The sequence below is a fragment of the Saccopteryx bilineata genome, chromosome 2 (genome assembly GCF_036850765.1).
Source record: "Saccopteryx bilineata isolate mSacBil1 chromosome 2, mSacBil1_pri_phased_curated, whole genome shotgun sequence".
NCBI classification, from domain to species: domain Eukaryota; kingdom Metazoa; phylum Chordata; class Mammalia; order Chiroptera; family Emballonuridae; genus Saccopteryx; species Saccopteryx bilineata.
This window is the reverse complement of record NC_089491.1, coordinates 262,307,445-262,549,681: the sequence shown is the minus strand read 5'-3', so window position 1 is coordinate 262,549,681 and position 242,237 is coordinate 262,307,445. Positions and strand designations below refer to the sequence as shown.

At 46.3% G+C, this 242,237-nt stretch overlaps 5 protein-coding genes and 1 non-coding gene across 20 annotated transcripts; 3 read left to right on the top strand and 3 right to left on the bottom strand.

The window, feature by feature from the left end:
• Positions 1-36,768: 36,768 nt before the first annotated feature.
• Positions 36,769-59,324, top strand: FOXN4 (forkhead box N4). The gene is made up of 10 exons (XM_066255050.1): positions 36,769-36,796; positions 37,590-37,678; positions 50,896-51,047; positions 52,984-53,108; positions 53,217-53,327; positions 53,644-53,771; positions 54,399-54,495; positions 55,565-55,772; positions 57,578-57,970; positions 59,008-59,324. Exons 2-10 carry the CDS (start codon positions 37,593-37,595, stop codon positions 59,265-59,267), a joined length of 1,560 nt encoding a protein of 519 aa, XP_066111147.1. The 5' UTR covers positions 36,769-36,796; positions 37,590-37,592; the 3' UTR covers positions 59,268-59,324.
• An 8,286-nt stretch (positions 59,325-67,610) lies between these two features.
• ACACB (acetyl-CoA carboxylase beta) lies at positions 67,611-181,650 on the bottom strand. Of its 12 annotated transcripts, none has more exons than XM_066260355.1 (57): positions 181,508-181,650; positions 179,833-179,967; positions 177,172-177,526; positions 176,497-176,619; positions 161,458-161,539; positions 156,315-156,946; positions 136,695-136,827; positions 134,538-134,676; positions 128,605-128,714; positions 128,313-128,394; positions 126,624-126,722; positions 124,538-124,647; positions 124,303-124,413; positions 121,881-122,090; positions 121,408-121,578; positions 120,247-120,408; positions 118,727-118,890; positions 116,775-116,925; positions 116,567-116,670; positions 115,622-115,703; positions 113,651-113,796; positions 112,342-112,492; positions 110,978-111,112; positions 110,482-110,628; positions 108,023-108,211; positions 106,047-106,147; positions 104,451-104,539; positions 104,238-104,362; positions 103,423-103,536; positions 103,129-103,242; positions 102,291-102,380; positions 101,052-101,170; positions 98,692-98,829; positions 97,824-97,923; positions 97,631-97,738; positions 96,097-96,153; positions 95,842-95,883; positions 93,737-93,955; positions 92,457-92,612; positions 91,104-91,307; positions 90,067-90,222; positions 84,004-84,126; positions 83,640-83,909; positions 82,651-82,748; positions 81,577-81,697; positions 79,627-79,737; positions 78,473-78,616; positions 77,783-77,903; positions 76,286-76,382; positions 74,475-74,571; positions 73,870-74,005; positions 72,632-72,809; positions 71,109-71,221; positions 69,594-69,748; positions 68,789-68,959; positions 68,529-68,665; positions 67,611-67,863 (listed from the first exon to the last, which is right to left on the bottom strand). In XM_066260355.1, the coding sequence occupies exons 6-57, from the start codon at positions 156,935-156,937 to the stop codon at positions 67,737-67,739; spliced, it is 7,350 nt and encodes a 2,449-aa protein (XP_066116452.1). In that variant the 5' UTR covers positions 156,938-156,946; positions 161,458-161,539; positions 176,497-176,619; positions 177,172-177,526; positions 179,833-179,967; positions 181,508-181,650; the 3' UTR covers positions 67,611-67,736. The 12 variants fall into 12 exon arrangements, with proteins under 12 accessions (XP_066116452.1, XP_066116453.1, XP_066116454.1 ...); XM_066260356.1 differs by having other exon boundaries at positions 176,497-176,610; XM_066260357.1 differs by having other exon boundaries at positions 177,223-177,526.
• Positions 122,731-122,806, top strand: TRNAA-UGC (transfer RNA alanine (anticodon UGC)). Its single transcript has one exon. It is a non-coding gene; the product is annotated as a tRNA-Ala (tRNA).
• A 74-nt stretch (positions 181,651-181,724) lies between the features above and the next one.
• Positions 181,725-191,570, bottom strand: UNG (uracil DNA glycosylase). Its single transcript, XM_066260347.1, has 7 exons — positions 191,393-191,570; positions 190,569-190,775; positions 189,382-189,477; positions 186,601-186,698; positions 185,794-185,882; positions 184,848-185,026; positions 181,725-182,894 (listed from the first exon to the last, which is right to left on the bottom strand). The coding sequence occupies exons 1-7, from the start codon at positions 191,519-191,521 to the stop codon at positions 182,754-182,756; spliced, it is 939 nt and encodes a 312-aa protein (XP_066116444.1). The 5' UTR covers positions 191,522-191,570; the 3' UTR covers positions 181,725-182,753.
• ALKBH2 (alkB homolog 2, alpha-ketoglutarate dependent dioxygenase) lies at positions 186,000-200,994 on the top strand. Of its 3 annotated transcripts, none has more exons than XM_066260350.1 (5): positions 186,000-186,040; positions 186,177-186,335; positions 196,426-196,700; positions 198,904-199,102; positions 200,513-200,994. In XM_066260350.1, exons 3-5 carry the CDS (start codon positions 196,427-196,429, stop codon positions 200,817-200,819), a joined length of 780 nt encoding a protein of 259 aa, XP_066116447.1. In that variant the 5' UTR covers positions 186,000-186,040; positions 186,177-186,335; position 196,426; the 3' UTR covers positions 200,820-200,994. The 3 variants fall into 3 exon arrangements, with proteins under 3 accessions (XP_066116447.1, XP_066116445.1, XP_066116446.1); XM_066260348.1 differs by lacking the exons at positions 186,000-186,040; positions 186,177-186,335 and adding exons at positions 195,750-195,910; positions 196,272-196,315; XM_066260349.1 differs by lacking the exons at positions 186,000-186,040; positions 186,177-186,335 and adding an exon at positions 195,780-195,801 and having other exon boundaries at positions 196,272-196,700.
• A 119-nt stretch (positions 200,995-201,113) lies between these two features.
• Positions 201,114-232,445, bottom strand: USP30 (ubiquitin specific peptidase 30). 2 transcript variants are annotated; one of them, XM_066260345.1, is made up of 14 exons: positions 232,211-232,445; positions 227,657-227,766; positions 225,372-225,554; positions 219,665-219,768; positions 215,172-215,270; positions 214,591-214,636; positions 213,469-213,563; positions 209,562-209,621; positions 208,598-208,684; positions 207,902-207,982; positions 207,590-207,809; positions 204,168-204,288; positions 203,356-203,607; positions 201,114-201,790 (listed from the first exon to the last, which is right to left on the bottom strand). In XM_066260345.1, exons 1-14 carry the CDS (start codon positions 232,291-232,293, stop codon positions 201,685-201,687), a joined length of 1,647 nt encoding a protein of 548 aa, XP_066116442.1. In that variant the 5' UTR covers positions 232,294-232,445; the 3' UTR covers positions 201,114-201,684. The 2 variants fall into 2 exon arrangements, with proteins under 2 accessions (XP_066116442.1, XP_066116443.1); XM_066260346.1 differs by lacking the exon at positions 201,114-201,790 and having other exon boundaries at positions 202,006-203,607; positions 232,211-232,444.
• Between the last annotated feature and the right edge of the window lie 9,792 nt (positions 232,446-242,237).

Sequence of the window (242,237 nt, the reverse complement as noted above, 5' to 3'; positions counted from 1 at the left end):
GATGTAAGTACTATCATCATGACCATTCACCAGATGAGGAAAGTGAGGATGCAGAGGTTTTAAAATATGTCTAAGACCCACCAAAAGGCAAAATCAGGATATGAACCTAGATAGCCCAGCCCAGAACCTGCTTGCCTGACCATCACGTACTTGCTATGTAATTCCTAGACAAGCAATGAGGCGTCTGGTCAGAAAGAGAATTTCTTGTTACAGAAGAGTATTAAAAAGAAAGACCAACGGGCTTCCGACATCCATGGACAAGGTGTAGTTGCAACCCACTGGATGGCGGAGGATCTTGCTGTGTACCAGGGCCAGACCTGACCCACGGTCACCAGGCCGAACAACTGTCCCTGGTACAGGTGAGCAAAGGGAGTCAGGTCGCTGCTGGACAGGAGACCTGGGCTGCACCCGTGGAGTTAGGAAGGCCCTGCGAGACAGCTCTCCTGGGCTTAGGCACCCTGAGGCTGGAGCTGGTGCAGAGCGAGTAGGGTCAGAGCTGCAGTAAGAAGTCTGGAGTGTGTGATGTCTGTGTTGGGAGGACTGCAGCAAGATAGTCACCAATGTCTGACCAGAGCTGTGATGTCACCAGGGACTCTGTGCTCTGGGCACACAAGTGCCACTGCTTGTGCAGATGAAAAGCAAGAAAAAGCAAAAACATAGCAAAGGGAGTGGGGAAGAAACACCTCCCGCTAGTGCCGTGTCCCTTCAGCGCCCTCTACTGACAAATATTAACATCATGCTGACATAAAGGAGAAGTGCTTAGTCCAGTTCATTATCACAGAGCAAGTACTGAAGAGTGAATTTGGATTTGAGAGACGATAAATTGACAATTGGCACATATGGATTTGCAAAGGTCCTAGGATAGTTAAAACAACCTTGAAAAAGAAAAACAAAGTTAGAGAACTCATACTTCTTCACTTTATGTAACCAGGAGTGTGTGTCCATTGATTTTTGACAATTTACAAACAATTCAGTGCAGAAAAGAAAAATCTTTTCAATCAATAGTGCAAGAACAAGTAGATAACCATAAGGAAAAAAAATGCATTTCAACCTTTACTTCACACTATACATATAATATAATATAATATAACATAATTTATATCATATTATATATTGTTATGCTATTTATGTTATATTATATTATTATATTTATAATAATGTATTATAAATAATAGTTATTATATAATATATCATTATACTTCATGTATATGTATAGTATAGTATACATATTAACTTGAGATGGACTTCAGACCTAAAGAAAACTACAAAATCTATAACGCAATTAGGAGAAAATGGCAAAATAGCTTTGCATCCAGAGGAAGGCAGAATTTTCTTAGAACACAGGATGAAACTACCAAAGAAAGAAATAAGAAATGAGACTTCATCGACAATATAACTTCTTTTTTATTTTTTAATTTTTTAAATTTTATTTATTCATTTTTAGAGAGGAGAGAGACAGAGAGGGAGAAAGAGGAGAGAGAGAGGGGGGGGGGCTGAAAGCATCAACTCCCATATGTGCCTTGACCAGGCAAGCCCAGGGTTTCGAACTGGCGACCTCAGCATTTCCAGGTCGACGCTTTATCCACTGCATCACCTCAGGCAACAATATAACTTCTTATAGGAAGATACTGTTTAAAAAATGGATAGGCAAGCCACAGACAGGCAGAAATTTTTCACAAAATATATACCTGCAAAGGATTTGTGCCCGGAATGAAAGACTCCTATAGCTCAATAACAAGAAGTCAGACTCAATAAAAATTGGCCAAAAAACTGAAATGGACTTTTCACAAAAGAAGATAGACAGTCAAGAAGCACATGGCAGCGGTAGAGTGTCGGCCTAGCGTGCGGAGGACCCGGGTTCAATTCCCAGCTAGGGCACACAGGAGAAGCACCCATTTGCTTCTCCACTCCTCCTCCGCGCCTTCCTCTCTGTCTCTCTCTTCCCCTCCCGCAGCCAAGGCTCCATTGGAGCAAAGATGGCCCGTGCGCTGGGGATGGCTCTGTGGCCTCTGCCCCAGGTGCTAGAGTGGCTCTGGTCGCAACATGGTGACGCCCAGGATGGGCAGAGCATCACCCCCTGGTGGGCAGAGCGTTGCCCCATGGTGGGCGTGCCGGGTGGATCTCGGTTGGGCGCATGAGGGAGTCTGTCTGACTGTCTCTCCCTGTTTCCAGCTTCAGAAAAATGCAAAAAAAAAAGAAGCACATGGAAAACTGCTCAACCTCATTAGGCATCAGAAAAATACAAATTAGAACCACCATGAGATACCACCAGAATAGTTCAAATAAAAAGGACTGACAATGTGGACTATTAGTGAGGACATGGGGCAGGCAAAGCTCTTGTCCCCTTCCAATAGGGACGGAGAGTGATAGAATCACTTTGGGCAAAAGTCTGGCAGTTTCTAATGAAGTTAACCGTGCCTCTGCCCTTTGATCCAGCAATTCCACTCCTAAGTATTTACTTAAGACAAATGTAAACATATGCCCACAGAAAGACTTGAACATGCAGGTTTACATCAATTTTATTCATAATGGCCCCAAACTGGAAACAATCCAAATTTCTATCAACTGGAGAATGGAAGTGGGCCATCTATACAACAGAATGGGTACAGCAATAAAAGAGAAATGACTGGTATTCACAATGACACGGATGACTCTCGCAGACATTATGAAAGAACTCAGACACAAAAGACTGCATGCCCTATGATTCCATTTCTATGAAATTCTAGGACAAGCAAAACTAATCTACAGTGAATATCAGAACAATTGTTGCCTGGTTAGAGGAGATTGTCTGGCAAAAGACTGTTTTTTTAGCGATGGAAATGTTTTTCTAACTGGATAGGGCTGTGAGTTACATGGGCGTATCTATTTGTTGAGATACTTGTTAAGATTGTGTGCATTTTGAGATATGCATACTTTTTAAAGGAACCATAAAAATAATCAAGTGGTAAGGGGACAGAGAGTAGGTGGAAGTATAAATAAAAACAGAATGGCAGGATTGATTGTTGAAACTGGGTATGGGAGGGATTTACTATACTATTCTGTTTACTTTGTGTATTGCTGAAATTCCTCGTAAGATTTTTAAAAACAGAATGGCCACCAGGGGTCTCCCTTCACTACCCAAACAGAGCTAGAATCAACCATCTCCAGCTCTTAAAGGTTAAAAGCAATGCATTTAGATCAAACAATATTTTAGTGATTCCAAATACTCATTTTAAAGTTTTAACTTGTATTTGTAAGAGAAGCTATATAAAGTGATTAGGCACCAGGACTTTGGAACATGAGCCTGTGGTCCAAGTTCAAATCCCATTTCTGCCTGTCTCTTCCTGGCACTACCAACTTGGGAAAGTCTCTTAATCTATCCAAGTCCCCGTCTCTGTTCCATGTCTGTAAAATGGAATCAATTGTATCTACTTCACAGGGTTGTTGGTTTGACCAGAACCATGGAAAGCACTGGGAACAATGCCAGACACAATGTCAGCTCTGTAGGCACTTGCTCTGTCCTTGATCGTATTAATAATACAATTATTAGAAACATGACTAATAAAGCAAGAAATCAGTTAGTTAGTAGTCAACAAGCCCCTATTTGGAACAGACTGGAGTCTGAAATAACATTTAAAGCTATTACTCCAGTCAGATCTCTGCAGGTGGAGGGTGTAGATTTTAACAAAGCTTCTTTCTAATCTGTCCTGAGGACAGGAGGGTAGTGTGCTTACAAGAACAAGAGCCACACAGTCAGCCCAGGGCCTAAGGTGACTTGCAGCCCAAAGAGATTTGATAAAAACCTCCTAAATTAAGGAATGCAACAATGAAGTAATAAAAACAACAACAAAACTTCAATATATAAAATTAAGGAAAGCAAAGCCTTTCTAATGAAAGGAAAGATGAAAATCTCACTGGATTGCCCATGGACACATGGAAGAGAGTCTTGGGCAAGGAGAGTTGCAAACCACCAAACCACGGCGCCTTCCCTGGACTGTGTTCCCCTGGACTGTGTTCCCCCGTGTCATGATTTGAGTATTGCTGTGCAGAGCTGTGAGAGCGAATGAATCACACCACTCTACTACATCAGCATGCTTCGGTCTCAAACAGTGTTCAAAGAAAGCAAGTCACTAAAGAATATACATGCGTACAGTTCAACCTATTATAACCAAGGCCCCAAACAAACAAAATCAAGCAATATCTTGCTTGAGGACCCATTCATAGGTTGTAAAACTACCAAAAAACACACAAAAAAACCCCAAAAACCAAAATTGTGCTTATCTTATGCTGGGTGGAGGCATATGGGTGTATAGTATTTTTTCAGTTATACATATATTGTATCTGCTCTTCTCTATGTATAATATATATTAAGATTTTATTTATTGATTTAAGAGAGAGGGGAGAGAGAGAGAGAAAGGTGAGAAGGAGGCATCAACTTATAGTTGCTTCTCATATGGGGCTTGACCAGGCAAGCCTGGGGTTTCAAGCCAGCAACCTCAGCATTCCAGATTGATGCTTTTTCCACTGCGCTACCACAGGCCAAGCTATGTACGATATTTTGTGATACAAATATAAAAGAAACTAGGTCAACTTTACTTGGGTATATCAATATTAAATTTCTCAATAAGTGACTAGCAAACTGAATTCAACAGAATAAAAAAGGTTAATAAATATACCCTATATGACCAAATGGAATTTATTCCAGGAATGCAATATTAGATGGTCTGTTAACAAAATAGATTACTGTAGCAATTTAATATTATTAAATCTATTAATAATTGGTTTATCACATGAGTAGATCAAAAATATAAAATTCCACATATCCATAGATTCTGAAAAGGCATTTGATAAAATTCAATTTTTGTTCATAATTACATTTATTGAAAACAGACATTTATTTAACATCATAAAAATTTGTGATTTTTAATTTTTTAAATTTACTGATTTTAGAGAGGGATAAAGAGAGAGAAAGAGAGACAGACAGAAAGCATTGATCTGTTCCTGTATGTGTCCTGACGGGGGGTAGGGGGGGGTAGGGGGCTATCCAACCGGCAACTATCACGTTATCAGCACAACACTGGAACCAACGGAGCTATCCAGCCAGGGCTCTTTCCGAACTTACTTCCGCAGGAAGCAATCAGCTCCAACCCAAAAGACAATTGTTAACGAATCCTGGGACTCCACATTTCAGTCGTGATTTTTACTGTGCCCAGGTCTCTTCTATTTCTGACTCCGTTTTCTTCTACCCTTGGAATTGATGCAGGGCCTGCTTTTGTCAAGTAACAGTATCAAAACAGTGAGGCACTGGGTTTGCTGGGTGTTTTTCATGACACACATTAAGACGTAGCTGTGCTCTTCTCTGTGCCAGTGAAAACCATCATCGAGATGCTTCCACTTTGTGAAATTAGTCTGGTTTTTTTCTTTTTTGGTTTTTTCTTAAAGCCATAATTCTTATTTATCAGTGCTTTGCCAAATGGTTCAAAAGTAAGTCACACAAATCCAAATTGCGATCCTCTTTAATATTTTATTTTATTTTGTTCATTTTTAGAGAGGAGAGAGAGAGGGAGAGACAGAGAGAGAGACAGAGAGAAAGAAGGGGGGAGGAGCTGGAAGCATCAACTCCCATATGTGCCTTGACCAGGCAATACCAGGGTTTCGAACCAGCGACCTCAGCATTTCCAGGTCGATGCTTTATCCACTGCGCCACCACAGGTCAGGCCAAATTGTGATCCTCTTTAACGGGCATGAAGAGAGCTGGATGAAAGAGGCAGAGGAGGGGGTTTCTGAGGCACTGGTGTGTTATATGTCTTGACCCAGATGGTGTCTATACAGGTAATATGCCTAATAGCAATAATTTATTAAAATGGACAATTATTTAATGGACTTTTAAAAAGACTTTAAAAAAATACATATAATTCTGCTGTGTTTCCTCTCAAGGAAGTCCCTGGGAGGAATGCCACACTTTCATTTTTTAATTCTAATTTATTAAACTGTAGTTGGGCCACGTCACTGAGAAGTCCTGCCTCATCCAGAAAATTAGAGGTGAGGAGATGGCAGGTAAGTAGCATAAACCAAAGAGATAGCTTGGCTGATGGGAGTGTGTCCGTGTGCTGGAAACGAGAATACATCAGTTCTCTGTACTTGCAAAAAAATGTTGATTTTTGTTGCGATTTCTCCTCTAACACAGAATCCCGTGGTTGTCTCATAGCTAAAGCTTCAAAACCAACCAGGCAGACTCTTGCAAGGAAGATCTACTTGTCAATATCCCTAATTTACAGATGAGAAACATTTATCTGCTTGGGTTTTTTTCTTAATACAATATTTCAATATGATTACTCCCATGGGGAAAAAGCAAGATTGTGGATATTTTTAGCAGAAGTTCACACATCCTCCAGGAGGGCTAAAGAGACATTTCCCAGGGGACCAACACATCAACCCTCTGCTCCGGGAAGGCAGGTGTCCGAGAATTGGGAAAAATGACACCTTCCAGAAAACTTTAGCCCATGAGCATCAGCAAATCACAGCTATTCTTGTCTGCAAGTTTCTAACATTATTAGTAAGGTGAGTAAGTGATGGAAGGGAGGGAGGGAGGGGGGAGAGAGAGAGAGAGAAAGAAAGAAGAAAGAAAGAAAAAAGAGAGAGAGAGAGAAAGAGAGAGAGAGAGAGAAATCTTTGCTATGGTGGCTGCCTAATTGGCAACAAAACAGCATTGAACCCTGAAGCTGACATCTCCACACCCATTCAAGAAGCACAGAAACACCCATTAGCTGTGGCATAAACTGATTAGAGCTGGCACACAAGCCCAAGGGCCTCAGTCCTGAGAGAGACATTGAATAGCCCGCCACTCAACCCCACTGGTTTTCCCATTAAAACTCACTGGGAAACAGCAAGGTGACATTTGAAATTCTCTGCAGTCTCATATTTATCCACACACATCCAGACAAGTGGGGGGAAGGGGAGAGAAAAATGAAGTTTAGCTAAGAGAAAGTGCCAACCATCCATTCCTGGGGCCCCTGAATCATTTCTACGAAATGGGTTCCGAGAGTCTTATAAAGGCTGACCCTCCGGCTGCTGGAACAGGACAGGGGTTAGGGGGGAGCTGCCTTGCTTTCCTAAATCAAAAGGGGGCAAAGTAAGTGAGAAAATCTCCTGAGTTCAAACATTCCTTTAAACCCCACAACGTTCAATACTTCAATGTGTTTCATGGCTGCCATCTTGAAAAACATTTGTTTGCCAAAGGCAGCCTTTGAGTCCCATTGGGAATGGGAACGCTTGCCGATAATCCATTGAAACAGGTCCCGCACAAAGGCCTTTTTGCACCGATCGTGGTGCTTGTGAAGGACAACATTTTTGTGCCCCAAATAAAACATTTTAACGCGGTACAATCCATTACACATATAGTCCTCCATTTCCTTTCAGTAATTATTCATTAGAAAACATTTAGCGTCACTGTGGATTTCACACTGGGCAGTCTGGACACAAAGAACAAGAGATGGCCCATTTATAAGGAGCCGGGGGCCTTCTTTTCTAATCTGAGAAACTCCACGGAGGTGGGGCCCGCAGCGCACAACAGGCCGGCTAAATTGTGCGGTTAACGGTCAAAGCCCCCCTGCCTACTTTGACACTCATTTAAAGATGACAGGGAACAAAAGGGATTTGTTCTGTGCAACCCTTTTCTTGCGACGACGCAGGCTCCGTCGGCAGCGCGCATGAAGCCGCCTGAGGATTTGATTCCACCTGCCGCCTCCCTCCCGCCCGCACCCACTCTCTCCCCTGCTCCTTGGCTGGTTCCCACTTTAACACAAAGAGACAGGTAAAGAATATCATTAAAAGCAGGCCATTCAGCATGTCAGCTTTCATAATCCAATCGCCTGTCAGGTTCCCTGTGAGCTACGAAGCGCTCAAACGTCTGGGTGCAGGCCAGAAATCCAGCCCGCGGTTCAGTCAGTGTTCTCGGGGCCCATCCCAGGCCACCTCCCGGAGCAAAAGGCCACCTCCAGGGCACAGGCACCAAAAAACCTTCCTGAATAGCAACAGTCTGAAACGTTTGCTACACCAGCAAGGGACCACATGCTGACGCCCAATGGGCTACATGCACATTCCTTTACTGCCTATACTTAAAAACTTTAGCAAAGAACTCAAGATCCAAAGACCTAGAAAACCTGTTCATAGGAAAGGCTGGGAAAGTTATCATATAGGCAGTTTTGAAGGCATGCTCAACAGGGTAAAATAGTTGAACACCAGAAAATCCTTCCCTAAAGTGGTAGGGGTTAAAAACAAACAAACATAAAACTTGAAAGTCTGACCAGATTAACTAATAGAGCCAAGTATGCTGGGATATATTCAGACCTAAACACTTCTCGTGTGGTTTCTACTTTGCACACTGAATGAGGCAGAGTGAACACCACCTCTATGCTTCTAGAACACCCTGGTAAAAACAAAACAAAACCAAAAACAGTGAGAACAAATAGGCATTGGCTTGTACAGATTTTCAAAAATGGTTCCTACGTCACCATACTATTATCCTATGTCAGCGCTCCTGATGCTTGTGTGCTACACTTGCATCTTTTATTTAAAAAAAAAGTTTTATTGAATTTATTAGGGTGACATTGGCTAATAAAATTATACAGGTCTCAAGTGCACCATACGCTTCCTTCTGAGGATCACCATGGTGCGTCACAAAGTTAGACAGCAAGAACATGCTGGATAAGAGTCACAATTCAGAACGAAGCCAGCAGTAGAAGCCTGGCCGGTGATCAGTGAGATTCTAAAACCAAAGCAGGTTTGATGCTTTCTGTCATGGAAAAGCAAACTGTGGTCCGTGGGCTAGGCCCTGACAGCTGCCTGTTCATACCACAAGTAAAACCAAATTATTATTATAATATTAACATGAATACATTATAATATAACATGTATGGTTATACATAATTAATATTATAATATAAAATTATATTGTGTTGTTATAATTCTATATTATAATGTTATATTATTACTTCTTGACATGAGAAAATGATATGATACTGAAATTTGTGTCCATAAAGACTTATTGGAACACAGCTGTGCTTATCATTTATGTATGTCTGTGGCTTCTCTCACACTACAACAGAGATGAACAGTTGCAACAAAAGCCTTATGACCCTCAAAGCCTGAAATATTTACTACCTGGACCTTTACAGAAAAAGTTGGCTGATCTCTGCTCTACATCCTATTTAGCACATATTTCTCTTTTCCGTAGGAACCAGATTTCTTTTTTTTTTTTTTTTTGCATTTTTCCGAAGCTGGAAACAGGGAGAGACAGTCAGACAGACTCCCGCATGCGCCCGACCGGGATCCACCCGGCACGCCCACCAGGGGCAACGCTCTGCCCACCAGGGGGCGATGCTCTGCCCATCCTGGGCGTCGCCATGTTGCGACCCTCCTGGGTGTCGCCATGTTGCGACCAGAGCCACTTTAGCGCCCGGGGCAGAGGCCACAGAGCCATCCCCAGCGCCCGGGCCATCTTTGCTCCAATGGAGCCTTGGCTGCGGGAGGGGAAGAGAGAGACAGAGAGGAAGGCGCGGCGGAGGGGTGGAGAAGCAAATGGGCGCTTCTCCTATGTGCCCTGGCCGGGAATCAAACCCGGGTCCTCCGCACGCTAGGCCGATGCTCTACCGCTGAGCCAACCGGCCAGGGCCCAGATTTCTGAATCAATGCTATTTGATAACTGCACGCACAGCCCTGGTAGGTGAGCTCAGTCCGTTAGAGCAGTGGTCCCCAACCCCCGGGCCGCGGATCGGTACCAGTCTGTGGGCCATTTGGTACTGGTCCACAGAGAAAGAATAAATAACTTACATTATTTCCGTTTTATTTATATTTAAGTCTGAATGATGTTTTATTTTTTAAAAATCATCAGATTCCCTCTGTTACATCCGTCTAAGACTCACTCTTGACACTTGTCTCATAAGTTCGACAATTATATTTAAAAATACCACAGTTTTTACGCCGGTCGCATAATTTTATTTTGTGCATTTATCCGTCCCACCCCTAAAGGCCGGTTCGTGAAAATATTTTCTGACATTAAACCGGTCCGTGGCCCAAAAAAGGGGGACCACTGTGTTAGAGTGTCATCCTGAAATGACAAGGTTGCAGGTTGGATCCCTGGTCAGGGCACACACAGGAAGCAACCAATGAATGCACAACCAAGTGGAACAAGAAACAAATGCTTCTCTCTCTCTCCCCCTTCCTCTCTCCCTAAAAAAAAAAAATCAATAAATTTAAGAAAAATATTTAAAACTGTACACACCAAGAGAAGCACAATGCAATTTCAAATATGACCTTTCTGAATAAATGTTAAATGGTTTATGATACAGCCCATAAATTTGAAGTCAGGATGCTTTGTAATTAAGATCTTCTTTACTCTCAGCATTGCTAAGTGTTGAAACATAAGGTCACTTAGAACTCGAATTGGGGCATTATCTTTCCAGATACACGGTCTCTTCCCTGCTCACCAAACGCAAGCCAAAACTTAACTATGCAAACAGCAGATAGCAGCATTCCCACAGAACATAACCAGCCTTTGCCCCACAGACAGACAGACACATCCAGCTCTCAAGGAAACCCTTCTAACGATGCCATCCCCCATTCTGCATGACAGGACTCTGGAGGAGCTAACATTGAAACTAACACGTACATCAGGTAAGCCAGCATGGTCTGACTGCTTTGAGGTGATGGAGTCTTAGCTGTAGAACTACCAAGGATCAAAGTTGAAGGATGCAAGTGTCAGCACAATGCAAAATTTTAAGTATCTGACTTGCTCCACACTGACAGCTCAACAGTTGAACTGAGGAACTATTTTTTCATTGTACAACACGAAGACTGTTGGCGTTTGATTACCAACTGCAGCCTCTTAATCACTGCTGAATGAGTATAATTACGAATATTAGCAGACAGAACGATGCTTCTAAATGACCTTAGGGATTAGATGGTCTCCTAGTAAGAATTAGAGCAGATCATGGAGTCTTAATTGCTCCTGGCCGTTGCACGTGGAGAAAAAAATTTGTAGTTACATAGCCAGATTGTTCAGCATAAATAGGGACTAAAATATTAAGTGCAAGGCCCCAACTTCTCTTACTACTTTCCACCAATAAACAAACAAACAAAGAAACAAATGTATGTTAGAAAAAAACCATTTTAGGAAGTTTGTTAGTCCCCCCATACGTATTTTTTAAAACTGAGATATAATTGGCCATGTAAGATTATATTAGTTTCAGGTATACAGTGTAATGATTTTATTTTTGTATATATGTGAAATGATCACCACAGTGAGTCTAGTTAATATCCCTCACCACACACAATTATGATTTTTTTTCTTGTGACGAGAACTTTTAAGATCTATTCTCTTAGCAAATTTCAATTATACAGAATATTAGTAGCTATAGTCACCAACCTGTCCATTACGTTCCCCAGAATTTATTTATTTTGTACCATTTGACCCGCATTACCTAATTTTACCCAACCTTTACCCCATCCCATCTCCACCTCTGGCAACCACGGACAATCTGTTCTCTGTATTTGTCACATTGGTTACTATTATTTTTAGGTTCCCATAGCATCACACAGTATTTTTCTTTCTCCATCCGACTTATTTCACTTAGCATAATGCCCTCAAGATCCGTCCATGTTGTAGTAAATGACAAACAATATTTCCTTCTTTTATAGCTAAATAACATTCATTTATAGCATAACTTCTTTATCCATTCATCCATTGATGGACACTTAGTTGGCTTCCATAGATGGACACTTGGCTATTGTGAATAATGCTGCCGTGAACATGGAGGCTATCCAGTCAAATTATTGAGAATTTCCTGATGTCCATGGTAGTTCCCTGAAGTCCTGTTTCCTTGAATTCATAATTGAACTTGTAAAAGAAGTATTTTCTTGCCCTAAGGAGAATCTTTCTGGCATTCTCAGCTCTTTATTCCTAAAACAACAAATATTCCATGGACTGGGAACCTTGCAAACACTCAGCAGAAATCGGACATTGACCACTAAACCTAGTGGATTACACTAAAACCTATTTTGATCAACAAACGCAAAACTGTAACCCACAATGACATTGTTTATGAATCTTTTGGCCAAGTACTATATCTCTGATTGAAGCATTAGTAGTAAGAACTGAAGTTACTTTTTAAAAAAAATTTTTGACAGAGACAAAGAGAGAGTCAGAGAGAGGGACAGACAGAGACAGACAGCAGGAAGGGAGAGAGATGAGAAGCATCAATTCTTTGTTGCAGCATCTTATTCATTGATTGGTTGCTCATATGTGTCTTGACCAGGGGGCTGCAGCAGAGCGAGTGACCCCTTACTCAAGCCAGCAACCTTTGGGCTCAAGCCAGCAACCACAGGGTCATGTCTATGATCCCACGCTCCTGCCAATGACCCTGCGCTCAAGCTGGATGAGCCCGCGCTCAGGCCAGCTACCTCGGGGTTTCGAAGCTGGGTCATCTGTGTCCCAGTCTGATGCTCTATTGACTGAGCCACTGCCTGGTCAGGCTGGAGTTACTTTTATCAATCAATGTCCTTTTTATAAAACACATCATTTTATTTATTGCTATTATTGATTTTTAGAGAGAGAGAAAGGGAGAGACAGACAGAAACATCAATCTGTTCCTATATGTGCCTGACAGGGATCGGACCTGCAACCTTTGCATATCAGGATGATGCTCTAACCAACGAAGCTATCCGGCCAGGGCAATAAATGTCTTCTTTTAAAGACTATTTAAAGAGGAATTATGAGCAGAGCCAGGTTGCTGTGACAGTAAGAGATCTACCCTTAAAAAGAGCCAAAACCCTTAATTTTCTGAACCACACTGAGGACCTTTCTGTTCCATTCACTAATAAAATTTAACCTCTGAAGCAAAGAAAGAGAGCAAAGCTCATCTGACAGAATCCTGAGTATCCAGAAACCCATATGAAAGGAAAAATAGTTTCATCTTCTCTAATTGACAATAATGAGGGAAAAGCATAATTAGAACCAGCCTCTCCAACCACCATGAGATCTTCTGCTTTAGATGGTGCTTTGACTCAAAGACATAATGCAATAATTTTATGGAGCCTGATAACAACTACCATTGGAAATGTTGACCCTAGAATCTATATTGTCCATTCCACTTTCCAATGTAAGCATTTGCTTCTTGAGTGAATCTAATTAATAAGGACATGAGCACAACCAAGCTCATAATTATAGGGGCTTTCATCTTATTTTTTTCAAGTGAACACAGCACTTGATCAGCCAATTTCAGAGCATCTACTATGCACAAGGCATTATGGGCTTTACATTCTCTTAAGAAAGAAAACAGCAACCAAGACAACAGTCCTCCTGGACTGAATGCCTAACCCTTTCAATGGCTTCTACTCAGATGTCAATTTTATTTTTTTGACAGATACAGAAAGTCAGAGAGAGGGACAGATAGGGACAGACAGGCAAGAAGGGAGAGAGATGAGAAGCATTAATTCTTCGTTGCAGCTCCTTAGTTGTTCAGTGGTTGCTTTCTCATATGTGCCTTGACCGGTGGGGGGGGGGCTCCAGCAGAGTGAGTGACCCTTTGCTCATGCCAGCGATCATGGGGTCATGTCTGTGATCCCACACCCAAGCCAGCAACCCCGTGCTCAAGCTGGTGAGCCTGCACTCAAGGCGGATGAGCCACCGCCTGGTCAGGCCAGATGTCAATTTTTAAAAAATGGTTAATTAGGAAGTCGCTTAAAATAGTTTCATAAGTTCCTGTTGTGAAACTATGTGTGATTTTCCTTTTAAGATTTTAATATAAAGTACTTATTTTGTCAGCCAGAAGAGAAGGTCAGATAGTGAAGGCTGATTGGAGGAAAGTGCTCATAGGAGATTTTATAGTAATACAAAGTCACACCAGTCTGGTTTAGATGCAGCTGTGCTTAAAAATAAGCCATACCAAAATTAGTTGCAACATTAAAAATGAAGACATTGGAAATGGGATCCAAGAGGCAGCTTATCTAATTATTTTTTAAACCCAACATATGTATGACTTGAAAGCCATTTTGCCTATATTCTGATGAAACTTCCTCCTCATCGAACATGAGAACAGTCTATTAAAGGCCTAATGAGCATGATTAATTAGCACTTAAGACACCAGGGTAGGCCCTGGCTGGCTGGCTCAGTGGTAGAGTGTCGGCCTGGCGTGCAGAAGTCCTGGGTTCGATTCCTGGCCAGGGCACACAGGAGAAGCGCCCATCTGCTTCTCCACCCCTCCCCCTCTCCTTCCTCTCTGTCTCTCTCTTTCCCTTACGCAGTGAGGCTCCATTGGAGCAAGGATGGCCCGGGTGCTGGGGATGGCTCCTTGGCCTCTGCCCCAGGCGCTAGAGTGGCTCTGGTCACGACAGAGCGACGCCCGGAGGGGCAGAGCGTCGCCCCCTGGTGGGCGTGCCAGGTGGATCCTGGTCAGGCGCATGCGGGAGTCTGTCTGACTGTCTATCCCCATTTCCAGCTTCGGAAAAATACAACAACAACAACAAAAAGACACCAGTGTAAAAATAATTACTCTCAATTACGGTGGTTGTTCCATAAATCTACAGATGTGATAAAATGTCGTGGAACCACACACACACATCATACCAACATCATTTGTCCTGGTTTAAATACTGTACCATAGCTATTTACGAGTTAATCTTTGAAGGATACTGGGTGAAGTATGGGACCACTCTGTACTATTTTTTGCAACTTTTTGTGAGTCTTTACTTATCTTAAAGTAAAGTTTCTAAAAAATATATATATTACCCATTGTATTATGACTCTTTAATGTGTCATAAAGTCACAGAATTATATCAATGTATGAAACTACCATATGTTTGAACCATGGCAAAGTACTTACTTGAAACATGGTGGAAGCCATCCTCTGTAAACATTGAACATGGATATAAATCAGGAGTTTCTACCTCATTATCTAAGAAGGGAACTTTCAGATTCTTGACCAAGACCCTACCATCCAACTAACTTAGAGAGAAGAAACAACTTCAGATGTGCAGATGATTTGCGTCAAGTGAGCTTTTGAATGAATCACTCATGAACTAAATATGCCAATGCGTGGATGATGCCCGATCAAGTGGCACAAAGCACTCAGTTAATATCAGCATCATCATTCATGTTGCTTTATTTCTTCACTTTGCTTCACCCATCAAACCCAGCTTCCTCTGAAAGTTAATTCTAAATGGCTCCATCTCTAATGTTTCCAAATAGGGATTTTTAAAAACTTTTTATTTTGAAATAATCATACACTCACAAAAATTTGGAAAATAGTACAGAGAGATCCCAGGTATCCTTCACCCTGCTTCCCCAAAGTAATGTAACTAGAGTTCCAGGAGTTTGACATTGGAATAATCTTCAGACTTCATTCAGAATTCACTAGTTTTTATATGCATTTGTGTGTATGTGCTTCTGTGTAAATTTACATGTGTGAAGTCATGTAATCACTGTGGCAATCAGGTGCAGAATCGTTCCACCATCCCTAAGGATACTGCCTCCGTAGTCTTACCAACCATCCTCTCTCTAACTCCTGGCAACCAGGGAGCTGTTCTCTATCTCTATAATCACATGGAATCATACAGTATAAAACTTTGGAGGTCGTCTTTTTTTTTTCACTAAAATAATGGCCTTGAAATCCATCCAAGTTGTTGGATATATCATAGTTTGTTCTTGTATATTCTAGAGTAGTATTCCATTCAAATACTGTTTGACCAAGGAAATCTGGGAATTCATTCACAAGTTAAGAAAGAATAGCTCCCTTCGGGTTTTTTTTTTAAGTATAACTACATACAGATACATCTGTATGTTTGGAACTACATGCATTTCATATTGTCATGATGACAGAAAATGCCACTTGAGATCTTGTTTGCATTTTCTCTGTTAAGACCAGAGCTACAGTGACTATTTCTCTCTACCAATCAACCAAATCTTTTCTCCCAGGGAATCATGTTTCCTTGAGGTCACTATTTTGAGATGTAATTCAGGAATGGCAAGTAAATCCCGGACCTCTGGGAGTTCAAATACATTTCGGTCAAGGACAGTGACATTTTGAGTTACCTGTTGCCAAGGTGCTATAGAAATGGATAATTCACTGAATGGATCGATGACAAACCGTAGCTAGGGTTTCTTCGTTGTGCATGAGGTTTCTGTGGCTGACTACTAAATTATTCTAACTCCGTGTATAGATGCTTCTGTCACCTCTCAGCTGTCTAGAGAAGAAGAGATAATCCTTCAACAAAGAATGTTTTCTAAATAGACAACACATGAGATAGTTATGCAAAATAAAATAACAGGAAAAGTCCTCAATCTTTATACCTTAATTAACTCCTGGAAAAGATAATAGCTTTGACACTCAAAGTATTATCACTATTATTATTTTTAGTTTTACCTCTAAGTTCTTTAAAAAAAACAAAACAAACAGAGGTGCTATTGGTTAATAAAATTACATAGGTTTCAAGTGTACAATTCTATAATATATCATCTGTATATTGTATTGTGTGTTCACCACCCTAAGTTGGGTCCCCTTCCATCAGCATTTATCCCCCCTTACCCTCTCCTACCTCCCCCACCCTTCTTTGTCACTTGAATTCTGTCTCCATTGCACCAGAGAATTTTTTCATTGTCAACATGCCAATGAAAATACCTCCATTTTAGCTTCATAAAGGTGATCTTTACCAGGGCCAATTTGGAGTTACCACATCTAAAAGCAAATGTACTATATCTGGAATTTAAAAAAAAAATTAGAAGCAATCTTGCATCAAAGGGCAAAAATTACCTACGATTTTCTTCACCATTAGGTCACCATCAATTATTTAAGGTTCTACCTGCACCACCCAACACCGAAGCCACCAGCCACATGTAGCCATTTAAATTAATTAAAATTAAGTAAAATTTAAAATTCAGTTCCCCAGCCTCACTAGCCACATGCCAGGTACTCAGTAATCACATGCAACCTGCAGCTACTGCACTAGACCTTGAGAATAGCGACCACGTTCATACTCACAGGAAGCTTGACTGAGAGCACTGTGCTAGACCAATGTGAAACAGTGTTAACACCCCGCGCCTTGGGGCTAAAAGATCACACTGTCCCCAACCAATAAAATGGGGGCATCTAAAGGTCATCTTAAATAAAGTTTTCACCAAACAAATTCAGAATCTTATCCACAAGCCCAGTTTTCTGTGCCCACTGGAGGCTTGGCTGTTAGGATCATTTAGAGGCTCCTGGTAGAAGAGAGAATGCCAGACTGAGGCTGCCTTCGAGTCACATTACCTTGGTTTCCATCATGCATGGAGGGAGAGTGCGTCACTAATAATTATTCCACTTGAGCCCTTCAGAACTTGCTTCTCACTGGTTTATGATCCTGCGACGCATGACACTCGCAGCCAGGTAGGAGGTGATTCTAGCTCACTGGGCGGGGCAGCATTAAAAATTCATCCTGGGAGGCAGTGACTGCATCCTATGGCTGCCCACCTGTGGGCACTCGGGGCTGCTTGGTGGCGATAAGAACTAGAAACCGGTCCTCCCTCAAGATTACGTTACAGCCACTACTGATCTTTGATTAGTCACTGACATTCCTGATCAGTCACCATCTAGTCAAGTCAGGATCCTCCGTGAGCTATGCACAAAAAATAAAAATTCTCCTGTCTGCTCAGCCTAGATCCAACTCAGCAGAGTTCCTCTTAGGATCATCTCTGGGCTCTATCTGGGAAACCTGACATCTTCAAACTACAGGAAAGCAAGTCGACTGGCAGCTTTAAGGTTCATAATATAGAGACTCTGGCTTTCCCAGGTTTCCTTCATTTTCATTTCACTATTTTTAATTTTCAGATCCAAAAATAGCAAGTGCGCTTACTCATTCAAGAGTTACACTGTTAAGGCTATTAGAGCCTCTGTATCTGAAGGTGGCTGTAGAGTTGGCCCCTTCCAGGCCAGAAACTAATTTGTATTTGTCAAATTGTACTCCTTCTTTTTACAAGACCTCCCCTTTAGCCAGCCACCCATCACTGTATTAGCCGTAGGCCCCCAACCTGAGCCTGCTTCTGTGGCAGGGTCATGGTTAAGAATATATAATATATAGACTGGATATAAGAACTCATCGGCTGGGTTTGTACCTCAGCTGCGCCCCTTGTTGGCTGTAGGAGGCTGGGCAAGTGGCTTCTTGGGGTTTAGGTTCCCAATCTGTAAAATCTGGGAGGATTATGGTACCACCACCCCAGTCTGTTATGAAGACTTAATACATATAAAACACTTAGAAGAGTGTTTGCCACCAGTGGTACCCACTACATGCTAGTTCTTTTTAAACTTATTTATTGATTTTACAGAGGGGAAAGGAGAAACAGAAATATCCATTTGTTTCTACATGTGCCCTGACCAAGGATCAAACCTACAATGTTGGTACATCAGGAAGGATCTAACTTCATTTTGTTGTGTGTGACTATCCAGTTGTCCCAGCACCACGGGTCGAAAAGTTCTTCTTTCTCCATTGAATTGTCTTGGCATCTTTGTCAAAATCAACTCACCATAAACATATGAGTTTATTTCTGGACTTTTAATTTTATCCCATCTATGTACATGTCTCTCTTTACACCAGGCCCACTCAGTGTTGATTACTATAGTTTTGTAGTAAGTTTTGAAATCAGAAACTATGAGTTTCTAACTTCATTCTTCTTTTTCAAGATTGTTTGGGTTATTCATAAAAACAAATTTTTTATTGATTGATTTTTGAGAGCAAGAAAGAGAGAAACATTGATTTGTTGTTCCACCTATTTATGCATTCATTGGTTGCTTCTTGGGTGTGCCCTGACCAGGGATCAAACCTGCAACCCTGGCGCATTGGGACGATGCTCCAACCAACTGAGCTACCTGGCCAGTGCTGTTTTGTTTACTCTGAGTTCCTTGTATTTCCATATGATTGCTTGTCAATTTATGCAAAAAGCCAGACGGGATTGTGATAGAATTGTATTGAATCTATGTATTACATATTCCTGAGCTTAAACAGTAGATTAGAAATAATGATAGCTAGCTGCAATTTTTTCTTTCCAGAATTATCTTTTTCTTAGGTGAAGTTTTAAATGAGGTTAATCAAGCATAAAAATATTTGCAAAGACCTGGAATCAGCCTTGAGCACCAACCTTTAAAATTGTCCCCTGAAGATCCTCACACAGAAATGATGTGAAAGCCATTAACTATGCAACAGCGAGCTGTGAGAAAAGGGATATATACATAGAAAAAGAATAAATCCTAAAGAAGAATGAATGACAGGAGAAACCACAGAAGATACTGGTTTTACTGGAAGAAATTAAAATGGCAGTGTTAAAATGCCTCAATCATTTCTACCACCAACTGGAGTCTTGTTCTAACAAACAAAACAACGTCAACATCATGCAAGACTGACTACACAAATGCACAATAGCCAGCCAATATATAAACACAGAACTCTGACCCACAACTTGCAGCAACCTGCCCAGAAAACTAACCAATTACAGGCAACAAACAGCCCTGGAAGCCAGTCTGCTCTCTCTCATGAATAACCATCCAGGAAAGCCAAACAATAATCCTTCTAATATTCCATTCAAAATAGCCAGGACTTGATTTATAACTGACAGCTTCCCTAGTTTTTATTCCCACTTCCAACTCAGGACCAACCAGAGAAAGCCAAATATGCACGTCTAATGACCACATAGGATGCCTGATGCTAGGCAGCCCACCTCCAGGTTCCCCATGCCCACAGCCTCTCATCAGGGCACACCTGAAGCCCTCCCTCTTACCTCTGCAAAGCTTCCCTTCCTCTGCCTGCCTCTGAGTCTCTGCCAAACAGAAGTATTGGTGGCTGACTCCCTTGTTATAGCAAGCTCAGGATAAATAGCCTTTCATTGTTCTCATTTGGGTGGTCTTCATTTATTTCCACAATTGCTGTCATTCAGCCACTTTCTCTGATTTTTTGCAGAAGAAAAGAAAAACTCCAGAATTTTTTACTGAATATAATGAATTCTTTAATGAAATTGTTTCAGCAGAAATTTTTTAACTATGGAAACATTTGAAAGCTGCAAGAATCGATCTGAAGAAATCAAGACCCAGAAAATATTGCCATTTCTGAGATATAGTGTGAAAAGGAGTTTTTATGAATCTCTACCAGATATACACTTTCCCTATTTATATATCTGTTGCTTTACATATTTCAAACATGTATATGCAAAAAAAAGATTAATACTGATAAAGTCATTGACAAATTTGCAGATGTGATGGCTTAAAAACAGAAATGGTAATGTTATTATTCATCATTCTGACAAATAGGTAAGATTAACTTTGCCCTACCTTTCCCCTTCTTGATTAAGGGGTCACTGGCTCAACTTGAACCCCTCAGTCAAGGTTCATATGAGAAGCGATCAATAAACAATTAAACAGACACAAACTATGAGTTGATGCTTCTCATCTCTCTCCCTTTCTCTCTCTCTCTTTCTCAAAACAAACAAACAAACAAACAAACACACTAATCCATCACTTCTTTTCCCATTTTATACTGAAATCAAGACATGGAAACAACCTAAGTGCCCTTTGTTGGATAAAGAAGATGTGATACACACACACACACACATTTATACACATGTATACACACACTCACACAATGGAATACTACTTAGCCATAAAAAAGATGAAATACTGCCATTTGTGACAACATGGATGAATCGTGACTTATTCTTAAGTGGAATAAGTCAGATGGAAAAGGACAAGAACCATAGATTTCTTTCAAGTGGAATATAAAACAGAAAGCAACAAATGAACAAACAAAACAAACAAAAAACTCATAGATACAGACAATGGAATGGTGGATCCCACAGGGGAAGTGGATTGGGGGAGGATAAAGAGAGAAAGGTGGTCAAATATATGGTGACAGGAGGAGACTAGACTTTGGGCTGTGGGCACACAATGCCATATACAGATGATGTATTATAGAATTATACACTTGAAACGTATGTAATCTCATTGACCAACTTCACCCCAATAAAATTTTAATTAATTAATTATTCATTTTAGAGAGGGAAGAGAGAGAGAAAGAGAACGAGAGAGAGAAGTGGGGGAGGAGCAGTAAGCACCAACTCCCATATGTGCCTTGACCAGGCAAGCCCAGGGTTTTGAACCGGCAACCTCAGTGTTCCAAGTCAAAGCTTTATCCACTGCGCTACCACAGGCCAGTCTCCCCAATAAATTTTTTAAAAGCTAAGTGATCGAGGGAGAAATCACTGCATGGGAACTGAAGGAACTAACCTTGACCAAATGGAGCCTGTCCTGACCTGTGGTGGTGCAGTGGATAAAGCGTCGACCTGGAAATGCTGAGGTCGCCGGTTCAAAACCCTGGGCTTGCCTGGTCAAGGCACATATGGGAATTGATGCTTCCAGCTCCTCCCCACCTTCTCTCTCTCTGTCTCTTTCTCCTCTCTCTCTCCCTTTCTCTCTCCTCTCTAAAATGGAAAAAAAAAAAAAAGCAAAATGTCATATGGAGCCTGTCACATTTCATGGAGAACCTCCCCTGGTCCTTTTTCTCTTTTCTGAAAGGTCTGAAGAGTATCCCTGAGGGGGCCATGAAAATAACAGCAGCTTCTAGAATTCTCCTTCCAGGATTGTCTGCTTTGCTCACAAGCTCTTGGCTCTCAGGAGGTCTCAGACTTTGCATCTGAATGTTTGGTGACTCCAAGGAGACCCCCACCCCACGCTGGATCTCAGAATTCCTGCCTCTAACAGAAACAGGTTCTCGAAAAGGCTTGGAAGGCACTCAAGCTTGTCAAAGAAGGAATGATTTTCCATTATTAAATCTGGGACAACCGAAAACTCTAAAAACCAATCGCAGAGACAGCCACTCTAGTCAATTTACCCAAATGGACTTCCTACTTAAGAAAGCAGGAAAAAACTGATGATTTAGAAACATCAGTCTGACAATAAAGAGGGACAAAAGCATATGATGTGTGAAGGATTATGTGTTTTAGAGTAAATTAGAATAATTATCAAAAAACGAGTCCCTTTAAAACAAGGAAAATTTAGTCATGGCATAACGCCATGCCCAAAGCCACATTTAAATGACTCTGAAGTGAGCAATCTGTCGGATTATGTCGTGTTATCATATTCATTAATTTTGAAAGAAAAACATACAACTACTACTCACTAAAAAAAAATAACCCTCTGACATAAACACGGACAGTCCCAATTCAATGATTATTTGTGGTTTCACCACGCAAGACTACAACTCTAAAGCTTGGTGAGACAAAAGGAGAGACTACAGTGTGATTTCCTGGAAATCCTACCACGCCGCTTCACTTTGAACTTGCAAGCAAATATCCAGGCATGATCTGCATGAAACTGGGTGGCGTTTTGTTCTAGAAGGATGGGCCCCAATTAAAAATAATGAGGCCTGTCTCCAGCCGCCAGACCCAATTAGAGATAATGAGGACTGATAGCTCCTGAAATAGATTCATTTTTCTCTGATAGACGAATTGGGACAGGGGTCTTGGAAGGGTCACTGGGATAGGCCTGGCAACAAAGCCTGGGTCATTCAGGCTTAAGAAACCCTTAGGAATCCAGTTATTAAATAAGGAAGTAGGAATAACCCCACAAGACATTCATCCACCAGCCAATCACACTCTGCCACATTCAGATACATGCTGTCAGCTGAACGGTGTGTCTATCAATATTAAAAACTTTTTAATAATAACTCTAACCTTTAAATGAATGTTTAAAAAAATACTGAAGGAGTTGTGGCTGACTTCATGCATGTGTGCTTGTGTGTGCATGTTTATGTGTGTGTGTATTCATACTTATTATTTGAAATGATTTTAGACTTAAAGAAAAGTTGCAAAGACTGTACAGAGAGATCCCGTATCCCTTCACCCAGCTTTCCCTAATGTTGACGTCTGACATAACCTGGCACATTGGTCACAAGTAAGAAATGAAATTGACAGTACTGTCAACTAAATTCATTAGCCTGGAAATAGGAGGAGAGAGGCCAAGATTGCAGGATGGGATTGAAGCTGGGGCAGAGGCCTGTGGCAGGAAGTAATGCAGAAATATACAAGGTGCTGGGACTCGGGGTAGCCGAAACAATGGTGGAACCGCTCACCTGGATAGGTACAGACAGGCAGGCAGGTGGTGCCCAAGGAGTTTGATAAGCCTCTTCAGGCAAGGGTTGTTGCAGGCTGATAGGACCTCAGACAGCACAGAAATGCTGTCTAGACAGAGGCTTTACCTGGTAATGAAGAATAGTTATCCAGAACGCAACTGTCTTGTGTAAGCCTCAAAGAAAGGAGAACTGAGGCTCGCTCAGATAGGGTGATAAAGTTGGAAAAAATACAGTGTATTCACCGCCGCTTCCCTGAGCAAGATTTTTTAAACTAAAAAAAAAAAAAAAAAGTACAACCTTAGTATTGTATAAGAGATGTACTGAAAAGGTGTTATTTTTTATCAAAACTATCTTAATCATAAAGAGAAAAGAAAGTTTTAAAATTAAGTCTGGCAGATTGGATTTTCCAAAGATGGTCAGGACAATACATCCTTTTTCATTTGCTCTTCCAGAACTCTCCAATCTCCCATAAAAAGGTAAAGCCTTATTCCCTCCCCTGTTTCTGGGTTGGCTTGTGACTCACTTATAACCATCTAAATGTGGCAAAAGAGTTACTGTGTGGCTTCTGGGGCTAGGTGAAAGACACAGCTAGCATTATAGGAGTCAGGTGCCCCGAGGCCACCATGCTGTGAAGAAGCCCAAGCTACAGAGAAAGAACAAGTGCGGGCATGCTGGTCAGCAGCCTCATCCTCCAGTCCTCCAGCCAGGGCCCAGATGTGAGAATAAGGGAGTCTTCAGATGGTTTAAGCCCAGCAATTAGAGCTCACTCCCACACCAGGCTTCTAGGCTTCCCAGCTGAGGATCTTGATATCAAAGAGCAAAGACTAGCTTGCATATAACAATTTACAACAAAGGAGCCAATTAGTATATGACAAAGGATATAAGAATATACAACAGAAAAGGATAGTCTCTTCAATAAATGGTGCTGGAAAAACTGACAGCCACATTTAAAAAACAAACTAACAAACAAAAAAAATGAAACTGGACCGTTTTCTTACACCATACACAAAATCAACTCAAGATGGATTAAAGACTTCAACATAAGACATGAAACAACAAAACTCCTAGAAAACAAAAAACAGAGGATAACCTCTTTGACATTGGTCTTAGCAATGATTTCTTTGATTTGACACCAAAAGCAAAGGTTAAAAGTGCAAAAATAAACAAGTCAGACCACATGGAACTAAAAAGCTTCTGCATAGCAAAGGAAATCATCAACAAAATGAAAAGGCAACCTATACCAGTGTTTTTCAACCAGTGTGCCGTGGCACACTAGTGTGCCATGAGACATGGTCAGGTGTGCCGTGGGGAAATTAAACATGGGTCCCCAAACTACGGCCCGCGTGCTGGATATTGTCCGCCACCAGCCGCCTCCATCCGAACATAAACATTCCCCTCACAATCCCTCCAGCTATCAGCAACAGGAAGAGTGGAGGCACAGGGAACGCTCACTGACCAATCACCTTCTAGGATTCATCCTGACCACTAGCGATGAACCAATAGTAGGCTGCCTCTCATCCACACCCAGGAAGTTCCCCGCTCGGGCTGCCATGCACTTGTCATTGTGTGGCCACGGCGAGTAGTTGGAGCTGCTACTCCTCCCTATGGTCCCGATTTCTAATCCTGGTCAGGACTGGAGGTAAACGTTGCCACCACTAGATGAAGCCTCAGCCTCAGCTGGTTATGTCTATCCTGATGGTGTATATAGATATTTGACCTTTTTCTTTTTAAAAGAGGTCCCCGCAGAGGGTGATATACAATGCATCACAATGCATCACAATGTTATCTAACTTTTTTTTTTTGTATTTTTTTTTTCTGAAGCTGGAAACGGGGAGAGACAGTCAGACAGACTCCCGCATGAGCCCGACCGGGATCCACCCGGCACGCCCACCAGGGGTGACGCTCTGCCCACCAGGGGGCGATGCTCTGCCCCTCCGGGGCGTCACTCTGACACGACCAGAGCCACTCTAGCGCCTGGGGCAGAGGCCAAGGAGCCATCCCCAGTGCCCGGGCCATCTTTGCTCCAATAGAGCCTTGGCTGTGGGAGGGGAAGAGAGAGACAGAGAGGAAGGAGGGGGTGGGGGGTGGGGGTGGAGAAGCAAATGGGCACTTCTCCTATGTGCCCTGGCCAGGAATCAAACCCTGGTCCCCCGCACGCCAGGCCGACGTTCTACCGCTGAGCCAACCGGCCAGGGCCAATGTTATCTAACTTTAAAGCTAAAGTTTGCTGATCTTCCTTTGGACAGTTTTTGGTTATCTGTTGCCAAGGAGTTCCCCATTCTTGCCAACAAAGCTATTTTGACATTGCTCCCGTTTTCAACCACATATCTATGTGAGCTGAGCTTCTCAAGCTTGACTGCGATAAAAACTAAAAACAGAGAGAGACTGAGAACTGTTGAGGAAGAGCTTCGTGTGTGTCTTTCTACCATTCCTGCCAGGATATCCCTTTTGTGTTCATCGAAACAGGCCCAGGTTTCACACTAAGTGAGTATAAATACATTTAGAAACTATATTATTAACTATATGTATAATATGTACTGTGTTAGAGTGTCATTTTGGTAGGTGGTGTGCCCCAGGATTTTGTAAATGTAAAAAATGTGCCGCGGCTCAAAAAAGGTTGAAAATCACTGACCTATACAATGGGAGAAAATATTTGCAAACCATATATTTGAGAAGAAGTTAATATACAAAATACATGAGGAACTCATACAGCTCAATAGCCAAAACAAACAAAAAAGGCAAAAGACCAGAATAAACATTTTCCCAAAGAAGGCTACAATTGACCAACCGGAAGATAAAAAGATGATTTAGGCCATTAATCCTCAGAGAAATGCAAATCAAAACCACCATGAGATATTGCCTCACACCTATAGGGATGTCTAGTATCAAAATGACAAGAGGTAGTAAGTGTTGGTGAAAATATGGAGAAAAGGGAACCCTGTGCCCTTTTCATAGTAAGCAAAGGTTTTTCTAATTTGTAAAATTGCTATATCCTGGGTTTAGGAAAAGCAAAACCAGGGTGGGGTGCAAATGCCTAAAAACAAGACAGTTTCTACACTCATAGACAACCTCCACTTATACTTTTATGAGCTCTATAACAAAACAGTGTATGGCAAAGGAATATTTAGGACAATTAATTTGAAGATTGTTTTACTTTTGAGAACATGCCCTAAAGAGCCAAGACAGTTGCATTCCATTCTCTTAAGTAACCCAGCATTCTGGTTCTCTTTTGAGACACCTTATTCTGGTTGGAAAGTTATGTCTCATCTTTATATCTGAAAGCAAGCCAGAGATTTGGGGAAGATCTTGGATGGGTATAGAAGTTGCATGTAAATCTAAATTACTGTTGAAATGACTATTCTTTGGGGTGTGTGTAACAGACACAGAGAGAGACAAAGAGAGGTACAGATAGGGACAGACAGGCAGGAAGGGAGAGATGAGAAGCATCAGTTCTTCATTGTGGCTCCTTGGTCTTAGTTGTTCATTGATTGCTTTCTCATATGTGCCTTGACTGGGAGGCTACTGCAGACCGAGTGACCCCTTGCTCAAGCCAGCAACCTTGGGCTCAAGCCAATGACCTTGGGCTTCAAGCCAGTGACCTTTGGGCTCAAGCCAGCCACCATGGGGTCATGTCTATGATCCCACAAGCCAGCGACCCCTTGCTCAAGCTGGTGAGCCCGTGCTCAAGCCAGATGAGCCCACGCTTAAGCCAGCGACCTCGGGATTTCAAACCTGGGTTCTCAGCGTCCCTGTCTGGTGCTCTACTCACTGTACCACTGCCTTGTCAGGCTAAATGGCTATTCTTTGATTGAAAATTTCAGTGAACAATTACTTAAAAATATAAATAGAAAAGTCTTATTGGCTCAGTTCAGAGCCCCAAGCACACACCGGCTGCTCACTGGCTGTAACACGGTCTGTATTCAAGACTTTGAGTATGATTGTGCCGTTTCATTCCCAAAGTCAAGCAGGTCATGGGGTTTCCAGTCTGTGGCTTCAAGGAATGACAGTTTCAAAGTCAGAGGCATTGTACCTTTCATTTCAGGTGCAAATTAATTTCGAATTGGTAGAGCCCTCTCCAACCACTCCCCTCCCAGTCTGGCAAATAACTTTCTTCCTGATGGTTAGTGAACATCAAATACTGGGTTTGATAACGAGCTCTCTCCTCTGGGCATATACATCCTCACTGGGAAGTTGCTCTTGGGGACAGATTCTCATGGAATTCAGAAGGGTTAGGCTAAGTACATTGAGAAAACACTTCTGCATATACCCTCGGTAGATTTCAGAGCACACAGAATGTGCCGCAGAATCTCACATAAGGTAGGTGATGAAATATAGGCATTCTTAGGGACCCGAGCATCCCAAACAAGTCAGGCACTAGGACCTCCACTGTATTCTGCAGCCGAATTTGGGGAGGTCTTTTTGTCCGTTACACCCAGGCATGTAATCAGTGATTGTTCCTATTGTGAGGCCCAGATTCACCATCTGTATGCTCCAAAGGGCTGGGTGATTGTTAATACCCCCGTCCCTATGGGATTAATCTGCAATTTCACACTGAATGATTTTTAAGTATAATTTGTTACAATGATACAACATTACCATTTCTAAAACAAACAGCCAAGATTGTTACCTTGCAAAGAGGAAGTGTCCCAGGAATGTTACTTGGGGACAAGTTTGTGCTCCCGTTTTATGTTCAATTTGAACACAAATGGAGAGAGCTATGGGGGGCAGGGGGATCAATCCAGAACCTTGGGAAAGGATCTTAGTAGGCAAACAGGTTGCTTTTTGTCACTGCGGAACAGGATCTGAAAGTACAGTCATGCTAAGACAGATTTCTCTGAGCAGTGTTTTAAAACCACTAGTATTAGTTGGTTAGGGTTTGCAGGATAAAGCTGCTTGCAGTGAAAATTCTGAGTTTGGATTCTTTGTTGAGCAAAGAACTGTTAAAGGCCTTTTTGTGGACAAAGGATGAGCCCCCCAAACCAGTCTGTGCTGGCTGGAAGCATGCAAAGAATTTATTCCTTATCATAAGGCACTCCTCTTTTTCACATGTTAAACAAAAATTAACTCACAGCTGGAAGTTTCTTTTTAAAAGGAAGGGTTTATCAGGCATGAACAGACCAGGTCCCAGGGCACGAAGTCTGAACCACCAGCAACGTAGCTAGGTACGAAGAGTCCATCATCCCGGAGGTGTTGAGAATGTTTATACACATCAAGGAGGGATAGGGGGAGAGATACAAGCCACTCTGAAGGCATTTACATTAGCTATAGACAATAGGGGCAGGAGAAGGTGAAGGAGGGACAGCTCCGGGACAGGCACAGGTCAACAAAGAAGAGGTGACCACTCCTGTGAATTAGCTGTGGGCACAAGATTGGAAAATTCACGTGCAAATAAGAAGCAGAGACTCCTGGAGTCAGGAGGGTTAGGCTTGCAGGGTTCCAGCTCGCCTGGCTTTTCCCTCTTTTAGAATCACGGAAATAGCCACCTGGAAATTAATCCTAAATCCCAACCAATTTGCAGGAATGTAGGTGGCCTTTTGTCAGAGCTGGTGCACAGCCACTCACAGGCTAACTAACTGCTCTGTCTGTCTCTCCCTCTCCGGCCACTCTAACTTAGAACACATCAGAACTTTTTCTTGTCATGTGTTTTAGTAGATGATGCAAAAGGTATCACTATAATCAAAAGTTAGAACTCTATGGATTTCAAAACATAGTATCCAAAAGAGTATTCTTATTTAGAATCAACTCTGACCAAAGCAAAGGATACCAAATCAGACATTTTTTAAATCTCTTTTACTAAGACTGAAGCCTTACTATTAGATGAAAACAAATATAGCTGTTTTATTTTCCCAAACTTTTTAATGGTGGGTTCAACCGTTCCTTTTTCTTTCTTTTTCTTTTTTAGCAAGTGGGGAAGAGAAAGGCAGGGGACAGACAGGGACACAGACAGACAGGAAGGGAGTTGCAGCAGCTTAGTTGTTCATTGATTGCTTTTTCATATGTGCCTTGACTGGGGTCCAGCTGAACCAGTGACCCCTTGCTCAAGCCAGTGACCATGGGGTTGTGTCTATGATCCCACGCTCAAGCTGGTGAGCTCAGGGTTTCAAATCTGGGTCCTCAAGGTCCCTGGCTGGCACTCTATTCACTGCACCACCGCCTGGTCAGGCCAAAAGTTCCCTTTGATGGATCAGATGGTTGAGACGTTAGGTCCAGTTACTCGGAGTTGTAAAGTGGTCTGCATAGCCAGTTTGTTCAACTCCATTTCAATTATATCTACCCCATGAATTAAACGCCTGACTTGCATAAGGCCAGTGTGGGAGGCAGCGATTCCTGGGGATAGATCTGCATCCTTGACAGTGGGACCTGTCTTGTCCCAAGCCATGCATCCTTAAAAAGAGACACCTAAAGGTCCCGCCCATCTGCAACCACTCAGTGCAGAAAAGCTAGAGGGAGGTGTCCAGCACACTACCCTCCCCCAACCCGACACCACCAGGTAGAAAGACAAACTGAGCCACATCAGAGTTCTTTCCTCAGCTCTCCGATGGGTACAGTAGCACCAGTCTCAGAGTCACAGCACTGTGAGGAGAACTGGGCAAGACATCCAAAGTACTCGGCATGCTGTTGAGCACAGGAAATTGTCCAAAAGGATAGCTTAGTATTTTTTTTTATACAGAGACAGAGAGAGAGTCAGAGAGAGGGATAGACAGGGACAGACAAACAGGAACGGAGAGATGAGAAGCATCAATCATTAGTTTTTCGTTGCGCGTTGCAATACCTTAGTTGTTCATTGATTGCTTTCTCATATGTGCCTTGACCATGGGCCTTCAGCAGACCGAGTAACCCCTTGCTTGAGCCAGCGACATTGGGTTGAAGCTGGTGAGCTTTTTGCTCAAACCAGATGAGCCCGCGCTCAAGCTGGTGACCTCGGGGTCTTGAACCTGGGTCTTCTGTATTCCAGTCCGACGTTCTATCCACTGCGCCACTGCCTGGTCAGGCTAGCTTAGTATTTTTATTAGCTATTGACAATCTTTCTGAAGTTTTGATAGCAACACAGACATGAGACTTTATTTTGTTCTCACCATTATAAGAAAAAAAAAACTAAGACCAATGAAAAACATGTTCAAAGACAAATCAGTAAAGACCTAGGCCTGGGGATTGGGTGATAAGGAGAGGTGGGGCCTGTGGCAAACAGAAGAATATATGACCATTCCGCTAAGGGGGGTAGCTGCATCCAGTCCCAGCTGATGGCTGTCTCGTGGGACTGTGGACCTAGTGTGGGCGACTTTGCACATCTTTCAAGAAAAGTTGCAAATCCTACTTTGAAGGATTTTTAATTGCTGGCTTCTAATTTAAGTTTTTTCTTTTTTTTTTTTCCTTATTTTTGTTTTTAAAGCCCTTGAGCCAAACCAAGCCTGTCTGTGGCTGTGTGTGGGCTGCAGACCCCAGGTTCAGGATTCCTGATAGAAACCAACAGAAAAAGACATACAAGGAAAACAGAATATAGACTAGATCGATGGTCACTGTTCTGTCTAATAATGTAGACTCAGATTAGGTGTGGAATTATAAACCATGCCCATACCATAGATCTAGAGGAGGGAACAGTATGCCCGGCATAAGCAAGCTGGAATCTTTTTGCTGGTGGGGGGGGTCTTGCCTTCCATTTGTAAAACGTGCAACATCTGTGAAGCTTGAAAAAGCAAAGCACAATAAGACAAGATATGTCTGCGCATAAAGCAGCCAGAGTAAATCAATCACAGAATTCAGGGACAAGGCAGCTTTCCCCAAACAGTGATTGCTGAATGGCATTTCCTGGTGGGTAAAGGAAGGTGAGGGTTGATTAAGGGAGACTGTAGACTGGGACAGAAGATAAGGACCTTGGACATTTTTTTAATACCTAAAGCAGCACGGTCTTAAGGGGGCATGAGCTAACTTCTCCCTGCATGCCAGGAAAAGGCTGGTTCAAACCTTTTCAAGGGCTAGAGCACTGTTTGGTAAACCCACATTCTATTGGTTTAAAAAGTTGGGACAGCTTCCCAAAGTAACTAGGTTGAGTTCTTATTTTTTCCAGGAGAATCTTCATACGGAACAACAGAAGAGCCTTTAGAAATGCAAAACCACCGGACACATAGCCCTTGGTGGTGCTGGCTCCAAGCCTCACACAGCCCTGAAGATGGGTGTTGTTATTCCATTTCTAGAGATGATAAAACAAAGTATGGAAGATAATTTACGCAAAGTTCCTCCGCCAAAGACAGGTGGGGAGAGACAATGCTGAGGCTTGACCCTGGGTTTGTCACCACATTTAAAGAGTGCAAAATTGGTGCAGCCGCAATGGAAAGCGCCATGGAGGTTCCTCAAAGAATTAGAAACATAACTATCTTATGACCCAGCAGTTCCACTTCTGGGTATATATCTGAAGAAATCCATAACACTAACTCGAAAAGATATAGGCACCGCTATGTTCACTGCAGCATTATTTACAACAGCCAAGATATAGAAGCAACCCAAGTGTCCATCAATAGATGAATGGACAAAGAAGAGATGGTATATCTATCTATCTATCTATCTATCTATCTATCTATCTATCTATCTATCTATCTATACACACATACACATACATACATACACACACACACATATGCACAATGGAATATTACTCAGCCATAAAAAAGAATGACATCTTACCATTTGTGACAGCATGGATAGACCTAGAGGGTATTATACTAAGTCAGAGAAAGATACACACTATATGATTTCACTTATATGTGGAATCTAATGAACAAACAAAACAAACAAGACTTATAGATGCAGAGAACAAACTGATGGCTATCAGATAAAAGGGGAATTGGAAGCCTGGGTGGAAATGGCGAAGGGATTAAGACGTACCAGCTGGTATCTACAAAACAGTCATGAGAATGTAAACTACAGCATAGGGAATATAGTCAATAATATTGTCAAAAATATGTTTGGAGCCAGGTGGGTACTAGAGTTATTGGTAGGATCACTTCGTAAATTATATTACTTTCTAACTAGTGTGTTGTACACATGAAACTAACACAAAATGATATATTTCCAACTGTAATTGGGAAAAGTCTGTACAAAATGGTTGGTTCTGAATAAATGTTCTAATTCATATGTAATTACTATGTTAAGACACCAGGGGTTATTTATTTTCCAAAAATAAAAAATAGCTTAAGGTTAAGATTATGCCAAACAACTTGATGTCTTTTTTTAATTCAGAAGGTATCTCAGGGTTTTTCAGGGCCTGATGAATATCAGCGTTATAAGAATATCAGCTATTCAGTAATAGCAGTCAGGAGATGGCCCAGCTTTTAAACCATTGCTACTGTAGGAGCTGGCTTTAGTCTCTAAATTAGTTTTGTGCCTTTAAACTTAACCCAAATAGCAGATAACTGCTCAATAGTTTCAACGTGGTCATTACCAAGATAGAGGCATTGGAATTAAGTAATCCTGTATCAAGTTTTCTTTTTCTCAAAGCATTTGCTTTTGCACACCTCAGCATTAGCACAGTAAGGTGCAATATAATGTGTGTTAAAGCAGCAGAAACTTGGCTGCCCGTATTCAACAGAAAATCTGCTGTTTGTGACAGCAAAGGAAACCATCAACAAAATGAAAACAACCTACCGAATGGAAGAAGATATTCACCAATGAAACATCAAGTAAGGGATTACTATCCAACATTTATAAAGGTCTCATACAACTCAACACCAAAAGAACAAACAACCCAATTTAAAAACAGGCAGAGGACCTACAGATGGCCAATAGACATATGAAGAAATGCTCAACATCACTAATTATCAGAGAAATGCAAATTAAAAGCACATTGAGATATCACCTCACACCTGTCAGAATGGTTATTGTCAATAAATCAACAAACAACAAGTGTTGGGGAGGATGTGGAGAAAAGGGGACCCTCCTGCACTGTTAGTGGGAATGCAGACTGGTGCAGCCACTGCGGAAAACAGTATGGAGGTTTCTTAAAAAATTAAAAATGGAACCACCTTATGACCCAGCAATTCCACTTGTATATATACAAAAAAACCCAAAACAGTCATTCCAAAGAATATATGCGCCCCTACGTTCATTGCCGCATTATTTACAATAGCCAAGACATGGAGAAACCCAAGTACCCATCAACAGACAAGTGGATAAAGATGTACGTACATACAATGAAATTATTACTTGACCATAAAAAAAGAATGAATGAATTAGCAGTTTTTCATCTTAACAGTACAAACACTGTGCCTGCACAGTGCACATGAGGAATTGGTCTTCTTACTTATAACTAAGTTGTTTCAGCTCATCCTCAACATCATTAACATCTCTTAGAAAGAAAGCCATTGGTATCCTAGCTCTGCATAGACCAGGCAGATAATTGCTCAACTATCAAAACTTCAGAACACAGGCCCAGAGTAGAGCATTTCCTACTATTTTGAACCACAGAGTAAACAGAAAAGCTGTATACTTATTGCTTTTGCTTCCTTTCTCAGAGGTGGGTTTTTGGCTCAGCCTTGCAGAAATCTCAGTAGCAGGTGAACAGCTCCTTTGGCAATATCAGGACCAACCTGAGACTCTCGCTAGCCAGTAGCAAATGCTAAAGTGCCATTTTTTTATGAACACAGGTGAACTTCGCCTTCTTTAACTTAAAAAAAAAAAAAAGAGTGCTGGCCACCTTTACCTCAGTAAGGAGATCATGTGGTACAAGTGTCCACACTTACTTGATCCTAGAGTCACCTGCAACGCTTGTTTAAAAAATAAGGATCTCAGCGGAGCAAGATATCTCAGTTGTTGATATCTTGCTTCCCAACAACTGTCATCAGTTTGGCTCAAATAAACTCTTATAACAATTCTCTACAGGTTTGATGTTTGTTATGTCGACAACCAGCAGACATAAATTGCAGGATTTCTGGAAGATGATCTATCATTGCATCAAGTACCTTCTTATTGATTACTTTCCCAGTGATGGCTATGTTTTTCTAACCAAAGACTGACTTTCCATATCAGTTTCTACCAGGAAATAGCATTATTTGCCAAACAACATTTGGGGGTTTGTATTTTCTTAGTTTGCCATCTTTTTGCTAGAAAGTCTTTGAAACATGATAGATTGCTTTGATCAATCTACCTTTGAAAAGGGATTAGCATATCTACCTCTTGATATTGATAGTTTACATCTGAGCCATCTGCTACACAACCAGCATGTTCAAAATGAATGAGAAATAAGTTGGTAAGTACAGTACATAAAGATTCTTAGCTCCTCCCTTTTATGGTTCTGACTTCACCCCAGGTGACTCACAGTTCAGCAGGCTTGAGAACACCATCCATTTATAAAAGGGAGGGGGAATGCACTAATCTAACAAAAGGATTTCTGCTAAGATATTGCATTATCAGAATAACTCTTGACAGTAGATGTTTGAGTGGCAATATTGTCATCACCCAATCCTGAAGCAGAGCACTCACAATCCCCATCTTTAGTGAAACGACCACACTTGCCTGCCAAAAATTCATGCAAACCAAATTCACACACAAAAAAGGGGCTTTTGAGGGCTGCCCAGAACATCCTGAATCTCTTTTTTAAAAAATTGTCTTTTAATGAATGGTCCTTGCTCCTCTTTTCCATTGTGCATGTGTCTACAGAACTCCCCGACAAAATGCCTTTTATTTTGAAAGCTTTACGGAATCCTTCAGCTTTCAGAAGAAAAGACTTTATTTCCAAACCACTCTAAAGATACAAAATGATCCCGCAATGAAAAGGGCTGTTACTTCAAAAGGTGGTTGTCAAGTCACCCCATTTACTTACAACTCCATTAAAGATTAAAAGAAACTCAAATGCTTTGAATTGGTACAACTTAACAGATGAATTGATTATAGGTCATTCAAGGACATTTGAAGCATTGTAAGCTACCTTTATAATCAATCAAAATACAAAATTTAAATATATGCAGGTCGGAGAGAGATGAAAACTGAGAAAGTTTCATGATCATGACCTTAACTAACATCTGTAAATTATTTCCCCAGCCCCTACCCCCTACAGAATGCAAACTGATCCATTTACTCCTAGCCAAGAAGAAAGAAGAATGGGCGCCCAGGTGCTACAAGAAAACCATTCAGGACATGGACCAGCGCCAAGGGCACAGCCCATCTGAATGAAAAATGAAATCCAGGTACATCCAACACAAGGAGCCCCAGCTCCCTGCCTTAACTTAAACAACGGGTAAAAAAGCCTTCTCTACCACAGATGCGGAGACACATTCCCCTGCCAGCTGCGGATACATAAGGTCAGGACAGCCCCCCAAAACTCCAGGAGCTTTGTATGCTAGGGCCTGAGGGTCACACGCAGGCGCAGGGGCCCTCACCTAGGTTCGAGGCCCGCCTCAGCCACTTCCTGGCCTTGCGCCCTTGGCCCAACTACGGCTAAAAGCTTCAATTTCCCCATCTGCAAAAAGGGGACCACCCTAGCTCCAAAGGGGCGGGTGTGAAGAATAAACGAGGCGGCAGAATTAAGTAAATAAATAAAAGGTGACTATGACTATTTATTATTGTTGTGACCATGGTCAATTATTCCAACAGAAACTCAAGAGTGAAGGGTTCTGAAATGCAAACTTCCTCAGAGGATCTAACTAATCAAACCTTTTAAGGGGACTGGGGGAGACCTTTGTCGGCTCGGCCCCGCCCGCCCGCCCGCGGACCGCGCCACCTTTCCCGCGGCGGCTGCCTGGCGGGCGGGGCGGGGCGGGGCGGCGCGGGACCCGCGCCTAGGAAGGCGGGAGCGCGGGCGCACCGGCGGGCCGCAGCCCCCAACGGCTCAGCGGGTTGGGACCGCGGTTCCGGACCCCGAGCGCAGCAGCTTCCACCTCAGCTGCCCACCGTGGCCGAGCCCCGCGGCCCTCTCGGTGGGCTGACTCAGTCTCCACGCGGGCCAGGGGAGCACCGCGCGCAGACCCGGGCGCCCCCCGCGCCGGGCCGCTGCGCTCAGCCCAGCCCCCCTCGCGGCCCGGCAGGTGGAGGCGTCCAGCGTGAGCGCTCGGGCCGGCTGTCCCCTCCCGCCCCGCGTGCCGCGCGCCTGCCCGCGCGGGCGCAACTTTCTTAAAGGGACAGGTGGCCGGAATCCGCGTCTACCTGGGGCCCCGACTCGGCCTCCCGGCCCGTCCCCCCTTTTAGGGGAAACAGGGAGTTGCAACAGATCTCTCCACCCATACCTCCTTTCCCACTGGGCAGTGACGGATTGCCAAGTTTTAATGCACCCGGTATCCTTTTGCAATTTAATTCTTTTGGCCTAAATCTCCCTCCCACTGCTCCTCAATACAGGCTCACTGGCATGCAGTTGCTACCACTGTGGGCAAAGTTTGAAGAGGGGTGTCCCTACCCCTGCGCCCCACCCTACCTGGAGCCCCGGGGCGTGCAAGGCTCGCTGCTGTTGGGAAACGCCCGCAGCCATCCCCTTGACCCTGCCCTGTAACTGACCCTAGGGGGGGAAAGCCCCCAGCACGGCTACTGCGCATGCTCTGAGCTGGACAGCTCCAGAGAGGGAAATTTAAAAACGGTTCTTGCTGCGACGGCGGCCAAATTGCAGAACGCGAGGGGCGAGCGCGAGTGAGTCCCCCTCTGAAACCCCTGTCCGCCCCAGGAGCGCGGGTGGCGGCGGCTCGGCGAAGATCGGCTCCAGGTACCGCCTTGCAAGGTCGGCTTTGCCCCCTCCTCCCGGGAAGTGCCCTGCATTGCATTTCCAGGGTGGAGACCCGGGCGCAGGGGGCGCAGGGGCTGCCTTATTCTGCTTCATTTCTTTTTCCTTCCTGGGGATCCCTGAATGATTTTGGGGGGGGGCGGATCTGAGAATCTTTGGTGGGTTACTGTGTACGTTTCAGGCTTGGAGTTCGAGAAACTTAGGGAAGATTTCTTTTTTTAAGTCTATGTTTGTGTGGAACGGCTGTGAGGTGGGGGTTGGATTGGTTTTCCGACAAGGGCATGTGGCATTTCTGAAGGCATTTCCAGGGCGGGAGCCATGTGGGGATTATTCCTTTTGCAAGTGGCTGTTTGGCTATGAAACATGAAGCTGCCCTTTTTTGCCTTTTATTTTCAAAGTGATCATAACTGAGCTGCAGTTGAAAATATTAGGCTTAGAAGAAAACCAGGTTTTTCTGATTTCTATTTTGCCAGTCCACATTTTCTAAGACTTGACATTTAGATTCTAGAGTCTTCCTCTGCCCTTCCCCCATTAATTTGAAAGAACCTGGAATTTCATTCCATTCTCTTCATTCGCTTCTAAAACCCTGTAGAATTACCCTGGGAAAGTGACCTGTGAAGCCGAAGAATCCTCTAGTACTTTATTCTTTCTTTCTTTTTTAAGTATACTGTTGGTTGTTTGAGCTTAACTTTCTGAATTGTGGGAAAACTGAGTTTCTGCCTTGTCTACATCCGTGCTCATGGGAGCTTTGTTTTCTGCTTGTCTTTTCTCCAAGGAGATGATAGAAAGTGACATCTCATCCATAATGTCAGGAATTATTCGAAACTCAGGGCAAAATCACCGCCCCTCTCCACAGGAATACAGGTGAGGGCTTCAACAATAACAACATATTCTGTAATTGTTTAAAGTGTATACCTGCTGTTTTTGGTTTCTGAGAACTGTTGTTCCATTAAATTCTGCAATTTGGTAGGAGAGCTAGGAAGTCTTGATTTTAAGGTTGGTCTCTCCGGAAGGCTTGTGGCCTGGGGCAGTGAAGCCACTAAAAGCCTGCAGTCTTTTTTCCTTTCCAAGGAAAGCCCTCTCCTGGGTATCCCTAGGGGATTAGGTATCCCTGTGAATGTTAAGGTGACAAAAGCAGCTATTGCTTCTCCTCCAGTGGCCCTCACAGTGCTTCAGAAAATGCCCCCTAAAACTTGAATGATGGCTTCTATCCTCCTTGGGTGACCTCCTGGGTCCTATGCCTGGCTGTATGACTTTGAGCAAGTCTCTTGTCAACTCTGGCCTCATTTCTTCATCAGTGAAATGATGCTATTGAATTAGATGGTCTTAAGGTCTCCTCAGGGTCTCATGTATTTGAGGAATAAATTAGATGGAGACTGAGGCCAAACAAAATAAGTTATTTTTTGAGACAGAATGAAGTGACATAAAAGTGTGTGTCTTCACACACTTTTGTCTTCAAACCTCAGACCTAGTAAGGCCTTTAGGTGGCTCAACCAGTCCAGCCCCCCCTTCTTTTACAGATAGGGAAACTGAGGCCAAGACAGGAGAAAGGGCTTATCTAAGGTCACACAGCCAATGGGAGGGATTATAAGAAAAAAGGAAGCACCTGGAGTCCCCTCCCAACCACTCTCCCTCGAGGCCTGGGAGGCCCCATTCCCATGGCCAACACCCTATCTATGAGTTGAGGGGGGGAATAGCCCCAATTATGGAGTGGGAAAAGGGCAGGGTGTCACCTCACATCCCCCATCCTAGTGCCTTGTGGGAAAGACCTCAGCCCTCAGTTAGACGGAGGTTGCTTCCTGAGCACTGGGGTCTGCAGGCTGCCCAGTTGAGACAGAAATTCAAACAAATATTTGCTGAGAGCCTGCCATGTGTGGAGCTGGGACCCTGGATGTGGACCAGGCACTTGGCAATTTATAAGCACCTATGCCAGCCCCTCTCTCCTCATCACTCACCTCAACCTAGGAGGCTGCTCTGATGAGGCTTGTTGTGCAGGTGGGGAAACTGAGGCTCAGAGAAATGAAATGTCTCTTCCCCAAACTATAAACCTCTGAGTTTTTCTCCAGGGCCAGAAGGGTTTAAATAATGGCAAGTGCGGGTGGATCCCGGTCGGGCGCATGCGGGAGTCTGTCTGACTGTCTCTCCCTGTTTCCAGCTTCAGAAAAATGAAAAAAATAAATAAATAAATAAAATAATGGCAAGCGGAGTGAGGGCAGCCTAAGAGTTAGGAGCTTGGGCTCTGGAGTCAGAACCCCAGCTTCTCTGGCTGTGGGGAGCATTCTGAGCCTTAGTTTCCTCATCTACAAAATGAGAATAGAAATAGCACCCACTACATGGAGTTGTTATAAAGACTAAATAATAATTACTGACTCTGCTAGTCACCAACTGTATGATCCTGGGAAAGTGAGTGCCCAGCATTTCTTAGTCACGTGGATTCTGGGTTGTTTTCTTGTGTCAAACGACTAGCATATCTAGAAGGCAGAATAACATCATTATCCTCGTCATCTTTATATCACCATCATCATCATAACTGGTGGTTTCTTAACCCTTTATTACCTGCGTGACCTGTGCCATAGCCACCCCATCAGAGTAGTACTATTGTGCCCAATTGGCAGATGAGGAAACCAAGCCTCAACCAGATTAAATGGCTTCACAAGGTGAAGCAGCTTGTTCTGGGTAAAATGAGAATTTGAACCTGAGGCTACTGCACCCAGAGGGTACTGTGGCTGCCACCTCCCCCACCCCATTGGTGAGGAACACAGGTGCTAGAACAGAATAACTTGCCCTACCACCTCCCAGCTGTGTGACCCTGGGCGAGTCACTCTCCTTCTCTGTTCCTCAGTTTCTTCATCTGTGCAATGGAACAATGAGAGAACCCAATGTGAAGGTTACTGGGAGGTTTCTACACCTCTATCTAGAAGAGTTGTTTAGCCAGTCCTGGGACAGAGCACTTGGAGGGAAAGTTTTAATGATCATGTGGCAACTCCTCCACCCTTGGCAACCGGTCCCACTGTTTCTCCCCACTTGATAGCCCTGAAGAAGTCTATGGGCTTCTCATTCCCCCTCTCTCCCTCCGAGAATGGCTCCCAAGGACTACTCTGGTTGCTGGTCCGGCCTGACTCCAGCCGCCATGTAGCCCTCCACAAAGCCGCCTGCCCCTCCATCCCCAGGGGTTGAGTTTAGCCGTTAACATTCAATGGCTGTGTTCAGGGCAGTGGGGGGGCATGGGCAGCAGCTGGAGGCGACTGCCCTGTCCCCAGGGAGCTGTCGGGAGTCAGTGGACAGGGCCAGACAGCAAATTGGCAGCAGTCTGCCCACCTGCAACACTGGCCAGGGGCCAGGGGGTGGGGCAGCCCTGACCTCCTGGGCAACGGCAAACAGCTCATTCTCAACAAGAGTTAGCTGATGTCCCCTTGGCTCAAAGGCTGGGAGGGAAGTCCATACCTACTGTATGCCAGGCACCTGCTAAGTTCCTTAGCAAGTGCACCATCTCATTTCATCTTTATGGTAACAACTGTGAGAGAGGTGCTAGCATTATCCCAGTTTATAGACAAGATGTGGTGGCCCAAGGTCATGACTTGCCCAAAGGCATGCGTTCAGGAAGGCATGGAGCTGCAGATTTTAGCCACCTGCCTCAACTTTTGGAATTTATTCTAGAGGTCCAGTCCAACAACCTCCTTTTACAGATTGGGAAACTGAGACCCAAAAAGGTGAGAGAGGCTGGCTGCTGGCTCCTCGGAACTTCACCTTCTCCCATGCAGCTCAGTGGTTCTCGTCACAATCTTTGCGCCAGACCTTCCGTCTAGCCGCTAATAAATTAGGTGACCTTGGGCAACACCCCTTCTCTTCTCTGGATGGTGGTTTTCTCATCTGTGAACCGCAGTACAGAGCACGTGGGGGATAAATATCCATTGGGTGGATGGATGATTGGGTGAATGTCACGTGAGATGTAACATGTCCACGGAAATGCAGGGAGGCTGTATGCTCAAGTGATGACAAAATCCTGTTGCGTGGACCAGGACAGGCAGACGCTAGCTACCTTTTCTCCAACCCTCCCACTGAGCTGTGTATGGGGATGGTTTAACCCCCATGTCAGTGTGGCTCCACCCATCAGCTGTAACCTCCTTGCAGGGGGTGTGGGGGACCCATCTGTCAGGGGCGGTGACCATCCCAACATCCTTACAATCCTTCACCCTCCCAGTGCCAGAACAGCTCCTCATCCTACGTGGTGGGCAAGGGAGAGAGACGGCCTTCCTGAGGTTCCACCCCCAGAAACACACACACACGCACACGCGCACACGCACACACGGTCCTAAACCAAGTCCTGGAAAGCGAAGCTTCTCTTTTCCAAATTCCTAATATAATCATTTCACATATCCTCCCTCTTGGCCCAGTTGGAAATATCTGATCTTGCTAAATTGCTTTTGATTTTTTTCCCCTGGAAATAGGTACAAAAGATATGTTAGCTCTGTGAAATGCTTAATCCCTTTTGTGTAAAGGTTGGATTAGAAACAAGAACAGTTTGTGGTGATGTAACAGTTTTTTCCTAACCACATCTGGAGAAGGCAGGTGAAACTTCCTCTTGTAACCAGAGGGGTGGTGACACCCCAGGGAGGGCCAGACATGCCTCTGCACTACTGGGATGGTCATCTCACCCCCCAGTGACAGTACTATCTGGCCAAACCCCTCCCAGTGACCATGCAAGGCAAAAGGAGAGAACACAGTGGGAAGGAAGAAAGAACCATGTTTGAGCACCTCCTGTATGCTGGGGCCCTGTATTAGAGTTTATCTGTCCTGTCTAGTGGAAATCATTATTATTAACCCATTTTACAGATGGGGAAACTGAGGTGCAGAGAGGTAAAGTGACTTGCCCAAGCTCCCACGGGTACAGAGGGGTTGAGATGGGATTTGAACCCCAAAGAGGAGTTCCTTCCACTGTTCATTTGCTATATCAACTCTAAGGAACCCCAAGATAGGAAATAAAGGGTTCAGTGTGGGCTGCAGACTTCAGTTATGTAGACAAAGATCCCTACAGAAACTGGAATCCATCCACAAATATGTGTGACCCTGTGCAGGCACCTGTCTAGCTCCTTTACCAGTACACAACTGTATTGCACCTTTATAAACAAGGCAGGGGTGATGGGGTCCAGCTCACCTTGCGTAGACAAATGTTTGTCACATGCAAGAATGAAAGCCTGGAATGAAAGTCACTCTGAGTCTGCCTTCAAGTGTAAGACAAAGTTATCCCCGTCTTCCAGGAGTTGGGCATCCATCTAGAAGGCAGATACAGATGGGAGGAGATGCCTGAGTAAAATTAATGGGTAATCTTGGGTGTTTGTGCTATGTGTAGATGCTAACGGCATAAATCATTCTAGGAACTGAAAGACTGGGAGATGCTGGAACAGGTCTGGGAGAACTTCCTGGGGGCAGTGGCATCTCAGCTGGGCAGAAAATGGATAGAGATTGGAAAATGCAAGATATGTTAGAGATAGGATGAGGGATCCTTCTTCCCTTTTCTATTCCGGTAGGTATGTACTAAATGCCCAAGAGATGCCAGGCCTTGTTCTGGGTGCTGAACAAAATAGAGGGCCTCCCACCTTTGTCCTCCTAGAGTAAAAGACTGGAAACACATATAAATGAATATCTAATTGCAAAATGAAGGACCACTGGGGTTGGGAGGTGGCCAGGAAGGGCCTCTCAGAGGAGAGAATATTTAGGCTGAGACCAGAAGCATGAGAAAGAGCCAGTCGTGAATGAGTACATGAAATAGCATTTCAGGCAGAAGGAAGAGCATGAGCAAAGAGAACTTAGAATGTTTGAGGAACTCAAACATAAAGAGGTTTGCTAGAGCAGAGAGGAAGAGAAGGTAGGGGTGGGAAGGAAGGAATGGGAAAGAGATAGCCAAAGGCCAGATCATAGCAAGGAGCTGGACTCACTCCCCTGATTCATTTTAAGGACGGAGACAGGTTCTGGTGTACCTTTTGAAAGGCCACTTTGGCTGCTGGGTATTTTGCAAACACTTCTCTAGCATCTGACCCAAACTCTGCACTGCACTCTTCCCATGGTTTACCTACCAAAGACAGACCCTCTTCTGCACAGGAGGAAACTGAGGCTCAGAGGCATGGAGCACCTGCCCCAGGACCCCCATAGGACTGGAGCCAGGACTGGAACCCGGGTCTCCCTGGGCTCAGCCCCCTTCACTCCTCTAGTACCCTGCACCCGGCACATCTTCCATCCCTCCATCAGCATGACTGATTAAGGACATTGTTAATTAACGTTGTCAGGTTGGTCCCCAGGCAGAGCAGGATAGCAGCCGTGGACGCCAGTGGTGTCTCACTTGGCCTGGGGCCACCGCAGCGTCCCCTGACTGTGGCTCTGTTACCATGGGGGCACCTAGGAGATTCTTCTAAAAGTGGTACAATGATGATTTACCCTTCCTGCCCACAGCCTGATGTACTTCAGCCAAACTGGCAGAGCAGCTGAGTGAACAGGCTCCAGGGGGGAGGTTTCAATCCCAGGTCCATTGCTGACACGCTGTGTGGCCGAAGGGCATCTCTTCCCTTCTCTGGGCCTCAGCCATCCCATCTGTGAAATGGGTACAATAAGTAGCCACCCCAAAGGCTATCAGATAAACAAGAAGACTGGCAGGAAGGTGGGCATGCTACAGGGTCGTTCTCCCTCCTTTGCATTCCCATGTCAATTAGAAAGTGATCTTGACAGAAGGCGTTTTGCCTACTTCCCAGGACAGGGCCTGGCAAGCAGAAGTTCAAGAAGTATTTGTGGAAGGAAGCAGATGTTTACCGCATGTCAGATACTCTGCTAGTGGCCATGCCCAGGGAGGCCCCTTTATGCTGGATCCATACTCTTTAGAGAACGTTTGCATAATGCAAGCCTCTACCATATGATGCACATTGATGAGCTGGGCACCCACCTGCACTGTCTCTTTTAATCCTTAAAACAAATACCCTGTGAGATGGGTATGGTTGTTAGCACCCCCATTTTATAGATGGACAAACTGAGCCTCAAAGAGGAAGATGACGGCAGACAAGGCTCATAGCTACTAAGTGGTTGGGTGGGATTCAAACCCAGGCCTGGCTGACACCAAAGCCTACACTCATAACCACTACACTAAGAGGCTGGGAAGAGAGCAATGAGAGGCCATGACCTGGGTCCCCAGCTAGGTGGGCTGAGAATGTGGTGCTGCAGAGGGCCTGGGCCTTCTGATGGGTCCAGGGCTTTCTGATGGGTCCAGAGCCTTCTGAGCAAAAGTCACAAGGTCACACAGGATGCACATGCGGTGATAAGCCCATGTGCTTGGAGAATGGTGGCTGGATTATGATGCTGATGTCAGTGTTATTCTGGTGTTGATTGTCCCAGGGAACCACCTCGCTCCTAACCAGGCTCTACCTCCCACTTGGGACACTGCATGCTCCTACCCCTTCGGAATGGGGTTGTACCTTTCAGCTTCCCCCCATTTCCTGGCAGAGGTGGGCTGCCCACCTCTATAGTCCCCACCCTGCAGCCTATGGGCCCACAGAGATGGAAGGGGCTCAACCCTTTGCGTTCCTTCCAGATGGGGAAACTGAGGCCTGGGAAGGACAGGGGGAAGGCACTGCAGCAGGTACCTGGGGCCGCTGCCAGGGGGCTGCTGACGCATGTTCACCTGGCTCGACCTCACCTTTCCAATCTGTGAAAGGGGGTGATGACGCCCCCTGGGTGTGTGTGTGTGTGTGTAGTGAGGAGCAATGGGTGAACTACTGAATTCAGGGCGCCTCTGAACTTCCAGATAGGTCTTTTTATTTTCTTTTGGCCCAGAAAGCTCTCTGCTCATGATGAGGGCTCCCAGTCTCTGTCCATGATGAATCCCCCACCTGGTTTGAGGAAGATGCAGTGTCAGGGTCACCTTGAAATCCTGAACCGAAACCTGCTTTTTCAGCAAAAGGCTAGATGTTTCACTGAACTGTTAATAAATGGTGACCATTCTGTCAACAGCCAGTTTAGTGTAGATGCTCTTATTCCCATTTTCTACACAGGGAAACTGAGGCCCAGGGAAGGTGAGTCACCTGCCCCAGGTCACACAGCCAGGAAGAGTTCAGGCCTAGGTCCACCTGCCTTGGGGAATCATGCCTGCTTCTAATCACTGAGCTTCTCTGCCTTCCTAGAGGCCGAGTGCTGGTGCTGCTCTCAGGGAACCTCTGCTCTGCCACCACTGCTTTACAGATGGGGAAACTGAGGTCTGGAGAGGAGAAGGAGTTTGCCCCGGATACAAACCCTTTAGAAACGCAACCAGGGCCTTTGCCAGCACACTGCTGCCATGAATTACAGGGTCTCTGTGTGCAAAGGGACCTTGGAGGCTGCTGGGACTCATCTCACCCAGCAGGGGCCTGAGAAGCCCCTTGGCTCCTGTTTGGATGCTCCTGGGACAGAGAACTCACTGCTCTGCACACTGCCTCACAAGGCACTTTTACTGAGCCCTGCTCTGTAACTTCCTCACTGGTAGGGGTGCACTGGACAATCTTTTATAAGGAAACATATGAAAACATATGAAATCGGCTCCTGAAATTTCCAAACCTAAATCAAGGTTTAAACTTATTATAAGGCAATGGAAAAACACCAGATTTTCCCATTAAGACTGACAAGAATGTTCCAGGTCAGTGCCACCTATAGAACTTTCTGCACTGTCCACTGTGGCAGCCACTGGCCACGTGTGGCCCCTGGGCACCGGAAACGTGGCTGGTGTGATGCAAAATCTGAGTCTGGAATTTTAATTTTAATGAATTTACATTTAAACAGCCCCATGTGGCTAGTGGCTCCCAATATATTGGCAGGCACAGTGCTAGGATTTTCTAGAATTCACAGAGCACGTAGCTTCCACCATTCCTTGTAAGGCAGGGAAAAAGGGTAGTGGGGCTGTGATTAACCCAGTCTCTTGCTCAGGTAACCAAGACAAGCCTGCTTCCTCCCTGGCCTCAGTGTTTCTCTCTGGCAAATGGGAAGGCAGAAATGAAACAATACCTGCTTGATCAGTCTCTTGAGAGTTCAACATAAGACCAAACATATAACCCACTTTGGCTGAGGGCTGGCCACACACCAAGGCTCGCCCACCCCAAGCCATGTCCACAGGCTTTCACCCTGCCTGACCCTGGGGAGGGTGGGGATGGGACATCTGGAAAGCTTGGGTCTGTTTGTTCATTCATCCACTTACTGAGCACCCAGTGTGTGCCCAGCCCTGTGCTGGGCTCTAGGGGTATAGCTTCTCCCTCGGGGGCTGTGTGGTTCCTGCTTCAGCATCAGGACCTCCTGGGACCACATGCACCCATCAGTGGGCTCTGCCCCTGTCCTGGCCACCTCCCTGCCATACCTGGGGGTCCCCAGTGCAGCCTCTGCCCTCCTGGGGACATTAGCTAGGCTTGGGAGAAGGTGGAGGTTTATGGCCAACTCCGGTGCTCCCTGGGGTTCAGAGGAATGAGGGCTCAACTGGGGGGACGCTGAAGGTACGCAGAGAGAGAATGAAAGGCAAACTTGGTGAGGGAACAGAAGATGCAAAGACCCGGAGGAAGGCACAGTGGAGGTGTGTTGGAGGAGGGGAGATCAATGTTTGGCTCCATCTGGGGTATACAGTGCACCTGGGGCTGCAGGGCCAGTCACATACCCATGTTAGAGCATGGGGTCACCTGAGCCAGCTGCAGGGCAGGGTGGGGCCACAGCACCCCAGTAATGGTCATGTAGGACACCTGGGGTTGGGGAATGCATTGAGTGCGAGCATTGGCCTCATCCCCAGAAAGCCCAGAGTTGTGCTGGGAGGCATTAAAATACAGCTTCCCAGGCCTCACAACCCCCAGGTAGGACTCTAGAGTCTAGGATAGCCCTTGGCCTCTGCATTTGAACCCATTCCTGGGAAAGGCTGGTTCACACTCCCTGGCTAAGAGCCCCAGACCCAGGGTAGGGGTGTCTCCCCCGGAGGACATCTGTGTTTCTGCCTAGGGGGCCATAGATTGGAGCAGACAGACACAAGTTCAAGTGTTGGTCATGATTTTGCTTTCACCGATCTGGCCACAGCTTTCGCACCTGGAAAGTGGGGTGTGCAGTCTCCCCGCCCTGAGGCTGTCACAGGACTCCAGGAAGCAGAGGACAGCTCTGTGAGCACTGAAAGTGTGACACATGCCAGGCCTCGTCATGCTGTTCTCCGTGTCGGTAGCCTGGGGTCACTCAAGCAGATTTTTAAGTTGCGCCACTGTGTGTGGGGACACAGGGTGATGTCGGGTGCAGGGCCAGGGCAGAGAGACAGCAGTGAGGGGCTCACGGCCCCGGCAGACGGTCAGGATGCAGAGGGGGCCCCCGAGCTGGGAGTCTGGTGGCAAAGACTTCCCAAAGGAGACTCCTGGGCTTGAAGGCACTCACGTGGGGAGCCAGGAGCCCTAGCTCGGGTCCTTTTCTGGACTGTGGAATTGGGAGCAGATCACTTCCCTCTCCAGGCCTCAGTTTCTCCATGGGTCAGGCGATGTCTGAGGGGAATCTGGCATTAAGAGGACAGAAGACCGAATTTGAAGTGACCCTCCAGGAAGGGCACCGTTTGGGTGGAGGGAGGGAAAGCAGAAAAGGGCGCTCCCAGCAGGGCAGTGGTAAATGCAGAGGTGTGGCGGGGATGGGGAACCGTGCTTGGGTGGCCGGCAGACAGACAGACACTGACAGCTACAGTCAGCTGCTGCTCCTCACGTGTGGGGGAGGGGCTGAGGAAGTGGGGAGCCCAGTGGGGCCCACAAGTAGCAAGAAAAAACTCAGGCTAGCCCATTTACTGAGTCAGGCACACACGAAGCATGTGATCCTCACTCTACGGGGAAGTGGGCTCAGAGCATTTACGTGACTTTTCAGGCCTCAGTTTCTCCATCTGTAAAATGGAGGTAGCATGTGGCCCAGGGTCTGGCCTACAAAAAGTGCTCAATAAATGGAAACCACTAGTGGTAGCAACAATAGAACAGGTTTATGAGCCCCAAACTTTGAAGTTCTTCCAATATTAATATTAATATTAATATTAATATTAATATTAATATTAGTGACAGCTAAGTCAGACACTTTTCCAAGTGCTTTACATGCAATAACACATTTACTCCTCATAACACCCTATACAGGCGTCCCCAAACTGCAGCCCCCTGAGGCCATTTATCTGGCCCCCGCCACACTTCCGGAAGGGACACCTCTTTCATTGGTGGTCAGTGAGAGGAGCACTGTATGTGGTGGCCCTCCAATGGTCTGAGGGACAGTGAACTGGCCCCCTGTGTAAAAAGTTTGGGGAGGGACCCCTGCTATGAGATAAGAACTATTTTTATCCCCATTTCCCAGATGAAAAATTGAGGCTCATAGAGGTTAAGTCAGTGGCCCAAGGACACACAGGTAAGTGGAGATCAGACTTAGAACCCAGAGCCCAAGCTCTTAACCACCATGGGTACTGCTTGTGAGAGCCACCCGCTACCAGAAGTTCTGGTCCATAGTGTACCCAAGAACCTGGTTTATTTACAAGCCACCTCACCGCCATTTGGGGCTCTGATAGGGCTCCTGCCTTGAGAAACCTGCCACCCCTCCGTGTGGCCCCTGTGCCGGGCAGAGTGGTGAGGGCAGGGGGAGCCATAGCAGGTTCCTGAGTAGGAGTGGGGCTCACACACAACCTCATGCTGGGAGGCTGGCTGGCCCTGGGGTGAGGAGGGGTGGGTGGAGACCAGCCAGGCAGTCCTGACAGTGGGTGGCACACCAGGCTCTCTTCCTCAGCCTCACTCCATGGTCTCCATGGGCCCGAGGGGACAGATGGCATCACCCAGGCCTACGCCGTGGCTGTCACTCGGCCAGATGAGTTACAAGCTTGCCGAAGGGGCGGCAGCCGGGGGTGCTGCGGAAACAATTGCATTGAGACCCCAGGACAATGGGGGCCACGTGCCACAGGGGCAACAGTCGTTTGTCACACAATGGGCCACGAGGGGACAGCAGCCAGGCCAACTGCTGCTGCTGACAGGGGCCAGCCGGGTTTTCAAATCATTTCCAAGCCCTGTTTTCCTACAAGGCAGCCAATCGTTGGGGCGGCCGGGTGGTCACCTGATGCCAGCTTGGTGGGCTGAGGGCCCAGGCTCTGCGACAACTGAGCAGCAGTGGCCATGGCAACGCTAATTGTGGCCCTAAAACACAAGGAAAGAAGAGAGAGCAGGAGAGATGGGAAGAAGTGGGGAAGAGAGGAGGAGAGAGAGACGGGGAGAGAGAAGGAGAGAGACAGGAACACCAGACTGAGGTGACCCACAGAGGGGATGAGAGAGCAGAGGCTGATTCCTCTCTGTGGGTCCACGGTCACCTGTACGAGAACACCACAGGCTGCATTTCTTCTCTTTAGTCATTGATTTTAGAGAAAGAGGAAAATAGAGAGAAACATGAATTTGTTGTTCCACTTATTTATGCATTCATTGGCTGATTCTTGTAAGTGTCCTGACCAGGGATCACACCCACAACCTTGGCTATCCGGACGATGCTCTAACCCAGGGGTCCCCAAACTTTTTACACAGGGGGCCAGTTCACTGTCCCTTAGACTGTTGGAGGGCCGGACTATAAAAAAACTATGAACAAATCCCTATGCACACTGCACACATCTTATTTTAAAGTAAAAAAACAAAACGGGAACAAATACAATATTTAAAATATAAAACAAGTAAGTTTAAATCAACAAACTGACCAGTATTTCTTTTTTTTTTTTTTTAATTTTTTTTTTTACTTTTATTAATTTTTAGAGAGGAGGGAGGGGGAGAGAGAGAGAGAGAGAGAGAGAGAGAGGAGAGAAGGGGGAGGGAGGAGCAGGAAGCATCAACTCCCATATGTGCCTTGACCAGGCAAGCCCAGGGTTTCAAACCGGCGACCTCAGCGTTCCAGGTCGACGCTTTATCCACTGTGCCACCACAGGTCAGGCAATCCTGACCAGTATTTCAATGGGAACTATGGGCCTGCTTTTGGCTAATGAGATGGTCAATGTGCTCCTCTCACTGACCACCAATGAAAGAGGTGCCCCTTCCGGAAGTGCAGCGGGGGCCGGATAAATGGCCTTGGGGGCCGCATGCGGCCCGCGGGCCGTAGTTTGGGGGCCCCTGCTCTAACCAATTAAGCAACCTGGCCAGGGCTGCATTTCTTCTCTTTCTCCCTCCCCGGCTCCATGATGCCCTGAGGCACCTACTATTTGAAACTTGGAGCTTAGAACTTGGATCATGGGTGTCAGGGCAACAAACCAGAAAGCCCCTGGTCTGCGAGGTAGCAGGTGTGGTGGGGCACGATGTGGGCTCCTGGCCAGTTTGCAGCCACATTATAACCTGGACAAAAGGCTGTTGTGGAGCCCAGTGCTCTCGCAAATCAGGGTACTTGTCTGGCATCCTCAATGGGCAGCCTTTTTCCTACCATGGAAAGTGATGCTTTTCCTTATGAATCTGTAGAAGGCTGGGGGGCACAGGTCCTAAATGGAGCCTCCAGGGGCTGCCTGGGGTCATGGTGAAAAGCATGAGCTTCAGGCCACATGGTCTGGATTCCAGCCTCATCACCTCATGTTCCATGTGGCCTTGGACAAGTGACTCAGTACTCTGAGCCTCCGTTTCCCTATCTGTAAAAGGGAGATATGGGCATATCCTACCTCTCAGGTTCCTCTGGGGATTGAACAGGACTATGCTTGTTGAGCACTGAGGCCAGTGCCTCAGTTTCCCCACCTGTTAAATGGTAGTAATAATAATAATACCTGCCTTAGGGAGTAATTGGGACTGTTAAATAGGTTAATACCTCTGAAGGACTTGATAAGGTGCTTGGCACATAGTAAGTGTTCAGTAAACATTAGTGCTTATTATTTGGGGGTCAGGGCTAAGTAACATGTGTTACAAGAGTGGATGAAGGGACGATTTGAGGAAGTGTGATCCGGCTGCCGAAGGGAGGGTCCCGGGACCGGATGGGCAGATTGAAGGGTGGGGGTGGCTTGGGGAGGTCAGGGGCAGAAGGGCAGACTCAGTGGCAGGGGAGCCCCCTGGAGCTGGCCTGAGCTCCCCGCCTCTCCCGAGCCCTGCCCCTCCCTGCAGGCTCCTGGCCACCACCAGTGATGAGGACCTTCCTGGGGACCTGCAGTCACTGTCGTGGCTCACGGCTGTGGACGTGCCTCGGCTACAGCAGATGGCAAGTGGCCGCATGGACCTGGGCGGCCCCAGAGCACCACACCCACACCCACACCCAGGTACGCTCGGGGGCAAGGTGGGACAGCGTGAGGGTGGCGCAGGGGAGGACTGGCACCTAGAAATGCCACCCACCTGCTTTGTGGCCATGGCCAGGTCTCTCGCTCTCTGGGCCTCTGTGTCTATAGTATCTGTAATAAGTGACTAGTTCTCTCTTCCTCAGAGGGATGTGACTCATTCATTTGCTCACCACTCCGTGCCAGGCCCTGTGAGAGCTAAGTTTCCATGAACACAGACCCGCAGTTTACAGTCTGTAAGCTATGGCCCTTGGGCCAAATGCAGCCTGTGGCCTGTTTTTGTACAATCTTTGTATTAAAAATTGTTTTTATGTATTTCAAGGGTTGTAAAAAAAAACCCAGAAAAGATAAAAACCTATGGCTGGCAAAATCTAAAATATTTGCCATCTGACCCCTTATAGAAGTTTCCTAACCCCTGATCTAGAGATTAAAAGAGAACACATAAAAAGTGTCAAGCACAGGGCCTGCCACAGAATAGGTGCTCAATAAATGGCGGCTAGTTGTAGTTATAGCAAGTGGATTAAATGCCGAGACACAGAACATGTTAAACAAAAGCAATCAACAAAAACAATCATTGCAGTATGTTGAAAGTATGAATAGTTGAAAAATGAGCATTTAGGAGTATTTCTTTCAGAGGACAAATTGTTCTTGGTTAACACATTTGTAACAGTGATCGGCAAACCTTCTGAAAAGGAACAGGTAGTAAATATTTTAGACTATGTAGGCCATACAGCCACTGCAGTACAAAACTAGCCATAGGCAATATGTAAATTAATGGATGGGTTGTGTGCCAATAAAACTTTATTTATAAAAACAATCTGTGGGCCGGATTTGTCAACCCACAATCCAGAATCCCTGAGGGAACAATTGTGTGACCTAGGAACTGTTCCTTTAGACCTGTTTCCCCAGCTGTCATGAAAGGATAACAGAACTGTCCTCATGGGGTATTGTAAGGATTCAATGCAGAAAGTCTCTTGCACATAGTAGCTGTTCAATAAATGGTAATGGTGACATAAGGCAGCCCCTTCCTTCACTGTATTGCCACATACCTCCTGTGTGTCTGTCACTATGTCAGGTGTTTGAAGCACCAAGTCATATAAGATGTAGCCTCAGTTCTCATGGAGCTGAGGATCTGGTCAGAGAGAGGACACAGCAGACAGACCAAGATACAAAGGATGAGCCCCAAGTGGCAGCCAGAACTCAAGGGAGGTCTGAGGGTCCCAGAAGGCTTCTTGGAAGAGATCGTCCCTGGGGAGGATCATCTTGTGGGTCAACTTTGCTTGATTGGAGGTGGCTTCCTAAGATCAGGCTGATGCAGTGCAAATCTGTGATAGATTAGCAATGTCTGTCATAGGCCCAGCACAGGATGGGTGTGTGTGTTTGCTATTCCTGAGCCGGTCCTTGGCAGAGGAGCAGGGCTTGGCCAAGGGGCAAAGGAGACACAGAAACATTTGGACCTAAACCTAGAGGCACTGGGGCACCAAGGTGCACTTTGGAGGAGGTGAGATGAACAATAAATTGATGTTTTAGCTTCATGAAGGACAGGAACTAAGGTATTAACTGCATCATCATTACCATGATTATTATTTGTGACTCATATTTACTAGCATATTATCATGGCTCCAGCAATATGCTAAGCACTTTATAGACATTATCTCATTTGATCCTCACAACGCTATAGGTAGGCAATGTCAGTAGCCACAGATGGGGAAACTGAAGCTGGCTCAAGGTTATACAACCAGTAGGAACACGTTCTTCATAACTACATGCCAGGGAAGTGATTTGCCAAGCACCTACTATGTGCCTGGTCCCAACAGTGTAGTGTGGCTCCATTGTCTGGAGGTGCCCAGGGACTGGGCTGTGTCTGCCCAAGGCCACAGTTGTTCCAGCTCAGCGGCATTTCCCTGTTTCTCTCTTATAGGCTCCTTGGCTGGGGTGGCTGACCTCCATGTCGGAGCCACCCCAGGTCCTCTGCTCCATGGCCCAGCTGGCATGGCCCCTCCAGGCGTGCTGGGCCTGGGTCCCCTGGCTAGCCACAGAGCCAGCGTAAGTGCTGCTGCATGGGTTGGGGAGCGAGGGGGGTGTCCTGCAAATCTGGGGTCTCTCCTGTCACCCTGACCCTCTGTGTCTTTCTCTCCCCCACCCCCGCAGCAGATGAACCATTTCCCTGTGGGGGGCCAGCCCTCATCAGGCCTGCAGAACCCACCACAGCTGTTCTCTCCAGCTTCCCAGCCACAGTTCCCACTCCCCCCAGGCGCCCAGCAGGTACCGGGCCCGGAGGGGCCCTGGACTCAGAGGCAGACACCCCTGAGCTTCAACTGGCCAAAGACCTCTCTGAGCCTCAGTTTACTCATCCGGAACATGGGGATAACATCCACCATTAAGTCCGGGTCAGGGGTTCATTCAGTTCTCCCTAAAACCCTGCTGTGGGTGGAAATAAGATCATCTCCTGGGGTTGTAAACACCACAGTTCATCTCGCTTCTCTAGCCTGGGGCGGGGGTGGGGTCATTGTGAGTGACTTACGCTCTCTCTCACCTTCTCTCTCTCTGCTACCTGTACCCTGTCCCTGCCTGTGGGAAGTGCCCTCCTGTGGGCCTGTATGGCTCCCCATTTGGGGCACGGCCCCCCTACCCCCAGCCCCGCATGGCTGTGCATTCATCTCAAGAACTGCACCCCAAACACTATCCCAAGCCCATCTACTCATACAGGTGAGGTCCAGGGTGGGCTGTGGCTGAGGGGGGCCTGAGGAGGAGACAGGTGCCTTCAGGGCACTGAGACAGCTAGACCGTGTGGCCCAGACTTACAAGGGGGGGGTTAAGGACTGGGGAACCCCGAGGTGTGACAAGCTCTCAGGAAAGACCATCATGTGGTCAGTCGATCCCCAGAGCTGAGAAGCCACTCCAGAATGGAGCCCCGGGCTATACTTTGTCACTCACAAGCTGTGTGGCCTTGGGGAAGTGGCTTGGCCTCTCTGAGCCTCAATTTTCTCTGATATCTAAAGTCATCAAAATAATAGTATTATATGCCTCACAAGACTTTAGGGTTAGGAGGGTAAACAGCTCAAAATCTAGAGGCCCGTAGACATTAATTATGGCGAAGGGATAAAGAGAGGAAAAGGTGAGGTTTTTCTCAAATCAGTACCAATAGCTGAGCTCAGGGTCAAGAAAAAGGGATGGGGAAGGCATAGGGCCAGGAAGAGGCATCTATAGTTAACACTGTGTGAGTGTAGAACATGGTGCAGTAGGGTCAAGTAGGGCAGGCTTCCTGGCAGAGGGAACCTTGGGTTGTCAGCCTGAGACCCCTTCCTCCCTGGTCTTCCCACCTTTTGCCTCCAGCTGTCTGATCGCCATGGCCCTAAAGAACAGCAAGACTGGCAGCCTGCCTGTGAGCGAGATCTACAGCTTCATGAAGGAGCACTTCCCCTACTTCAAGGTGAGGAGCCACAGCCCAGGGTAGGGCACTACAAGTTACTCTGACCTCTCCCTAACGCTGTCAGACCCAGAAATGTACCTAGGCTGAATTGAGCCATCCTTGTAGGCCCCCCGTTATGTCTGTACACCTGGCAGTAAGGATGCCTGCACATGTGCACTCACGTAGGCATGGGTGAAAAAATCCAGAAAAAGAAGGGGTTATTTGAGCTGGGCTCTGACGGGTGAAGAGGAGCTCCCTAGGCATCCCAGGGCCAAAGAGTAGAGGGGCAGCCTAGTTATTCAGCACAAACTCAGTAAAATATAATGATGCAAAACACTGACCCAGTGAGAGCCTTTGCCTCTCTGAGCCTCAGTTTCCTCATCTGTAAGACGGAGAATAATACCCAGCTGGCAAGGTTAGTGAGGATTCTATATGCAAAGGTCCTGGCAGCTCCTGGCACAAGGTTAGCCATTAGTAATGTTATTCTTGCTGGCATCAAAGCAAAAAATGGAGCAGGAAGTCAGAGGGTACCAAGCTGTGGGGTCCCTCGCTTGGGCTGTGTTCTTAGCAGAAATATTGTAGCACACTGGTGTGTGTATGTAAGGGAGAGGGGAGAAGGAAGGAAGGGAGAGAGGGAGGGAGGGAGGGAAAGGGGGGAGAGAGAGAGAGAGAGAGAGAATAGGGTAGGGTATGAGATGCATTACAGTATCTGCTTACCTAATGATAAAGTAAGAGCATTTAAAAATGATTGGCATTTAATAAACTTGACCTGTTATCCACGCATTAGTATCATCTCGCTTGCTTGCCTCCTGAGTAGAAGAAAAAGAGTAGAAAATTCAGCTGCTCTGGACCAAAGGCTGGAGCTGAACTGTAGCTGCCCCTTCAGTCAGGGCATAGGCCCTCCTGTTCGCCACAGTCCCCACCACTCCCTCCTGTCTTCCCAACTCAAGGCTGAGTGTTGGGCACTGTCATTTAACCCCTGCCACCATTGTGCCCTGCCCTAAGCCTCAGCTTGAGATCCCCCTGGAGAAAAAGGGGTTATAGGGGAGGTCTCTGGAGGGATCTCCTGCGTGCCCATTTCTCCCTATAGACGGCGCCCGATGGCTGGAAGAACTCAGTGCGGCACAACCTGTCCCTGAACAAGTGCTTTGAGAAGGTGGAGAATAAGATGAGTGGGTCCTCGCGCAAGGGCTGCCTGTGGGCCCTGAACCTGGCCCGTATCGACAAGATGGAGGAGGAAATGCACAAGTGGAAAAGGAAGGACCTGGCCGCCATCCACCGCAGTATGGCCAACCCTGGTGAGGCCTGGCCCCCCATGCTAACACACCCCCGCGCAGCACCGCCTGGCCTGCCCGCCTGCGTCCTGCCCCGCAGCAGCAAGTTCCTGCTACCATGGTGGGGCACGGGCACCTGACGAACTCCCCTCCTTCCCTCCTGTGAAATACTTGCCACCCCCTGGCAGGGGGCTGGGCAGAAACATGAAAAGCCATTGAGTCTCTCTGAGCAATCTCTAGTTTCTCATACAGAAATGCTGAATTAAACAACCAAGAGAGAACATTGCTTTCTTACCTTTCCTGACGCACTGGCACGGACTTAGAAAATAATACCACCCAGTGTGGGCTAGGATGTGGAGAAACAGGCACCTGCACAGACCCACTTACTGGGCTAGTCTATTTCTGGCAATTTGTGCTGCAGAAATAAAAGATAGATATGTATGTGTATATATAAACACTCACATATGTATATATCCACACTCACTTATATATATAAAATATATATATTTGTATGTTTGTGTACACACACACACACCTATATATCTAAAGCTATCTAAATATAAAGATAGAGAAGGGGGAGAGGACGGGAAGGAATATACCAAAATCTTTAACGTGAATGGAGAGACCACTGATAATTTTAGATTATTTACGTATTTCTGTATTTTCCAAATTGTCTATCCTGTTCATGAATTACTTTTATATTAGAAAAAATATTGCATCTGCATTGAAATTTGTTTTAATTTATTGAATTGGGAGAGAGAGAGTGAGGGAGAAACATTGATTTGTTGTTCCACTTATTTTATGCATTCATTGGCTGATGCTTGTAGGTGCCCTGCCCAGGGATTGAACTCACAACCTTGGTGTACTGGGATGATGCTCTAACAAACTGTGCTACCCAGCCAGGGCTGCATTTTTAAAAATTAAGAGATGTAAAGGGGAGGGCATACAAGTGACATATGAATGGAGAATGGGAAATGGGTGGCTAATTCCACCCAGCCTTAAGACTATCTGTCCTGGCCCGGTGGCTGTCACCCTGCCTGAGGTGTTGGTGTGAAGGGGTTGGGAGTGTAGCTTGGAGATGAACGAGTCAATATGGCAGGAGATGGACCATAGCAGGGTCCAACAGCCCTCAGCTTGGAGGAACTACATGATCCTCGCCCTGCAGAGAGCTCTGGGTCTGGTTTGAGAGCTACGGCCAGTTCTGACCATATAATGTGACTTACTGGGCAGGCCTCTTCAACTTCTAGATTCTAAGTGTTCTTGTTTCTAAAATGGGTGCAACCTAAATAGCTCTTGGGACCCTAGTGGTCTAGTCTCAAAATGTGTTGCACTCAATGAGATACAAGCCAACAACCAAACATAATTTGCATAATCTCAGCCTTGTTTATAGACAATGGCAGTAAGGAGGATCCCATTTCACTCACAGCCACAGTTCTTCATGTCAGCGAAGACCCCTTGCATGTTAATTTTGTCCCAGACTCATGGGATCTGAACCCCTGCCTTACCTCCCTCTTGCAGGGCTGTTACGAGGTTCAAGTGAAATCCTAGAGTTACAGAACTATCCTGTAAGGCACTGTCCCCATGAGAGGAGCCAATTTTGCTATCTGAAGCTCCACTCATTCCTCAATGTTCCTTCGCAATTTATGCTTTCATTCCATTTCCACATAACCTTGGGCATCTATGACACCATCTCATAGAAGAAGAGACTGAGGTTCACAGAGTCCACAAGGCTGTAAGGTCACACAGGTCTAAGGCTGTGAACCCAGGCCTGGGTGGGAGCCCTGGAACTGCGAAGTGGCTTCTAAGTGACCTCTCTCACTTGCCCGCAGAGGAGCTGGACAAGCTGATCTCAGACCGGCCGGAAGGCTGCCGACGACCTGGCCAACCGGGGGAGCCCGAGGCTGCCATGCTGACCCACGCCACCACGGTGGCCATGGCCCGTGGCTGCCTGGCCGTCTCCCAGCTCCCACCCCAGCCACTGATGACCCTGTCCCTGCAGTCCGTCCCCCTGCACCACCAGGTCCAGCCCCAGGCACATCTTGCCCCAGACTCTCCTGCCCCGGCCCAGACCCCACCCCCACATGCCCTGCCGGACCTGAGCCCCAGCCCCCTCCCCCACCCACCCATGGGAAGGGCTCCCGTGGACTTCATCAACATCAGCACCGACATGAACACTGAAGTGGACGCCCTGGACCCCAGCATCATGGACTTCGCTCTGCAGGGTGAGGCTGAGAACAAGGGGAAGGGGAAAAGCTTGGGGGGGCAGAAAGACAGAGGACGGCTGTCTGCATTTACCCCCCACCCCAGCTTGTTCCGTCAACAAGCACTTCCCAACCACCTGGTGATAGCAAACTACATCAAGCATTTGATGAGCGCTTACTGTATACCAGGCCTCTTGCCAAGCAGTTCGCAGGCAGAATCCCATCCCATCCTACAACTGTCCTGTGAGGCCACTGCCATTTCATATCCCCCTTCTACCACTGAGGAAACTGAGGCAAAGAGAAGGCCCAATGTCACCGGGCTAGTAAGTAGCAGAGCTTGGATTTCAACCCAGGTCTGACCCCGAATGTTTAATCAGTAACTGCTTCAACTTGCATGTGCCAACCTCATGCCATGTCACACTGACCCACTGCTTGACATGTGGTCATCCTCCATACATGGGAATGAATGAATGAATGAATGAATGAACAAGCGAAGTTCAGGTTCCAGTGAAGGCTCATGATTCATCCATTCACTAACACTGGTGCACCTACTATGTGCCAGCCAATAGCCTCTGCCCTCAAGGCATGTCTAGTGAAGGAAATGGACAAGTTAGCAGGTTAATCAGTCAGCAAGTTAGTGAGTCAGTTCTAGCTGTGAAATGGGTACTTTTGAACCTTCCTGCTTCTCCCCCTGGATTATGGTGCTAAACCATGAGGAAGGAAGGGAAATTGTTTTGTCCTCTGGCTCTAAACCATGGTGGTTATCACTTAATGAGGGCTCAGTGCTTTCCACACATCCCCTAGTTTAAGCCGTGGGGGTGTGTTCTCAGGTCACCTCCACTTCCTTCCAAGGAGCCTAAGGCTCTGAGACAGAAGGGACATTCCAAGGACACCCAGTGGGACAGCACGGGCTGGAACGCCGGCTCCTCCAAGCTGTTCTCCTGCCACATGTGACGTGAAATCCCACATGTGGTCCTGGCCTCTTCCTAAAGAGGGGGTTTGAACTTGGGGCTGTTTGACACGAAGCCAGCTCACCTAAGTGCTTTTGTCTTTGAAAGGGAACCTCTGGGAGGAGATGAAGGACGAGGGCTTCAGCCTGGATGCGCTGGGGGCCTTTGGAGACTCGCCCCTCGGCTGCGAGCTGGGGGCCTCGGCCCTGACCCCAGTGTCTGGTAGCAGTGACCAGCCCTTCCCAGACTTGCAGGTGACGGGTCTGTACACTGCATACTCGACCCCAGACAGTGTGGCCACGTCAGCTGCCACTTCCTCCTCTCAGTACCTGGGTGCCCCGGGGAACAAGCCCATCGCCCTGCTTTGAGCAGGTGACCTCGCCTGCCCCCAAACCTGCACCTGCGCGGAGAGCTGACTGAGCCGGTGCGCCTGGCAGCAAGGCCCCTCACCCTCCCACAGGCCTCCGAAACTCCGGTGGGGCTGCTGGCCCATTAAGAGCAGTTCTTGATACCCCCCGGCCTCCCCCCCACCTCCACAGGAAGCCGCGGGGTCTCCCAGGTCAGAAGGACAGAGGCGAGTGGACAAGCATCCTGACTTCCCCCACTCCTGGACACTCCCCGAGACCTGAGGGGTGAGCCCTCCAGCCTGCTCCCCTGCGGGGCTCCCTCCACGACCTGCAGCCACTTTGGGACACTTTGGTGCACCATGGAAACATCCCAGTGGGGAGGAAGGCCCTTTTAACTTATTCTTCTTGGATGAAACAGCTGCCTCAGCCTCCAGTGGACCGTCTTTGAGGCCCAGAGTGGAGCTGGCAACCTGTCTAACTTCTCTTGGACTGGAACGGGCCGAACTCTGAAATGGGCGCCTGTCCCGTCGGCCTCTGGGCCCACTTCCCCTGTAGTCGGTTAAGAGTCCATAGAGCAGATTCCTGGGCCACGCCGGGCACTGTGGCCCTGTGTACATTTATTTATATTTATTGGAGCCCAATCAAAGCCCCTCTTTGAACCCAGGCCGCAGCCCCTAGAATGAGACTCCCTGGTCCCTTTTAGCATCCTGGCAATCCTAACGCCTAAATTATCCATGAATCACATTTCTAACCGGCTCTCAATCCCTTTGCAGCCTTGGGCTGCTTTTTAGGACACACAAGCACTTTTGATACTGTGAAACATCCTATTTTTAAAAATTAGAGACTCCATAGTTTTCTAACTGTTCAATCATGATTCCAAGTCTCTCCCCATGTGAACCTAAGAGGGGAGGTGTCCTAGTTTTGGGTTCCCAGGGCTTTCTAAGGGCAACCCGGATTGGAAGGAGTGGGATGGGTGGGAGGACCTTTTTGTACTGGAGTTTAAGATGCCTATGGAAAGAAAGCAAACTGTGAACCATGTATAATTTGACCCATGCAGCCAGTGGGGACAAAACTTCAATGCAGAGTATTTATTGGCACTGTTGCCTATTTCATTGCCCTGTGACCATTTTAATGTTTTTTTTCCCTTTGTTTTTTTTTTTTGTTTGTTTTTGTTTTTTTTTTTGCCAATTACTGACTTTCCAAGTGGCAGGTTCTACAGACAGTTGGGTTGGAGGGCAGCCAGGTGAGTGGGTGGAGAAAGGAGATAGTCACTTGGGGATCTCCAGCTAAGGCAAGACCAAGAAACTCAACAAGGGCTTGTACCACTGTCCCCCTCTTGACCACCAGAATGTATCTGAGGTCCCTGTGTCTGGGAGTCCCCCAACCCTAGCGCCAGACTTTTCCAATCAATCGGCAGGTCAGCCAGTCACCTGGGAAATTTGATCTTCAGCCCTGTCTTGAAGAACCATCTTTAAGTTCTTTGTAGTTCTGGAACTTTACACCAAACATCAGTATCGTTAGACACAGCCCAGTGCTGCCCGTCTGACCAGCATTGCTCAGCTGCTTTGTGTGACGTAACCCCAGTGAGTTAAGATGTTTGCGTTGCTGTTAATGAAGACCCCATGTTTGGGTCACGCCGAGACTGTGTAGGTGTAGTGTTGAATAACTTCTGTCAATAAAGGCTGACCAGCAGCTCTGTGACTCCAAGGGAGGTTCCCATCACACCAGAAACTGAGAGGAGTTCATCAATATCAATAAAATTAGCACGGCTGCCATCTACTGTCCCTCAGTGCCAGGCTCTTGACACGCATGACTTCGGCTCTGTTCACTGCTCAGAGAGAGGGTGAGTAGGACTCCAGGTCAACTGAAGAAACAGGCCTGAGTCCACGGTGCCAGACTCCAGAGCCAGAGCTCAGCGGTACAACTCGGAGCTACCAGTGTGGCAATACCTGGGTTCAAAGATGGCTCGGGTGTTGGCAACTGCATCCATTACAGCACCAGGCCCTGTGCTGGTCCCTGCTGTGAATTAGCTCATTCCACCCTCATTACAACCCTGACAGGCATCACCAGTTAGTACACCCACTTTGTAAATGAAGAAACAGGCTCAGAGGTTAAGCAGGTGACTTGCCAACCAAAACAAAATCAAATAGGTGTAGTAATTAGGAGTCCGGCTAATTTGTAAGCCCACTCAGGAAATGGCTTGCAGCCTGAACGGGTAGGGAGGCCAGCATCACGCACATGACAATTGGCAAGGGAGAAAAAGTATGGAATAATGGGGCCGTGAGTGGCATGAGGAAGTGCCGAGCGGGGCCCCAAGGTGGGGACCAGGCAGATGGCAGGTGAGTCAGAAGGTGCCTCCAGCCACCCTGGGCTGCCTTTATCTTCCCAGCACTACTGCGAACCAGCACGGCTTGTAATTCCAGGTCCTGAGTGAGAATGATGTGGAATGAAGAAAACAGACTTAAAGAGAAATAGGATGGGATCAGGAGGCCTCTGCAAGATGATGGCAAGACAGAGCAAAACGGCCCCCAGTTTGCTTTATTATATAGCCATATGCAAATAAGGAAGTCTCTGATACAAAGTCACACATCTCCAAAGCAACCCAAGAATTCTGCCAAGTGTAGAAACCCTCCACCCTGCATAACTCAAATCAACGGACATTAGAAAAAATAAGGGGTGAGAAGGGCATATAAATTTCTTCTAGCAACTTAAGTAAGCAAGTGGAGTGGGGGGATGGGAGGAGTGCAAATACTCAGCTTCTTAGCTAATATGGAGGTGGTGGGGGAAGAACTTAGCTTTTTGCTAAGCCTTGAACTGCAAAGGGGTTTTCCACTTGCAGTCTCCCACACAGCACTCGCTTCTCAGCTTGGTTCCAGGGTGGCCCCATGATCCAGGCCCAGCCAAAGCAAGCATCACAGACTCAAGCTGGTGTTAGAGGGCATGTGACCCAGGCCATGTGGGTCACAACCAATGTGCATCACCCCAGGGGCTTTGCAGAAGTGATGGGACAGGGGCACCATCCTGGGGTGCAAAACTGGGTGGATAAAGTCTGAGGGACTGGTCATCATGTGATCAGCAGGGAGCCCTGATGAGTCTGACATCGATTACTTACACAGGCAAGGGGGCCAGATGTGCACAGCAAGGCAAACATGCCAACGTCACAGAGTCACAGCAGGGACCACACTGGCGCCAGGAGCAAGCGTGGAGAGACAGGAGGAATAGGCTTCACTGAGGTTCTCTCTCAGATTGGGCAACAGAAAACAAACACATATCTCCACCACTTGGGCACCTGAAACATGTCACCCTGAATAAAACACTCAGCATCTTCCTGAAACAGCACGACAACCCACACAGTCAGTGAAATGGGCCCATTTCCCAGATGAGAACACAGGCTCAGAGATAGTGGTCCAACAGTTTTTCTTCCCCCTCCATTAGAAATGGTCCACATTCTAACAACAAAAATAATCATAACACTGGCTAACGTGTGTGTGTGCGTTGGGGGGCTTACTCCATGCTACACACGCAGTCACACGTATCTCAGTATTCATCCTCTCCAGGGGGTAAAGCTGTCATTAACCCGGTGGGGGGCAGAACAGTGTTGCCCAATAGTGGCCACATCCTCATCCCCAGAACCTGTGACCATGTTATACAAAGGGGAATCAAGGTAGCAGAGAGAATTAAGTTTAATAATTAGCTGCCCCTAAGGCAGAGTATGCTGTACTACCCGGGTGAGCCCAATGTAACCACAAGATTATAAGTAAAAGAGGGAGGCAGGTAAGTTTCAGCTCTGAAGGTGGAATGGGGCCTCTAAAATCTGGAAAAACAAACAAACCCCCCCAAAACAAAAAAACGAATCCTCCCTTAGACGTTCCCCAAGGCCCGCAGCCCACCAGCACCCTGATTTTGAACCCCGTGAGCTGCGTTTTAGACTTCTGACCTCCAGAACTGTAGAAAAATGTGTTGATTTTAAGCCACTACGTTTGTGATAATTGCAATGGCAGCAATATGAAACAAACACATCACCCTTTTTACAGAAGAGTAAAACAAGCTCAGAGTGGCTGAGAGCTTACCTTTGATTAGTTAGGGGTAGAGGTCGGATTCTGGTGACACTCTGCTTCCCCAGAGTCTACGCCATCTCAGAGGGCCTGGCTGATGCGCTGGTTTAAAGAGGAGCAAAGCGCCTGAACTGTGGTGGTGCAGTGGATAAAGCATCAACCTGGAAACGCTGAGGTTGCTGGTTCAAAACCCTGGCCCTGCCTGGTCAAGGCACATATGAGAGTTGATACTTCTGGCTCCTCTCCCCGCCTATTTCTCCCCCTTCGCTAAAAAATGAATAAATAAAATCTTTTAAAAAATAAAAAATAAGAAAATAAAGAGGAGCAAAGCTTCTGAGGTTGGGCAGCTGGGATCTAACCCCAGGCCTGCAGGTCAGCCATCTTCCGCGGCTGCCAGTGCAGCATTAGCTCATTAACGGAAGTTTAGGCAAAAGGATAAAAGAAATGGTCAGAAGTAGGACATGAGGTATTGGAGTCTGGGATCGCCAACGCTGGACAATGCTGGTTGTGGCCACGCTGTTCTTCCTGCGGGTATGGATGCTGGACCTGCGACCTAGGAGTCTGGAGGTAGCAGGACAAACACTAAACTAACGACTAAAACGTGGACAACTCCACGGGCGGGCAGAAGGGAGGCGTGGCAGCCCAGGTAGGAACAGCTGGGTGGACAGAGCAATTTGGGCATTGAACAGCTCACTGACAGGGTCTGTATATCCCGTCCACGATGTTTGAGGGATGCAAGTAAAAAGATTCAGTGACTTCTGGATTAAAATTATATATTGCTAGGCCCCACCAGTCAGAACGGTTACTAGTAAAATAAAAGAGCCGATTAAACACGTGTTGGCGAGGATGTGGAGGAAGCAGAACCCTGTGCCCTGTTGGTGGGAGTGCACAATGGTACTCCTACAGCGGAAAACAGCATGAAGGCTCCTCAGAAAAATTAAACCGAATCATCACGCAATCCAGCAATTCTACCTCTGGGTATAAACCCAAAAGAAATGAAAACAGAGACTTGAACAGACATTGGTCCATCCACATTCATAACAGCATTGGTCACGACAGCCAAAAGGCAAAGCAGCTGAGATGTTATCAGTAGGTAAATGGATAAACACATGCTCTATCCACACAATGGAATATTATTCAGCCTTGAAAAGAACATTGACACATGCTATGATATGGATGCCCCTTGAGGTCATGACACTAAATGAAATAAACCAGTCCCAAAGGGACAAATACTGTGTGGTTCCATGCGAGATACCTAGAGCAGTCACATTCATAGAGACAAAGTAGATGGTGTTGTCAGGGGTTGGAGGGAAGGGGGAAATGAGGAGTTAACAGGTGTGGAGTTTCAATTTTAGCTGAATACAATGTTCTGGAGACAGGTGGTGGTGGTGATGGTTGTACAATGAATACACTTCATGCCACTAAACTTCAAAATGGTGAACTGTGTTATGTATATTCTACCACAATGAAATTTTTTTAAATTACTTCTAGGCTCTGGCCTGTGTCTCCTGCACATGACAATGCTCAGGGATATACGACTTGGGTCAGGGTACCACAAAGACCAAGAACATCCCTGGAGGTTGCCTCTTAGCTCCCCTTCCAAAAAAGGGCCAGCTTTGTCAGTAGATTGCTGCCCAAAACTCAGCCCCACCTCAGCAGCCAGAGGGATCTCGGATCCCCAGGTATACATTTCACTTAAAATCCACATACCACACACAAGGCAGGGGCACAGGGGTTGTGGTCTCTAGTACACTGGGAAGGTGACCCTGGTAGGTTGCCCAGAGGAAGCACCATTTCAGTTGGGTTTTGAGGGGTGAGTAGGAGTCAGCCAGGCAAAGACCAAGGGGGAAGACATCAATGGTGGCAGCCAGGGGTAGAAAACCGGGTGTTCTCTGGAAATAATTCAACTTCTTGGTGTTTGGAAATTTTTCATAATGAAGTGTCAGGAAGAAGTCACCCTGCGATGAAAGGCCGATGGAGTTTTGGAGCTGAAGAAAGTTAAGTGGAAAGGACAAATAAAAGGCAAAGGTGGGGAGAACTCGAGTTGGGGAGGGACGTGCCAAGTATGGGAGCACCTCACACTCACGATGTGGACAAGCTGTGTGTGCAAGGACATGGGGTTCATCCAAGTGGTTTAGGGAACTCCAGAACCTGCTCATCCAGGGAGGGAGAGGCTTCAGTGACGAGAGGGCAGCTGCCCACACCCTGGTGTGAGGACTAGCAAAAAAGCATGAGGTTCTTGACAATGATCTGAATGACGACACTGGCTGGATTAGCCAGGGAGGGAGGGAGGAGTGGGGCCTGGTCTAGGCAGTGTGCTCATGTTCCAGAACACAACCCTCACAAAGGTTCAGGATTTACGGAAAGGTGTAAGCAAGCACAGCAAGGTTGGGTCTGGGCCGGCCTGGGCGCTTGGCCCCACTTCTTACCACCTGTGTGACATTGGACAAGTCTATTCCAAAATCTCTGAGCCGAGGTTTTCCTATGAAAATGAGGACACAGTGTAGCATGCACCTCGGCGGCTCATGGAGATGAATGCTCAGTGGGCATTCTGTTTTACCTGAGCTGCTCACCAAGGCTTCTGCCCACACTTAGTGGCCTAATCCTTCTTCCCTTCCCTGAGGTCCCCTTGCTGAGCCCCCCCACCCCAGCCCCAGGGAGGAAAGTCAGCCTCAACAGGGAAGGTACTTCCAGCAGCCTGTGTCCATATTTGGGATCAAGCGGACAAGACCAAGTACTCCACCTGTCGCCTTTGGGATAGGAAGTCCAATCTCAGCTTCGTCTGGAGCTGGGGGCTTGCTGCAAATCTCAGCTGTCTCAGGAGGATGGTGAGTTCTGGGGAATCGCTCAGGGGAGGCGGCCTGCCTTTTCTGATCAAGATATTAAGTCAAGGCCAAAGTGCTTCCTTTAAAAAATAATTTATTCCACACATCTGGTGGGTTCATCTGCCCACCGTTCCTGGGTAGCAGCTAGTCATCAACTGGTCTTTCCCTCCAGAGCCAAGGGGGCCTCCCATATACAGACAACATTTGGTGCTCAAAGCAGCATGGACTCCCCCTCCCTAGCCTCAGGACGGGACAATGACTAATCTGTCTGTCTCCCCCTCTAACTGCCCCAACGCCAGGGATATCATTAGCTGACGGACCATACTACTTTTTTCTTAAACTCAGCCTCAAGCATCTGGCTTGTGGGGGCTTCCCTGGGCAAACATTGTCCTCCAAATTGGACAGTCATAATGTTGGGTGTCCTCAGACAAACTGCCCATCACTGAAGTGGGGGTGGCCATCCCCCATCATGGCCGGCACCCGGGGAAGGACGGACGGACGAACGGACAGGGCCGGGAGGATGTCAGGCCCTGACACTGTAGTCTTCGGAGCTGGGTGCTGGTGCGTGTGTGTAGCAAAGGCCTCCCTGAGCAAATCGGTGTGGTCCTTGTGGTCCAGTCCTTGAAAACCAACAGCTTGGATCCCGCCAAGGACATCAAGGCAACAGGTGAGAGAGGGTGACGGTGACTTGAAGGGGCCCTCCAAGAGAGTGGCATTACTCACAGCGGGGAGCAGGCAGGGCAATAAGTTTGGGAGGGCTTTCTACCACCTCTGTAGCTCCAATAGGGCAGGAGGGTACTTGGGAATGGTGGCCAATCCCACAGAAAGGGAGGGGCTGGTCCTCGTCCTCCGAGGGAAGGGGCAGAGGGCTGTGAGCCGTGCAGATGAGATCTCCAAATGCCCTGGAACTTATGGCCAGGCAATTCTGCTCACTTTGCTCTCCTTTCTCAGAAGGAACCTCTGCTGCTGAGTGCTAAGCATGGCCTGCCAATGGGACACCTCTAGTGATTCACCAGGGTACGTCTGGGGAACAAGATTCCATCTTATTCTCTTACTAAAAAAATGTGTCCCCTTTCCCAGGTGACTCGGCAGTCTCCAAACAGCATCATCACAAACATAGGCTGCTTCTCTTCCTCATCTTGTCTCTATACTTCTTTCCTTGGCCTCTTTATTCTGCTGAAATACAGAGGATGCTTACATCAAGTGCTGGTCGCAGAGTAAAAAGTAGAAAAGATTCCATGATCTGCTATAAAACGAGCCCGAAAGGACACGTGGACCCTGCAGCCAGGCACTGGAAGGAAAAGGCAACTCGGGCGCTTGGGTTCAACTGGATTCAGTGATGCAGCAAAAAAAAAAAAAAATGTCTTAAGAGACCAAAAAGAAACTTCCCGACAATGGAGAAAAGGCTCTTTCTGTCTGGAAGGGGGCGCTCCAAGCAGTTTATTGAGACAGGAGTGAGTTGGGAGCCAGCAGCCTTGCAGATATGCCCAGGAATTTTTTTTTTTTTTTTGAAACAGCAAACTCCCAAGGTCCTGACGAGGGCCTGCGGTCGGGGGGGGGCAGTGTGGTTTCTCTTGCTCTTGGTGCTGCGAGTGGCTGGTGGGCAGGGCTCAGGTGGAGGCTGGGCTATCCATGGTGGACAGGAGGTGAGCGACCTGGGCCCGCTCGGCCGCGCTGATGTGCTCGCTCATGCACATTATGCAGTCCACAGCCACCTCGGGGTTTTCCTGGACCAGGCTGCAAGGGACGGGAGAGAAGGGTTGGAGTCACTGCCACCTTTAGCTCAATGGACCTTAGCACAGCCCTAAGAATACCCGTGCAGGGCCATGTCACTTTCCTGGGTGGACAACAACCCAGGGCTCCTGAACCTCTTCCTGCTGTGGTCACCACAGGGGGGTGATAGTCCCTTGGTAGGCAGGAGAGAATATGGCCTGGGGACAGTGGACTCTATTGGTCACTCGTGTGACCTGACATATGCATTTCCCCAGAACTTCAGCTTCATGTGCCAAATGGGGTCCCATGTGATCTACTACTCTTCTCCCTGGGGAACCCATGGGAACGAGGAGAGCAAATCCTCAGAAAGGCTGATACTGAATGGGAGCCAGCAGCTTAAGACCTGTTAGTTCAGAATATGGGTTCTCTATCCATGACCCTGGACAGTCATCCTATATGTTCCAACAACGGTCATGAACTGAAATCATTGTACACCCTTCCGTATAGCATCCCTGGGGGTGTGGTGGCCTCTTTGCTGCGGGCCTGGCCCAGGGCAATGTTGTGGATCTCCGTGCCCAAAGCTGAGCCTGAGGACCCGGGGCCCCTGCAGTGTGGTGGATTCCAGTGACCACTCTGGGGACAGGCCTCTGCACTTTCTGTTAAGTCCAAGGGATGGATAGGCCACTCACCTGCGGATGGTCTTGAGGATGGAGTCTCGCTTCAGGTACTTGATGTTCTCGCGGATGGCGGAGTGCAGGCCGTCCCCCACCTGCCAGTGCTGCTCCAGCCACTGCACCACCATCTGGTTGTTGTCCCACAGGTAGGCCTGGGGAGGGGGCCGAGGCTGCCTCAGAGAGGGACCCTGCTGCTGCGCGGGCAGGCCCCCCCCCGGTCCCCCCCCCCCCCGGCGCCTACCCGCCCACCTGCCCTACTTCAGGCCCCGGCCCACCTTGACGGCCCCCTCCGTCTCCACGAACCAGCGGCGCAGCATGGACTGGATGTGCACATGGCTCAGCTCGCTGCTGACCTGCAGGATCTCCTGCTTGACCTGGTCCTCCAGCAGGAGGCGGCGCAGGCGCCAGTACAAGAAGGTGCGCGAGGTCTTCCACTCCAGGATGTCCTGTGGACGAGCCCGAGGCCTGACTCCCAGGAAGGGGCGGGAGGACACCCAGGCCGCTGCCTGGGATTGAGCCAGGAGGTGGGAGCAGGCTCTGTGATCATTCCCATTTCACAGGACAGGAAGCTGAGGCACCGGGGCCGGGGAAAGCATGAGGCACCTGCCGGAGGAGTGGCAGAGCCGGGACTTTGCCAGGACTCTAGATTGGCTTATTAGAGGCACAGAGGACCTAGCACGGGACACAGGGTAGCAGGTGACTGCGGGATGTCCTCTTAGGGGTAGGGCAACAGGGCGGGGGTTGTGATGGTCAGTGGTGGGCGAACACAGGGCAGAAACGCTTCCCAAATCGGCTCAGCAGTGAGAGGCACACACAAAGGTTGCACTGGTGGTTCCCAAACCTTGCTGCCTATTGGAATCTTTGGGGGGGGAAAATACTGCTGTCTGACTCCTACTCCAGAAATTCTGATTTAATTGATCTAGAGAGCCACCTGGGCACTGGGACTTTTTTTTAAAGCTCTCAAGGTGATACTGTCACGCAGTGTTTGAGCCTAAGTCTCTGCCATGTGTTGGGAGCCGCGTAACCTTAGGATGGGCCATTCACACACACCCCCGGCCCCCACAGGCTGCAGGCTCTTACAGAGATGACACCCTTCTCCAGCATCCTGCCGGGCGTGTCGTGGAGGTCAGCAAACTGCACTGCCACCTGGTGGTAGATGGGCAGCAGCAGGTCCTCTCGGGCCTTCAGCCGGCCCTCCAGGTCCTTGCGTTCCCTTTCGGAGAGGTCAGACGCTCCTGCAGGCAAGGGACCAATCCAGAGTTTGCAGGACAGTCCTCACCAAACTCTTCTAGCACCCCCAAAGAAGGCTGCTCATGCAGTGTCAGAAAGAACACCCACAACTGCAAGAGGGCATTCAACTTGCAACTTAAACTCTGCCCCCTTTTTATCAGACCTACTGTGCTTGTAGGGTACCAGCAGTTCCTATTTTAATACAGGCCGTAAAATGTAATAAGGGAATATTATAAACAACTCTATGCCAACTCAATAACTTTGATGAAATAGACAAATTCCTTGAAATACACAAACTATCAAAGCTCACCCAAAAGGAAACAGATAACCCCAATAGTCCTATATATGATTAAGGAAGATGAATTTCTAGGCAGAGACCTCCTGTCAAAGATTTAAAGGAACAATGCCAATTCAAACTCAAAAAATAGGAGGGAACACTTCCCACTTATTCTATCAGATCAGCCTTACCATGATAGCAAACCCAAGAAATTATAAACACATACATACACACACTCACACACACAAATCTTGGGAATAGCAGTTATAAAGACAATGACACCTAATATGGACTTTTTTTTTTTTTTTTTTTTTTTTTTTCATTTTTCTGAAGCTGGAAACGGGGAGAGACAGTCAGACAGACTCCCGCATGCGCCCGACCGGGATCCACCCGGCACGCCCACCAGGGGCGACGCTCTGCCCACCAGGGGGCGATGCTCTGCCCATCCTGGGCGTCGCCATATTGCGACCAGAGCCACTCTAGCGCCTGAGGCAGAGGCCACAGAGCCATCCCCAGCGCCCGGGCCATCTCTGCTCCAATGGAGCCTTGGCTGCGGGAGGGGAAGAGAGAGACAGAGAGGAAAGCGCGGCGGAGGGGTGGAGAAGCAAATGGGCGCTTCTCCTGTGTGCCCTGGCCGGGAATCGAACCCGGGTCCTCCGCAAGCTAGGCCGACGCTCTACCGCTGAGCCAACCAGCCAGGGCTTAATATGGACTTTTAAAGAGCATGAAACAAAGCTATCACTCAAACAAAATTGGTAAAATACCAATACTTTATGTCTGATTGGAAATTCTAAAGGAACATTTTGCTACCAAAGTTCTGATGTCCCTTATTGATCCAAAATACTTTAATGGTTATATTTTGTGTGTGATGAGAAATAAATTCAACAAGCCATTGTGTATGCTTTTTTTTTTTTAACGTCAAAGGGGCTGACTTGCTATATATAAGCACTTAAAATATCTCACAAGTTTATAGCTGTGTTTTTGGTATGTCTTCACTTTATTTTTAACATACTAGAAACCTCCAACAATGGAGCGGGATAGGCCTCTCTTGACCTCTGAGGGGAGAGATGCATTTTGGACCCTCTCACCTAACTGTTCCACAAGCTTCTTGTAAGTTGGGTCAATCCTTTTCATAGCCTTTACCAGATCTTTCTTTCGGAACTTAATCTCCACTGTTCCCTCTGGCTCCAGAACACCCCCCCTGAAAAAAAAAAGAGGTAGGGGTGAGGTGTGACAGAGTCCCCCAGCAAGTGACAGCCAGCCAGGAGACATGGGGATGAGGCAAGAGAACCAGAAAATCTGGGTGTCAGTTCTTAGCTCTTTCACTGACTTGCTGTGTGACCTTAGGCAACTTGTTTTCCCTGTCTGGTCATCTGCTTCTATATCCATAAAATGAGGGACTGAGCCAAGTATTTAAAAATCAAGTGTTTTGAATTCTAGAAGGCCTTTTCAGCTACCAGAATTCTAGAAGGCCCTGTCTGAAAAGTAAAGCAACTGTTCAGTGAGTGTGTGACTTTCTCCAGAACAGAATAAACCTCCTGGCTCCTTAGCCACAGTGCTCTCTGACCTTCCTAACTTCTGCTCTCCCAGAGCCAGGGTACTGTTTCTGATCTCCACAAAGGCACAGTGAGGAGACCAACTTGGGCCTATATGAGCTGCCCTCCCATTTCCAACCCCCAGTCACCCCTCAGCCTCCCCACACCCACTTTTATTCGGATAGCTTGGAAGCCCCAATGAATACTTTCTGTAGCTCTGAGCTTCCTGGCAGCCAGAGTGGAAAGTGAAGGAGGTTGCTCATGTCTGAGTCTCCCTGGAGGGTCTAGGCACGCTGAAGGCAGGTCAGGCTCATCTGTACCATACCACAGTGCCTAGCACTGCCTAGTATATAGTAGGTACTCAACAGTCACCGAGTTAATAAGGGACTGAACACTGGAATAGGATGCCCACAGTTTGGGCAGAGCTACTCTTAAGGCCTTTTCATCCTGCACAGCATGTAGCTGTGTCTTCACTCTGAAGGCGCTGACACATTGTGTCACAAGTATTGTTGTCATCCTTTCTGCAAGAGTTCCTGGGATGATTTCCATCTTAAAGAAAGTTCCAAGAAGGAAGAACTGGTTTCCTCTCATAATTCATTCAGTCCTTTACCTGGCCAGTATTTCTCAACCACCGGCTAGGAGTTACTGTGGTAGGCCCTGGTTTATAAGATTGGATAAAATACAGCCCCTACTGAAACTCACAGCTTTGGGAGAGACCTGGAGTTTAGTGAGAACGAGATGACTGGTTATATTTCCCTTTTCATCCTGGCTGCCAGGAAGCTCAGGTGCTCTTGGTCTTTCCTTACTTGGTGGCAAGCTTCCTTGGGAAGCAACTGAGTGTCAGTTATGCAAGAACAGACAATTCCTCTACCACTTCTGTGCTTCAGCCACTTGCTCTACTGAGAAAGGCCAACTGGACACTGGATGCTAGTTTTAGGTAAAACTGGAGGCTCTCCATCCATCAGAAACTCAGAATGCCCCTAAGATCCCCAGCTGGTAGCTCAAAGGGGATAGGGCCTCGGGACTGGCAGTGAGAACAAGGAAAGGCTAAGCCAGGTCGAGGGCGACATACCCACCTGCTCTCTTTGTCCGCATACATTTCTATGCACAGGGGGTTGATGGTGGAGTCCAGGACCACCCAGGAGCCTCCCCGGAGCTCAGCGTAGGGCGGGATGTAGATAAGGATGGGCTGTTTGTACTGCCTGAGACCGTCCACAATGTAGGCTCCAAATTTTACCACCTGGTCATACATGTCTGAAAAGCAAAGCAACTGTCCAGTGAGGCAGCCTCGGAACCTAACGCTCGCCCACGAGCAAAGCCTTTGTTGTCCTGGGGGTTCCAGAAAGCATGCTCAGCTGGAGGTTTCATGGCACCATGAGAAGAACACTGAGCCGAGCCAGGAGCCAGCCGCGGTGTAGATGGCTCTATTCTCTGTCTTATTATAGGAGGCTAAGTGTCTGTGTGACCTTGGAGAAGTCACTCTGTCTGCCTAGGCTTCAATGTCCCTCTCCATAGAGGGAAGCGTGGAGAGCAACCACACTAAGATTCCTGCTGGCTCTGACTGCCCGCCGCCCTGTCCCACCGTGTCTAGCACACAGAACCATGCAGTCCCTCCCTCCTGCCCACAGGCAACATGGACTTATTTCCTAAGGGACACCATGGTATGTCCCTCTGAGTACCAACCATCCTGCATGGTACCAATAATGCAATAATAAAAAATCAACCCTAACCGCACTGAGAGCTAACGCCATGTGCCAGAGACTGGCTCATCAAATCCTTACCTTAGTCCCTTGAGGTTGGCCTTATTCTTGTCCCCTTTCACATACATGAGACACTGAGGCTCAGAGAGGTCACCCAGCTAGCAGGAGTCACACCAGGTCTGCTGCCTCTCAGGCCAGTTCTTTCCCCCGCACCCCACGGATGGCCTCTGTGCATGGAAAAGCGCTCGGGGCCTGCAAGCTCTTGTACCCCTGCCAGGACCCTGAGGCCCACAGCTGCCCTGAGGAAGGCAGGCAGACATGCCTTCTCATCCTAATGGGCAGGGAGGTGACTGCCTTGGCAGCTCTGGGGCTGCCCCTTCCCTGCCCTGCTGCTTCTGACATGATCTTTGGCGAGTCACACCAGGAACCCTCAGTTCTTTATCTGTAAAATAGGCTGTTACCAGAAGGGTTCCCGTCCTCAGGGTTGAGTGTGGGGCTCAGTTAAGATGACAATGGGACCAAACACAGGAAAACAACAGCATGGCCACCCCGAGGGGGTTGTCCTAAGTGCTGACCCTGAGGTTTCAGGGCACCCAGGGGGGAGGCTGCTTTACCTTTCATGCCCCCGGAGAAACCCCTCCAGTTGGCAAAGATCATCAGGGGCAACTTCTCCTGGTTGAAATCCTTGATAACCTGGGCTGTCTTGTAGGCCGAGTCCGGGAACCACACCTGGCCTGCCTGCTGGATCAACTGAAACACAGAGCCAGCTGGGTGAGACTCCTGTGTGCAACAGCAACCTTGGGACCTGGGACAGGCAGGCAACCTGACCAGCATTGCCACCAACACCAGAGCCAGAACTCACAGGGAGGACCCAGAGCTGGTCTCCAAGGGCCCTGCAGGACCCTCACGCTGCAGCCCAGAAAGGTTTCTGGTGCCCAGCGACAGGCTCAGGGAGGCCCCAAGCTAGTAAAGGCTAGTAGGATCCTAGGCCCGCTGTCTGGCTTCTGAGCTCCTTCCAGAGGCCCAACCTAGAAACAGCAACAGGGATGAGCAAGAGGCAGGACGGACTCCTAGGGACTTCTGAGGAAGAAGGAAGATGAGAGAGAGCTGGAGAGACGGCATGGAGTCCCCCGGGGCCAGGACTCCTCCAAGTATCTGAGCTGAAAAGGCAGGTACGCTGAGCTGGCTGAAGGAGCACCCCAGCCCCCGGGCCTCTCACCTTGGCCTCGGAATCCAGGTTGGCAGGGTCTGCGGGCACCACCATCTCCACCGTCCGTGTCTCCACGGCAATCACTCCGACAGGGATGCCCCCCAGCCTGCAAGGCGGGGCACAGGTAAGCCGGGGGCCGGGCAGCACCCCCAGGCAGATCAGGGGGAGATAGGGTCCCCCCAGCCCCAGCTGACATTCTGCAGCTATGCTGGGAGTGGGTAGTAAGGGCTGGCATAGAGGCATGCCGGGTCAGGGCTATTGTCACTGGCCGGGTATTTTATCAGAAGGCACAGCAGCAGCCTAAAGCGGTAAGAGCCTCCCAAGTTGGCAGGCTGGAAAGGTCCTGTTGGTGCCCTTATTGGGGCCACAGCTATCATGAGAGGGGAGGGTCAGGCCAGTGTACGAGCTGAAGCAGCAGTGTCTGCTAGGTCTTTCCGCGACAGTGGCCACACTCCCTCTCTGTGCTGTCCAGTGCAGTGGCCACAAGCTGCATGTGCCTACGGAGCGCTTGAAACGTGGCGAGTACAACTGAGGAGCTGAGGTGTCATCCTCTTTCACCTTAATTCACTTAAATCTGAATGGTCACAGGTGGCCAGTAGCTGCCACATTGGACAGTGCAGGTCTAGACACCAAGTCCCATTTGGAAATGACTGAGTAATGTAGGAGCTTCAGCTCAGGGGATGCCAATGACATCAGTCACTGTCACCACCAGGTACCAGCCGCCCCTGCTATGCAGGTCACTGGATTCTTCTATTTCGTCGCCCAACAAGCCCATGGGGCAGGTGAGGGGGAAGCAGTCCTCAAATTAAGGAAGGGCTTCCACAAGGAAAAAAGAGGTTTCATCTCAGGTTTTAAAAAATGTTTTTAGAGTGAAACATAGAGAAGCAACTAGTGCCAATAACTAGTTAGTATTTTGGGTGGTTTTTTTTTCTATTTTTTAAACTAAATTTATTGGAATGACATTATTTAATAAGATTATACAGGTTTTAAGTGTACAATTCTATGACACGTCTGATTAGCCCTATTTTACAAATCTGAAAACTGAGTGTATAAGTATAGGCTGAGTATTTTTATATCTATTGCCAGGAGGTAAATAACAGCAACAATAAACATGAGTAATAGCAGCCACGACCACTTAGGGAACATTTATGATATTTTTAAAGCACTTAACATATGTTATTATTTATCATCATCATAACAATCTCATTTAATGAAAGCCCAGACAGAGAAGACCTGGACCTCAGGGCCAACTCCAAAGCCTGGGCTTGCAGCAGCTACATCGTGCTAGGAATCTGAGCAGTACATTTCGAGGCTGCTGCTCTGGGCTCCATAGAAGGAGGAACTTTTGGGCCACTGGAGTTACATAAGGAGATGATGGCTACACTGCTGAGGAGTGAGCTGCTCAGCTCTGAGAGCATTCAAGCAAGTCTCTCACTAGCCATGCAATACAACAGCGGCTCCTGCCCATGGTCCTCCTGAAATGGAATTCAGTTTTGATTGTCTGTGGTTTTCTAGCTAGAGCACCCAGGGCCACCTCTGATTTCCAGAGGGGTCTGCGACCCCGTGGCTAGAGAGATGCTAGGGGCAAGGATCCCCACCGCCAGCAAGAAGCTGGCTGAGATGCCTTCTAAGGCCACAGGCAAATCTAAACGTTATGAAGAAGTTCAGCAGCCAGAAAACCATCCCCCAAATGAGTCCTTCTTTTTGAAAATCCTGGGGCCAGGAAGAAAGTGTCACTGGGGGTCACCTGTGCTAGTACCTGGGAGACCCAGTGCCTAGTGAGGATAGGTTTGTGCAGCCTGGCCCATCCTCGGGGTTACCTTGCTCGTCCTGTCACCACGGTCTGGGCCCAGGGTGCCAGGATTTCCTTGAAACTGCCCTGATCGAAGAATCCACTCTGCCAGGATCCCTTCAGAGCTGTGGGCAGAAGCAGAAGCCCAGGCTGAGGGACTGGGTTGATGTGGACCCCCAGGGTCCACTTGAGGGGACAGGCTGCTCTGCAGTTTCTCTAAGGGCAGCCTGACCTTGACTTGACAGCCCAAATGCCTTTCTCCCCCAAAACACACAGACCCCAAACCCTCGCCAAAACATACACCACAACAAAAGAATACAAAAACAGGGCTGCAAAAAATAGACTAGATGAGGAATTCTGTTCATATGGAATGACCAACCCCATCAATTCCCCCCAGTGCCAAATCCACAAATACCCTAATCCTAGTCTCTTTCTTTCCAAAGAGACAAATAGCTGATGGGCGCCTTCGAAAGATGGGGTTTCAGAAAGGGACCACTAGTCCCGAAAACCTCATCCCTGACCCCTGACCTGGTGGTTGCAGCTTAACAACCACTTAACTTCGCATCTAACAGAGAACAAAGTGAGAGAGAAAAATAGAGAGACTGTGACGATGTCAGCTGCAGCCATCCCCGGAGAGGGAACGGTGACTTAAGGCCACGCCACAGAATACATGACTGCAGTCTGGATACAAACACCCGGGCAGGAGGGGTCTCAAGTTGCAGGTGTGGGAGGCTGGGCACCTGGGAACGACACTGAAGTGGCCTAACTTCAATGTTGGCCAGAGGACTGGTCTGACTAGATGAGGAAAACCATAAGAAGTAGGACATTTTCTCACCAAGATAAAAATCAGCCCCCTCCATGCTCACAGGCAAGAAAGGCCAAGCGGAAGGAAGAGGGGAGAGCAAGCCTGGGGGCTTCACCACTGGCAGAGTCCCGGACGTCCCGACAGGGCCCTCTCCTGCCCCACACAGTGGGATGTGCAGGCCGATTTCTAAAGGTGACAGCCCGTGAAATTCTAGACTCAGGACGATGGTAACGGGGCAGCTCAGCTTTCCTGTCCTGTTCTGGGTGCTCAGAATGTAATCATATACCTCCAGGGGACAAACCTGCTGCTTTCGGAGAAAGAAGGAGAGACTGTGTGTGCAAGTGCCTGTGTTAACACATGTGCACACACGTGCGTGGCTGTCTGCATGTGTGTGTAGAAGTTAGGTTGCCCATCCCGGGTAAAGTTTTAAGCAAACAGGGAGGGAGCGAGGAAGAAAAAAGAGAGGAGCAGCCGGGGAAGGAGGTCATGACCTCTACTGTCACACATCTCCATCCATCAGCTCCAGAAACCGGAAGCCGGGTCCGACCTGCCTTGGCCAGTAGCGCAGGAAAAGCCCAGAGTACAATTTCAATTCCTCCGCTCTCCCTGCACCTGACCTCAGGCGCACTCCCTACATACCAATGCTTCAGACTCAGTGTTCCTTCATCTCGGCCCACAAAAGAAACCCGAGCCCCAGGTCTCTGAAGCTTGAGGACTTACTTGGGTGAGGCCTTCCTGCAAGCATCCACCGGGGGTCATAGGGAGCTCTTGATGGGCAAAATTCGATCTCTCTGTCAACAGGGTCAGTGGGTGTGACGATAGGGACCGGGCTGTGATTATCCTAGAAGAGAAAGCCACGTCTCCAGCTCCAGCTCCCGGGCTTGTCGGAGACACCTGCGATTTGCTCTATTTCTCTCCACTGACTGTGACAGGCCTGGAGGGGCAGCAACAGAAGCCCAGCCCAAACGAGCCGATCACCACAATTCTGAGTGGCATTCAGTGAGGGCCTACCAAGTGTTGGGCTCCAAACATCCCTTAATTATTCCCATTTCACAGATGAGGAAACTGAAGCTCAGCTGTCCCCAGGTCTGACTGCTACTGAGGAGGAAGCCAGGCATCAAATGCAGCCTGACTGCAGCTGCAGGATTCACTATTGTCCAATGTCACCTCTTTTGTTGAGAGGCGATGCCATCCCTTTCTCAAGGATCAACATATAGCATCCTTGGCATTAAAAAAAAAAAGCCAGGAACAACTATTACAGGGCTGGGTGTCAGAGAGGAAAGGAGGGAGGAATAAAGAAAAACTCAACCAGTCACATCTGCAGAACTCCCGCTACCCATGCTCCCAACACCACTAGCAAATAAACTTGGTAATAGTCTCCAGGCTCTACACTGTGGGGGGATACCGCACCTTTGGCATATAGGACAGCCACTCCAGGATGGTATAAACGCCCTCGAAGTCGTCCGGCACGGTGATGTGGGAGACGCCATTGTTATGCATGATCTGCACGCCGCCCAGCTGGTTGTTGGACGTGTAAACCTCTCTGCCCAGGACCTGCTTAGCCACAGCATGGTTAGCAAAGTCCTGCCCGGCCCCGGGCACTTCCTCCCGTTTGGAAGTCATCTCCCTCGGTGGTCCTCAACCCTGGCTGCATATTAGAATCACCTGGGAGCTTTCAAAAATCCAGATGCCCAGGCTGTACCTAGACCAATTATATTAGAATCTTTGGTATACGTTTTTTTTTTAACTTCTAGATTAGTGTTTTTCAACTGCCGGTCCGCCAGAAATTTCGTGCTGGTCTGCAACAGTTAACCAACCTGATAGGTCTATAAATCTTCATACAACATCAGGTATAATCTTCAAATAGCATCAGGGTGGTTAACTCTTTCATGGATCGGCACGAAATTTCCGGTGGACCAGCACCAGTCCGTGGCCCAGCAGTTGAAAAGCACTACTCCAGATAATTCTAACATGCAGCCCAATTTGAGAAGGAGTGTCTTCTTTGATTACCTTGATTATGACCACTTATGATCACTTTGGTCATCTCAAAAGCAAAACCCTATCTCGTATTTCTTATTCAGTAGGTCCAGGGTGGGGCCTGAGCATCTAGTTCAAGGGCCGCACATTGAGACCCTCAGTGAGAATTTAGCAGATATTAAATTCTGGACGCTTCATGGCAATGTGGAAATGTTTTCATAGAGTGGAAAAAGCACAATACCAAACTGCACATTCACTGAAAACTAGCCACGTAGAGAGAGAACATGAGAGAGAGATACACCTCTCACACAGTGAGAGCGACTGGGTCTTTTTCCAATTTTCTGCAATGTATAATGCTTCTTTAATAATTTTAGTAATTGTTTGAAGCAAATCATTTTTAGAAATTTAAATGTAATATAGAGCCTAATCCTTTTTTTGGAGAGGAGGGGGTTTCATAAGAGTCCAAGATGTTTGAAAATTGGAACAATAGCTCCTGTATCAGTAGAAATGACACTGGTTTCATATTGAGAAAAACCCGTCAGGGGACGAGAGAAGGTTAAAATGACCCCAGGCCCCTTCACGGTCACCTTGTTGAGAGCGCTGGCTCCTGTCAGGATGATGTGGGAGTTTTCCACCTGGATCACTCTCTGGCCCAGCCTCACCAGGTAGGCCCCGATCCCGAGGGCTCGGCAAGTCACCTGTGGGGACAGGAGCCCTTCTGAATTCCTGAGGATGACCTGTCCGCCCTCCAGCAGGACCCAACAGACGCACATGGAAGCTACAGCTTGGCCACGGGCCACCTGATTCACGGCCCACAGCAGAGGCAGGAGCTGTTCCATCAGGCTCGCCCGACTCTGGCTTCCAGTTCAGGAAGAACACAGTTAACAAACAAGAGTGTCTTAGACAGACGGTAGATACGGAACGTTCTGGTTCTTCTTCAAGGGGCACCTGGGAGCTCCTCTGAACTGGGTCCTTCGCGAGCTATCTCAGCCGCTCACACAACCAAAAGGACGGCTGAGAGTGCGTGTGGATTAGATCCGAGTGAAGTTTGGCTGAGTTCAGAGTACTGTGCCAACGTCAGTGTCCTGGTTTGACTGTGGACTGTGGTTATGTGGGAAAGATACTGTCAGGGGGAGGCTGGGCAAGAAGTTCACGGACCTCTCTGTACTATCCTGTAACTTCTGGTGAGCCCAAAACTATTTCTAAATAAATAAATACGTATATATACACATACACAAACATACAGTTGGCCCTTGAACAAATGCAGAAGTTAGAGGAGCTGACTACCCCCAAATCAAAAATCCATGAATAACTTTTTTTATTTTTATTTTTTAGATTTTATTCATTCATTTTTAGAGAAAAAGGAGAGAGGGAGAAGGGGGAAGCAGAAAGCATCAACTCCCATATGTGCCTTAACCAGGCAAGCCCAGGGTTTCGAACCAGCAACCTCAGGGTTCCAGGTCGACGCTTTATTCACTGTGCCACCACAGGTTAGGCCCATGAATAACTTTGACTCCCCCAAAACAACTACTAATAGCCTACTATTGACTGGAAGCCTTACTGATAACATAAACAGTTAATGTATATTTTGTGTTCTATGCATTGTATACTGCAGTGGTCCCCAACCCCTGGGCCACGGACCAGTACCGGTCCGTGGGCCATTTGGTACCAGTCCGCAGAGAAAGAATAAATAATTTACATTATTTCCGTTTTATTTATATTTAAGTCTGAATGATGTTTTATTTTTAAAAAAAAACAGATTACCTCTGTTACATCCATCTAAGACTCACTCTTGACACTTGTCTCAGTCATGTGATACATTTATCCGTCCAACCCTAAAGGCTGGTCCGTGAAAATATTTTCTGACATTAAACCGGTCTGTGGCCCAAAAAAGGTTGGGGACCACTGGTATACTGTATTGTTACAATAAAGTAAGGAAGAGAAAAGAAAATGTTACTAAAATAAATCATAAGGCAGGCCCTGGCTGGTTGCCTCAGTGGTAGAGTGTTGGCCCGTCGTGTGGAAGTCCTGGGTTTGGTTCCTGGCCAGGGCACACAGGAGAAACACCCATCTGCTTCTCCACCCTTCCCCCTTATTCTTTCTCTCCGTCTCTCTCTTCTCCTCCCACAGCCCATGCTCCGTTGGAGCAAAATTTGCCCGGGTGCTGAGGATGGCTCCATGGCCTCTGCCTCAGGCGCTAGAATGGCTCCGGCAGCAATGGAACAATGGCCCAGATGGGCAGAGCATTGCCCCCTGGTAGGCATGCCGGATGGATCCCGGTCGGGTGCATGCGGGAGTCTGTCTGACTGCTTCTCCACTTCTAACTTCAGAAAAATACCCCAAAAAACCACACAAACAAACAAACAAATAAAAACTACTCTGTATCAGGGCAGAAAGCTTAAGGACGTAGGAATGGCTGCATGTTGATAGCTGATGGGCACATGGGGCTCATTGTCAATTCTCTTCCCTTTTGTGACCATTTTAAAGTTTCTATAACGAAAAGTTGAGGCAGGAAAGACTATAGAGAGGAGACTCACCAAGCTAATGGTTACGATCTCTTTATAAGCCAGGGAGGACTCCCCAGCGATCATGCCTGAGCCTCTCAGGTTCTCCACGCCCAGGCCATCGTCCTTCCCAATGATATCTGTGATGACATACCTTTGAGAACCAAACACGAGTTAAAGACCAAGATCTAGTCCAGAAGAACCCAAAGCTGCTGCACTTCCCAAGGACCTGAGGCAGGAGGGACAAGCAAGGGGAGGGCCTGGAAGGTGAGAAAGCAGCCCGAGGCCTCGAACCCTCATGACTGGCCCTAACACTTCTAGAAGACTGTATGGAGGCTGTCATAATGAAATGCCACCCCCACCGTGCATCCCTCCTAAAGCAATTGAGAATGCCATTTGGTCTGCAGAGAAATGGAGTATACATAGGAAGCCATCTACTTTATAATCAATCAATCAAGACTCCATGGCCAAATAAGTGTGAGAGACACTGCACACCCTAAGCTGTTACAGAGCCACAAGGCGCTTTAGTTCATTAAATGTTCTTAGGAGGCCCTTAGTAAAGACAATTGTTAGATCTTCTTTAACTCAGCGGTTCCTAAACCTACTTCCTCTTTCCCACATATCAACAACAAACATTCCAGAAAACTCAGCCTGGAAAATTCTGATTTAGTCAACCTCACTATAGAAAAACAAACAAACAACCCACAACTTTCCCTGGGAAAGACAGCCAGTGGCCTTGATGTTATTATGGAGCAGACCCAGCCCTGCCCACGCCTCCCCAGCTTGCTAATTCCCTCCTGCAATAGTTTGGCTAATTTGATCATAAAATATGTGAACCTGCAGCTCTGGGGACATCGTGGGAATTCAATCTAACTCTCCTTATGTGATGTGCTATTTTTGTGAGAGGCACGACTTATCTAAGGATGAGAAGAACGTGTTCACCTTAGAGCACACCCTGGGTGTCGAAGCCATCAGCGCCAAAGCTCGGGTATCCCATTGTACACACACCACTGCCCACTTGAAAATACCACCACAATGGACGGATTCTCCAGCTAGTGGCTGAAATAAACCATGGGCAAAAGGGGGGTCACCTGCTAAGTCATTTACCTGGATTCTCCTTCATCCTCGATGTGTTTACAATGGACGGAGTTCAGGGAGCTGATTCGGGTGTACTCTTGAGGAGTCAGGTACAGGTATTTAAATCCCTTTAAAAAAAAAACCTCCAGTGAAGCTATGAATCCAGTTTCCCGCCCTCGGCAGCCACTGTTTTTAAAAATATATATATAAGCACTATAGGACGGATGTTAACAATATGTTAACATGTCTGATATTAACACCATGTTACTAACAGCAATAAACTGCAGATCTGCTCAGGTCCTACGTGCTTTCCACCCATCCTTACAACATAACCTTTTTTACTGGTCTCTCTGAATCTGTTTCTTAGTCATCTTGTCACTATTGCTCCCCAAAGGCGACATTTCAGACTTTTATCTTATTCCCAGTCAGCCAACCCTGCTCCAATTTTATTATAATACTGTACGTATGTATAAGCTTTTTACATAAAAATAATAATTTTGCCCTCTTTTGGGGAGTCAATATTGTCCCCTTGGAAATGCACGCTCCAGTTGCCAAGAATGATTCAGTTCCCTGCATTTGACATCACAAAATGTGTGTCTGTCTCTCATTCATTCTGCCTTTTATTGCAGGTGATGTCTCTACGTCTCTCAGACGATTTTTAAGAAATCCCTGAGGCCAGGGACTATGTATTTTTCATCTTTGCATTCTTAGTGTTCACTGCATTCAGGAGATATGCATTAAATATCTGCACATATGTATATATTTGCTTAGTGTTTATTAACTTTTTCCATTGCTGTCCCCTAAGAAGCCTTTTTAGACATGTTTTCCTAATTGCTGTCCCCACCCGTGAAATTTTATTACCAATATACGGTATGCCTGTTTATGTATGGATATCTATGCTTTACATGTAAAAAGATTAATACTTTTCCTACCCCCACCTTGCAGGCACCCCCCCACCACCACTGAAAATACAATGTTAGCTGAGCAGAATGACACAGCCACACCGCTTCCTGACATACCTTGTGGGGGTCTTCTGGGTCCACCCAAGCCACCCGGAACATGTGTTTGATCTCCTCCGCAAGGCCGATCCGGGCCCCGCTGTTGGCTGCAAGGTAGATTTTGGGGATGCCCTCCACCCGGGCCATCTCGGATGCCCGCATGTACAGAAGGTCTTCTCCCAGGCCGAAGGATCCGATGCGGAAGGTGATGTCATTGCTGATGACAATCAGGTCCCGCCCTTCTGGATACTCCCGGGTCTTCAACCTCATTTTGAAGGCCACCATGCCCACCTGGTGATGACACAAATGCACAAGGAAAACAGGTTTGCGTCTTCAGGGGGAAGTTTTTGGAAAGGGTGGTTCCAGCCAGGGACTGAGATCTCACCTCGTTCCCTCCCGGAAGTCGGTTCATTTCCACCAGCTGGCCCTGAGGGTCCAGCACGAGTTCTGTGTACGTCAGGATGTCTTTGGGGTACCTGTCTGGGGAACCCCACAGTTTAAAGAGAGCCTGGGGAGAGGGGAGGAAGAAGAAACACCTGAAGTCATCAGTAAGGAGGCACATTTTCTCGTTCTTTCTTTTTTTAATCATGAACTACATACTTAAAGCACACAGAAAAACATGCAGAATAATAAACATCCCAGTACCCAATCTCGGGGTTTTCTCAAATCACCATTTTTCCTTAGTTGCTTAAGATTTTTAAAAAATGAGATGTGATTGGAGCCTCCAGTGTACCCCTCCTAGTCCCATCCCTGTCCCTCTTCCCCCCAGGTAATCATTATCCTGAATTTGTCTATCAGTCCTCTGCATGCGTGCTCGGCCTTACTTCATCCATGTGCTTACATTTTAAACATGCTGTATTATTCCACATGACTTAAACCTTAAAAAAAAATAGTATCACACTGGCCACATCCTTCTGCAGCTTGCTTTTTCAGCTCCTTGATGTGTTTGGGAGATGTAACCGTATTTCCCTGCTATTTAGTTTTCCATGGTGTGACCATATCACAATTCACGTATTCATAACCTTTCTTAGGAACATCTACGTGGCTTCCAATTCTACAGTACCACCAGTAATGCCGTGAGGAACATTCTTATGGCCTCCTCTTATCAACACAGATGAATTTTACCAGGGATATACCTAAAAGTGGAACTGATGGACCTCAGGGCTTGTGAAATTTCAACTTTACTTGATATTATCAAGGGGCTCTTAGTTTTTGAGACCCTTTATAGTCGTGGTAAGACTGTGTAAGAACTCCTTTGCTCCATCCACATACTTGCTAATACTTAGTTCTGTCAAACATTTTAACATTTATCCATCTGCTGGGTATGAAATTGTATTTTGGCATTGATCAGTACTTCACCAATTTATTAGTGAATATGTTTATTGACCAGGTGAGCTTCTTTTTTGTCAATTTCCTATTTATTCCAGCCTAGGTTTTTAAAAATAGTTTTGCTTGTTTTTTTCTAATTGACTTATAAATGCTCTGTAGATAAATTTAATCCCTTGCTGGTAATAAGCATTGGAACATGTTCTTCTAATCTGGGGCTTGTCTATTCTCCTTTGCATAAAGAACTTTTCAAATATATATATATATATTTTTTTTTTTTTTTTTTTTTTCAGAGAGAGAGAGTGATAAACAGGGACGGAGAGAGATAGAAGCATCAATCATTAGTTTTTCTTTTTTTTTTTTTTTTTCCATTTTTCTGAAGCTGGAAACAGGGAGAGACAGTCAGACAGACTCCCGCATGCGCCCGACCGGGGATCCACCCGGCACGCCCACTAGGGGCGACGCTCTGCCCATCCTGGGCGTCGCCATGTTGTGACCAGAGCCACTCTAGCGCCTGGGGCAGAGGCCACAGAGCCATCCCCAGGGCCCAGGCCATCTTTGCTCCAATGGAGCCTTGGCTGTGGGAGGGGAAGAGAGAGACAGAGAGGAAGGCGCGGCGGAGGGGTGGAGAAGCAAATGGGCGCTTCTCCTATGTGCCCTGGCCGGAAATCGAACCCGGGTCCTCCGCACGCTAGGCCGACGCTCTACCGCTGAGCCAACCGGCCAGGACAATCATTAGTTTTTCATTGCGCGTTGCAACACCTTAGTTGTTCATTGACTGTTTTCTCATATGTGCCTTGACCCCAGGCCTTCAGCAGACCGAGAAACCCTTGCTGGAGCCAGCAACCTTGGGTTCAAGCTGGTGGGCTTTTTGCTCAAACCAGATGAGCCCGCGCTCAATCTGGTGACCTCGGGGTCTCGAACCTGGGTCCTCTGCATCCCAGTCCAATGGTCTATCCACTGCGCCACCACCTGGTCAGGCAAGAACTTTTCAATTTTAAGGTAGTCAAATTTACAGGTCTTTTCCTGTATACCTTGTGCTTTTTAACTGACTCCAAGTGGTTTTAATCCTCCTGAAATTTATTTTTGTAAACTGAGGTAGAAATCAAAAAATTTTTTTTCAGTTAGGAACGCAATTTCCTTGTAACTTTTAGTAAAGTTTTATTCCCTTGACTAATAATCCCAGCTCTGCATTCTACAAGGTTCTATCCATGAGTGGGTCTCATTCTAGGCTCTATTCTGTTCCATTGTTCTATCCATCTAACTCCACTACAATCACACTACATTGTATTAAGCACTGCAGCCTTAAAATAAAAAATGGCATATGCTGAGTCCTCTTGACTTTGTTCTTTTTCAAAATTGTTTTTGTTATTCATGGGCTTTTGCTTTTCCATATGAATTTTTAGGGTTCACCAAAAAACTTTAGACCTATACTCATTAATTTGAACAGAAATAATATCATTATAATATTGAATCATCCCATCATTCATGAGTATATCTCCCAATTTATTTAGGCTTAAAGTATTTAAATAAAGTTTTAAAATTTCTTCTGTAAATGTCTGATATGTCTTTTATTTGATTTTTTTTAAGTTTGACTTTTTTTTTTCTTTGTACAGAGACAGAGAGAGAGTCAGAGAGAGGGATAGACAGGGACAGACAGACAGGAACAGAGAGATGAGAAGCATCAATCATTAGTTTTTTGTTGTGCATTGCAACACCTTAGTTGTTCATTGATTGCTTTCTCATGTGTGCCTTGACCCGCAGGCCTTCAGCAGACCAAGCAACCCTTTGCTGGAGCCAGCGACCTTGGGCTCAAGCTGGCAACCTCGGGGTCTCAAACCTGGGTCTTCCACATCCCAGTCCGACTCTCTATCCACTGTGCCACTGCCTGGTCAGGCTGATTTATTCTTAAGTGGCCTTATAGCTGATCTTAATGTTATAAGTGGCACGTTCTGGTTTTTTTCCCCACTCCTCTATATCATATTTCATTGTCTGAACTTCATATCATGACCACATCTTAGTCACAACAAAGCAAGAGGAGCTACGCTTTTATTAAGTACAAAGTGACCAGAGTTAAAGAAAACAGGACCAAAATGGAGTCACTTGTTCTAAGCTCCATGTCACCAAACTGAGACTCAATTAGTTCTCCCTTGCCCAGAAATGGAATCTCAAACCAGTCCATCAGAAATCTTGCCCAGTCAGCACTAGGTAGGTCATCTGCCTGAGACCCTGTCATCTCCCTAAAGGAAAGTGACCTTGCAATTACCAACCTGTAGTGGCACATTATTTTTTTATTTAAAGACTTTATTTATTAATTTTACAGTGATGGGGAGCAAGAAGTATCAACTCATAGTTGTTTTACTTTAGTTGTTTATTCATTGCTTGTCATATGTGTCTTGACTGGGCAAGGCCAGGATTTTGAACTGGGGACATCAGCACTCCAGGTCAATAATTTAACCACTGTGCCACCACAGGTCAGGCCATACTGTTTTTTCCCCTAATTTCACTTTGTAATTATTGCTGATCTATGAGAATGCAATTAAGTTTTGTGTATTGGTCTTGTAGCCAGCAATCTTGCAGTATAATCTAGTCCTACAGATTCTCTTGGATTTCTTATATACATATATAATCTTCAAAAACTATCATTTTGATTTTTCTTTCCAGTCTTTATAGCTTTTCTGTCTTGATCTATCTTATTACATTGGCCAGGACCTCTGATAAAAAATATTGAAGAGAATTGGTGATAATGGCTAATTTTGTCCTATACCTAACTTTAAAGAAAATACCTCTAATATTTTACCATTAGGTTTTTATTAATTTTAGGTTGACATCATTTATCAAGATAAATTCTCTTCTATTCTGAGTTAATTAAAAATTTTTATTATAAACAGATGCTGTCCTGTCAAATATTTTTATACCTATTGAGAAATTTAAGTTTTTTCTTAAGCTATTTAAAAATGATAAATTATATGAATAGACTTCCTGATATCAAATCATATAAGCAGTCATAAGATAAACCCTACTTGGTCTAAATTTTTAAAGAAATCATTACTGGCTTTTTGTCCATGTTCATAAATGAGAACAAATTTCCCTTCTTCTCATTTGGGATTAATATTAAGGTAACAAGTCTGATAAAATGAATTAAGAAGCATTCTCTTTATTTCTTACTCTCTAAATAATCTGTATACAAAGGGAATGAACTATTCTTTGAAGTTTGATAAAACCTGTTATGAAACCACCTGGGCCCAATGTGAGTGAATAGATTTTTTAAAAACTATTCAATTTCATTAATGTTTATAATCTCTTTAGATTTTCTATTTCTTCTTGAGTCAGTTTTGAGAAGATATATCTTTCTTGGAAAAATTTCATTTCATCTTAGTTTTCAAATGCAGTTTTTCTGTCACATTCCTTTTCCTTATCTACAGGAAAGGGGATGGATGTGCACCTGATTTGTCTGTTTCGGATTATCCTATGGCCCTGGAGGTCAGAGGCAAAAGGATACAGACAATGACATTCTTATTCATAAAAGTTTCCATTTATTAAGCATCTACTAAGCACTTGATATATATTTCTCACAACAACCTTGTGAGGTAGGTAGTATTCAGGTTCCTCCTCTAGAAAATGAAGCCCAGACAGGTAAAGGAATTTGCCCAGAGACATACAGGGAGCAAAGGAGCAATCCAAGATTTAAGGCCAGACCTGAGTGACTATTTTTTTGGGGGGGAAGGACAGAGACAGAGAGAGGGACAGACAGACAGGAAGGGAGAGAGATGAGAAGCATCAATTTTTTGTTGTGGCACTTTAGTTGTTCATTGATTGCTTTCTCATATGTGCCTTGACTGGGGGGGCTACAGCAGAGTGAGTGACCCCTTGCTCAAGCCCACGACCTTGGGCTCAAGCCAGTGACCATGGGGTCATGTCTATGATCCCATGCTTAAGCCAGCGACACCATGCTCAAGCTGATGAGCCCATGCTCAAGCTGGCAACCTCGAGGTTTCAAACCTGGGTCCTCTGCATCCCAGTCCAATGCTCTAACCACTGCACAACCACCTGGTCAGGCCAAACCTGAGTAACTTTCAACAGCAGTGTTTCCTACTATTCTGCATCTCCTGTACCTGAAGTGAACCGATACTTTCTTGCCTACAGTGGAAGGGCCATGGCCTTGGTTTCATGAACATCATTCACAAGGCAATGGGGTGGATGTAACATGCATCCACCCCAATAATGCCGATGTGTTCAGTTTTCGTGAAAGGCCCTACTACATTAAAAAAAAAAAGGCATACAAAAAAGACTTGAAGGAAATACACTAAGATGTTATTACAGTCATCAGTGGTGGATAGATTATGTATGGGTGAAATTCTATTTGCAATTCTTATTTTCCAAGGTGTACTTTAATAATAAGAAAAACGTAACAGAGCATTATTTTAAAGTAGACTGAAAATGCCTCACAGGCAGGGACCCCATCCTCTTCCTTGTAGTCTATCTACCCTTAGAATGGTGCCCGGCAAGTAGCAGGCGTTTAATAAATAGCCTACTGCAGGAAAAAGACCAGAAGGAAACACATCTATAAGTGTTCAAATGGTGAGCAATCAGTCTTCAGGACATGGAACTATGTGAGTCACTGTTTTCTTCTATATTATATCCTGAAGTTTCTATCTTACATTCCTTTATCGCTGAGATGAAACTGGGTTTATTTTAGAAAAAAAATACTAGAAAATCATTGCAAAAATTACAGTTGACCCTTGAACAACACAGATTTAACTGGCACAGGTCTACCTATATGCAGATTTTTTTCAATAAACACTATAAATGCATTTTCTCTTCCTCACTGATTTGCTTAATAACATTTTCTTTTCTCTAGCTTACTTAATTGTAAGAATACAGTATGTAACACATGTAAACAAATAAAATGTGTGTTAATTGACTGTAGCGTTAAGCCTTCTGGTCAACAGTAGGTTATTAGTAGTTAAGTTTTGGGGAAAGTGAAAAGGTATACGCGGATTTGTGACTGCACAGGAGGTCAGCCCCCCTAACCCCCATGTTGTTCAAGGGTCAAATGTGATTTCTTTTTTTCTTCCTAAGGAGACCCAGGCCTGTGCTGCGTCTCAGCCGCAGGACTTGCCTGCCTGAACATTTCCGGGAAGTCGTACACGTAGGTGGTTCCCAAGGACTGGGCCTGGAATCGCTTGGCCTGGAGCAGGTCCTTGGTGACGTAGGGTGTGTTGATCAGCATCCCATGCTGGGACCCTTGTTTGTCGCCAAAGGAGTGAAACATGATCTGGACCAGGAAGAGAGAAAAACAGCGTGAGAGAGGCACGACTCAAGAGAACCACACTGCTGCCGGATTTATTCTTATCTGGTCCTCAGTGAAAACGCAGTGCAGGGAGCAAAACACATCACATTAAGTAACAAAGTGAGTGCCTGGGACAGCTAATCTCTTTTCAGCCACTGTGGGCCCCCAGAACAAAGAGGGACAGGGGGAGATGCGGAAACAGCCCCCAGAATGTAACATTTATGGTACTAAACACATATGCAAAACCAAACAGGAGTGCATCAAAACTGATGAAACCCGAATAAAGTCTGCATTTGAGTTAACAGTACTAAGCCCATGTCAATCTCCTGTTTTGACCAGTTCCTAAGGTTATGTACGATGTTATCATTGGGGAGTTGGGTGAAGGGTACATGAGAACTCTGTGTCCTAATTTTTTCTCTGTATTATTTCTGCAACTTCTTGAGAGTAATTATTTCAAAATAAAGAGTTATATATGTGGTATATATATATGGTATATATATAAATGGTAGTCAATAGGATATCTGACTTACTTTACAAAAGTCTGTTCTAAAACATGGTTGGGGAAAAAATACCTAGTTCCCTACGTGAACCAACATGGAGGCTGCAATATAATCAACCACAGGACCCCACGTCTTATCCCAAATATGGTCCTAGAATGGATTAAACACTAGAACCCTTCTGCTTCCCAGGGAAATGAACTACTGGGATTCAGAGGCTAACATGTTAATCAGAAAGCTCAGCGAGGCTACCCCAATTCAGCATGGCAGTCAAGATAGCCGCCCAATGCCGTTTACACCCACGTCTCACTTGCCCGAGCAGCCCGCCTCTGCTTTGCCACAGACCTCCACGACCTGGCCCAGCCTTACGTTTCCGGATCTGGGGTCGTTGACTTCTTTGTAGAGGCTGATGTCCAGGTAGTAGCCTGACTCATTGGTGATGAACAGGCGGATGGGAATGGCGCTGCCAGTGGTGGTCTGGCGGATGTTGATCTTGACCTCAGCCTGCAGCACGCGGAGTTTCCACAACCGGCTGCCATAGCGCATGACCATGGAACGCACCGACTCCTCGATCTGCCCCAGAGCACAGCAATTCCAATTTCAGAGCCCATCCCACACACACTCTCAACAGTCTAGCACTGATAATAAAGAAATGATGGCCTGACCAGGCGGTGGCGCAGTGGATAGAGCGTCAGACTGGGATGCAGAGGACCCAGGTTCGAGACCCCATGGTCGCCAGCTTGGACCCAAGGTCGCTGGCTCAAGCAATGGGTTACTCAGTCTGTTAAAGGCCCATGGTCAAGGCACATATGAGAAAGCAATCAATGAACAACTAAGGTGTCACAATGAAAAACTGATGATTGATGCTTCTCATCTCTCTCCGTTCCTGTCTGTCTGTCCCTGTCTATCCCTCTCTCTGACTCTCTGTCTCTCTCTAAAAAATAAATAAATAAATAAAATATTTTTTGAAAAAAAATAAATAAATGATGGTATACTGAATGCAAAGTGCCTGGGACACTGTATGTCTGTATGTATCCAACAACCATTAGCTAATCATAACCGAAGGCGCTTTGCTAAGCATTTAAAGCTCATTTTCTCATTTTGTCCTCATAACTACTCAGAGAGGCCAGCATTTTCATCTCCCATTTAGATGAGGAAACTGAGGCTGGTAATTGACAGCTAGCGGTCCTATGTGAGACCATCCTTATCTCCATCATACATCTCAAACCTCTGCATCTTCTCTAGTGGGAAGTGGGTGGACTGGGGGAGTTGGGCACCAGCACGGGCCCTCTGCACCCCACAGATGCCAGGGTGATGTACCAGGACTTACTCTGTCCCACAGTCACCATCATAAGCCCTGCCTGCTCCTGAAGAAACAGCCAATGGCGTCCCTGACAAAGCCTGTCACCAGGGAGAGGATACACTGCTGTTTTGCAAGACATTTAGGGCATCCATGTTGTCCTCAAAGTGAAACACATTCATGGAGGGTGAACATCGGAACAGGGGTAGTCCTAAGGGTGGCGGCTAAAACGGGGCTCTAGAATTAAACAATGAAGGGTTTGTCTTCCTCCTCCAGCACCTGAGGTTCAAACACGCACATGCGCATCCTATAACTCGGATCCCCAGTGCCAGGAGACAGTACCCAAATCAGCATGGCATGAAGAGCCTCGGTCCCCAGGAAGTTGAACCCAGAGCCTGGTGAAGGCCCCCCAAAGGCCAAACCTTGTAGGGGTCCATGATGACGGTGGGCACAAAGTTGAGGAAGATGTGGTTGCAGTCAGTGCGCACGCTGGTGTTGTTGAACGCCACCTCCAGCTCGTCCATGGCCTCTAGGAGCAACCGCTCACCCTCATTCTGCAGGTACTCGAAGGAGGCTTCCTGCCAGAAAAGGGATGGGACAGCTGCTAAGGCCGAGGGCTCAGGGCCTGCTCCTAGCTGGCCTCAGGGATGCAGGAAAAGAGGAAAAAACCTTTCTCCAGAAAGTGTGCCAGACGAGAATAGTGGGGCTCTGCCTTCAAAGGTAAAGGGATGGCCAAGGCTGTCTAATGCACTCACTGTCTTCTAGCTTCTGTATTCTGATGCTTTGAGAACCAGGACCTTGCTCACCCTGGAGGACCTGCCCCTCCCGGAGTTAGCCAAGTCCCAGAGAGGGTAAACAACTCACCCACGAGCCTGCCTTCCAAATGCAAACCAACTAATCCAGAGCCCACACCCCAACGACCTCCTCACTGGGTTCTCACAGGCCAGGACACAATCCTTCTGTTTTTCAATGGTAACTGCCTCCTGATCTGTTGGCTTTACTTTACTGCACCTCGATAATAATAATGTAATCGGTTAAAATATCTAGTTGACCGAGGCAGCAAAGCACTGAGGCTACTTACACAGCTACATATTCATACAAGGCATTAGCATGGAGTGGAGTACTTTTGTTAACACGGAAAGAAGTCTGTAAGTAACTGACCAGTAAAAAAACCAACAATCTTCAAATGATTTGTCCACTGAGCTCTGTCTGTGACATGCCTGCAGCACTGTGGAAGTATGCCTAGATAGCGTCACTAACGAAGCTGACCCCTGAGTGGCAGGATTCTAGGTCCCCTTCCTTGATTTTTAAAAGTAGTCAGTATTGTTTAAAATTTTCAAAAACATAATCAGGGGTTACTTTTCTAAATGAAAACAAAAGAAATGATCACAAACTCAATTAGCAAATATCACTTCACAAACTCGTATCTTTCCAACCGATCAGTTCTCTTCTCATGCAGAGATCTATGTGACCGAAGAAAATCCACATGTCACCAGCCAAGACATGAAAACAGGCCACTTCAAAGTCCACCTCCCCCCGCCCAGACTGGAGTGTCGCTAGGGCCGGGCTGTGTGTGCCCAGTGCACCCTGCGATCACTGGCATGCGGCCCCGGGCCCGGCACAGACCAGGAACGCAACAAAGGGAAGGTCAGTGCACGAATGACAAGCTCAGAGGAAGAAAGAAATATCCGTGACTTTTTACCTTTGTAATCAGGTCTGAGTGCCTGATGATGGCGCGGATGAAGAACCTGTAGTCCGTCACTTCCACTCCCTCCTTCACCTTGGCAGCGCCCAGGTAAAGGTGCATCTTGTGGTTGGCGCAGGGTACGGCCTTCAGATCGAAATTGCGCATGCGGCTGAGCTCCAGCTGGAAGGCCAGGGCGGGCTCCAGGTGACGGTAAATGCGATCTTCTGCAAACTGCTGGCCGACCAGAGAGAGCAGGCAGGCAGACAGACACACACAGGCTGGGTTTGACACTGGGACCATGAACCTGTTTGGTCAACATCCTGTCCTGCAGATCCCTGGTGTTTGAGAGCTTAACACTAGAAACATGGCATTTGTTATATCATCTAATTGTGAGCAACCCCAGGGCTCAAGTAACCTGGGACTCTGCAAAGACCCAGAGGACACGCAAGCCTGGCACGCTGGCATAAGGCTCTGGACTCCCAGGTGAGCCCAGCTAGTTCCCAGCACCTTGCCGGCACAACCGGCTATTTCCTATCTGTCCCAGTATACAGCATTTCTCAAGAAGTCACTGACCCTTGGGTTTCCTTATGGAAATTGGTCCTCAAAAACAAAGCAACTGATCGTGCCTGAGAATAAACTGAGGAAAAAACAAAGAAGCTAGAGAAAGGATGGGTCTTCCCTAGAGAAGGCAGGCTTTGGGTAAATTAAAGTACAACATTCTGAATTTGGTGGAGTGTTGAATCCATGTTGGGAACAAGGCCACCTGTTCTAGAATAGCGATCCACAAACTTCCTTACAGGGCCAGAGGGCTGATGAGGCCATAGGAGGTATCACATCTATTCAACTGTGAGAAAGTCACAGCAGACCATATGTGACCAACTGCGTGTGGCCGTGTTCCAATCAGACTTTGTTTATTAAAATATGCGGCCAGCCTGCAAGCCATAGTCTCCCAATCACTGTTCTAGACGAATATGAGAAAATAGGTTGGGAGGCCCATCTTACTGAGTTCACCAGCAAGCACAGAAACTGTCCATGTGAGAGAGCCACCTGTAGTGAAGGCGGAAGGGTGGGAGGTGTCAAGTCTGAGCTCCACATAGAAATGTGAGGCTCTAGCTGGAAACAGGATCCCAGAGGAAGGCTGTGAGTCCGTGTGTGGGAGACAGGCTGTAAGCTGACAAAGTCCTTATAGCCTAGGGCAGGGGTCTCAAACTCGTGGTCCACGGGCCGCATGCGGCCCGCCAAACAATTTTGTGCGGCCCGCAGACTAATCCACGAAGTTCAAAATATTTTGGATAAAATTAAGTAAGCCTAAAGGCCTACTTGTATTTTTCATTTCTCTAGCATCCTAGCTAGATATTAGCTTAGTTAACAGCAGTTGTGATGCGAATTACAGTTTCTGGTCGTTTTGTGACACTGAGTAAACAGCATGTACGATTGTGCTTGTTGTACTGATTTTTTTTTGTTTTCAACTGCAGTGAGAAAAGTGTTGCGTAACAGTTGCCTTTTGTAGACCTAGTGCGGCCCGCCAAACGGCTGTGATCTTACTCTGCGGCCCACATGCTGAGTTGAGTTTGAGACCCCTGGCCTAGGGCTTGGTTTAAGACTAAGCTTTTCCCCACCCTTTTAAGACTAAGATTTTCTCAAAACCCTTCTAATACTAAGATCTTCCACACACCCTTCTAATACTAAGATCTTCTCAACACCCTTTTTAAGACTAAGCTTTTCCCCACACCCTTGACTGTTACATGGTGGGGAGGGGGGTGCACTCTTAGGAGGATTCCCATTTATGCCTTAGATGAGTAACTTTGTATCAGAGACTTCCTTATTTGCATATGGCTTAAAGGCTTTAATTCTCTGCACTATATAATAAAGCAGATCGGGGGTTCTCACTCGCTCTGGATTGCCATCAGCTTGTGGAGACCTCCCAATCCCATTCCTTTTCTCTTTGAGTCTATTTCTTCATTCCGCATCGTTCTCCCTCAGGACCTGGAATTACTAGCCATGCTGCTTTGCAGCATCCATGTAAAAGTGGCGGTGTTCTAGGCTACAGAGAGATCTTAAGGACTGGGCTAGTCTTCCTGAATATCAAAGGTGCCAGGGAAGAGAGAACAGTATCCTACCTCATCTCTTGCTCTGAATGTGAAAAACTTGGGAAATTCTTTCTGCAAAAAAGAAATCCATACAAAAGGCAATTAAATTAAGCAAGGCACATTTAAATACTCATGTACTTGTTTTGCCTGCTAACCCCAGCTGCTTCTAGAAGGAATTGTTTACAAAGCCAGCGCTTCTCTAGCAATTGAGAGAACGTCAGATGAGTGGCACTGAGTCCTGGAGAATGGAGGAGACCCACATGGCACCCTGGGAATCACACTCACCTCCTGGGCAATCAGGAACGTGATTCTTCGGAGTCCGTAATCCACGAGGATGTTTTTCTACATTCAAAACCAAACACACAACGGAATTGTCTTTAGCCATAAAAAAAGAAATAAAGGTCTGCTACCTGTTACCATGTGAATTAGCCTCAAAAACATTATACTGAGAAAGACGGCAGTCACAAAAGACCTCGTGTTGGACAGTCCCATTTATAGGAAATGCCCAGAAAAGGCAAACCCACAGAATCAGATACTAGATTAGGGTGGAGGAGGAAGGTGTTGGGTTGACTGCTAATAGGTAGAGGGGTTTTAGGGGGTGGGACAGTGGTGGTAAAAATGTTAAAAAAAAAAAAATGTTTACACAACTCTATGAATATACCAAAAAGCATTGAATTGTACACTTTAAATGGGCTATGTGTGCTATGTGAATTATATTCAATGTTCTATTAAAATACACATACTTTCTAAAACATTTCATAATATCGCTAATGAAGTGGGCAGTGGGAACTGTTATATTAAATGAACAAGAACAACAACAACAACAAAAAGACAAGAAAAAGGATTTCATTTATACAAAGTTCAAGAACAGGCAAAACTCATTGTCAGAAGTCAGGACAGCCCTGGCAGGTTGGCTCAGCGGTAGAGTGTCGGCCCGGTGTGTGGAAATCCCAATTCGATTCCCGGCCAGGGCACACAGGAGAAGCGCCCAGGGACAGTGGTCAGTGACCACTGCAGGGGAGGGGGAGAGACATAAAGGGGCTTGAGAAGGGGCAGAAACCTTCATTTTCCTGGTTTGAATGCTGGTGATACTTGGGACTTCACCTTGAACATTCATCATGCTTCCCATTTGGGCCTTCTGCACTTTGCTGTATGTTAAACTTCAAGGAAAAGTTACCCAAGAAGAGTACAAAACTGGTTTTGGTCGTGCTGTCTACATGAAATAACTACTATTCTATACAGTTTTATGGGGAATAAACAAAACCTGGAAGAAGATAAGGTTATGGTTTAATTTGTCCACACGGTAAGGAGAATGATCAGGGGACACGGAAAGTGTTGGCCCATTTCAGAAACAGGTGACTGCTGTCCCTACTGCCAGGGTGAGGACATATGCTGGTAATGACCACATGTCGATGAAAGCAACGTGCAGTCATCTGCATACACGGATGTCAACATAAGTGACCATTTTAAAAGTGTGACTTTTCTGGGTTATCCCAATAAACTTTCTACCAAATCCAGACCTATTTATTGAATGTGTCTTCTGTGCTGAGGGATATATGTACTGTGGTTAAATGGTGTATGTACTTTATCATTTCATCATTGCAACAACCTGGGGGAGAGAAATGCCACACCCCGTGCTACAGGGAAGAGGCTGAGTGAGGCTCTGCCACATTCAGCAACCTCTGCCCAAGGTCACTGGCCACGAGGAGTTGCAGAGCTAGGGTGGGAAGCCAGCAGGTATCGGGTGCATAGAACCCCTCCCCAATACAACCCCACCTCCTCCTCCAGGGACCCAGAACCACAGGCACGCCCAGGGCACCTTGGACTGTATGAAGGTCCGCAGAATGGGCACCAGCTCCTCGTCCTCCAGGTGGTCGGCACACTGGATGGCCACGTTCAGGATGTGAATGGGCTCTTCTCTGAGACCCTGGGAGAGAAAAACAAGAGAGGCAGTCAAGGACCTGGGGCCCGCGCCGCCCTCTCCTCGGTGTGCTCCCTGCTCAGACACTTACCTTGATGTCCTCCTCACAGTACATGGATGTTTGGGACTTGCCGAAGAGGGAGCTGTCCCTGGGCACGTTGGCGAAGCAGGAGATGACTTCATCAAAGTTCCTGGGGACACAGGACAGAGAGGGAGGGCTCCCCCACGGTCACAGGTCAGACCCGAGTCCTCCCTTTTTCCCAACCACCAATCTGCAAGCTCATCCTGTTTCTGACCAGGTCCAAGGTACCAGTGATGGGGTCTTTCCCCAAAGGGAAGGATGAGTCCATGTGATCTGACATGATGAATAAAAGAAAGGCTGTCCAGACTCTGGGGCATCAGCTGGGTTCCCTTTTACCAGCTAGGAGACCCTCCTAACCTCACTTCACATCTCTGAGTCAACTGAGGATAACAGAAGTAGTCCCAACAGCTCCCAGTGCTGTTGGGAGGCAAGATAAGCCAAACACAATGCATACCACGCAGGAGCAGGCTGAAAAGCACAGTCATTGTACTAGGACTGATCACTGAGCATATTCTTTGCATTCCCATGATACTTCAAAATACAATATTAAAATGTACTACTGCATTAGTTTTCCTCATGACCCTATAATGTAGGTTCTTCTTTTACTCCCATTATACAGATGAGAAAACTGAGGTACAGAGAGAGGTCAAGTAATTGGCTCAGTCTCCCAGTCAGGAAGCACGGAGACAGATTCTCATGTAGGCGGGCTGACACAAAAGCCCACTCGTGGCTATATTATTATTAAACTGTTATTATTAATTTACTGTGCCATGTGTCTGGGCCACCCCACCCTGTGTCACAGGGACAGTGACGAGTCAGAGGAAGCCCACTCGGCTCCCTGCTCAGGATGTTTGAGAGACCGGGCCACGCTGGGTACCTGGTGAACTCCTCGAATCTCCTGAAGGCGACCATGGCCCCCATCCGCTGGCACAGAGGAGAGAAGCCACTGTCCATGAAGAGCTCAGTGCTGTGTCTCAGCAGGTCAGGGTTGGTGACACTGATGGGCATAGCCATCCTGCAGAGGGATGGGTAGTGGGGGATGAGGTTGCTGCTTGCAGACCTGGCCCCAAGAGCTGGTAGGTACCCCTGAAATCACCATCCAGGCCCCCTGGTCTGGACAGCTAAGTGTGGAGGTAACCACCCAGTGTGGCAGCTTGAGCCGCACTCAACGCCCAGACTGCCTGTGGTCCAAGCAGCCTTTTCAATAGACAGTGTGGGGCAAAAGTAGGTTTACCGTTGTGAGTATATGAACACACGGTTTATTCTTACAGTATTATTTCTTATTGTATTGTTTTCCATACTTACAACTGTAAACCTACTTTTGCCCTACCCTGTATTTCTATATATACTGCTCACAAAAATTAGGGGATATTTTATTGCTTCATATTAACCACCTGTCCATATTGAAAAGTTGAGGGATTTCAGATTTTTGTTATTTTGAAGACTAGATGTCCTGCTTCTCTGGGGAAAAGTCCTGGAGAGGTTAGGCCTCACTGGGCCACTCTCCTGCAGGGCCAACCACCACCACCGGGTGGGACCAGCAGCCCCTCAGGCAGGGGCACGCTTCCAGCCCCCACCTCCCAGCTGAGCTCACGGTCCCCCTGGTCCCAGGCTGCATCCTGGCTGCAGCCCCCGAGAAGCCGTGCTGGTTCGATGGCTGACCTCCCCGCCTGCTCTCCTGGCCCAGTTCCCAACACGCCTGCTCTACAGACACAGGTGTGGAGGGCCCAGGCAGGCCCTGCTGGGAGGTGAGGCTCACTCCTCGTGGCCCTTCCCGGAGGTCTGCTCTGAGGCCACAGGCCCCACAGAAGCTTCTGGCACACCTAGCCGAGCAATAGTGAGGACCCGAGATGGTCAGGGCCTCTCGGTTTCACAACCAATAATACTGACACACGAGTAGGTCTTTCCTAAGAAACAAGGCATGACTGACCTACACAGCCTCCCTTTCCTAACCAGGGAGAACTTCCCAGACAATAAAATCCAAAAGGGAAAAGATTTCCTCCTTGGGGACAGAGAATTTCAGAAGGTCACCCCAAAATGATTCCAGGCTACAAGCAGTCAGGCCCTTTTTTCTTGATTGTGAAGAAGAGTAAAAATAAATGATAAATACGAAAGGAGGTGCCCCATGGGAAAGACCTCTTTTCTTTATCCATAAAAGACTGACAGCTTCCTTCTTAAAACCAATGGAAAGAGAAATGTACTTTTTAAAATCCCAGGAAAATAAGGAAAGGGTCTGCTTCAAGAAAGCATGAACCCTGTTGCCCAGAGAGATACAAGATCTGATCAATCAGGGCCCAAATCGTGATGAGACCAGTCCAGCCACAAGCCAGGCCTCTGGGAAGCCCCGTGAGAACCAGAACAGAGGGTGAGGGGAGGCGAAAGAGACCGTGAGCAGGAGGCATCGCACGCTAACGGACCAGAGTGGTACTTCAGGGCCTGAAATAAGATGGATTAAAAAAGGGATGGTGAGCAACAAAGACACACTAGGATGTCCCCAACTGAGAACACTGTGGGGACCAGATGCACAACATGCATGCCCCGGTTTCCGGCTCTGGGGACCCTCAAAGGCTGTGGGAAGAACTTGGAAGTGAAAGTGTGACCTGGGCTCAAATTCCCACGAATTTTGCTCATCTGCAGAACAGGTTTTTGACCAACAGATGGTGAGGGCTGAATGAAGGAAGCATGCAGTCTAGTGCCCAACCAGCGGCACACCGTCCATCTGACAGGAACAACAGATCGGTCGTGATCACAGGGACCCCCGACTTCCATCAACAATTTTCTGCGACCTAAGCATCGTCCGCCACGCTGTATGTGCCTCATCTCATCTACTCTTTGTAATGGCCCGGGACAGCCCTGTCCAATAGAACTTTCTGTGGTGGTGGAATGTTCTAGAACTGCACTGTCCAACAAGGCCACTATGAGCCACGGGGGGCTAACGCAGCACTTTCAATGTGGTCAATATGACTGGGAAGCTGAATTTTCAATTTTCATTTGTTTTCATTCAAATAGCCCGCATGTTGGTAGGGGCCACCATACTGGACGGAGCAGGAGTTCGAGGTAGGCATTGCATTACCTCCATTTTGCGGGTGAGAGAACGGAACAGAAATGTGGGAAGATCCCACAGTGGTGTCCCTGAAGTCTCCCCAGACATATTTGCTGGGTCCCTCCAGAGACAGGGTAACAGTGGTCAGGGAGAAAAGCGATACCAGCCAGCCCTGGGCGTGGACCACCCCGTACCGGTTTGGGTGGGAGGAGGGCAGCATGAACTGGAATTCCACCACGCAGGTGCCGTCGGGGAGCTGCCGGTGCTGCAGGCTGTTTAACTCATAGGCGATGTAGCCCCTCCGCACGTAAACCTAACAGAACAGAAGCACAGGGGACAGTCTCTTAGCGGGTAGTACCGAGTGCCCTCAAAACCGGAGAAATGATCTCTAAGCAGTGGTGAAAAGCTCACATTTCAGAATGTTATTTCCTCTGCAAGGGGATAGAGAATAAATATTTTAGGCTCTGCGGATAGATCATCTCTATCTCCGCCACTCGATTCTGCTGGGGTAGCACAGTACTGGGTTTCGCTGCTGGGAAGGAAGCGGGACCTGAGATGGATTCTTTGAGTCAAAACCAGGGAGGGGGTAGAAACTGCAGGCCCAGGGGACTCTATGATTCTTATATGCTCACAGTCCAAAATGGTCCCCATGGAGACCCAGTCAACCCAGGTTTGGGATGGAGGATGGGGGACCCACATGGCCCAAAAGATGTCAGAAGAGGGAGTGGGAACCCTAGAGAATTCTAAGATCAGAGGGTGAAGAAATAAGGAAAAACCACAGGTGAGGAGAGTGAGTCAGGTTGAAAACACGGACACTGTCACATAGTTCTTTGGAAGGGTTTGGAGAGCGCAGATTAAACATCGAGATGCCCTGCACTAACTCAACACCCTCTGTCCCTGAATTCAGGAAGGCCAGAGCAGGAGCAAGGCGACTTGGCTCTAGTCTGGCTTTTGCTGTTAGTCATGCCCTTCTCTGCCTGTCACACAAGGAGGTCACCTTAAATTGTCACCTAGGCTCCTTTCAGCTCTTGTGGTTCCAAGAAGAAAAGTCTTTCAAAGGCATCGGATGCAGGTGAGTTAAGAGAGCTTGGACAAGGTGCCTCGGACTGAGATCTTGGGGGTTAGTTTAACTGTGCCCTGAGTAGAGGAGGCAGGAATGGCACATGAGATAGCAGGGGTGACCAGCAAGGACTCTGGACCAGGACAGACCTAGTGTGAACCCTGGTGGTGCCACTTTCTAGCTGTGTGACTTGGAGCAAGTCACCTCACCTCTCTGAGCCTCTTTGCTCCTCTGTAAACTAGGGATAGTAACAGCACCTAGCTTATCGGTAGAATAAGACCATGTTTGCAAGGTGCATGGCCCAGGTCAGGTGCATGGATGCTGGAACTGGCATGTGGGGTACTGTGATGTCATAGGGGCCTCTCCCACTTACCTCCAAGGATGCCATGCAAACGACTTTGTTAGCGTGATAGAAGAAAGTGGGCAGAACGTCAAATATGGTCGTTTCCGAGAGGATTAATTTCTACAGGAAATGGGAAGGGGAAAAACAAAAAAGTCAATGTTAATCTTTAACCAACAATCAGATGTGTGGGAGAGGTGGGAGCAAGCAGGGAGAAGCCGGTGATGTTATCACCAAATGCTGCCAGTGTGCCAGGCCCGTAATATCTGAATGTGGAAGCGGCTCTGAGCTGACTGCACCTTGGGCTCCCAGGCACAGAGGGTGCACGTGGAGCCTCCTAAATGAGGCAGAGTGGGGGTGGGGGGAGCCCTGGGAAGATGAAGCCATGACTTAGCCACACGAGCCTTGCAGCTTCTAAAACTCCATCACACCTGAATTTTAAAAATCATCCTTCCTGGGCCCTGGCCAGGTGGCTCAGTAGATAAAGCATGGACACAGTGCACCAGAGGTTGTGGGTTCAATCCCCAGATAGGGCACATAGGAGAAACAATCAATGAGTGCACAAAGTGAAACAAGTTGATGCTTCTCTCTCCCTCTCTCTTCCTTCCTACCCCTCCTCTCTTCCTTCCTCTCTCTCTTTCAATCAATAGAAAAATTAAAGAAAATAAATCCTTCCCAGGCGAGCCCTGCTGCCTGAGCCTCCCCTGAGGGCCCCTTAGGCAGCCCTGGCCACATGGATAAGCCACTGGTACTTGTGACTGTGCCCTGCACCCGAGTGTCAGCACTGATGGCGGGGAGCCCACTGCTCCCCGGGCCCCACCTGGGCCACAGCCTTGCTCTGCGGAAGGGGGAGGGATGAAGACAGCCTCACCTTGAGGTTTTCCGGGCAGAACTGGTGGCCATACCTGTCGATGGCAGACAGGAAAATGGACTCCACCTGGTTGTGCCTCAGCTCATAGGAGGGGAGGTGGGAGGCGATCAGGACCTGCAGGGGAGGGGACAGAGCGGATGGGGTGAGCCAGCCTCGCCAGAGAAGCCGAGGGCCAGGCCCATCGGGTTGGACATGGACAGCAACAGGGGCTGTGTGCGGTGGGGGCTGAGCACAGTGGGGAAGACATACCCCGCAACCCCCATGCCGAGTGGGGACTGTGTCCCACAGCCCTACCTGTCTGGCTCTGAGGGCCACTTTGCAGTGCTCGCTTTTGCTCAACTGAGTGAGCTCGTTGAGAATGTTGGTCAGCTCCTCCGACAGGGAAGGGTCTGGGCCACAGAGTTCATCCTTGCGGGGACAAAACAGAATCTAAGTGGCTTTTGTCCACCAGAAGGAGACATGCCTGCATTCATCCTCAGCCAGGGGTGTGGCTGCTGCCACAGCAAACCAGATGGCCGGCCGGTCCTCTGAGGACACCTGGTGTAGCCTAACACACATACCCTTACCCCTTTCCAGTGGGTGCCCTGATGCATTCATTCATTCAATCATCTCAAAACATGCCCTAAACACTGGGTAAGAAAAAAACACATCCAAGTCTGTGTCTGCATCACTACTAATGGCCAGCGATTGTGGGGTACTCATTATGTGCCAGGTGAACAGCTAGACCCTTGACATTCATCTCTCCAAATTCTCACAATCCTTTGAGGAGTTGCTATCATGCCCCCCACTTTACAGATGAGAAAAGTGAGGCTCAGAGAGGCGATATCCTTGCCCCAGTGATGTCAGGGGTTCCTGGCACACAGTAAGATAGCTATGATCTCCCCCAGGGACTGACAAACCCTACCCACTGCCTGGTTTTGTAGACAAAGTTTATTGGGACGCAATCCTGCATGTTTGCTTACATTGTACAGTGGCAGCTTTGAGTGGTCCAGAGAGAGACCATATAACCGGCAAAATCTAAAATATTTCCTCTCTGGCTCTTTCCAGAAAAAGTCTGCAGACCCTTGAGCTACCCCCACTCTGGGTACAGGGCACCCTTCCCCGCTTACAATCAACATGATCACCAGCTGGTTCTTCTTGGCCACCTGCGCATGGGAGAAGATGCAGTCCAGCACCTGGGACATGTCTGGCTTCAGTTTCTCCCTGAGGTTTATCACACACTTGTCGTAGTGGGCTAGAGGGAGACAAAAGGCCGCACGGGGGTAAGGCTCGGGCTCTCTCCTGCCCCGTGGCTTGTCACCAGTGCCAATGGCGACTCTTGCCTTGTTGGAAATGGTGCTCGACTTGTAAATATCTTTTCAGGAGATCCAACACCACCGCCTTCATGTATCCGCGGGTCCCGCTGCGGTACCTGGGGAGGAAAGGAAGGCTGCCTTAACGATTACCTCCACTTTTTGGTGTGCCTGAATAGCTACAGCCAGGGCTTTCAGAATTCCAGAAAGAAGAAAACTAATCAAGTATGTGGAGGATGAACCCCCCTAAGCCTTAGGCCTGGGAGGGATGTGCGAGTTGGTGCATTTGCATTAACTTTGCAGGGCAAAGGGAGCAGCTGGGACCAGAGGCTAAGCCTGAGCCTGCGGATGGTGCCGGCCCCACCCCCCAGAGAGAAGGAAAAACACTTACAGAGTTGGGATGCAGAAAGGGGTGAGCCTTGCATGCGTGGTTGAAAAGAAAAATTTTCAATTAACCATTCAACGTGTAAAGACAGTTTGGAAAGAAAACGAGAGACTTGAAAGACATTTACCAAAAGATCCCTGTGTAAATTTTCTTTCCCTTTTAAAACCAAATTTTAACCTGAACGTTCCCTAAAATATTTCCTCTTCTCCATCATTTCTGAACACAGGAAATGGAGTTCCTTAGGAGGTGTGATGCTGAGTTTAACCCCAGCATCAGCAGAAAACAACAAGAGAGAAAAAAAACCTGTAACAGCCATTTACTCAAATGTGATTTTAAAAATACACACAACATTTGATGTTTACATTCAACAAAGAAAGATCTGCTAGGGAATTTGATTAATTAACACTTGTTCCAATCTTCTAGGTGTTTCTCTGAAGCCAAAGGATGAGTTTAAGGTTAGGAGGTGACGTCTCCTGGGGAGGGACTCCCCTCCTGGCCTGTGGCTGGGAAACTCTCCTTGTGGGGAAGCCACACGAAGATCCCCTTCAACAACTGCAGCACTACATTGTCCCCGTGAGTCCCTAGGAGTCAGGGAGCTCCCTGAAGAGAAGGGCCGTCTCCTACAGTTCCGTATTCTCTGCACATCTGATAGTTTCTGAACGTGGTACGCATGAGCTGAATGAGCTCATGAGCCTGAGAATGCCTCAATACTGTCTTTATAAACAGTTTTCTTGCTGAGAAGGTTTCTTTCATGCAAGATGGCAGTTCTTTTTATTGCCAGAATAGTTCTCCCTGCTCCAGAGCTACTTAATAAAATACAAATTCTCCATCAACTCTCCTTTGCAACAATGCCCCGAAACTGCAATGATGACTACTTGTAACGTCCTCTGAGGCCCATAAAGCCATTTTGCCCCATGGTCCTGTACTCAAAGCTGCCACAAGGACTCTATTGGCACTGCATGAAAATTCATCCACTTAGAACCCAGAATGATTTACTGTGCATGGGGTGACTGTATTCCCATTTCACAAACTGGCAGACCAAGATTGACCCAAGTCAAGTGCCTTGCCCAGGTTTCCGCTATTAGGAATGGCTACTCTGGGACCGTGATCAGGGTCTCAGGAACTCAGACACCATCTCCCAGTCGAGCCTGCTCTTAAGAGAACCCCCGAACACCACCCTGGTGCAATACACGGGATGCTTCAGTGTGACAACCGCACCTCACAGAGAGCCCAGGACTCACCGCTGGACCAACTGCACGATGCTCTGTGTGTTCATGAAGAAGACTTCCCGGTCAGCCTTCCGCTGCAGGGTAGCCGCGTGGCAGTCCAGGATGGTGGCTATCTGGACAGGAAAAAGAGGACCGGTCTGGCTACTCATATCCACACAATCTGGTCGCCATACCAAAGTCACCCAAAGGACCCACCATCATAGGATCCATGGAAGTCCCATCCGAGACTCATTTGAAAAAAGAAAATTCCAGCCCTCTGGCCACCCAGAAACAGCTCTGTTCAGCCACTCCACGTATTGCTTGAGGAATTCAAGAGCCCAGAGGACAACAATCCCAGAAGACATACGCCCATTTGTATTCTACCTCCTCACAAATACGAAAGCTCTGGGAAAAGAGAAGGAAATCTCTAAATCTAGGGAGCAAGAGTGTAGGTGGAGAAGCGTCCTATTTTTATAATTAGATTGAATGTGACTAGCATATTCCTTCTGGCAATAAAAACATTTTAAATGAAAAAATCTGCATCAATGACCAAATCCCGAAAGATCCACACATACTTTTCTCAATTGAGATTCTTTATAGAGTTTTGCTTTTATTTTTCGGTTGGGATATAATTCATATGTCATAATATACAATTAATTCAGTGTATTTTCGTATATTCTCAGAGCTGTACAAGCACCGCCCTATCTAATTTGACCGCACGCATATCACCGCCTCTAAAGGAACCCTGCAAACACTCCTGATCACCCCTTTCCCCGGGCCCTGGCGACCATTAATCGACTTTGTTCCCTTGCGGATTTGCCTATCCTGGACAATTTCATGTCGATGGAATCATGCAACGTGTGGTCTTTTGCGAATGGCTTCCTTTGCATACCATTTTTCAAGACTCTAACATGTGACATGAATCAGTATTTCATTCCTTTTTCTGGCGGAACAATAGTCCAACCTCCAGAGAGGCTGACCTCTGGCAATGACCTATATTGATCTCTAGCTTGCCCAATCACTAAGGCGTGGTTGGGGGAATGATGAGAGTAGGTAGCCTGCCTAACCAGACAAAGGGCACGAAGGGAATGTGGCAGAGGGAGGAGCTCTTCTAAATGCAAATGATCTAGCCTGACCAGGCAGTGGTGCAGTGGATAGAGTGTCGGACTGGGACCTGGAGGATCCAGGTTCGAAACCCCGAGGTTGCCAACTTGAGTGCGGGCTCATCTGGTTTGAGCAAGGCTCACCAGCTTGAGCCCAAGGTTGCTGGCTCCAGCAAGGGGTCACTCACTCTGCTGTAGCCCCCCAGTCAAGGCACATACAAGAAAGCAATCAATGAACAACTAAGGAGCTGCAACAAAGAATTGATGCTTCTCATCTCTCTCCCTACCTGTCTGTCTGTCCTTATCTGTCCCTCTCTCTGTCTCTCTAAGTCTCTGTCACACACAAAAAAATTTTTAAGTAAGTAAATAAGTGCAAATTATCTTTAAAATGCTTGATTAAAAAGTAATTTTAAAAAAATGAGGCAAGCATAGAATTCTTAGATATTTTATGAAACCTGAAATGGTTTCCATGAAAAAAAAAACTATATATACATCATGTAGCCGCAAGATTGTCACCTTACAAAACCAGAGAAAGAGAATCTAAGCTACAAACTAGCAAAAAAAACCCGCACAAGTTCCTCTATTATCTCAGCCGGCGTATCTTTGGAAAATGCTCACTCAATTTGTACCAACGGCTCACACCTATTCTGAATCTAAGTTTTAGGGAGTGAGGCCTAATAACTGTTTATGTTCATCCAAACAGCTGTTGCTTGCGGGGGAAGGTGGGATCCTACAGAGAAGGCTCGAGAGAAAACTCTCAGCCCCTAACGTCTTGGGCTGTACGTGGGTTTCATGAAGACTGACTCAGTCAGAGCACAGATGGCCAGACTGACCGGGACCTGAGTGCCCAGGAATCCACCCGGCCTGGCACGGGCACTCCAGCGGGGCTGGGGCGGGGGTACATACCTGCTGGCTGGGGAACTGGCAGAGCACGGAGGTGATGTTGCTGGCGTACTGGGCCATCACCCTGCGGACCGACTTCTCCACGGGGGCTGGGATGCGGCCCGACACGCTGGTCATGATCTCCTGCAGCTCCAGCAGCGGCAGCGACGGGTGTCGGAGGGTCATCATGAGCTTCTGCACCCACTCCTTCAGCTGTAGCAGGGATCCCAGCATTGGCCCCAGGCCCTGCAGTGACGTGGGCACCGCCACCCAGCATGGGACGCCCAATGCACTCAACCCACCCAGGCCCCAGGCACTCAAGTGGCCAAAGATCTGGAGCCAGCAGACTTGGGGCAGTCCAGAGTGGACGGATTCCCTGACCGCAAGAGGAATACCCAGTTTCCCCACGTAGGGAGGCCCCCACTCCCCACTGCATGGGTCCAGACTGCTGGTGTGGTGTGAGGATAAAACATAAGGCCATGGGAAGAGCTAATGTCTGTGGCACACTCAGTGCCAGACACTAAGACCTTTATTGGTACATTCTCATCTGATCCTCAAAAACAACCCTACAAAGTAGGTGTAATCATTGTTCCCATTTCACAGATGAGAAAACTAAAACACAGAGGGGTTAAGTAAGTTACCTAGAGTCACTCAGCTAGAAAGAGCAAAGCAGCCCTGGCCGGTTGGCTCAGCGGTAGAGTGTCGGCCTAGCGTGTGGAGGACCCGGGTTCGATTCCCGGCCAGGGCACACAGGAGAAGCGCCCATTTGCTTCTCCACCCCTCCGCCGCGCTTTCCTCTCTGTCTCTCTCTTCCCCTCCCGCAGCCAAGGCTCCATTGGAGCAAAGATGGCCCGGGCGCTGGGGATGGCTCTGTGGCCTCTGCCTCAGGCGCTAGAGTGGCTCTGGTCGCAACATGGCGACGCCCAGGATGGGCAGAGCATCGCTCCCTGGTGGGCAGAGCATCGCCCCATGGTGGGCGTGCCGGGTGGATCCCGGTTGGGCGCATGCGGGAGTCTGTCTGACTGTCTCTCCCTGTTTCCAGCTTCAGGGGAAAAAAAAAAAAAAAAAAAGAAAGAGCAAAGCAAGGATGCCCAAATCATGCCATCTCGCTCTAAAGACTCTTAACAGCTACACTGCATTGCTTCTGGGCATCCAAGTATTTGAAATGTTGGCAGGTTTTGAATGAAGAAGATATTGGTGCCAACCCCACAACGTTGCGACAAGGTTTTTTTGTTGTTGTTGTTTTTTTGTATTTTTCTGAACCTGGAAACAGGGAGAGACAGTCAGACTCCCGCATGCACCCGACCGGGATCCACCCGGCATGCCCACCAGGGGGCGATGCTCTGCCCCTCGGGGGGGGGGGGGTCGCTCTGTTGCGACCAGAGCCACTCTAGCGCCTGGGGCAGAGGCCAAGGAGCCATCCCCAGCACCCGGGCCATCTTTGCTCCAATGGAGCCTCGGCTGCGGGAGGGGAAGAGAGAGACAGAGAGGAAGGAGAGGGGGAGGGGTGGAGAAGCAGATGGGCGCTTCTCCTGTGTGCCCTGGCCGGGAATCGAACCCGGGACTTCTGCATGCCAGGCCGACGCTCTACCACTGAGCCAACCAGCCAGGGCGCGTTGCGACAAGGTTTAAAAACCAAATGCTGCATGCATTTGCAAGTGCAGAGACTAAGTAATCCCAATAAAGTTGCACAGCAGAGGAGTTCAGAGCCTGGACTCTAAAGCCAGAGGGCCAGGGTTCCAATCCCATCTCTGGTTCTTTATGGGTGAAACACAGCAAGTTTCTTAGCCTCTCAGTGCCTCAGTTTCCTCACCTGTAAAATTGAATTAGTAAAAGTTCTGATCTCACAGGTTGTTGGGAAGATTAAATGACAAGACATGTTAAGTGCTTAGAGTAGCAGCTGGCATACAGTATGTAACAGACAAGGGTTGGTCATTGTGGGGTTTTTTTTAGGGTTGGCTGTTGTTATCATCACCATGATTTACTATCCTGAGACTGAATATGACACAGCATAGTTTTATTGCTACTGATGTTGGGTTTAGGGTCACGGGTCTGTCACAGAGGTCTGAAAGCTTGAGAACTTATTTCTCTATGGAGTAGACAGGACCCTAGGACAGTGAACCATGAATAAAGTTGTGTTTCTGAACAAAGCACCTCCTTCTACCTTCTCTCTTTAAAACAGTGACCCCGTTGACTCCTCTCTTTACCACTTGAACATTCTCAGTGTCCAGCTGAACTCAACTGTGAAAAACCAAGTGTCACTTTTGCAACAGTTTATAATCAAGGAGAAAAGTACCCCCTTGTGTACAATCCAACCGAGGAACAGGTCCTTTATACAAACAGAGAACTGACCACTGCTTTGCTCCTTACGTCAATGGAGGTCAATGGAGACCTCTGAGCTCGTGGAGTTCTTTCCTTCTAGCTCCTCACACGGATCTACACACTGGTGCAGAACATGCAGCCACCCCACACATGTGACCTACCTTTATGCTAAAGATAGGCTCTGGCAGACAGTAGCCACTCATGATGTTGGTCAGATTCTCCAGGACGCTGTGGAAGACCTGGTGTAGTTTCTCCCCAACGATGGGCAGAGTTTGCTGGGGAGGGAGCTCTCCCGTGAACGGCTTGGCCTGATGAGACACAACGACCACCAGAGGTCAAGGACACTGTGGCGTCCGGATAGAGACAAGCCGAGGGCTGAGACAGATCTACCAACATGCAATATGTACAATATTCTCAGGATGAAGCCTGAGAAAACGGAAGAAAAGATATTAGAAAGTTAAAATTGTTAAGTCCACACCCCCATGCGGTTTTCCAAATCTTCCCCTTTGCAAATATCATAGCAAATTATGTTCCCCAAGTAATTTCGAGGTAGGATAAAAGCCAGGAGCCTAGAGTCTGCTCGGCTCCCTGAACAGGCAGGTAGAGGCTTTGAGCGCACCTGAGCCAGCCTGGGTGGCCGTGCCAGGTGCCACCTACCGGGTGCACTTTAGAAGGGTCATCGAGCTCCAGCCTGGCCACCACGCAGCCTGCTTCCAGCATGGCCCCTGGGCGCTTGATGTACTTCACCTGGCCGCTCTCCTGCACGTTCAGGGCCATGATCATCTTCATCACCTGTGTTGCAGAAAGAAGCAGTAGGATGGAGCCCAGCAGGGCTGGCCTGTATGTGTGATGCCCAGAGCCATCCAGAAGGAGGAACTCTGGAGCAGGGCCTGCGGCACTGAAACCAAACGACTCCCTGGGCAGAGCTCAAGCGGAAAGCAGAGAGGGAAGCAGCTGTTACCGGAAGCCAGGCGCAGTGCCGTTCAGCCGTTCATGAAGCACCTCCATCTGCAAAGCTAGCGGGGAGGCAGGTATTATGTGCCCATTTTACAGGCCTGGAAGCCGATCTTTATTTTGAAAGTAAAGCCTCGCTCTCAGAACTATACTTAAATCATATTACGTAGGATGATCAGCATGCACGTTCCCAAAGTGTGGTGCATTTTGTGACTTGCTCCTTTTTATGAGGTAGCAAGAAAACCCTCTGGGAACGTGTTGTGAAATGAAGAATGGACTCACAACATAGACGGTCAGCAATCCCTGTAAGTGGCCCGAGAGCCTGGATGTGTGGACAGGATGCGTTTTGTTCCTGGGCTATGGGCGACCCTCAGCTCAGTGGGTCACAGCACGGGCACTCAAGTCAGCCAGGCCCAGGCTGCAATCTCAGCACCCCAGGTATCACTCTGTGACCTCCAGCAAGTGCCTTTCCCTCTCTTGTCCCATGTCCTCTCTTGTAAAATGATAGTCTTGCCTCACAGGGGTCTTATAAGGATTCAGCAAGGAAGAACCTGGCCCACTCTTCCTGTATTTTCATTGCCATTATCATTATTATTGTCCTTGGCAGCCAGGAATGGAGGCCGAGTGGGAACCCTGGCTCTCCGTGATCTCAAATCAGTTTATTGGCCCGCTTGGGCCCCGTTTCTTCATGTGTAAAATGGGGGTCAATTTCGTGCCCATATCCTATGATGGCTGAGAAGACTAAAGAAGGTAATTAAAGATAGTAAAATACTCAGAACGGTTCCTGCCACGTGGAAAGTGTTTTGCACGTGTTGGCTTAAGACTTTTTAATTGCCACCATCATTAGTCAGTTCTTAGTAATTTCCAGGAAGGAGGGCGTTTTTGAGGTTTCCCCTTTAAATACTGCAGGGGATCTGGGCTGAAGCCCGCACACTCGCTCTCCTAGGAATCTGCAGCCATGGCGCAGGTAAGAGGTGAGGCCCATCTGCAAAAGCAATGCCCAACAGCCCTCCCTTGGGGAGCAGGGGAGGCCTGACTGACCCTCCGAGGGCCTGCTCTGTGCTCACCTCCAGCTCAGCATAGCTGCTGCCAGCCTCCACGTGGCCCCCGTCCTCCACTGTGTACTGCATCAGCTTCCCAGCCGACGGGGCTCTCAGGACCGTGGGGTCATTCTCCTTCTCAAACACACAGGTCTTGTTGCCGATGGTAATCCGGTAACTGGGAAAGAGGAGGAGTGTGCGTGTGTATGTGGAGGGACTGGGAAGAACCACTAACCCAGTGTGCCCAACTCAGGCTTTCTACAGTATTTCTCTTCCTAAAGGCAGCCCTGAGCGTCACCCTGTGGGCAGTTTGGGGGACTGCACTTTTCCAAATGGTGACGTTTGACAGTCACTGCAAATATATCAGGAGCAAGTTGGGGGAGTGGAGGGTGTGACCCTTTTCTGGCTGAAAACTAATTCCTTTTACTGACGTAATTCCAACAGGCACAGAGAAAGCAATCAATAAACATTACTCAGTAAATATTTACTGACTGTAAGTTTTCACCTTATAGCTTAACAGGGGAGAGCCTGCCCCGTCAGTGGAACATGGGTTAAAAAGAGGAACATCACTGATCTGAGATGGATCTCATCTGCCCTCTCTGATCAAGAATTGGAAAGAGAGACTGCGCTCTCTAACTGGAGTTTTTTCAAACATGGGGCCTCTGGCATCCCCACCCTCCCCCATCTTACTCTCCTTGGCCAGGGGTCAGCGTTGCCTGCTCAGCAGGGTGGTCCACATTTCACTGTGTAAGCTCGGAATGGTCAGACTCGCTAGAGCTGAGGGTCTCTGGGTCTATCTCGTGATGCCCCTGTGCTAAATGTTTCAGGGTGCAACCCTTCCTGCCACTGTCCACTCGTTCCATGTGTCACCTTCCCCCACAGGCTCAACAAGTCATGACCACGGCTCCATGCTAACACCGAGCCTAATGCCCGGTACAAGCAGACACTCACTGAAGCGCCGCTGCCCTAACTGGACAGCAGCATCTCATCCAAGCCTGTGCTCACATGGGTGTGGGCGCTGCAGCTCAGACACAGGGCAGCTGGCCCCTCAACACACACCTCTCAGGCCAAGGGGCTGAGAGTCACATCCCGCTCAGTTCTGAATCTTCCCATGTTACCAGAAAAGGGCCTCCAGGGTGCCGCCCATAAGTGTCTGACCAGTTTCATGAAACTCCAGCCATGAGATTAAACTCTCTCCATTGGCCCAAGAATTTGCTGGACAAGGTACTTTATCTAAGACCCTTGTGCTGCACAAAGAGTACCTTCATGTTTTCAACTCCACGGGAGAGGGCTGGCACTGCGGCCCAGCCCTCAGTGGGACCCGCGCCGCACGCACCTGTCAACTTCTTCCTTCATGTAGGTCGTGTAGCTGTTGCCGTTGTAGGACAGCAGGAGCCCACCGTCGTTCAGCCGGTGGGCGTCGATCTCGATGTGACAGCCGTTCATGATGAGGACGAACATGGTCAGAGACTGCCGGGCCACCTGAATTCAGGATGTCTGCTTGTCCCTGTGCCCCCAGAATGCTGTCTGGTCCCCGCCTGCTTCACCCCCCCCACCAGGAGCTAGGGCTAGTGTCCACCGTGGAAGTGCACAGTGGACTTGTCTGTCCAGTCCCAGCCCTCACTCACCCGGGGTGAGAAGCCGACAGGAACAGAGCCTGGAGAGAGTGTGCCACCCCTGCCCTGTGCGTGGGCTAACGGTCGCTGGCCAAGGGACCTGCCCCACTGGCCACCTCTCACCAACTGTGTGCTCCTCTCGTTCCTACCCCCAAGCATCAGCCCCCCCGCCAAAGCAGGGTCACCTGAGCGGCAGGGAGGGGCTCTCACTTTAGGCCAGGCAGCCTTGGGGACTCCAGCAGTGAGGTGGACTAGGGCTCCGCCTCCCACACATGGCTCTGCCCAGAGGCACACAAGAGATTAGGGACACTTGAGAGAGGCACAGGTGGCCAGGCCCTGGCCTTGGCTTTGCTTTTCAATCTGACATCCTGACCCTACCGGGCCCTCAGTGCATTATGTATATTCTTTCTCAGAAAACAAGTACCCTAAAGAGCCCTCAACCTATAAAATACAGGTTTTGAGACTAAAGGTGCAAGAAATAAAGGAATATTGATTGCATTATTTATGGTAACAGTAAGAACCAAACTAGCTACGCAACCACCTTGCAATGAAATATTCCAGACCTGCGCTGTCAAATATGGTAGCCCCTAGCCACTTGTGGCTGTTTAAATGTAAATATTAAAATAAAATAAAATGTAGAATTCAGTTCCTCAGTTATACCTGACACATTACAAGTGCTCAAGAGCCCCAGGCGGCCCCGACTGGATAGTGCAATTCTAGAACATTTCCATCCCTAAATTCTATCGGACACTCAGCTGATATTATAGAACACTGGTTAGTAACAGGGGGAAACATTATGCCAGCATAATATAAAATCAGTTAAAGCATGTTTGCACCATGACCTCAACTTTGTAAAATCAGTGCATGGAGGAAAATGACTAACTGAAGTGAGATGCTGAAACATTAACCGGGTTGCCTCCAGGGGGGCACCACATGCTGGGTTTGTTTTCCTGATGCCCTGTGCTTGTTTGAAATTCTGAAACTTTCTATGAGCGTGTGCCATATTTATATAGAGTTGGGAGGAAGGCCCAAAGGTAGCCAGGAAACCTTGGGGGCCGGAGGGGAAGTGCTTTTATAACACACCCCCACGGACAACACGTTCATTCAGCTAAACTAAGCCTAAAATACTCCGAAGTTGAAAGTTCAACGCGTGCTTAGCTATATACTAAAAACAAAGTAAAAAAATATGGATTTGAGCTCCACTCTCTTTTTCCTTCCCCAAAACATACGACTCGAAAGTACCAGGAGGCCTTGGCTTCCTGGGGACACTTTGGCCCCACAGAGCACCCCAACTTGGACCAGGAGCCTACAAGCATCAGAAGCTAGAAAAGCAGGGAATGGGCTCTCCCTTGGAGTCTTCAAAGAGACCAGGGCCCAGCCCACACTTTGACTTTGGACTTCGGGCCTCCAGAAGCATGAAAGAGTAAATTTCCATCGTTTGAAGCCCCCAGTTTGTGGCACTTGCATAGCAGCCACTGGAAGCTAATACACGCTCCATCATGCCTTGTGCATATTGCTCAAGCCTACATGTTCTCAAATCCAAAGTGTTCAGGTTTCAAGGTCATTGGCTACATGAGAGCATCCTGGGACTCAAGTGTGAAAAAATCCACTCCGGGAATCGCTCATCACAGGAATAAAGACTCCCTCAGGCTCCAGAGTGTTGGAGACATCCAAGAAACACGGGCCTTTACCTTGAGAATATACTTAATGCCTCCGTAAATTAACTCCACATCCACGGTGTTCAGCAGAGAGTCTGCAGGGAGGACCTGGCCTCTGAAAGAGAGGGGAGACCTGCGGTCGGCTCTGGGAGCAACTGAGAACTCTGCGGCCACACCCCCAGGTTGAAGCATCATGCAGGAAGCTAAATCCACAATAGCCCTCATAAAGTTCTGTGTGTGGAGATCCTACTGCCTGCTTAGAAAAGAGACCAGCATACAGGATGCAATTCCATCTCCATTCAGAAGCATGACCACCAAGCGGTGAAAATGCTTATCCCTTTATTTTCATTGTGGTAGTTTCATTTTCCTATCACATAGTGATTCTCAACTGGGGGCAATTTTTACCTCTACCCCTGGCCATTTGGCAATATCTGGAGGCATATTTGAATGTCACGAGGCTTCACTATGGTCAGTAGTCTGGATCTGATTGCCATGACTTCTGTAGGGGAAGGGACCCTATGAATGGGGCCAAGGATGCTGCCGTTGTGAGGACAGCCTCACAACAAATAATGATCCAGCCCAAAATATCAATGGTGCTGAAGCCAAGAAACCCTTAAGCGCCTGGCCACTTCCATGCCGGTCCATTTCATTAGGCACCTTCTGATTTGGGTGAGGGTCTGGGAGGGACCAAAAACACACATCCTACAACTCCAAACTCCTGAGTACGATGACATGCCCGACACAAAGCAGCACGAATGAACACACGGCTGTCTGTATTTTAACTGCTGCCTCGGCCTTGAGAACCCTGTCTCCCGGCCTTGTCCAGGGCAGCCCAGGTTTCTCTGAGGAACTTCAAAGGCTAGCATTAAGGAGGGGTACACTCATCTCCCGGTGACTGGCACCCAAATAATACATGTTCTGCCTTACTTGCCAATAACACATATCCCAAAAGGGGGAAGAGTCCGCCACATACCCTACCTTTCCAGCGAGTGTAAGAAATCCGTCATGCAGGTTCGGAACATCGCGTCGGCCACGTTCAAGGCTCCACACACCACCCCGAGCATGATGTCCGGCTTCTCCGCCTAGGAAAGACCCTGCACTTCAGTACTCATTGCCATGAGGCAATGAGGGAGCTGGGGGGGGGGTGATCTCTGCGGTTGAAGGGGAGACGTACGCAGCTCCTCACCTGCACTTTTTGAGCAATGAGGTGATCCAACCACCCAGTGTCAATGTCGTTGTTCTGGAAGCTCTCGGTCTCCAGGAGGTTAATGAGATATTCCACGGTGGTCCTGAAGTCGCCCCGGATGGATAGTTCCTTCAAAGCCACCACCATGTTCCTTGAGGGGGAACGCACACAGATTGTTTTCCCAATTAACATACGGGGTTCCTGCAAGGTTCCCGGAAAGCCAGAACAGCACAGAAGTGAAGAGGGCCCTGAATTGGACATCATGGGTCAACCTCAGCTCCAGCATTTACTGGTCGAGCCATCTTGGGCCAGTGACTTAACTGCCTGTGGGCCTCAGTTTCCTCATCTGGAAAATGAGGAAATAATCCTGACTTCAGACAGGTGCTTGAGGATTAAAACGAGACAATCCATAGAAAGCACCCAGTCACTGATCAATAACTGTCAACTGCTATGAGCATGATTATTCACAAATCTAATTAACCACAGCCACTCTGCCTCTCTATCCCCATGTTCCAGAGCTGGTGCCGCTCTCTGCCCGTGCGCACAGTTACTCTGCCTGGCGTGCACGGGACGCACCGACAATTTACACTGTGAGCCCACTCAGGGCTTGGCAGTCACCAGCTAGCATGTGCTTGGCTAGTAACCAGCTCCCACTTCCCAGACAGGCTGCCTCGCCCCTCCGACAGGGTGTCTAGTATAAAGGGCTGACACCTCCACTCCCTGTGACATCATAGGGACAGAGTTTTGGGGGAAATGTGCCAGAGATGAAGGAGGCATTAGAAGACTTCACTTCCTGGGACAGCAGTTATCACAGCTCTTATGGCATTCCTGTGTGCTGTCAGCAGGTGTGGCAAAGGGGCAGTAACTGCCCCACGGTGGCGGTGAGAGAGACGGGATGCGGTGAGGTCAAGTAAGGGTGTCGATAGGCTCCAGCTGTAGGACCCAAACCTGCACCTAAGAGTTAAGCCGCCAAACTGAGGGTGACCAACTTGTCCCAGTTTGCTCAGGATTTGGCCAGTTAGGGCACTGAGAAATCCCACAGCTCCAAGGACACCTGGATAATTGATCCCCCTACTGGACTCTGGCGGCATCATAAAGAGCTAGAATTTTTTCCCTCTGGATCCTGTTGAAGTTGCCACTGGTCATTCATTCGCAGCATGAGACAAGCCCCAGGCCATTTCACGTGGAGTGGGCTGGGCCAGCTGACCTCCATCCCACCCGTAAGAATTCTTATTCATCCTCAACTGCAAGGGTCTCAATATTTTGCTGAGCATGATTAAAACTAACCATTCGAAGCTGGCAAAGAAAGCTCGCTCATCAAAACCACCAAACTCAGTTTAATTCACGGCTAAGTGCCCGCGGCCACATAGATTTTCAAGCTTTTTAAATAAAATGTCCACAATGCCTTTTGGATGTTTCATTCTAAGAACAGTTACCCACGACACTGGACCATTGAATGACAATGTGTGAACTAGTTTTGACCTTTGTGCACCCAGGTCAAGGCAAGAAAAAGATGTGTTCTAGAATTCGGGGGTCCCTTTGTTAACATGGGTTTCTCCGGGAACTTCTTATGAGATTTAAATTTAAAGGAGATCCCTGCCATACACACACCTCTTTTTTTTTTTTTTTTTTTTAACAAAAAAGCTACAGTACTCAGCACATGTTAAACGTTTGGAACGCCCTCGAACATTCTTTGGCTTCCTGTCAAGTCTGACCAACAATAACCTCAAGAGCAGTGACCTTGGGGAGGTTGTTATATTTCATGGATCTCAAATACAGGAAGACAGACTCCGTGCTCAGACAGGGCGTTTACACAGGGTCTGCTGCGCGATTCACCTCCCTGGAGCTCCTAACCCGCTCCTGCAACTGAAGCCCCAGGTTTCCTCTGAGTGTCTTAGAGGAAGAAAGGAATGGAAGGAGGGGGGAAGGAAGGGAAGAAGGAAGATACTGACGAAATGGCTTCCTCCCGGTTCTCTCCCCAGGAGAAGCAGTGCCCAAACTGGGAGTCAGCAAACTCGTGTAAGCCACCAGCAGCAGCCACGCTGAAATAACCCCACACGTTCTTGCTACTGCGGAAATTCAATTCCTGGACGGTTCCGGAGCTCGGCTTAAACCCCTGGAGCCCAGGCCAAAAAAGGAAAAAGGAAAAATGGAAGGAATCATTACTCCAGGTCTATTTTCATCAGAATCACACAAAACCCAAGAACCCCTGCCACAACCAAAAGCTGAGCCTGATCCAGAACACATGGATGCCTCTTGTCAGGGGTGTGGGCACATCAGTCTGTGGGCATATCACGTGAGCACGTTAATGCATGTCAGTTTTACTTTACAGAAACTATTGGAAAAAAATAACAGCCAAGTTGGGATGGGGAAAGGCTGTATAGGTCACGGCTGGAGCTGAGTTCAGGTACATTCTCATGTTAGACTCTTGCTGGGTTTCCAATTCTGGATTATGAAAATTCCAGCAGATAAAGGTATCCAGTGTTAGCCTTGCAGATGTTAACATACTAGTTCCCTTTGGGGGGCAGGGATGGCCTGTCCTACCTCTGAGTGTAATTTTGGTAAGGGGAAGATGGACCTGGACCCTCCCCCTTACCCTCCTCTAGGATTAGAGCTCTTGAAGTGAGCCATGGAGGCATTCACTTTGGCAGAGGTGCCCAGAGGTGAGAGAGAGAGAGACCCAGGTGCCCGGGAGCTCCATCACCTGATTCTCTGTCCTCTCGGGCAACTATGAACAAGCCACCATCCCTCTGTAAAATTTCTGTTTTGCTTGTCCACCACTAGAGTCAGTTGTTTGCCTGTAGCCAAATATCTCCCAAACTAATACAGCTACCATTGTTTAAACTTCTATAACTAAATGGGAGAAGGAAAAGTAAAAAACAAACCTCTCTTACCCCAAGTTTCTTGAATGTAATCATCCAATAATTAGGTTACGGTAAATTATGGAGATGACGTGACAATCAACCCTTAATAAAGCATGTCAACTGTGATGGATGCTGCCTGGTTGGGTTTGTTTGTTTTTTTAAGATGTAAGGAAGAACAAGTCATACAGGGATTCCTTACACTGGGCTGGACTGAATTTATGGTGCAGCAAAAATCCAAGGACCCAGGCTTTATGCCTGGCTGCTTGTACCAAAGACGGGCATGGCCTCTACAGTCCACCCATGGGGCTTGTCCAGGGCCTCAGCAGGTCCGGGCTTGAGGCATTAATTAGGCAAGTCACCTCAACTACTTGATCTGTAATTCGGAGTAATAATGCCCAGTGGCGATCCATGAGCAGTGAGAGGTACATTAAAGGGTCTGCCTGGCACACACTACGTGCCAATAAACCATGGTTTATCCCCTCCCGCACTGCAGTTTCCTCATCTGTAAACTGAGAAGTCCAGGGGTCTCGACCAAGGCTAATGCAGGGGGGTCTGCCCCACGCGGAGAGAATGGAGACGGCGGAAGCGCAGGGTTCCCCACGACTTGCCTCGTCAGGGTTTTCACTGGTGATTCTGGCTGCAATGACATGGCCTCGGGCGAGGGGCGGGTTGCTAGGGGTTTCAAAAGAAATGGGTGTCACTCCCCACGGTGACTCCCCATATAAAAGCCGGATGTCTTTCAGCCGGTGCAGCGGCACGCCCATGGCAATCTGAAATCAAGAAAGCCACCCCATGACTGTCAGTTCCATGAGAGCTCTGTCCCCAAAAACCAGGTATGGTAAGAGGAAGGAAGAGGTCCAACAAACAATTTCAGATATACTGAGCACCTAACAGGCATACAGCTCTGCTAGAGGGTGACGGGAAGAGACAAAGAGAGGAAAAGACAAAGCTTGACTTGGCCCCATGAAGCAAACTGTGCCAGTGGGCAGAGAAGCCACATTTGTAAACATTACACAAAATGACCCTAGCCGGGTGGCTTAATTGATTAGAGCATCATTCTAATACGTTGCTAGTTTGGTCCCTGGTAGTGTACATACAATAATTAACCAATGAATGCATGAATAAGCAGAACAACAAATAGATGTTTCTTTCTCTCTCTCTCTAAAATCAATAAATTTTTTTAAAAATTGAGTTCCAATTAGTATAGGCATTCCTACCCCTGAGTGAGGGTCATATTGCCCCCGAAAGGGTAAATATATGCTCTTGGGGGTAAAAAAAAGCTTACGCTTTGTATGTCTAAAGCACAGACATACATGTATCTATAGTACCCAAACCGATGTATAGTGTATCTGATATTAAGATTTCATGGGAAAGAAATTAGGGGGGAAAATGTCTAAAAAAGCTCCTTAGGGGCGGGGCAACAATGAAAAAAGGTTGAGAAACACTTCTCCAGGTCTATGAATGGGTATCAGGGGTCCACAAGGGTCCTGAAATTGCATGAAATGTCTATTTCCAGGAAGAAGGTCCATGACTTTTGCCAGTTTCTGCAAGGACTACATGTCAGACATAGGTGACAAAACACATCACAGAACATTCTCAGCAATCGTGGCTCTACTGCTCCTCTCATATCAGGATAGTCACTCGAAGAGAGTGAAGTCAGTCAAGTCAGCCCAGGAAGTCAGTCAAGAGAGACAGGAAAGTCTAATCTGAGTAGAACAGGGGACCCTGTCCCAGGCAGAAGACCCAGGGCTTGGAGCCCGCTTCCTCACCTGTAGCTGGGCGGCCGGCAGGTTGACATCAGCGATCATTTCTGTGCAGGGGTGCTCCACCTGCAGGCGGGGATTCAGCTCCAAGAAGTGGAAGCTGCCATCCTGGCTGTACAGGTATTCCACCGTCCCCGCACTCACGTAGCCCACGGTCTTGGCCAGGCGGACGGCACACTGCAAAGAAAATAGAGACCAAGGGTTTCCATTGGTTTTCTCGGGTAGTTTTAATTGTGGTTTATTAGTGCCCCATCGAATGCAGACTGAGAACCTGTTATGTGTCAATTATTTTAGGACCGCATAGCTCCTGCTCCAATAAACCCATGCCAGGCTGAAATCATGTCCACATTCGGCCCCCCATTCTCTTCCTGGGCACCCACCACATTCTGGCAACACAGACCACGGGAAGCTCTTGCTGGTTCTGAGCTGAGACGGCTCCCCCTGCGGCTGTCCCCACACCCAGCTCTCTAAGAGCCCACCTGCTCCATGAACTCAAACACGGCCTGGGTGGCGATGGTGGCAGGTGCCTCCTCGATGATCTTCTGATGCCGCCGCTGGATGGAGCAGTCTCGCCCAAACAGAGACACAGCGTTTCCATACTGGTCAGCGAGGATCTGCACTTCCAGGTGACGGGCATGCTGGGCCAACTTCATGAGAAAGATAGGGGAGCCGGGAATCTCACTCTGTACCTGTGGGGAAGGCACAGCGGCTGGTACAGGAAGTTCTCCAAAGACAGCGAGAGACAATGGCAGTGACGTCCACGGTCCTCTAATTTTGTTTAACTTCTCTTAAAGACATTATATTCTTGGTGTTTTAAATCCAATGGTGTGAAAACACATAATGAAAAAAGGGAAATTTCCCCATAATCCCATCTCCTAAAGATAATGTGCTGTTAAGAATCAGTACAGGTCCTGGCCGGTTGGCTCAGCGGTAGAGCAACGGCCTAGCGTGCGGAGGACCCGGGTTCAATTCCTGGCCAGGGCACACAGGAGAAGCGCCCATTTCTTCTCCACTCCTCCGCCGCACCTTCCTCTCTGTCTCTCTCTTCCCCTCCCGCAGCCAAGGCTCCATTGGAGCAAAAATGGCCCGGGCGCTGAGGATGACTCTGTGGCCTCTGCCTCAGGTGCTAGAGTGGCTCTGGTCGCAACATGGCGACACCCAGGATGGGCAGAGCATCGCCCCCTGGTGGGCAGAGCGTCGCCCCATGGTGGGCGTGCCAGGTGGATCCCGGTCAGGCGCATGCGGGAGTCTGTCTGACTGTCTCTCCCTGTTTCCAGCTTCAGAAAAATGCAAAAGAAAATGAAAAAAAAAAAAAAAGAATCGGTACAGGCCCTGGCCGGTTGGCTCAGTGGTAGAGCGTCGGCCTTGCGTGCAGAAGTCCCGGGTTCGATTCCCGGCCAGGGCACACAGGAGAAGCGCCCATCTGCTTCTCCACTTCTCCCCCTCTCCTTCCTCTCTGTCTCTCTCTTCCCCTCCCACAGCCGAGGCTCCATTGGAGCGAAGATGGCCCAGGCGCTGGGGATGGCTCCTTGGCCTCTGCCCCAGGCGCTAGAGTGGCTCTGGTTGCAACAGAGCGATGCCCCGGAGGGGCAGAGCATCGCCCCCTGGTGGGCAGAGCTTCGCCCCTGGTGGGCGTGCTGGGTAGATCCTGGTAGGGTGCATGCAGGAGTCTGTCTGACTGTCTCTCCCCGTTTCCAGCTTCAGAAAAATACAAAAAAAAAAAAAAAAGAGTCGGTACAGCCCTGGCTGAGTAGCTCAGTTTACTTAGAACATCAACATCATCTCGATAGGCTAAGATTGTGGGTTCGATCCCTGGTCAGGGCACATACAAGACTCAACCACTGAATGTATAAATAAGTGGAACAACAAAATTGATGTATGGTTTTTTTCCTCTCTCACTCTCTCCATCCATGATCTATAATTTAGAATTTTTTAAATGCAGAACAAAATACTGTGTAGATTGAATGCAACTCTTTATATATGTGAATAAGGTCTAGAAGACCTAGAAATATTAAAAGAGTTGGCTTAAGAATGAGAAGATTGTTAATATAAATTTTTTTAAACATTGCCAAAAATAGGCATGTGTCAATACTAGAAAAAGAGCTATAACTAAGTAAATAGACATTTACAGTCGAGCCTTGAACAACTCAGGGGTTACGGGTACCAACCCCCCTCATAGTTGAAAATCTGCTTATAACTTTTGGTCCCTCCAAAACTTAACTACTAATAGCCTTCTGTTGACCTTACTGAAAACATAAACAGTCACTTAACACATATATGTGTGTCCTTTATGCTAGTAAATGCTAAAATAGACTGGTATCTAAATATATTTTATGCATTCCTGATATAACAACTTTTTCTCAAGTTTTTGGTATTTCTGAGTTACACAATTCGTTTGCAAATCAAGTTGAAAATCTCCAAAAAACCTTTTAATATAGTTATTGAAAAACAATCTACATGTAAGTTGACTCCCACGCAGTTCAAACCCATGTTGTTCAAGGTTCAACTGAATAGGTCCTGCAATAAACACTGATCACCTAGAAACACACATACACAAATACCAAGACGGCTAGCAATTTACAAAATATCCCATCTCTCGACAAACACAGGCAGAACGAATATTCTGACCGTGTCTCTGAAACCACTCGCAGACACAGATTCACAGACTTGAACATCTAAGGAAACAGCACACCAATCAACACACGCCATCCATGGACCCCAGAGACTCTAATGCACACAATTGGTTCAAAATATAACACAGCACAGAAACATTCCAATCCTGCAAATGTGCTCTCTCCATTGTGACACAACAACGCTAACAGACATAATCTGCTGGCCAACGACCAAATACAGACAATTCCCCAAAATATGCAAAAAAGGTAGGCAGCAAGAACAGCTCACTTGTCTAAAAAGGATTGGGAAGTCCTCCGCACTCTCCGCCTTCCGGATTCCTTTCCCTCCACCGCCTTCAGAAGCTTTGATCATCAACGGAAAACCAATTTTTTCTGCTGCCTGGGGGTTGGGGTGGGGGTGGGGACAAAGGACAAACAGACCTCTTTAGAGGTGAGGCCTTTGACATTTCCCACGCCACCAGGACGGTTCTGGAGCGGTGGCCCCCCTCAGGATCTGCATTTACCTCCAAGCCCTCATCTACGTCTTTCACACAACCCTGGTCGTACACGTGTTCCGGGACACTGACTTTCATCTCCTCCTGCAGGCCGTCTTCTGCCCACTCCACCGTCAGACCTGGAGAGTCACCAGATAGGAAAGCTGAGTCCTCCAGGGGTAGCCGAGGCGCCACACAGAAACCAGAGGGCCCTCCTTACCAGAGTGGCTCTAGACTCAGCCTCTGGACCACAGAATACACACACAGTCCTGCAGCTCAATTAATTAATTAATGTCTTTTAATTTTCTTAAGGACAGACTCAACTCTGAATGGGAAATTAAGCATAAGAAATTCAGACTGAGTCTACCAACACAACCACATTGACCTGAATCTTAAAAAAAATAAAATTAAATTAATCACCATTCTACGCCATGGAGTCATTTATATGTGAATCATTATTTTCCAATAGCCTGTAAAGATTTAAAAAAAAAAAAAAAAATTTCCATCCCAAATTTAAAATGTAACCTTTGGGAAAAAAAGTCAAATTAAATAGGAAACTCCTAAGACTTTTTCCTGATTATTATTTAATATATCTTAGAAATTCCACTTCGAGAAATTTATCCTAAGAAAATGATTAAAATGTACATAGAGATTTGACCATAAGATGATCAAAGCTCCATTACTTTTAATGTTTTTTATATTAGAACAAAATAAACTGGAAACAACCTAAATGTATAGCTAGAGAGGATTGTTAAGTAAATCATGGTACAGCTATATGATACAATGCTATGCAAGCATTCTAAACATTGCAAAGTGCATTCATAGAAAGACTGGTGAGAAAAAGAAGTCTCAAACTAGAATTGTGATTAAGGTATCAAGAAACTGCAAAACTGTTGATACTGGTATTTCAAAAAGAAGAGCCAGGCCCCCCTTACTCCTCCCTTCTAAGGAGAAAAAAACCCACGAGAAAGAGATTAAAGGGGCAAAAGTTAGTAGTTAATCATAATTTAACTATAGTTCTCTGGAAGGGCTGAGGCCACTACTTGCTAGACAGAGCAAAGAAGGTAGAACTTATCTAAAAAACTTCCTCTTCGCCTTCCTTAAGAGCCTTTAGGAGACAATGTTTACATATCTTATTAATTAAAAATTCCTATAACTCTTCCTCCCCTCCTGGAGCCATGAGAGTGAGGTATACCTTAGACAAAGGGATCTCAAGCCTACTCCCCTTGCTTGAAAAACCTGCATCTGTAGCTTTCTATATACTTTCTAATAATCATCCCTTTTGAAATTCTTTATATATATAAAATTTGTAAACTAAGCAAGTGGGGACTATCTTATTCTAATAAGCTAAACCCAACAACTTTTAGTAAAGGTAATTTCATTTAGCTTCTCTCCTTATCCTAAGCTAAACATTTCATTTTCCACTATTGTGGTGACAGGGATAGGTGGCAGACCCTAGAAGATTTGGGAATGTATTTAATATGTAAAACATTTATCACTACTGTGTTATCTTGTGGTCTTGATATGTAGGAATGTTTCCTTTTAATAGATCCTATAGATAAATGTCGTAAGCTTATCAGTAAATGACTTGTATCATGCTCCCCCTCCTTTGCTCCCCAACCAGTATGTGAGCATGTCTATATGACCAACCTCAGGACTATGATCGAGGCTGCACGATTAGGGTTAGCTATACCCCGTGTAAGTCATCTGTAGCCGGCTTATTGATAAATCTCTTAAAATTTCTTCTGCATCCTGCCTTGGTGTCTCTGTGTAACCCGCAGATTAAAGTACACTACTTTATAACAGAATAAGTACAAGATCTCTGGATTTTTTTTTTTTTAAAGGATGTGCTAGAGCAAAGGTTGGAGAGGTAGATAGATACCTAAAATGTAACAAGTGCTCAACTCTGAATCATAGGATTATAGATGACTCCTATTTCTTTTTTCTATTTCTCATATTTCCTAAGTTGTCTACAATGATATTGTACCACTTGTTTAATAATTTTAAATTTTTAAATGAAAGAATTAAAAAAAGCATTCTTGTCACCTACCCCTGCCCCGGTCACATTAGCAAGGCTGAGCCAAAGAGCCCACCAAAGTGAAGCCAGGTCCCTTACCACTTCCACTCCAGGGCAGTGTTGGAATCTGCAGGGTCTGGGCCACGATGGTGGAGGCGATCTTATCTCCCAGGGCCCACATGGCCTCACTGGGAGGGCCTGAAGGGTCAAGAACAAAGTGGGGAAGGCAGAATTGAGTCAGCTACAAGACCCTCACAGGCAAGCGCTGACCAAGTGCACAGTGAGAGAAAAGTATTCAGGTCCAAGCTCCCAAGGAGTTGAACATCAAGTCGGGGAGGAAACCGTCTGTTAGTCTGCTGCTTCATCAGTCAACTTTCAACACATGTGGGTTGTAAACCTAGTCTGAGTTATAACCTAGCTATGTGGCATACAACACAGAATCCACTTTTGGGGGTAGGCAAAAAGCTAGACCACAAGGGCCAGCTAGCCCTTTAACAAACTAGATCATGGGTAAGCAAACGTTTCCTGTAATGAAACCCATAGGAAATATTTTCACCTTTGTGGGCCTGCTGGTCTCTGTCGCAAATATTCAACTTTGCCAGTATGGGTGAAAGCAGCCATAGGCAATATATAAATAAATAAGCAGGGCTGTGTTTCAATAAAACTTTGCCCTGGGCGGTTGGCTCAGTGGTAGAGCGTCGGCCTGGCGTGTAGAAGTCCCGGGTTCGATTCCCGGCCAGGGCACATAGGAGAAGTGCCCATCTGCTTCTCCACCCCTCCCCCTCTCCTTCCATTCTGTCTCTCTCTTCCTCTCCCGCAGCAAGGCTCCATTGGAGCAAAGAGGGCCCGGGCGCTGGGGATGGCTCCTTGGCCTCTGCCCCAGGCGCTAGAGTGGCTCTGGTCGCAACAGAGCGATGCCCCAGAGGGGCAGAACGTCGCCCCCTGGTGGGCGTGCCGGGTGGATCCCGGTCGGGCGCATGCGGGAGTCTGTCTATCTCTCCCCATTTCCAGCTTCAGAAAAATACAAAAAAAAAAAAAAAAAAAAGTAAAACTTTATAAAAGCAGGCAATGGGCTGGATTGGGCCTGTGGGCTATAGTTTGCCAGCTTGTGGGCTGAACCATCAACCTCCAGAGGAGCTAAAACTGAAGGATAAGGAGAATCTTATATGACAGTCAATCAAAGACCACGGACAAAAAAAAGCATCAGTGGGCACAGGTCACCAGGCCAACCCTTAGACTATCAGGTGTTGGTTCTTACACAAGTCTGTTGTGGGCCCAGAGGTAAGTAGATGGCAAATGACTCCCCTAAACCACACAAGGATGTCAGAGAGCATAATTAAACAAAATAAACAAATATAAGTTCAAATCCTGAAACAAAAGAGGAATGAATGAATGAATGAAGGTAGTAAATATCATTTTACCTAATAAATATTAGAGATGAGGAGCTCTAGTCCCAAGGGGTCAGGTCCAAAGGCCTAAGAACAGCCCAAGTAAAGGTGTGGCCTTATCAGAAATGTAACTTCCAAACATAGTGATAAATCTGAACATAGCTGGCATCTTAGCATCAACAGGAAGGAACACTAGCAGAGGTCTGCTCGCCCCAGTATCATTCCACGGCAGTAACCATGGCAACATCTCCAGGTCCCTGGGCTGAACAACCTACCCAGGTGCCCTGGACTCTCTCACACCTAACAATGAATTTGTGAGATGGAAATAACAAACTGACCCCCACCGGAGGAGTGTCCCATCAATGCCCCAATTCCCATGTATCTGATGGAGACACTCTACCTAAGAAAGCAATCTCGTGCTTGCACAGGAGCTCCGGAAGTTTGGGGTTTTCGGAAGCATGGCCCCAGCCAGCCCACACCGCCTGCAAACACAGAGAGACATGAACAAAGATCATCCTTCACAACCCACTTCCCAACGCACTCCTAAAGCTCTTTGCTGCGTCCTATCGACCCTGGACTTCAGAGTCTCGCAGGACCCGGCTCCTCTGCCCGCCTGGAAGAGCAGAACCAAGCTGCTCCAGAGTCCAGGGCATTGCTGCTAGGGGCAGACTGGGGCGCCCCGTCCAACTTACCTGCACGGGGATTCTCTTGGCAATGTCCACGATCAGCTCCACGTTGGCGTAATTGTTGTTGTTGGGCCCCCCTGGGACCGGGACATACTGATCTGCCATCTTGATGTACTCTGTAGTTAAACAGGAGAGAATAGAAAAGAACAGAGACTGAAGTCGACCGTGGGAAATCTGCAAGGCACAACTGCGTATGGCCATTGAAAGAAAGACCCCGTGATGACTCCAGGGCAACGATGGACAAACGTGTGTGAGAATTAGAAGAAAACCGAGTAAGACTTTAATTATAGAGATATGTGTGTCTGGACCAGGCCCGAGGGAACAAAAAAAGAAATAAGCAAACTATCACAACAGAGGGATTAGAGGTAAGTTTGTTGTTGTTGTTACTAAACTATCTTAACATTGTTTTGCCATTAAAGAATGCAGTTTGTTTTTAATCATGAAGAAATAACATTTACCACCTTACCCATTTTTTGAGTGTACAGTTCAGTAGTGGGAAGTATGTTCATATTGTTGTGAAACATATCTCCAGAACTTTTTCATCTTCTCACAAATCTGAGATTTTATATCCCTGACACTTCTCCCCTTCTCCCCCTTCCCCGCCCCAGGCACCATTCTACTTCCTGCCTCTAACATATTCACCATGCTATGGACCTCAAATAAGTGGAATCAGACAGTACAACAGTACCTTGACACACAAGTTTAATTCATTTCAGGGCCGAGCACGTGACTCAATTTGCTGGTGTGTCAAATTGAATTTCCCCATTTAAATTAATGTGAATGCAATTAATCCTTTCCGGTCCCCAAAAACCACACAAATTTTGTTTTATATGCTTTTAAATAAGAAAATATACTTTATAAATAACAAATACATATACATAATAAGAGAGAATGTAAAGAAATAAACTGGTTTATGAAGTGTATTTACCTTCAAGGTCAGGCAAAGATGCTGGTAGAGGGGGGAGACATTAGCATAACAATGGCTCTTCCCAAGCAGGAAAGTAATTAGCAATTTCACAGACAGCTGCCCAGCGCCATTTTTTTTATTTATTCATTTTAGAGAGGAGAGAGAGAGAGAGAGAGAGGGAGAGAGAGAAAGGGGGGAGGAGCAGGAAGCATCAACTCCCATATGTGCTTTGACCAGACAAGTGCAGGTTTCGAACCGGCGACCTCAGCATTCCAGGTCAATGCTTTATCCACTGCACCACCGCAGGTCAGGCCCAGCGCCATTTTTTTTTTAATATATTTTATTTTTTATTTTTTTGTATTTTTCTGAAGTTGGAAACGGGGAAGCAGTCAAACAGATTCCCGCATGTGCCTGACCGGGATCTACCCGACACGCCTACCAGGGGGCGATGCTCTGCCCATCTGAGGCATTGCTCTGGTTGCAACCAGAGCCATTCTAGCACCTGAGGCAGAGGCCACAGAGCCATCCTCAGTGCCCGGGCCAACTTTGCTCCAATGGAGCCTTGGCTGTGGGAGGGGAAGAGAGAGATGGAGAGGAAGGAGAGGGGGAGGGGTGGAGAAGCAGATGGGCGCTTCTCCTGTGTGCCCTGGCCAGGAATCGAACCTGGGACTCCTGCACACCAGGCTGACACTCTACCACTGAGCCAACCGGCTAGGGCCCCCAGCGCCATTTTTAACAATAAAAATGAGCAAACTCAGAAAATACAAATTTACAAATTCATTTGCCCAACAATCATTTTCTTCACTGACTTGGCTTTTTCGCCACACTTTCCTCACTTTCATTTAGAGGCTGTTTCTTTTTTTTTTCTTTTTTTTTTGTATTTTTCTGAAGCTGGAAACGGGGAGAGACAGACAGACTCCCGCATGCGCCCGACTGGGATCCACCTGGCACGCCCACCAGGGGGCGATGCTCTGCCCCTCCGGGGCGTCGCTCTGTTGCGACCAGAGCCACTCTAGCGCCTGGGGCAGAGGCCAAGGAGGCATCCCCAGCGCCTGGGCCATCTTTGCTCCAATGGAGCCTCGCTGCGGGAGGGGAAGAGAGAGACAGAGAGGAAGGAGAGGGGGAAGGGCGGAGAAGCAGATGGGTGCCTCCCCTGTGTGCCCTGGCCAGGAATCAAACCCGGGACTTCTGCACACCAGGCCGACACTCTACCACTGAGCCAACCGGCCAGGGCCACTGAGCCAACCGGCCAGGGCCTAGAGGCTGTTTCAACAAAAATCTTTCCATGGAAGTTTGTTTCTTCCTCTCTTTCAGAACATTTGGCAGGCTTTCTAGTGGAAGGTGGTGGAAGCTTGTGATTCAAATATCCGCTCGTGACTTAAAAAAATCCCATGAATGACTGCTCATCTCTCAAATTGCTCGTGATTTAAAGTGCTCATGTGTCAAGGTACCACTGTATTTGTCTTTCTGTGAACTGGTTTATTTCATTGAGCATAATGTCCTTAAGTTCCATCCATGTTGTAGCATGTGACAGTAATTCCTTCCTTTTTAAACCTGAATACAATACAATAGTTTGATTTTAAAATATTTATGCTTTTGGTCCTTGCCAGGTAGCTCACGTGGTTAAAGCATCAACCTCATTCACCAAGGTTGTGGGTTTGATCCCTGGTCGGTCAGGGCACATATAAGAATCAACCAATGGCCCTGGCCGGTTGGCTCAGTGATAGAGCGTCGGCCTGGCATGCAGAAGTCCCGGGTTCGATTCCCGGCCAGGGCACACAGAAGAGGCGCCCATCTGCCTCTCCACCCCTCCCCCTCTCCTTCCTCTCTGTCTCTCTCTTTCTCTCCCGCAGCGAGGCTCCATTGGAGCAAAGATGGCCCGGGTGCTGGGGATGGCTCCTTGGCCTCTGCCCCAGGTGCTAGAATGGCTCTGGTCGCGACAGAGTGACGCCCCGGAGGGGCAGAGCATCGCCCGCTGGTGGGCAGAGCTTCGCCCCCTGGTGGGCGTGCCGGGTGGATCCCGGTCGGGCGCATGCGGGCGTCTGTCTGACTGTCTCTCCCCGTTTCCAGCTTCAGAAAAATACAAAAGAAAAAAAGAAAAAGAATCAACCAATGAATGCATAGATAAGTGGAACAACAAATCAATGTTTCTCTCTCTCTCTCTCTCCCCCCTTCCTCTCTCTCTAAAATCAATAAACAAAAATTTTTTAAAAATAAAATAGCCTGACCTGTGGTGGCGCAGTGGATGAAGCGTTGACCTGGAGTGCTGAGGTCGCCAGTTCGAAGCCCTGGGATTGCTCGGTCAAGGCACATGTGGGAGTTGAGGCTTCCTGCTCCTCCCCCCCTTCTCCTCTCTCTCTCTCTCTCTCTCTCTCTCTCCCCTCTAAAATGAATAAATAAATAAAATAATTTAAAAATAAAATAAGTCCTGGCCAGATAGCTCAGTTGGTTAGAACGTCATCCTAATGTGCAGAGGTTGCTGGTTCAATCTTTGGTCAGGGCACATACAGAAACAGATTGATGTTTCTGTTTCTTTCTTGCTCTTTCTTCCTTCCCCTCTATCTGAAATCAATAAATAAAAAATATTTTTAAAAAATTAAAATAAAATGGCTCTGGACAGTGGCTTAGTGGAGAGAACATTTGCCCAGTGTATGGATGTCCCAGGTTCGATTCCCAGTCAGAGTACACAGGAGAAGTATTCTGTTTCTCCCCCTTTCCTTTGCCCCTTTTTGCCCTCTTCCCCTCCCATAGCCATGGGCTCAAAATGGAGCATGGCCTCAGGTGCTGAGGATAGCTCAGCTGGTCAGAGAACACTGGCCTCAGGCACTAAAACTAAGTCGGTACTGGAGCATCAGCCCCATATGGGATTGCCTAGTGGATCCCAGTCAGGGCGCATGTAGAAGTCTGCCTCACTGTCTACCCTTCTCTACCCTAAAAATAAATTAATTAATTACTTAAATATTCATGTCCTTTAAGCCAGAAACTCTACTTCAAAGAATATGTCCTAAAAAGAAAGGCACTGGAGAAGTCTCAGAGATTATAAAGTGAGAAGTCAGACAAGTACCCTCCCCTCACCAAGGTTTACTCTAATGCCGAGGAAGATAAACAGAAAACAAATGGGATGCCTACAGACTGGTCAGAAGCTAGGTTCTAAGACAGTGCACAGGGAGGGCGGTGAGACCCGAAGGTCGGGACAGGGAGGGGTAGAGGCCACTGGACAATGAGCTTCCAGGGTAAACACAGTTAGCAGAAGGTCCAGCACATCCCAAGGCTCTGCCACAGGGAAGAGTTCTAGAACCTACGAGGCCAGAGTGACTGGGACCCAGGAAGTAGGGCGAGAGGCATGAGGTGAGAAGAGCAGGCCAACTGGTCCTGTGGGGCCCTAACTGGCCTATTGAGGCTCTAGAATTTTAGTCTGAGCATGGTGGGAGACCCCACAGGCTAAGGCTGTGTACTCAGACAGCACTGGGTTCCAGCCACGTCATGTCAAAAAAAAATAAATAAATGGAGCCACTTTAAAACAGAGCTGGAGCTGCCACGCCAGAGGAACTGCCTTGCACGTCTTCTGCCTCAAATCTTTGGAATGTTAAAAAGGGCAAAATAACCTTTGGACTGGGCCTAGGACAACACTGTGTCCTTCCAAAAAAAACTGTTTGCAAAGATAACAAGAAAGTGATTATTATGACTACTGGACTAAAAATTAAAAACATTGCTCTGAATTAGCATCACTATATTATCTGCACCAACAGAAATGCCTTCCTTCTATTGATGTAATTGTTCCCCTTCTCTTTCTTATAAACATTCCTTGATTTTGTCCCCTAATTAGAACACTGGTTGGGCTTCAGCCTGAATCAGTGCAACCAAAATAGTCATTCTTATTGATCTCAAATGCATTTTGCTTCTTGCTTTGAAATGCCTTTTTATTATTTTTTATTTTTTTGTATTTTTTCTAAAGTTGGAAACGGGGAGGCAGTCAGACAGACTCCCGCATGTGCACGACCGGGATCCACCCGGCACGCCCACCAGGGGGCGATGCTCTGCCCATCTGGGGCGTCATTCTGTTGCAACCAGAGCCATTCTAGCGCCTGAGGCAGAGGCCATAGAGCCATCCTCAGTGCCCGGGCCAACTTTGCTACAATGGAGCCTTGGCTGCGGGAGGGGAAGAGAGAGACAGAGAGGAAAGAGAAGGGGAGGGGTGGAGAAGCAGATGGGCGCTTCTCCTGTGTGCCCTGGCCGGGAATCGAACCCGGGACTCCTGCGCGCCAGGCCAACACTCTACCACTGAGCCAACCGGCCAGGGCCTGCCTTTTTATTTTTAATAGTCACGTAGTAGTGTACGATACCTGGGCAAGCTATTTATGAACTCATGCCTCAATTGTCTCATCTGTAAAATGGGGCTAACAATCAAACCTGTCCTCACAGTTTGTTGTGAGTTAAAAGGAGGCTGCATCCATGGAGGCAGGGTAGGGGTTCAGGGGACAGAGCTGAGGTTGCTGGTGCTAGGGACAGCATGGCAGCCTCTGAAGCATTTAAGGAGGGGCAGACAGGACCTAAGCTGTGTTTTTAAAAGATCAGTTTGCCTGCTGTGTGGAGAAGGGTCTGTAAGGGATAAGACTGTTCAGGGGAAAATACAAATTGGCCCATAGTTACAGAATGGGCTAGGCTAGTAGATATAGAGACAGTAAAAGAATAGAAAAATGATGAAAGAATGACTGGAATACAGTATACACACCTGAAAGGAAAAATATCTGGAGGAAGAGACACCAATCTGCAGTAACATGGACATTGCTCAAAGAGGGGATTTGCACTTTGTACGCTAACCATTGCACTTTTATAAGGCACAGGGGTCACTCTTGTTATCAGCAAACATTTTAATTAAATGAAGAATGGGCGAATAAACATAGGCCCATGAGAGAGGTACCCTGAACTCTGTTTGGGGTCCAGAATGGACTTGCCCAGGTAGGTGCAGGTAATAGCAGGTAAAGATGGGGTATGGATGAGTGGGAGGGGGAGAGAATGAAGGTCCAAATACCTGCATTGGCCTTAAGGTCCTCTGGAGTCACCATAACTACAAACCGGATGGCCCGCTCATTTCGGAACATCTCGTAGGCCCACCTGCGGATGGAGCGCATGCACTTCACAGCGGCGATGCCATTGTTGGCAATGAGCACCTGAACAGGGAAAAGGAAGAAGGGATCAGAGCTGCACATCTACTGCAGTGGAGGCTGTGTGCTAACCTGGGGTCCATCTCATGGCTGTAGAGGCTCCTGCAATACCTGAAGCACATCATTCCTCTTTGTATTTCTACAGCACATAGGCCAGCACAGAACAGGTGCTCAAAGTCTGCTGGCTGTATAAATGGATGATCAGCTGGATGGGTGGGTGAATGGGTGGATGGGTGGATGGGTGGATGGATGGATGGATGGATGGATGGATGAATGGATGGGTGGATGGGTGGATGGGTGGATGGGTGGATGAGTGGGTGGGTGGGTGGATGTGTGGACAAATGCATGGACAGATGCATGGACACATGGATGGATGCATGGACACATTGACGGATGCACAGACAGATGCATGAATGATGCACGGATGGATGGATAGATGGATAGATGCAAGTATGCATGGATGCATGGATGAATGGATGGATGGATGGATGGATGGATGGATGGATGGCTGCATGGATGGATGGATAGGTGGATGGATGGATGGTTGGGTGCATGGATGGATGGTTGGATGCATGGATGGATGGATGCATGCAAGCATGCATGTGTGGATGGGTGAGTGGATGGATGGATGGATGGCTGCATGGATGGATAGATGGCTGCATGAATGGATGGATGGCTACATGGATGGATGGATGGATGGATGGATGGATGGATGGATGGATGGATGGATGGATGGATGGATGACTGCATGGATGGATGGATGACTGCATGGATGGATGGATGGATGGATGACTGCATGGATGGATGGATGGATGGATGACTGCATGCATGCATGCATGGATGCATGAAAAGGGTGGATGCATGCATGGATGGATGCATGCATGGATGGATGGATGAATGGATGGCTGCATGGATGGATGGATAAATAATATTTGATGCCTTTGTTTGGTGTCATCATGATCACAACAATTTTTGAGTGTTTAGTATGTACCATGCTACAGGACAGTATATTTCATTTCACCTTCACTATGGCCCTCTGGAAGACATTGTATTATTACCCCTATTTGGGGCTGAAGACATTAAAAACTCAAAGAGTTAAGGTACTTTACTCCCACGGTCACACAGCTGGTAAGTGGCAGAGCTGGGACTCAAGCCCTCCACAGTCTAACCTGTGCTCTGAACTCCACCCGTTCACCATAACTGTTTCTGCATCCTGAAAGTTAAAGGGCCCAGACTTGATAAGGAGGAAAGGCAGTGCTGCTGGCCGTCCCAGAGGTACAGAGCAACAGAAGAGGCCCTGCTTTCAATACTTGTTTGTATCATGACCTTGCTGTGTGGCACTGGACAATTCCTTAAAAAATCAGGTGCATGGCTTCAAAGCTCTGACTTACATACGATATGGGAAAAAGTAGGTTTACAGTGTGAGACATGAAATACAGTTTATTCTTGTATTATTATTTATTATTATTGTTAACCTACTTTTGCCCACCCATGTATTTTAAGGCTCTTACATCGCTGACTCTTCACAACAGCCCTGAAAGACAAATCTCATTAGAGATTTGGGATGTGATTGCCTCTATTTTACAGAGGAAACTGAGCCCAGATGCCGTATCCCATGAGTGGCCATAGCAGACAGAACCCCAGAGCTCCGGGCTCAGGTGCAACATTCTTTCTCCACTTTCAAAAATGGCAAATTTTAGCTGCTTCTTTTCAATAGTTTATGGGTTATCATTCTAGTAGAGGGGTCTCCTCTCCTCTAAGGAGCTGTCAACCTCGGGAAGAGAAGGCTGGGTTTTATGCTTCCCTCCCAATAACCTAGAAAGCATGAAGTCACATCAGGATCCTTTGCAAAGCCTCCTGATATTGCTCGGGGGTTATGTACCTGCTGTTCCACGCTGTCGTAACTGTGAAAAGCTCATGGCCCTCACTCACCCTTTCTCTGCAGCGTGAGAACTCAGTCTGAAGCTGGTTCTCCCACCCCACCCTACCTGGCCTCTCCCAGAGCCCTGGGACCCCATCTGTACCTTCTCAATGACGCGATCCCCTCCAAAGCGCGTGACAAACTCGGCCGGGGAAGCCACGGTGAAGTCTCTGTGCAGGTCCATCTTCTTTTGTTCTCGGCCCCTCTTCACCAGGTGGAGTCCAGACATGCTGGGCCTGTAGAGGGAATTGGACAGGCATGCATGAGCAAGGGAGTCTGGCACGTCAGGGAGAAAGTCGGGTGCCCAGCATCTAAAAAATCAATGTCCACAGAGAGAAGCTGAAGCCCATCAGAACCTGCTGCTTTGTGGTTACTCTCTGGGGACCCTGAAGCATTCATATCACAAGGAGGACTCCAGAAGAGGCAGACACATGAATAAAGCAGGAGTGATCCCCTGACCTGCTTCAAGCTGTATGTTTACATTTTTAATCTTATATTGATTTTTAGTTTATCTGCCTATAATTTAGAAACTCAATACTAAAAAACTTATAACAGATGGAAGTTTATGATCAGGGAGGAAGTCACACATTCTAAAACTTTAGACATGTTAAATAGTAGTGATACCCCTGGCCAGGTAGCTCAATTGGTTAGAGTGTTGTCCCGATGTACCACACTTGCAGGTTCGATCCCCAGTCAGGGCACATATAAGAAGCAACCAATGGGCCTGGCCGGTTGACTCAGTGGTAGAGCATCGGCCTGGCGTGCAGGAGTCCCGGGTTCGATTCCCAGCCAGGGCACACGGAGAAGCGCTCATCTGCTTCTCCACCCCTCCCCCTCTCCTTCCTCTCTGTCTCTCTCTTCCCCTCCCCCAGCCAAGGCTCCATTGGAGCAAAGTTGGCCCGGGCGCTGAGGATGGCTCTATGGCCTCTGCCTCAGGCGCTAGAATGGCTCTGGTTGCAACAGAGCAATGCCCCAGATGGGCAGAGCATCGCCCCCTGGTGGGCATGCCAGGTGGATCCTCGTCAGGCACATGCAGGAGTCTGTCTGACTCCCCGTTTCCAACTTCAGAAAAATACCAAAAAAAAAAAAAAAAAAAAAAGAAGCAACCAATGAATGCACAACTAAGTGGAACAATAAATCAATGTTTCTCTCTCTCTCCCTTCCTCTAAAATCAATCAATAAATTAAAACAATAATAGTACTGATAATTTTCATGCACTTTTCATATGTGTGTATCCAAATTTTAAAACTGAAAACAAAAAAAATGTATAATGAAAATAATAGAGCATGACTGGTGGTGATGCACTGGATAGAGCATCAACCCAGAAGACTAGTTCATCCCATTCTTTCTCGTAGGCTCCCCTACACGTGAGATAATTGATCCTCTCCATTGTTTTTCAATTGGTGACATCTTTCCTGGAAGCCTCTGCTCTCCTTTCACCTGAACTGGCTGTTCTCTAGACTCCCGACACAACTGTCATTCTGGGACCTCCTTGGTCAACATCCTTAAATTCCCTTTGCCTTTCCTTGGGATTTGGTCCCCAATTTGGGAGACCATGTGGCTCCCTCTCTCTTGGTGAACTCTCTTGTTTTGCTAGGGCATATCCTCTAGTAGTTTCATCTGGTTAAAAGGAGGGTACAATGGTAGGGCACCTGATGCCCCTGACATGCCTGTCCTCTCCTGGCTGCTCTGGGCTCCCTTGTCACTGTCACCCTAGAGGTTCCTTTGATTCTATGTTGGATCTCTGTTTCCTGTCTCCCACTGTGTGGCTCTTCTTTGGTTTTCTCTCTTGTTTCATTGGAAGACATCCTTTAGTGGCTTTCTAAGAAGAGATGTTCAGGGCAGTAAACATTTTGCAGCCATGTATGTTCTAGATCTGTCTTCTGTCCTCACATTTGACCCCACTGTTTGGCCATGTGTAGAATTCTAGGAGGGAAAACCTTCTCCTTTAGAATTTTGGAAGCCTTGTGCCATTGTGTTGTGGCTTCCAAGGATTCTAGAATCAGAGTCATTCTGGCCCTTGGTCCTTTGTGGGTGACCTGTTTTTTCATATCCAGAAGCTTATAGTAACTTCTCTGTCCTCTGTATTCACAATTTCCCAGGGGATATGCTCAAATATAAGTCTGCTTCCATCAATGAGGCAGGGGATCTGTTAGGTTCCTTCAATGTAGAAACTCACATCCAGGAATTTGCCTTCAAATATTTCCTTAGTGATTTCCCTGCCTCCTCTTTCTCTATCCTTTTTAGAAGTCCTATTACTTGGATGTTGAAATTACTGGACTGGCCCACCAGTTGATGTATTTTTCCCTTTATTTTCTATCCCCTTTCTTTTACTTTCTGAGCAATTCCTTCTGCCTTTTCTAACTGCTCAGGAGACTTTTTCACTACTGCTACCATATTTTTTTTTTTTTTGTATTTTTTTTCTGAAGCTGGAAACGGGGAGAGACAGTCAGACAGACTCCCGCATGCGCCCGACCGGGATCCACCCGGCACGCCCACCAGGGGGCAATGCTCTGCCCCTCCGGGGCGTCGCTCTGCCACGACCAGAGCCACTCTAGAGCCTGGGGCAGAGGCCAAGGAGCCATCCCCAGCGCCCGGGCCATCTTTGCTCCAATGGAGCCTTGGCTGCAGGAGGGGAAGAGAGAGACAGAGAGGAAGGAGGGGGAGTGGAGAAGCAAATGGGCGCTTCTCCTATGTGCCCTGGCTGGGAATCGAACCTGGGGCCCCCGCACGCCAGGCCGACGCTCTACCGCTGAGCCAACCGGCCAGGGCCTACTGCTACCATATTTTTAACATCTAAGAGCCTGTTTTTGGTCTGCAGATGTTCCTTTTTGTGCATCCTGTGTGTGACGTCCTCTCCAACATTCATGGGAGTATTACTGACTGCGTTTTCAACTTCTCTTCTCCTAGTGTGATTTCTGCGTCTTCCGAGTTTTCTGTGTCCCTCTGTTTGTTTGGGCCTGCCTTCCATGGTAGAAACTGTCCCCAAATGTTTAGTAAGCCTTAGTTACTTCTTCATGACCAGAAGCAGAGACTAAAGGAGGTGATAAGGCCAGTGGACCCTAAGCTCAACGCAGGGTGATCTGGGAGAGCTGTGTTCTGGGAAACCCCATGTTATCTGTAGAGTCATCCTCCCTCACTGGTCCATCTTCCCTGGGAGAAGTCTCTGGGTCTTCTGCAGGAAAGAAAGGTTGACCAGGAGCCTGGGTGGGGAAGAAGGGGAAGCTATTGGGACAGGTCTGGGGGACAGGGCAGGTTTCAGGACTCAGTACCTACAGAGACCTGTCTTCTCATGCAAGGAATATAGGCTTGCACACCCTCTAGTGTGCCCGTCAGTCTCCAATCACAAGACCTTCTGCCTTTCCCTCTCAAAGAATAGCCTCCTGCCTTCTATGGGAGTAGAAGTGGGCAGCCCCCAGCTACAAGGAGCAGGCGAAGGGATCTGGGAGTCTTTCAACCAAATAACCAGTAACCACTTATTCATCTGCTCTTCAACTTCTAAAATGTTGCTCATCTCCCCTCCTGTTCCCCCAGGGTTGATGAGTTTCTATCTTTCTTTTTCTTTAAAACCTTGGCTTGGGGAAAACCTGTCATGACCACCATTTTGATTTCCAAACTGGTGACCAAGCCCTTCTGTCAGGTGGGTCACACACCCGTCACAGTGACAGAGGCAAGTGAACACACACATGCTGCCACAGTGGCTTTTTTAAGGCCCTGTCTCCAGCCTGGTGGCTATTTTTATTTGTTTTGGACAAAGTCGGAGGCCAACCAACATTGGCTCTGGAGGGCTGACCTTCGGCTGGTGTGGAGGGTGAAATATTCCATGGTGACTTTGGAAAAGGCTTCAGGTGCAATCAACTATGCAACAGAGCTGTCAGCCAAAACACCAAACACAGTCAGCTGCTGAGTGAGGCACAAGACCAGGGACAATGACATGGGGAGGGAGGGAACAACATTCTCCGGCATCACTGCAGATCAAGTCCAGGGGACTTCTCACTGATTCCCACAGCCCTGTGCAGAGGAAGCCATGATCTCCTGCTCATGATGAAGAAACCAAGGTTCAGAGAAGCCCACTGACCTCAAGTCACACAGCTGGCAAGCAAAAGAGCTGGGCTTCCAGTGTGACTCAATCTGACCCTCAGAATCTAATTTTGAGGCAGAAAGCTATTCTCTGGACTTTAAAAAACAACCACTTACATTTGCAAGGTACTATGTGTAATGCAGAGTTCACAAGTTGAGGGGCTGCTACTGACTAGAGGGTAGAGGCAAGGATGTCACTCAACATCTTGCAAAGCACAGGGCAGCCCCCACCACAAAGAATTATAAGGCTGCAAAATGCAGTGGTCTGAAGCTGAGAAACCTCCTAGGCTTGGAGTCTGGAACCTACTATTTATGACCTGCGCAATCTTGGGAAAGTTGCTTCAATAGTCTGTGTCTCAGCTCCCTCAGGCAATGAAACTATTTAGCAATACTTATGGTATTGCCCTGGCTGGTAGCTTGATTGATCAGAGCATCGTCCCCCTGTGTCAAGGCTGCCCAGTCAGGGCACATTGCAAGGGCTGACCAATGGACGCATAAGCAAGTGAAAAAATAAATGAATGAATATATTTATATATTATCTGCTTCGCTGTGCATGTGTCCAGGGTTAAGCACTGGACATGGTCTGCAGTAAAAGGCTTTAGCTGAGGTTTCTCTATAGGGGAGCCATTATAAAAGGCCCAGTATAGAGCCATCATCTTAGGGCCCTGACATCGACCAGTCTCAGAATCCCTTACCTCCCTTTTCTTTCATGTTTTAAAAGACTTTATTTATTCATTTTAGAGAGGAGAGAAAGAGAGAGAAGGGGGAGAGGAGTAGGAAGCATCAACTCCCATATGTGCCTTAACCGGGCAAGCCCGGGGTTTTGAACAGGCAACCTCAGCATTCCAGGTCAACACTTTATCCACTGCGCTACCACAGGTCAGGCACTCCCTTTTCTTTTATACAATAGAGAAGTGATGAGCTAACAGAAGTGGAGGGCTTACTATTATCACCACACAAGAAAGGACACGGCATAGCCCAGTACAGGGGCGGATAACTCTGAACGCATCTTTGGGCTACCAGATCAATGGACCCATGAAAATGTCTCAGGCCACCAGTTCCCCTTGGCACCTCCTGGGACTGCCACTTTAGGTAGGCCAGGGGTCAGCCTACCTAAGACCCAAGGGCTACATCCAGTCTACCATCTGCTTTTGTACCTCCCACATGCGAATAATGGTTTTTACATTTTTAAAATGTTTGACAAAGAATTGTACTTTGTGACGCGTGAAAATTATATGAAATTCAAATTTCATTGTCCATAAATAAAGGGTGATTGGAATACTGTCAGGCCCATTTGGTTGCCTAGGATCTATGGCTGCAGGTGCAGGAAACAGCAGAACCGAGCGGTTGTGACACAAATCATACGGCCACAAAGCTGAAAATATTTACTGTCTGGCCCTTTATGAAAAGTTTGCCAACTTCAAGTTAGGCAGTGGTTTTCAGTCCTGACTGTATATTCCCCATCATATGAAAAGCTTTAAAAAAATACTGATGCCCAGGCCCGACCTGGACTAACTCACTAGCATGCCTGGGGGTAAGGGTTGGGAGGCCCCCAGGCATTTACATTTTTCAAAAGTACCTCCAGGAAATTCTGATATACAGGCAGGGGGAGAACCACAGATAGATCCACAACCAGCATTTCGACACTGACTGCTGGCCTTGGTTCTGACCAGGAGTCCCACAGTAGTGATGTCATTCAACACAGGGCATTGTGGGCCTCACTGAAGACAAGATTCTTCAGCCTTTCTTTCACCAAGTTTATTTCATCCCATTCATTCACAGTGCCTTTCTCCATTCTCTGCACTCAGAGGGCTGCTGGTCAGCATTTGGGACCTTGCCTTTCTATTAGTCCTGGCTCCTTAGTAGATGGCCTAGCCTTCGGGACAGGATCCCAAAGGCCTCTTAACTCCACAGACCTCTTTCCCTACAGTACTGTCGTTACTTTACTGCTACTGGCTGTGCAAATGTCTGTGCTGACCTAAGATTGCACTTAATGCCAGCAGCTCCAGGTGCTGGGCATCAGGCACAGTGCTGGGTCCCAGCCCGGGCAATCTCACAAACCCTGGGAAGGCCTGTTAGAATGAGCACCACTGACAGATGAGGAAACTGAGGTTCAAAGGGTTGATGGCACTTGCTCAATATCACACAGCTCAGTGGCAGAGTGGGGCTAACTCCATCTTTTTAGCAACTCTTAAGCTAAGAGAGGGAGCATGCCATGACCTAATAAAGCATCTTCATATTATTATAAATATGGTGATGACACGACCTGAATTTGCAGGTACAGTTCCAATTTCTCACAAGTTTATTCTTTTGGATTAAAGTGGTTTATGAAAGGTATTTTTAATGGATAAAAAATATACAGGCTCTGGCTGGTCAGCTCAGTTGGTTGGAGTGTCATTCCAAAACACCAAGGTTGCAGGTTCGATTCCCAGTCAGAGCACATATGGGAAGGGACCAATGAATGTACAACTAAGTGGAACAACAAATGAATGCTTCCCTCTCCCTCTTCCTCCCCTCCTTGTCTAAAATCAATCAATCAACAAAAAAAATTAAAGTGGACAATTAAGTCTGATTCAACAATTATATGTCAAATTTTTGAAGTAAACAACTTTATAGATCAGGAAAGTAATATTCTGTGTAGCCCTGTGGCCTGCTTGGGTGTTATTGCCAGAGGAGTTAAATCAGGGCTCCAAATGTGGAAGAAATGTGACCTCCAGGCTCAATAAAAGACTCAGCGCATAAGAAAGATCCAAACCGGTGCTCCCTGCCCCCTGCAGGCCCTTTGCTCAGACACACCCTGAGCGTTCCTGGGAGGGAACTGAACACTCCATTAGTCTCCTCTCAAGAAGGACCAAACAACTACAAGGTCAGCCTCCCTGCTGGCAGGTTGACCACATGTCAGGGACATAGCTATCGCCTTTTCTGAATGCTCCATCAGAGGAATTATAACAACCAGTGAGTTCCTTCCAGCTCCTACTCACTCCCTGGCAAGCTCATGAGCTGCAGTAACTAGTTTTCAGCCAACTTCTTTAACCTTTTGACTAGCCCAACATTAGGAAAGGACTCTTATTTTTGAAGCTGTACTCTTAATGAAGCAGAAACTGGCTACCTAAAAAGATCCATTGGGCAACAGACTGAGCATGAATCTGGGTTATGTTCTCACTTGACACGGAGACCTTCAGTTAACTGGTCTATAAAATGGGATGACAGCAGCACCCACTTAGCGCCCCCTGGTGGTGGTTAAAAGGTGGTATGCGAGCACGCCTACAAGGCGAAAGCACACAGGAATGATATCAGTTATTACTGTTGCACCACGCAGGCCTTGAATTTGAATTACTGAGAAAACACCCAGTTCCCTCCCACCTTGGTTCAAGTTCCTCGAAGGCATAGGTCATGTTTCTTAAGCATTCTAAAAGAATCTATAAACCCAGTAAAAAGCATGATGTAGAACAAAGGTTGACAAATATTTTCTGTAAAGGACCAGATAGTATATACTCTAGATTTGATAACCCAGTCTTTGTACCACTACTTACTTAACTCTGCCCCTGAAGTTTGAAAGCAGCCATAGACAATATATAAACGATGAGCATGGCTGTGTTCCAATAAAACTTTATTTGTGGACACCGGAAGTTAAATTTCATGTATGGTTTACATATCAGCAAATAGTACAAATCGCATTCCTCTTCTGATATTTTTTTTAACCACCTGAAAGTTAAAACCCATGCTTAACTTGCAAACTGTACAAAATTAGGCTGCGGGGCACAGTCAGCTGAGCCAGTGGTAGAATAGTTAATGTCAAGAGAAAAAGCAAGTTAAGAGTGAATATGTTCTGTATGCTTCAAGTTCATATATTAAAACACCTGCGGGGGGGGGGGGGAGGCTGTATTGATGGATACACAGCAACTGTTAAAAAACATCATGGCGGTGGAGGGGGGGGGTATGGGTGATTTTTGTTTCTCCTTTCTGCTTATCTAGAATTGTCTGGATTTTCGATAACAAACATAACACCACTTTGGTAATTTTTTTAAATGCAAAAAAATGAAGAAAAAGAAAGAAATCTAGCAGGAGTGGCTAAGAGGAACTCAATGCATAGAAATGCTTACACTAACCTGCTCAGAAAAATAAATATGATGCCTACTCAGGTGGCTCTTTGATGCACCCCGGTCTTCACTAGGTTTCAAAGACACCTGCTTTCCACAACCATCATCTTTATCAAGGCTAAGGGGAGGAAGAGGAGGGAACAGTGGCCCCCACCAACCGGTCAACCTTGAGGCACCTGTGTGCTCCTGAGCGACCTCCTCCAATCAACATCACTGTCAAATCCGACCTCCGCCAAGGCCAGCTTAGTATCTTAGAAGGGCGGCCTCCATCTCCCAAGCCGCCAAACTGAAGCCTGCATTTCTCTGGGTGGAGACGGCGAAGAGGGGGTGGTGTTAAGAGCTTGACTTCACGTGGGACAAGCGGGAAGTAGGGAAAGTGCTGCATAAGTTTGTAAAAGTTAACTTCACGTTCATTAAAACTGCAGGCTTACTTACTTTACTTTGCCATCAGGGAAATAGAACTTGCATTTGGCAGGGCTCATGATGACCGTCCCGCCGGCCAATCCCACCGGGTTCCTGCTGGGACGCAGAGCATTGCGTCCCCCTAACCTCCTGAAGCAGACCCGGGGCCCGGGCCCCAGCGGGGCACCCAGGTCGCGACCAGAAGGCGGAGGAGCGGTCCTAGAGGGCCTCTCAGGCCGAGTTGTGCAGCAGCCTGCAAGCGCCCAACTCGGCGTTGCGCTTCCTCCATCCCGAAATGCCTCCTGCGCGCAAGAGTCAGGGGCGGACGCGCCAACCCAGGCCCCGCCCTTACCCCCGCCCCAATCAGACCCCGCCTCTCAGGACGGTCCCGCCCACTTGACCCTCCAATGGCGGAGCCGCAGCTGACCTTGGGCGCCCCGCTACAGCTGCCGGTGAAAAAAGACGTCTTGGCTACTTGCCTCCAGATTGGCAGCTACAAAATACTCGCAAACATATGCGCTTGAATTCACATACAATAGGGAAGTGGTGGAAAATGTGGGTTATTTGAAATGTGAGTCAACTGTCAACACGGTGCCTGGTGAAAGCCCCAGAAGTCAACTTTTGGCTTCCAAGTTCCTGCTTTTGCTTATTCCTTCACCCCTACTTCCACGTACATGTTTGCTCCATGCCCCCGCCTCCCCTAGTGACCTCTTTTACCACCGGGGTCTCCTTCTAAAGTGAGGGCCTCCTAGACCGGGAAGACCCCAGACAACCTGTGACCCTAAATAAGCTTCTTTCTGGTAATACGAACATTTACTAGTGCTTTTTTGTGTGCTTTGTCTCATTTAACCCTAGCAGCAATCTTTATTGTTTTCATTCTCATAATGCAGGGATGTATGTTGCCCAAGGTGACACTTGGTGACTTGAACCCAGGCAGAATGAAGGAATGAATGCTTCTCAACAAATCAAAAAGATTCAAAACACTGCAATAATAATAAATGTAGTCTGCTCATAGCAAACAAAAAAAATATAATGTGTTTGTAAATGATTCCCTTCCAAGACATAGCCAGGGCCACACCTCCAGGGGGCGCCATCTACATGACCAGAAAAGGATCAGGGGCCTCACTTTGGAGTTGTATTAGCAGCCCTGCCTAAAGGTAATGGTTAGTAGTGCTTTAACCATATATTAAATAACATTTCAAGAATAGGTTAAAAAAATAAAACAGGTGAACAAAATTCTCAGTTCTTCAGAGTATCTAGAATGTTCTTTGTGGCCTTGCCTCAGTCTCTCCAATAAAGAAACCCACCTGAGGCTGATTTTTTTATTTTATGTTTCCAACCAAAATCAAAAAGTATTTGTTCCTCGCCTGACCAGGCGGTGGCACAGTGGATAGACCGTTGGACTGGGATGCGGAAGACCCAGGTTCGAGACCCCAAGGTCGCCAGCTTGAGTGCAGGCTCATCTGGCTTGTGCAAAAAGCTCACCAGCTTGGACCCAAGGTTGCTGGCTTGAGCAAGGGGTTACTTGGTCTGCTGAAGACCCATGGTCAAGGCACATATGAGAAAGCAATCAATGAACAACTAAGGTGTCGCAATGAAAAACTGATGATTGATGCTTCTCATCTCTCTCCGTTCCTGTCTGTCTGTCCTTATCTATCCCTCTCTCTGACTCTCTCTCTCTGCCCCTGTAAAAAAATAAAATAAATAAATAAAAAAGTATTTGTTCCTCAATGACCCAAATTTAAATGTAACCACCTTAAAATAGGAAAAACAAAACCAGGAAATGGCAGTATTTCAAAACACCCTACTCTACCCAAAGTCAGGATCACACAGGAGAGAACTCTCTCCAGTTTACATGCATTGCTGTAAACTTTTACTCTCTATTGACAAAACCCCAACCATCGTTGAACACTGTGTGGCTATTTTAACTTCTCTGCTCATACACCCTAAAACACAGTTTTACTCAGGGCTCTCAAGAAAGGGACTTCAGCCTGACCAGGCAGTGGCGCAGTGGATAAAGCGTCGGGCTGGGATGCAGAGGACCAGGGTTCGGGACCCCGAGGTCGCCAGCTTGAGTGCGGGCTCATCTGGTTTGAGGAAAAGCCCACCAGCTTGAACCCAAGGTAGCTGGCTCCAGCAAGGAGTTACTCGGTCTGCTGAAGGCCCATGGTCAAGGCACATATGAGAAAGCAATCAATGAAAAACTAAGGTGTTGCAATGCGCAATGAAAAACTAATGATTGATGCTTCTCATCTCTCTCCATTCCTGTCTGTCTGCCCCTGTCTATCCCTCTCTCTGACTCTGTCTCTGTAATAAATAAATAAATAAATAAATAAATAAATAAATAAATAAATAATAAATGAAAGGGACTTCATGCCTGACCAGGCGGTGGTGCAGTGGATAGAGCGTCATACTGGGATGCGGAAGGACCCAGGTTTGAGACTCTGAGGTTGCCAGCTTGAGCGCGGGTTCATCTAGCCTGAGCAAAAAGCTCACCAGCTTGGACCCAAGGTCTCTGGCTCGAGCAAGGGGTTACTCGGTCTGCTGAAGGCCCATGGTCAAGGCACATATGAGAAAGCAATCAATGAACAACTAAGGTGTCGCAACAAAAAACTGATGATTGATGCTTCTCATCTCTCTCCATTCCTGTCTGTCTATCCCTCTCTCTGACTCTCTCGCTGTCCCTGTAAAAAAAGAAAAAGAAAAAGAAAGGGACTTCATGGCTAGGCTTTGCATGTCATTAGAGTGATAATGACTTGGGTTCCTGCCTGCATTATTTTATTTTATTTTTTTAGATTTTATTTATTCATTTTAGAGAGAGGAGAGAGAGAGAGAGAGAAGGGGGAAGGTGCAGGAAGCATCAACACCCATATGTGCCTTGACCAGGGAAGCTCAGGGTTTCCAACTGGCAACCTCAGTGATTGACGCTTTATTCACTATGCCACCACAGGTCAGGCTCTGCCTGAATAATTAGGGAATAGATGATAAGAAGGAAAAGACTAATACACACCCCTATGCCAACACCACCATTAATACAAACATCAATACTTGTGATTTGCAATGAAATAGTTCAAACTTGGCTGTACTTGCAAATTCGTGCTGTACGCCCATCTCCTCAGGTTTGTCAGAGGCTATATTTAACTTGTTGGTATTGCAGAGGAAAAACTCAGGTCAGAGATAGCACACCCAAACAATCAACAAGAAAATGAACATGCAAGTGGCCAATGGCATGGCGGAAAGACATGAGCAATGATTGACCCCAGGCCTGTTCCTACTCACTGTGTGACCCTGATCAAAGCCCTTCTCTCTACCTCCTCTTCTGTAAAACCATTGACATGTAATATGATTTTGTTAAAAGATAAAATAAGATTGGCTCTGGATGGTTGGCTCAGTGGTAGAGTGTCAGTCCGGCATAGGGAAGTTCCGGGTTCGATTCCCAGCCAGGGCACACAGGAGAAGCACCCATCTGCTTCTCCACCCTTCCTCTCCTTCCTCTCTGTCTCTCTCTTCCCTTCCCACAGCCAAGGCTCCATTGGAGCAAAGTTGGCCCAGGCACTGAGAATGGGTCCATGGCCTCCGCCTCAGGAGCTAGAATGTCTAGGGTTGCAACGGCCCAGAAGGGCAGAGCATCGCCCCTGGTGGGCACGCCAGGTGGATCCTGGTCGGGTTTATGTAGGGGAGTCTGTCTCTCTGCCTCCCTGCTTCTCACTTCAGAAAAATACAAAAATAAAATAAAATAAGAAAATTCACTTCAGCCTGGCCGATTAGGATAGTTAGCTAGAGCTATGTACTGATACACCAAGTTTGCAGGTTCTATCCCTGATCAGAAACAACCAATGAATGCATAACTAAGTGGAACAACAAATTGATGTTTCTCTCTCTCTCTCTCTCTCTCTCTCTCTCCCTCTCTCTCTCTATCCCCCCTTCCTCTCTCTAAAATCAATCCATAAATAGTAATTAATTAAAAAATAACCCCTTTCAATATATGGCGAGAGAAATATTCAGTAAGTATAGAGCAGAAGTAAAAATTTTTTCTAAAACATGTTGCTGATGCTTAAGGGGAAGGGAAAATGAGATGGTTAGTCACTCCGTACCCTGTATTAATAGCCAAGCTCCAATGGGCCTCAATATTCATCTCACAAATAAAACCACCAAAAGACAGGGATCCCCTTTATCCCTGGCTCCCAGAAAACATCTTAGGAGCTAAAGAGATTTAAAAATGGGAATCCTAACCAGGTAGCTCAGTGGGTTAGAGTGTTGTCCCAATATGCCAAGGTTGCAGGTTCAACCCCTAGTCAAGGCACATATAAGACTCAAGCAATGAATGCATAAATAAGTAAAACAAATTGATGTTTCTCTCTGTCTCCCTCTCTCTCTCTAAAAATAAAATAATAATAATAATAAGCCCTGGCCAGATAGCTCTGTTGATCAGAGCATCGTCCCAATATGCAGAGGTTGCTGGGTTTGATCCCCGGTCAGGGCACACAAAGAAACAGACAGGTGTTTCTTTCTTTCTCTCTCTATCTCTCTCTCTCTTAAATCAATCATTAAAATTTTTTAAAAAGGTTTTATTTACTGATTTGAGAGAGAGAAAGGTGTGGGGAAGGAGCAGGAAGCATCAACTTGCAGTTGCTTCTCATATGTGCCTTGACCAGACAAACCCAGGGTTTCAAACTGGCAACCTCAGCATTCCAGATCAACACTTTATCCACTGTGCCAACACAGGTCAGGCATCAATAAATAAAATTTTTTAAGAAAGAAAATGGGGGGGGGGGAGAAAGAAAATGGGGATCTGTGGGACCCTTCCTAAATCAATAAATGAATAAAGACATTATAGAAAGATTTGTTGCATTTCATTTAGAGACAAATGAAAATATTTACAGAGAGTATAAAGTTTTATGAGCTTCCCCCTACTCGGAACTGATGAGAATAGGTGTGGATGGCGACCATGAACAGGACAGGGCTGGGGAGGTATTGACTACAGCCCATGCAGGATGCTATCCGGGACAGGGAGGGTGATGCAAGGCCCCAGGTGACAGTTTGCTTTCCAGTGTGCCTTCACTCCCTGGCAGGGGTGCCTCCTTCATACCACACCCTACAGACCCTCACTCACCTTCCTAGGATCTGAGGTGTGTGTTGCTAAACCTCTCAAACTCACTCCTCCCAGAGTGGAAATGAGCATTTTGGGAAATGGCAGAGAAAAGACCCAGTGCCTGTGTGCTGGTTTGTATTTTATTCTGTATCAGAGACACTTCACCTGCTTTTTCAAACCCTCTTCCTCCTTCATGAACACAAATTGCCATACCTTACAAGTATAGGCCTGGCGGGGCTTGGGAACAGACATGGTCACAGGCAAGAATTTAGGGAGATGCCCATTGAGCAGATGGCAACCGAGGCAGCCCGGGGCCATCCACTCCCAGCGCTTCTTCCTGTGTGATCGCAACACACTTCCAAGGTCGACCTAGTACTATCCTGCTTCAACAGAGAAGGAAGCTGCAGCTCAGAGAAGTCATGAGACTGCTCTGAGATTTGAATCCAGACGTGTGTAACTGCGGGTCCTGGGCCCTTACTATGACATTGGGCTTTGCGCTTAATGGCAATGACTGCACGGTGGGTGCTGCTTTAAGTGCTGTGCTCAGAGCAACTCAACTGAGCCTGACACTGGCCTTGTGAGGCAGGTGCCACTGTAGCCTCGTTTCAGAAGATGCTAAGGCACCGAAAGGTGACAGCTTAGCCCCAGGTCCCACGATGGCTGAGTGGAGGAGTCAGCAGGCCAGTCCTCAGTCAGCTGGCCTCCAGCGGGAGTAGTCTTAGCCACTCCACTCCCCATCTATGAAGGGAGATGCTCTGGGCTCGTCACCTCTCAGCCCTATCCTCTCCTCCCCTAAGGGCAGAGGCCAGGCCTCCCCATCTATGTGACCAGAACGCCATCTGCAGTGCCTGGCACCCACCCAGCAGGGCTGCAATCAATGCCCCCAAGTCAATAAATGGAGGAGACAAAACCTTAGTTTCTCTGCTTGACCATTTCATCTCTTAGCTTGTCCTTGAACTGGCCTGGAACCCAGGCTCTCTATAGTAATTGGCAAAGGAGAAAATGATTATAAATTAACAAGCTTTTTTGCCCTGGTTGGATAGCTCAGTTGGTTCAAGCATCGTCCTGAAGTGCAGAGGTTGCCAGTTAGATCCCTGGTCAGGGCACATATAGGAACAGTTCAATGTTCCTGTCGCTCTTTCTCTCCCTTCCTCTCTCGCTAAAATCAATAAATAATTTTTTTTAATTAGCAAGCTTTTTCCAATTTCCAGCTGCTCCCTTTCCCCCATGTCTCAGCCCCCACCTCTCCCTCCACACTCAAAGAAGTATAAACAAAGAGTTTCAGAGCCACAAAGGACCTCAGAGCATCCAGTCTGGCCCAGAGAGGGTAGGTAATGGCCCCAAGATCACACAGCTGAGTGGTCCCTTGATAAATTGTCCTGGCACCTTGATAAATTGTCCTGGCACCTGACTCTTCTACTAATGGAAAGAATACATCAGAAGGAGGATGGAGGTGCCTTCGCTGGAGCCCAGATTAGGCGGTAATATCAATATTGGGAGTTTTCAGTCCCCCATCTGCTGAGGGTCTGGGTTCAAATGGCGCTCTGGGCCTATGGCAATCTTGCTGGGAAACCTTGGACAGACCCCTGAACCTCTCCAAGCCTCAGCTTCTTATCTAGAAAGTGAGAGAACTGGTTCACTTTTCCCCCCTAGTATCTTTTATGTTTTATAATTAAACATTGTTAAAACATGTTATAACCATATTTACAGCAGAAAGTTAAAAAACACAGAAGAAAATTTAAATTACTAATAATCGTACCACGTAAAGACAATGACTATTAACAATTTGAAGCCAATCCTTCCCTTCTTTCCCGCCACACCCATTTATTAAGCACAAGCATTTTGTGTGTGCTTAACATGTGCCAAGACTGCTCTAAGCACACTACATACACACGTCCACAGCCCTTTTTCTGGAACTCCCGGGGCCTCTATGGACTTCGGAATTGGGAAATTATTTTAGGAAGGTAAAACTGTAGTTACACATTTTCACGTTAACATTTCAGCAGCAGAAGACACAAACATTCACATAAAATGGGTTGAACACTATAAATAACTCCACAACTATTTCAGGCCAGTTTGCTGTTAAATGTGTTCACTGCCAACTCATGAACTTGAGTTTCGTAACTTTTAAGTTTCAGGACTGAGTTGCGCAATCCTGAACCCATCCCATCCCACTCGGTCCACACATGCACCCCACAGGGCAGCATTATTAGGGTAACAAGCTGGTAAGAGGCAGCTTTGGACATGGTATCTCCTCCCAGGTACATGGTGCGCTAGCCACACTGCTGCTTGTTAAAGAAATGGGACAACCCTGCAACCTTCACTTCACAGTATGTAAGCATCTATTTTGCCACGTCATGTTATGTTTTCATCACCTCTATTTCTGAGGGTTGCATGGGAATTCCAACCCTCAGGGACTGTTTCCAAGTACAAAGAAAGGCCAAGTTCCAACCTCTGGCCTGAGATGAACCAAAAAAAGGGGAGAGACCAGGGTGGTGGCAGGCAGGGGAGACCTGGACAGCACAAAGTCACTGGATCTACAATTTTAGCCAGCTCTTGTCAGCTGGGAAAATAGAAGGGGGTGGGGGAGGGATTACATACCTATATTAAAAGCAGAAGTAAAGTCAAAATTGGAGTTTAACCCCAGAACTAGTTCTCAAAATTATAATATTTAGGCAAAAAAAAAAAAAAATTTAAGAAAACAAATATTCTACTTCTGCTAAAGAGCAACAACAAAATGTCTATTCATTTGTTCCTTCAAGCATCCATCCATTCACTGGTCCATTCCCAGACTCGTTCGTGCACCATGTGTTCTGCATGTCCCAGAAATACAGAATTCTGTCTTTTACAGGTTTGAGTTGCTCATTTCATTCCTGCGTTTGTCAAGTATTTATCCAAAGGCAGCTGTGAGTCCACACGAGGCTAGGTAGTGGGGAAAGCGGAGACCCCTGTGTTCATGGAGCATGCAGGAGACAGTAACATCTAAACAAGTAAGGAAACTGTCGACATAATCTCAAGGAGTGTTGTGAAAACAACACATCAGAGTGATGGATGTAGAAACTAGGGGCACAACAGGAATACTTTACAGGTGGGTGGGGGAGATGGGGAAGACCCTGGGAGGCGGGGACTTTGATAAACAAAAGCTGGGGGATTGGACAGGACTGGAATTTACAGGGCCCAGGGCCAAACGTAGAGCTCCTTGCTCAAAACTTATTAAGACTCTCAGGATGGTGACAACAGAGCACTCAACCGAGTGCGCACGCCGCCGTGTGCCCGCACAGGTCAAGGCCACAGAGCAGGCCCTGGTGGGAGGTCTAGGACGCAAAGAAGAAAAGGGAGCGTCTCAGCTCACGGGGCTGAGATGGGGAGGGCACAGCAGGAAGAACAAGGGCCCTCCCTTTGCAGACTGCTTCAAAAAGAGCTCCCTGACCGCCACCCCAGCCCTGGCCAGGTTGCACAGTGGATAGCGGCAACCCAGCGCCCCAGAGGTCGTGGGTTTGACTCCCAGTCAGGGCACGTGCAAGAAGCAATCAATGAGTGCACAACTAAATGGAGCAACTAAGTGAAACGAGTTGGTGCTTCTTTCTCTCAAATCAATGGAAAAAAAAAGAGCTTTCCCCAGACATTACACATGTGCATTTTCTATCCATGGCCTTGCTAGTCTCCCAGTTGGTGGCCTGGCGGGAAAAGACCCAGGTGGACCACAAGGTGACCTTCAAGTGGCACAGAGACCAAGTGGCTCTGGAGGAAATTGTGTGTGTATGTGGCAGGGGGTAGGGAAGATCCACAGATCCTTCTTTGCTGTGGTTTCCATGTGAGCACAGAGCCCTAGAATAAACTCTCCAGGCCTTTGCTTTCTGTCTGAGAAATAGGGAAGGAGTTGGAGCCAGGCTAGAAGGACTAGTCCAAGCCCCTACTTTCTGTTTCCATTTTGCAGAAACTGAGTCCAAATGGTCAGGAGGTTTGCCTGAGTGTGCAGACCACTGAGCAGCTTACCAGGAAAAAACATAATAAAGGGAACTTCCTGGAACTAACAGGGACTCTGTCACCATGTTGGCCTTCCGTGACAGGCTTCATTTCCTCGATGCTCCAGCTGGTGGCAGGCAAGCAGCATGCCAGCCTGCCCACCCCCAAACTCGATGACCCACATATGAAACCGGCTGGAGCATCTGACCTGGGGGGCACCCAGGAAAACGCATCACTACTCTCTATAAGAGAATAGTCCAGCTGTGGCCCTTCACAAAGCAACATTCCTTTGGGGGGAAGTGTTGGGAGTCCCCCTGAACACCACTTCAGAGAGACAGCCCAAGGCCCTACCAGTGGCATGAGCAGAAGGGTCAACAGAGGACCGCCAAATACCAGACTACTGGGGTCCGCGAAGATGCCAGAATACCAAGGAGAAAACTCTGCAACCAGATAGCAGTACGCAGCCTCATTTTGAGGCATTGTTTCCAACCGGCTGGAACATGGGTTTTGACATCTTTTTTTTCATGCCACCATCCCCTGCAGTCACCAGCACTAGAACGAGTGTCTAAACCTTGACTCCCCAAAGATACTTCCACATGGGATGATCACTAGTCAGAAACAAGGAATACATGTGGTTCCCCTCCAGTGGGGACTGGAAATGTTCCTCACGGAAATACCAGAACCTTGGGCAGCACCAGCAGAACTAGCCTAGTTGCCCCCAGGGGCGAAGATTCTAAATTTCCCAGCTCTGAAAAGCACATGGACTGGAGACAAAAGAACTGTGTATTCAGTAAGCTTTGTGACCAGGGCTCATACCTCAGGGGGCTGGTCCAGCCTCCTCACACTACAGATGAGGAATTGGAGGCACAGAGAAGGTAAGAGATCTACACAAGGTCACACAGCACATCAGTCCTCCCTGCACCCAACACTACCCTATATGTACATTCATCTCAACGTTTGGTGCCTCCAATTTATTAAAAAAAACAAGATCCCTCTGCTCCTTGCCTCCATGCTTTGCTAGGAACAAGGCACAATAAATGAATTACTTACAATGCTAAATTTCTATGCAACGAAAATATCAGGGCTGGCAGAGCCAGGGTTGAACCAGGTGCTCTTTGTACCATATGCTGAAGCCTTTTCTTCCTGTAACCTTTCCAGAAGCTCAAAATAGTCTTCCCTTGGAGATCATCAGCATAGGAAACATGCACATTTTCTTTTTAATTTCTCTTTCTTTCTTCCAGTAACCAGGCTTAAAATTAAGCTCACTGGGAACTTGGGAAGAGCCCATCTCCTCACCCAGGGTTTTCTCATTTTGGTAGAGCATCTACAAGGACTGCCTGAAAGCACAGCCAGTGAGATCCCACCCCACCCCAGGGAAGGCAAACCGGAAGGAGAAAGGGACCCTGGAAGGGGGCAGAGTCCTCCCTGGTGCCTCTTGTCTCTGCTCTCCTACAGTTCCTGAGTTATCTACCTGAGTCTACTGTATCCCATTTGGAATTTGGGAATGGAGGTGGCAAGCTGATAACAAAACAACACCCCTCCCCCAATAAAGCTACCACCTGCACCCCTGGGACAGTCCTACCTGTGATAGACCTATAGCTATTTGTTTTTAACAATCAGATGGACAATATATGGTACAGTAATTGATTTTCTCCTTTTGAGGCCCTAGGAGAAGGCCTACTTTTCTGTTGTTAGCTACCTGTTGAATAAATGAATGGAGAAATGAACAAATAAATGAATGTCGATATAGGAGGCAGGGACACTTTCCTGTCCTCCAGGCTCCCATCATCCCTTGTGGCACTCACCAGACTTAGCTCATTGGCCTAAATTATAACTAGTTACATGCAAGGTCATCTTCCCTTACTAGGCTGAGATGGGCTAGAAAGTGTTTCCTGGACATGCGGCAGTTTAAAAAATGATTCTAAAAGGAAGAAAGGAAGGAAGGATAATGTCTCCTGCTTTTCACACAGCTCCCCTGGAAATGTTGGCATCAGTGTGGATGGCTTGACGAAGCAGGGAAGGGTGCAGACCCCTCCCTAACTCTGTACCTCCTTCCCAGTTATGAGGACAAAGGGCACATTACCTTATAGTGGGGATGGGGGACTCGGAGCCACCTGCAATCCGAGCAGCCTCCAGGGACAGGGTGCCCAGGCTGGCCCGGCTGCCCTTGCGGGAAGAGTCCCGGAACGAGGCAGTGCCAGGGTCTTCATCAGAGGAGTTGTCGTCAAAGGAGCCCAGGATGAAATTAGTCATCAGCTGCCTCTTAATGTGCTCCTGCTTCTCATCTTCTTTGGAGAGGGGTCTGGCCCGGGCCTGGGATCTGCCTGGCAAGGATAGGCCATTGGTATCTGGGACCTCCAAGCCTTGGGTTCTTGTCCCACTGGCTGGGGAGGCATCGCGGGAGGGAAGGGGACTTCTGGGGGGATTCCGATGTGGGGGTGGCCGGGAGGCTCTTCGCTGACAGGCATCTTTGGGACCTTTGTGGGAGGCTGGCTCAGCCTGGTTAGAACTCTTCGGCAGAGAGCTGCTGTCCCCATTGCTCTGCAGTGGCTCCTCTGAGCTGTCGGACGCCGGGAGGGGCTCCTGGCTCGCAATGAAGCTTGCCTCCGGTTTAGTCTTGGTGATTGGCTGGGAGTCCGTCATTTTCCCCCAGATTTTTAACCAGGAAAAGAATATCAGACAAGATAGGAAAAGAAGCAAGACCATTCAGAAAACCTGTAAGGAGAAAAGAAGAGATACTTTAGGGTCTGTGTTATCAAGTTCTTTCTCTCTTAAAGGAGCCAGTGGGGTGAGAGACAAATGAGGTCTATATATTCAGCCAAGAGAGCCGAAGGGGAGACGTGCTGGGCAGAGTGGAAGCGGGTCCTCCTCCCGGCTTCTGGCCACCACCAGCTGGGTTCCTGGCTACACTCCTTAACCCCTCTGAATCTGTGCATCTCACCTCTAATTTAGGTACGTTAACACATGCTCACCGTAAATCATAAACATGCATGCGAGAGAAAACTCCATGAGATCATGTAGGCTAAAGGGCTCTGTTACGGTATCATAATATCCAAAAAGCAGAAACAATTCAAATGTCCATGAACTGATGAATGGATAAACAAAATGTGGTCCACCCATACAATGGGATATTATTAGCCATAAAAAATAAAAGAATTAAACGCTGATACATACTATGATCCATGTAGATGATATACCCAGAATAGGCAAATTCATAAAGACAGAAGTGTGGTTGCCTAGGGTTAGTGGGATTGGGGTGATAGCTAGAGGACACAAGGTGTCTGAAGCAATGAAAATGTCCTGAAATTGAGGGTAGTGATGGTTGCACAATTCTGTGGATATACTAAATACCACTGGCTTGTACACTTCATATGAGTGAGTCATATGGTGCGTGAATGATATCTCAATAAAGCTGTTACCTAAAAAGGGACTCTTCACTGTATTCTAACTTGCAGATATAAAGGGACTGTCACCTTAGTCATCATCATCTTCGTCACTATCATCATCACCATCATCATTATTATTATCATAATCATCAACGTGGAAAGAAGAAAGGTACCACCTTGCCTTATTTTCTTCATAGCACTAGTGCACCTGACGTAGGGTGTGCTCACAAACAGAAGGAAAGGTCAACAAGACCAAGGTGAGCCTGTCTGTTCTGTTCCAGCATCTAGAACAGTGCCCAGTATAGCGAGAGAGCTGAATGATGGACAAGCATTCATTGTGTTGAATGCATTAATTCAGATATTCTGATTTCTAACCCATGCCTCTTCCTTCCACACTAACTTTGCCCTACTAATGGGTAGATAATTATTATTTGAAGGAAATATTGTTTAGAAAGCTAACAAAAGCCCTGGCCAGATAGCTCAGTTGATTAGAGAGCATAGTTCTAATATGCAGAGGTTGCGGGTTCAGTCCCTGGTCAGGGTACATACAGGAACAGTTTGATGTATCTGTCTCTTACTCTCTCTCTTCCTTCCTCACTCTAAAATCAATAAATAAATTTTAAAAAATTAAAAATAAAAAAGCTAACAAAAACACAACCTGAACATGTTGAAATTTCAGAACCACCATTTTCCTCAGTTCTATGACTAAAGCATTTGAAAATAGATTACAAAGCTTACACATATCAATTTAGTATCTAAAAGGTTTTTTTTTCCTCTTTCAGTGTCAACACAACATTCCTATGGGAAGCAGAAAAGTTCTCAAGATTTCCCAGAACTACATGGCCTGCATACTTCTTGTACATTTTGGGCAGCAGAATTTGCCAAAATGTTGTTGTCAAGGGTACCTTCCAGGTAATACACAGGGTTAGAAGGGTTTTTTTTTAAGGTTATCAAGTTTTTATTTAAAAGAAAGGGTCAGGCCCTGGCCGTTTGACTCAGTGGTAGAGCGGCGGCCTGGCGTGCAGGAGTCCTGGGTTCGATTCCCGGCCAGGGCACACAGGAGAAGCGCCCATCTGCTTCTCCACCCCCCCCCTCCTTCCTCTCTGTCTCTCTCTTCCCCTCCCGCAGCCAAGGCTCCATTGGAGCAAAGTTGGCCCGGGCACTGAGGATGGCTCTATGGCCTCTGCCTCAGGCGCTAGAATGGCTCTGGTCACAACAGAGCAATGCCTCCTGGTGGGCATGCCGGGTGGATCCTGGTCGGGCGCATGCGGGAGTCTGTCTGACTGCCTCCCCGTTCCCAACTTCAGAAAAATACCAAAAAAAAAAAAAAAAAAAAAAAAGAAAGGGTCAGTCCAGGATGGTTCAACATCAATCAATGTAACAAACCATATTAATAGAACAAAGGACTCAACTGACACAGAAAAGCATTTGACAAAATCCAGCACCTTTTCATGATTAAAACTCAGAAAACTAGGAATAGAAAGGAACATCAATGTAATAATGCACATTTACGAAAACCTAATATATACTCAATAGTGAGAGACTGGATGATTTCCCCCTAAGATCAAGAATAAGACAAGAGTGCCCGCTTTCCCCACCACCATTCAACATTGTACTGAAAGTACTAGCCAGAGAAATTAGACAAGAAAAAAATAAAAGGCATCCAAACTGGCAAAGAAGATGTAAAACCATCTTTATTCTCAGATGACATGATCTTATATGTAGGAAATTCTAAAGAAACAATAACAACAGAAAACAAAAATAAACAAATTCAGTGAAGTTGTAGGATACAAGATCAACACACACAAATCGGTTGTGTTTCTTTTTTTTCTTTTTTTTTTTAAATAGGGGAGAAAAGCAATTATATACTTTCAAGGGAATGAATAAGACATAACATGAAAATAATACTAATAAAAAGAAATTACTTTTTAACATAAAAGAACTTTTGAATACAATTTTCTTTACATGTCTATAATTATAATTCTAGATTTAAACAAACAACAATTCTACTATTTAATCTTGCCCTTAATTTCTATAACATTGTCTTTCTTGATTCAAAAGTGTTATTCAATGACCAGTATTTCTATACAACTTTTTTTTTTTTAATTTATTTTTCTGAAGCTGGAAACGGGGAGAGACAGTCATACAGACTCCCGCATGCGCCCGACTGGGATCCACCCGGCACGCCCACCAGGGGGCGTAGCTCTGCCCCTCCGGGGCGTCCCTCTGTTGCGACCAGAGCCACTCTAGCGCCTGGGGCAGAGGCCAAGGAACCATCCCCAGCGCCCGGGCCATCTTTGCTCCAATGGAGCCTTGCTGCGGGAGGGGAAGAGAGAGACAGAGAGGAAGGAGAGGGGGAGGGGTGGAGAAGCAGATGGGTGCTTCTCCTGTGTGCCCTGGCCGGGAATTGAATCCGGGACTTCTGCACGCCAGGCCAACGTTCTACCACTGAGCCAACCGGCCAGGGCCTTCAGTTGTGTTTCTATACACCAAAAATGAACAATCAAAAAAGGACATTTAAAAAATGGAAATTTGCGCCTGACCAGGTGGTGGCACAGTGGATAGAGCATCAGACTGGGATATAGAGGACCCAGGTTTGAGACCCCAAGGTCACCAACTTGAGCGCAGGCTCATCTGGTTTGAGCAAGGCTCACCAGCTTGAGCCCAAGGTCGCTGGCTTGAGCAAGGGGTCACTCTGCTGTAGCCCCGCGGTCAAAGCACATATGAGAAAGCAATCAATGAACAACTAAGCTGCCACAACAAAGAATTGATGCTTCTCATTTCTCTCCCTTCCTGTTTGTCTGTCCCTATCTGTCCCTCTCTCTGTCTCTCTCTTTCTCTGTCACACACACAAAAAAAACAAAAACAAAAGGAAATTTGTGATTCTATTTACAAGAACATCCAAAAGAGTAAAATACTTAGTAATAAGTTTAACCAAGGAGGTGGAAGACCTGCACAATGAAAATTAGGTAACATTGCTGAAAATACTTAAAGACCTAACTAAAAGGAAAGGCATCCTGTGATTTACTGTTGTTAAGATGGGCAAATTACTAAAAGCGATGTACAGATTCATATGGAAATACAAGAAACCCCAAATAGCCAAACCAATATTTAAAAAAAGCACAGAGTTGGAGGACTCACACTTCACACTTTTAAAACTTACTACAGTATCAAAGCAGTGATACCAGCATACAGACAGACATACAGACTAATGGAATAGAACTGAGAGTTCAAAAACAAACACCTTTTTCGACAAAGGCATCAAAATCATTCAATGGGAAAGAATAGTATCTTTAACATATAGTTCTGAGACAAATGATTTCCACATGCAAAAGAATGAAGCTGGACTCCTCACTTATACCATATACAAAGGTCAACTCAAAATGGATCAGCAACCTGCCTGACCAGGCGGTGGCACAGTGGATAGAGCGTTGGACTGGGATGCAGAGGACCCAGGTTCAAGACCCTGAGATAGCCAGCTTGAGCAAGGGGTCACTCAGTCTGCTGTAGCCCCCCGGTCAAGGCACTTATGAGAAATCAATCAATGAACAACTAAGGTGCCGCAACAAAGAATTGATGCTTCTCATCTCACTCCCTTCCTGTTTGTCACTCTCTCTGTCTGTCTCTGTCACAAAATAAATTAATAAATAAAATTAAAATGCTTTAAAAAAATTTTTTTAAAAATGGATCAGCAACCTAAATATAAGAGCTAAAACCATAGACCTCTTAGAAGAAAACAGAGATAAATCTTCATGACCTTAGATCTAGCAGTGTATTCTTAGATATGACACCAAAAAAAACCATGAGCAACAGAGGAACAAATAGAGAAAATGAACTCACCAAAATTAAGAAGTTTTGGGCCCTTGCCAGGTACTCAGTGGATAGAGCATCATCTGGCATGCCAAGGTCACAGGTTTGATCTCTGGTTAGGACACAAACAGGAAGCAACCAGTGAGTGCATAACAAAATGGAAAGAACTAAGGTAAGTGGAATAAGGAATTAATGCTTTTCTCTCTCTCTTTCTCTCTCCCTTCCCCTTCCTCTCTCTCTCAAATCAATGGAAACAATTTTTTAAAAATTAAAAAGTTTTGTACATCAAAAGGGTACCAAGAAAGTAAAAAGCCAATGTACAGAATGGGAGAAAAATTTTGTAAAGCATATATCTGGTAAGGGCTTGGTATCCAAAATATACCTGTATATAAAGAACTCCTACAACAACAACAATGTTGGTCAAATAAGTTTGTAAATATGATATATATGTTTGCTCGCTTATGGTTTGTATTGGGTGTGGGGGACAGGTTGTAAGCAGGCTGGGTCGTTATAGCCTAAGGCTTAGTTTTAAGACTAAGCTTTTCCCCACACCCTTGACTGATTGCATGATGTAGGGTGGTGCACTCTCATGAGGCATCCCATTATGCCTCAGATAAGTGACTTTGTATCAGAGACTTCCTTGTTTGTATATATATTTGATTAAAGATTTTGAATCTACACTATAAAGTGGGGCAGACTGGGAGCTTGCTCTCTCGGTTCCTGAGATTAGCATTAGAGGAGAGTGCAGAGAGGAGAGCAGAGAAGGCCACGTGGAGGAGACCAGGAGAAGCAGCCAAGATGGTGGAGTGCTGAGTGAGAAGCCAGTTTGTGCAGAGTTTGTGCAGGGAGAAGGAAGGAGATGGGGAACAGAGGTGAATAAGTCTGGTGAGCTAGAAACCTTTGATTCTAGGAAACTCGGATAAGTCAGTGGCTTTGGGAGCCCTGAATGGAAAAGGAAGTGTTTTCCCACTGTGTGTTTTTACTTGCCCGCAGGGTGCAAGCTAGGATTAAAAATGATGGCCCACTAGTTCTTGGCTCCATTGTTTCATTACCAACTGTTTGAATCTAATGCGAACCTGCATGGGCCAGTGATGATGGCCGTGGCAACTGGCCATACAAACAAAAAGACAAACAACCTGATTTACAAATGAACAAAGAACTTGATTATTTTATCAAGGAAGATATACAAAGGGCCAATAGCTGGTGAAAACATACCCAACCACCTTAGTCATAGGGAAAAGCAAATCAAAATGACAATGTACCACTTCACACCCACTAGGATGGCTATAATCAGAAAGGGAGGGAGGGAGGAAGCTGGAGGGTCAGGGGGGGAGAGGGACAGAGAGACAGAAAGAAAACAGCAAGTGTTAGGTAAGAATGTAGAAAAATTGGACCCCTTGTACAATACTGGTGGCAATGTAAAATGGTGCTGCTGCCGTAGGAAACAGTCTGGTGCAGGGGTCGGGAATCTTTTTGGCTGAGAGAGCCATGAACGCCACATATTTTAAAATGTAATTCCGTGAGAGCCATACAACGACCCGTGTATGTTAAGCATTATCCAATAAAAATTTGTTGTTGTCCCAGAGGACAGCTGTGATTGGCTCCACCCACCCACAACCGTGAACATGAGCAGTAGAAAATTAATGGATTGTAATACATGAGAATGTTTTATATTTTTAACATTATTTTTTTTATTAAAGATTTGTCTGCGACCAGATGTAGCCATCAAAAGAGCCACATCTGGCTTGCGAGTCATAGGTTCCTGACCCCTGGTCTGGTGGCTCCTCAAAAAATTAAACATGGAATTACTATGTGACCCATAATTTCAGTCCTAGGTAGATTCCCAAAGAAATGAAAACAGGACATGTGTTCACAGCACAACTCCAACTCTCTGGTTCCCAAGCCCCTGCCCTTACCCAGGCACTACTGACATTTGGGACTGGAGAATTCTTTGTGGTGGGGGACTGTCCCATGCATTGTAGGATGTTGGACAGCATCCCTACCCAATGCCCGCTAGAAGTCAGCAGCACCTTCCCTCAGTTGTGACAACCAAAAATGTCTCTGGACATTGCAAAATGTCCCTGGGGGACAAAATTGCCCTCAGGTGAGAACCACTGACCTTAACTCCTATACCTTCACCTCAACTCCCTCCTGCTTCTAGCTGGGGAGGTGGGAGCTTCGGGGACCGGGTCTATTTCTTACTCATTTCTTGCATATAGTAAGTCCTCAGGAAAACCTTTAAAAGCATTGTCAAGAAAGGTCAGAGTCCTGAAATTGCTAGGCTTACACAGCCCTCAGGATAAATTTTGAAATCTGGCAGAGGACATCACTAACAATGTAGCAAAGGTGATCCTGGCTTCTCCAGGTGCTCCTACAGGTTCAAGTTCTGCACCCACCCCAGAACCGCTCTCCGCTCATGCCCTCTGCTGATCACTCGGCCAAGCACTTGCACAACTCTGCAGCCAGCCGCCCAGGCTCTTTGCTTAGCCCCAGGACTGCCAAGTTGACCTGTAAGTACAGACCTCTATTGTGGGAACATTGACACACAGCACGGAAACAGCCTGTTCACTGGTCTCCCCTGGCCCATTTGGAAGACCCTTGGGGATATGAACCAATCATCATTTATTTTGGATTCATTGTGCCCAGCTAGGTGCTTGGTACCTAGTAGGTGCTCAAAAAGTGTAAGCAAATGAATGATAAATCCATGCACATGCCCTTAGCACCAACTGATGGCTTGAAGTGAGCTGGAACTTTGATTTTAGGATCTCATTTCCAAAACTGTATCAAGGAATGCCAGGGGAACAAGCTGGGTGTCTCCACGGCAGTTCTGAAGTTCAGTGGCGAGCAGGACACATTATACCAATGTGGCCAATTTTAGGCACATTTAAAATTTTTTTTATTTTTTTAAAATTTTTTTTACAGAGACAGGGAGAGAGTCAGAGAGAGGAATAGACAGGGACAGACAGACAGGAACGGGGAGATGAGAAGCATCAATCAATAGTTTTTCGTTGCGCATTGCGACACCTTAGTTGTTCATTGATTGCTTTCTCATATGTGCCTTGACCGTGGGCCTTCAGCAGACCGAGTAACCCCTTGCTCGAGCCAGCGACCTTGGGTCTAAGCTGGTGAGCTTTTTTGCTCAAACCAGATGAGCCCGCGCTCAAGCTGGCGACCTTGGGGTCTTGAACCTGGGTCTTCCTCATCCCAGTCTGACGCTCTATCCACTGCACCACCGCCTGATCAGGCTAGGCACATTTTAAATGTACACATCTGCCCTGGCCAGGTAGCTCAGTTAGTTAGAACATCTTCCCGACATGCCAAGGTTGTGGGTTCAATCCCTGGTCAGGACACATATAAGAGGCCACCAATGCATGCATAAATCAATGGAACAATGAATCAATGTTCTCTCTCTCTCTCTCTTCTTCCTCTCTCTAAAATCAATCAATAAATAAGTATGCACATCTAAAATAGTAAAACACTTGAGCTATTGCTGAGAAAACAAAAGAACAGCATCAAGCCTGACCTGTGGTGGCGCAGTGGATAAAGTGTCAACCTGGAAGGCTGAAGTGGCTGGTTTGAAACCCTGGGCTTGCCCAGTCAAGGCACATACAAGGAGTAACTACTATGGGTTGATGCTTCCCACTCCCTCCTTCCCCACTTTCTCTCTCTCCCTCTCTCTATACTCTCCTCTCTCTAAAAAAAGAACAGCATCAAGGCAAAAGCATGCTCCAAGGGTTTGGGGCTTAGGATCCCTGAGAATACATTCGTTATTTTGGCTCAAACTGGAAAACCAAACTATGCAAGCTCTTCATTATGCAAGCTCTTTGGGAACTTGCTTGGGAAGTCCTGGCTGGTTGGCTGACAGAAAGGATGGCTGACTGGGGCTGTGGGTGGAAGGATGGAGGGGTGGTGGGTGCACAGAGAATGGGGGGAGTGGATGGGCAGATGGGCAAGACGGAAAGACACATGCACGGTAGGGATGGGCTGGTGGGGGTGAAGCTGCCAAGCTCTCCATTGGTCCCCTCTCTGTCTGCAGTCCTTGAAGATCTGCTGGCATTCTGATAGGGAACAGTGGCACTAACACCCCAAAACTACCTTGCCAGAGTCACCTGCATGAAAACCTCAGGTTCTGTCCCTTTTCTTTGTCAAATAATGACACAGGACCCCAGGGCCACCCCATGTGTAAGTAAGTACATAGAGGCAGATGAGGGAACTGTGTGAGGAAGCTCCCAGAGAAACTCTCTGGGCCTCAGTTTCCTCATCTATAAAACGGGGATGCTAATTCTTGCCCCATTTTCCTGCCTCACAGTTGCTCTTCAAATAACATGTAAAACATATGTAGCATTTACACTCAACTGTCAAGAGCACAGAGCACCTTCAAGCTTCAATCCTCAGAACGTGATGGGCATTATTGCTGCTGTCATTACTTTAGTCCCATTTCGCAGTTGGTAGAGTATGGTGCAGGGAAGCTCAGAACCTTAAGTATGGTCAAATCAAGGCCCGGCACCCACACCTTTCCCCCTGCCCCACCCTGAAACTGGATGTAGATGAAGCCCATAAAGTGGAGAGTGTCACTACAAGCAGAAGGATACGATCCTAAAACCAGAAACCTGTCTGTGCACCGGGAAGGAATGGCGTGGCAGCATGGAAACCAACCATGCCGACATGCGCAGTGGGCTAGGAGCACTATGTGGTCTGATCCCATGGGCAGGAAAGGCCAGAGGAGATCATGGGAAGGTCCACAAATGTCTAGGGACCACACCATGCCAAGCTGTGGCCCTTCACTGACATAACCCAGCTGACCCAAAACCCAAGCACCTGCCACCGCTATTTTTATTTCTTGCAAACCGAACCCAAGCAACAGCTGCTGGGTGCCAGAGCAGTCATGGCCCTGGCCACAATGAACACAGGACACTGCGTGGCTCCAACAAGTGCTGGCCAGCAGCCAGATGAGGGCTTGAGAGCGAGGGAGTCATGAGAGTTTGTTTTCCAGCTCCCCCCACCAGCATCTATACCTGCCAAGGTGTTTGAGGGGCAGAGGGGCAGAATGTCAGCATTAAGCCAGTAATTCCGGTCCCCACTGGGACTTCTCCTCCCACCAACATGACCGCCCGAGAGCTTCCTGCTGCCACTTACCATCGCTCTGGACACAGCCACTAGCTGCATTCTCCTCTGGGTCTGACAGGCGCCCACAGTGACTGAGGGAACCCAGCCCGTGCAGTGTCACCTTTCAACAGGAGGTTGGTGGCGTGCCTCAGGCCACAGGGGAGGAGTTTGGACGGCCAGTGCTCCGACAAGGGTAAGCTTTCTCCCAAGTCAGCTGTGCAGCACATGCCCTTATTTGTCACCAGCAAATAGAAACCATTTGTGAAGGTCCTTGCAAGCTCAGGTACTTAAGAGGCTATCCACGCTCTCGGGGGCTTGCCGGCCCACAGAGCCACCTCCCTCCGGCTTGCCACATTCCTGTACTTAGGCCTACTTCTCTGCTCATGCAATCACCCCCTTGCCCAACTCTGTCTCTAAAGTAAAACTCTCATGATCAAGAGAGCCCGGTGTAGACAGGAAAACCAGATTGAGGCAGCTTTCTGTTCCTACGTGGTCATCTGTCAGACACCTGCCTGGAGGGCAGGGTGAGTCTCCGCAGACCCTGCGTTTGGCCAAGTTGGGCAAATGGAAAGAAAAGCAAAAGTGTCCGGAGGAAGAGTGGGTGGTCAAGGACCCTCCGGCTGGCAGGCAATGGTGCAACGTCCTTTTGCAAATTCACAGATAATTAAGGTGATAGGCACAACCACGTGAGGCTGCCAGGGCGTTCAAAGTGGACTGGTGGCTATCTTAACCTGTACCCCGGCCCAAGGGGCCAGGGGTGTCACAGGTCAGTATTTCCCAAAAAGCCGCATGCTCCAACCTACAGCCTGAAACAGGGAACACTTGGCAAGTCTGGTGTCCCTGTTTTATAGATGAACAGAGGCCAGAGATGGCATATGAAATTAATGACAGCCACGCCCAGCACCAAGGTCCCAGCTTCAGGCCAGGGCTCCTTCTCTATGGAGGCATCAATCACAGCAAATCCCACTCTCCTTGGGCACCCTGGAAACTGACCTGTGTTGACATCTCAGCTCTGCCACCCACAAGCAGGGTGAGGCTCAGGCAAGTCCAATATTCTCTCCAAGCCTCAGGTGGCTCATCTGCAAAGTAGGATTAGGACAAGCCTGAGACAGAGCTGTCAGGAGTTTGCTGTGATCACCTACACGGGGCACTGAGCGTCACTCATCTTAGCAACCGCTGTGTCCTTCTCAAGGAATGAACTTATATTTGGTTAACAGGCATCATCAAGCCACTGGTCAGGCATGAGGTCACTCTCTAAGGATCGGCCAGCCCAGATGGGACAGGCAGCTCCTCATATCAGAGACATTCCCAGGACTCACTTCCGCTTCTCAGGCTCCAGCCATGAGCAGCTTGGGGAGGGATGTTACAAGGGAGGCACTTCCCCAAAGGAGAGAAATCTCTGGGGCTTCAGCATGATCCTGACTGGACTAACTCCTCATGTGTTCCCTGATCCAACAGGGATGTTCCCAAGGACTGTGTGTCTTGACTGTATTCCCTAGGTTGTATTATATACATCCTGTGACTTTTCTTTTGTGTGTGAGAGAGAGGGACAGATAGGGACAGACAGGAAGGGAGAGAGATGAGAAGCATCAATTTTCATTGCACACCTTAGTTGTTCATTGATTGCTTTCTCATATGTGCCTTCACCAGGGGTCTCCTGCCGAGCCAGTGACCCCTTGCTCAAGCCAGGGACCTTGGGCTTCAAGCTAGCAACCATTGGGCCATGTCTATAATCCCATGCTCAGCCAGGTACCCTGTGCTCAAGCTGGTGAGCTCGCGCTCAAGCTGGCAACCTCAGGGTTTCAAACCTGGGTCCTCTGGGTCCCAGTCTGATGCTCTACCCACTGCGCCACTGCCTGGTCAGGCCCTGTGACTATTTTTGTTTTAAAAATTTTTTAAAGATTTTATTTATTCATTTTAGAGAGGGGAGAGAGAGAAAGGGAGAGAAAGAGTAGGAGAGAGAGAGAAGTGGGGGAGTAGGAAGCATCAACTCCCATATGTGCTTGACCAGGCAAGGCCAGGGTTTTGAACCAGCAACCTCAGCATTCCAGGTCGGGGCTTTATCTACTGTGTCTCCATAGGTCAGGCCATCACAGCTCTTAAAACATTTTAATCCAGGCTTGCTGATGGCAGTGTGTAGCAAAGACTGCCTTGCAAGGCCAGATTTAGGAACTTTCTTCTGGCAAGAGGCAAACAGCAACCAAAGTGCCCTTAAGCCAAAGATGAGAAAAAGCAGTGAACATGATGAACTGTGACTACTTTGTAACTACTTTTTTCACCCAGTTCCCCAATCCCCATCCTCTCTGGCAACCCTCAGTCTGTCCTCTGTGTTTATCAGTCTCTATTTTTTTTGTATTTATTTATTTTTACAGAGACAGAGAGTCAGAGAGAGAGGGATAGAGACAGACAGACAGGAACGGAGAGATGAGAAGCATCAATCATTAGTTTTTCATTGTGACACCTTAGTTGTTCACTGATTGCTTTCTCATATGTGCCTTGACCGGGGGGGGGGGGGGGGGGGGGCTACAGCAGACCGAGTAACTCCTCGCTCAAGCCAGCAACATTGGGTCCAAGCTGGTGAGCTTTGCTCAAACCAGATGAGCCCATGCTCAAGCTGGTGACCTTGGGGTCTCGAACCTGGGTCCTCTGCATCCCAGTCCAACGCTCTGTCCACTGCGCCACTGCCTGGTCAGGCTATCAGTCTCTTTGTTTTGATTGTTCATTTATTTTGTTCTTTATAGATTCCACATACCAATGAAACCATATGGTATTTGTCTTTCTCAGTCTGGCTCATTTCACTTATACCCTCTAGGTCCATCTATGCTGTTGCAAATGGTAAAACTTCATTCTTTTTGGTGGCTGAGTAATATTCCATTGTATATATGTACCACAACTCTTTGATCCACTCGTCTACTAGAAAAGGGTTGCTTCCATTTCTTGGCTATTATAAATAATGCTGCAATAAACATAACTGTTTATATATTCTTTTGCATTAAGTATTTTGAGTTTCTTATTTTTTAAGTTGTTTGTTTTTTTTTTAATTTTTTAAAAAAATTCATTTTAGAGAGGAGAGAGAGAGAGAGAGAAAGGGGGGAGGAGCAGGAAGCATCAACTCCCATATGTGCCTTGGCCAGACAAGTACAGGTTTTGAACTGGTGACCTCAGCATTCCAGGTCGATGCTTTATCCACTGCGCCACCACAGGTCAGGCCTTAAGTTGTTTTTTATAAGTTGTTTTTTTTTTAATTTTTTTTATTTTACAGAGCCAGAGAGAGAGAGAGAGAGTCAGAGAGAGGGATAGACAGGGACAGACAGGAATGGAGAGAGATGAGAAGCATCAATCATCAGTTTTTCGTTGCAACGCCTTAGCTGTTCATTGATTGCTTTCTCATATGTGCCTTGACCATGGAGCTACAGCAGACCGAGTAACCCCTTGCTCCAGCCAGCGACCTTGGGTCCAAGCTGGTGAGCTTTTGCTCAAACCAGATGAGCCCACACTCAAGCTGGCGACCTCGGGGTCTCGAACCTGGGTCCTCTGCATCCCAGTCTGACGCTCTATCCACTGTGCCACTGCCTGGTCAGGCAAATATTTTGAGTTTCTTCAGATATAAACCCAAAAGTGGAATTGCTAGATCATAAGACAGTTCCATTTTTAATTTTTTTGAGGAACCTCTATACCAGTGGTTCTCAACCTTTCTAATGCCGTGATCCCGCAATACAGTTCCTCATGTTGCGGTGACCCCAAACCAAAAAATAATTTTGGTAGCTACTTCATAACTGTAATTTTGCTACAGTTATGATTCGGAATGTAAATACCTGATATGCATTATGTATTCTCATTGCCTCTCCGCTCCTAGGCTTCTGTCCTCTGGCTCTTGCTGTACCCGCCCACTGATGACGTCAGCAAGTGCCGGACACACGGAAGGCGCTGCTATGGACTGTGGAGCGTTCTCCCCCCCCCCCCTTCCCCCGCCCCTTAGGCCCCGGACAGATAATCAGCCTGTGCCTGATGGCAGGCATTCAGTTTGGAACGCAAGTCCATAACGGCATGTGTTCAAGCTGAATAGCGCTGCTGCAGACGGTAGCATGGCTTATCAGTGGCTAAAGCCATCAGAAATATGTATTTTCCGATGGCTTTAGGCGACCTGTGTTTGGTCATTCAACCCCGCCAGGGTCACGACCCACAGATTGAGAACCACTGCTCTATACTCTTTTCAACAGTGGCTGCACCAGTCTGCATTCCTACCAACAGCACAGAAGGGTTCCCTTTTCAGAGACAGGATTTTTTTAATGCCCACACAGAGGTTAAAGAAGGGAAGAAAGGAAACATTAGGAGTGCTGCAGGGAATGGGAAGTGATTCCTAATAAGTCATAGAGAGTGTTTTTCTGCATTGTTAGTTTCTATTGAGCATGCAGCTGTCACCACCAGAGTGTTACAGGCTTTACATGTGTGATCTCAGCTTCTCCCTCTGCATAGGTACCATTTCTCATCCCATCATAGAAGAGGAAACAGGCCCTGTCACTCCCCAAGTTCATGTTTAGGACCCAGGTGGCCTCACTTGGAAGCCCACACTCCTCATCCTCATGTTTTCTTACTCTATCTGTACAATTTCCCTCCATAGATCCCTGAGAAAAGTCCCACGTCAGCAGAACTGAGATGTGGCTGTCATGATATATGGCTTGGTTTCTTAGAGCCGCAGGCTTGTATTTAATTCTGTGTCCACTCTTTTTTTTTTCTTTTTTACAGAGACAGAGAGAGAGTCAGACAGGGACAGACAGACAGAAACAGAGAGATGAGAAGCATCAATCAGTTTTTCGTTGCGCATTGCGACACCTTAGTTGTTCATCGATTGCTTTCTCATGTGGGCCTTCAGCAGACCTAGTAACCCCTTGCTGGAGCCAGCGACCTTGGGTCCAAGCTGGTGAGCTTTTTGCTCAAACTAGATGAGCCCACGCTTAAGCTAGTGAGCTCGGGGTCTCGAACCTGGGTCTTCCACATCCCAGTCCGACGCTCTATCCATTGCGCCACTGCCTGGTCAGGCATTTGTGTCCACTCTTGAAGAACAAAAATGCAACCAAGAAATAAATAACAAAAGCATTTCTCTAGATCTGGGGTTCTTCTCTGGGAGAGGCTTTGGGGGAGACAGGACAGCTCTGTCCAAATAAAGAACAAGCCTTTCAAATCAATATCTAGCCACTAGAATACTGGAATCAGGAAGAAGGAACAGCACAATGACATGGAGACTAACAATGCCAGATGTGCACAGTCGTCTAGGAAAAGCCGCATCTGGAAGGCAGTTTGGAGAGAACTTTCAGGGGTGGAGATGAGCGTGAGGGAGAGGTAAGAGATGGAGACATCTGCTCTGGGGCTTTGAAGGCTGCATAGGAGTTCACCAGCTTGCTAAGGAAGCAGGACATCTCAAGCAGAATTTGTTCTTAGCACGATGCTAGACAGTGTTAATAATTCTAACTGGAGAGATGGGGGTAGGTGGAGGTGGGCAAAGGGGAGCAAATAGGACAGAAGGAAATTTTGCTTGAGACAATGGGCGCACAATGCAGTATGCAGATGATGTTTTATTGAGTTGCACGCTTGGAACCTGTATGGCGTTGTGAGCCAATATCACCCCAATAAATTCAATTAAAAATATATAATGTAAGATAATAGAATTTTAAAACATAATTCTATTGGTTAAACATGGGGACTCTGCCAAAGGTACTAAGCCAGGATCAGTGATTAGCAAATTGGTTCTATTGTGAAGGATAATCATTTGTTCTCGGAAATACTTTGCATCTGAAGCTATGTGTCAACCTTCAGGTGATGGTGGAGAGAGGTATACCTCCTTACAAACTCTCAGACTGTAGAAGGCACCCACCTTGAATAACCTAAGAACCTTGCCTTTCCCTGCGACTGTGAGCAAGGGTGCTGATGCAATGTCACACTTCCTTACCCCAGAGGACAAATGCTCGTGGAGAGCAACAAAATTGCAACCTTCACCTCTAGAAAGAGACTCAGCTCTCTATTACTCCCAAACTACCAGCACTAACTAAAGCGCCCTATCCTAATAGTGACAACACCTTCACTGTAACAAGCATCTTGCATCCAAAATTTTCAATTTTGCTTACTCCACGCAGCAGAACCAGCAGGATAGTATTATTCTTATCCATTTAACATTATTATCATCCAATTTCACAAATCAAGCATGAAAAAAACCCAATGCTTAGAGAGAGGAGGTGAGTTGCTCAAAGTCACACAGCTTGGAGGGACATGAAATTCAAACCTGTTCTGCTTGACTCTAAAGCCTAGATTTGTAACAGAGGGAGGTGAGCAAGCCATTGACTCAACTGATTAACTGGCAACCCTCTTAAATGGGTAATCCACTCTGGCAGGGTAGCTCAGTTGGTTAGAGCATTGTCCTGACGCAAAGGCTACAGGTTCAATCCCAGACAGGGCACACACAAGAATCAACCAAGGAATGCATAAACTAATGGAACAGCAAATCAGTATTCTTTTCTCTCTCTCTCTCCCTTTCTCTCTCTCCCCCAAATCAATCAATAACAAAAAAAATTTTTTTTAATGGGTGGAATCAGAAACACAAAAATAAGACCCAAGCAGAGTCAGCAGTTCTCAAACTTAATACATTTCTCAGCATCTGGGTCTTTGGAGACTGCCAGCAAATGCTGTTGAATAAGCATAAAATGTCAATAGCCCTGTGCTTTTGTGCCAAATCCCAAACCACTTGATTTTAGAGGCCAGCCAGGTACAGACAGTTGCAGGGACCACCAATCTGGGAACAACTCTATAGAGGAAAACACGTTTGAGAAAAGTCTGTGAATTTCAGAAAAAGGCTCAAATTACCAAAAGTCCCAGAGTCTTCCAGCAGCGTTGACCTAGAAAGGTGCACTTTGGCAGTGCCTGGCACACTGTAGGTGCTCAATTAATGCCTCTGAGCCAAAGTGAACTTTTGATGGAGGTTGATCTGTCAGCCCAGGCAAAATAGGCCCAAATGGTTCCAGACCAGACCAGACCAGCCCCTGCCTTGGAGAAATGTAAGAGGAACGGGTCTCCTACCTCCAGTGGAAAATTTGTTACACCGTCTCAAAGGCTAATCGGGTGCATCTGTTCCACTAGCGTCTCACTTGAGTCATCCCTGCAGAAACTGCTGAAGTGGACTGTCCCACACATACGCAGTCCTGGTCCCCTGCCACCTTTGCAGATGGAATTCCATCCTCCTTCCCCTCTATCCCTTCTGTGCTGGGAACCTGCCTTCTTCAGCCATTCATTCAGCGGCGGGTATTTCCCTGAGCACCTGCCAGGTCTGGTGTGGGCTTGGGGACACGGAGCAGACAGCACAGGGATGGCCCTGCTCGAGTAGGTTCACCCTTTCACTGCCTAGGACCACAGATGAACGTAAGGGCACAGCCTGGAGAATTGTCTCAAAGGGGAAGCCCTTGCCGAGCATGGAAGAGGGACCCAGCCTTGGTCTGCGAGGGGAGGGAAGGTGTTCTCAAAGCAGGATGCTTCTGCTGAGTCCAGGAGTGTGGTTCAGACAGAAGGAGGTGCCAGGCAGGAGGTGGAGGAAATGTTGGAAGCCGATGGAGCAGGATATCTCACAAGCGTGGAACCACAGCCCCCTGCCCACCCTGCACGGGTTATCATTCCAAACAGGAAGGTCCCAAGAGCCCCACTATGTCGGAAGTGTGGCAATAGGAGACCACAGCTTCCCTGAGAACAGAGTGGGAGAGCCTGCGAAGGGGGGCATTTCCAACAACAAATTATTCCTGTTTCTACTGGAGCCCGCAACTCATTTACTTCCAAATAGAAAGGAGAATGTGCTCAGGGTTGTCCTGCAATGTCACTCTCACCTATGATTTAATCCGATTTAAAAACCTGGAGAAACCTCAGTGAGTCCAACAGGAGTGGCCCTAAAACCCAGGCTACCTGAAGAGTGTGGCTCGGTCTCGGAGTCCCAAAGCATGTGAGGGTGTTCGGGGTGCTGGGACCCAGAGAGGCTAAGAGCAGCTCTTCTGCTGTGGGGCTGACCTGATTGGAGACTCTGCTGTTTGTCATCTGATTGACCTGAGCCTGTCACGGAAGTTCTCTGAACTTTGACTTCCTGGTCTGTGTAATCGAGTAAATACCCCCCCCCCTCGCCCAGCCCAGGAAAGTCTTAGCGTGTAACCACTTGGCATGTGCCAAGTCTCAATAATTGAGACCTTGGGTTACCTGCTGTGCCCGCCTGGTCTGGCCAGTACAAGGAGTCCTGGACCCCAAGAATAAAGGAACACGGCCTCTTACTCTATGGTGATGAGTTTACTGTTAGAACAGAACCGGATCTGTGCATGAAGTTTGCAGACAAAATGTGAGATTTCTGACCGCACTTCCAGGCCTGCCCTGGCACAGAGGCACTCGTCCCTGAAGTTCAGGGTTCCTGAGTTAAAACCTCAGAAGCAGCATTAGAAAAAGGGACCCCGAAGTTATTACAGGAATAAGTTTCAGAAAACCTCCATTTCAGAAGATTGAAATGTTTATTTCGCCATAAAGATTGAGTATCACATGTAATTTAATACTCGCATCTCTACCTCAGATCTAAAGGTGATCAAAGTAGGAGAGGATTTACCTGAGCAGGAGCAAATAAAACTGCTTTCATAGACATAAAATGCCTTCTCTGAGCTTCTCAAATACAGGGCACGTTTGCACTTCTAACCACCTGGCTTAGAACTGGCTGGGTCTCTCCAAGCAGAACTTGGAGCGGTCAGTAAAGAGATCATATTTTACCCAGGCTGGTTAGCTCAGTCAGTTAGAGCACTGCTCTAAAACACAATAAGGTTGCGGGTTCGATCCCCGATCAGGGCACATAGGGAAAGCAACCAATGAATGCACAACTAACTAGAACAACAATACAATTGCTTCTCTCTCTCTCTCCCTTCCTCTCTCTGTCTCTCTAAAATCAATAAAAATTTTTAAATGCTAAAAAAAAAAAAGAAAAAGAAATCACATGTTGTAAAGATCTCCCAAGACACTGTTAGAAGAAAAGCATTGAAAAAACATTATGCCTCACAGTTTTTAAATGGAAAGACCTGCTTCCTGGGAAGTTCCCTCAGTTCTGGGCAACACTGGGTGGTGGGTCACTCTACCCGTGGGAAAGCCCGTTTATGTTGAAATAATAATAATGACCAGTGTGAAAGATATAGTTATGTACCAGGTAAATGCAAAGAACAAGAGGTCTTTGGGAAATAAGGCGGGAAGTTTTACACCAAACCGCACAGCAGCTCCCTCAAGGAGGAGGAACAGATGGACGGTGCAAGAGACCTCCCATTTTCCTCTGGGCTGCTTCCGTCTTTTATTTTGTAACACGACTTTTAAAAATTAGAGAAAACCATGTCCTTCTAGCAACACCAAAACACTGTGAGTGCTTTACTCTTAAAGTTTGCTTTTTTAAAAATCGAGCAAGTCTGCCCTGGCTAGATAGTTTGGTAGGCTGGAGCTTCATCTGGAAGCACAGAGGTTGCTGGTTTGATCCCCAGTCAGGGCACCTAAATAGACTGATGTTCCTGTCTCTCTTCCTCTTACTTCCTCTCTCTAAAATTAATAAATAAAATTTTAAAATAAATAATAAATGTAAACTGAGCTAGTTTGAGAAACAATAGTTTTTTTCTTGAGACAAGTTTTTGAGGAAAAACATCACAGAACTGCCTTCTAGTTAAACAAAAAACCTAAAGCATTCGGGTTTCAGGGAGTCCCAGCAACATAACCATTTATAGAAGCAAAGAAAGACACTTCTCCTTCATCTGTTACATTCAGAGCCCTCAGGGTCAGCACCTGGCATCTGGCAAACAGGACAGGAAGCTCTGTCCCCCTAGAAAGCTGGAGAGCTCATGTGCAGGTATCACTATGCTCTGAATCCCCGTTCACTTGGATGCTGGCTTTAGGCCCCTGACCCCAGGGAGGGGCGAGCTCACTTACCACTTCTCTCTCCGCCTTTTGTTTTCCCATGTTCTCTCAACTGTGCACTCAGGAGGACGTTGTCCAGGTTCCTTGTTTGCAGGAGGGCTCGTCTCTAAGCCGGCTCGCTGCTCCCTGCAATGACTGTAAATGTAACTTTTAGATTAACTGGCCCTGGCCAGTTTAAAAATATCCCGGGTGCACTTAACCTTTAAGGCACCAAAGAGCAATGACAACCCAGGCAAAGTGCCCAAGGATCTCGCAGCCAAGCCTTTTCATGGTGTTTTCCACCTTTCAATCCCCTAACGTGCTTTATTTCAAAATTCTCAGACACCTAAGCCACGGGGTATCTAAAGTCCAAGTTGTCGTAAGCAATACAAAGTCATGTCGGCCCTCCTCTGACATGCTGAAAAATCAACCGCACACAGGTCATCTGAGAAATGGCATCTGGAACAAGCTCCCAGTGAATGGGCTCAGGTGATCACTAGCAAAAGATCACCTGGCTTCTCTCCCCCCCTCCCCACCCCCAGTGAGATTTTGGTAAAACCTTCTCAATGCAAACACCACACAGGGAAATGTTCCTATTTCTGGGACTTGGGGGAAGACAATACCAAAAGAGCCCCATTCCCACGCAGGGTCGCTGGGCTGGCTCTCTGTGAGGGCTGGGAGGGGAAACCCAGCAGGCTGGGCTCTTACAGAATGTTCTGCCCTGTGGGGAGGGCTGGCAGCATGTGGGACAAAGGTCACCTCCAGGTCCAAACAGGAGCGGGTGGCAAGAAAGCAGAGGACACACAAAAAGGCACTGTGCTCCAGTAAACCAGGATGCAAGAGGGCTGAATTTATGCAAAAACAGTTGACATGGTGTCCGTGCCAGGTGCAGCCTTCACGCTGCTGGAGGAGCCATTACTATTGGTGGGCTTATTTGCCAAGAGGGAAGTCATCCAACAGTGAACTTGGGGGAATTTTCTCCACTGGACTGATAAGTAGGAATGCACTTCTTGTCTGCCTCCTGTGTCTTCTTGAAGCCTTGGTATCATCAGCTGTCTGTCACCTGAAAGAGTGCCACATTTGTTTTAAGGAGTCGAGGATGAAACAATACAGGTGGAGGGCTTAGCACAGGGGTCCCCAAACTATAGCCTGTGGGCCGCATGTGGTCCCCTGAGGCCATTTATGCAGCCCCTGCCGCACTTTCATTGGTGGTCAGTGATCTGCAATCCTGTGCTCCTGGAGTAGTACTGTATGTGGCAGCACCGTAAAGCACGGCATCGCTCAGTACAGTACTACTTCCGGTGATGCGGGATGCACGCGTCAGGGCTCCGGAAGCGCGCCATATCACTTGTTATGGCTAGCAGTGACAAATGTGGAACCGGACATTGACCATCTCATTAGCCAAAAGCAGGCCCATAGTTCCCACTGAAATACTGGTCAGTTTGTTGATTTAAATTTACTTGTTCTTTATTTTAAATATTGTATTTGTTCCTGTTTTGTTTTTTTACTTTAAAATAAGATATGTGCAGTGTGCATAGGGATTTGTTCATAGTTTTTTTTTAATTTGTATTGATTTCTCTTTTTAATTTTATTTTATTTATTCATTTTTAGAGAGGAGAGAGAAGAGAGAGAGAGAAGGGGGGAGGAGCTGGAAGCATCAACTCCCACATGTGCCTTGACCAGGCAAGCCCAGGGCTTTGAACCGGCCAGGTCGACGCTTTATCCACTGCGCCACCACAGGTCAGGCTGTTCATAGTTTTTTTATAGACCGGCCCTCCAACGGTCTGAGGGACAGTGAACTGGCCCCCTGTGTAAAAAGTTTGGGGACCCCTGGTTAGCACAATGCCTGCCTAGTTTGACTCCTGGATAATCAGCAACCCCTGTGACTGATTAGATTATTCATTGAGACTTGACTTTCCAGAAGCTCATTCAATCCTTCTAAAGAGGCACCCCCTCAAACTATAGACACGTCCTCCCATGCTTCCTGGAAGAGCCATCTGTGAGTCAAAAAAAAAAAAAAAGTAAAGCCCATTTAAAATTGCTCTGGATGACAGCAAATAATTAGGATCTGGGCAGAGTGTCATGACAAGGCTATTGGGCTTCAAAATCAGGGGGACATGGGGCAAATCCTAGCCATTACCTGCGGCTCTGGACAAACGGGCAAGTCAGTTTCCTCACCCAACTGCTTCACCGTATGGGGCAGAAAATGAAATTAAATTACAGTGTGTTTCGAGCATAGTGCCTTGCATAGCACCAGGTACTTAGTAATAAAATCTAATGAAACTTACTTTCATAAGGACTAGAAACCCTCCCCACTCTCTACACACACACACACACACACACACACGCACGCACGCGCACGCACACACACACACACACACGCACATGCACGCTCAGATAAAAAACTCTTTCTGGTGGCTCAGCTCTCGCGACACTTTCTTTAAGCCAAAGGTATTTTCTAGAAGACTATGGAAGGCTTGTAACCAAAGTTATTCACAAACTTTTCCCTCCAAACGTTAGAACATTAATAAAAAAAATACATTTCTTCAAACACAGATTCAGAAAGTCATATTTATCTAGTTTGCCCAAACAAGAAAAAAAATCAACTGACCACGTGGTCTAAGGAAACAGGGCTTTGGGAAAGAAGTTGCCAGTCCTGCCACAAACTGGACACTTTATAAACATGCCTGTCTCCTCTTCCCCTTCCTCCTCCTCCTCAAATTCCATTAAATCAGAGTTTCTGGGAGTCAGCCCGGCATTAATATTTATTTTAAGGTTTCCCCCAGGTGACTCCGTAGTGAGGCTTGAGGAACACTAATTGCTTCTTTGAAGCCCCCAAATACCCATCACCCCAAATATGAGGACAAAGGAAATATACAATTTAGCAGCAAAGAATGCAAAGTATTGATCTCCTGACCTGCCCCACTTACCAATATCTGTATTTCCAAAGCATGCTTCAAAAATTTAAAAATTGGTTCCAAATGAGATAATCAATCAGCAACTTTAGGCTGTAAGACCCAGATTAAAACTGTCAGGGCCCTAAATAGGGAAAGCGGCCATTTCTAGCAGGTATCTGTTCCCACTTTTTCTCAGACTGAGTCACCACCAGTCTATACGGCAGGACCCTCCAAAGTAGCCCAGAGCCCACACCTTGGACATCTTTAAGGCGTGACAAAGACAAAAGCTACTGCCACACACAGACACACAAAATGGTGGCTTCTCTGATCCAAAACCCTTTTTAAGACTTTATCCCAGGAGCAAACCAAAGCAAAGTGAATTTTAAAAGGCAGAAAATGTATTATCTTATTTAATAAGGGATGTCTATTAACATGCTGAAGTCTAAGAAAAGAACAACTCACATTCCCCTACCTTGCCCCACTGGACTCCGATCAGATAAGTCATTCCACTGATTATTTTATAACTTGGGGTTCCAAGTTATAACACTGCATAACTGACTTCCTTGTGTTTCCAAAAGCCCTCAGTGGATATACTCTTCTCCTTACCCTAGATGGGAGGAGACAGGAATCATTTTTGGCCAGGTTCTCACATGCTCCCACAGAGCCACAAACTTCCCAGACAGTGGGAGGACACAGCAGCTGGGCTCTGTCTCTGCCAGTGTGTCTAGGAGCACCCGGAACAGGGCTCTGCAAACCATGGCCCCCGTTTTCCTATGGCTCCCGAACGAACAGTGGTTTTTACCTTGTTAAATGCTTGAGAGAAAATAAACAAGATTTCATGGCACGTGCAAATCATATTAAATTCCGATTTCGGCGTCCATAAACTTTTATTGGAACACAGCCACACCTGTTCACTTTCATTTTGCATGTGGCTGTTTTCTCTGTAAGAGTTGTTCCCAGAGAGGATGACTGTGCCAAGCTTAAGTATTTACTATCTGTCCCTTTACAGAAAAAATATGCTGACCCCTGACCTAAAGGGCCAAGGTTGCCTTTCATTTTGGTATACCCAGTGCTAGAATTGCAACAAATCTGGAAACAGGAAAAAGTTTACAACTACATAGCTAGCTAAGTTCATCACAATGAGCCTTGTTCCTAAAAGATCAGTGATTAAACTCATAGTATTTGGGGGTTGGGGGAGGGAGTCATAGACCGTTTAAGATGCTGCTCTGTGTTGTGTTTAAAGTATCTCTATACTCTGAAGATTCAGTATGGTTTTTAAAGTGAGTTTGCTTTTGAATTCTTTACGGCAACTTAGACCTTACTGCTCCCTCTTTGCTTACAGCACTACATTGGGAGGGAAGTGTCAAAACCTGACACAGAAATATTAACCCCCTCATTTCTCCCTCAGATAAGGGAACCCATTGTAATGCTGAGGGGAGGAGGGCCCCTCAGTTACCAGATGACAAATCAAGAATGTCTTTGTTCTGTCTTCCTTCTGTGAAAGCCGGCCGGCTGATGGTAGAACGTAGGACCACAAGCCCTTCAAACATAAAACTAAGCCTCAGAGGGCAATACTGTCTTCTCAAGCGCAAGGAAGATTCCAACTCCTTGATTGCGTAAGAAATGTTGGTGCTGGTCTAGCAGTCCCCACTACAGCCATCCTTTCTAAGCCTCTTAAATGCAGGCACGTGTTACCAATCCTTTCTGATCCCTTCTACTTCCTTCATCTGTACCAGGGGCGTCCATCAGCCTTTCATCTTGATAGGCCACCTTGCCAACTCCAGCCAAGTGCTGGCAGGTCAGAGGGCCATCGCAGCGTTTTCCCAGAGTCCTGGCCTTACACCTCAACTCCGGATTCCCTGGAAAGCCTGCAAATGCTAGCAGAGGGAGGTGGGGAAGCTCCCCTTGCACTGTCCCAGGGTTTGGCAGGACACAGCGCCTGTGACAGGCACACCACGATCCCGGCAGAAATGTTTTCCAGCCGATCCCTAATTTCTGGCCCCTTTAAGGTCTCAGCAGACCCAGTCCCCGTCTAGCCTCCACACAGGGTTCGGAGCCCCAGCTCCAGGCTGGAATCTGGCCCGACTTGGAGACCCCCGGCTACTCCCCAGTTTGCACCCCTCCCTGGAACCCCGCCCAGCGCTTACCAAAGCGGAGGGGTGGGCAGCTCCATCGGGGCGGAGGGAGGGGGGAGGACTGAGGAAGCGAGGGCAGCGCGGAGGCGGCCCTTCCTGCCCACAATGGTTGCCATGGCGACCACAGCCCAAGGGCGGCGCAAGAGTGTCCGCAGATGCCGATGCCTAGTCCCAGAAGGATCTGACCGGTTGAAGGGCACGCAGCATAAAGGGCACTCAGCACAAAGCGAATCTTTAACCTTTTATTACCAAACTCAAGCGGGTTTAACTTTGAACCCAGCTAACAGCAAAATAGTATCTCACGGGCTCCAGGATGGAGTTGCAGACCTAAGAAAGATGGTTTCTTCAACAAAAGATTAAAAAAATACATATATACATCCGAGTAAGTATTTCTTAAAAGAGCAAATTTCTCCAGTGGTGCAGAAAAAGATATCCCAAAGTGATTCAGTCCATAAAAACAAAAAAAGTTTTGGCACTATGCTGCCTTAAAAACCCAATTCAGGATACACCAGGAGAAAGGCATTTCCTCTCCTAAAAAACCCAAAACAAGACAAAAAAAACCCCACACCTTTCTCCTTCCTGTCCAACTTCCACTGCTTATTCCTAGAAACACCCCAAGAATATAAAGATTCTCAGCCCACTGCTCTTGGCCTTTGCCAGTCTGAAGGCTCACAACAAGGACTGTTCTCCTGAATTTCCACCTCTGCTACAATCAGGAAATTGACCCATTTCTGGGAACTGTCAAAAAAAAATCCTATTTCCTCCAAGGAGGGGCCTAAGGGTTCTGTAAAGGTTCAAAGGGGCAGTGGACCTGGCCCAGACTGAACACCAGGATGTGCAAAGGGGGCCTTTCTAAATAAAGACACCCATCACCTTACAAGTGAAAACTGAACCTGCAGGTAAAACAAGTAGTGGTGGACGCATTCGCCACAAAGGTGCTTATCTCCCCATCTTTAACCAGAAAGGAATAGAGGAGTCAGAGTATTTGACCTCTCCTTTCCAAGAACTTTGAAATGTGTTATTCTAGACCAAAGACACATTGCAAAGACAGACATGCGGTCACATGGTAGTCTTTGCAGAATAAAGCCACCACTCCAGGGCAGCCTGGCTCATGGCCACTTTACCAAAACTTTCTACCCCAGTATGCAGAGTGCTTATGAATCACTAGGGAAGTTATTTTTTCAATTCAACTTTGTCACTGACAAATATTTCAATAGCAGGTTCTAGAAACTGCCCGGAGACCCTCCCCAGTTCAGGGTCATAGATCCTTCCAGTTGATAGGCTTCTTGCCAGACTTCTGCAGCAGCTCATTGGTTTTAGAGAAGTGTCCGCATCCAAAGAACCCTCTGTACACCGACAGTGGGGAGGGGTGAGCAGTCTGCAGCACGTGGTGGCGCTTCTGAAAGAGAACAAGAGAATGACTGAAAGGTGGCACATCTTAGGGATGTGATGGCTGGCGCCCTTGAATGAAGACAGCCGTGCTGTTCCCTTTACCCTCTACCCTCTCTGCATTCTCCCACTTTGCTGTTTACTGGCTTTCAGCATTCGTACTAGCACATTAGTGCACTTACTCATTCATTTGTGGAGCAACTACCTTTGCTAGGCTCTGAGGCTGCAGAGGACCAGGCTCAGCCTCCAATTTGGCACCATCTATGCAATTTTTAAGTGCCGTACACCTTATGATCCAGCAATTCCACCACTGAGAATATATTGCTAAAGGACACCATGATGCACAGACTGACAAAGATGCAGGTTTAAGGAGTTCACAGCAGCACTTCTTATCCATGTAAAACCTAATATAAATCCAGTGTTATGCAACTGGCTAAAATATTTTTCTGAAGTTCTTACAATGGAACACCACATGGCTCCTAGAACAAGGCCAAGCTACATATAGCTGCTATGGGAAGCCCTCCAAAATATATAAAGTGGAAAAAAAAGAACTGCATTAAAAACTCTTTGGAAAAAATACCCAAAACACTATTTGGGTGGAAAGTATTGACTTCTGTTTTGTACCTCTTATGACTATCTGAATTCTTATCATAAAAATGGAATACTTTGATTTTTAAAATTTCAACTGTAGTTTCTAGACTTTTTCTTCTAAATTTATTGGTTTCTGTATTTAAATAGAAACTACCTAACAAATAATTGTTTTCAAACATCCTTGCCTTTAGTTTCCTGGTCCAGGAGGGGCCTTAAGAAAAGCCAGGCAGCCCAGTTAAAGGCGCAGAGCCTGGAGCTGGAAGGCCTGAGTTCAAGCCCTAGCTCTGCCACTTAGTTGTATAGCCAAAGGGATGTTGCTGAGCCTCCCTAAGCTGCATTTCATTTTTCATTTGTAAACTGGGAATATCAACAGCGCCCACCATCTAGTCACTGTGAAGGAATAAATGAATGGTCACATGTACAGAGTATCATGAGAAATAAGAGGTCAAGTGCGTATTAGTACTCTGTCTGGCATGGCGTACAGGCCTTGGAAAATGTGACCTGTGCTGAGCTTTGAAGGATGAGTTAGTCAGCCTCTGGAGAAGGGAGAGGCCTCTATACTCAGGATAAAGAAAGCAGGGTGTTCAAGGCAGGCAGGGAAGTGGGGCACAGGGAGGTGCAGTCAGCCTGGAGTTGAAGGTGAAGAGAGGGGAACCATGGCTGAACGGCAGACCAGGGCCATGCCCAAGACCCTTGTCTTCAGGGAGAAGGCACCAGAATGCTTGAGGCAAGGTCAGAGGAGGGTCGAACAAAGGCAAAGGTGTTTGGGTGGGGGCGGTTTGAGACAGTAAAGGAAGTGGGTGACCTATGACTGGCTGACTGCACATGGGATGGGGAGGGGTCAACGCGAAAGCGGTAGAAGGGGGAAAGAGAGAGGCAGGGAGGCATTATGAATGATATCTGAATTCTGGCTGGACAACCTGGTAGGTTGGCAATTTTCAATCTTTTTTATCTCATGGCACACAAACTATTCTGGCAGTGCACCAAAAAACATATTTTTAGCTGATTTGACCAAAAAAAAAAAAAGGTATAATCTTGATTCATTCACACCTGATAGCTATTGTGTTGGCTATTGTCATTTACAGTATACTATTTGTGAAATGAATGGTACCCAGGGATCTGTTACCTTCCTATGTATACAGCAGGCTTATGCCTGTATTACTAACTGCATTAAATCAGAAGTTGACCAGTTGCTTCACTCACACACTACTAACCATTCTCATTTGTCTAAATTTTGTTCATTGGGAAACCTAACTAATTACCAGTCTTAAAGGAAATTAAGCTTCATTTTATGATGCGATTTTCAAGGACCAAACTCTGCAAGGATTCCTAGAAACCTCTCAATTAGTTTAAACTGTTACAAACCACGTACCCTATCAATGGCGATGCCCTTCTTCTGAGCATAAGAACCCCAAAGCAAGAAGACAAGGCCACTTGAGTTATGATTTAGCCAGGACACAACCGCATCAGTAAATTGCTCCCAACCTCTCTCCTTATGAGAATTGGCCTGATGCGCCCGGACAGTGAGGACAGCGTTGAGTAGGAGAACACCTACGGACACACATCAGAGAAGCAGGTTAAAGGCAGGCTGAAACGAGTCAGCCTAACACCCAGGCACAGGGCTGAACACATGAGGAAACCATTCTCAGGAGTGCAGAGCAGCTGTCTGAGATTTGGTCACAGAGAAAGCATTACAACAGACTGCTGGCTACCTCTTGGTGAGATTAGAGGGCATTCAACTCTCACCTCTGCACTTTCAACACCTTCTCAGTTTGCAAGTGAACAAGCATTATATAACAGCAATCAGAAAGAATTGTTTTCAAATCATATCTTAAGTGATATTAAATAACCCCCCAAAATAAAAGGAAGCCAAAGTGTTTCATTAAAAAAAAAAATCTAACTGCAAGAAACCAGAGTAAATATTCTTATCCTGATTATAGTTTGTCTAACTGGAACAACAAATGGACACCTCTCCCTCTCTCAAGTCAATCAATAATTAAAAAAAAAAAAAAAAGCCCAATAGATGGGTATTAAACACATACAACATAACCTATGTTGAAATGACAGAAGTGAGGCCACCTTTCTAAATGATGAAAGTTAGGTTAAATGGACAAATGTAAATAATAATAAAAAGGAACACACTTTTCAAATTATGATTAAAACATTGGCTGCAGGATAAAAGATACATTTTCTGACATGAGTTTAACCATTTTATTAGATAGAGCTCTCTCGTTCTTTACGGCTGTTACAAACATAAGCAAGTGGACAGAAACAAGACTGAATTCCGCCCAAAACACATGTATCAGCAGCTGGTTTACCTTGCTTGGCCCACCCAGATAGATCTCCATGACCAGGATGAACAAAACCATCTATGTCTGTAGACAGCTCTTTATAAATGTTTTCCAAACTGAAAGCAAGCCAGAAGAAAAAACATCTTGAGCACAATTCTGAAAGTTCAGTAACCTCCAAAAGACACGTGGATTACAGCACGTAAGGACAGCCCGAGGCGGAGGAGGCAACAAATGGCACTGGCTCAGGAGGAGCTACAGCCATGTCTTCTGACAGGTAACCCTGCCCAAGCCCTTCATTTTGGTCTGTTTGGATTTAAGGAGCAGCATTTAGGAAGACTTAGGTTACAAACTGCCCCCCCACCACCAAACTGATGATTTGTTACACTTTTTAAAAATTTATTCATTTTTAGATAGGAGAGAGAAAGAGGAGAAAGAGAAGAGGAGAGAGAAAAAGGGGAGAAGAGCAAGAAGCATCAACTCCCACATGCGCCCTGACCGGGCTAGCCCAGGGTTTTGAACCGGCAACCTCAGCATTCCAGGTCGAAGCTCCATCCACTGCACCACCTCAGGTCAGGCATGTTACACTTTTATATCTTTATATATTTATTTGCAACTGGTGGGTAGAGGCCACGGGTGCTGCTAAACATCCTCTAGTGCACAGGGCCGACCCTCTCCCCCAGAGACCCAGATCTCAAATGTCACTAGTGCAAAGACTGAGGAATCCCACCTCAAAGGCTAGTGAAAACCCCCCACACAAGGCACACACGTGATTTGCAAAGTACACATCTGAAAGTAACTATAATTGGACCAGGGCCATCTATAAAGCAATCGTACCTGGGCGGAGGTGGAATAGGCCTTTGAACACTAAAGCAGAGCCCGTGAGCTTGATTGGGTCCATGATATGGATCCTGTCCCAGGATGACAACCTTCACCTGTGAATAACAGGTGGCAAATTAAACAATACTCTAGTGTAGGCAGTGTAATAAATACCTGGCTGACCAATGACCTATTCAAGGGACAGGACAACGAGAAGGGCAGCCCCCCTGCTGACCTAACTAAGAAGCCCCAGAGAAAAGCAGGTGACCTGGCATCATTTTTTTCATCACCAAATTCTCCTGCATTCAGTCACCCTGCCACACTTCCCCTCCCTTCAAACACAGGTATTCGGAACAAGCTGGGGTCAGCTTTGCTTTCACCCCTTTCATTTTTCAAATTACGCAAGTAAATACATCCTTGAAAACAAGAAGTACAACTGTCCAGAGACACACAAAGTGGTTAGTCATTCCAGGCTATCCTATCCCATCCCGCTTTAACCAGTTTCAATTACCTCTAGAACTGGGCTTATTGTCTTCATTCCCCTACATTTTTGTGCTTCTCACACCACACATTTTGGGAATCCTTCAAGTCAATAGAGCCTGTCCACTGATGGGCAGTCAGCCTGTTTCCATTACAAAATGCCATGCAGTATACACCCTAGTACACAAGAGATTTCCACACTGCTGCTTTTATTTCTATGGAATGTTTTAATAGTGGAGTTGCTGGTCAAAGGGTAAATATATTTTAAATTATCAGTCATCCCAAATTGCTTTCTAAGTGAATCAAAGCAATTCAAATTCCCCACCAGCAGCATAGGAAGGTGCCTGTTCCCCTTAGGAAACCAGGAGATAATGAGGTCAGGTCAAAGAGCAAGGGGAGTAGGAGGCCAGAGGCTGTGAAAAGTAATCAGATCATTGTCACTGAAGGTATAAAAATACCGGCTGGTCCTTTTGATCTGGGGGTCGCCCACTTATTCATTCTCATGCTTCTGCTCAAGGTGTACCTTCTTAAGAGTCTTCCATAGTTACATACACTTTATCCTTCAAAATCCAGTGTTAGACATTCCCATAATCAGGAAATTTTCATAGACCTCTCCCTTCCTACTGCTGGTGCTCACCCTGGCCCCAGCATAAAACAACCGGTCCCAGCAGGGAAGTTTTCCAGTTCTGGTCCTGGATAAGAAACAACCCTGGAGAAGTCAGGTAACCTCCCAGTCCCTCTATATGCTCATTTGCAAAGAAGCCATGCTTGGCCATCTGATTCTCAGTTTCATGCTCTTTTCTTAAATTTTCATTTACTGATTTTCAGAGAGAGGGGAAGGAGAGAGACAAAGAGAAAAAAAACATCGATTTGTTGTTCCACCTATTCATGCCATCATTGGTTGATTCTTGTGTGTGCCCTGATGGGGGACTGAATCCGCAACCTTGACATACTGGGACAATGCTGAGCTACCCAGCCAGGACTCATTATCTTTTCTTATTCTTAATTATATTGATCACTGGTATTCAAAACAGGACATACAACTCAAAAAGGCTCAAAATAGTACTGAATTTAAAAGGACTTGGTGTTGGGAAAAAAAAAAAAAAGACTTGGTGGTGATGTTTTTTAAAACTTCAAAAATGAGGCACTATATCCAAAGTCCTTACTCTAGCCCTGGCTGAGTAGCTCAGTTGGTTGAGTGATGCCCTGATAAGCCAAGGCTGCTGGTTCAATCTCCAGTAGGGAACATACAAAAATCACCAATAAATGTATAAATAAGCAGAACAACAAATTGATCTCTCTCCCCTCCCTCTCTCTAAAATCAATTTTAAAAATGTCTTACTCTTAACTGAAAATTGTTAAGTTTGCTAAGTATGAGAAGTAGCTGCGTTACAAAGACGGCATATTCACCTACTTCACTTTTATGTAACAGACACTTGTTAAATCACGGGATTCCCGCTCTCCACTTACAGATGGGGGGAGGGCAAAGGGTAAGAATGAAACATAAAAACCTCCAGTGTAAGCAGACATTAAACATACTGGGGGGAATTAGAGGAAAACCAGATCATAAATGTGGTGGGGCACAGGCACTAGCGAGGTGCCCTAGATCTAGTTGGATTTCAAAAGACAGAAGCGAGGAGACGACTGCCACACTGTTCCATTGAGTGGGGGGTGGACATAGGCTGGTAAGTGGGATGTGGCCATAATCACGTTCAGCTCTCATAGTTCAGACAGTGGGAAGCTACAGGAAAGCTTCTGAACAGGAGACTGGCATGACCAGAGCCTCTAAGCAGCAGGCCCTGTGGATAATGAATAGAAGCAAAGGGAGTTGTTAACAGGGTGGCAAAACCGTCTGGGCCAGAAGTTAAGAGATTGAAGGTGTGAACTATAAAAGACAGGGTGGTCAGACAGAAAGAGTGCTGAGCTACAAGTCAAGGCAGGGTTGACTATAACCAGGTGAAAAAGACTCAACTGCTTCATGCCACAGTTTCCTCATCACTACCACGATAATATTTAACACTGGCCTGGGATTGGTTTCAAGATTAAATAAAATACAAGAAATGAGAGCAAGCAGATACATGCCTTTGCGAAAAATATACATATTTTCCTTTCGTGCTGTATCAACAGCACATAGCAAAAGTTAAAAAACAAACAAACAAAACACGTTTAAGTAGGTTAAAATTTGGCTTGACCAATCTCACAATTTTAGTGTTTTACTTATTACTGAACTGTGAACAGTGACTTAACTCCAGTGTCCCTAATTAATATTATTTGATATCCACCCTCTTTCACTAAAATTCATCCACAACTTGTACTTACATCTCTTATGTCGCACATTTGGGTCCATGTGAAGACTTGGTGTGGGGGTGGGTAAATGGTGTAATGTCTTCTTTCTTCTGCAACAAATCCCATTAGCTGATTGAACGAGAAACTAGCTTTACAATCGGAGTCTCACCCGAAAGCATAAAAATTCAAAAAGAAAGTTAGTTGAAGTATTATCTCTTTGTTATGTTTTATATTCAAATTCTTAATTTTATTTTATTTATTCATTTTTAGAGAGGAGAGAGAGAGGGAGAGAGAGAGATAGAGGAGGGGGGAGGAGCTGGAAGCATCAACTCCCATATGTGCCTTGACCAGGCAAGCCCAGGGTTTCGAACCGGCGACCTCAGCATTTCCAGGTCGATGCTTTATCCACTGCGCCACCACAGGTCAGGCTCAAATTCTTAAAAAAACAAACAAAAAAAACCCCAAAAACAAAAACTACCAGCTCCCCACCTAATAGTTACTCAATCTCTTCAAGCCCTCCCTTTCTTTGGACTGGGTCAATGCTGATTGGCCTACAAGCTTTGACTTGCTGTTCATGCCAACCCTCCCACTTCTTTCTTAAGGTGGAGCTAGGTCTCATGCACTCTGCTTTGTGGTTTTACTGTCACCCTTTCCTGGATAGCAGACTAAATGGATTAAAACAAGTCAGGATATTATCTTAGTCTTTTAGAAATTTTAAGTAACATAAATGTGTGGATTCAAAACACCATGGTTTCATTTTACCCCCGTAGCGTGAGAAGCACTTGGAAGAAAGGAAAATAGGATACTTCGGAAGCAATAACCTATAAACGTAGCCTTGGCCTGCTATATTAACAAGACAAAGGGCTCGCTACCTTCCCGTTTACCTTTTCTTTTTATTTATTTATTTAAAAAAAATTTTTTTTTTTACAGAGACAGAGAGTGAGTCAGAGAAAGGGACAGGGACAGACAGGAACGGAGAGATGAGAAGCGTTAATCATTAGTTTTTCATTGATTTCTCATATGTGCCTTGACTGTGGGCCTTCAGCAGACCCACTGACCCCTTGCTGGAGCCAGCGACCTTGGGTCCAAGCTGGTGGGCTTTTGCTCAAACCAGATGAGCCCGCGCTCAAGCTGGCGACCTCGGGGTCTCCAACCTGGGTGCTCTGCATCCCAGTCCGACGCTCTATCCACTGCGCCACCGCCTGGTCAGGCCCGTTTACCTTTATAAAGTACGGTTTTCCGAACTCCCCACTGAGGTGCTTCTTCCAACTCTCACCGAAACCCACCGGCACATTGCGAGCCGCGAGTCTGAGCAGGGCCGCGGCCTTGTTCTTCTGGATGCGGACCAACTGCTCGGGGCTCAGCGGCGACGAGGGCGGTGTGCCGGGCTCCTCCTGCTCCGACCGGGCCTTCTTGGCGGGGCTGGCCTGCAAGTGGACCCCGCAATGACGGGTCACGAGGTGCAACGGGCCTCTTCCAGGCATCCGTAGGTTCCACCCCCAACCCAAAGGCCCAAAGCTGAAGATACCCATTTGTGGGTCTCGGCCCCACTCGACTGTCGATGCAAAACCCAGACCTTAGCCCAGACACGCACTAGCAAGCCGATGCCCCCAATTTTGTGTTTGGTACTAAAACTTGGCAGAGAGGAGCCGTTCGCTGGAGGGGCGGCCCCACAACCAGGTGCCCCGCCCCACCGCCCCGCCACTCGCACCCCCACGCGCTCTTTTCGCGGCAAAAGCCCGGAGGAAAAAAAAAGCTCTCGAAGTTCCGCCCCTTCCCTCCAATTGGTCGGCACGCCTGGTGACGTTGAGGGAGGCCCCATTGCTCGCCCCTATTGGCTGCCTCCTCAGCATGGCGACGAACAGCACCGGCTGTTTTGAACAAATTAAGGCGGTTTTGAACACGTGGAAGCTGTTTGAACGCGGGACCCCAATTTAATAAGTCAGGGGCGCATTTCTGCAACCCTTTGGTCGCTGGGGGTCCGCCGCCTATCTCCTCCCTTCCCCCTTCCCCGGCCGCACTAGCGGTTCCCGCTGTGCCCTACCGCTGCATCCCCGTTCTCTGCTAGAGCCGCCACGCCGGTTCCCCGGCCAGCCGGCTCAGGGCTGCAGGCACGTCGCTTCCCGGCGGGGCTCGGAGAGAAGAAGGAGTAGAGCGTCTTCTGGCCGATCATCCCGAAGCCGAGGGGGAAGCGAACGCGCGCCGCCCTGGGACCCGCGAACCTGGCGCAGGTTCAAGTAGTCTGTAATTCGCGCCAAACCGCGCGCGCATGCTCCAACCGAAGGCGTGGGCTGGGCAGGGGGCGACTGAGGGCCTAGTACGCATGTGCGGGAGGGGCTGCTGTGGGCTAGGTTCCCTAAGGCGGTTCGCTTTTTCACTACTCTTCCATTTATTCAAGCATCATACCTATGCCTTGGGGCAAATCCCTGCAAAGATAAAAGTACATGTCCAGTTGTGTAGTTGTGGTAGTGAAATTAGCATTAAAATAGTACTTGTTGAGTTCTTGGATACTACTTTGACATTGGGCCTGACCTGTAAGGCGGAGGGAGACTTTGAGGAGTCTTGTCTGTCAGTCCCTCCCTCCCCATATCCAAACCATCAACGGGCCCTGGGTTCTGTCTTCAAAATAAAGCCTGAATTCAACTGCTGCTCTCCATCTCCTGCTACAGTTCTGGCTGGTCACTTCTTTCCTACCAAGTGATGTGTTTAAAATGTAAATTATGGCCTGACCTGTGGTGGCGCAGTGGATAAAGCGTCGACCTGGAAATTCTGAGGTCGCCGGTTCGAAACCCTGGGCTTGCCTGGTCAAGGCACATATGGGAGTTGATGCTTCCAGCTCCTCCCCACCTTCTCTCTCTCTCCCTCTCTGTCTCTCTCTCTCCCTTTCTCTCTCTTCTCTAAAATGAATTAAAAAATAAATAAAAAATAAATAAATAAAATGTAAATTATATCGTGATAATCCCCAGGTGTTGGTCAAATAAGTTTGTAAATATGATATATAGGTTTGCTCGCTTATAGCTTGAACTGAGTGTGGGGACAGGCTGTAAGCAGGCAGGGTTGTTATATCCTAAGGCTTAGTTTTAAGATGAACCCTTTCCCACTGTAAAGCCAGTAGTCGCGGCCACCATCACAGTCGCCTGGCCCATGCAGGTTCGCAGTGGATTTGGACAGAGGGTAATGAAATACCGGAGCCAAGAACTGGCGGGTCATCATCTTTATCCTAGCTGTGGGAGGGGCTTCTTTCAGAGGGATGCAGCCTGGCCAACAGAGTAAGAGTTGTAAAGTACTGTATCTTAATCCACAGGTTACATAGAGACAGCAAGTCCAAATGAATTTTTGAGATTTATTAATTAGCCAGCTGCATAAGACTGTAAAGCCAGTAGCCACAGCCATCATCACAGCCATCTGGCCCATGCAGGTTTGCGTTTACTCCGGCGGGCAAGTAAAAGCACACACTGGGCTCCAAAACCCACTCATTCAGCGTTCACAACGCTACTGACTTATCTGAGTTTCCTAGAATCAAAGGTGACTACCTCACCAGCCTCATTCTCCTTTGTTCCCCATCTCCTCTCTGCACAAACTCTGCACTAACTGGCTTCTCTTTCAGCACTCCACCATCTTGGCTGCTTCTCCTGGCCTCCTCCATGTGGCCTTTCTCTGCTCTCTAACCTGCTCTCTCTTCTAATGCTAATCTCAGGAACCGAGAGAGAGCAAGCTCCCAGTCTGCCCCACTTTATAGTGTAGAAATCAAAACCTTTAATCCAATATACAAACAAGGCAGTCTCTGATTCAAAGTCACTTATCTGAGACATAATTGGATTCCTCATGAAAGTACACCACCCCACATCATGCAGTCAAGGGTGTAGGGAAAAGCTTAGTCTTAAAACTAAGACTTAGGCTATAATGACCCAGCCTGCTTACAGCCTGTCCTCCACACCCAATACAAACTATAAGTGAGCAAACATATATATCATATTTACAAACGTATTTGACCAACACCACCCTAAGTGACTTTGTTTTTTATTTTTAATTTTTTTTTCTTTCATTTTTCCAAAGCTGGAAACGGGGAGGCAGTCAGACAGACTCCGCGTACGCCCGACCGGGATCCACCCGCATGCCCACCAGGAGGCGATGCTCTGCCCCTCTGAGGCGTAACTCTGTTGCATCCAGAGCCATTCTAGAGCCTGAGGCAGAGGCCACAGGGCCATCCTCAGCGCCCGGGGCCATTTTTGCTCCAGTGGAGCCTCGGCTGGGGAGGAGAAGAGAGAGACAGAGAGGAAGGAGAGGGGGAGGGGTGGAGAAGCAGATGGGCGCTTCTCCTGTGTGCCCTGGCCGGGAATTGAACCCGGGACTCCTGCACACCAGGCCGACACTCTACCGCTGAGCCAACCGGCCAGGGCCCTAAGTGACTTTGTATCAGAGACTTTCTTGTTTGTATATTGGATTAAGGATTTTGATTTCTATACTATAAAGTGGGGCAGACTGGGAGCTTACTCTCTCTTGGTTCCTGAGATTAGCATTACAGGAGAGAGCAGAGAAAGGAGAGCAGAGAAAGGCCACATGGAGGAGAGGAAAGGCAGCCAAGATGGCGGAGTGCTAAAGGAGAAGTCAGTTAGTGCAGAGTTTTTGCAGAGAGAAGGAGATGGGGAACAGAGGTGAATAAGGCTAGTAAGCTAGAAACCTTTGATTCTAGGAAACTCGGATAAGTCAGTAGTTTTGTGAGCACTGAATGAGTGGCTTTTGGAGCCCAGTGTGTGTTTTTACTTGCCCACTGGGTGCAAGCTAGGATTAAAGATGATGGCCCACCACTTTTTGGCTCCATTGTTTCATTACCATCTGTCCGAATCAAACGCGAACCTGCATGGGCCAGATGGCTGTGATGATGGCTGTGGCTATTGGCTTTACAGTCATATGCAGCTGGCTAATTAATCTCAAAAATTCATTTGGACTTGGTGTCTCTGTAACTTGTGGATTAAGGTACAGTACGTTACAACTCTTACTCTGTTGGCCAGGCTGCATCCCTCTCTGACAGAAGCCCACAGTGGCATTACTGAATCTGGATCTCAGCACTCACTGGACATAACCAGATTGACCTTTGTGTTGTCTTGACACCCGTGCACGCATTGTCCTCCTACCTGGAAGCTTTAGATCTCAGCTTCCTCTGAAAGGCCTTCTGCCCCACTTTTCTGCCCCGTCACTCTATTTATAGTTTCTGTGTTACCTAAAATCATCCTCTGTGTTCTTTCCTTGTTTATTTCTGTCTCCATCTGCATAATGTTGTAAGGTACCGTACCTTAATCCAGTGCTTGGGCAGGTGTCTCCCAGGAACAGCTAGGGTCATGTGCCTCTGGGAACTTCTGCAAGAGAACTACCTGTATTTCTTAGGTAACAAAGTAAAGGTTAAGGTTTGTGAACTAAGCTCTTAGTTATATACAGTGCCTTAACTAGTTGCAGGAAATTCTGTGATTCTGCCTTTACAATAAATTATTGTAACTTAACCCCTTACACTTATACCCACTTTGAAAACACAGTTTAGCAGTTTTTTCTTTCTTTCTTTTTAATTTATTTATTAATTTTTAGAGAGGAGAGAGAGAGGGAGAGAGAGGAGAGAGAGACAGAGAGAGAGAAGGGGGGGGGAGCTGGAAGTATCAACTCCCATATGTGCCTTGACCAGGCAAGCCCAGGGTTTCGAACCGGCAACCTCAGCATTTCCAGGTCGACGCTTTATCCACTGCGCCACCACAGGTCAGGCCAGTTTAGCAGTTTTGTATAAAGTAAAACATACACTTACCAGGTGACCCTGCAATCCTCTTAGGTATTTACCCAACTGAAATTAAAATCTATGTTCACACAAGAGCTTCCACAGAAATGAGTATAGCGAGTTTACTTGTAATTGCTCAATACTGGAGACAATACAAATGTTCCTTTTTGGGTAAGCAGGGAAACAAACTATGGGGCGCCAGTACAATGGAACACTATTCCGAACACTACTCTGCTATCAAAGGAACAACTTATACAAACAAGGATACATCTTGAAAAGATTATGCTAAGTGAGAGGCCAGAAATGAAATGGAAATCACTGGGTCGGATTGCAGGACTCCTGCTTCTACCTGCGACAATATGCTGGTAGCCCAACTCCCTGTCGGGACACCAAATTAATCCCCAGGGAGAGGTGCACTGAACCACAGATGATCCTTTACAGTTGAAGAGCAAATACTAGTAAACTAAAAACACAGTAGTGCTTGCAACACACCCAAAAGGCCAACAGGTGGCGCTCGGAAGCCGCTCCCGCCTTGTTTTGCAAACTTGCCTGCATTTCCCAGCTTGCTGCGGGACTTAACCCGGAAGCAGTTGCTGCAGCCCGGGTGAGTGTTTGCTCCTCCCTGTCCCCGTTTCCGACAGTGTTTGTAGGATTCGAAGCTGCGCGGTCTGATATTTTAAAGACGACCCTTGGTACCCCCACACCACGCACATGTTACAGTTCTTGTTTTCTATCTGAATTCAGAGTGCTTGGCTATGGATCACGTGTAATCGTTTTACATGTAGATTTAGAATCATCCATGTGAGGATCGCCGTACTGTTGATTCATTTTAATAATTTTAATACTGGTGTGGGAGGGACAGTCAGCTATGGGTGAAAGGCAGACAGACACACTGCTCCTCTGGATAACCCTACTTTCTCCCTAGTGTCAGTTTCCTCATATGTAAAGTGAGGGTTTGGGTTGTAGTTTCATAACCTGCCGGTGGTGTGTGAATTCCGGGGCAGGGGGTGTCTTTAAATGTTCAGATGATTGGGGGTGGAGTGCAGGCGTCTGGGTTTTTGCAAGCCTGCCAGCCGATTCTAGCATAGCCAGGTGTGGGAGACGCTGGGCAGAACCCATCATCCTAAGGGACCCTTTCCAGCTTTAAGCCTATACTTTCTAGGACTTTAAAATGGAAACTTGGAAACAATAAGGTGGAATGCTGCTGTGAGTCACTTTGCCACAGAGCAATTTTTTTTGCACCTGAGACAGAGCCTGGGTAATGTCTCTTTCTTTGCCCCACCACTGACTTCTGAGTCTTTACTTTGTGGAGACAGGATGGACAGATTCCTGGTGAAGAGGGTCCCAGGGGGCATCTTGGGAAAGAGGGAGCAAGAGCAGACAGAAGGCCCAGCAGAGTTAGGAGAGAACGAGGAAAGCAGCAAGAAAAGGCCCAGGAGAGAACCCCCCGGGAGTGGTGTTAACTTGGCAACCCCCAGCTGGAGATGCATCCGAGCCGACGGCCTAGACTGCGGTTACACGGTCCTGTTTGGGAAAGCCGAAGCAGACGAGATTTTCCGAGAGTTGGAGCAAGAAGTGGAGTATTTTACAGGTAAGCAGAGGTGTACAGTGTGTATTGAAGGATTGTTTGATAAACCTAGTCTATGTTTAGAGAAATCAGAACTCAGGAACTATTAATTACTGATGAGTTTGTTGATTGAGTCAACACATATTATCTGGGCCCCTGTGTGCCAAGGCCCCTGATAGGCGCTTGGGAAATAACTTAAACAAAAACAAAAACAGAATTGCCTGCCTACTGGGAGCTGACAGATGACTAGAGTGAATCTCCACTGGAAGAATCATTTGGGAAAGTTGAAAAAACAGTAAAAAGATGCTGAGTTCTGACCAAGATCAATTGAATCGGAATAGCTGGGGGTACAACCCGGGCATCATTGTTTTTAGAATGCTTCCAGGGGATTCTAACATGCAGCCAGAGCCAAGGAACACTAGTCTAGTAGGAGAAACAGCACGTGCCCAGGTAATTCACCCGGAGGATTTTGTTGCATGTGTTAACTCCAATTGCTGGGCCCTTCCCCCACAGTCTAGTGCAGTGGTTCTCAAAGGGTGCCCTGTGGTATTCCAGAGAAATATGTGCCTGTTGGAGACCAAAAAACCAACAGGGTTTTTGGAGTTTAGATTTTTGGGGGACAGAGGTACCGGGAATTGGCTGTAAGCTGATAGTCTGCCCAACCCCCCACCTCACTTACCTGATTAGGTTGCAAAGGGCTGTTAAGCTGTGGTGCTGGATTGTTTACACTACCCCCCATGTTCCCCGGAAAGACTGGAGGCAAGTTTCTTCTATCCTTTGTTTGGTGTAGAGTTAAGATGATATGTATGGTGGGGGGGGGGGGGGTTTGGATTGATGATTAAACATAAGGAATTGTCTCTTGAAGTCTTCTGGATTTCTATAAAAGAAGAATATGTGGCAATATCTAAAAAAAGTTTTGAACATTTTACTACCATTTTCAACATCCTGTTTATGTGAATTAGGATTTTCTACCCTCAACACAAGAGTAAAAAGAGAGGAATTCTTCAGTGTATTGACGAAGAAATGAGAGTTTGCCTTTCAAACATATGCCCAAACATTGAAGAAATCACTAGGACATATCAGGCTCATGTTTCTCATAAACACAAGAATGAAAAAACACATTCACGCTGGGACCTGCCTAATTTACTAAATCTTACTAAAAATGTATCTATATATATAAAAAGATAACTTTTTGTCATTTTTAAATTTTTTAACCCCTCTTTTTTTTTTTTTTTTTTGCATTTTTCTGAAGCTGGAAACAGGGAGAGACAGTCAGACAGACTCCCGCATGCGCCCGACCGGGATTCACCCGGCACGCCCACCAGGGGGCGATGCTCTGCCCATCCTGGGCGTCGCCATGTTGCGACCAGAGCCACGCTAGCGCCCGGGGCAGAGGCCATAGAGCCATCCCCAGCGCCCGGGCCATCTTTGCTCCAATGGAGCCTTGGCTGTGGGAGGGGAAGAGACAGAGAGGAAAGCGCGGCGGAGGGGTGGAGAAGCAAATGTGCGCTTCTCCTGTGTGCCCTGGCCGGGAATCGAACCCGGGTCTTCCACACGCTAGGCCGACGCTCTACCGCTGAGCCAACCGGCCAGGGCTAACCCCTCTTTTTTATGAATTCTATAAAACATAACTAAAAAAAGTAACATAAAAATGTTTTTTAATGTCAGAATAAATTTAATTTTGTATTTATTTTGTTTACCATAAAAGCACGCTTGGACTTTATTTTTTTAATATTTGACTGAATTATTATAACATATTTCTCAGAAATTTGTATATAGTGTGCCTACAGTTAGTTATTTGTAGGATTTTAAATGCGCCCTTACTTCAAAAAGTTTGAGAACCACTGGTCTGGTGCTTGAATGTTCAGGTCATGCTGATGCTTCTTCTGGGGACCACACACTGAGAACTACAGTACTGCAAAGCTGTGTTAACCCCATAGGGCCCTATACCTTTAGTCCCTACAGTGGGCAAAATCACCTAACTTTATCTTACTCCCCTTTCAACCTCTTCATTCTGTTCCTACTGTATGTAGTTAAGGCAATTAAGTTACGGTGTTTTTTAAAAAAATTGGACGTAGGACAAGAATCACTGTTCCTACATGAAACTTTGGGGCAAGCCACAGTGACTTCTGAGGAGGGGTCCTTGGTCAGGTTATTAAAAGTCACTCCTATTTTACTTCTCTTTCACCTGCCTGGTTTTCTGAGCTCCTATGTTTAATCTGCACAGGTGCACTGGCCAAGGTGCAGGTGTTTGGGAAGTGGCACAGCGTGCCAAGGAAGCAGGCAACGTATGGCGACCCTGGCCTGGCCTACACGTTTTCAGGCCTTACTCTGTCTCCGAAGCCTTGGATCCCAGTACTGGAGCGAGTCCGGGATCGTGTTTCTTTGGTGACTGGACAGACCTTCAACTTTGTGCTTGTTAACAGGTGACACCCTACTTATTTATTTATTTATTTGTATTTTTCTGAAGTTGGAAACGGGAAGGCAGTCAGACTCCCGCATGCACCTGACCTGGATCCACCCTGCACGTCCACCAGGGGGCGACGCTCTGTCCATCTGGGGCATTGCTCTGCTGCAACCAGAGCCATTCTAGCACCTGAGGCGGAGGTCATGGAGCCATTCTAAGCACCTGGGCCAACTTTTGCTCCAATGGAGCCTTGGCTGCTGGAGGGGAAGAGAGAGAGAGAGAGAGAGAGAGGAAGGAGAGGGGGAGGGGTGGAGAAGCAGATGGGCGCTTCTGCTGTGTGCCCTGGCCGGGAATCGAACCCGGGACTCCTGCACGCCAAGCCGACGCTCTACCACTGAGCCAACCGGCCAGGACCCCTACTTATTTTTTTATTTAAATTTTTTTAGACCATTGCACTGAATTTTATCAATCTTCTGCCTCTTCCAAAAGGAAGAGTTTAGGATTCCACCACATTTTATCCATTTCACAACAAATAACCCTTTAGTGAACCAGGGCTGCGGTAGTGGAGTGGCGTGGACAGTCAGTCCTCATGGAGCTCGCCCGCAGTGGGAAGTAAGAAGTGACTCACTGATGAACAAAGAAGATAATTTTAGACGTGGATATGTGTTTGCTGACCTGATCAAGAATGGCCGGGAGGAAGGGATCTGGGTTTAGGGAAGGGTTTCTCTACAGCAGCACTAGTGACGTTTTGGATCTGGTAATTCTGTGGTGGGGGCTGTCCTGTGCACTGTAGGAGGCTGAGCAGCATCCCTGGCCCTTCTCCCCACTAGGTATCAGTAGCAACCTCTCCCCAGTCAATAGCAACCACAATGTCTCCAGACATTCCCCAGAGTGGGGCAGTACTGCACTGGGTGACAACTCAATTTAGGGATGGCAGTTAGAGGAGGGCTCACACAGGCGCTGTTAACTAAATGGAGAGAGAGCATGCCCTGCACAGCCTGTGGGAGGAAGAGCAGAGGTATCTCGGACTGTCTTGGAGTGAAAATCCCATTGAAATAGCTGGAAAGCAGTGAACGAGGGAAAGGGGTGTGGGATGAGCTGAGGTGGGCAAGATCCGGACTGTGCAAGGAGTATGAATTTTATTCTAGGTGCCGGTAGAGGCCTTTTCATGAGAGGTTACAGAGGTGAACCAGAACCAGGAGATAGGTTTTTGGCTTCTACTGGTTGTTGAGTTTTAAAGCACCTGACCAACCGGGACTGGATAACAACGCCAGGCTTGGCTCGCCTGTAGACGCAAGTCGGGTTCTCCAGCCTTGCAGCACCCGGCCTGCAGGGGGCAACGTGTCACACCGTGGGAAGATGAGGATGCTGCAGTGGTGGTGCACTGCAGAAGGCCGCTCTGTGAACTGCGCATGCTCTCTCGTTGCAGGTATAAAGATGGCTGTGATCACATCGGGGAACACCGAGATGATGAAAGAGAACTGGCTCCTGGGAGCCCCATCGCCTCCGTCTCCTTTGGGGCCTGTAGGGACTTCTTCTTCCGGCATAAAGATTCTCGAGGGAAAAACCCCTCCCGGAAGGTGGAGGTGGTCAGGCTTCAGCTGGCCCACGGAAGTTTACTGATGATGAACCACCCGACCAATGCGCACTGGTATCACAGTCTCCCCGTCCGCAAGAAGGTTCTGGCTCCACGGGTCAATCTGACCTTTCGTAAAATACTGCCTACCAGAAAGTAAACATATTTTTCAGTTAGTACTTCTGTTTTCTCCTTTCCACTCGAAGAGGAATCAGGCATTTCCTTTACCAACAGAGAAAGAAAAGGTTTGATATTACATAACAGTGCAGAGTTCAGAAAGGATGCTTACATCAACTCAGTAAATTATGAAAGAATACCCCTTGATTTTTTTCCTAATAAAATGATTCTTTTATTGCTATAATACACAGCAGATACAAAAGGTACCTTTAGCAAGTACATAAATCAGTTATGGCATAAACTACTACTTTTAACTTAGGCTTTTTGCAAAAAGCAGCTATTTTGTAAATAACTTAAAATGAAAAAGATTATTTGGCTGCTATTTAATGCCTAATAATTTACAGAATGAGGAACTTGGCTTTAAGTCTGGTTAAGAGACCTTGCACAGGCATCATTCACATTTACAACCATGGCTCAGACCCTGGCCTCTGACCAGCAGTCTGTTTACAGCACGTTCAGAGGGTTAGCCCCTTCAGGGCCTGTCATCCTTCTTCAAAGGTAGATGTCAAACAAAGAGCGAGCAGTGGCAGAACAGCAGGTACTCAGAGCTACAACTAGGCAGTGCAGGTTATGGTCACGCAGTTGGGTTTATTCTACCAGACTTGGGCCACGCGGGTGCACTCGTTTCCATGTTAAAGCCCGGGTCTGTGACGGAACCGGAAGGGAGCAGCAGTGAATGGATCAGATGCCTCTAGCGGCCCCTCTCGCCCTGCTGTTCAGGGTCTTGAGAACCTTCACAGTATGTCTGTAGTTAGCAAGAGTTCATGAGTCCTCGTGGCGCGTGCTGGGCCTGGTGGAATGGCGGTCACCTGGGCCTCTTGCACATTTAGCTGACCCCAAGACATTGTCTAGAAGTGTCCACAGCTCGCCCCACCAGGGGAAACATGGTTCTCAACTTTACCTTGAGTGGCCTCTTGGGTAGGTCTGAATACAGAGTCCATATGAATTTGGTACCTTTTTTTAAAAAATAAAATACAAAAATTTAGCTAAAACATAGATACTCCTGTATTATCACAATGCCTTGGGCCCTGGGCTGCATTCATGAGACTTACCTGAAGAGGGAAGAGAGTGCTCACTGTAGTCTTTTTGTATTAGGCTACTGGAAGCAAGTACATTTAGAATACAGATCTACACTGCTCACAATAATTAGGGATATTTCAAAATGAATATGAAGTGATAAAGAAATATTTGATTTTCTTTATTAAACAAGAACATCAGAAAAGCAAAAATCAAAGAAAGTTTGATTATGCAAATGTGATGCAAAACAAACATTTCATTGGTGAAAATACACTATGCAAAAGGATTAAAGTACTGGAGTATCTGCACGTTCCCCAATCCCCTAATTTCTGTGAGCAGTGTATAACAAAATGATACTACTAGGTGTCTGCTGTAGTTCTAGGTTTAAAAAGTAATTTAACCTTTTTGGGGAAAAGCCTAGCCTTGAATGGTCATCAAACCTAACCCTTCACTTTACAAATGAGGAAACTGAGGTCCAGAGAGACTGCAGCCCTGCGGTCAGTGCCCTTCCTTCTGACACATGCTCTCAGATCAACGCTGTGTTCATACACAGCCCTGGCCCCCTTAAGAGCTCTACATGAACAATAAATAAATGAGAATAACCGTCCAAAGTGGATCTTTGTATAAGAAAGGGTTGTCTATAGAATACAGGAGTCGCAGGTGCTGTGCACAAACTGCTCAGTTCTGGCTGTCCACATGGGTTGATGACATCATCACATCTCTCAGTCCGTATTCAAAAGATAAAAGCAACCAGTGAGCAGTTCACGTGGAACTAATGAAGTAGTTAGAGACTCTTCCTGAGGGGCAGATTTGGCAGGTGAGCTTTTACTCTATATATAAAGAATTGAAAGATTAGAAAAAGACATACAAAAAGGGAAGGCAGGTGTTCGTTAGGCATCTTGTAACTTCTGTTGCTATCCATTGAGAAACCTGGAAGAGAGCTTTTCAGAAAGTGTTTCTAGGACTCTTAGAGAATGTACGTCTTCTAGAAGGGACGTGCTACAAAAGCAATTGGAAAAGAAAGGCACTTTTTCTTTTAAATTGTTGCCTTTAATAATTTCACTAATTCTTGTCAACAATTTTTATATGGGCCTGCTTATTAAAAAATAAAAGCTCTATGCTGAAACATCAGAGGATTTGACAAAGTTAATTCCCCTCTGAGAACACCTAGCATATCAGAATATAAAAAAGGTGGCTTATTTTAGAGTCTGATTTCTTTTAATTACCTGTATCAGGTGAGTAAAAAGATGCTCTAGACATAACGAATGCTTTCCTAACATGACGACACCTTCCAGTGCACACTAGCAGAGCTGTCTAGGGAGCCTGATTAGGTTTGAATCGGGGCCACTGGCTCCCTGGTGGAGCCCACTCTTAGAACACACAAGAAGGCTGAAGGACTCCAGTGGGGCTGCTTGCACACACACACGGTCTGACTGTGTGCAGGACAGTATGGATCGTACGCTCAGGTCTGGCTTGGGGCCGGGCACAGTCATTCTTCAGACCTGTACTCCCGGGTCTGGTGCTGCATCTTGGAAAGAACACGCTCGTAGAACAGCAGGTATGCGCTGGAGGACAGGACCTCCTGCAGGCTGGCCTTGCGGACAGTGTCATCAGAAATCCACAGCCACTGATTGCTGGTTGAGAGAGGGTTCTTGGCTGAAGGTGGGGACCGTCGGTAAGTCACAAAGTGTCCAGAGTGCATGTCTCCATGGTGGACAACAACTGCCATCAGCCGGAAGAGGTACGTGGAGGAGCTGAACAATAGGAACAAATACCAGTGGTTTACAAATACAACAAAGGTTTACAGCCAAACGCAACAAGTAAAACGATCCTAGATATTCCACAATAGGGGTTGATACAATGGCACACCCGTACAACTGACTACTACACAACCATCACAACACAGACCTACGTTCACGGGCATGTTGTCTATTCTGTGAGCACGTGTATATGCACGTGCACGCACACATGTTTATAGAGTGGAAGACCTTAAGGGTTTAACTGGTGATCTCTAAGTGGTATCCCAAGAAATTTAAAATTTTCTGCTTTCTGCTTTTTTTTACATACACTCATACATATATACAGATGTACACATAACATATATTTAAGTTATATGTGCTTTTATAATCCTTATATTCAAAGTGACTTCCATTCTGGACAAAAATAAATAGGAATGCATAATAGTGAAGTTCCACCTTAAAATGAAAGCAAGCTACCTCTACACTCATTTATTTCTGTGAACAGCTAATTTTAGACATCAAGAAAAAGCACAGCCTACAAGGAATGAAGAAGGTGTGTCTCAAGATCTGCTCACCTATAGTCCGGAACGACTGGGAGGGGGAAGGGCACTGGGGCTGGCAGGGCAGGCAACAAAGATGGGGAGCAGGCACCATTCATAAAGATCTGGGTTTTGGGGGCCCCTGGCTGATTCAGAACTGCAAAAGAAAAAGAACTGAGGCAATGAAAATTAGCAGTGGCTTTGGGTAAATCAAACATGGTTTTGAATATCCTGAAATTACCCAATGTTACAAAGGACAAATATTTCTTTTATGCTATAAAATTTCCTACCTTTCTATCCATTTTAATCCCAGTAGGAAAGGCATAGGCTCTGGCCAGGTCGCTCAGTGGACTGAGTGTTGTCTTGGTGCGCCAAGGTGGTAGGTTCAATTCCCGGTCAGGGCACATACGAGAAGCAACCAGTGAGTGCACAACTAAGTGCAACAACTGAGTGGAACAAGTTGCTGTTTCTCTTTCCCTCTTCTCCCTTCCTCTCTCCCAAATCAATGGAAAAAATTACTTAAAAAAAAAAAAAAGCACATCAGGCTCCTAGTCCATTGTTCTCATTGCCAGCTTTGTAAATCTTTGAGATTCCTATCCCTGTTTGCTAAAAAATTATGTCAGAGTTAAACAGTAGCTAATGTACTGGCATTTTTACCTAAATCAAGATTTCTCAGCCTGGACAAGACTGACATTTGGGATCAATAATTCTTTTGTTGAGGGGACTCTCCGATGCACTGCATGATATTTAACATCTCTGGCCTCTAAGTATTAAATGCCAGTAACACTCCTCTCTCCGTTGTGACAGCCAGAAATGTCATCAGCTATTGCCCAATGTCCTCTGGGGGCAAAACTCCCTGCTACAATCTGAACATTCTTCTTTGATTGTCAACTTCTAAGGGTTACCAACATGTAACAGTGTTAATAAATGTTTACATTAAATAATTAAGGAGAGAGTTACATCTCTTTTCAAGTGTCATATGTGGGGGGCTTTAAGTACCAAGTAGTTCATTTTTGGCCTCTTTAACCATAGCCACCATGCTTTGAACGTAAGCAGAGCTGCACACCAGCTCAGGACAAAAGTTCGCTGGAGTAAAGAGGTTCTTGATTTAAAAGGGGCCAAGGATTGAGCCCTTTTCCCACCCCAGCTATTTCCACTGTTAATCTACTGATCCGCTGAGAAAGGGCAAAAGAGTCTCCGTGAATGATGTCCTGCCAGGCCATGCAAATGTGGACGTGAAAAGAATAAAAGCAGTAAGGGCACCAAGTGGGGAAAATCTGGGTGCAGGGGGACAGTTGTGACTTAAGTGGGAGCAGCATATAGGTGGTACATTCAGGCTTGGAGCCCTCAAAGGCAGCAGGTATACAAAGTACATTTATAAACCTGCTCAACACTGCCTCCTACTGCCAGTAACCCAGTTGGTTTTTGCCCGTGGACCAAGCATTTAACCTCATGAAGCTGTGATTTTCTCCTTAGTAAGACGGAAGGCAATAACAGCCACCTGCTTCACTGGGACCCAATGCAGCAAGTGACCTCAGGTGAGGATGGTAATGGAATTAGATAACAAGTCATCAGTAAAGGAGATGCATCAACTCCAGCAATATGTTTAGTGACCTCTAGCCAGGACATTTCCTCCCATCTGCTGTATAAATGAGATGACTGAACTGGGGTCAAGAAATAGAAGAAATTCACTGGAATGATATTATGTGAGCCAACTACTGCTTAGAAGACCAGACAGAAATCTTAAGCTTTTCTTCCCATGTTTTTCAACTGTGATAGTTTTTTCTCTTCATTTCTTTTTTAAAAAAGATTTTATTCATTTTAGAGAGAGGGGGGGAGAGAGAGAGAGAGAGAGAGAGAGAGTGGGAGGAAAAGGAAGTATCAACTCATAGTTGCTTCTCGTATGTGCCTTGACTGGGCAAGCCTGGGATTTCAAACTGGCGACCTCAGCGTTCCAGGTTGATGCTTTATCCATGGCATCACCACAGGTCAGGTGATATTTTTTTTTGTTTTTTGTTTGTTGTTGTTTTTTTTTTTTTTTTTTTTACAGAGACAGAGTTAGATAGGGACAGACAGGAACGGAGAGAGATGAGAAGCATCAATCTTTAGTTTTTCATTGCAACACCTTAGTTGTTCATTGATTGCTTTCTCATATGTGCCTTGACCATGGGGCTACAGCAGACCAAGTAACCCCTTGCTCGAGCCAGTGACCTTGGGTCCAAGCTGGTGAGCTTTTGCTCAAACCAGATGAGCCCACGCTCAAGCTGGCAACCTCTGGGTCTCGAACCTGGGTTCTCTGCATCCTAGTCCGATGCTCTATCCACTGTGCCACTGCCTGGTCAGGCCAGGTGAAAGTTTTTGTTTGTTTGTTTGTTTGTGGGAGAGACAGAGAGAGTCAGAGAGAGGGACAGACAGGAAAGGAGAGAGATGAGAAACATCAATTCTTCTTTGCGGTTCCTTAGCTGTTCATTGATTTCTCATATGTGCCTTGACCAGGGGCCTACAGCAGACTGAGTGACCCCTTGCTCGAGCCAGCGACCTTGGGCTCAAGCTGGTGAGCCTTGCTCAAACCAGATGAGCTAGTGCTCAAGCTGGCAACTTTGGGGTCTTGAACCTAGGTCCTCCGCATCCCAGTCCAATGCTCTATCCACTGCGCCACCGCCTGGTCAGGCAGTCAGGTGATAGTTTTTAAAACTATACATCTCACCCTGGCCAGAAAACTCAGTTGGTTAGAGTACTGTCCCTATATGTAGAGGTTGCTGGTTTGATTCCCAGTCAGGGCACATACAGTAACAGATCAATGTTTCTGTGACTTTCTATCTCCCTTCCTCTCTCTCTAAAATCAATTTAAAAAAAAATTCTACATCTCATTACTGTATAATTTTTACCTCGTTTGTTTGTTTATTTATTTATTTATTTATTTATATTTTTCCGAAGTGAGAAGTGGGGAGGCAGTCAGACAGACTCCTGCACACACCGGACCAGGATCCACCCGGCACACCCACCAGGGGGCGATGCTCCGCCCATCTGGGGCGTTGCTTCATTGCAACTGGAGCCATTTTAGCACCTGAGGCGGAGGCCACAGAGCTGTCCTCATTGCTGGGGCCAACTTTGCTCCAATGGAGCCTTGGCTGTGGGAGGGGAAGAGAGAGACAGAGAGGAAGGAGAGGGGGAGGGGTGGAGAAGCAGATGGGCGCTTCTCCTGTGTGCCCTGTCTGGGAATCAAACCTGGGACTTCCACACACCAGGCTGACACTCTACCGCTGAGCCAACCAGCCAGGACCTAATTTTAACCTCTTTTAAAAAATCTTACCTCTCCCACCCCCCAACCCTGCTGACTCAAGAATTTCAGGATCACCAGACAAGCCTTAATGGCATAAAGACCCAGAAGCTGGTGATGCCGAATTCCCCTTCTATGTGCTGCAGGCTCCTACTGCCCTGGCTCCTCGGGTACATACCTGACTTGGGGGCTGCCGGCCCGTCCTGCAGTTCCAGTGCGGGCCCTGCCTTCTCGTTCACTTTAGGGCTGCACTGACCAGGTTTGTGTCCAAGGAGGTGATACTTGTAGATGTCCATCATCAGGAATTCATTGAACTGCACGTGCTCATGCCGCTTCAGGGGCGTGCCGTGGCTGGACCAGCTCAGCCGCTGCAGGTGGATGCACAGACACTGAGGGAGCTACGGGTGGGGAGAAACAAAGCCTGAGGGTCAGGTGCGGGCTGCCGGGAGCCCCGAGACCAGGGCCGGCAGGGTGTGTGGTGTGGGCTCACCTTCCCTAGTTTTAACTGCTTAACAAAAGTGGTCCTCTGGTGTTCCACCTTTTCCCCATTCAACGTCCCTTTGGCTTCAATCTGAAATAAAAGAAACAACATCTCTCTGCTGAAATTCTTGAAAGGACATCATGGAGAGTTGCCCATCAGGTTGGTGTTATCTGTATACCTGTACTCAACTGGCACTTGACTTCTATCTGCTGAAATGAGCTCAGCTGCCAATTACCAGTGGGCTGAGTTCACTGTTTGATTCCTTAAGGAAGAGTGAGAGTGGAGGAAAAAATTGCAGAAGCTCTGGCCCTGGCATGTGATCCATTCCGTTGTGTCTCCATAAATTGTTCCACACAGTCCCTCTTACTTCAGAGGATGAAATTCAATTGCTTAGGGTGTCGGGCAGGTCAGGCAGGGTGAGAGACAGGTGGGAGTGGAGGGACTGAAGCAAATCAGGAGGGCATGTCCAATCTCAAAGCATTGTATTCATATTTCTTCTTTAAACATTTGGAGGATGAAACAAAACTCATCAGAGAGAGAGATTTGGTCCAGGGGCGGCCAATTTTTCAGCCAGCTAGGCAGAAATAGCTGTAGCTGGAAAGGGCCTCTGGGAATAGCCAGAAAGCTCAGGGCCAATAGTGTGAGAGGCGCTATGTCAGGGCATGCGGCCCACGGGGGAGATGACACTCGGGGGTAAAGGCATACCTTTGTACAGTTGTCACATACAACATCCCGCACTGACTCTGATGAGATAAAGTGGTGAAGGCAGTGGTCCAAGGTCAGTGGATGACCCTACGGCATGAGAAGAAGAAAACTCATTTTTACAACTCAAAGGGGAGCTACACTGGAACAACTAACACATGGCAACATGAATCCCAGAGCTTTATTTTTGCTTATACAGGCAAAAAAGCATCACAGACACAGCTGGATGCATCCTGAACAAACATGGATTTCATTTCACCGTAGACTCACTACTGTGATAGATCCAAAGGTATGATGAGCACATAGTGTAATTATGGAGTCCACATTGTTTTAGATATTTTTGAATTTGAGATTAACACTTGTATGTTAAGTATTCAAAAACGCCAAAATTTCTGCAGCAGAAAAAAACCAGCCACCTCTTCTCCCCCCAAATTGGGCCACAGTACCACACATTAAAACTGAGATGGGGATCTGGCCGGTTGGTTCTGTGGTAGTGTTGGCCTGCCATGTGGAAGTCCCGGGTTCAATTCCCAGTCAGGACACACAGGAGAGGCAACCATCTGCTTTTCCACCACTTACCTTCTCTCTCTCTCCCCCTCCCACAGCCATGGCTCGAATGGTTTGAGCAAAGTTGGCCCCAGGCGCTGAGGATCACTCCATGGCCTCGCCTCAGGTGCTAAAACTGATTGGTTGCTGAGCAACAGAGCAGCAGTCCCAGATGGGCAGAGTATTGCCCAGGTAAGGGCTTGCTGGGTAGTGTATCCTGGTCGGGACAAATGTAGAAGACTGTCTTTCTGCCTCCCTGCCTCACACTTAATAATAAAAAATTAAAAAAAACTAAGATGGGTTCAACCAACCATGTGCCTGAGTAACACATGGCATCTGAGCTACACAAAATGCCTCAGAGCCCTTTCAGATTCAAATGTCTCTGAAACAGACCCCCAATAGACCACAGATCAGTACTTACCCATGTGGCAGCTGGAATACTTAGTGAAAGGCTATCAAAGGTATCGAATCGAACAGGACTCTGAAACATAAATATTATAGAAAATCCAGAAAGGACTGAAGTTCAATTCAAACCTTTGTGTTTATTCAAGTTTAATATTTAGATGTTCAACATTAACGTAAGGAAACATAATGTATTTACCTAGAAGCAAATTCTGTTAAAAACAACCTCTTGCCAACATAAGAGAGACAATATGCTAAAGGACAGCTTGGAAAAACTAAGATGACATAGCTGACCCAGTAATTTTTGGATTCTGTCCTATGTAATGACCATGAACATAACCACAAGGAGGGTCATCACAGCATTATTGATAACAGCAAAATGTGAGTAGTTGAAATGATTAAATAAATTATATCATGTCCATAGAATGGAATACTTATTAAAAATAGTGTAGCAAAATGCATGATTATGTGGAAAGATGCGCATGTTATATTATTAATTGCAAAAAACATGATAAAGTAGGGTAAGAGTTCCTGCTTTCGGTGATGGCAGAGTACCCTGGCTAGACTAACTCTCCTTGAGATAACAATTATAAAATCTGGACCAAAACAAAACTATGTGAATGACTGGAGAACTACCAGAAGCAGGAAGAAATGGAAAAGAAGTCAACTCTTGGAAACATAGGAGTTTCATGGGTTCGATTTGCATTGTGTGGCTTTTGGTCTGAAGGTTCTCTCCCAAAACAATGTACAAATTTGGTAAAAAACATGAACAGACAGATTTAAGAAATTCAGCAGGCCATGGCTGGTTGACTAGTGGATCAAGTGTTGGCCTGGTGTATGGACATCCTGGGTTCAATTCCTGGTCAGGGCACACAAGAAAAGTGACCATCTGCTCCTCTTCCCATCCCTCTCCTCCTCCTCTCCCTCTTCTCCTCCCACAGCCAGTAGCTTGACCAGTTAAAGCATGGCCCTAGGCCCTGACGATAGCTCAGCTGGAATAAGTACATCAGCCTCAGGCACTAAAAGTAGCTCTGTTGATTGGAGCTTTGGCCCAGACAGGGGTTGCCGGGTGGATCCCAGTTGGGGCACATGCGGAAATCTGTCTCACTATCTCCCCTCCTCTCACTTATAAAATTTTAAGAAAAGCATAGCTATGCACTGCATAGACAAGCTGCTGAAACCCAAAAATAAAGAGAAAGTCTTGTAAGCAGCCAGAGAAAACTGTCACTTTATATACAAAGGGATGGCATGAATGATGCTGACTTTGCAGGAGAGAAAAATGCCGGCCAGAGACAACAGAACAGTGCCTATAAAGTGATGAATTTAAAATGAACTAAAACGGTCCTGGCCGGTTGGCTCAGTGGTAGAGTGTCGGCCTGGCGTGCAGAAGTCCCGGGTTTGATTCCTGACCAGGGCACACAGGAGAAGCGCCCATTTGCTTCTCCACCCCTCCCCCTCTCCTTCCTCTCTGTCTCTCTCTTCCCCTTCCACAGCCAAGGCTCCATTGGAGCAAAGATGGCCCGGGCGCTGGGGATGGCTCTGTGGCCTCTGCCTCAGGCGCTAGAGTGGCTCTGGTTGCAACAGAGCGACGCCCCAGATGGGCAGAGCATCGCCCCCTGGTGGGCATGCCGGGTGGATCCTGGTCGGGCGCATACGGGAGTCTGTCTGACTGCCTCCCCGTTTCCAGCTTCAGAAAAACACACACACAAAAATAATAATAAAATAAAATAAAATGAACCAAAACCACAGCAACACTGTCAACCCAAAATTCTATCTTCAGCCAAAGTATTCTTTTAAAAAAGGCAAAACAGAAACATTTTCATATAAATTAAATCTAGTAAATTTGTTGCCAATAGCTCTGCAAGAAATGTTAAAAAAATATTTTTAGGCTGAATAGAATATCAAATGGACTTGGATCCACGGAAAGGGCTGAAGAACACTGAAAACAGCAGATGTAAAATTGTTTTCTTTTTATTTTTTTTAAACACATTTAACTGTTTAGAGCAAAAATTATGATGGTGTTACGGGGTCTGTAATGTATGTAGATATAAACACATGACAAAAATTACTCAAACAATGTAAGCGAACTATACTTTTGTAAGTTTTCTGTATTTCATATAGAATATAATTAAATGACCGTGAAAAGTTAAAATTGCATGATTTCATCATACACCCTCCAAGTTTAAAAACATATAGCTAAAAGGCCCTGGCCGGTTGGCTCAGTGGTAGAGCGTTGGCCTGGCGTGCAGAAGTCCAGGGTTCGATTCCCGGCCAGGGCACACAGGAGAAGCGCCCATCTGCTTCTCCACTCCTCCCCCTCTCCTTCCTCTCTGTCTCTCTCTTCCCCTCCCACAGCCGAGGCTCCATTGGAGCAAAGATGGCCCGGGCGCTGGGGATGGCTCCTTGGCCTCCGCCCCAGGCGCTAGAGTGGCTCTGGTTGCAACAGAGCGACGCCCTGGAGGGGCAGAGCATTGCCCCCTGGTGGGCAAAGCATCACCCCCTGGTGGGCGTGCCGGGTGGATCCCGGTTGGGCGCATGCGGGAGTCTGTCTGACTGTCTCTCCCTGTTTCCAGCTTCAGAAAAATACAAAAAAAAAAAGAAGAAAAACATAGCTAAAGCCAACGGAAATAACAGCAAAACACTAAAAAGTATTATAAGGAATCTATAATAATTCTGGAACCTTTAAATGAATTTTTGCAAGATCTCAAGATATAAGGTCAATATACAATTATATTTCTATATACTAGAAAAAGATTTTTAAATTCCATCTACAATAGCTTCAAAAATACAAATAAAATGCAAGGAAAAATAAAATAGATGAATGAACAGTTAAAGATGAAAAGATATTTAAGACATATAAATTATAAGCTATGGACCTGACTTTTTGAAAAAGAAATCACAATGGATACCACTTCACACATATTAGGATGGCCGGAACTAAAGAGTCAGATGATAAGTATCAGTGAGGATGCAGAAAGACTGGAACACTCGTTCACTGCTGGTGGGAATGCAAACAGTGCAGCCACTCTAGAAAACAGTCTGGCAGCTCCTTAAAAAGTTAAACAGAGTTACCAGAAGTCTACTCCTAGGGCTATGCCCTGGAGAAATAAATATATATGCCCACATAAAAACCTGTACTTACATATTCACAATAGCCAAAAAGTAGAAAGAACCAAAATGACCATTAATGAATGAATGAATAAACAAAATGTGGTCTATCCACAAAATGGCATATTATTGATGATAAACAGGAATGAAGTGCTGATACTGCTACAACATGGGTGAGCCTCGGAAACACGCTGCTGAGTAAAAGTCACAAATAACTACAGATTGCGTGATTCCATTTATATGAAATGTCCACAACAGGCAAATCTATACAGACAGAAAGTAGATTAGTGGTTGCCTAGAGGCTGGAAGAGTGCGTGTGTCTGAGAGAGAGAGAGAGAGAGAGAGAGAGAGAGAGAGAGAGAGAGAGAATGAATGGGGAAGAACTGCTAATGGGTACAGGGTTTTTTAGGGGGTAATGAAAATACCCTAGAATTGTTTGAGGTGATGATTGTACAATTCTCTATTTTTGTATTATGTTGGAAAATTTCCAAATTAAAAATTATTTTAAAACCTCAAAAGCAAAAATACCCCCCAAACAGCCCTAGAATCTGCTGTGTCCACCAACAGTATAGACCCAAACTCAGGACTCGAATTCCTGCCAGTCCAGAGCGGCTCTGCTGCTCTTGTTGCAGAAGATGCCATCTCATGATGAGACGACATGTCAGGACTGACCACAGGAGGGAGTCCGTCCACTAAGTGTACAGAGCCCAGGCAACCAAAAGGCCATATACCAATGTCAGTCCGCACTCTCACAATCCTTCATGAATCAACTTAAAACCTCGCCAGAAAATATAATAAAGTACTGGTATTGTATTTACCTGGTGTTCACAGTGTTTGCAGATCATATTACTAGTAAGTCTTCCATGAAAAGGATGCTGAGACTTCCAGTGACTGGACGTGGGATGAGGTGCCCCTGGAACACACACCATCGTTTGATCTGCCACCACCAGCCCTTTGGCACCAACCTCAAAATTCACCCTGCTTTTTAGTATCTGGTAGCCAACTCCATCTTTAGAAAAACTGCTCCTGAAATTAACTGAAATAGCTTTTCTGATTGACATACATCAAAAAGACAAGCCATTTCCATCACAGAAGAAGATGGGTCCTTCAATGTGGTTTTTGTACAATGGGGACAGCTACGTTTAAAAAAGGAATTTGTGTTGAGTAACATCTTTTTATAAACAAATGCTTAAAATGTTTAAGAAGTCAAAAGGACATACCCTAAGTGAACATTCCACAAAGCAAGATAAATTTCTGAAATATCATCAGAATAGGCAAATACTGAAAAATTTTTTTTGATATAATGGGGGTTAATGGAAAAAACATAGTGTGGTAGGTCAGTCTAGCGAAACGAGCCCTGGCCTTGGTCCTGGTTTAGCTATGTGACCTGAGGAGTCACTTCATCTATATAAGCCTTGGTTTGCTGGAAATGGGAGTAAGTATTGTCCCATTATCCATAATATCATCAACTTCATATACGTATTGTGAGACTTCAGTGAGATATTACAGTCCCGGGCACACAGCACAGGCTCCAAAGATGATTTTTCTTATTACTACTAATGCACAAAGGAATTGATGTCTTTTTTTTAAGTCTTAAGAAAACAATGATTTCCTTTCAAGGAGGACTGATCACTTGCAGTACAAGCTGGCCAAAGTGAAAATGCCGAGACCATGAGTTTCAGCTGACTAAGTTTCTCTCAGGATCACTTTGAGAAGGTACAAGGACAACCCTTGTTTGGAGTGGAAATAAGTCCGTGCGGAGGAAACTGAGCCGGCAAAGGTGTGACAGAACAACTTAAAGCTGTTTCCAAAACACAAATTCCTTTGTGAGTACACATGAGCTGGATTAGATGCTACCAGAAAAAAAAATTTAAACAAGCAAATTACTGTCATATCTAAAAAATCCTCATCTCTGTTACAGTTCAATGGAAAATGACTACCTCTCGTGCGGCACGTTATTTGCTTGGGAGTTGTTTCTGACTGCTGCTGTAGGGAAAAATAAGAAACAGACTGAAAACCCTACTTACTGCAACCCTGTTATCACCTCGCCCCACTCCGAAATCTTACAAGCGCCACGAACCCAAATTTTAACAAAGGTTTCTGAAAGCAGCCTTCACATTCTCTCTGGTTGGCTACGGTGCCCGTTCCTTCACTGAAAGCAATCAAAACACATTTCCTCTTTCTGGAATATTACTCCCCCCATTTCCTAGTTTACTTTTACCAACTTTTATAATGTGCCAGGGAAATGAGGATTCATTTAGCATTCCCCAGGCCCTAGGCTCTCCTGTATTAAATAGGGGGGGAAATACATTCTCTCTTTCTCAAGCTAACACAAAGTGCAGCAAAGAATCACTGTGAAGTCTTCCAAGTCACCACCTGCAAAGTGTGCAGTTCCCCCACGCTGACTGTGACTGAAGCCCACTTGGGAGTTGAAAGTTGTACAGAGATTAGACCTGTGGTCCCCACACCTATTAAATGTGCCCAAATCGCATTAAGTGGACTGGAAATAGTAACGGTTTACCTCCAGGGAATGCACATCGAACAAGTGTGTGACCCGGGGCTGGCGGTCTCGCTCATCTTCCAATGACGAGGTGATGACGTGGAATAATTCATGAGCATCCTGCCAAAGGGCAACGTACTCTTCAGAGGGGCCCGGGGAGGCGGGGCAGCATCAGAACCACCCGTGTGGACCTCTAGGCAGCCCCCCTCCAGCCCCTGTGGGCGGGATTTGCTTTCCACCTTCTCAGGGCCCAGCTCCTTAAACAGAAACAGTTCTGTCATAGACACTTTCACAATAAAGAACCTAGACGAGAGCCCCAAGGGGAGGGAGAAGGAAGGAAAGTGGGTGGCGTGCCCTCACTAACTTCTCTGAGCCGGTCTTAGTTTTATGGAGATGGCCCTGATGTCCACTCAACCTGACTACTCTTTTTATGATTGTGGATAATAAGTACACATAACATAAATGTCATCACTTTAAGCATTTTTAAGTGTACAGTTGTATAGTATTAAGTACATCACATTGTTGTGCTACCATAAGCACTCCGTCTTCAGAACTTTACTGCCCCAAACTAACTCCATACCCATTAACACTAACTCATTTCCCCTCCCCCCCAGCCCCCTCTACTAGTGGAAAGTAGACACTCCCACTCTACTTTCTCTCTGTGAATTGGGCTATTCCAGGACCCTCGTCTCACGTAGAATCATACAGCATCTATCCTTTGGGACTGGTTTATTACACTTAGCGTAATGTCAACACTCATCCATGTTGTAGACCTTCCATTTTAAGGCTGAATAATATTCCGTTGTGTGTGTGTATGTGTATACATATATACCTATGTGAGTATACACACACAAACCCAAACACACACGCACATTTTGTTCATTCATTTGTCGATGGACAGACAATTGGGTTACTTCCACCTTTTGGCTACTACAAATAATACTGCTATGAACACAGGTGTACAAATATCTGTTCGAGTCCCTGCCTTCAATTCTTTTGGGCTTATACCCAGAAGCAGAACTGCTGTGACATACAGCAGGGGGACTACCCTTTAAAGACCAACTCAAGGGCCCTCTCCCAAAAGCCGTAGCTGCCCTTCACTCTTCTGGAAGGGGCAGGTCTCTCCTCCTGCTTCGCTCCCAGTCTCCCTCCACAGTCACCAACGTGATCTTTTAAAAGGCAAACAAATTACTTTATTCTTCAGCTTTCAACCTTCCAATGGCTTTCACTGCTGGAGTAAACCCACTCCCTTCCTGCTGGCCCACCAAGCCTGACGTGATCCACCCAGCCCCCAGAACTCTCCCCCTCACTCACTCTGCCCTAGCCCTTCCCCCCCGCCTTTTTTTTTACAGAGACAGAGAGAGAGTCAGAGAGAGGGATAGACAGGGACAGACAGACAGGAATGGAGAGATGAGAAGCATCAATCATTAGTTTTTCGTTGCGCGTTGCAACACCTTAGTTGTTCGTTGATTGCTTTCTCATACGTGACTTGACCGCGGGCCTTCAGCAGACCGAGTAACCCCTTGCTGGAGCCAGCAACCTTGGGCTCAAGCTGGTGAGCTTTTGCTCAAACCAGATGAGCCCTCACTCAAGCTGGCGACCTCGGGGGTCTTGAACCTGGGTCTTTCGCATCCCAGTCTGATGCTCTATCCACTGCGCCACCGCCCAGTCAGGCTTCCCCTTTTCTTTAAATTGAGGTAACACTGGTTTATAACACTACGTGCGTTTTAGTGTGTCACATTATAATCAGTATCTGCATACACCCGCGGTCTAGCTCCCTGGCCCCTGGTGCTCCTGGCTGCCCCAAGCTGATCCCCATTCTGGGCCTGCCTTTCATGTGCTCGTGCTCTGCCCTGTTCATCCCAGGGCTGCCTCCTCCTCACCCTGCAGGTCTCTGCAGAAATGGCATCTCCTCAGGGAGCCCCTCCCTTCCAACCCTCCCGAACCTAACCCATCCCAGCCAATTCAAAAGCAGTCCTGCAGCCTCTCCCTCTACAACAGGGGTCCCCAAACTTTTTACACAGGGGGCCAGTTCACTGTCCCTCAGACCATTGGAGGGCCAGACTATAAAAAAAAACTATGAACAAATCCCTATGCACACTGCACATATCTTATTTTAAAGTAAAAAAACAAAATGGGAACAAATACAATATTTAAAATAAAAAACAAGTAAATTTAAATCAAGAAACTGACCAGTATTTCAATGGGAACTATGGGCCTGCTTTTGGCTAATGAGATGGTCAATGTGCTCCTTTCATTGACCACCAATGAAAGAGGTGCCCCTTCCGGAAGTGCAGCGGGGGCCGGATAAATGGTCTCAAGGGGCCGCATGTGGCCCGCGGGCCGTAGTTTGGGGACCCCTGCTCAACAACATTCTGAATACTCTAAATATCCGAGGACTCTCCATCCCACCTGCCCCAACCCCAGGCTGAGCCAGCCATTCCATCCCTGGCCCAGATACCTGCAACAACAGCCTCCCAACTTCCCTCTCTGCTTCCATCTTGGCCCCTGTGGTCCCTCGTGTACACAGTGACCAGTGTGTGACCAGTGTGTCTATTTCAAACACTAACTGGATCCCTGTTCAAAGCCTCTAGTGGCTGCCCATGGCACACAGGATAGAAGCCCACCTCCTGCCCACGGCCTCCCAGGCCTTGCACAATCTGCTGACAGCTCCTGCAACACCTCCTCCACGCTCTCCCAGCCCCACCTTGGCCTTCTGGCCTCTCGCTGCCCTGCAAACACGCCTGCATCCTTGTCACTGTCCCAGGGCTTTCACCCAGCTCATTCCTCCGTCTGGAACACTCTGCACCCAGACCTCCACAGGCCTCACTTCTTTTTAGACCTCGGGTCTCAGCAAAGACCTCACATCAGAAGCAACTTCCCCCACTGAACATGGACTCCCATTGCTTTTCTCTGATCCCAGCTTCTTGGCCCCTTCTCTCACATTTTGTCACATCACCATGTTTATTTTCTTGTTAGCACTTCTTGAGGTTATCTGTTTATTGTCTACACTGCAGCCTCCAAGCCCCCGCTAGAATGTGAGCAGCACTACAACAGGAAGTTTGCTGCTACAGCCCCTAGGTCCTCCACAGGCCCCGCTGTGGCAGGCAGTGAATAAACATTTGTTGTATGTATAAATGAATCCCCTCCTAGGCCATGAATGATGGTTAACAAGAGAGTGATGGCGATTCAAAGATAAACAAGGCTAGGCTCTTGAGGGACTCACAATCCAGGCACACCTGTACAGTCTAGCTATTACTTAGCAGTACCGTCCTACTGTTAGGACCAATGGGCCGCAAGAGACAGAGAATGGAGAGAGAATCAGCTCTTCCCAGAGGCTCTTGTGGAGCCTTCAAATACAGGCATCTGGACCAACCCTTGAAGCCATGAGCAGGGGTTCACCAGGGAGAAAAATGCCAAGACAGGATGGAGACAGAGCCAAACCCGTTGGCCATGTAACCACTTGGCCGACAAGTACTGCAAAAGAGGGTAGAGCTGAAGTGTGCACTTTAGCACCAGACTGGCTCTGCCACTTAAATAACTGTGTGGTTTTGGAGAAGTTCCTTCACTTCTCTGGACCTCAGTGTTCTAATTTGTGAAATGGGAATAATCACAGTAACTCCTTACAGGGTTGTTGTAAGGATTAAACCTGAGATAATTCACATGAAGCAAGCACTTACCCCGCTGCATCTCCCATAGGTCTACTCTAGACACTGCAAAGTGTTTGATGGTGGAAGTCAAAGTGGTTGACTAGTAACAATGAAGATGCAGATAAGGCCTCACTCTTGGCTCTTTCCCCCACATACTACAGCACCACCTGGCTCAGTGACTGCTGTGAGCCGAAGATGGAAATACTTCTGAGGAATAACTGGGAGGTAAGTGGGTCCTTGACAGAAGGGCAGGACTTAGAAAAGGTTTCTGAACCTGACTGGTGGTGGCACAGTGGATAAGGCGTTGACCTGGAGTGCTGAGGTCACCAGTTCAAAACCGCGAGGTCACTGGCTCTGAGCGTGGGCTTGTCAGTGTGGAGCCACTTTAAATCAGCCTCTGAAGACTGACTTCTTTTTCTTAAATGAGAGTGGAGTCCAAAAAAGCGCCTTGCCTGAACCTCTGAGCCCCTAAGGTGAAGCTACCTGCCTCTCTCTAACGGACCCAGCTGCCGGATCCTCCATTGAAGTGCAAACTCACTCAAGAACTTCAACGATTTCTGCTCTTTGGCAACTGTGTTTATCCCCCATCCTGCTCACCTTCCTTCCACTCATCGGGTGAAAAAGCTTATTTCTACTTTGATCATGAGAGCAGGAACAAAGCTTACAATCTATCCCAGAACATGAAGGCTATCTAACATGTCACAGAAATGTATGCTCCGGCCAGGCAACTGCAAGGCCAATATTGACATTTATTCCTCCTGCTGCTACAATGCAGCTGATTTTCAGCCATCATTGTGAGCTCAGATCCCAACTCATCAGTGGGAAGGATTCTCTAAATGAACCTGTTCTGAATGTTGTGTTCACCTGTTCTTCAAATGAAGATATCTGCCATCTGTACATTCTTAAGACATCCAACAAGCAGCTTGCATCCAAGACCTCATCATCAGTAACTTCTTGGCAGGATAAAGCTGGAAACAGAAAAAGTTTCATAATTATTAAAGCACCAGCATAACAACTCACCAGAAAACATTCATAGCACAATATAGCAAAGCTAATTAAGAATTTAAGAACTGGCCCTGGCAGGATGGCTTAGTGCAGGGGTTCCCAAACTACGGCCCGTGGGCCATATGCGGCCCCCTGAGGCCATTTATCCGGCCCCTGCCGCACTTCCGGAAGGGGCACCTCTTTCATTGGTGGTCAGTGAGAGGAGCATAGTTCCCATTGAAATACTGGTCAGTTGGTTGATTTAAATTTACTTGTTCTTTATTTTAAATATTGTATTTGTTCCCGTTTTGTTTTTTTACTTTAAAATAAGATATGTGCAGTATGCATAGGGATTTGTTCATAGTTTTTTTTATAGTCTGGCCCTCCAACGGTCTGAGGGACAGTGAACTGGCCCCCTGTGTAAAAAGTTTGGGGACCCCTGGCTTAGTGGATACAGCATAGTCCCGGTGTGCCAAGGTCACAGGTTCGACCCCTGGTCAGGGAACATACAAGAAATAACCAATGAGTGCACAACTAAATGGAATAACTAAGTGGGACAGCGAGTTGATGCTTCATTCTTTCTCCCTTCCTTCCCCCCACCTTCCTCTCCCTCTCTCTCAAATCAATGGAACAAGTTTTAAAAATAAAACTTAAAAATAAAAAGGAATTTAAGAATATAAAATTCGCCTGGCCAGGCGGTGGCGCAGTGGATAGAGCGTCAGACTGGGATGCAGAAGACCCAGGTTCGAGACCCCAAGGTCACCAGCTTGAGCGCAGGCTCATCTGGTTTGAAAAAAAAAAAAATAGCTCACCAGCTTGCACCCAAGGTCAATGGCTTGAGCAAGGGCTTACTCGGTCTGCTGTAGCCCCACAGTCAAGGCACATATGAGAGGGCAGTCAATGAACAACTAAGGTGCCACAATGGAAAAACTGATGATTGATGCTTCTCATCTCTCTCCGTCCCTCTCTGTCTGTCCCTATCTATCCCTCTCTCTGACTCTCTCTCTCTGTCTCTGTAAAAGAAATAAATAAAAAAAAAAAAGAATATAAAATTCACCTTGGAATTATATCTCTTTCATCATTCTTCCTTATAACTTTAGTAGACTATTATGCACTTGGTGTTTTTTAATGAATGTAATTTTTCATAAGGCTGCAGCATAAATAAAGGAACTGATTTTCAGTTATTTGAATTATCATCATCAACATAAATTTATTGTTGCAAGATTCTTATTGAATAAGATGATTTTAACTTCCAACTCTCACAGGTGGGAGGACCCTTTAATATTCACTAGTCTAACCCCACACTCAGTGCTTAACTCCTCTCCACAGGACTCTTTCCTGTGGCCACAAGGCCTTTGCTTGTATTTGTCTGCATGTGAGTTTCCGATTATCACGGCAAAGCATCAAGCTACACAAGGCAGCCTAAATGGGTCTGCTGAATTGTTTACTTTTCAATCATAAGTAGAATCAATCCTAATAAACAAATATAAAAATTTGATGGGCTTGCAGGCCAGAAGGGATTAGCACAAAATATTCAAAGTGATGAAAAGCAAGGAGCTACAGCCAAGATTACTCTACCCAGCAAAGTTATCATTTAAAATAAAAGGAAATAAAGAGTTTCCTAAACATGAGAAAGCTAAGAGTTCATTACCATAAAACCAGTATTACAATAAATGTTAAAGGGACTTAGAAAGAGGAAGAGGAGGAACAGAAGGGGGAAAAGAGAATAAAAAATACAAATAATAAGATGGCAATAACTACATACCTATCAATAATTACTTTAAATGTAAATGGATTAAATGCATCCATCAAAAGACACAGGATAGCTGAATGGGTAAGAAAACAAGATCCATACATATGCTGCCTACAATGAACCCACTTCATATAGAAAGACTCATAAGACTGAAAATAAAGGGATGGAAAAAGATATTTCATGCAAATGGAAACAAAAAAGAAAGCAGGGGTAGTAATACACTGCTCACAAAAAAAGGGGATTACGAATGTGTAGATACTCCAATACTTTCAGCCTCATTTTCACCAATGAAATAAAAGTTGGTTTTGCATCTCATTTGCATAATCAAACAACTTTCTTTGACTTGTCGTTTGGTCTTCTGATGTTCCTGTTTATTAAAAAATCAAATGCTTTTTTTTTTTTTTTTTTTTTTTTTTAAAGAGACAGAGAGTGAGTCAGAGAGAGGGATAGACAGGGACAGACAGACAGGAACGGAGAGAGATGAGAAGCATCAATCATTACTTTTTCATTGCGCGTTGCAACATCTTAGTTGTTCATTGATTGCTTTCTCATATGTGCCCTGACCGCGGGCCCTCAGCAGACCGAGTAACCCCTTGCTGGAGCCAGTGACCTTGGGTTCAAGCTGGTGGGCTTTTGCTCAAACCAGATGAGCCCGTGCTCAAACTGGCAACCTTGGGGTCTCGAACCTGGGTCCTCTGCATCCCAGTCCGACGCTCTATCCACTGCGCCACCGCCTGGTCAGGCTCAAATGCTTTTTTTTAATTGCTTCATATTTATTTTGAAATATCCCCTAATTTTTGTTTGCAGTAAGTATACTTATATCAGACAAAACAGACTTTAAAACAAAGGCTATAATCAAGAGACAAAGAAGGACTCAGCAATTCTACTCTGGGTATTTATCCAAAGAAAGTCAAAAGTTTACGTTGAACAGAAATATAAACCCCTTTGTTCACTGCAGCATTATTTATAATAGCCCAGATATGGAAGCAACCTAGGTGTCCATCAATGGGTGAATGGATAAAGAAATAGAGTGTGTGTGTGTGTGTGTGTGTTTGTGTATAATGGAATATTACTCAGCCATTAAAAAGAAGCTAAATCTTGCCATTGCAATTATTGGGATAGACCTAGAGGATATTATGCCCAGTAAAATAAGGCAGACAGAGAAAGACAAATACCATATGGTTTCACTTATGTGTGGAGTCTAAAACACAAATGAACAAACAAAACAAACCCAGATACAGAGAACAAACTGGTGGTCGCCAGGTGGGAGGGGACTTGTGGGGTTGGTTGAAAGATGATGGGACTAAGTACAAACTGACAGCTATGAAACAGTCACGGGGATGTCAAGTACAGCATAGGAAATATAGTCAATAATACTGTAAAAATTATGTATGGCATCGGGGTACTACACTTACCAGGCAGATCACAAGTTATATTAATGTCTAACCACTATGCTGTATACCTGAAACTAATATATTAATGCCAACTGTAATTAAACAGTATAAAAAAAAAGGAAAAAATTAAAAAATCCCAGTGCAACTAACTCTAAAAAAAATTGATGGGTTTATGAATTTATATTATAATTACAACCAAGTAAGGAGTTGGTAAACATTTTAGGCTTTATGAGATTCTGTAGCAACTACTCAACTGCCAATATAACACAAAAGCAGCCATAGACAATACTAAACAAATAGGCATGGCTGTGTTTCAATAAAACTTTACAGAAACAGGCAGTGGGTCAGATTTGGCCCATGGGCCACAGTTTGCTGACTCGTGATCTTGAGCATTCTCCATCCCACAGTGTGTTACACTGGACCAGAGTAAGGGACACAAAAATGTAGGGGCCTGTCTTGGAGTTTCTGAGAGTTCAATGACCCCTCCTCCCTTCCCCCAGATAAACTAAGCCAACCTGTTTCTTCTCCTTGATCTGTAGCCAGTGCACTTGAAAGGTTCCTCTGAGTACTTCAACTGTGTCCCTGGAGGTTCTGAACACTGCCACCCACTCTCCTGTCTGCACCTGGTCATGACTTTGTGAGTGGTGACCTGTGGAGAAGCAGTAGCCCTGGCAGCCAATGCTGAGAAGTCCAGAGGCTTGTCTTAGTGCAAATAAACCCTGAAGTCTGACCATTACCTCCAGAACAAAGGGAGCCCATTAGGGAAGGACCTGCACCTACCTTCTTCCTCGTACACCCATCAGGCAACCCTTCTGTTAGCGTCTTCCCTCCCAAGGATAACTTTAATGTCCCTTTTAGCTCAATTCTGCCTGAAATGCTGTGGACCGATTTGGCAATGTCTACTAATTTTCACACCCTGCAATCCAGCAATTTCACCTTCTCAGGCTCTACCCTAGGGAAGTATTTGCTTATGTACATGCCAGACACATACCAGGGTGTTCACTACAGCCTGTTTATCATGATATGGCACTGGAAGCAAATGCCTAAATATCCTGAGGTGTCTCAATATTATAGAAACTGTGCAATTGGAAAAGTGGATGAGGCTTGCAAATATCACACAGACAATTCAAAAATGGACAAAGGACTTGAGTAGACATGTCTCAAAAGAAAAAGATATACAAATAGTCAATAAATACATGAAAAGAGGCTGAACATCACTTATCGTTAGCGCAATGCAAATAAATCAAACTCACAATTAGATATTACTTCACACCCACTGGGATGGCTATTATCAAAAAGATAGACAATAACAAGTGTTGGTGAGGATGAGGAGAACTGGAACGCTTGTTGGTGGGAGTGTAAACTGGTACAGCCACTATGGAAAACAGTATGCATATTCTCTAATGCATATCATGTTATCTGGTTAGAAAAACATAAACAAACAAAACAGAATTCTTTTGGGTACTTAGAAACATATTTGAATGCACAGAAAATGGTCTGGAAGTATACTTTGGGGAAGGAAGGGAGGGGACAGGATTGGGGGAGTGATAATGGGGACTCTATCCATCCTTTAGTCTTTACAAGGAGAGTATATTCATGCATCACTTGTATATGGGTGGGGTCAGATCTACATGCAATTAAAAACAGCGGTTTAAAAATTTAGACCAGTGACTTCTTAAAATTCCACGTACATTGTGACTCCCAAGCTCAGTATCCAACCATTCCCAAACTCTTAACTCCATTTCCAGCTAGTGTAATACCCAACTCCATTTCATGGTCCACATTTCTTAGGAAATACCCTAAGACAGAGACTTCGAGGCAAGGCATTACTAAGTCAGATGGTACGGAACAGTTGGTAAGCTGTTACTGTGTGGCTCCAAACTGCCTTCCTGAAAGTTACACCCCACACCCTCACCAGTGTGTATGAACATGGCACTCAACAGCTGGTCGTGACTGTGGATTTGTTTTTCAATCTTTGCTGACAGGCAAAATACATGGTGCCTCACCATTATTTTATTTATACCTCCTTGATGAGAGTTAAGTTGAATATTTGAGAGTCCATTAGATATCCTTTGTATCTATCAAAATACAATTTATATTATTTCTCTTGCAAATTACTTTCCTTTCTAGGCTAAGATACTTTTAAAAAAAAACTTTAAAGATGTTTTTGAAACCAGAGTATTCTATAATTAAAAGGGTTATATCTCAGTGGACCTTTTTCTTCCATACAAATCTGTTACTAAAGTGATCATTTTTTAAATAGATGATAATATATTTGATTTTATTTTAAGTAGTTGTTTGTATGTCTTGGGCTCTGAGTGCTTTTTCCATAGTGATCTGTACGATCTTCTTCTGCACAGAGGCTGTCAAGCCTTCGCCTTTCCTCTGGGCTGCTGCTTTGAAAAGGCACACAGTTCCCCTTAAATTCCCAGCTAGATACCTTTCAGCAGGTGCAACAGCGTTAAGGATAAATACTGGTGTGGGGGCGGCTCCTTCTGATCCCTGGTGTACTGGGTGGTGAACTCCTCCAGCCACTTGATGAAAGCAGGGCAGGCAGACAAGCCTTGCAGCAGGGAGTTCATGAAGCAGGTGTTCCCCAAGTTGACAAGGCCAGGCACAAGCCCTAGAAAAAGTGCGGTGGCGAAGAGAACAGCACGTCAGATTGGACCACCTCTTTTATTCTCTCCTGTCTGCGACCCAGAGTTGCTGCACTGTGGCCTTGAATTTGAAATCCGAATGTGAGAAAGTCCTTATCCACAGAGATCTGGAGGCAGGCACTCTGTCCACACTGGGGCCTGGCCTAGTATGCTGCTTTAGGAGACTGCAGCGACAGGACAGGTCCCCATCATGTGTTACTTTTGAAACCCACCACAATGTCTGATACAGTTTGGTTACCATAGTAACCTCTTTTTCTTTCCCTCCCTCATTCTCTTTCCCTCCTTCATTCTCACTTTCTCCTTTGGTAAGAAAGTGATGTTTCTCAGAACAGAAGAAAACAATTGTTTTGTTGTTGCCTCCCAGGACAATGACTGTGTTCTTAGAATCAGTGGGAAAGACATTTAGCAATTCTGATCAGATTTTCTGCAAAGAGATCAACAAAACCTGACACACTTCCTTCTTCTGCTGAAATGTTTAAAAAACTTTTTATTATGTAAATTCTCAAACAGGCGCAAAAGAAGAGAGGCTATAGAATGAACTCTAATTATAACCATCCTCAGATTTAACAATGATCAACATTTTGCTACATCTACTCCCCCTCAAGGCTGACTTTTAATCAATATAAGTAGAGCAACATTTACAAAAGGGCACATTTTAAAAAATAAATAGATTTTTGTGTTAATGAAGAAGAAACTAACTTGAAACGTTTACTAGTGACTACCAACTAGTCAGTGATAACACAAACACATTACACAATTAGTCAACTGTACTACTAAAAAACATAATTGTTATATTAATGAGAACACTAGACAATTAAGCCAATTAAAAAGTTTTCATTACAAAGCCTGTCTTCAACTCCAGACCTGAGAGGAGGTAAAACAGAAATCTCTTTACCACAGGGTATAAAAGAATGAGTCACTAAAATTAACTTCTGTTTAAAATAAAGTGAGGAGCCTAACCTGTGGTGGCGCAGTGGATAAAGCGTCGACCTGGAAATGCTGAGGTCGCCGGTTCGAAACCCTGGGCTTGCCTGGTCAAGGCACATATGGGAGTTGATGCTTCCAGCTCCTCCCCCCTTCTCTCTCTCTCTCTGTCTCTCTCTCCTCTCTCTCCCTCTCTGTCTCTCTCTCCTCTCTAAAAATGAATAAATAAAAAAATAAAATAAAATAAAGTGACGAGCCACTGAGCCACTTCACCCGCAGGTGTTGTAAGGTACCAAACACTAAAGAATTAATATTAATATTTTAAGAGGCTTGGAGAATATTTTATTAATTTGGGTTAAGGTGTGCAGAGAAATTGTGAGAACAGTCTCCGTACTGTGTGCTTGGCATAGTCAGGATGGCCCTTGGCATTGTATTGTAAATGCAAAGGGGAGGAAAACATGGATCCCCAGACATTCCACCACACCTGTGGGGAAAGGGGTGAATGGCTAGCCAGGTGCAGGGAGAGAAAAGCCAAAATAAACTTTTCTTATAACTATGAGCCATTTGCGAGCATTTGTCCCCATGGAAACTACCTCTCCTATGTAAATGCGAGTAGTTAACACGTGTGACTCTGGACAGAGAGATAGCAGATGAACACTAGATAATATAGGAATGCCTTTTAATATGTAAAAGACATCTTTCTGCCATTGTGTTGACTTGTAAATTTTGTTTTCTCCAAAAGGATGTATGGCTTGCAAATTGAACATGGTCCTATCATGTTAAAGGACATATGACTATAACCAATAGTGGTAAGGGGCTCCTAATTACAATTTTTGCTTCTGTACTTCCCACTTACAAAACTATAAAAACCAAGTAGAACAAAGGGCCGGCGCTCTCTCCTTCAGATTTCTGTCGGAATTGCTGCCCCTTGGCCAAGCTAGACAATAAAGCTTTGGTGTATAATCAACGGACCTTGTTCATGTCTTCAATGTTTTGGGTCCCTCCGAATTAGGATTAACAAAGTAATTTACTTTCAAAAACTCAAGATACAAGAGAATCAAAATGTCCTCCCTTTTTGTACTGTTTTAGGTAACAAGGGTTTGGGTCGAGTCTACAGGCCACGACACCATGACCCGACACTTACCTTTTCTACGTTTCTTCCTTTCTGTGATGGGACCCCAGATGACATATATTCCTGCTGCAAGAGCAGCGGCGAGTCCACCTATAACACCCCAGTTCTTCATGACTTTATATCTAAAGAAGAAAATCGGTTTACAGTCTTCCCTCATCACAAACACATTAGGTGTATATACAGATACATGAAGAAATAACATTTCGTCAAAATAATCCACCGGCCTGCCAAATACCCAACTTCCAGGTTAAAGTAATAATACAGTATAGGATTATGTCTCAAAAATCAGCACATTTAGACATTAGGATTTAAAACCTAAATCAGAACACAACCTTCCAAGTCTCATCTCACAGAGGAGGAGCCAGGGTTTTCCTCCTACTCTGCCTCTCACTCCAATTCCAACACACTGGCTGTCACACTCGTCACACTCCCATCTTGAGGCCTTTGTACTGCTGCTCTGCCTGGTATATGCTCCTTCCTCTGAGCACTGCTTGGCTCACCCCTTCACTTCCTCTTCAAGTCTAACAAGCTAGTTGAACCTGCACTCGGGCCCCTGTAACCTAGTGTTACTTTTTCTTTTCACCCTCTAATATAACATTCACTTATTCACTACGTTTGTCTAGCTCCCTCAAATGGAATGCAAAGTCCCTTGGGGTGGGGATCTTTGTCTGTTTACTTAATGACATAACCGGAGTGCCTAGATCAGCAATTTCCAACCTTTTTCATCCCAAAGGCATGTATAACTGATTACTAAAATTCTGCAGCACATCAAAAACATATTTTTGTTGATCTGATGAAAAAAAGGTATAATTCTGACTCATTCACATTGGATGGCAATTGTGTTGGCTGTAGTCGTTTTTTTTATTTGACAATCTAAAAGAAAAGAAGCCAGTGCTCCTGACTAAATAGTCAGGTTTCATGTTTTAAAATTTTTTGCGGCACACCAGTGTGCCATGGCAAACTGGTTAAAAACCGCTGGTTTAGCCTGACTGGGTGATGGCGCAGTGGATAGAGCATCGGACTGGGATGCTGAAGACCCAGGTTCGAGACCCCGAGGTCACCAGCTTGAGTGCGGGCTCATCTTGTTTGAGCAAAAGCCCACCAGCGTGAACCCAAGGTCGCTGGCTCCAGCAAGGGGTTACTCAGTCTGCTGAAGGCCCACGGTCAAGGCACATATGAGAAAGCAATCAATGAACAACTAAGGTGTTGCAATGCGCAATGAAAAAAACTAATGATTGATGCTTCTCATCTCTCTCCGTTCCTGTCTGTCTGTCCCCGTCTATCCCTCTCTCTGACTCACTCTCTGTCTCTGTAAAAAAATTAAAAAAAAAAAAAAAAACCCGCTGGTTTAGAACTTGGCACATAGCTGGTTCACAGTAATATTTATTGAACGGTTGGATATTGGAGAAAGTATAGAAATGGATGTGTCTTTTTTTTTTTTTTTTCCTGAAGCTGGAAACGGGGAGAGACAGTCAGACAGACTTCCGCATGCACCCGACCAGGATCCACCCGGCACGCCCACCAGGGGGTGACGCTCTGCCCACCAGGGGGCAATGCTCTGCCCCTCCGGGGCGGCACAAAAAACCATCCCCAGCGCCCGGGCCATCTTTGCTCCGGGTGCCATCTTTGCTCCAATGGAGCCTTGGCTGCGGGAGGGGAAGAGAGAGACAGAGAGGAAGGAGGGGGGGGTGTGGAGAAGGAAATGGGCGCTTCTCCTATGTGCCCTGGCCAGGAATCGAACCCGGGTCCCCCGCACGCCAGGCTGACGCTCTACCACTGAGCCAATCGGCCAGGGCCTGAAATGGATGTGTCTTTTAAGGTACTAACAAACAGGAGGCCTACAATAGTATACAAGACTTCTAAGTACTGATTAAATTAAAGATTCTGAATTTGAGGCTTGTCTTGAACACTGAAGTTACTCTTTTACTACACATGTAGAAATTTCACCAGCAATTTAAAACTCTGTTTTTATACAAAGGTATTCCACTGATTAAAGCAAACCATATAGGCCCTGGCCGGTTGGTTCAGCGGTAGAGCATAAGCCAGGTGTGTGGAAATCCAAGGTTCAATTCCTGGCCAGGGTATACAGAAGCGCAAATCTGCTTCTCCACCCCTCCCCCTCTCCTTTCTCTCTATCTCCCTCTTCCCCTCCCGCAGTCAAGGCTCTACGGGAGCAAAGTTGGCCCAGGCGCTGAGGACGGCTCCATGGCCTCCACCTCAGGCACTAGAATGGCTCCAGTTGCAGTGGAGCAATGCCCCAGATAGGCTGAGCGTCGCCCCTTGGTGGGCATGCTGGGTGGATCTTAGGTGCATGCAGAGTCTGTCTGTCTGCCTCCCCCCACTTCTTCAGAAAAATACAAAAAAAACCCCAAACAACTAAAGCAAACCATGTATGCATATATACATCTATGTGTAATATATACCTGTATACATGTATTAGATATGTGTATATATAATATATTCTTTTTAAAATTTTATTTATTTATTCATTTTCTGGAGACAGAGTGAGAGTGAGTTAGAGAGAGAGAGGGAGGGGAGAGAGAGAGAGAGAGAAAGGAAAGGGAGGAGGAGCAGGAAGCATCAACTCCCATATGTGCCTTGACCAGACAAGTGCAGGGTTTTGAACCGGCAACCTCAGTGTTCCAGGTCGATGCTTTATCCACTGCACCACCACAGGCTAGGCTGTATATAATATATTCTTATCACAATATTTGGATCTTGTGAATATTTTTATCTCAGCCACTGGTGATACTAGGGACTCTATCTTACAACTACCAACATTTTCCCAGTGTCATATCTGATATAATGCAACCTTGATAACTGAATTTCAAATAAATCTTTGTTTTCCCAAGGAGAGTCTAGAGCACACAGAAGTTGGTTAAGAAAGTGGAATCACATTAATCGGTCCATTTCTGGCTCTGCTATTCCCCTAGGCATCATTTCACCTTCTAAACTTCAGCTTTCTAATCTGTAAAACAGGGATGCTCATGAGACCTACGTCACAGGTCTCTTGTGAGGGTAAAATATGCGCTAGTGCATAGGGTATGTAGCAAGAGCTTAGTAAATGTTAGCGGCTATGATTATTAAGGATAATAACCTCAGTTTAATTATAAAAGTTATTCTTAAAAGTTTCTTAATGCATCACTGTGCTGACTTTTACACAACAGGTATATTCACAAAAGTGCCTGTGAAGAGTAAAAAGGGATCATCATTGAAATGGGAAAGCATGTATACATAATGCTGTCAAATTTATTCAAACACTAATATTTCAGAGTACATACTCTATGTCATGCACTGTAATGATCTCAGCTCATCCTCAAAACAACAACAACAACAAAAGATGAAACTAAAAGATGGGGCCAACTTGGCCAAAGGGGTGAGGTGGGACAGGTCTGAACTTAGGTCTCTCAGGCTGCCAAGTCCATGCTTACAAGCACAAAGCTCATGAGGGAAACTGAAGGACAGTGAAGTGTTGAGGGGGTGGGAAAGAGAACTTGCCCATGTCCTTAGCAGGGCTCGGACAAAAAGACAGAGGCAAGTAGTGGCTCTGGAACTGCCATCCCTCTGCAAAATGATAACACAAAAGAGAATATGGACCCTGGGAGTGGAAAGATCTGGCTTCTCCCTGCAGCTGTAGGATCACAGACAAGGCCATCTCAAGACATGTTTCCCATCCACAGAATGCCGGCACTGGACAGGATAGCCTCTAATGGCTTCCAGCCTGGGATAATAAGTTCTTTAGATCTGCTCTAGTTCCAGAGGAAGGAAGCTGAACTGAACAACAGGTCTCGGTCATTTAGGGACAATAATGAAGGTCAGTGCTCAGCTCTGAAGCCTGGAGGGAAATAAGGGCCCTGACAATTGGGGACAATGCTATGGAGGGGTGGGAGGTCCGAGCAGAAATGGAGGACCTTAGCAGGACTGGGAGCTTTAACAGGTGAAGGGGTCCTGACTGGTTTAAGGACTACTGCAAGATTGGAGACCCAGAGAGAATAGGGGATCCCTGGCCTGACAGGAATGGGGTGGGAGACTAGCAGGCCCCCGCACATAACAGGATGACAACCATGGCAGGACTAGTGTTGACAAGACTGGGGAACCCTGGCAGGCAAGGAACTAACATGGCTGGGAACCCATAGGGTTGGGGGTGTCCTGAAAGGATTAAGAGGTCCTGGAAGGCCTGCGAGGCACTGGAAGACCCAGGGGCACTGAGAGAATTCGAGGCTTTCACAAGCCTGAGGGTCCCTACAAGTTCTGGGGACAATGACAGTACTGCAGAAGGCACTGGCATGCCGGGCTGGGGGCACTAATTAAACTGGGGGCACCAGGAGAAGAACTGGGAGTGCAGACAGAATTGGCCTTGCCGAAAACCTGGGGACCTGGAGGCCCGTAGGCCCTCCCGCCTCAGGGGCTGGGCCTTCAACCCTGCAGGACGCAGAAGCCTCCAGAACGCTCACTCCGGCCCTATGGACGCTGACTAGGACGTGGAAAGGCCGCCGGAGGCCCAAACTCGGGACTCCGATCCCGGTCTCTCCGGCCGCCCCGCCCCCCCCCCCCCCCAAAGCTCACCTGACGGCCGCCCCAGTCCTCAGGAAGCGCTGGATGGCCCTGTCGGCCGCGCTCAGGGCCGCCTGCGCCCGGGAGCTCAGCATCGCGGCCGCGCGGAAGCCCGCCTCAGCCGCGGCTGTCCCGCCACCCCCGCCACCACCGCCGCTGACGGACAGAAGTCTCCCAGGACTCCGGAGGCGGCGGAACCCGCGATTAAGGTCCCAGCTCTTCAAGGGAAGGGTGGCCTAAGGACGAGCTCCCGGGAGGACCGGAAACTGCTGCGGCCGGAGAGGAAAAGTCGACGGACCACATCCTTGCTTTTCCTTTTCCCCCTTGGCAATGGGCCCTGGCGTCGGTTGCTAAGGGAAGCCCTGCAGCCCGGGCTGCTTTGTTTTCAAGTTTGTTTGTTTGTTTTTGCCAGGGCTCCCTTCATAAATACAGGTGCCCCATTTCTCGAAGGGACTCTGTGTCATTTAACATGTTTGGTGTGAAGAGGGCGGCAGCCGCCGGAAAGCGGGATCAGGCCTCGGACAGCATTGGTTTTTATTGTCGTTAGAGTGGAAACAGGTCGCAGAGGAAGGCCTTTTAATATGCATGTGGCCTATCTCTGATGGGATCTATAGAGAAACTGCGACCTTTTGTAATAGCCACCAAACTTATTTTCTATTTAGGTGCATTTCTAAGCATGTCACATAGATTAATTACACTGGGGAACATTTTTTTTTTTTCATTTTCTGTTGCATGAGGTTTTAGAACTGTTTCTATATATTTCTGCATCGCTGATTCCAAATCTGAAATCCGGTTTTTGGTGCATGCTCTAGTTTTTATGCAGTTTTAATTTTTTTTGTTACAGTTAATGACATGCATTGGTTTTTAAATTGGAGTTAAAGGGCAACGACTCTTGGATTGAACATAACCACAAGGCAAATGTTTTACAAACATCACTTTTATGTAATTGTAGTTGTTTTTAAATGTAAAAAAATGATTATCTGAGAAAAACACCCTCTTATTTTGTTTTAAGATTGAATGATGGCTTCTTCAAGTAGGTGTAAATGTAAGAATAGTCCTGACACCTCCTGTTATATATGTGGCTGTTACACACTTCAACGTCAAAGGCACAATATTTCATCATTTGTGACACGTGCATGTATTGCCTATTTTCAAGTTCCCCTTGGCGATCAAGACAAGAATTGGGCTCCTCATATTGTGTGTCATAATTGTGAAGAAATGCTTTGTGACTGGACAAAAGGAAAATGCAAAGGAATGCCTTTTGGTATTCCCATGGTTTGGCATGAACCTAAGGACCACATCAGTGACTGTTATTTCTGTCTGATCCATACAAAGGGCATTGGGAAGAAAAAACGGCATATGATCGCATAGCCTAATATTCCTTAACCAATACGACCTATCCCACACTTTGAGACACTCCCGGTTCCACTTTTCAATGGTTTAATTTCTTTTAAGGATGAAGAAAGTGAACATGGTGATCAAGTGTATTTTGATAAGATGCATGAGGAAATGATTGTAGAATCTGAAGGGTCCTCTTCTGATGCCAAGCAGTCATTAACCCCTCAGCAATTTAGCCAACCTGAATTGAATGACTTAGTAAGAATGACATAAAAATTGTCCTCGACTTTCTGATGTATGAGGAGAATAACTGGATCATTTGTGTGGATCTTAAAATGGTAAATTTTCTGCTAGGACAACAGAGAGGTTTCACGAAATATCCTTGCTTTCTGTGTTTGTGGGACAGCCGAGCTCAGGAGAAACACTGGACCCAGAAAGAGTGGCTGAAACGTGAAGCTCTGGAAGTAGGGATGCAAAATATTGTGAATGAGCCTATAGTTAATCGAGACAGGATCTTTTTTTCCCCACTTCACATCAAACTTGGCTTAATGAAGCAGTTTGTTCAGGCTTTGAACATAGAAAGTGAATGCTTTCAACATGTTATTTCTGCTTTTCCTGCTTTGTCTTTTGAGAAAATAAAAGCAGGTGATTCGATGGACCTCAGATTCGAACCCTCATACATGATGAAGAATTTGCCAGGAAGATGAATAAGGAGGAGAAAGCAGCATGGCAGTCTTTTGTGGCGGTTACAAAGAACTTCCTTGGCAACAAAAGAGCAGAAAACTATGAACTTCTGGTTCAAAGAATGCTATTAGCTTTCTGCGACATAGGATGTAACATGAGCATTAAGCTTCACTTCCTGAACAGTCACCTTGATAAGTTTCCTGAAAATCTTGGAGCTGTTAGTGATGAGCAGACTACTGCTGTAGCATCAAATGAGATTGTCCTCAACAACTACACAAACACAAGAGTTGCAAACGCAAATTTTTGCCTGAATAGAATTTAAATAACTTTTGCGTAAATTTTATGATTAAAATAAGTGTTTTAATATGTTCTATTTTGAAATTGTAGACAAATTATGATGCAATCATATCTTTTAGTGTATTTACTGCATTATAGAAATTACATTTTTACAAAGATGATGCCTGAGAAGACATTCTACTTCATTATGTTAAACTAAATGTTGAAAATTTTACAATAAGATGAAAACCTAAAATCTTAAATTGCAAAAAAACCTATAGCTTCCAGAGAAAAACTGTCAGATTTGAGATCAGCACACTCGAATTAGGTAAGAACTAGTGTTTCTGTGGATGCAACAAAAATTTTGTTCCCCAGTGTTATTCATTCACATTTCCTCTTCATGCCAACCTCAACATTTCTATGTTTTACATCCCAGGAAACCCAAGAACTTTAAAGAAGTAATGTCTTGACACAGCTTGTAATGGGTGGTGTTGCAGTAATATAATGTTATAGTAATTAAATATATAGAAATATAGAAAAATATGGAAGATATATAGAAATAATTAGGATATAATATTAAAAGTAATTAAGGAAATTTAATAAAGTTATGTCATCTGGATAGGAATTAATCTAGTGTGTACAGTTATTGAAATATAGAAAAGAAAGGCTTTTAGCAATAAGTAACTTTAAAAGTCTCTTAGCATAAATAACTTCTTTTAGCTTCTCTTCTATCTTAAACTCTAAACCCCAGAATTACTTAGGCCTAAAACTCTCTACCCCTGGCCTTAAAATTACGTTCTCCAAATTGCAGAGGTGACGGGGTAGGTCGTAAATCCTAGAATGTTTAGGAATGTTTTTGTTAAGCCTGTGAAACATTTATCACTACTATGTTATCATCTTCAAAACTTATGGTCTTAATGTGTAGAAATATTTTTTATTTAAATTGATCTTATAAACATCGTAACAAGACAGTAAGATTTAATGACTTTGTTAGCGAGATTAATGGATATGTTTTATTGCTTTTGTACCATGCTTTGCTAAGTTCCCCCTCTTTCCCATACCCCAACCAGTATGTGATTTTGTCTTTAAAAACTGGCCCCAAACTGTGTTCGGGGTTGCATGATTTGAATGACTTAAGTCTCCATGTCGTTGCCTCCCAGCTTTAAATAAAGACTCCTTAATTTGGCTACTTAATTGTGTGGCAAAACATCTGTTTCTTGCTGTTCTGATACAACAATATGAAGCAGACTCTGCCTTTTGCACAGGGCCCAGTTAGTGTTTGTGTGAAATTATATATCGATAAGAAGTGGCTTGATGTTATAACTCTGTAGGTTATAACATAAACAAGAAGCTTCCCTAATAACACCTTAAAGTGGCTTGATAGAACATTTCAGTAGATTAACATAAAAAGAGCTCCCTTTGAGGAACTCCCAGAAAGGTGGGTTGAGGTGATAATCCTGTAGGTTGAGTTGACACCTGTTAGAAAACGTAGGCCAGAGAAGGTACTAAAGCTAAGGGGCCCCCCTGTTGCAGTAGTCGCCCAGACTCCCAACATTGCACGTGCACTGTCTCCACGCCACTCTGACCAAAGATAGCCAAGTGGAGCACACCGACAGGGCCCCCTTAAGCTGTACCCAGGCACGCCAAAAGGATTTGTGAGTAATAAACTGCCTATGTGATTCTTGCAATTAATTTGTGTGTTGGTCATGTCTTTCCTCTTGTGGTGGTTGGTCTCGGCACTGATAAGTAGAATCCTCATATCTGCCTCAAGAGTAGTCTCAAAGAGGCTTCCAGCCTTGCGGTTAAGCAGGAGTGTCCCACTGTGCGGGGAAGTCGAGTCAGGGACGCCTGATTGACATAGAGCCTGGGCTCTACTGGGACAGGTGGAAACAAAATTGGCAGTCAAGGAGAACACTATTCAATAGAAATAAATATAAAGCAGGCTACATTTTAAATATTCTGGTTGCCACATTAAAGTAAAAAACAACAGATGAAATTAACTTTAACAATATCTTTTACTTGACCCAATATGTCCAAAATATTATTTCTACATAAAAATTATTACTAAGATATTTTACATTTTTTTTTTGTATTAAGTACATTTCAGTTTGGACCAGATGCTTTTCATGTACTCAGTAGCCACATGTGGCCAGTGGCTACTACATTGGACAGCACAATTTAAATCTTTTTTTTTTATATACAGAGACAGAGAGAGAGAGTCAGAGAGTCAGAGAGAGTGACAGACAGGGACAGACAGGAACGGAGAGAGATGAGAAGCATCAATTATCAGTTTTTCGTTGCGACACCTTAGTTGTTCATTGATTGCTTTCTCATATGTGCCTTGACCTTGGAGCTACAGCAGACTGAGTAACCCCTTGCTTGAGCCAGCGACCTTGGGTCCAAGCTGGTGAGCTCTGCTCAAACCAGATGAGCCCATGCTCAAGCTGACGACCTCGGGATCTCGAACCTGGGTCTTCTGCATCCCAGTTCGACACTCTATCCACTACGCCACCGCCTGGTCAGGCTGGACAGCACAATTTATAAAGCATTAGTTTCAGAGAGAAATTGTCCTATTAATCACTCTCCCCAACTCCCAAACAAGCAATTGCAACTGATTTAGTAAAGAAATCAATGCCTACCCTGGCTAGGTAGCTTAGTGGATAGACCCTCATCTTGTCATGCCAAGGTCGTGGTTTCAATCTCAGTTCAGGGCACATAAGAGAAGCAGCCAATGAGTGCACAACTAAGTGGAGCAATGAATTGATGTTTCTCTCGCTCTCCTTTTCCTCTCCCCCCCCTTCCTCCATCCCTCTCTATCATCAGTGGAAAAATTAAGTAAAAGATATCAATGCCTTTGTCATTTTCAAAGTTTTTGGTCCAAGAACCCCTTGATATGTTTAAAAATTATTAAAGCTTTTGTTTATATCTATACTATTGGAAATTAAAATGAAGAAATACCTTTTGGTTTTTAAAATTAAAGTATAATTTATATAGTAAAATTAACCTGGTTTTAGTATATATGAATTTTGGTAAATGCATAGTCATATAACCACTACCACAATCAAGATATAGAATCATCACCCCCACCCCATTCCAAATTACCCCCACATCTGAAGTGAGGTGGGAGCAGTCTTTTGAAACTGAGCCCTTGACCTATTGGATATGACACTATCTCCAGGTAGATAATGTCAGAATTGACTTAAATTATAGAACACCCAGCTGGCGTCACAGAGAGTTGCTTGGTGTTAGGGGGAAAACCTCACATGTCTGGTGTCAGAAGTGCTGGGAAAGTGGTATTAGTGTAAAATTAAGAGAGAAACACAGTTGGAGAACTGGGTTCTTCCCTACTCAGGAAAACTGCTATGAAGAACTAAAGGAAAAAATGAGAAGAATGTCTCACCAAATACAGGCAATTAATAAAGAAATAGAAATCATTAAAAAAAAACAAATAGAAACTCTGGAGTTGAAAAAATTAACTTAAAAATTTAAAATTACTAGAGGGACTTGACAGCAGACTTGAACAGGCAATGAATCAGTAAACTTGAACAGAGATCAATTGAGATTATTCATTTAGGAATAGATGCAAAAAGAAATGAAAAATGAGCAGAGCCTCAGAGAGCTGTGGGACACTATCTGCATAATGGGAATCTCAGAAGAGAGAAGAAAAAAAGGTCAGAAAGAATATTTGAAAAAATAATGGCTAGAAACTTTCAAAATTGATGAGAAACAATAATCTACACATCCAAGAAACTAGTGAACTCCAAGCAGGATAAATTCAAAGAAATTCATATCTAGACATATTATAATAAACAGCCAAAAGATGAAGAGAATTTTGAAGCTAGAGAGAGGTAATGTCTCTCTCACAAAAGGAATCTCAATAAGATTAACAGCTGATTTATCATCAGAAACCACAAAGGTCAGAAGGAAGTAGTATAACATATTTAAAATTCTTTAAAAAAAACCCACTAAGGCCTGACCAGGTGGTGGCACAGTGGATGGAGTGTCGGACTGGGATGCAGAGGACCCAGGTTCGAGACCCCGAGGTCGCCAGCTTAAGCGTGGGCTCATCTGATTTGAGCAAAAGCCCATCAGCTTGAACCCAAGGTCGCTGGCTCCAGCAAGGGGCTACTCAGTCTGCTGAAGGCCCACGGTCAAGGCACATATGAGAAAGCAATCAATGAACAACTAAGGTGTTGCAATGCGCAATGAAAAACTAATGATTGATGCTTCTCATCTCTCTTCATTCCTGTCTGTCTGTCCCTGTCTATCCCTCTCTCTGACTCACTCTCTGTCTCTGTAAAAAAAAAATAAATAAATAAATAAAAACACTAAGAATTCTATATCTGGCAAAACTGTCCTTTGAAAATGAAGGTGAAATTAAGTTATTCCCATGTAAGCAAACATTAATATTTGTCACTAGCAGACTTTCCTTACGAGAAATATTAAAGGGGTTGCTTCAGACTAAAATGAAAGTACACTAGGAAGTAACTCAAACCTGCATGAAGAAATAAAGAGCAATAGTAAAGGTGTCTGTATAGGTAAATACAAAATATAGAAGAAGGTATTTTTTGTTTGTCCTTTACCTGATTTGAAAAAAACCTGCATAAATAATTATAAGTCTATGTTGATAGGCACACAATGCATAAAGATGTAATTTGTGACAAATGTTAAAAGAGGAGAGAAATAGCAAAACATCAAGTTTTAAATAAACGTTTAAAATTTTTTTTATTGATTGATCTTTAGAGAGAGAGGAAGGGAGAGAGAAAGGGACAATTTGTTGTTCTAGTCATTCATGCCATCATTGATGGATTCTTGTATGTGCCCTGAATGGGTATGGAACCTGCAACCTTGGCATGACCAGACAATGTTCTAACCAATGGTGCTACCTGGCCAGGGACTTAATAAATTTCTTAAAGCCAAGTTTGTTGTATACTATTGAAACTAAACTGGTATTAACCCAAATTAGATTGTTATAAATTGAGATATTAATGGTAATCTCAAGGGTAATCACTAATACAATAATTTAAAAATATATCGTAGAAGAAATGACAAGGGAATTAAAATGGTATACTAGAAAATACATATTTAATACAAGAGAAGACAGTAATGGAAGAATTGAGGAACAAAAAATAGACATAAGACATTGAAAGTAAATAGTACAATAGAGGTGTAAATTCTACATGATCTGTGGTTACATTAAATTTAAATGAATTAAACTCTCCAATGAAAAGCCAGAGATTTTCAGAATGGCTAAAACAACATGATCCAACTATATGTCTATAAAAGCCTCATTTTAGATTCAAAGACACAAAAAAGTTGAAAGTAGAAAGGTGAAAAAAGTTCTACTGTGCAAACAGTAATAAAAAAAAGCCGTAGTGACTATTCTACTATCAGACAAAATTGACTTTAAGACAAAAATTGTTACTAGAGGCAAATAAGGACATATTATTGTATAATGATAAATGGTCAATCCATCAAAAAGGTAAAACAATTTAGAGCAAACATGCACTTACAACAGACCCCCAAAATGCACAAAGAAAACTAGATTAGAGTTGACGGGAGAAATAGACTATTCAAGAATAATACTTGAAGATTTTAATATCCCCCTCTCAATAAGGGATAGAACAACCAGATAGAAGACTGGCAAAGAGAAGACTTGAGTAACACTAAAACCAGCTCTATCTAATTTTCTTCTCAAGTGGACATGGAATGTTCTCCAAGACAGATCATATATTAAGCCTTAAAACAAATACCAATAAATTTTAAAAAATTGAAATACCAAGTATGTTCTCTGACCATATGAAATAAAATTAGGAATCAATATCACAAGAAAATTCGGGAGATTCATAAATATGTGGAAATTACATAACACATTCCTAAGTAATCAATTGGTCAATGAAGAAATAGCAAGAGAAATTTTAAATACTTTGAATGAAAATGAAAACACAAGACACAATATTGTGGAGAGAAGATCACCACTTCTTCAATGACTACTCAGACATCTTGAACTGCTTCTGCTTGATGACTTCTTTGCCACATCTCGACAAGTTTACTGGCTACTGATTCATCTCAACCTCTTGCTTAGTTTTCAGTCCTCCAGAAACACTTCGTCTGAGGGTTCAGTTTCATTGAGAGTTTCAGAGTGTCTTTCCAGCCAGCTGCACAGATGTTCTCTCTGCCCTCTTTGGGCCTCTCTAGTCATAGATTAGACATCTTGCATTTTATGGCAGAATAGAAGATGTGACCAAGGGACTCTTTCAAGTTGAATGCCTTGACATATGTTTTTTTTTACAGAGACAGAGAGAGATTCAGAGAGAGGGAGAGATAGGGACAGAGAGACAGGAACGGAGAAAAATGAAAAGCATCAATCATTAGTTTTTTGTTGCACATGGCGACACCATAGTTGTTCTTCGATTGCTTTATCATATGTGCCTTGACCGCGGGTCTTCAGCAGACCCAGTAACCCCTTGCTGGGGCCAGTGACCTTGGGTCCAAGCTGGTGAGCTTTTGCTCAAGGCAAATGAGCCCATGCTTAAGCTGGCGACCTAGGGGGTCTCGAACCTGGGTCCTTGGCATCCTAGTCCGACGCTCTATCCACTGCGCCGCCACCTGGTCAGGTTGACTTGACATTTTTTAACAAGGACTTAACCTCCTAGCCAAGTCTCCCTTTTCTGCTGGCTCCTGTGGCAAAGTCAGGAGGTACTTACACCTCCCAGCACAATGCAAGGGACCTGGGAATGACTCCAGGTGGCAGTGCCATCCCACCAGCATGGCTAACAGAGCAGAGATCTATGACCAAAGTTTTAGTTTTCCCTTTTTAAAAAATTTTTTATAACTAGTAGAATATTGTCTTGATAAAAATAAGGCTTAAAACTCAGTTGATTGGAGAACTGCTTGTACATAGAACATCTTTTTATATTCAGTATTTCAGGCTAAGGGGCAGCTTGTCAGTTTCTATTCCAGCCTTTATTTTAAAATATTCGCTTTTTTAAAAAAGAATCTGAGGGGGGAAATCATGGTGCATTACTCTGATGTGAAATAAAACCCATCTGGCTTTTGGCATGCCCCCATTTCCCAAACAGATGGATAATGTGGTTAGCTGGAGGCAACTGCCTTTATAATATTCCTATCTGCCCAAGGATGTCTCAAAGATCAGAGGTATAAAAATACGAGCCATATTTTTCTTGGCTGGTAATATTGTCCAGGTAGAACTTTAGAAGAGGGATTCTCAATTCTCAGCAGCATCAATATCACCAGGGACCCTGTTAGAAATGCATAAAGGCCTCGCCCCAGACCTGCTGAATTAGATACTCTGGGAGTGGGGCCGGCGATCTGTGTGTTAACAAGCCCTCTGGGGGATGCTGACCCACATTCAAAGGTGAATACTGTTTTAGAAAAATATAACCGTGCTTCTTGTGCTTCTTTTCTTGTCTTTTCTTTTTTTGTGGCAGAGACAGAGAGTCAGAAAGAGGGACAGATAGGGGCAGAAAGGAGAGACAGAAAAGGAGAGAGATGAGAAATATCAATTCTTCGTTTCAGCTCCTGAGTTGTTCATTGATTGATTTCTCATATATGCCTTGATGGGGGGGGGAGTTGTGGGGGTGGGGGTGTGTGGCTACAGCAGACTGAGTGACGTCTTGCTTGAGCCAGCGACCTTGGCCTCAAGCTGGTGAACCTTGTTCAAACCAGATGAGCCCGCGCTCAAGCTGGCAACCTTGGGGTCTCGAACCTGGGTCCTCCA

What these genes read in the sequence shown, in the direction of transcription:
- FOXN4 (XM_066255050.1), top strand. Translation starts at nt 37,593, where the DNA reads ATGATAGAAAGTGACATCTCATCCATAATGTCAGGAATTATTCGAAAC. An exon ending in TCCCCCCAGGCGCCCAGCAG is followed by an intron (nt 53,328 to 53,643) that starts GTACCGGGCCCG and finishes GCCTGTGGGAAG; the next exon opens with TGCCCTCCTGTGGGCCTGTA. An exon ending in AGCACTTCCCCTACTTCAAG is followed by an intron (nt 54,496 to 55,564) that starts GTGAGGAGCCAC and finishes TTCTCCCTATAG; the next exon opens with ACGGCGCCCGATGGCTGGAA.
- ACACB (XM_066260351.1), bottom strand. Translation starts at nt 156,937, where the DNA reads ATGGTCTTGCTTCTTTTCCTATCTTGTCTGATATTCTTTTCCTGGTTA. An exon ending in AGCCTATCTTTAGCATAAAG is followed by an intron (nt 108,212 to 110,481) that starts GTAGGTCACATG and finishes TCCCTGCTACAG; the next exon opens with CTGAAGGAGTGGGTGCAGAA. An exon ending in TGGCCCTCAGAGCCAGACAG is followed by an intron (nt 103,243 to 103,422) that starts GTAGGGCTGTGG and finishes CCTCCCCTGCAG; the next exon opens with GTCCTGATCGCCTCCCACCT.
- UNG (XM_066260347.1), bottom strand. Translation starts at nt 191,521, where the DNA reads ATGATCGGCCAGAAGACGCTCTACTCCTTCTTCTCTCCGAGCCCCGCC. An exon ending in CAGAGAACGGGGATGCAGCG is followed by an intron (nt 190,776 to 191,392) that starts GTAGGGCACAGC and finishes GTCCACTTGCAG; the next exon opens with GCCAGCCCCGCCAAGAAGGC. An exon ending in AAATGTGCGACATAAGAGAT is followed by an intron (nt 186,699 to 189,381) that starts GTAAGTACAAGT and finishes TGTTATTCACAG; the next exon opens with GTGAAGGTTGTCATCCTGGG.
- ALKBH2 (XM_066260348.1), top strand. An exon ending in AGAAGTGGAGTATTTTACAG is followed by an intron (nt 196,701 to 198,903) that starts GTAAGCAGAGGT and finishes TAATCTGCACAG; the next exon opens with GTGCACTGGCCAAGGTGCAG. An exon ending in AACTTTGTGCTTGTTAACAG is followed by an intron (nt 199,103 to 200,512) that starts GTGACACCCTAC and finishes CTCTCGTTGCAG; the next exon opens with GTATAAAGATGGCTGTGATC.
- USP30 (XM_066260345.1), bottom strand. Translation starts at nt 232,293, where the DNA reads ATGCTGAGCTCCCGGGCGCAGGCGGCCCTGAGCGCGGCCGACAGGGCC. An exon ending in GCAAACACTGTGAACACCAG is followed by an intron (nt 209,622 to 213,468) that starts GTAAATACAATA and finishes TTTATGTTTCAG; the next exon opens with AGTCCTGTTCGATTCGATAC. An exon ending in GCCGGCAGCCCCCAAGTCAG is followed by an intron (nt 204,289 to 207,589) that starts GTATGTACCCGA and finishes TTTCTTTTGCAG; the next exon opens with TTCTGAATCAGCCAGGGGCC.